The sequence below is a fragment of the Hirundo rustica genome, chromosome 7 (genome assembly GCF_015227805.2).
Source record: "Hirundo rustica isolate bHirRus1 chromosome 7, bHirRus1.pri.v3, whole genome shotgun sequence".
In the NCBI taxonomy this organism is placed as follows: domain Eukaryota; kingdom Metazoa; phylum Chordata; class Aves; order Passeriformes; family Hirundinidae; genus Hirundo; species Hirundo rustica.
In genome coordinates this window covers 16226896-16515253 of record NC_053456.1, presented here as the reverse complement: position 1 = coordinate 16515253, position 288358 = coordinate 16226896, and the positions used below count along the sequence as shown (strand labels likewise).

The following is a 288358-nucleotide window of genomic DNA, read 5'->3' as shown; positions in this document are numbered from 1 at the left end:
ATAAGCATTACAACTGTAAAACCTTGTGAAGATTTAAGGCCAAGTCATGCTTCTTATTGATATTAAGAGTTTTGACAGTTTATATTAAGCACAGAAAAGCAATATGGAATTAAATTAAGACATTATTTTAAATATTTGGAGGATTACAGTCCTCAAAGAAGCTCTTGGAAATATAACTAAAACTTAGCTGATTGAGTAAGAGCATGCTGTTTTCAAAGAAAAGTTAATAATTCCATAGATCACTGGTAGAGATATTAAATGAGGTACTTCACAGTCTCCATTGTTTATTTCCCACTGAATTTTACCATCTCGCTGACTGCTCCTTTTCAGGAACACATCTATAGACTTTCTAGCGTGTGCCCAATTTTGGTAAATCTCAGCCTAAAATGACTCTTAAAGAAAAAGCTGTGATTGTGAATAGCAGAAAAAAATTAATGAAAAATGAAGAGTTAAGACACTAATTACGGTTTATTTTTTTAACATTCATTTTGGCAGCTCTCATTATCTTTTATTGTACAGTGTCTGAGGTCAATTAGGATTCGGCTGATCTTGGAGTCAGTTGACAATGCTGTTTATAATTAGATAGAGGAAAGGGAAAAGGTTGATGTTTTCTCTCTCTTCCTCATTAGGGCTGGCTGACTGAGCCAATTTTATTGCTATCTTAAAGGCAGTTAAAAAGGTCCTGTGACTGTTTCCTAAATGAATTGTTTTGCAAAATACTGTTGTCTTTGTAAGGATACTCCATCGTAAGGATGGATAAATGGTTGTTATTAAAATTTTGAAGTATGCAATTCATCACTCTGATAGACAAAGAAAAGCATGTGAATTATTTTACCTTTCACACTGTAATCTAGAAGCTATAAAGATTCAAATTTTGAACCACTGTGTGCAGTTTTGCAGAACCTGAACTAAAGGGATCACAGAACAACCTCAAATTTTGTCTCAAATTGTAATCTTTAATAGCTACTAAACAGCACTTTCTATGAAGTAATACAATTGATAGGAATATTTTAAAGCCAGACCTTTAAAATACTTCCCTTTGTGCTGCTTGATGGTTTGTTTCATAAACATTTATTATAGCACAAAAGTATTGAATATACTTTACAACATTCTAATAAAAAACAGCAGTGGAATTGATGTATATTTTAACAGTCTTCCAACTATTTTTTAAAATTGGCTGTGCCTACTGCAGTTATATAAGTAATCTTAATTAATTAATATCTTTGTTATTTTAGACATAATTCTTCTATTAATACTGCAATATTTGTTTCATGTTTAGTGCAGCACTGACTCAACTAATATTAAATTAAAGGTGAAATGGATATTACTTTTCAGAAAATTTAGTACAATGATTTAATAATGTTTTAACTTTGATAAATCTTTTTTGATAATAAGTAATGCATATATATTTATAGAATGGAATATTAATTGTAACATACATTATAATCATACAAATAGAAGATAAAAGACAGCAACCCTCTGGTTCCCTGATTTGAAATGAACAGAAACTGACATTTGGGAGCTCTTGGTAGAAAAAAAAGGAAAAAAAGCAACAAAAGATAAAAGAAAGAAGAAACTGTAAATGAAACATGAGAAGGAAAGTCCCAACAGTTCTAATTAAAGATATTTCAATGTTAGAACTGCAGCATCCACCCACGTGTCATTCTTGCATGACATGTAACAGAAGATCATCAGTTCTGTCTTGTACAAAATATTTTTTCCTATCGTTGTTTATCAATAACAGCAAGAGTGAGAGTTTTTGCATAATCGTATTCATAAACTGTACAGAAAAGCAGTAATTACAGTAAATCTGCCTGTGACCGAAAAGTGATTGTTAAAGTAACTTTCAAGAAATGCTGCCAGCCATGTATTAGCCAGTATTTTACTGCCTATGTTGGTTTCTTTCATCAAGTAGGAGATAAAGGAGCAGCCTGGAGAAGGTGCCTAGCTCATTGCATATGTAAAAAAAGTAAAATGCATGTTTCCTTTATTTCACTCGGAGGACAGAAGTGAAAACAAAAAGCCAGGCATATTCATGACAGTGGCAGATGGTGCCAACCTTGCACAGCTATTTTCTTTGATTATTGGCTACTTATACTTTTAAAAATGAGAGACAAAGCCAGAAAGCTGTGGTTCTACAAGAAGATAATGAAATCATACTGACATAGGTCATTGTCCTGAATATAATCCAAATGTGTTTTAGATTTCTATAGAATTTTCCCAGATTTCTCCTTCTACTTTGTCATTTCTCTAGAAAACTGCCTAAACTGAATACAGATCTAAATAATATTCACATAATATTAGGCAGACTTTGTGATTAGGTGGAATAAATTTGCCTGTGGCATTTTAGAAAATATTTCATTATTATAGTCTTTAAGAACTGCCTTTTTCTATTCAAAGAATAATATTAACTTACAGTAGTCAGTATTTTATTAGTTTAATCACAGTTAAACAGTGAGTGTGGATTTTGAATAAGGAATATCCAATTTGGAAAACTACATTTACTGTGCTGAATCATATGAAACAACATATGAAAAAAAAGTTATTGCTGGATTCAGAACAGAGGCATTTTTCGAAGTGTCTGAGTAAACATCAGGAGGATTTTGAGTACTTTTATTGCTGTTGTTACTGCTCAGAAGATTCTGTGTAGTATGGTCACAGTTAGATGCATGTTTAATGAAAATAAGGTTACAGCCACGTTAGAATGAAAGAGAAAGGCAAGTGTACCAAGGTCTCATTTATGATTATTGATTCTTTCAAGCAAGAAGGTCCAAAGGGGAAATGAACACCTTTTCCACCAGGTGAATGAATCACACTGCTTTTACAAAGGATCTAAAAAATGAATAGGAGAGTTTAGGGCCCAAACACTGAGACCAAATGAGGCTTTTCCTACATGGGAATGTGACTAGTCATGCTCCTCTTAAAGAGCAGATTTCCTCTGCCAGCGGTAGAAGAAAAGTCAAGCAAATATGAATGGATGCTGAGCTCAGAGAGAGCCACCACTAACAAAGATGTATCATTGTGTTTCCAGAGCAGAAGGAACATAAGGCAGAAATTAGGCTAGTCTAATAATGAGGGCTGAAGAGATCTTTATTGCCATATAATGCCACTTGGATTTGTAATTCTTGTGTCTGGAGCAGTCTTTGCTTTACTATGTCTATGCTTTACTGCTTACCACCCATAGACCGTATACTCATGCTGATGTGCCTCTGTTACAAAGGAGACTCTTTGTGAAGAGAAACATCAGGTCACAGAACCAATGATCCTTTAATATTTGTTTCAAATAACTATTGCAAAATTGGAAAAGTCTGTGAGATGTTTGTGTTTTAGTCTTAACCAGTTGCTGGTTTTGCTCATATGAATGAAGCATATGGGGTCTTGTAAGTGATATGGTTTCTTGATAAGTGATAAGCTTATACCATGCCTTGCATCATCTTCTAAAAAACCAGCTCTGTTGTAACAATTCCAGCTTTAATAATTCCAATTTACCTCTTACTACAAGAAATACAGCAATGAACTTTTAACATATGATGAAGATCTTTGTGCTACTCCCCTTCCTCAAAGTTTTTTTGAAATACCTCTAATAGATCTTCAGCATACCAAAAAATGTAATCAGGGATTCAGGTTCATATTCTGGGAGTGTGCTGTGCTCTACCTTAGCATTGTGCCTTTTTCCTCAGCTGTTATCGCTCTCAGTTATGGGCAGTGGCACCTTCCCAAAGCAGGAGCCTATAGGGGATAATTTTGTTCAAGATGCCCTCACTATCCTACTACTGCAGCCTTGTCTGTAGGTGCTTGCCTGTCTTTGATGGCACAGCAGAGAGCGGGGGTTTAAATCCTCTTTGCTTCGCAGTCTTAGGTGTAATGAAGGAACACAGGTAGTGCTGATTCCTGGACCATCAGAAAAGTTTAGCAGTTCCTATTCTCTGTGGGATTTTGTTGTTGTTGTTTTGTTGCTGTTTACCATCACTGTAGTCTATTTTAGGCAATGCTGTTGAAAAAAAATGTATTCATTTTGAAAATTAATACCCTACACTACACAAATAGATGTATGTGTGCAAAGGTAGAGTACAGCAGGATTGCCAGAAAACTTTAACATCAAATCTGCCCGTCTTCCCATTCCAAACCTATACAACATGTGCTTGGCTGAGATGGAAAAGGCAAGATAGATGACAGCCCAGACACACAGAAACACAAATATATGTTTTAAAAGCAAGCACACAGGTAAACCTTAAAACTGTCAGGAATCTGATGTATTTTTCTGCAGATTCTCTAAGTTAGTTTTTTCACTCCTGCCCCTTTTGGTATATTTGCTTGTGCTCTACATATTTTTATTTTTATCTTGTCCATCTCTTTTCATATGTGATTGTACAAAGGCCAGCAAAGTGAAATGAAGGAAGCTTTTAAATAATTTTTTATATATAGGGTTGGATTGTAGCACATTCTTCCTGAGCAAAATTATCAAATAGCTGTCCTTCAGCTATTAAATTTAAATGGGATGCAATATCCACAGAGCTACTTAAAACTGAAAAATTTTTTATATAATAACTATTAAATTTTACTGAAGACTCCCAGAGAATGCATTCTGGAATAGAAGGCATTACTTTTGAGATCTGCTGATGAAAAAATATGTAGATTTAGGATCATTTGTATTGAAGAGGGGGAGATAGAAAGCCTGATGTTCCACAATCCCTAAATAGGGAGGTGGTGAAAATAGATATATTCACTGAATATATACATATGTGTCTGAATATATATATTCTATTTATAGAAGATATTCAGTGAATATATTATATATTCACTATCTAAAGTCATTGAGGAACAATTACTTTATATTAGACAGCACATGATAAAGTACATTTGCCAGGCCTGCAAATATATTTTTGAGGCAGCCAAGTTCTTGATAACTCACATAAGTAAAAAAATTGCAAACTTTGACCCTGAATTTTCCATGACCTCTGATTGATGTCAACTTTATGGTAATTACCGTGTCTCTGGATAGAAAACATATGCAGTCTATCTCCTTGAATCGTACTAGATATGAGTACATAGGACTGGATATTGAGTAAACAGTCCAAAACACTCATAATGTCCATAATATGGTGGCTAAAAGTAATAATCCTCATCCAAAGAGCCTTTTTTTCCCCAAACAATATAGAGGATCTAGCAAAAAATAAAAATTAACAGAAGCTTTGATGTGTTAAAACCAGAGCCAGTTGGCTGCCTTGGTTAGGGTGACAAAATGCCAGGAAACCCAAAATTCTTCATTTGCTTTGAAGACCTCATGCTGAATGAGAAGCTGTTGTTGAGATAAAGATACTCTTTGCAAGTATATTCATTTCCTTCTTTCTGGACTCACAAGAGAACAGAAAATTTAAGCAATAAATTATGCCTGTCCCTTTGAGATCAGAAAAGCTCAGAATGTAACACTTTGAAGAACTGAAGTTGATCGAAATGAAGCATCCAAGCTATGAAACCGTAGAGACATTTGACTCTATGAAGTACTGACTTCACTGAAAACTGCACTAGATGTTTTCTACCGGAGAAAATAATATGAAATTTCTTTATATTGAGCTCTCTGCTGTTCAGGAGGATGCGCTGCAAAGTGGTTGATGAGGCTGTTGCTTGTAGCCCTTGATGGATAGCTAATATGAAACTCACCAAGTATTTCTCAACATGCCCTCCCAGCCATTTTTGCTGAATATGGATGTTCAGAAGTTCAAATATAGCCAGCACAGGAGGAGATTTCTTTATTATGCACAGCTGTGCCCTGGGTCAGAATAAAAGAAATAAGTGATTGTTCTTTGTAATTTGGCATGTAAAAGTATTGCCAAAATTATATATTGTTGCCTGTATGTGTTAACTATAGTTATCTCTGTAAATAGAACTGTACTTTTTCTGCAACAGGAATTTATTCTAATACTTTTATACTTTTCTTTCCTTAGCAGTATAATAACTACTGTGCCATATATATAGAAATTACTCCCAAGAATGTAACAAGCAGGATTCACACATTTAAATGATTTTTTTTTTAAAGCTGAACTGTTTCCAAATTCTTCTATCCAAGCATCACTTAAGAAACTGTTTGTTCAGTTCAGTTTCATCTCTGCAGCTGCCAAACTACTTCAGTTCTGCCAGCTCTGCTCTCTGATTGCAAAATAAAGGGTGGTCACTTCACAGTGTATGCAAGAAATATTTTAATTTTGTGAAAATTATGACATTTAAGAAAATTCTTTCAATAGCAAATTGTTAGGCTATCCTACTACTTGCCTATTTAGCAAAACCCAAAAAGAATATTTTACATTCACTTCACCATACTTTTCTATAACATTAGTGAAAATAGTGTACCGGGTTTGCGTTTTCTAAGACTGAACTTTGCTGCAGCTTACATTCAAAAATATTTTTGTAGTATAATAGCCTGTCAAAACAAATCTGTTTTCCTCATTTTTTGTGTGTGCAGAAGGTTCCTTTTTGTCCATCTCTAAAGATAACAATAAGATAATAATAATTGCACAAATTAGCAAAGCTTTTCTTCTTTTCTTTTTGTTTCCTTTTTTTTTTTCTCCTTAAAATCAGAGGATGTGTGGAACAAATGCATCAAGCAACCCCTTGTTGTATGAAAAATGTTGCTAAATAAATGTGTTAACTATTTTCATAGCCCATGTCTAAAGATCGGAGTCCCCTGTGTCCATACAGCGAACGGAAGCACAAAGACAGAACACAGAAACCTGCAGCCTGCAACATAGGAACCTGCAACCTGTTTTATTGAGAGGGGATGCAGATAATCTCACCTGGCTGTAATATTTTGACCCATACATTTTTTAAAATTTTCAGAAAAGTGATCTCAATAGTTTGCTAGCCTCTATAAATAAAAGGTCCCCACTTAATGTAAAGTCAAATATATAAATATATCATATAAATTTTAACCCGAAACATAATTTAAAGCAAAACAAAGAAGGGGAAAAAATGTAAGATGCTTACTGATAAATTGCTGGTAAGTTCCAAGTGGTTTTCTTCTCAGGAAAATAATTTGCTTTACTTGAAAAAGAAATTAAAGTGTACTTAGAAATAAAGAAAGAATAGAATGTTTGGGTTTGGTTTTTTACAAGCTTTTCTTTCTCTTGGTAATAAAAATCATTTGAGTTTAAATTGTGATAGAGGAAACTTGTTAGAAATAAAAAAAAATACAAGGACACGAATCTCAGAAATATAGAAGCGAGAAGCAAGGAACTTACTGTGTTTCTTTTTAATGGAACAAATGTGAAGATGAGAACTGATACAGCATTCTGATTTTTCCTGTGGCTAGCATTTTATCCTATTCAGAGAGTTGTTTCTATGAGATTGTGTTCTGTGTTTTTCCCATGCTGACCTGTATTTTGCTCGGTGGGAAAGCTCTGCTCAGAGCAATTCACTCTGGGGTGAGGAATCACTTTGAGGGCTGCTTTTTGTTCACCTTGCCTTATCCCTGTGAAGTGCTAAAACCAACTGTAAGGCAATACCAAGCATAACAGTAATGCGTTGCACCCACTTTCTACTTAATATGTATTGTAATTTGCATTAATTCTGAATTAAATCTAATATGAAGAAAAATTATAGAAATAGGGATTGCACATTTTCGCTGAGAATATTTTTAAGAGGTACAGGCAGTTTATTTTTCTTCCTATAAGCCTCATAACTAGCACTTGATATATTTACAGATACTGAGAATCAGAAAAAATTCTACCATGGCTCTTGCATGGGGTATTATGTAAACATTAGCATTTGTTTGTCAAATAGCATTTTTGCGTGTACTTGTGCAGACCCACTGAACTGAATATATGCACAGAGATACGTCCTCTAGCAAATTGCTAACCCAGAGAAATATATCCTTCTCATCACAGCTTCATGCCAATCGCCACTTCAGTAAACACTGCCACATCACGATGACTGTTCTCCAGGAATTAGCAATGAGTTTGTTTATAATCAAGTTTATCAATATTTATAAAGTACTGTACTTAAGGGGATAATATATTGATAAAATACAGTTCTGAAACGCATTACATTTCCACATTATATTTAATGGCTAAAAATACATGTAGTGGGTGTGGAGTAATAGGGGCCATACCCCGCCCCCACAAACAGTTTCTTTATCACCCCATCTGCTACCCCAAATGCTAACTCTCAGGAACACCACTGCTCTGCAGCATGTTTTATTATTCAAGCCTTAGTGGGAGGAGAGCTGCAGAAAGAAAGTGTTAACTGTAGAGAAAGGGAGGGTCAAACCAAGACCCAGAATAAGCTATATTGCTCCACTAATGCCAGGACAGTGGCACAAACTTCCGCTGGACCTGAACCGGCTACGAAGTACCATTAGAATAGATTAAAACCTGCTACAAAAAAAAAGGAACAGTGATAAGGAGGTCTAAACACATTTGTGAAAGAATTAATAAAGAGGCTAAAGGTATTTACGTAGGCAGGGAACATATGGAAGAGGAACAAGGCAGACTTTGAGAAGAAATTATTTAGCTTCATTAAAAAAACCCCAAAAACCAAAAAAACAACAAAATAAAGATAAGGCTAGGAAAAAAAATAAAAATAGAAAGTTTACACTGTTTTTGTACTGCCTTTCTATTTTTCCAAAAGGAAGCAGGATGTTGGGGCCCGATCAGACAGAAGTCAAGCAAAGATTCCTTTTGCTTTGGATTGGGTACTTTGGAAAGAAAGTAATGCTGCTAAATAAATATCAAATACTGATGAGTGTTAATGGGGGTTTAAGAGACAAAGCGTCCAGTTTGAAGCACTTATTGGCGATGTCTACACTATCACCACTTGCCAAAAACATTTCCATCATTGTGCAATGGTTGAGATTTATAGCTGACTTCCAGCATTTTAATCTAACCCAGCTCAGAGCAGGTGAGAAGCTGGCTGAATGCAGCTCACTGAGATGATTTTGGGGATGACAAGATTGTTCATAAATGTAAGTTAAATTAAATAAGCAATTTCATTAAAAAAAAAAAAAAAGTTGGAGAAAAGGAAAAGGAGAAAACTGAGTGGGGTTTTAAATATATTCAAAAAATTTAAAATGGATTTTTTATCTTAGTGCTTTCTCTTGAATATTGGTCTATCTTAAATAAAAAAAAAAAATTAAAATGGAAGAATCCCGAAAGGACTGTTTCATTTAGGACAATTGAAATTGTTTAGGACAACACAAAATTAATTATGTCTCTTGTTATGTGATTCATATATCAATCTGTAAATTCCATTATTTATACAGCTCTCAACTAGGTAATACACTTCTAACCAGTATTCTGGGTCTCACTGGCATCTCTCTATTGGAATGTGAAGCTGACCATATGAATCATGTTTAAAAAAAAGAAAAAAAAATTCCATTGATTTACAATGATTATGTAAAGACCTTCCTGGAATTTAGTCAGAACAGACAAGGTACAGTTGTAATATTCCCAGTTGCAAGCCTGACAGCATTCCCTGAACAGACCCTTTATTTTTTTGGTTGCTGGTTTGCCATGGTAAGTTTGTTATTTGCCATGGTAAGATTGGGGGTTTTTTTGTTTTAATTTCCCTTTGTTGTTGGTTTTGTTTGCTTGTTTGTTTAGTCAATTGATTTGTTTGGCTTTTTTGTTGTTGTTGCTTTCTCCTGATTTTAGATGTTATGTAGGTGTTTATGTTTATAGACTAGACTGACCTTTGTGCTAAAATGCAGAGCATATACAATATGCATACACCAGTATATGCAAAGGTGTGTAGGTTCAGAGAAAGAAAACGAGTTCCCAACCTTACAGTGATTGTTCATCAATTTGGATGGGAGGAATGAAAGCATCATCCCGGAAAATGTATTTTCTTTTATGTAGTTCTGCTCCTGTGAAAGTGCTGGGGTGTCAGTCTCAGATGATGGATAGTCAAGGTAATGATGTATTTCAAACAGAACTCGAGTCAAATAGACAATCTACATGTAGAAAACCCACAGATCATGGAAGGTTTTTTCTCGATATTCAACTGAATAGTGTCCTGCTAATTTATATATGCCCCAGAGCTTTTAAAGTTTTCTGGCACTGAGTAATCAAAACCTAGTATAATCAAGTCAGTTTTCAAATTTCCAAGCCAAAAGATTGCATGCAGTATATTCAGCAGATCCTTTATGAGGTACTATAAAAAAACCAAATTCTGCTTTATCTATGTGGCCTTTCCTCAAGAAAATTTATGCTCTCTTGATGGTTGAAATGTGTTAGCTGACACTCTTCTTCACCAGAAAAGGGTTGGACTGAGTCATGATCAAGGACGGGATATCTTAGATTGGAATGGCTGCAGTACTTCCCTACCCACACTGCAGGAACAGTTCAGACTCTGATGTAACAGCTACAGAATTGCAAATAAGAGCTTGGCATTTGTATAATAAACTTTAGCAGTTCAACTACTGCTTTGCAAGAAGTGGAGCCAGCTCTGTAGTCAGAGCAGGAATCTCTACGAGAAGCAAGAAAAAGAGGGGTGCGAAACACTGAAAGTGCCTCAACTTAAAGCATCCCCACTTGTAAATCAGATCCCTATGGTGTCTTTACTGTTGTGATGTGTATTCAGCAGGACACTTTGGAATGAAAGATAGTGCAGTATGACATATTATTGCTTGGATGAATTGGGGGTGGTAGGTATTGTGCTTAACTTCATACAACAATATTGCGTATGGCTAGTCTGAGATTCCAAGTCCAATGGAAAATAAATTTGGCAGTATAGGGAAAGAGTTCTTGTAGTGACAAAATTAAGGCAAATAGTAACACATTGTCTCAGAGAACAGTGTCATAGTTTTACAGAAAAAGGAATGAATACTAACGGACACAGTTTTAAGTATGGCACAAATACAATTTTACAAGATGTCAGAATCATCCAGCAAAGACCTGAACAATGGCAGACAATAACTAGAAAGAAGAAAAGCCTCCCTGGTTACCTGGAATACTTAAGCATAACATTCCTAGCTCAGTAGGGAAGCACTGAGGCTCAACAAATTGTCTGCTGTCTAATTGTCTCTTGGCTCAGCTTGGAAAATGCAAATAGAACTAGACTGCAAAAATTGGTTCAAGAAGCTCTAACAGGATATCAAGCATTAAGCAGTATACAGCAGATGGTAAAAGATTTTTAAAAAGCAATCTTCTTTAAGTTCACAATAGTCTAGGGAGTTAGAAAATGGCAGGTGGAGCAAAAACTATAACAGGTTATGAATTGTCAATAATTTCCTTTTCAGTGGCAATGAAACTGCTCTTGAAATCACCAAAAGGTTATAGAGATACACTGTAACTGGATGACAAAAACTGACACGAAGATGTAACAACTACACGAACTACAGAGTTAGAAAGTAATGTTCCGAATGAATATTTACAAACTAATACGGAATTATTTCCGGTCAGTCCCAAAAATCTTGGCTATAGATACTCTTAAAGAATGCACAAAACAAACACAGGCTATAAATCAAGACAATTAAGCAGCTAAATACTTACCATTAAATACAAAGCATTATTATCATCATCACCAGTGTCCTTCATTAGCACAAAGGACAAAAAACTATGCCCCAAGATACCTGTAGTTTATAATGAAAATAGATGCTGCAGCATGGAAGTAAAAAGTGTATGTGATAGGAGGCTGCATTCGAAGAGTGCATGGTGATGCAGAGGGCACAATGTGCACACAAACACTTCTGTGTTTTTATCTGCACTGGATGAATATTTTATTTACCTCTGCTGACTTCCGTCTCCAGTAGAATATTAAGAAAAGTAGAGGCATGACTCTCACTGGCATACTAGTTGTAAAAATAGACAATTCCTGATAGCAAATAATAACTTCTAAAACAATTTCCTGACCCCCTTATCCTCTCATTGTGGTAGGCAACAGTCTATGTCCCCTATACTTCAAGTCAGGCATCCTGTCTTTAGTAGAATTGACATACTGGCAGCAGAACTTGAAAAAAAGGAAAGTGAAATTACTGTTGTCAAACTGATAAAAAACTAGTGCAGGATGTTGTACAGTTTCAAGGAAATGTAGAAGAAAATTAGAATGCAGTTATCTCAGAGAGTCTGCATTTAAATAGCCTGAAACAGTGGTAGCAAAGACAGATATTAATTTTTTCCTCAGCACTTTCTGCAAAATATAATTGTGACCGCTTTAATACCAACTGTGTTAACAGTTCCAATCCTGAATCATTTACCAGAGACAATGCATTAGAGCACCACTTCATTACTGTTGAACTTACTTGGTATGTGCTAATGTTTCCTTCCTGTTTAATGATGACTTAGAAGAATACTACTGGAGCCCACAGAATGTTCAAAAGCAGAAGGCACAAGGAGCAACCTAAGAATCAAACAAAAATTTGCTGCTTTGAGATGTAATTTCTATTCTTTTAAACAGCTCATTAATCTCTGATATCTGCTTATCAGGATATTGTTTTTCCACTGCAGCAGGAGTCTAATAGCTTCAGACTTCCCTTCCCCACTCAGAACTTCTTATAAGGAATTGTTTAAATATTGATAGCAAAGACTACCAGTTAGAAATCAAATTGGGACGTTAAAAAAAAAGAGCCAAGCACAACTGAACTGCTGATAAGGAGTAATTCCACTAAACTCTGGCCTAGAGGAACAAGCCTGTGAAGAAACCAGAGCCACAGAAAGCTGAGACTCTCAGAGGGCTACTGTCTTCCCAGAAGGGGTAGGACTGGAGCAATGAGAATTATGTAGCAATAGCCAAAAATTATATTCCCTCATCTCATTTCCTAAAATTATAACAGATTGTGTCAAAGCCATTAAAGTCTTCATGGCCAGTTAACTCACAGACAGGAGAGAGCTTATTCTTTCTCTATTTTACAGAAAGCTATCTGCCTTTCTGTCTTAGCAGGGTCAAAGTCCAAAGATAGAGGTGGTTTTTCAACCTTCATTTAAAATAACTGATAATTTGGGCAAAATTTTGGTAAGAATTTTCTTTCTTTGAAAGAACCTATACTGCAGCAACCTCAACGTGGCACATAAAAAGGAAAAGGACTAGATATTTGTAGCATTGGAAGAAATCCTACTCGTGTTTTCTTGCTGATAACTCCCAGAGAAAAAGATGTTTCTCTTTTGGAAGCAAAGTCTCTCCTACCCAAGGGACTTGACAGAGAATAGGTGACAGGCCATGCCAGTGAAGAGAAAATTTTGGGTAATTCCTTTTTATACCAGTAGTTTTCTGTCCTTTCCACCATATGGTGATGTCCTTAAAGATCATTTGGTGGGATCCCTTAAAGACCACTTTTGTGTGACCGTATACATGTATATATGCATATATATGTGTATTTGTACACACATGTAAGTATGAGCAAATGTGTATTTGTCAGAGATGCTTTGACTCCCCAAAAATTGCAGAAGAAAACCAAGGTGCTTGAATTTAGTGGGTGGAAAGTGGCTTAGAAAGAGGACAGTTTACCAAATTATGGTGGTCCCATCCCACAGAATGTTGTCCTTTCTTTGCAAGCTGTATAAATTCAGCCTTCAGCTACATTTTCAACTTCAATTCCTTGTCACATTTCTCATTTCTGTCTCTGTGCTCAGCCAATGACAGCAGTGCCAATCCTCCAGTTGTTAAATCTATCTGAAAGCTTCCCCCCTCCTACTTTATATCACCCTCAAAGTGATTTTTGCAGTCTCTCCTCCAGAAAGAGTGAATTTGAACACAAAGACAGAATATTTGAGCCAACGAGAGAAGTAAAAAGAGAATCCTTGAAGTCTTTTCTTTAACTCATGTTATCCTATGCACATTACAGGAAGGAGAATGTCCCTTTAAATAGTTTGGGAGCCCTCTAGTGATTCTTCCTGTCTTTCACTGAAGGGATTAGGAGACCCTCCCCCTTATCAGTACAGGTAGAATACAGAGGCTTTTCTACACAGATGATGCACCCACTGTTTGCCATCCTGTGAAGCCTCTGTTAGCTCTTCAAATCCTTAACATGGCGCAGAAAACACAAATAAAACACTTTCCTTTCTTCAGTCACTCCTGTTTGTCCATTTTATTCATAATTTAGATTCTTGTTTTGTAAAGTTGGAATATCTGGAAGACCAGCATCTTAAATTTTGGCAGTATCTTGTCTTGGTTTGCAAAGGACCTTCAGGGCAGAACCCCACGTGCATGTGTGCTAGGGTGTGCTGCACACCCTTCCTTCTGAGCTGTCAAGAGTTAGAGTGTAAATTCTGAGCCTTCAGATTATGGTGAGAGCTGAACCTTTTGCTATTCTGCCATTACAAACCATAAGCTCTTATAAAATATATTTTTAGGAGTCCTATTGAATCACACAGTATGTAGCATAATGTAATCAATACAAGAAGCTGCATATAAATAATCTGTTTGGATTCTCACACATTTTAAGATGAGAGAGGGCACCATTCCCAGCAGTACTACCCCCCTCCCTCAGAGTTCACACCTTTTATGGGGGAAAATGATTGTAAAGTATTCATTTAAGCCAATAACCAAAGCTTATGTTATTCATTTCTCAGTGATATACATAGTGCTCTTTTTGTATACTATTAACTGTGGACATATGTTTTTCATTTGACTATGTTACTTACACACACAATTCTTTTAAAAAATATGTAAAATATAACAGCTGCTGTAAAAAAAAAAAATATTTTTAGATCTCTGAAGTGCCTAACGAGCTGCAGTGCACAGCAAGAATGGTTTGGTCTTTATAACTTGCCTGTTGTAAAATACCATGGAAGAGTTTAATCTGTTCGGCCATCTCCTTGGAAGGGGGCAAATTGACATCATTTTAATATGACAACGTGCTTCTGTGGGGTGTATTCCTTGGCTGTAACATCAAGGTCTCGATCATTCACTGCATCAAAGCAATGATACAAACAATGGATCAGCCAACTTTTAAAACAGCAGTATAAAAGCAATTGTAAAGATACCAACTGTGTCATCTGAGCTCTGCTTTGACATTGCTGTTTTCTGACGGCATAAATATACCTATTTCCTGCCAGTGTAAGTGAGAGATTAAGGGTAAATATAGAAAACCTAAAGTTTGCTTTGGATTAGAACTTTTTTCTTTATGAATTATTGAATAAATCAAATATCTTTGGTTCTTATCCCAACAGAGTGTGATGATTGCTAGCTTGAAAAAATGCAGCAAGAGCAAACGTTGGCAAGAATGAAGCATTATAATGTGATGTCTACAGAGAGTTAGAGATAGGGAAGATTATCAGTTACAGGCAATGCTATCAATATTGGTAGAAGATATTTAAACTGTAATTCTACCTAGATTAAGGTATTTTAAAATGATGCTTGTGGATTGAAAACAACCTGTGCTAACCTCCTTTAAGGGAATAATTGCACCACTGGTTAATACATTGATGCAAATTATTCCATTGCAACACGTTTGACTGCTACCATGCGAGGGAATGGCAAGGATGGAAAAATGCCAAAACTGAATGTCTTCTTCCCTCTCTTCCAGTTGATAAGACAGGAGAACTAAGGTGCTTTTTTTTGAAATCAGTCGTGTGGTATCTGGAGAATAGGATGAGAAAACAAAATCTTTTTTATGAAGATCCCAATCCTACAGTGGCAGAGAACATACTGGGGAGGAGTCTGCTCTCTGAAGAGCTCTGACTTTGTCAGCAGCAGCTGCAGAACCATTCTGCAAATTTTCTGCTGCAATGTGATGGGGAGCCATGGTTATCCTTTGCACCAGGCCCTGCCCTGACTGGTTCTGCTAAAACACCTTGCATCACCCACGTTAAATCTCTAGACAGTGTTTCTTATTTCTTTGTTTCTCCTACATTTTTGTTGCTTTAGTCTTGATGTTTCCAAAGAGGTAAGTCCAATGTATTCAAAGGAGTCTGGGTGTTCAAAGCTGTGTAGACGATGTCACCGAAGCACTTCCATTCCTCTTCAAAAATGTTCAGGGTGTACAAAGTTGCTGACACAAGGTTCTTGAATCACTTACAGGAAGGTGCAGTAGGGTATCCATCTAGTTTTCCAATGCTTTTCAAGGTGCTGGTTTTATAATTTTACATTAACTTTAAACTTTTTGATATTTAGCTTATTCCAAAGCTTTTGCTTAGTTTGGTGTGAATGTCAAATTTCCATAGGTAGCTTACATTTGTATCCTACTCCCACAGACTGATTCTGATATTGCCCCAGAAGCAGTGCAAACAATCACTTCTAATTTTTAGACTGGGTTTATGCCTAGGGAAACATACTGATCATATTGAGAATATTTATTGAGAATATTTATCTGAAATAATGGGTAGCTCTTTTTTTTTACATTTTTCATATTCCTTTTTTTCAATAGTAGTAGCAGTCTTCACAGTCTTCTTCAAAATAAGGGATGCCTTTGGGGTAATAATAATGCTGTCTTGTATCTGAGAATTTACATGCTCCATGTCTTCATAAAAGTTGTGTCTTACTGTAGCTATTTAAAGCAGCATTTGGTCAATAACAGTGGTGACATACAATTTCTTGTCAAGTGTCAATCATGCTGTACAGTAATTTTTGCCATTGGACAATCTAGTTTATTGATCATTAGAGATGTAACAGTGGTTTCGCTGCCAGGTTCTCCATTATTTCATCAGTAACTACAGGTGTACGGTACAGATAGCTAAGCCAAGTTTCCTTGAAAATGCTATCCTCTTAAGAAAAATTTCACTTAGTGTTATTATGTTAATTTCATATCTGGAGACTGCATAATCAGACAGGGCAGTTCTTCACATTGGATGATTCAGTGGATGTCAGTAAGCGTCTGGACTGCTGTGTTCAAAGATTTAAGTTTAAAGGACTGAAAATAAAGGGAAGGCAGTTTCCTCAGGGAGTGTCTGCACTCTGCAGTTAAATGCAGTACAGATAGCCCCAAACCTACAAACTGACCAGCTGCTTTAGCACAGTTTTGCACTTCAGCAAAATCTTTGAGTCCCAGTAGAAAGCCCGGGCTGCAGCTCGGTGCTATGGGATGCAGATACATCGCCTCGCTCCCAGAGCAGGATCTGCTGGGCTCTGTTGTGTGGGAGTCACTGAACTCTAGTATGGCTTCTAGCTATGGGAAGTCATCTGTGATCCTGAGGCAAATTTGTGTGAGCAGATTTTGTCGTTGCTACTGCTCTTGAATCTGTACCTACAGCTTTGTTGGGATTTTTATCATCTCAAAAGCCTGAAGGAATCAACTTGATTTCAACACCAAACACACACCTCCTTGCACTGTAACTCAACCAGATCCCCTTACAAGACAGAGATGAAGAAAATGAGGGAAAGCTGGCCATATTTGAACTTGAGAAAGAGCATCAGTTCTAAGGTAGTTTTTAAATCTTTCAATGATTAAAAAGAAAGCCTGGGAAGGTCTGACTAGCAAGGGTAAAGTTTGATTCATTATAGTTCAAATGAATGATTTTATTACTTCCCACTCCTGTAACTCTCATCCTTTCTTTTCTTCCAATATCATAGAATCAGAGAATGGTTTGATTTAGGTTGGAAGGGACTTTGCAGATGATCTAGTTTCAGTGTATCTTACAAAAAAGCACATGACCTATCTGCTGGATTTCCTTAATAGGTAAATATGTAAAAATCTGTAAATCTCAGTCCTTTCCCCCACCTTTTAAAACCTCAGGAAGTTATAGTAATGCCCAAACCCACAAGTCCACAATATTTTCACTTTTGAAATTACATACTCTAAGAATAGATGTTGTGTAAATATGTATGATTAATTTTAAAGTAATGTCCTGATACATCACTGGGGTTTGGAGGGTACCTTAGGGTGAAAAGAAAAATTTTAGCTCTGTGAACCAGAGTATTAGATATGTTCCAAGTGATCAGCTCTGCGTATTTTAACATGTAAAGCCACAAATTATTTGCTGCTCGTTTCCTTACCTAAGCTATTACATTTGTGATCTGCTGAGAACATCCTATCTGGAAATTTTCTTAACGGGGTTGGTGGCTGGTAGGATAATTTACATCTCCAACATTTGGTTTCTTCACAGGTTGCTTAAACTATGACTATATGCATTTGGTTGCCTGTGTTTTGAAATGGGGTTTTTTTTTATCCCCTCATCTCTGCACATCACTGATGTGCAAGGTTGAGCAGTGAAAGTAGACTACTGTGTAGGACTTTGTATTTGATGTGTCAGTTATTTAATAGTTTATTCTTAAGGCTACTGATGGCATTTAGAGATTTAGGCAAGCACTTTTATTTACACACCTGCAAGTACTCCTTTCACTCATTATCAGAAACATCATCCTGGTCAGTACTGTGTTTACTACACATTGCTATTTTAACTAATCAGTGAAAATGAAAGCAATTAAAGCAATGAAAGTTCAATCAAAGTCACTGATCTATACTTTTTGGTCTTTTCTGAAAAACGTTCAGTTCTGTTCATACACAGCAAAAATTTCTTCACCGCTGCTGTTTCTGAAACAAATCTTCTGGCTGGTGCAAAGATTAGGAAAAGACCATGAGAGAAGACAAGGAAACTTTAAATGAGTTATCTCATTTTTCAGCAGAGAATACATTGGCATTATTCTGGCAGTATTCTGGGTAGAATTAGGCAATAGTACCAGACAGAGGTCTTTACAAATGCTTCGATAATATGCTTCCATCTCACATGCTAGCTATATTAGAAACAAGCAAGTACATTTTTAGTGACTGCTTCAGACTTTTAAAATGTTTTTCTGCCAGCAGAATTATTTTTTTATGGGCTCTGATTTTGCCAGATTTTTATAAACTGAACTGGCTGGCAGTGACTTACCTTCTATATTAATTACACCAACATTCTCTTTTTCTATCTGAATAAATAAATAACATAACCGAGAGGTATCTTGATGAACAATTGAGACATCAGAAGAATATGGTCAACTCCCTTTTTCATCCACAGACTAACCTCACTTCATTACTGAACGAAAGGTATGTTGCTGCAAGATAAAATTTATGGACCAAATTGAAATTTTCTTCTCAAATATTTTGTACATGTTTTAAGGCCGAACTCCTCTATGGTAGACTGCGGTCAAATGCAGCACAAGTTATTCAGGCTTTATAGGAAGCAGAGTGATGCATGAGCACAGCTCTGAGTTTGATTTACTGGGCACTGCCTTGCTTGGTCTTGGCAACACATTGGCAAGGTCCTGTGGCTTTGGCTCTGAGCTGACTCCTGGTTTGTTGTGGAACACAACCAGGCATGTGATGCATTTTCTACATGATAAGGAGAACAAATTCTGTTTCCGTTCCCGTTCTGCTGTGCAGTGGTGTTAGTATCGTTCCTCAGTGCTCTTAGTATTGTTCTTTTCCTTTCTTATTCCATTTCAAAATGTCTTTACTGAAAACTGACCCAAACAGAAAGGTCGTATATAGCAACTGTCCGAGACACTTCTCACAAACAGTGCAGAGAGACTCTTCCAAGTCCTGTCCAGCTGAGTGAGGAAAAAGCTTGCTCTCATTTATACTGACTGTCATGAATACCTAAAACTTGCTCTCATTTATACTGACTGTCATGAATACCTAAAACTTGCTCTCATTTATACTGACTGTCATGAATACCTGAGAATTGTTAAAGCACAGCACAAGCCAATTTTTTTTGGTTCCATCTCCTGCTGGTGGTGAAAAGAAATACATGCATTTTCTGTGCATGTGTAACCTTGCTCCCAAGGCTGCTTTTAGAGCTCTTGCCCTGTTAAAATGCTGCAAAAATTCTGCAAGAAATGCAGATTTCTTACATGAAAATCAGGCCTGTTTTGAACAACTCCTCATACAATACTGATTCATTTGTACTAGATCGCTCCTTAAAGTTTGAATGGTGAATTTTTATTCCTCCACCTTTTTTTCCCATATATTGATGCATTGTAATCAGTGTAAAAGTTCAGCCAGCAAAACCCAAAACTTGCAAGATTTCAAGTCTGCATTGAAAAACAAAATTTAAACAGTTTTAGCTGCCAGACATGTCTGATTGCTATATTCCAAATATTCATACCTCTATCATAAATATATAGTTTTTCACATTTTTAATAAGTGAATGAAAATACCTTTTGGGAAATAAAGTGATATGTTTTAAAGGCATTTGTTTACTTTTTCTGTAAGCTCCTGAGATGGCTAACATACTAGTTGTTAATCACACCATCTGTTCAAGCACTGTTTGACTAAATGAATCAATTCATACTTTTTCTTCTTAAAGCAGTTTTTTACAGAACAATATGTTTGTGTCTATTACCCCATCATTTGGCAATGTGATATGAGATATTTTAATTTTCCTATTTATTGTGCAAGGATTTTCAATCTCCAAATATTTTTTTTAAAAATATGCATACAGCACAGAAAAGCTGCGTCTATTGATTTCTGTAGCATTGCAAACAGTGGAAAAATCTGTTCCATTCTGCTGTCAAATTTCAACCATCTGATTATATTTAAATGAGTTATTTCAACATGTTTCATTTAAATGACCGTCACTCCAGCGATTCCTCCCGCGTACCGAAGATGGCAGTGATGCACAACCTACCCACCTTCCAGGAGCTCCCCCACTTCTTAGGTCCTGGTTCCAGGAATCCGCAAATTAAGGGGGAAATATTCTGCGAATGGGAATGGAAACCTTTTGTGGTCTTCCCTGTCTCAGTTGTCTCTGATCAGCTTACATTCACAGCATTCCAATCGAAATTCCAGCTAAATATGGAAACTGGAGCTTGAAATAAATATAAACCCAAGCTTAGAAAGGCTGTAACCAAGCTGTTTTAAAATTTGTATGCACTTCCTAGCTCCGACTGAAAGAAAAATCATCCGTTTCTGTGCATGGTATCTTGGTCACTCCTGAAATGTCACAGGAAAGGCTTTGAGTGATTATGGGTCATTTCTAACTCCTCTGAAGCCTTGCACAAATATGCTGGGATATGTTCCTAGTCCTATTTTACCTTGAGCTAATGTTTTGTAGATTCACAGGAGGAATGCTGGCCTGAGCATCAGGGAGATTCTGACAATTAATAAAATACTTTCTAAAAATTAAAAAAAAAAAAAAAAAAAAAAAGTAGCCACACTGGTAGTAGAAACAAATAAAATGAAAATAAGTAACAAAATACCTTAAGTATAATATAATGAATAATCCTGAAGTAAAAATGGCTGAATGACTTCCTAATATCATGTACTCAACATACCTAGGTCCTGCAGTGGAATCAGAGCGAACAATGCTTCCTAAAATCCATGTTCTATTTATATGGTCACTCAAGAAATAGTAAGTCATTTTCCTCACTGTTGTGATACCAGTGTCCAGAGAGTTTGCTTTTCAAGAATGCTAACTGTGTTCTCAGTTAATATATAGTTAATAACTATGGATTAAAGATAAAAATTGTTCAAAATTTGTTTCTCATTCATATTCTGTTTTCCAACCTAAGCCTTATTCGTGTGAATTCATGTATAGTTATGTTACCTGGCCAGACTAGTTTCTGAAGGATTGCATGCTACAATAGAAAAGCATTTACTAAGTAACGAAGAACGATGCCAAGATGGTCTTAATAGAGTCTTCATCCTCCCTTGGTTTGTCTGGTTTTCTTTATTGACCATTTGGCAGGGCTTTTTTGTCAGTAACAGAAAAAGAAAGTAAAAGGGAGAATGTGTCTATGAATGATGTATCAAAATTTATATTATAATCAGCAATTATGAATTATAATTAGTATTGTGTTGTGCCAGTGGAACACTGTTGTCTCTCTGGATCATAAGTAGAGCAGAAGTCTGTCAGTAATGCAGGCATCAAACAGATTTATATACTGAGGAGTAGCTTCCATGGCCTTGAACTGGCACTGAACGCGAACTGCAAGCCAGGGAAAGGGTTGCAATAATACATGTATTGTTTTCTCAGGTGCCCTGGTAAGGTGATAAGCTGCTGAATTATTTTATACCAGGTGGATATTTTGTATTTCATTTTAGTTACTAGCTAGCATTAGTCTGTTCTGAATGTGTTGCAAGAGCTGTGGTGAGATGACTCCTCTGAGAAAATGCATTATTTCATAAGATGTCCTTTCACCCTTCAAACCCTCTTTCAAATCTAATTATTTAGCATTTAGCAAATATGATCCAGTGTGTTGCTTTGAATGACAAAGCTTATTTGACAATGGAGGCGCCCATCCTTTCAGTGAGAGGCCACACAGCTCCTCTGAGCTCTTGATAAAGAAGATCAGCCACTGCTCGTTCCAGTCTTGGCAGTATTAATGTATAACGGCATTTATTTCAAGTCATTGATTGATACTGCTGGAGACATATTATTCTCATGTTATTGACAATGAAGGTGTTTCATGTCTTCCCCATTCCCAACGGCTCATCTGTAAAAGTAGAGACAGCAAGGAGGAAGGGAGGGCAGAGGAAGGAAAGCCACACAGTCTGGAGGTCTCTGGGGGATAAAGGCAGTTTCTGTGGTTTATTTGTGCTCCTGAGGTCACCAATACCTTATCAAGTATATGAAAGTTAGCACAGAAGGCAGTACAGAGAATGAAGCTGAGGTTCCAGTTTTAAAGCCTTAGAGAAGTATTATTGGGAATAACTCCCTTGAATCCTGATCCTTCTCCTTCAGAGATATATATGTAAGCTACATCCAAGTATTTGAACTGGTCTGTGCTATATTTTATCTGATTATAAAAACCTTGACTTTTGATTTTTTAAGATTGTTTTTCAAAATCATGTGTCCTCTCCATTGAAGGGGTTATGGCTTTTTACAATATTCTTTTAAATGTGGGTGTAAGGTAAAACTAGTAAGTCATTTGTCACATCAGATCACATCAAATCACTGAGAAGCTCATCCTGAGCTATGGCATCAGGATGAAACTGCTCCTACACTGCTTTATCTGGTTAATTAAAAAGGCTATCTAGGGAGTTCATGTCAACTTGAATAATGATGCTGCCTTTCTGTACATATTAGAATTCTCCTGGAAAAATCTAGTAAATAGCATTGCCATGTTGAGATTGGAGATTTTATTCAGGAGGTAGATTGAGTCTGCCATTTTGAAAGGGAAAGATATATGGTTTTCTTAAAAAAAAAAGGCAATTTGCCTGAGACAATTAAATTTACCTTCTTTACATTAATAATCTGGCAAATTTTACATCCTTACCATTTGTATCTCTTCTGCAATTTTCTTCTTCACTGGATGGAGTTGTTCCTTAAGACTTCTAAATGTTCTTGACCTTTTTGATTGTGTAGCATTTAAAATTATCAAATCTTGCAAGCATAAAATCTTTCATAATGTAACCTGATTTCCTTATTGCTTTTATATGCTATGAGCTGACTTTGTGCAGTCCTTATTCATATGGTTGATTGCTAACTCATAAATAAATCCCAGAAATCTCAGTGGAATAATTTTGTAAATGCATGTAAATAGAAAGTAGATAATATGTCATGTTTTGTATGTTAAAAAAAAAAAAAAAAGTAAAAAAAAAAGTGAGTTGTTACTCTTTTATTGCAGAAGGTCTTCTTAGATTTCTTACAGATCCTTTCTAAAGATTTTGCAATAATGGATTATTTTCTCTCTAAAATGTTGATTTCATTGAGATAGTAATTTTTGAGTCCATTAAATTACTTAAAAAGCTTTTAAAGAGTTTTAATTATACAATGCCATGATTCTACTGAAAACTGGATTGTACTAAATGGCAACTTAGCCAATTTTTCTTTTTGCAAATAAAGAAAACAAAGCGAGCAACTTAAAAAACAAAACAAAAACAAAACAACACCACCCCCAAAAACCAAAACAAAACAAACCCACCCGCCCTCCCCCCCCAGAAAAAAACAAAACAAAACAAAAAAAACCCACCCAAAAACCAAGGGCCAAAATGAGATCTTGAAGACTGGAGGACTTAGAATTATTTTATATTTTTATGAGGTTACTTGTTTTGGATGCCTGTAACCCTCAAGTTAGAAACTAAACTTTGTCCAATGATGTATGGCAATAATATTTCATTTGTACTGAGGAAAATTGTCATTGGCCTATATAGATAATAACTATTTTTCAATATGTTCACTTCTAATTTTTTACTGTTGCTGCCTGGAAAGAGGAGACAAAGTGAAAATACCATCTAACTGATCCCAATGAAAGACAGCCAAACAGAAAAGGAATCTTTACATTTTTGAGGTTGTGTCTGCACTGAAATCTAGATTGTCAAAGTCTAGTTTTATTACTCTTCCTCAAAATCTTTCAATTAAAGCATTTGGAGGTCTGTGTAAATTCTTTCCATATTGGTACAATAGTATCAGGTGTAAGGAAAGGTGTTTGCTCTGAAGGATGCCATGGAAGTGACGGAGAGCCTGTGGCAGGAAGATAACCGAGTCAAACTGAAATTTTTAAAGTCCTCAATGATATTTTGATATTTTAAGCTCTGGAACATCAAAAATATGAGTTATTATTATTGTTGTTGTTGTTGTTATGTCTTGCCCTGGCTTTTCATCCCATGTGAAAGATGCAACACTTTTTGGTAAATAGGAAAATTTGAATCCCAAAATTAAGAAGTAATTTTGTAGAAGCTATTCTAAATCTGTTTTGGCAAAAACGTTGCACCCTTGCTATCCACCAATAGTCAAAAGAGATTTTTATGAGTTTTAATATAATTGCTCCAAAGAACCATTTGATATTCAGATCCTCTTTACCAGACATTGCACTCAGAAAATAACTACAGGTGCAAGGATCTCTAAATTAGTGCGCTTATGCTATTTCCAGCATCATGCTGCTAATTCATTACATGTCTTCCCCTCTACCTCTGCTGGTGCTCAGATGATAAACTAAAAGTGTTTAAATTATTTCTATGACAGATTAGAGGGGAATAAGATGAAGAAGAAGTAAGAAAGGAGAAGATGATTGAGATGGTGCAATGATGAAAATGCTTTGTCAATTAGGTCCATGTCTGATTCTCTACCAACTTCAGGCCATACATACTCTGCTCTTCACTGAATCACATATTTGTTCATTTTATACCATTCCCTGTGCTTTTGCTCCCACAATTACCTTCCTCTGTGGTAGTGGAAACATTCTGGCAGCTTGACAGTCTCTGACTGCCAGTTTTCTCCTATTTTAGAGAAAAATCTTGATGTATTGTGGAAGAGAGAAGATTCAATAAAAAGCCAGTATTAACTGCTTCATACATTTCCTACAGACATTTTTAATTGCATAGACATTTTCATAACAAAAGGGCTATGCAGAGAATTTTTTTCAGTCAGTTGCTTTTTCCTGTATTAGTTTGCAGGTAAACATTTTCTTTATCCTTCTACAGGACCTCTAAGAATAAAATCTTTTGTACATTTTATTTAAATACTGTAAAAATATTCCATTTGCAATTTAAACTGATTACATCTCAAAGCAGAGAATAAAAGGAAATAATGATGGCAGGAAGACCTGTTTACAAAAACACTGCAAATGTGGTGATGCATTATTCAAGGACAAATATTTCCTTCATGCAGTGCAAGGACCTGATAAGTTCCTGGATGCTGTGATACTACTGCAATAACAGCGATGCAGCTGTAGTAGAATTTAATCTCTTCTTGTTTCCCTTGCTTTGGTGTCCCTCATATCTTTCTTTATTCATTTATGTAGAAATGAAATCACTTGTGGACTCAGCATGACACCCTCTCCCCATTTTCAGAAGAATTTGCCAACAGCTTCTAAGCATGTAAATGAATCTTGTCCAGGAAATGCAGCAGTGAGACTCATCTGGGCTGGGCTACACAGGAAAGCTTTTGATCCTTCTAAACTCTTCCACTCTAGACAAGAGCAAAGACCAAAAAAAAATGTTTTAGAAGTATGACAAACAAGGATGTTTGGAAGCAGGTGTTGGAGTAAAGAGTTGTCATTGTCTGGTTCTAACAAAGACTTTGGCTAGAAAGGTAAGGGGTATGACCAGGGAATCATCATTTCTACCAGGATGGAGGCAAACGCAGCTCCACTAGACTTCAAGGCACAGTAACATGACTGCCATGATGGCCCATGGTTGTTGGCTTTTCTCTTATCAAACTGAGTGTTATTGTGAAATATGATGTCTCGTGCTGTTTCAGGAAATGCTTCAGTATTCACTCTTTTCCTATAAAATTCTGATCAATCTGCTTTTATGTCAAGAATTGAATGGAGAGGGACTAACACTTTCCCATATACTTACTGAAAGCTTCTCCTGGGGGGTTTATATGGTCTCTAGAAAGTGAACATGAAATTCCACTTAGTTATCATTCTGCCTTGTAACAGGAATATCCTCTAGGTCTTGTTTTAGCCAGATATTTTGATAATTCCTTCTTCAAAGGATAACCTCGAAATGGGGGTGTACTTACACTCAGGGTATATGAACATAAATTACAGATGCCAAAGCACTGTATTTACTAGGGTACAAGATGCATGTATTATTTATTTGTTATTTTGTGCTTACTTCAATTGTTTTAATAATAAGTGTTTCTGACTTTACAATACAGAATATAAACTCTGTATGAGTTTTAAGTGACTGTATTTTTGCTTCTGTTCTTTTCAAAGCAAAAAGTTATGGCAAGGCACTTTCATATTATTACATCCTCTCAAGGGACTTAAGTAAAAAAGTCTGTGAAACATTGCACTAAATCACCAGTCAATGAGGCCACTCACAGTACATAAACCTAACTGTGTTCATAAGTCTTTTCTGGGTCAGGGCAAAGAATGTATTCACTTGCCAGTACTGCCTTAAAGACAACTTTGCAAACAAAAGATTCAAGCACAACAAGAAAAGCATCATTCTTATGAAGACACTTGACATTCCCTGAAGCATCCACACCCCCAAAAATCAGTCCACACCTGTAAAGCAGACTAAACTGAAAGCAGTTTAAATATGTTCAAGTAAGAGAAGTTCAAATATTTGCAAATATTAAGCAATCGTTCTGTGTACTTCTAATTCATCTGATTGCATTAAACTTGAATACACAAAGGTCTCTCAGTATCACTGAGAAAACTGAAATCTTGATAAGCTCTGAAACTAGCTACGTTCACTGAAAATGTGTAACTGTACATTCAATAGGTCTGTAGTAATTCTAAAGATGTTATCTTTTCATACTTCAGGTTCCTTAGGCTTCATACACAGTGTAATTAACCTCCAGTTGAGAAAAACCTCTGTTCATTCAAAACATGAATCCTTTCAGTGTAGCTAACATACCAAGTTATATTTGTGTTAAGAGAGTTTGTATATTGTTACAAAATGTTATTGCTTTGGCCAGGTATTTGTACTACAGATTATATAAATTGGTAAAAATAATCTATGTGTCAATGTTGCCAAGTTACACATTGAATTATTAAAGATATATTACAAATTGATTTGTCATGGAAATGCTGATTCTAAAGAAAAACTTCTTCTCTGTCATAGCAAAGTAACTATGTCTAGAATCAATCTCTTTTGGTAGACCATTCCATACATTCAACTTGACAGCTGAAATTAGTTGTACTCTATGTTTTAACAATTGAGCTTAAAGATGTATCTTCTTGCAATGTTTAGAATTTGTTGTTGTTGTTGTTGGTTTGGTTTGGTTTGGTTTTGGTTTTGTTGCCTTTAATATTTCTGATTATGATACTGGGAAACAGATGAAAGAACTGGAAATCAAGATCTCTCGAGTTTTCCGTTCTCCAGCTTACAAAAGTGGCTTTTTGGAAAAATACTATTTAAAGACCTATAACTTAGGAGAACAGTTTAGCAGATATGTAAGCAAGACAAGTTTTGGAAAGGGTCTGTAAACTACTTCGCATGTTAGCTACAGCATTTTAAATGCAAAGTCCATATATGAAGTGTTGGGAAACATTGTATTGTATTTTACATATTTTGTGGCATTTAAAGAGTTGTTTCTATTTCTGTTGCGGAAATGCCAAGTAAAATCCATTGGATTAGCTATGGATGATACTTTTATATTTCACCTGTGCCTGTGTAGGGAGTTGTTTGATGGCTTCTTCTGTATTCACATTGTGATTCCACTTGATTCCTTCCCTCCAACTACCTCCCAATTAACTGTGACACAAGAACTCACGTTTATAGATAAGTGGTGAGGAAAAGTTCATCTAGTGTGACAGAATATAGTTTTGTTCTAGGTTCATCTTTAAAATTCTGCTCTCATGGCCATCTATGCCCAACAGCAGTGCCTACTGAGCCAAGTCCTCATTCCTGTGTCTGCCTCTCTGAGGAATATTAACAAACACATACAACCAGAATACATTTGAAAAATATCCTTGCAACAATTATACATGTATTGTTGGAGAGATGCCTGTGGTTCCAGACTGGTTCCTACATAATTTTGTACGTGAGACTACATTTCTCCCTGCAGTGTTTCAACATTTAATGTCTTGGATAAAACAAAATATCTTTTTTCCTCTGGGAGGTTAGATATTCTATTTATTTTCCTTCAAGCTGAAGACAAAAAGAAGAATGAGATGTCTTAGTCATCATACATAATTTATAGAATGGTGAATGAATGCTGTTTAAAATTGTATGTGAATATGGTCACTTAGTAAATTTTCTGTTACTTGTTAATTTAATACAACTTTCTTCTAATGCTGATATGAACAATTCTTTTGCTGATAGGCAATGACTGCATAATTTAATAGGAATATATGAATACCTAAATTAATTTTAAAGCTGTAAATCTGGGTATAACCAGTTAATTTGGGCAACATGAGAGATAGTTCCCCAAGAGTTTCTCTGACAAGTTACAAGTAGTAGTTAATCTATATGCAAACCTGAATTTCCCAGAGGACGAAATAGGTAACCTTGGCTATAATCACAGTTTGTTTAGGGGAAAGTAAACTAACTAATCACTAATCACTGTTCTTGGGGAATGCTTTAATGGGAACAAGAGAGTATTAATTTGATCCTTCAAGAGTCATTCAGTTTTCAGTTAATGCAGGGGTTGTTCAGTAATGTAGTATTAATCATTAGGTTATACACCAGAGCTTCCAGACACTTAATGCCTGGTGTTGGAATGTAATTCAGATAATGACACTTCAAAAGCAAATGCCATTTGCCCACTTGAACAAAAGGAGGACGTGTATTAGTGGGTGGCAGCACAGATCCAAGGAGACTTGGTCGGGCAACAGAACAGCTGAAAACATGACAAATTTTGCTCAAAACCAACTGTGTTTTCATTCTATGACCTGTAAGGAAGGACTACTTTCTTCTCAGCTTTTCACTTTGGATATTTCCAGGGATGGGCCATGTACCATCTCTCTGGGCAACCTGTCTCAGTGTTTTATCACCCTCATTGTAAAAACTGGGGCTCTGGGCAACCTGATCTAGTTGAAGATGTCCCTGCTCATTGCAGGAGGTTGAAATAGATGACCTGTAAATGTCCCTTTATGAGGATTCTATGAGTAGGAAACTCTCCCAGAAAATTAGTGGCAATAAAATTCCTCTTTTCTAGCAGGTCACTGGAGATTTCTGTGGTGGCTGATAGTAGGCCTGTATTCAGGCCTTACAGTCTGAATCCCAATTTAGACCAACATAGCCATGAGAAAGGTAAGAGCTCTTCATGAAGCCAGGAGTCCGCAATGGTGAAAAACAACATGTTTCCCAGCAAAAAAAAAAATCTACAGATTATGACTGTTTTCTTACACCTGTTTCAATAATCCCAACCATCTCAGTGAAGAATAAAAACAATACATCACAAGCAACGCCTTCTTGCACGTAGACGTCTTGTCCAAAACTGACTGATTACCATGGGGTGACAGCTTGTCGCTGGCCTATAGGGAATAGATATGGGAGGGTTTATAAAACTCTATAATCAGGGATGTAAACAAAAAAGAAAACTTTTCTTTGTTCCTTGAAAAAGTGTGTCTCATCTCTCTGAAACAAGGTAAACAGCGACAATTTCAGTTCCAAATGTCAAATATTGTTGACAGTTGAGTTCCCATTCAACTCAACTCTCAAAAATATTTGTATTAATATTTTCTAAAATTCTGCAAAAGAAAAGTCTAATATGAGGTGCTTCTGGCATGTGTAAAGGACAAAGAAAACCAGGCTACATTCCTTATGGGGTTTTTGATTGGTTGGCTCCTTTACAGAGCTATTCTAGAGGGTGCAATAAAGGAGGCGCACAAAATTGACATAGATTAGAGATTACGGTGATAGACCATTACAATGATTGTAAGCAACTTTTGTAACATTCTGCACATCTTTTTATCTTCCTCATACTTGCTGTTTAAAATCTTGAAATTTACATTAATAAAAACATATCTGAGCTTCAGGAACAATAGCATTGTGTCGCCACAACTCACTAGGAAATGAAAACCCATACATTCAAAATAATATGCAAGTAGAAGTTGCATTTAAAATCGTATTGCTACATAATTATCCTGTTTACAGTCTTCCCTACAGCTTTTCTCACAGAAAAATGTAGATTTGGAATCTAAGTGGAATAAAAATGCCAGAAAGCTTTGGCAAGATGATGATTGCTGCACACTTAGGGATATTGCATAGAGAAAGAAATGTGTTTGTAATTAGGGAAACACAGAACTGTTGTGATTACATCTAAGAAAAGCCAAAGAGAATAACTTTCTGAAGGACAGACCATGTAAGCCTAGGTGGATGAAAACTCAGCTTTACACTAAAGTAAAGGAAATACACAGCTCCCCACTTGCTGATTCAACAGACCAGCTATTTCAGAGTCTTTTATAATCCATTTCTAGATTTGTTCTTGAATTAAGATATACACATAATTTTCCCTGTAAATTTCAAAAAATTCATGAATTTTCTCTTAAAATCTCTGAGTAAAGGTTACAAAAAGCCAGAAAAACATTCTGCTGAAGACAGTAGTAATCTTTCCGCTGAACTCAGTGGTCACTAAATAAATTGACTATGTTTTGTTTTTAAAAGTGTCTAAACCCTGTTTGTTTTTGAGAAAGATTTAAATGGGAAGTAAAGGGCTGCTGCATCTTCTGAACAGATTTTTGTATCTATCTGACCTTTGCTATTCAGGCACTTCTAAAATGTATCACTTTAAAATATTTTAAAACCCTTGGTGTGACTAGTTCAAGTTGGACTGTTTCGTCTCACACACTTAGATCTTGAGCCCAAAAATTTCTCAAGCTAAACTGCTGAACTTGGAGAGCTAAAGTAACTTAAATCTGCTGAACTAACAATGACAGAGGAGTAACTACATGAGCATTATCGCTGCTAACAAGTTTTGATTGAGTGAAGATGATCAATTGCCTTTTATATCTGTCCAGCAAACACGTTATATGGAACTTGGGACAGCATAGAAACCTGCATTTTGGCATGGTTTGAGAATGCTGAAGCTTTTGAGTGAGTTCCTTGTAGCATTCTCTGCCTTGATGTGAGACCGGGTTTTCACGGCACACTGCACTGACAAATGTGGTACTGCAGTTTAACTTAGCATGAAGAGCCAGGTATTCAAAGCACTATTATTCTCTGCAAGTGCCTGGTGAGTTTTAAGCCCTTGACTTTTCAAAATGTAGGAGTAATTTCTGATTTTCCTAATGATCGTCTTACCTTACGAATTTCACATACTATTCATAAGGGTAGTGACCAAAAAAGATTCTATGCCCTTTGTCTGTGGTACTTAAGAGTCTCACTTGTTGAATAACTGTAATAATATTTTTTTTTAAAGCATGAGTGAGGCAATGGAAAGTGAAGATATTTCAGTTAAAAACAAACAAGCAAACAAACAAACCTACCTTAAAATAATTTAATAAAGCCAGTGTTCTTAAACAGGTCCATGTCAACACCTGTAACATCCCTGGAATTTTAATTCATGTGCATAAGAAAACCAAATCCTATCATCTTTAATTACATCCTGGAGAAACTTTCCAGAGCAAATGGTTGCAGAAGTGGAAAGGGAACAAGACTGAAGTCCTCATGCAACACAGATGTTTGCTCTGTAAGTTTTTTGAAATCAAGCAAGTATTTCTGCCCCTGGAACAAATTGTGTCTAAAAAAAAGGATCTTGAAACAGCTACTTTTCTTATATCCTTCGAAGCATACTGTATTCAATAACATACCTAAAAGGACACAGCAATCCTAGCTATTAGATCCTCAAATCTTATATGCACTCTTGGGTGGACCTCACTTATGTAAGACATTCTTACTACAAATTAAGGACATACACCTTGGTATTTGGTACCAAACCTGCAATCATGTTTGCTAAGCATAAAAAGAAATTTTTTCTTCACATGAGAAATCTGCCCTAAGTCCCTTGCAGTATGTCATGGTATGTCAGCATATAATTACAAGAAAAAAGCTACCGTTCCTTAGGATTACTTCTTTAAAACATTGTAGGATTTTCCTCTTGCACAACATACACTTATTTCTTCTTGCAAGTCTTTGCAGCACTGTTGGACACAGAGTGTTCCTCATTATCCACCTCTAAAGGAGAATCACAGATGTAAACACAACCCTTATACTTCTGTTCTGGGTGCTACAAACCAGATAAAATTTGAGGGACTATTGTAGCTTAACCTCTGTGTTGACCGAGTCTTGTTGAAAACTGTGTGTTCATAACCTATCTTTGGAAAAACATTTTTGTTTTTTTGGAAAAACATTTTTGGTTTTTTGAGGGTTAACCATTGTACAATACATGGTACATGTTAATGATATTTTTCTCATTCTGTAACAATCCTAACCGTTGTTGTTGTAATTGTCATTATGTGATATAAAGATCAACTGCTGTAAAGATGTTTTTCAACAGTTGTAATTACTTTAAAGGATACACTGTAAGGCATTTCTCTGGAAGCATTTAAAAGCTAGTATAAACTCACCATTTATTTTAATCAATCAGACTTGCTTCTTTTTCTTAGTACTTTTCTTCTGTTGTAATTTTTTGAACCTTAACCGTCAATAACAACTTTTGATTTTGCCTCTTTTTTTCCCCTTCACAGATCAAATCTTTTTGATCTTTCAAGGTTTTCAAGCAATGTTCTGACATGCACTCAAAATCCCTTTATACCACAGTCTTCCTAAATTTCTTTTGTTCTTGATTCAAGTGTAAACAGCTATGTTCCCTTTAGTTATTTATAATATATTTAAAAATAGCTTCCTGTGAGTGTAGCTAGTATATATACTTTTTTTTCTCCCCCAGATCTTCAGAAACTCCAACAGTCCCACAGTTTACTGAGATCTGAGTTGACAAAGGTCCAGATTTAAATCTCTGATATATGAAGAGGAGTATCATTTAAATTTAAATCAAGCTGCTGTTCTATGATGAGGTGGTTCTGGTTTTCAAGCACATAAGGCTTGTTGACATGATGACTAAAATGCATAGTTCTTTTTCAAAGCATTTAATCACTTCATTATATATTTTTTCATTTCATATTGGTTCTTTTTGATATTGTAAATTAATACATGCAAAAAAGCAAGTTATAGTCAGTTGAAATGTCTATTGCTATCATTATTCAGAAAAAAGCATACTCACCACTGCATTTAATAGACTTCTATCTGAATAAAAGACAGAAAAAAAAATCGTTTTTATTGCAACTTGTAAAATCTTGGAGTCTAGTTCTTAAATCTTCCCTCACTTGCAAGAGTAGGTTCTGAGAATTTAAATTGCATCAGACTGAAGGATGCTGCAGAAACAAGTGCCTCCCTGTTTCTTTAGTGCTGTAAAACAAAAATGAAAACACTGGCCTAAATATTTCTTTCTAACAATCTTTGGTGGTTGATTAAATATTTGTGCTGTTCAATAGCAGTTCTGTAGAAGCAGGCTCAATGCTGAGAAACTCACTGAAGTGCAAGACAGAGTCATATCGTGGTGAAGCGTTGTTAAATCCTGCTTATGTGTGAGAAGGCATGGAACAGTATGTACTGAAGCCCCAACTCTTACAAAAGATAAGATTTATTTTCAGTAAGAATTTATTAATTTGGAAATAGTCTATAAACAAAAACAAATCTGGTGTGTGAGCTTTTCACATTATTTTCCTTTCCCTGGATATACTTATTTTCTTAGACAAGTCTGTTTTTGCAGTGGGCACTATGGTCCCAGCCATGACTTATTGTTGACCAGATCACAGTCCTTGATACAGACCAAGGAAGGAAAATATATTTTAGCATGGAAATGTCAAGAAAAGCTGTTCTGTTTTACTGGTTTATGACCTTTATTATAGCCTTAGATTCGAAAAATCTTTCTAAACTCCTTCCCATATGCTCTGGCTTTTTGTAGTAAAGCAAATGTTTGTGCTGCTGCTCAACATAATCCCCTTTTCCCTTCTCCCACATCTGCTACTGACCAGGCCTTTTCTTCACTGTGATGTGAGTGCTTCGTTTGAAAAGACACAACATATTTAAGACTAGAAGATGTCATTGTTATTAAAACATTTTACTCAGGCTCAAAATCAGAGTTTAGGAATCCTAAGATTTCTTCAGTGGTTTTGGGCAGCTGACTGAATCCTTCCAAGCTTTGGGCTCCTATTTGTAAAAGTGAATAATTATAACATTTAATTTTAGGAGAAAAGTTTTATTGTTTATTTTGATTGAAAGATTTTTCCCTTGCATAATACTAGGAAATAATATTATCTCATGAATCTTCCACACACTGCAAATAATGAACATCGTTTTTAAAGTAAGAATACTGTCTCAAAGTGCTTTAAAATTAAATCATATATGAACTGCTATCTTTGGGGTTTGAGTGTGTTGTACCTTCTGCTGTTTCAGTGTTTGTGGAGATTGAAATAATAAAGTAGTTGACTAAAAGGTACTAAAGCTTTCCTGCTCTGCCAAGCAGCTCTCCTTGCCGTCATGTTCATTTGGAAGGCCATGTCTGGAGAGAAAACCTATTAAGGCTTGTCCGTGTACAGAAGCTTCTATTGGTTTAATTATATAAATCACATTTCTATGACATGTATAAACACTATGCTGTACTGTATCTTGGCAGGCGCATGTTATTCAATTTGCTTCCAAGATTTCAGGTTGCTGAACATCACGTAATGCATGTCCCAAATACAATGGAAAAAACAGAAGCAAAAAATTACAACCATCTCACCTCCATAGGTACTGAACCAGGGCATATTTGGCTCTAGGATTTCTGAGATTTTATTAGCAGTTTGTCAAGAGGAGTAGCCTTAAAAATCGATTCAAAGGAGAGGTTGTCAACCTAAACATGCATGTGCAGAAAGTGGCTTAGCTTGTCAACACAATTTTTGGAGAAGATCTTGCTCTGCACCTTCTTGTTTCAGTCTAATGGAGGAGAAAGCCACAGATCCCTTGAATTAATTGCTCCTGCTTTCAAAGGAGTTGTTTATACAGCAGAATAGACATTCAATGTTTTGTTTAGAGATACTTATGGTATGGAGATGTGACCAGTTGCAAAAGTTGGGAGGACACAAAAGTCACTTGATTTCCATCAGCCTGAACAGTTGTGTTGATAACAAACATGCTATTCTGAACACATACAGGACGGCCAGAAATGGCTGCAGAGTTTCTACATGAAACTGTGTAAGCAACCTCTTCTGTCTTCCATGACAGAGCAAACTTTCAGAGGAACCAACATCAGCATCAAAGGGGGGAGACTGCGCTCCTGCCTTCAGGAGTGCACTGCAAACCAGTTTGGTTTCGGCATGTTGGCTGGCTGGGTATGGCAGTGGTGGTAGATGCTGTGGACTGGCACCTGGCCAGTGCATACTGTACTGTAATAGAAACAACATCTAATTTCAGGAAAGATTTATAAATACACTAGAATCAAACTGAACTGCCCTCCTGCTTCCCTCTCTCAGGTGGGAGGTCTGTGTGACACTTAGGAAGGGAATGTTTGTAGGTCATCCAAGATTACAGGTACATGAATATGTGGGAAGGTATGAGAAAACCTCACGGTACAAAGCAGGGCAAGCCAGCGCTTTGTTTTCTGCCAGCAGCGCATATGCAGAGCACCTTATTGCCTGTGGTTGTACGGATGGCAAGTGAGGAGTGTATGTGGACTTTCCTGTTAAAAATGGATAGTTCTGAACTAACTGCAGCGTGGAGAATGGGAAGAAGTAAGGGTCAAACACTTGTATTTGGGAGGTAAAAAGGAAAAGTAGCTGATTAGGAAGTTCCTTAGTATCATAGTGTCATATTACCACATAGAACATATTCCCTTGTTGGAGCTTATTGTCTTTCTTAACACCCATTGCAGTTAATTGTAGTTGAAAAGACATATCATCAGAGTCTATATATGGGAAATGGACTGGCTTTTATTTATTGTAGATAGTTTGCAGGTTTGAGTTGTGCCCTACCTCATAGTTGTTTTGATTTTAAGATATATTTGTCCCAATTCAAGAGAAATACTACCAAATTTTGTGACAGGTTTTACATTGTTTTAAGTGATTGTTAAGGCTAAAATCTGTGCATTTGAAATAAGGCCGATATTTTCTTATAGGAAGAGGAGGTTTAACGTCTTCCAATTTAATATCATATAGCAAACTCTAGCCTTCTAAAGACATGCCCATTTTATGGTCATGATTAACTTTTTTTAATTCTTTACCACAGTACCTACCAGAAGCTGAGAGCTGCAAGGAATGTTCTAATAATTGATTAACTATATTGCTGCCTCTCATTCTTCTTTCCTTCTTGTTTATAGTTTAAACTCCCACACGCATAAACAAAACCCAACCAACCAACAACAACAAAACAAAAAAATCACCCCAAGCTTTCCAAGGGGAAAGTATAAATATAACGATTTTCAGGGAAATGTATCTATTGTAGTAAATGCAAATTATTCTTTGTATTAAATGTGCCACTGTGCAAATGCACAGAAATATGTTATACATCTCAGCATCAAGGCTGAGGCACACACAAGACTAGACAATTGCTTTTTCAAGCCCACAGGATTGTCCTTTAGCACTATGTACAGGGGACATTTACAAATTAAATCCCTTATCATTCTAGACCTTTTCTTAAATATTTTTAGCTTATGCAACAGCATCTGTTTTAAAACAGGAAACAGGCGCATAGCTAAATTACTTTTGCACATAAATATTTAAACTCTATATACTGAAATGTGACACCACAAGTTATCACTTCCCAATATGCAACCTCTCATGCTCTCTTTTACTTTGGCAGATATAAAATATCACAGAGACATGATAAATGTGAAGTCCTTCACAGAAAACAATATACGTTCTAAAATAACTTTGGAATGCTACAATCTTAATGCATTATTTCTGATTTTATTGAATTGGCATGTTTTAGGGGTGGTTTGGTTTTTTTTCCCCAAAAGTAATCTGCCTTCACATTTACTTAAAAGTTTGACCTCGTCTGCTCCCTATTCCGATAGAGGGATATTTGCTGTAGATTTCAGTGCACAATCTCTGTTACAGGAATATGTAATCAAATAGTGTGAATTCTCTTCATTCGTGGGATATCTACAAGCTTTAGGAGACAGATTAAGCAGAAAATGTAGTTACATTATCCTGGAATTCAGTGTTGAGCAGGAAGAGTTATAGCATGTAAGTAAAATGATCACACTAGCAATTGATACGTTTACTATATTAATGCTTTTTTTTTTTTTTAATGCCTTTTAGTTGTGCATTCTTACTGCAATATTATATTTGTAGTTTTCTTCAGAATATGGACTACATGTTTCTGCTGTTCTATTTACTCTCCTTCTAGCTGGCCCATTTCAGCTAAATAACCTGGGATGTTCTACTACCTTTCCACTGGTCTCAGATGGATTTCTGTCTCACTCATGACTTTGCAGTTGATAGTAACGGGTGTGGTAGAAATGCAAAGTCTTCCAGATGTCAGGGCCCACAGGCTGACCAGACTTTGGCGTGTCTGAGGAGATCACTGGGGAATCACTTCAGGTTAATCTTAATGAAGGCCTTAGTAATGAATAATTTGAGAAGTTCATTTAGTACCTATTCAGCACGGAAGAGGTTTTGTGTATTGCATTCTGTTACATGAATGTTATAGGTTGCATACAGAGTCGTAGCCCTGCTGTTGGAGCATTTCTGAGACAGATACACCTCAGATAAGAAAATGATTGAGAACAGTTGTCCACAGACTGAGTGGGCTGTTTGACAGGAAGCAGAGGAAAAATGAGAGGAGAGGCATGGACAGTTTGAAGGAGGTTGTACACACACAGTGTCTGAGGCTGAGGGCAGGGGAGGGGCCCAGTGCACCAGAGCAGAGTCAGCTCTGACAGAGAAGGGCTCTTAGCTATGAGCAGCTTTACTCAGAGCTGTTTTTCTATTCCAGCTTTGTTAGACTTAGTCCTGACTGCCTCCTATGGACCTAGGAGAGATTGAAGTTATGGGGGAAAAAAAGAAATTATCTTTCTAGCACAGCTAGTAGGCATGATCAGAAAAGAAAGTCAGGGAGATAACCTAAAGATGTTATAGTCAGAAAGGAGGACTGGTGAGAATTCCATCTATTTCCAGAGAACTTTAGAGCCCTGTCAACTTGCAGTTTCAATTTAAGTAGTTTTAGCATAAGTACAAGTATTTTTAGGAGCAATATTTCCTTTCTGCTGTTTTTAAAGAGCATCACATAAAATCTAGGTAATGCATGTACAAAAGCTTTGTACATCTAAGCACACCGATAACAGCAAGTATGGATGGGCATGCAAAGTTTATAAAATAGTGTCTAGGTATTCTTCTATTTTGACAAAAAGCCTAACAGATTTATTCAAAACTCCATGAAGGATTTACCATGCGTTTTGATTATAAATTACAGTCTTACTTTGAATAGTAACATTTTATCAGTTGTGAGGAAACAGTGTTCTGAAAAAATAATAATGTCTTGATTTTTTTTTTTTTTTCTTATCACAAGCCAGTGATAACTGTGGTCATATTGATCTGATTCTTAGCACAACACAGTTTTGAACCAAATCTGGAAAAGAAGTAATAATTTCTATGAAATTATCACTGAAAAGATAAAATATTTTCAATTGTTCTGTGTTTTTTATTCAGACAAAACTAGCACTGGAGTAAAAAATGACCAACTGAACTTACCTGTCATGAAAAACTTTTTTTTGTATACATAAATCATTAAGTAGGATTTTTAAAAATTACATTTCTTTTTATCCTCCAGGGGATCTTGTATGTCCAGCAACTGAAGAGAAGAAAGAAGTCAGTGTCACAGCTAATTGTTTTATACCTTTCCACTAAATTTTAGCAGATTTGAGCTCAAACACTGCCCTTTTCTTGCACCACAGTGGTCAGATGATTAGGATTAATTTACTGTGACCTATTTGTATTGGCCTTACTATGACCTTTAAGTTTTTTTATCCCTTTTCCTGACACTGTCTGCCATCTACCTTACGCAGCCAAGTATAACTTCAAAGCAGTGTTCTGGAGGATACTTAGTTTTATAGCATTCATTCCAGCACATAAAAGATCATTTGTCTATAAACATTGTTAATGAAAATCAGAGTAAAATGAGTCTTTTTTAAGCTTCCCAGGTTATTTCTCAGAGGAATGTCACAAAATGAATAAAATACGAGGCACACACACTTTCAACTATTTAAGTCTATTATTTACTTTAATTCCTACAGGAATATTTGCAGAACAACCTAAGTATATATGATATAAAGAATGTCCATTGTGTTGTATTTCAAGAGACAGGGCTTAATATAGTTCCTATTGTGTTTAAAGACATTTCACACTTCTGTTGAAATGTTTTAATCCATCTCTGATTATTACGTATGAGCCAGAGGTATCAAACCCATGAGTTCAAATCTGGCTTGGGCTCTTATATGTATTGCAGATGGGGTTTGACCTGTAATTTTTTCCCCTCTCATCTCTAATGATCCCCCATGCACTTTACAGGGCTACTCTGGCCACTCTGCTTGCACCTATTAATTACAGCTAGAATTGAGCATTTTCCAGGGGATACCGTTTGACATGTTGATCTTTCTTTCCTTTCACCACGGCAGGTGACAGTCTAACTTCTGCGAGCTCCACATTGCTTGCTTACTATTCAAAAGGGGCACATGCTTACTATTCAAGAGGGGCAGGACTTAGAATTTCATATTTCTAGGGAGGGAGACTCCTACATTTCCAGTGAGATACAATATTCTAACATCCCAAATTGTCAGTCTCAGAAATCACCATGATATAATACACCAACTCTTAATAACACCATCTTGGGGCCATGATTAATGCAGCTGTCTCAGATTCACAAAGACAAGATTTTTGGACAGACACATGCAAAGTATGCCCAGATGCTCTCCCGTGTTCCCTCATACGATCCCTCACCTCACCACAAACCCTTATAGACCTGTTCTACTCATCTCTTTACTGAGCTGTAGATTAGAGGTCTCAGTCTAAAATTCCTATTTGTTTCACAAGATGTCCTGGCTGTACCATGAATATAGGAACATAGTCTTGGGTCCCAGAGCAGCAGAATATTTAAGCATATGCTTAGCTGTAAGCACATGTTTTAAGTTCCAGGAAAGTAAGAATCTAATCATGTGTTGAATCTGAGCCAGAAAATACAGCACAAGGCATGTGTAAGTAAGTGCAAACAGTTTGCTCAGGTTTTAGGGGTATGTTGAATTATTTTTTTTTTATCGGAAATGCCGTATAAACAGAGCCAGACTAAGTTTTGGGCATGGATAATCAGAACAATCTGCAATGGCTTCCCGTCTGTGGCTAATGGGATGTTTCTCCAAGCTTTGTCACCATGGCAAATACTTTTTAATACACAAACATTTGCTGCATTGAAAATCCACCCACTCTTGTTGAAAGATGGCCAGGTTTTGTAAAATTGCATTCCAACTACCCTGCTGATTTTTAAGATAAGCCCTTTCAGTTAACATTCCATGTGTCTAACAAAAGATGTGTGAAAAGCACAGTTTATAAGAACACACATGGAATCTTTACAGTTTCACTGTTCTTTACTTAATGAGAAAATGAAGTTAAAAAGTCTTCTCATATGTACATGCATGCAAGCATGCAAACAGGGTTTTATTCACTGTTTTTTCTTTTCCTTTCCTTCCCAACCCTCAAAGGGACAAGCCAGTAACTCCATGCCAAGTTTCCATCTAAACTTGACTTCCCAGTTCTGGCAGGCATTCTGTGAACATGTCGTGTATTAATGAGAGATTAGTCTTTGAGGTTTCTTAGTCTTCACTGAGTGAAATGCATATACTAGGTAATGAGGGATCTATTTAGTTTTTCAAAATAATTGCTCTTAGCTTTGTAAAATAAAGTAGAGTAATAACAAATCGGTGATGTTCTTAAGCACAGCACAAATAAAATCTAGATGGTTTTCCTTGCACTATGGCTCTAGGAAGAATGATCTGTCCAGTTTTCATTTTCAATGCCATATGGGTCTTCGATACTAGTAGGAAAGGTCCAGTCACTTACGTGAGAGTTACATTTTAGGAGAGACTTCACGAGACATTTGTGGGAAGATATGAGCCATAGCAGTCCCAGGGGAAGACAACTTGCACTTTGGAAACTGGTGCAAAGACTTGCAAGCCTTTAACAGCCATGAAAAGAGAAGAGAAGCGGAGGGAAAAGGGAAGGAAGAGGGAAGAGGGAAAAAGGAAGGGAATCAAATGACTTTCCACTAACTCTAATCCATTCCATTTTATTCTTCAGGTCTACACAGGAAATATTTTTCTGAAGGTTTTTCTTTTGGCTATGACCCTCTTATGCTTTTTAGCAAAATCCCCTGGCAGTTTCTTACTGAGTATGATATTCTTCTGCCCTTTTAAAAAGTATTTACTTCAGATCTGATTAAAGGATAAGTCCCCCTTAATGTTATCTTGCTAAACATGAGATAATCTGGTGCAGGCCTATTCACATTCAAATGCTTCATAATTTCTTCACCAAAAAAAAAAAAAACCAAAGAAATTACTAAGGCATTACTGGTACATTGAAGGTACTGATGGTAACCTTCTTCAAATTTCCACAAAAATACCTTCATAAAATTCCTGGAACATCTCCAAGAGGAGATGCCACATGAATGTAAACGTAAGTCCACACAGTCCTTGGGTATGGTACTTGTTATCTTCATTCTTTTGAAGTATTATCAGAAATGTCTCTAACAGAAATGATAATAAATTACGCTGCTCACCCTATGAGGTCACTGCATGAATTCATTCTAAATAGGAAATAGAATTTGGAAGCCTAACATCCAGTTTTTAGTACCAATGTAATTTTAATTTTTATTGGAAGCATGGCAATATATTTCCAAAGCTGTTGTATGGTTTCAGATCCATTGGTTTGAGATTTATATTCACTTAAAGGAAAAGAAATCAAAATTTCACTTAAAAATGGGGATGTGTTTATAACTAACATCATTAGTTCACACATTTGGCCTGAATAAAAGTTGACGTGGTCTAGCAGTGATTTTTTAAAAACTAGCATTTTTTACTTTGGGTGGTTGTACTGCAAAGTATTCTTAGTAAACCTGTAATTCCAACAGCTGAGGCTGCTTTTTGGCAACCATGGCAGAGGGAAATTGGTTCATAAAACAAATATTCTCCCCTGGGTGTGCTACTTAGATGCCGGTTATGGTGCATCCCTCATGCTCTAGGACCTCTCCTTACTCTTCTGGGCTTCTTAGTGTCCCATTCACTGCCCTTTTGCTGCTACCAGGACAGTGCCTTCAACAGAGTTACTCCATATGATTTCAGCATCTATAAATACTTGCTGCGCTGAGAAGGAAAGAGAAGAGTGGAGCTGTGCAAGTGATAAAAATAGTGAGTGTTTTGAATTAAACATATTCTGGAGCAGAAAAATATTTGCTGTCCAGTCAGGTCAGAACACAAAGATGCTGACTCAGAGCCAATTTGAGTAAAATGGAAGATTCTTACTAAAACTAGAGGGCTTTGGATGGAAAACTAAATATAGTGGGGAGAAATTCTTTCACTGATGTTCACACAAATGAACCAGGAACAGGAATAAACCCTCCCTGAATTCAATTTTAGCCAAAATTTTAGTGGCAGAAAAGATTTCAAATGAAACATTGTGCCTTTGTAGGGCAAAGTGGATGCTCTAAGTAACATAATTTAAAATATTATGAATGACTTTACAGGTCATATATGAATTTATGAATATAGCCTAAATATCTTAAGGAAGACTGCAAAGTGTCAATGCATTAGCTTGATGCTGGCAGGATGGCTGTTGTGGCTAAATTCTGTATTAAAGCTTGTGAGACACTTACTTTCCCAGTTCAGGATGGATATTTCTTTCAAGAGAAAGAATATAAAAAGGCAGCAGGATGCAAGTCAGTGTGAAATATTGAAGTATTTTAAAATATTTAAATAACATTATCACTCTGCTGAAATGCTCATTTCCTAATTGCATTGCACACAAAATCTTGGTCTTACTAAGGCCTCCAATAAATTGAAAGCAGACTGCAACAATCTTTCATACAAGAAACATCTGGTTATTTAAGTTTCCTTCTTTTAATACTAATTTTAACAACTCCCAAACGTGGATAGAAATACTACCTTATACTTTTGTTTAAAGTTCATTTCCTGTCCCTGGGATATTCGCTGACCTTTTAATACTGGCCATTTTGCTTTCCACTTTCCTATTCCTATTCCCACTGACTTCATTCCATTCTTGACCTCTCTTCCCCTCAAGAAAATTAAATGCAGTCCAAAACATGTTGGACACCAATTAGTTTTACAGCTCGTCTTACCTCCCCTCCTACTGCATTCTTCAGTTCATTGAGTCCACTCCACTTTTATACTTTCAGTCTTCACAGAACTCATAGCCCCATTGCAAAATAAACACTGCTGGCATGAAATTAAAGTCTTTTTTTCTGCTGTCTTCCTCCTGCTAATCAATATCAACAAAAAGCGATCACTAGACACACAGAAAAATCTGATTAGCTTGTATCTTTTTTTTCCTAAAAAAGGCTGCTTTCTCTTTTGTAGCTATAGTATGACAGAGGTTTATGGCACTTCACAAAAATAAATCTCAACAGAACAAAAAGTGAGAATAAAACTTTAAAAATATTTTTATATATAAACTTTGCACGATTAAATTTACTTGTTTAACCTTTAATTATTATGGTGTTGAAACAAGAACAACATACTTTCATCTATTATGAGAAAGTATAGGCTCTCTTGTCATTTAAAAGGAGACTATTAAATATAAACATCCAAAATGCAAACACACAATCCCACTTATATTTCAAGCTACTACTTAAGACCTATTTTGCACTGCTGTCTTTCAGTGCTACAAATCTGCTCTTTCAGTGTGGTTATCAGTAGGATTTTGCCTAATGAACCTTACTGGCACACCCTCAATTCCATGAGGCACTTGCTGACCACAGACATGGAGAGGTTCAGAACATTGTTGCCTGGATAGAAACCACTTCTCAGCTCCTGGCAAAGCAGGAGATATGCAGGCATTTATTTAGGTAACTTTCTGAAGCACATTAAGTAACAGTCTGGGTGTTAGGCAAAATATTGGAGACAAAATACCCGCAATTTTGTTTTTTCTTTATGCAGCCACAGGTCTTTTGAGATATCCATCAAAATTTTCCTTTGACTTCAGATTTGCAAGACTGGACATGAAGCATGTGTACATGTGAACTGTCTCATTTTTAGAAGTATGTTTTATGTGTTATATTCTGCATATGCTTTTATATATATATATATAATACGTATTTATATATGTACAATAATATTTCTGCCCAGAAATAGTGATGGCCTTTTTAAAATCTCTCTTCTTAATGATACTTGAGAACTGTTCTGCATGGGAGTTTATAGCTAGCCTAAAGCAACCTGTTCTGTGTAAGACAAAAAAACTCTACAGAATTGCCAGTCATTGTAGTTCTTAAAACTTCTTGTTAAACTGAAAAACTTAATGAGATGCACTTAAAGCTTTTATTTATTTATGACTATGTGATATTCAGTTGCTCAGACTGACCTGCAGAGGAAAACCAAGAGTTCCCTCTTCTTTCTTAAAAAATCATCCTTCATTTGCCTGTAAATGAATCTTATCACTATGAGCCAGAAAACATAGCTTTTATTGATTTATTTTCTTTTTTAGCCACCTTGTAATGTCTGAGCACTCATATCTAAACCATATAATATTCGGGAGCTTTCCTTATTGCTCACAGAATAAACTTTTATTTGTCCACACTTGCAAGAACATTCTTTGACTCTTCAAACTAGGTATTAGATCAAAATGTTTCTGTTTGATATAATATTTGCAACATAGATATCAACCTGCTAAAACATAAGTGAACTCTATGTAGTAGTGTTCTCAGTTTAGGGATTTATTTTTTTTTCTTTCACCATAAGTGTCAAACGTAGAACTATAACTGAAATGATTTTTCAAAATCTGCTTTTTAACTTAATAGGCAAATACTGGTTTAATGGGTGCACCCTAGGGTTTAGAAAAGAAAGGGATAAGCATTTGGTACTTGTGGCATATATTTCTGATAGACACTACTCCCGTTTTTTTTTCTTGTTCTACCTATGATACACTATTTTAACTTCACTACTTCCACTTTCTACATATTCTGGTATATTAAGGACAAATCTGACTGAAGTTCATATTAACAGACATCTGAAATTCAGAAGATATATTTCATAATGGTATGCTTAAGGTAAAAAAAATAATAATAAGTATTAAGAAAAATATCAATTTCACTGGGACTTCTCCTCTCTTTGGGGAAAAAAAAAAGCCCAAAACACACAGAACTCAGGTTTTGTTTGTACAATGCAATAGCTCCTTCACTGTCAATATGTTGATTTGTGATACCTATGGTTCTGCTCACACATTGTTAGGCAAAATGAAATGTTTTAATGAGATTCAAGCTTCAAAGGAAAATTGAAGTGGTGAGAATTATGCACAGAGAAGGAAGAACATGCCTCAAGAAAGTGTCAGTGCACCACATGCAAATGTTATTTACCTTTGGGGCATACAGACGGTTATAACCATATTAACGCTCTCTGTGATCCTAACAGCACTTCTGTACTTTTGAATATACAATTAATTTGACATAGATAATCATGTCCTAGGAGAGGATTATAATCACCTCACTTTCTAAAAGCTTGCAAAATCCTCCTAATATTGTGCAGAAGTCTGATGGTGACTTGTGATTCTGCCTAGGCACATTTTCATGTCAGAATGTTATCCACATTTCTCTAAAATCTGTGCTATAGTCACACTGTTTCTGACTCCCCAGGGCAGTGAATGGTGGAATAACTCAATGAGGCAACACAAGAAATTATGAAAATTAAGTTGGAGGAAAGTAGTCTGTGCTGAATTTATTGCTGGGTCAAAAGCATGACAGGGAAGAAGTCTCATCTCTTTGCTAGACTTAAGAAAGTATCATGTAGCAAGTTCCCTTTCAGGTTTGCGCAGTTAATCCATAACCCTGATAATCCCCTACTGGTAACTGAGAGCTGATTATATTTGGTGACCTTCTACTCTACTACTAGTACTACCAATGCTCTTTCCCGCATCCTGACATGTAGCTTTCATGCTCTTGAGAAAGTCATGGGCTCATAAACATCTCAAAACATGATTGGCAAAGATAAAATCTGCAAAAAATGTGAATACACTATCCTAGGAAATAGCAAATATTTGAATGAATAGTAGGCTCTCTGTATTCCCTGTGTTCACAGAGAAAGAAAGAAAAAAAACATATTTTCAAAAATTGGGCTGCCAAAACCTGGTCTGTTGTGGCATCAAATTATACTTTAATAGACAGAAAAACATTTCTATACCCCAATGAGAGGAAAATCACATCAAATTGGTTTTTCTCTTTGGTGAATAAATTCTTACTATGAATTGGATATGAATAGGAAAATGTGACTATGAAAAATGTAAAAGAATGTATGTACAGTTTGAACTCTTTCATTGTATTTTTTGAAGAATATGTTAGAGCAAAAAAAATCAAAGTGGCAATTGTATTAGAGTTCAAAGAAATCCACATAATTCTTCTTTAAATATTTTCTCTTGAACTCTGAAAGTGGAGAATGGGGTTCTTGTTATGCAGTCTCTTTTTATGGTTGATGTTTTTGCACGGATATAGCAGTTAGAATGAAACTCTCCCCCCTTCACTTTGGAAAATTAGGATGCATTCCAAAAATATTAAATGTAGCGAAAACTTCAGCATGGGGGTTGCAGTCCAAGATTTGCTGCTTATTCATATTAGCTCTTTATTTTCCCAGCAATTTTCTTTTTCCATTTGAATGAGTCACTTCTGTTAATTTACTTTCCAGGTGTTTTACACTTTCCTTTCATGGTATACTTTAAATTTTCCTTCCATCTAGGGATTACCCATGTTACATGAATCATCTGCGGGTCTGGGGTGTGAAGCTGTATCTGAATTTAGTCTAATGAGTCTAACTAGAAGTGCAGATAGAAAGGGGAGAGTTCAGTGGAGGATGTTTTTATTGCCGGGCTGCTCTCATGTCCTGCTGCATCTTCCCCGTTACGCAGCATCAGCGTCCCGGGTAAACGTCGTGCAGGTGCAAGCGCCTGAGCTGTGATCACGCTCGGGCCACTCACTACAATCCCTAAGGGTCAAGGAGTTCAAGTTCTCTCCCTGCTGACAGCCTCCATGCATTTGCTCCCACAAGGGGAAGCTCTGTTATTCCAACTTCATTAAGCACTGCTTGTCTTGTGGGTGCAGCGTACAATAGCCTCGTGTCCCACAGTACCCTCACTTTATAGAGAGATACCACTTTGTTTCTCATGTCTCACAGTCACACAGACCGTCTCCCTAGGTCACATAGCCAAGTTCTGAGGGAAAAGGCAGTAGAATTTTTTATATATATATATATATATATATTTTTTTTTTATTATTTTTTTTTTTGTGATAATGCAGTTGGAGAGGCAAGTAGAACAGGAAAAAAGCATTTTGAGAACCAGAAGCTTCACACAGAAGTGTTATCCATCTCACCTTCCTTCTCAGCAGTGCTAAGAATGTTCTGGCAATATTTTAATTGTTGGAAAAATACAGTTCTGTTGAAATCAAACTGTTTCACAGGAATATCTCCTTTTTAAAAAAAGTTACCCAAGAAAAAGACAAAATATATTTGAAGTCTAAGTCTGTATTTCTGTGAGATTTTAATGTCAAACCCAAACTGACAACATGAAAACAAATGTGTGACCATGCCAGAAAGAAATGTGTTCAGCATTCATTTCAAAATAAGTTTTATTATCTTGGCTTGAAATTATTTTTTATATATGCCTGACTAGCTTGGCGGATAGGAATTTTTACCTGAGAATGTACAAGAATATGCTCCCAATTATATGAATTATTTAAAGTAAAAAATACTTAATTTATCATCCATACAGAAGCCCATTTTTCCTAGAAACCTGTGCATGTATTGGAACATTTTCAAAATATCTGTAAAACAGGCAAGGGGACATGTGAATGACAAATTTTAGTGTGGTGTTACACAGGGCTGCAGAACTTATGGCTCTCACCATTTGACACTAATGATGCTCTGTGCCTCTCCACAGAGTTTATCACAAACCCCTTAAGAGGAATCACCACAAAATGTTTCTGGATTTTCATTGAACTGCACTTCTTTTAAAAGAGTGCATGGTCTGTAAGATTTATCTAACATTTTCTTCCAGTTGAGGAGACCTTGAATATCAGTTGTACAAACCAAAACAGATTAGGAAAGCCAGAGATGGTTAATTTGTAGAAGACAGTCATAGCTGATTGCTGAAATCCACATTTAAGAAAGATACTGGAGGGCTTTAGTTGGCATTTAGGAAAAGATACTTGAAATGCATTAGAAAACAGCAGTTGACTTCATGATTAGAAAGGGAAGACAATTAAGTTTCTAATGAGAGGTTCACATGATTTAGCAAAAGGATTCTTACTAAGTGATAAACTGAGGTTAACACTAATTCATCTGTAAACTTCCATACATTACATTCACAACTTTGCATGAGTTTATGAGCCCTATGAAGCATGATATAGTCAACACACTTGATACATACAGCCTTTAATTTAAACACAGGAACCAAGGGAGATGTTCTGGTCCCAGAAACTGAGATTTACAAGATTTGGGGGCTTGGAATTGCCTTGTGACTATTCAAACCCTTTCCCCTTCAGAATGCTCCAACTCTAGCTCTCATTAACTGGGGACAGTGTTGCTTAGTGCTTTGCAATCCTGAGTTGAAGAGCAATATAGTAATATAAAAAAGCTGATGTCCTTCCTTAAGTTCACATATAAATAACATATTTGATAAATGAGATTTGAAAAACATCATAGGTATTTGATAAATTAAGTTATCAAGCTCTCTTAGAATTGCATTCATTTACTTAATTAATTAAATGAATGCAATTCCAAGAGAGCTTGACAATTAATTTAACAATACTCATTGAGAAGATCTAATGAAAAACATTTTCATAATCTTTGTTTTTATTTGCTATGATAAACACCTACAAAATAATACAGCCTCATGTCTTGCAAGACATCATTTTTGGGGGAAAAATCCCCATTTCAAACTGACAGAAAAGAGCCAAAATGGAGCCTCTTATTGAGATAAATAAGAGTTTATAGCATTTTGTGGTTCAGTTGCAACAATCGCTGAACACTGTCAGGATCATTCCATCATGTTCAACTGTACTGTGCAACTACAGCATAGATTTTTAAAGGGTTTCACCATCATTTAACCCTTAAAGTTCTCTGCTGATTCCAAGACGCACATAATACTGGTACTGTGGCTAAGAAAAAACTTAATAGCTAAAAGTATCTTACCAAGCTAACATGCCATGGAAGAATTCCACTTTTCTAGACAGATACTTTTCTACACTTGAGTAGAAGGCTGCATAATTACCTTAGGTGGTTGAACATGACATTAAAGGAGAAGGTGGGCGAGATTATCTTCTGAAAGCTTGGATGAGAGGATGGAAATGTGCTTCATAATAATGAATATCAGCAGTGCAGTGCTACCTCAGGTCACTGCTGACACACATGAGCACATCAACCAGTTTCCTTAAGGTGTGAATCCTAAATTTATATCAAAGTTACTTTACACGTACTGTGTTCACCTGTGCATTTCACTGGGATTTCTGCAAACATATGCCATGTACTCTGAGAAGGATAGTGACCCACATTTAAAAGAAGTTTTCTACGTTTCTTTTGCCAGTAAAATTCATGCCTCGGTTCTGCGTTCCTCTGGGCACGCAGGGTTTAACTGAGGGAAGGTTCTGCGCTGCTGTTCAGAGAGATCAGCCCACGCTCTGACTGCACCAGATCAGATCAAACGGAACCCGCTCCAGGGACCTGGCCAGCTTGGGGTCAGCTGACTGTAATGCAAATCGTGGTTTATGGCTAGGCAGAGCCACACCAAAATAAGGATACGGATTTACTTCGAAATGAAAACGTATTCTAAATTCTTGCATGAGTGGGATTATATCTTGAGAAAAATTAGCCATGCTGGCTGACTCCAAAGGATCCAGTGGTGTACAGCATACCTGCGACATAAAATTGTGTGTTTATGACTCTTCACTACAGCATTGTACTGGCAATGGCCAAACACAGTTTTTAGTATAAAATTAGGCTTGAAACATCACTTCGTTTACATTTATGGTATGTTATTTAAAAATTCAGAAACTCAAGGGAAACAAAAGAAATTTTCCTAGTAGTCTGTAGGGCTTGTTTTTTCTTTACTGATTAAATAGTTTCAAAATTTAAAATATTTTAATTTTTATATTAAAATATTTTAATGTACTACTTAAATATTTTATAGTAATATCAAATTTTACCAAATACGAACTAAGTATCATGTCATATATTGACTTGCAACCTATGTTGTTTTGCCTCTGAAACAGCTTTAGGATAAAGCTAAGGTAACTTTTCATATAAAACACATCAGTACTTATGTTTTTGTTATTAAAGACTTTTAAACAATTAAAAGCTGTCACATCTTTTTTCATACTGTTTTTCATTTTGCTCGAATTTACAAACCTAAGTTTCTTGGAAATAAAATATATGTAAAGCAGCCAAATATTCTAGATTCACGCAAAGAACATACTAACTTCCCCATATATATTTCAAATATCACATCAAAAGCAGAAATTATTGGTTCCTTCTTGCCAGCCTGTGGTCTGCCTCTGGCTATTGCCTGTGTATTCCTTCTCCAAGAAATCACAAGGTAGAAGCTTCTCCACCACCTCGATTCTGTTATTCTACCCATAACCATTAACTTCAAGGTATTAACCAAGCCTGGCTATCTATGTTAAACCAGATTTACTTTAATTCTGAAGTAATTTATAATCTAAGTTGGCATTATTATTAGAACAATCAGGAATGTGTGTATGCATATTTTGAAGATTTTCAGCAAACAAATCTGCCCAGTACTGACAACCATGCACAGTATTTATAAAATATCTTCAAAAATGTGAAAATGTGAAAGATAATGGCTTTTATGTCACATAAATTTGGAGGTTAGTTTCCAAACTCTTCTAGAAGCTTCAGTACTGCAGATTTTTCCATACCTAGCCCCTTTTAGAATAAAGGGCCCCAAACAGCTAGGCTGAATTCCTTGCTCAATGAACCTACAAGGAAACTCATGGAGCGATGGAATTAAAAGATTAAACCGCAACCCACTTGTACTAAGTCTTTAAAGGACTTAAGAAGCATAGAGTATACACAGTAACTGGGTCTGGGGACTTGCTTTTGGAGAATTCTGAGACTTTTGGGTTTTCTTCCTGCCTGGTCTGCGTTCTTTGCTGCTGTGTGGCTGCTCACATCTGGTTATGTCACAAAAGAACAAGTGAAAAGATAAGATTACAACTGTGTAACCTTTATTTGTTTGGGGTGTGTGGAGGGGTGTTTAACTGCTTCTTAATTAGAGAGAAAATCCCCTTTATTGTTAACCCACTGGGTAAGAATTGGAAACAGCAGTATCACACGATCACAGTATTCTCACTCACATAACTGCCTTAAGTCTTTTATAAATTTCAGGCATGAAATACTACACATGACAGTTGTAAGAGACAGAGGGATTTGATACCATATGCATTTAAATGTCTGCAACAAGGTGGTTTTGGGAATTTAAATATTAAATATTGACAAGACTAAATTTCTACCATTAACTTCTGTTTGTGGCTTTACACCCCTTATTTCTGTGACCCATGGCAGGGAAAAAATAACTGCATTGAAACACTGCAGGAGATAAGTATTTTTCCCTGTATAACTGTGAATATAATCTACAGACAGATTAGTGGTTTGGCACACGTGTGAGGACATGAGTCATATTATTCTGTGGATGCCTTTTCAGTTTGTCTTCAGAGTATAAACTAGATTTTAGATTTTGATTCTATAAGCTGTGCCTTATAGGCTTGGGCTCCTGTTTCTATTCAGTTAATATGAGGGTGAGTGGGATGAGTGGGAAGGGAAGCTAATGTTTCCAGCAAGGACTGTGGGATTCCCCTTCTCCAATGAGGAATTGGAAGCTGCCTGTCAGGGAGCTAGGATAACACATTTTGCCAGTGGAGCAAATAGAAAGAAGGAACAGTTAACAGTGGTAGGATCTTGCAGTTCTAATGTTTAGCTGTAGGCAAGTTTAGTGCTTCTAGAAGATCTAAATGAGTAAAATAATGATGCAGTCATCTAAGCTGTCCTCATGGCTGGTGTTTGCAGACAGTGCTGATCAGGAATCATTGTGGAGCAGGTAGAAATGGTCCCAGGCTCCATCTGGAGTCCACGTTTAGTCTGCTTCCGAGAAAGCAGAAAGCACCATGTGCCAGAGCGGACACAGTTACTTTTGTGCACATATACTTTGGCCATTTACACCTAGGTGATGATATATGTTCATACCTGGTGATGTTGCTGAAAACTCAAGCTGGTCAGAACCTAGAGCAGGCTGAGAACAGGTTCAGTGAACACTCGAGGCATGTAATTGGTTCCCAGAGAAACCGAAGAAAAAGTGGGGAGTCGCTGGCCTTTGGGGAAGTTTTTTTGTTTTGTAGACAAGCTCATTATAGATATAAGCAACCCTCCTGCTAATTGGCTAACTTTTGTTTTCACCTCCTTACAAGCAGGTTAGTGGGGGTTTTTTTACCTCATGTGATGACTTAATAATTGACAGCTTATCCAGTTGTGACAGATTTATAAAATATTGTCTGCTAACTGCTCAGTAAAATTTGAGGTGAACTGAAAATTTGACAAATATCTTATATTTAAATGGGATGCTGGCAAATTAACATAAAACTTGAGTGAAACTTCATAAATACAGAAAGCAATGGGTTTAGATACTGTGGGATTTTGGAGAGCTTCCCTTTTTCAACTGTTTTGTAAAACCTTACTCATATCCTGTTTGGTTCTTTCATACAGACAATTTTAACTTGGGCATTTTTGAGGTGTCAGTAGGAAACTACAGGCTATAGACAAACCTGCTACTCGCCTAAACAATGCAGGTAACTGCAGCTCATTGAATAACATCTCATAGTAATACTTGTCTTCAAGAGGAAAAAAGTAATTCAGCAACAGGAGCAGAGTGCAGCAAGCAACACTGTCTGTAGAGGATTAAGCAATAAATAGAAATACTTTTTATTTTTTTCCCGAATTATGCCGAACAGTAATTGGAATTTTTACAGGTGTTTATTGAATTCCTCTCTGAAGCAGAACGTTTAGCATTTTCTATTCCTGCAACGTTATCTGTCCAACTACTTTATATTAATGGATTGATCTTACAGAGGAGGTGCAATTCCTTTAGAGTAATAATTCAAGTACTTCAGCTGAAAGAAGGTAGTGTTCTGATATGAAAACTAGGCTCTGTAAGGCCCTGAGGTCGCAAGTACTTATCAGAGCCATCTGAAGAGCAAAGTGGTCTTCACAGAGTTTGAGCTGTGTTAGAACAAATTGTGTCTGAATCAATGGGAAGAAATATAAGGCAAATGCAAGGTAAAAGTAACGTAAGATTACTGAATTGCAAGAATATTTAAGCAACAGTTGTATTGAAAAGGACTAAGGAGTTATTTTGGATTGCTACCGGTGTTATTCAACATCATCATTTGGGTTTGGAAAAAACAAATGTTTTGCTGGGATATGAAATCGGAATCCTGTTCTGCAAGATGTAAAGCGTTCTGCTCCACTCAGCAGAAGTTGAAGTTCATGCAGAAAGCATTAGCAGAAAAGGTGAAGCTGAAATCATGTATCCAGGTGTAGATATCGTACTTGTACAAAGAAGATGACCAGTCAGTGTCTAGAGATGAGCAATGAGGTTCTCAGGTCTTAGAAACATGAGCTAAAAAGCAAACCAGAAAAACCTGAAGATACTTGTCCAGAGAAAAGAGAGAAAAGAGATCTGGTAACAGTGTAAACCATACAAAGTTGCTGTGAAGGAGAATTAGAATCTATTCCCATTTTTGTGAAGGGCAGTACAAGAAGTGATGATCTGTAGATTGTATGTTAGCATTCAATTATTTATTTTAATAATAAAGATAATTACGGTCAGGAAGAGAAAGCTTGGTAATATAGTGAAATCCCCTTTATTAGACAAGGAGTCAGACAAGGATCTGTCAGAAATGATGTAAGGATGGTTCATTCTGTCTCTGGGCAGTGCAGTAGCTTTGATGATCTCAACACCTTACTCAGCCCTTGAATTCTTTGAGGTTCTGACTATCTGATAAGTATTTGGTGAATATTAACAAGCACTGTAGTGTAGCTGATGTAAACAGTCAGGCAAGCAAAAACACATACCATGAGGGTAGTGTGTGATTGGTGTCATCTTCTGGCTTTGCTAAGAAATCATGGAGCGATGATGGGAGGAATGAATTCCCATTTGTATCGCTCAAATCACACCAGAACTAGCATATCTGATGTTTCTTACTGCACTCAAATTTTTCACATAGAATAAAAATTCTAGCATTAATCATTCTACACAATTAACAATAATCTGATACCTTGAATGGATTTTAATAGCATGTCTTAAATGTATTAAGGATGAAGACTTCTGAGTTGCAAATAAAAATGCTTTTGTCTACAAAACGTTTTCAACTGTATAAATGATAGGGGTTTTGTTTTTTCCCTGAGAATCCAATCTTTTAGCATTAGTATTGCAATGAAATTGCTTGAAAAACAAAAAACAGCCATAATAATATTATCTTGAATTTTTATTAATTTATATACATAACTCTTCAGAAAAAACCCACAGTCAATACATAATCTATCATGAATTTCAGCAGTTTTGCTTTATACAAAAGTTGATATCCTTAATCAAATAACACTGATGTGCATTGTGTGCTTAGAAAAGCCTTCTGATCTGTGTTTGCTGTTCTCAAACATAAAGACTGCATCTTTGATTTTGCTAGAATTGGTATTTGAAAGTATAATCAACACAGAAATGCTCAGGTTTGACAAGTGGTATAAGATTTCAGTAAACATGTCCTCTCTCAGAGAGATATTGGAAACAGATAATATTAAGGGAAATTTTATTGCCTGGAACCCTGATCTTCAAAGAGAATATTAGTAGAGATTGAAATCAGAATGGACATTGGGGATATTAAATGCAAATAAGTCTTCAGTGCAGGCTCAAAGATACCATTAAATTATGGAAATATACACAAGTTCACTAAGTGAAAAACATAAAATACTTTGGTATGGAAGGTTGTATAAACATAAACTTATTATTGTTACATTAATACTAGGAGTTAGGTGTAATATTTTAATGGAAAATTCTGATTTATCAAAAGTAGCATGCTTTGGGAAAACTTTCAAGGACTTTTAGCCTCCTTAGAGAGAAAATACTTTTAAGAATTTAAATTAATTTAATTCCAACTATTTCAAAACAGAACATTCCAAAACTGTCTTACATTTGTTTGCCTACTAGATAAATTTTTAAGAGAGTCACATCAAAATGGAGTACTTAGTTTAATCCAAAATATTTTTCTGCACTTTCTTGTGATGGGACATTTATGATATTTGTATTTTGTTGTATGAATTTGCATTACGATATTTGTTTCTTCTAACACTTGTAAGAGTTTAGAAGCTATGATATTTCCCCTAAGGAAACAAAGACAAGTCCAAGGTTAATGTTTTAGAGTATTTTTCTTTAATGGCATGAAAAATGGCATGAAAAATAAATCCTATATTAAGAATAAATGGTGATTAAATTTAACTACTTATTCTTAAAAAACCCCAAACCCTAAATTAAAAAATTCACATGAATTTTGGAAAAAAAAAATTATTTTATCTCTAGTCTTCCAATTTCTAAGGATACAATATGAACTGGAAACAAATAGAATGTGAGTTCAGGAAGCACATGCACATTTTGAAAATATGCTTTGAATATATATTTTTCACATAACTTACAAAATCATTAGGATTCTGGCAGCTAACATTTTTCTACCTTACTGTAAAATATATCTGATGCCATATTTTTTTTCCCAGGCAGTTAAAGGATACCAGATTTTTACATTCAGCGATCACTTCCATATCTACATTTAAAGATAGAGGTTAGACTGAGTGCATGAGCAACCTAACCCTTACCGCGTGCACTCAGAAAGTGCAGTAGCAGTTTCAGACTGCAGCATAAAGAGGGTCCCCTTGCAGAGACAGAGGTTTGCAGAGAATATGATAAAAGTGAGGGAAAAAAGAGAAAATCTTAAGTACTCTCATATATTTCAGTTATGGTAAATACCATGGAATAAAAATTTCAGTTCAAGAGCGTCAACTTTTCTGTACTTTCACCTCCTTTTCAGTTGCTGTCCTCAAAACATTTCAAAATCCATTTCAATGCTGTTTTCCAGTACTCCAGGTGTACAGTTTGGATGAGAAGCACAAAGGGAATGTAAAGCACGCTGTACCACTTGCTGCCTGTTTCGCTGCACATCTGTATGGCAACAAAAATGGGGAACTGGATACTGATGCTACCAAGAACATTTCTGGTTTTGACACTGGAAATTAAATGACAGTTTAATAAGAATTGAAATTGCCTGAAAGATTCCTGCCCCTCTCGAAACTACAGAGTTCAGCAAAACTCACATATTTTAACAATGTATTTTGGTTATCTCAGTCTTGGTCCTTACTTTTTATATTCAGGTACTTAAATCAATCTAGGACATCATCATCATATTTGTTTTAGGTGATATACCTCATCCAAACACAGCTGGTCTCACTACACGGAACTACAGCACCACAGGGTTACTACAGACGCTGTAGTAACCCTGTGGTGCTGTACCTTGTGTGTTTGAAATCCCTTTGCTGTTACAAAGAGAATACCTTATCTGTGGCTTTAACACATTAGTTTATATAAACAGACCAGTAGTTATAAGTTCAGTTGTTTTTTGCTTTTACCTTAACTGTATACCTCCTATCTTTCAGAGCTCTGAGTTTGGCCAAATACAATGTTCCCAAAGTATAATAGTGGGAATTTGTATTATCACAACATGTTATTTTCAAGGTATTTACCGGAGCAAGAGGGAGTGCTCCTCCTGCTTTGATACGTAGAAGGAGTGTGTGTGGCAAGAGGAAGTTGATTTTTCTCTCTGTAATGTTTTAGTTAATACAAGGAATGCAAATGCAAGGTGCACAATGGGAACACATCTAATACACTCCAGCTGCAAGAGGACACTCAGTTAAGGGGTCTCCACTTCAGATTGTCCAAAGAGAAAAAAGAAAAAAAAAAAAAGATAATAAGGAAAATGCATAATGGAAACTTTAGATCTCCTCAGTCCCAACTATTTGACTCTTCAGTGTTTGACCACAGTATTTGCTATTCTAAATACAGTCAGAGAAAATCTACTACCTAAGTAAATGGTGGTCCCCCGAGTTGAGGTTTTGAAGTTTGAGGTATGATTCAAAACTGCAGCCAGTATAAGGAAATTACTGTTGAAGGCAAATAAAGTTTTAAAGGATTGACCCAAATCTCATTAAAGCTACTGGATGATTCAATCAATTTTATGGAGTTTTGCACTGGATCTGGAAGCTCCAAGTCTTGCTGCCTGTTGTTTGCTGATAGCACTCACTAATTTTAGAAAAAGAGAAAGAACCCAGTAGAGCAACTTCTCTGTATGAGCCAGTGATGTGAGCAAAGAATGTGGTCATAACTCTTACTCACACATTGTTTTATTTAACGGGATATGAGTGAAGATTAATATATACTCCCTCATAGATGGGAACATATAGCTTGAAAACATCTGAAAAAGTAAAGTAATTCTTAAGAATTCCCAGAAGATCCATTAGACATGACTGATTTTGACTTAAAAAAATTATTTCTGAGATAAAATCAACTATTTTAGAATAAGTATATCTGACATACCAAATATTTACTTATTAAGATTCATATTTACTTACTAAGATTCTTTCTTTTTCACAATTTATCAGCATCCTACAATAAGAATTCCTTAAAAAAAAAAAAAATAGAAATGTGAATTCTTTGTGAAAGGTAAGACATTTTGAATAAAATGTCTTTGTTTTTCAGTCACTTCTGTATAAGAAATATTTTTAAATTGGAGTGTACATATCTGTGTATCTCAATCTGTTAGACAGAGTTAGAATGTTCAATTGTTTATAGCATATTTCAAAATAAATTGGATGCTTTGATATCAAAGTGTCTTCATAGCATATTCTCTAGTAGGTCTTTGTTGCCACCACTTACGTAAGTTTCTGAGAAGGTGGTGAAGAAAATGAGCAAAAACCCCCACATACAGCCATCTACCTTTTTTCATCTTATTTAGGAAGAGCAGGACTTTCCAGACTTTTAGAAAATTAATCCAGACAATTAGCCCAAACCCTGACTTTGCATTCTCATTGCTGGGGAGGCAGACACCTTTGTCTACTTGGGTTTTTAAGCAAACAATGAAATTCCAGTCTTTCCTGAACTAAGAAGGCAAGTGAACAGCAGACATAACTGAAGAACTGATCCTGTTGTCTGCTCTCAAAAAGTCTCAACAGAGACTCTCTTCTTCAGAAACAGGAATTCTCAAGCCAAATGAATCCCCTTCATTTTTTTCCCACCTCTTAAGCTCCCTCATTTTCTTCTTGTTGTATATCTTCCTCCTTAACTGAAGAGCACCCCTTTAAAAAGCTCTTCATGATCGCTCTCATAGAGACCCTTGCTGCCTGCAGGGATTTAGCCTGGATTTTGCTTACTCCCCTGCTTGGTCTCCCAGTCCCAGCTCAAGAGCAGAATGAAAATTCCATCATTTTGGAGCCATTTTTTGAGTGCTTTTTCTCTCCACTCCAGAGTTCCAGCCTCTGAGGGGCATTTCCAGCAGCTGGAACTGATAGGGTTTGATGGGTAATGATCTTGCTTTCATCTACTGCTGAGCTCAAAAGTCTTCTCATGGCAGAGCTTTGGTGAAATCTGTCCAGAGCAACAAGTTTCACAATCAATTACAACAAACCAACAACCCATCCTTGCCAGTTCTACAATTTCAAGCTTTTTGTAAGTATTGTTACATTGATTAACCTTTAACTATGCATTAAATATTGTCATTGTAAGCTTTTGCCAGGAACTTAAAACAAATGAGGGTGTTGCCAAAGTTTATATACGAAGTGTGTGTGTGTACCAGACAGTTCTCTTGGTGACAGTGAGGGCATATATAGTTGGTCATTTAGGATAGGCATACACTTTTTGGTTGAGTGCCAAGCTCCCATGGAGGATCCTAGTTATTCCCATACTGTTATTTCTCTATTTTCAAATTATACAGGCCTGCTCTTTTTAACTTCTTTCACTTTCCAATAACTGGCAGAAGCACTGTGTAGCAGAGCATTGCTTATAATGAATTAAAAATGATACCTGCATCTTCTTTTCCTTTTCCCCATATATTGCTGGATTTCACAATTCTCACTTCCACTGGTCGTGCCTCTGCAGTCCATAGATGTAATAGAAAGGACATAATATTAGAGTTTGGCTATTTTTCCTCAGATTTCTAGGATATTTTATAATTATTCAAATTATCATGAAGTAGAGAATAATTGCATTTAAGATAATTTATCCTTTATGTCTGACACCCGGTTTCAGTTAAATCAGAAGCTCCACTGCTTTCAGTGAGATAATGATCAGGACTTATGCGGCATAAGGGCTTGAATTTGTGATTTCTTGAATTTTGCAAGTATTTTTGTTCTTTCCAGTAAGGCAATGTATTCCTTCTTTTTTGTTGCTGTTGGCACACCTTGGAAGTAAAGAAATGGAACATGGTAACTTATTTTCATCCAAATAATCTACTGCAACTCTTTAACAATAATCTTTTACCATTTCTAAGAAATGGTTGCAAAATGCCAAATTACGCAGCAGACTCCGAAAACAGGAAGACAGAAAATGTTTTGCTTTGCAGGAATACTAATGCATTCCAATGTCTTACTGATCTGTGCAAATTACATTTAACTCTCTGTGCCTATAAAGGAGAGCTCTCTTACAAATTCATGGGGAGTTAATTATTCTAAAATATTTCCAGAAAAACCTTTGTCATATAAAGATGTTTCATGTATAAAAAATGTTAGTGATAAGATTTCAGTAATGTTGAATTACATGGAAGTTTAAATACCTTTCAAAAAAGTGGTTAAGACACATTGAAACCATAAACACCAGCAGCTTGCAGAAAACCTGACAGAATGTTCAGCTTATTGAATTAAAGGTCCTAATTTCACTCAGCTTGATTAGCTGGCTGATGTCCTCATCCTTCCTATATAATTAATTGAGAAGTAGCTTTCTTTCAGTGCAGATCCATGGCAAATGTTCATTTAAGTGCTTGAATTGTCTAGTGGAAGAACCTCTTTCTCCTCCCTTTAAAGAAATTGTGTGCATCAAGTTTGGTTAAAAACACTCTCGTGTTTCCTAAAGGTTCAGATCCCCCAGATTCAATCTTATAACCACTGAAATTGTGTTTGTAAATTTTTCCTTGACTGTTTTTTTTTTGTTTGTTTGTTTTGGTTTGGGTTTTTGTTTGTTTGTTTGTTTGTTTTTGTTATTTTTTAAATGGGGCTGCAGCTCTGCCAGAGGATTCTGAGAACTATTTCAGAACAACTGAGCTTATTTAACAGATACACCTATTTTATGAACCTTCTTTTGAAGTTGTCATATGTTGTTACCAATGTCATTGGTAAGGCAAATACTGGTCATCAGCTGCTAGGAATTCTAGAAAGGATTTTTTTATGGAAGCGGAATACATATGCTGAAAGTGGCTTCTTTTTCTGCTTCTTCATTATTATTATTACTAATTCCCACTTTTCCCATGAAGAAAGTGAAGCAGAATGATTCTGCCTTCTCTTCACATCATTACGATTTTTTGCTACAAAACCCCTCTTAGTGCTTCTTTATTTTTGTAATGTAGTTATTAGTGTGAGGAAAAGTTTGTTTATCTTTTGGTTCTGTTATAAGACTTCCTTTTGGAGAAGAGAGAGGGAAGGTGTGATGATGAGGGAAGGAAAGCAGAAAGCAAAATTAAGGATGAAAATGCTCTCAGAACCCACTTTGGTATCTAGTGGTGTGAGGCTGGCTCTGAAGCAGAACACAGCACACTGGCACTTCAGATGTCATGCCAAAAGTTACATTAAGTCACAGCATTACTGACTGAGAACACATCTGCTTTATTTCAGTGCAGTGGGATAAAAGATTCTGTCTCTTCTCTTAGCTCCCTCTGAAGGGGATGCTTCAGTTCGCGGATCTCAGATGTGGCAATATCACCAGTTATTTTTTATCTCTACTTTGTATTTTTAAAAGTCATGTCAGACCAAACATAGTATTCAAAATATATGTAAAATATGTGCACTAAGTTTTACTAATATGGAAACTTTGTAATTGTAAATAATAGCATGGGCAAAGTGTTATTAGATCTCTTTTTCAAGAAATAATTAGAAATAAAAAGTTGGAAATGCAGTAGAAATTTGCATTGCAATGAGAAACACAACTACAGAGAGTCAGCAATGTGATTGTATTCTCATAGAACTGCTAAATATTGCAGAAGAAAATAGATATGTTCTCTTCTTATCTACCTTTTTTTTTGGTTAAAATTTTTGATTTTCACTCAAGTAGAGAAAGAGAATATTTTGGAAGAATGCTAAATTACAGTTTAAAATAAAATAAAGAAAAAAATAGCCAAGTGCTCAGCTATTATGTTCTCCTCTGTTCTGAGCCTAGGGACACTTCATCTTTGGGAGACTTCATCTTTGCTTCAAAATTAATTTTGTTCTTTGTGACAGACTTTGTTCTTCTGTTTTTCTTCCTTCACGGAGCTGTCTCCTTCAAAAAAACCTATCAAAATTTCTTGCCTGTGGTTATCCTAGAAATTATGTGGCAATATTGGAGGGAAAATGAATCAAAACCTGTACAAACTCTTTATTTTCTTGCAGAATACCCTCTTCTGGCTGAGAAAACCCTATGCCCAAGGCATCACCATGGCACGTCTCATGTCTGGCAGCAAAAAGTGTTAGTTTTGTGATTTTTTAGATCTATTGCATTCAGAAAAAGACAGGGAAATTTCTTGAGGATAGCTTCTCTTTACACAGAGCCTCAGATTTAACAGGTTTCCTAAATAAATATCAGCAGATATTAAGCTGATGATTATGAAAGGAGTGATCAACTGGTTTATTCTCAGTGGACATATCCAGGTTGGCTGTGCAAGTGAAGGCCCAAATGGGCCAGATGTTTTCCATCATGGCACACTCTCAAACTGCTGTTCTTATGCTTGAACAAACCCACACACCAAGCAGTAATCACGCCTTGATTTCTGTTCTAATGCACATTGCAGCATGAAATAAGTTACATTCCATCTTGTTGACACAGCATGGTTCAGCTGCTGCTGTGGCAAGTTGTTTCTTCACTGAAGCTGAGCTAAGAAATGCCTGACTTTGTTAGACAGATTATCTTATTACTGTTTTCTTGGCAGTTCCTCTCAATGGCACTTGCATGGCACCATGAGAAAGTGAAAATCCAGAGAACTGAAAGTCCATTAGCAAAACAAATCACAAACATAGATGCGCTTCCAGAAAATTATTCTGGGACAGAATTCAGGGACGAGAGTGTCTGTTCAGTAACAAACAGAGGATTAACTTCATGTGACTACGTTCAACTTCCCCAGTATCAGAAGAAACAGAAGAACTGCCATAGGTCAGTTACACTCCCTGGACAGTGACAGAAGGACACTCTACAGACATCCTCCTCAAACATAACTCCTTATCCATGTTTTTACTTACGTGTACTTTTTAGTCTAACTTGGGTTAGCTGGCTTGGCTTTCTTAATACCAGTAGCTTAAACAGGTGAGAGCAATCAACCCACTTGGTTAGTTTGGCCACCTTTCTTTTTCTGCTTTTGACCCCAAAATTCAGTGTTCCTTTATATACGTCAACTCAGCATAAAGAGAAGAGCCATACAATGCTCTGTATCTGTCAAACATATGTAGCCTAACAGTTTAGGCACTTCCAGAAGATCAAAACTGCAATTTGAACTTCCTCAGGCTAAAGAAGCACTGTGATTTTTTATTTTCTGGCAAAATTCTCTAGCTGATTGCTACACTATGTTGTAAAAAATGTCTCCTTTCTGCTACTCCTTTTGAATAAGTGGGGGGTTGGGGGGGTGTTGTGTAAATTGAAATACATTCTGTATATTATGAATCTGAAGTACGGTTAGGTTGGGTCATTGAGAAATTTGGATCCAAAACTTAGGCACAAGAACGCTTTATGAGTCCCAAACAGAGCAGAGAGGAACACCAAAACCCATCCCCTTTAGCCAAATTATGGGCAAGTGTTGCAACATGTATTGGCAGAATTTTTAAAATATTAACAGAAAGCATTGTGGGTTTTTTCCCTTGAATTCTTATAGTTATTCTGAGTTTTTATGAATTGCTCACTTGGTGTTAGCTTTCATCTGTATTTTTGTGGTTTTTATTTATTGAAGAGAAAAAGCATTTGGGGTAACTATTGTTGGATTCGTTAATTTCTGCTGCAGTATTGTAATTTTATCAAAAGTAATGATAAGGTGGATGTAAAGAACCTTTACACTTGTGTTGTAGACTTGTGTTGTCTTATACAAGCTCATATAATTGTCTTCTGCAAAGTACTTTGGAGAGAGGCTGAAAATCTTGGAGTCCTGTAAACAATGTGCACTACAAGTCACTGTTTCCTAGACTATGCAAGATGGGTGTAGAATAATTTGAACATGAAGGGGAAATTTATGAATATTTGTTTTCTTCTCCTGCTGGTGTTTAGAACTGAATCTTTACAATGGTAACATTATAAGAAAGTGAGCATACCTGTGAGGACTAGGGTTTTTTGACTGTAATGTCAAAATGTATTGCTAATAGGGCTAGAAAGTAGCTGATATCTCTATCGGAGTAACTGGAAATAGGCATTGGCATCTGGGACTCCTGGCTTTACTTATACCTGGAGAAATGGTCTTCATTTTCTGTTTGCATAGCTCTCCTTCCATTGCTGCTGATGTGAGGGTAAGAAATTTTCACTGAGGATAGCAATCTGCCAAGGTCTATTACAGCCCATTCCTGTGTAAAATTAAAACAGAAAAGTAAGGAAAGCAGAGGGGATGGAGAGTGGGGACTACGTGTCATAAGAAGTCTGAGGTGCGATCTCATATCTCAGAGAACTTGAGAAATCGGAGGGGATCCCAGTTCAGGATATGATGAGAAAGTGAAAGAACCCCTTTACAGAGCCCTTAACCTCTATTGAAGCATTTCAACCCATCTGCTGTGCAATCTCCTCAATGCTCATCACTCTTCAAAAGTACCTTTCCTCCCTCATTCCCCCACCCACATTCCACCACCTGCTTCCATGTCTTCTCTTAAAGGGTGCAGAAGTCTGATGCAATTGAATCCAACTGGTGCAGAAGTTCCAGCCTGAGTAGTGTACACACATGGATCAGATTTCTGGATCATGGCCTAAGGCTGAAACTGTAGCCAAATATTTCCCATTTTACGTGAGACCCTGCAGCACATGGCTGTGTCCTGGAACACTGCATTAACTTGGCAACGTTGCAAGTCATGTTTCTCTTTAAAACTAATTTTCTTCTATGAAATATCCATTGGAAATGGTACTTGCTTTTGAGTGGTTGATGGATTGCAGTAGAGAGGACTGATGGTAATCCTGTTTGGCTTTGCATTCCTCATTTTACTTCAGGAAAAATGTAAGACTGACTCTTCACTTTCCATTACCAGTGTTTTTCAGCACAAAACAGCAACAGATTTCTGTGTTGGTGAACTTTGAACAATCCAGAAATGCCTTATTCCATTTTAATATTTACAGCAAGTGCACTACACTACACTGGGATTCAGACAAATTTCCTGAATTTGTGTAAAACAGCTCAAGAAATTTGGAGCGCATAGGACACTCAAGGAATCCTTATTGCATTCAAGAATGGACAATATAATAGCTTTTCACTATGCGTATTGGTTTCAAACTACCTTTAGGTCTTGGCGATTTTATTTATTTATTTATTTATTTATTTATTTATTTAATCTTAGCCTGTGCATTTTATTTGGTTCAATAAAATTGTTATATTCCAAAGCAACATCTTTCTTCTGATTGATTTACTGTAGCCACTGAAGAAATCACTTTGCATTTTAAGTTGTTTAGGCCATTATAGCCCAGAACTTCTTTTTGTCTATGAAACTGAGGGAAAAGAATTATGTGCTTTCTAGAGAGTAAAAATACGATGTAGGACAACAATGAGGCAGGTCCATTTTCTGCAGCACTCTTCTGCTACCCTTGTGCATGTTCATGTTAGGTAAGTGAGGCTGCTGAGGGAGGAGTTCAGACTTTGAAGATAATGACCACTGAAGCCAATCACTCTGCAAGACTTTTCTAATCCAGTACAGCAAATTTTATGCAGTGACCTAGTGAGGTCATTTTAATGTGAAGAGAAAGACTGATTAGAGAAACTGAGGAGATAAAAATGAAAGACAAGCCATTTGCAATTTTATAACTTTTTCCCTCAAATAACCTCACAGGAAGGTTTTAATCTAAGAGTGGTTATGGAATTACCCTCGTAAGTGAAAGAAATCAGTAACCAGCTGGCTCATCAAAAACCCCGGATAATGTAAATTTCAAGAAGCTTTCCCCAGACATCTTGCACTGGAAGTATATCTGGACTTGTAAAAATTTCCATAATTACCTAAAATTCCACAAACAATTGGTCTTAGTTTGTCAGTTGAAGCTTGCCAGTTTCAGGTCCCCTTTCTACGTGAAAATCGGTGCTAATGCTACTGCCAGTCATTAGTGTTTTACCGCTCTTTGTTTTGTTACATTACCCAGTGTGTTTGAACTCCACCAGTCTCGACATTTAATCAAAAAACCTGTGTCTGTAACCCTCTGAGAACTGATGACATACATTTGGGAAAGACAACGTTATTTAATTTTTGAGAGCAGATTTATTGCAGATTTATTATTTTTTTTTCCAAGAGAAGCACTGAAATGAAGCAATCCACACACAGTTATTTTGGTATTCATTCTGACAGGGAAGTGACATTACATTTATTTATAAACTAAAGTGAATTTTCTGATTTAATATTTGTTTTCATTGAAATGAAAATTATTTGAAGGGAAAAATGGGATTTTAGGAATGATTAAAACCAAAAAGATAAGTAAATTTAACAATTTAATTATCTTCTTTAAATCTGGAAAGACATATATGAAGAATGATCCGTACTTTGCATATTTCAAATTGTTAAGCAATACAAATATAACAAAACATAATCTTGTATTTGTCAGGATTAATCCCACTGAGATTCATTGCACACATAATTCCAGCACCTAAGAGTTTGTCCTATCATATTCTTGAAGCAATTTAACTACAGAAAAGTTGTAAATGTTGTGGGGTTAAAATTTTTATTAGCATAATCACATGATAAAAATTAGTTATCAAAGTAGCTCAGGAAATTTTTGGCTAGAATTAAAACTGAGGGCACTTGAGCACTTTAAGTACAAGTTTGGTGTTTTAGGGTTATCAGCCCAAGCTTATGACTGGAGATGGCTTCTTAGTGGAACAAATTTTCCTGATCTGTTTCCACTTGAAAAGAGGGGAAAAGGAAATACCTGAGAGACTAGAAAGGAAGGCTGTAGATGTGAGGATTTCTTCCTAAAGTTCCCAGCCTCTAAACAAACCCAAAGAAGATTAATTCCAGGAACAGCAAATACCTGCAAACTCTTTTTGAATCAGAATCAACAGAATTAATACATTTACACTCTCAAACAAAGCACTTTGTTCACCCCATCATAGCAGGTAGTAATGCTCAGTTTGTTTATGAAATCTAAAACTCTATGGTTTTGGACCCTGGTTAAGTCAAACTTCAAATTGTGCTTGAGTTAAAATCAGATTTGGATCACTGTCCTTTCAGGAATGTACATCTTCAAATAGATTTCAGATTCCTGTGGCTAGATTCCCCAGAATAAATGCATGGCCCATGGCAAAGGACTTGAAAATGGGAAAGTAAGTGAGAGCTTTAAAGCTTTCGTGGCTCCCTCCTCTCCAAGCTGGCTGAAGTCAATCCAGTTCCAAGTCAGTGCGCTCAGATGCCCCTCGCCTACAGGAACTATTCTGGCAGTCAGGAACTGATGTAGGCAAAAAAGCAAGAGCTACTTACTTTTCCATGTGAGAAAGAGGCAGGAGAGGGAGACATAAACTAGGATCCTGGCCTTCTGCCTAAAAGTTACCTTTTTCTAGAAAGGAAAAAACCATTAAGAATCTTCTTGTATTCAAAGCGTGGATTAATGCCACCATTAGGAAGAAGGTCCTGTTATAAACTGTACACAATTTTGCATCAAGTTGATGAAGAAATTGGAAGGGGCAGAGGATCAGCTGGAGGATTTGGAAAGGAACAGATCAGGTGTGTGGATGATGGACATAGATTAAAATTGATGCTAGTGGCATTAGAGGCTGGTGTAGTAGACAGTAGTATATGTTGCTTATAACTTAATGTCAGAGACCTACAGCTCATTTTTGACAAAGAAATGCTGGATTATGTACTTGATTTTGAATGCCTTGGTTTCTAGGGGCAACTAAGAGGACAGATGCTTAAATATGTTGAACACAAAGGCTCTGTAAGTTAATGGAAGCTTTCCTTGTGTGAACCTATGAACAGCAAGGCCTCCAGGGTCTAAAGTTTGAAATGAAGTGGCATTGCACTGAAAAATCTCACCCTACCTGCCTCAGTATCTCTGTTTATAAAGTAAATTATTTTTAGATAGCAATATACTTCCATATGGGTTGTAAAAACTTACATATTATATTTGAAGATACTTCAGGTAAGTGCAGAAGAGAACTAAAAATATGTTCTAAGTGACCACTACATACAGGTGTTTTACTTCTGTCTACTAAGCTGACAAAAATTATGTAGTCTACTGTGTACCAGCTGTAACCAACATACAAGTGCATTGTTTATTGTCCAAATATAGGTGCAGAATCTTATAATGAATCCTAGAACCCATTTGTCAGAAGAGAGAAAAAGGAACAAGACACAGCCTAATAAACCACCCACTGATTTACAGAGACTGAAACAAAGACAGAAATGCTTTTCAGTGGAAATCAGTATATGCATTGACACAGAAGTTTCTGTGAATATTTTGGTACATATATCTCCATAGAAGTAGAAAGAAAAAAAAAAATAGGTAGGTAGTAATGTTAGAATTAAAAAAAAAATAAAAATGGATAAGCTTGTGAGAGACACAATTATTTATCTACCCTTCACAGGCAGAATATGGACACAGAAAAACAACCTTGAAGCAAGCAAAGCAGCTTCAGTCAGATCCATAGTTACCCTCACATTTTTTTCCTTTAAATTTGATCTATTCTTGGGTTTATCTTTCCAAGGGGTTTAACTTTCCAAGAGGTTTTAAAATGTTTGAACCATGATTTGAAAACACGGAAGAGTCAATAACTAAGCAAATGTCTTCTTATGGTGGATATAATTTTTCTTGAAGGTTAAAGCCCAAAGCACTATGATTTGTAAGTTAAATTCCTCCCTATTTTTGATATGCTTCTTTTTTATTAGCTGGATTTTCAACAGCAATGACTGAAGGATTTTCAAAATGGGTTTATGAGCACATAAACCTAGAAATAAAATACAACTTCTCTTAAAAAAACCTTTAATATTTTACCCCTAAATTTAGAATATTAGGTTTCTACATTTCATTCTTCAGAGCAGAAGGGTTAACCAAATGTTGCAGACAGATCATTATGAAATGTTTTCCTCTCTCCAGAAGGATGATTTTTTTGCACCATGCAGTGCATTGTGCAATGTTCCGTTGCAATGCAAACTATACATTTCAGTGGCTATGGGGCCTCTTGTTGAGTGGGAGGTCATGAAAATTCTTCTTTGCTCTCTGGTGATTTTGTCAACTAGAATCCATTCTGCCAAAACTGAAATGGCCCCTGCTCAAGCTTTCCTGTAAATCAAAATGCATATGGAGTTTTTTCCCATATTTCTGTTGCAGAGCAGTTATTTTCCTTCTAAATTATGCCTCCTTTTCCTCTTTGGTGCTTATGTGTTTCAGCTCATGTTCTCCTGTACAGTGATCTCAGTTTATTCCAACTCAACTACCATCTGCGACACGTTCAGCATTTACATGCGACTTTTTCCCACCTGGTAGTAGGAACACATGATCGTAGGGAGGGAAGTACAGGCTTTGTTCCTCTGCCCAGAGCATCATAACTGGCACAGTCATCACAGAGTGCAGAGAGAGGGAGCTGAGTGCCCCGAGTGGCTGTGACTTCATAGCTTGCAGTGTGAGCTGATCCACCCTCAAACGGCACACAGGGCAATGCCAGTGTGAGTTACTGCTTACTGTGATTTCCAAAACATGCTTGGGTCCCATTAACACTCTCTCAACTCTTACTCATTAAAAAAAAAGTTGATTTTATCAGGGAAAGGATCACAAAGCCTTTCAACCCACAATTTTACGTTCTCCTTTAATATTGAGTTTACGAAAGCCATTTTATCAAACGAAACTTTTAAAATAGGCTTGTCAGCTATTTATTGACTCTAAAATTAATTTTTGTAGTTGAAGCACACATCCCCAGAAAATTGGAAATTATGGAAACAGCACTACAAAAACAGTGGGCTTTGCAAGTCTGATTTGACTGTATGTAATATAAATTCATTCCCTCCACATTCAAACCCTCCCAGTGGAATTTGAGTTCTGCCAGCAAAAATCAGCATTTCTCTGCTCTTTTCTCCAGGGCTACATTGGCTTATTACCATTGAACCTCACCTCTGAGAAAGTTTAGGTAATTAGTTAATGTAAGTCACTTAGCTTCTTCAAGAGCTTTGTTGTAAACTGATGGACATCTTTCATTCCTGCTTCAGACTTTGCTTATTGTTGAAATTCAAAAAATAGCAGCATAGTTGGCTAAAATGTTAAAGCCACATCCCTAACTGCATTTTACAGAGGTGCACGATGCATAGCCTACAGTATTTCTGCCTTATTCTAGGTCTTTACTGTACTTCCTAGATCACAAAAGATCATGAACATCCTTCACTGAGAAAGATGTTGCATCTATTTTATGACTTGCAGTTTTAATGTAGACCTTGGAGTCTCATTAACAGAAATTAATTCATTAGTTGTAGAAATTTTCTCATCATTTCAGTCAGATTAAAAAAGAGTTTAGTATCAAAGTAGGTCTATGAATATGTATTTTTCCAAGAGTTCTGTAACCACTTGGAAATAGTTTTAGAAGGATTTCATATGAACTTCAGTCTGTAATTCAGCTTGGTTTCTACTATTATTCAATATTTTCAGCATAAACGCATATGTTTCACTCCATTCAGTTGTTTGGGTGTTTTTTTTTTTAAATATGAAAGACTTCCTTAAATCTGACTTGTGTTTCCAGTTAGTTAAATTAGAGGTTTATTGGCTTGGATGAAGTAATGACTACTTTGTTTGCTGAATTAAGTGCAATCAAATAAACAATCCAGACTTCTCATGTATTAGGTATAAAAGTCACCATCACTGCAGTTTGAAAAATCATGTGAGGAAAGTATTGAGTATATGGGATCAAAGTAGTTTAAATTTTAGTAGAAAGCAGCAAATTTTCTGGTTTGGATGGGCTTAAATAATGCATCTGAGACAATTATCAATGGTGCTACTGTGCTATAGTGTTGTGCTCCTACAAACAGCAAGCGAAAATCTCAGATGTCGAGTGTCATACTTCTCAATGGTTTTATCCTTAACCTTCTGAGGTGCTAATTCTAAAAACATGAAGCAAACATCCATTCCTCTTCTTGTTTTTTTGATGAGTCATCAAAATCATGTATTTGGAGTTCTTAAACAGAGGGGGCATACAAAAATGTACACGTGCTTTGAAAACCTGGCCCAAGATATTTTATCTTTGTCTCTTTGCCAAAGAATGCTAGCTATTTTCAAAGGCTATTTACAAGTTACAGGAAGTTCCCACCAGATTAGAACTGTTTTAAGAAAAGTTAAAACCTGGCCCAAATTATTCCACAGCACAATTTTTTTTTTTTTAATCTACACATACAGTTTTTACATCTATAAAAAGAGTTAATTTTGATAAGGAAAACAAATGCGTTGAACCTACATAGCAACATGTCTTTGTCAAAGGCTGCTGTTAGAGTTCCTGTGGTTGGTAATGTAAACAAAGTGCTGTAGGTCTGTTTTGATGAAAGATTGGTCAAATAACTCTCTTTTTGCTGGATAGCGGGAAATGCTTTGGACAGCAGTTGTAAAGATTCTAGTATCATTTTACTGTGACCTGAGAAATGAAACTGGCTAAATAAACAACAAGTAAATTTGACCTACCTTTAGTCATAGGCAAATAGTTACATAGTGTCACTTTATTAATCTGACTATAACTTTGATTTTTTTTTCTCTGCTATTTTTTCCCACTATAGTACAGAAAAAAAAAAAAAAAATCACTGTGATTCAGAGAACAAGTTGAAAAAATAAACTGGAGATGTGTTTTTGTAACTTCCTGAGTGAATGAAATTCTACTAATTTAGAAGATACATCCTCATCCCCGTTGGACTATTTATAGTAAAGATGTGAAATATATCTTGACTGTATAACATATGAGCAAAAAGAGTAATTCCAAAGATGAACAGAATTTCTTAAATAAGTTGCATACTGCAGCCACCAAAAGAGGAATTACTTCTACTGATATCTGATAAATAAAATTTTAATTATGGTTGGATGTATGGGGAATCATAAACACATGCTATGTGTATCTGTCTATCTATCTATGTGTCTATTTAAATACTGGGTTGGGAAGGTATGAATCATTTACTTTTTTAATAAAGTAGATAAAATGAAGAAATAGAAATTCTTGAGTGATCCAAAGGGAGCAAGCTACTCAGGGAGTAAAGTTTTCCTCTGAAGTATCTTGATTTGAACTACTTGAAACCAAAGCGTTCACATTTATTCTCCCTGCTATCTGAGCCCATCTCTTGTGTTATCCTTTGGTTAAATATTGGCAAATGAAACAAAATGTTGAAACTTTATAAGAAGTGTAAGTTCAAGGGGACTTTTTGTTGGAGCCATCATTAAATGAAATCTGACTATTGCAAAATTTTTATATCACGAGACTTTCTAAAAATTAAAAACTTTTAAATGGTTAGTATGAAAATTCTTTCTCTTACCACTCTCATGAATGAACTCACCATAGCTCAAAAGATGCACTGAATCAATCACTTTATTTTTTCATCTTCTTGCTTTTATCTAATGGTTCAATTGCCAGCATTTGATGTAAATGGCTAAGGGCTTCCCCTGCTTTCTCAAGTTTTTTTAATAATAATTTTATTCCATTAGGATTTTGTGTTCAGCATTGATAATAACTGAGGGAAAATACTGAATTCCAAGCCAGTAAAAAATCAGGCTTGCAAATTAGTGATTAAGCAGTGGAAATATATTTATAATGTATACAAGAGCTCTGGAAAAAGTTCTGTTTCAGGAAAGTACATGTTTTTGAGAAAGCAACTAACACGTTAGGTTTTGCTCTTATATGCTTTGTAATTAACATGCATTGTATATATATATATTTATACTTAAAAGGTCGTAAATTTTAAATTAAAATTGAGCAGAGATACAGCCTAGGAATGTTGTTTTGTTAATTTCTCAAGCTGTGCAAAATTCAAACAGTAGAAGACTTTCACTATAAGTCTAAAATATAAAATATTTTATCTCAAAAACAGGTACATTGGCATGGCTCCCAGGGTTCATATTTTTAGTGGTTTTTAGGCAAAATTCTGATCTGCAATTCTATTTGTGTCAGTGTAATTACACTGCTGTAAGTGTTGGCACAAGGTCTTCGGGCTGTGCTGTCTCTCCCGGGTCTAGAACAAAACTTAACAGTTCAGCTAGAAGAATCCCTGCTTTCTCTTCTGCTCTAGAAACATCCTGTAGGTCTTTAATATCTCTTTATCTCTCTGGCAATCCAAAGAGGCCCTGCTCTCTGACACCAGTCTAATAGGCTCATTCCTCACCACAAGTCAAGATGTGTAATGGAGCCTTTTCAATCTGAAAGAAGATGACTCTTGCAATGGCAGCTCTCTAAAAAGATTGTGTCAGCAGGTTGCCTGTATTTATCTGGGCAGTTATTCCAGGATGAATCATCTGTATATAGGAGTACCTGTATATCTCTGTCTCTGTGGACATATCTGGAAGGAAATCATCCTATTACTGACATTTACATTAGTGGAATCTTTGTATTTTTCATATCCTACCTTGATTTACTGAATTCTGTGGTAAAGCTATATTGAAGTAAAGCACTTGTCCTGTTGCCATCTCGACTCACTGTGTGGCTCATCTTTGTGGAAGTCACGAGCAATTGTTATGCAAGATCTGATTCCTGCACTTGCAATTCTCACCTTGCAGTGAGATAATGTTCCCAGTCTGTCAGTATTTACACACAACCACCTCAGGGCCATTTCTCTCCTATTACGATATATAATGGAGATTACTTACTGCAAGCTGCTGTGTCTCAGAAGTTACCATTCTTTCTCTACACTAAAGAAAATATTTGTTTAAAAGCTGCTTTCCCTGCTCAAAACTTCTTCCACAGAACTGGAGAGAGTACCAAGTGCTGAAAATCACTTACTTGAAGCACAACAAATGGTGAAAATTACGATCTAGAGCACTAGGAATGACAAGTGCTGTCTTGCTTTCTTATGCCACTAACTTATTCTTTAGTAGTTACTAGGAGCATTGCCTGAAAACATGACTGGACTATACTGGACAGTACTACTGGACTACTGGAACTATACCTGCCTGTGTCTAATTCTAGGAACTGGGGAGTATATTTCTCAATAAGCTCTGTAAATACGGAGCTATCATTGGTGGCAGTGAGATTGAAGGATGCTCTTTTCAAAGAGTCATCTACTACTCAGTAGGATCTCTACTGTGGTAGGAATTCCTTTTAGACTCAGAAAGCCCATTTTCTGAAAAGGATCAGAAACCTACAGAACTTATGTCTGTAGACATAAATCTACAGATTTATGACCTAATAATTAAACACAATTTGCCAATGGAACATCACACAGAGTAGCTGCAGCGTAAATCCAATTCCACTTTTAAATGTATTCGCTCTCCCAAAGCATTCTGTTCAGATGCTCAGGAGGTTATATTCTTATGTCTTCCTTAAGAGGCAGACACTAAGACCAGGTCAAACTCCAGTATTTTAACTAAATAAAACTCTAAGTAACACCTGGGATTTTGTGTCTATCCCACAGTAAGGAGAGAGAGGTTTAGCTGAATTACATTGTGTGTTCCTATCCCATCAGAGCTTGAACCCCTGTAAAGAGTAAATTCCACATCTAAGGAGTGTTTGGAATCTTATTCAAGAGGCAAGAAAACCAGACTATAATAAGTAACATACAGACTGCATTGAGAGAGCCATTTTCAAAATATGAAAGCTCTAATAAATATCAGAACTCTCCCAGCTACTTGGAAGCTCACTATTAATTTTAGGTTAAAGAATTTCATCTTCTTCAAGAATCATTACACATATCAACAACAACTGTATCAGCCCCATCCTATTGTCTTGTTGGATTAATTATTGGAATTCCCCCAAGCAGCAGGAGAAAACAGCATAGTGATGCTTCTAAACTTTTACATTAGCAATGATTTTTCTTACATTTTCCTTTGAAAGGTAGATTTCCAAATTCAAAAACATGCATTCTGTACTCTTAATATTCTCATGACAGCTATCATAAACAGAAAGCATGAGGAATAATTGTCCTTTATTTACGCAAAGCTGACATGCAGCAAGCATTGCCAGTTGATGAGCAATAGTTAATGTGACATCAACTTGTGTTTTAAAAACATCCACTCCTGGATTCTTATACCAGGATCCTATCTAATTTGTAGTTGCTCTATTCTCTGCTTGCTACCCAGGTGATGAATATCTTGAGGTGGGATTTTATCTAATTTCTTTTACTCAAAATAAAAAATAAACATAGAAAATAGTATGTTATACTTCCAGTTATAAACTAGAGTTGCTGAAGCATGAAGGGATTTTATTTGTAAAGTTCAATCATATACTTTTATCAAATACAAGCTATAATAATGAAATGTTCCCATAAATGTCAGCACTTTATCATCCTTAACACTCAAAATCCCTTAAAGAAAAAATAAAATGAAGAACACGAAGACAAATGTCGAGCTTAGCCAAATGTGAATTTACAGTTAGCATTTTATGGACCAAATACTATTTGAACAGAACAGTAGAGAAAACATTTTAAGATATTTTTATTTAAACTGAATAAAATATTTATGCAGGCGAATTTCTGTGGAATATAAAGGCAAGCACTCATCAAGTCCTGCTGCCTGTTTTGCTCTGCTCAGTATTATGGTAAGTGCATCGGTGTGAGTCATAGAGCAGGAGCTTTATACGTGTTTAGTTGTGTGGGTGGATCCTCACACTGATGTGGACTTGCCACAGCCAGCTCTCTGTGTAACCTGTGGAGTAAATCACTGATAAACACAAAAACACAACCTTCCTTGCATGCCTTGCTGGGTAGAGCCTGAATATCATCACTGTAGTGCAGAGATCTTCTTAAAGACGTACAAAGTTTTTTAAAAATAATCTCATAGTACCAAAGAACTGCAGCTCAAGGTAAAGAAAACTGATTACAGATCTACTTTTACCTGTAGGCAAAGCCAGGAATCCAACCTGCCTCTTCCAACCCACTCCCATCTCACAAGCACTTATCTGTACTCGGTGTTTTTAAAAACATGACTTCATGGTGGTCTGAATGTAAGCTGGGATATTAGTGCGTCAAAACTCTGCTCAGATGCTGTTTGCACTGTAGGAAAACATCAGCTGCTTTAGCCTGGGTGAGAATTTACTAGCTGAAAAGATAGTCTGTGAAAATGATCTGTATTTTTTTAGACTTGAGACAGGCTGGGTCAGACAATACTAGCTTCTATTAAGTTATGAGGTTTTCCTCATATTATTTACTGATGTATTACCAAATGTATTCTCATATCCTTCCTATTTGTTTGTTTGTTTTCTTCTATTTTTTCTTCATTTTTTTCTTCCTCAGTGTTATCTGCACCATTAAAAATAAATTTCCTGTATTTTCTCTTATCTGCTCCTAATGTAAATCTCTTTTCCTCTTACCCGTTCTGTATTTCCTTTTCTATTTTCCTCGTTCTTAGATTTCAAAGTTCTTTCTTCTTTGTTTATTATTTCAAGTATTTTCCTTTTTTAAAGTCTGTGTCCATCTTCTCCATATCTCTGCTAAGAACCCCTTCTGCAATTCAGAAGGGATAATGAAATTATTTCAATTGTTGAGCTGCCTTTTCTTCCCATCCATGCCCACTTTGCCCTTTATTTAGTGTGGGCAGGTGGCACTTACTCAATAAATCATAGGAGAGAATCTGCAGAATGGCTGTCATGGTGCACACAGAAAACTGTTGTCAGTTCTTGGCAGAACTGAATATATATGCAGTCAACAGTAACCAATACAAAAGCACATTTAAAAAAAAAAAAACAAAACTAAACAAAAACCAGCCCCAAAGTCCCAAAGGTAACTAGTGTTCTTGGGTTCCAGTCCTGTTTTTGACTGTCAAAACTACACTTTCAGTAATGAATCCCACGTTAGCACCAGCTTCAGCCTGAGCTTTGTTCTACTGAGGTTTCTTCTACTGAGATTTTGCCGAGTGCTCCTTTCCTGCACGCAGAGTATGGTGAGCACAGCTCCCTTCCCAGCCCTCAGCAGTTGCTCCACAGATGGGCTCTGGCTGTGTAGGAGGTCCAGCCAAAAGCAAGTGCTTCTCAGAAGGGCAATACGCCCGCGGGGATCTCTGTGGTTTTCTGCTCCAGGTAGCTAACTACCTAATTCCCAGCTTCTCGGGTTTTTCCCTGAGATTCAGGTGGTTTTAGAGTCTTTTTGCCCTCTGCAGAGCTCTGAGCCAAACGCAAGAAAGAGACGGAGTCTTCAGGTTCTGATTTTCAAGGTTGCGCGCTTTGTTTAATGTTTCTTATCTTACAAATTTCTCAGTGCCCAACAAAGGTCTGTGCAGCTGCTCGGGCATCTGGCGACTCCTCCCGGACTGAGCTGTCGTTATCTTTTATACTAATTGTTACGTATTCTTTATTTATCATTATTTGCCAATACCTATCACTTATACTAAACAGGTCATCTCTACTTTGACCCAATCCTTTTAAACTACTTTGTGCCACCGTCACTGCAGAAATGGAGTGAGGGAAGAAGAAAGAAGAAGCAGGAGACAACGCCCCAAATCCTCCGTCTTGCCCCCATTCACTTCAATACTAAAAACCCAAACCTACTGTTTTCTCACCCTGTGATAAGCTAAACTACTATCTTTCACACTTTTGTGGCTTGCAATCCTTCCTGCAGTGCAGGAAGCCTTTCCCATGGGCTGGGATCAAAGCCAATGTCCCTCTGGGCTCTGGGCCAGGGTCCCAGACCCCCCTGTCCAGGTCTCTGACCCTCCAGGGCAGCCAGAGGAATGTCCTGAACTCCAACACCAGCTAGCCAGTTTAGAAAGAGCTTAGGCTCTCCTGCTTGACAGCACAGAGCTCTGTATAAAGCAGGGAAGCCAAGGCGCGCTTTAACTTTTTCCACTGACACCTTCTCCATGCCCTGCATTCCATGGGACGGATGTGCAGGTGCTTTAGGCAGGAGGCAGTCAGGGCACGGTGAGAGCTGCTCACATCCAGCGACTGAGCACCGAGGGAGAGCTGCAGCTTCCTCAGCACTCGTGGTACTGCCATGAGTCCTCAGAGTGACCAGCCTCCTCCTGGTATTCAGACACTGATCTCCAAAGGATACTATTCCTGCCTTTAAAGGTATGAAGAGCCATCAAATATCTTAAATAAGCTTTGTCAAGATTTTTGATCTGCTCAAATAACTAAGGTTGGGTATTTTTGGTTACTACTTGCTTTGGCAGAAAATTTCTTTTAACCACAAATGCATGCAAAGACCCAAACCTCATAACAGTGATTCCAATGGCACTCCTAAACCAAGATGTATGCGCATATTCTTTCCAACACAAGCTTTCACTCAAAGCACTGTTTACTGTAGGGCACAAGTAATGTTGGCTTTACATTCTTTTGGCAACTGAACTTTGCATGATATTTAAATCAGGGAAAGAAAAATGTATTTCCCCCTGTCCTTGTTTTTTTGTAGAGGAAACAAAACCTGCTGTTAAAAGAACTGTTTCTTGTAGGTAAGAACAGTCCTGTAAAGTGTTTTAATTAAAAAAAAAAAAAAAAAAAGGAAAATGGTGGAGGCCCGGGAGGACCAACATGTAGCATATTTCTGATCTGTGCATTTGATTGATGCAATTTATTGTACCTAGCAATGCTACTTGGTTTTTGAAAAAACAAAAACAAAAAAACCCAAAACAATAACAAATAACAAACAATCCCACAATATCTAAACAACCCAGCTAGTAAAAAAAGTTTTCTCAGCAGAACAGGTTGAAAGGAACCAGTCACCTCAATACTGTTCTGCCTGTGCAGGCTTCCTGGGGGTAGACACTTGTATGTCTCTGCCCTCACATTGGAAGATTCATCTAAGAAATCTCTCCAGCCATAACTGCAATTCTCACAGCAATTCTGTTTCTTGAAATAGGTAAATTGTGGGTAATGCTGCAGGGCAGTGTGTGGATGTGAAAGACAGCTGCTGTGCAACATGGTCCCCTATTTTTTAGCGTATTATCATATTTACTACTCTGACAACACACACTCTGGAAAGATATAAAGAAATGTAGAAATGACAGTCATGAGCAAGCTATTGCTAATCATACTCAACCTCATGCTGAAATCAGAGTTGTCAATGTTAAGAGTTTGCTGTTGTCATTTGCCAGTGACTGCACTCAAACAATGTTTTCTTTCTGTGTACTTGAGTCCTGTGAGAAGCACATTCCAAAAACAGTAACTAAATAACAGAGTTGGTATTCAGCATGTGACAGTTTAAGATGAAATTTATTTTTATGGTTTTGTGAGTTTATAGCAATAAACATCATGCGTCAGCTTCGTGTGCATTGGTGCCATTTTATCTGTTTGAATACATTTATATACTGTGGATATAGTCTGTCATTTTAGTCTAGGCAGAATTATTACATTTCTCATAAGATAATAATGATTTCTGTATTAGCTACTCTATTTTATTAGTGTGAGACATATTTTTAAGGATCAAGGCCAATACCACAATTATTACTTCTTCTTATCAACATTCAGCTTTCACAGGCAATTACAGCGTATGCATATTTTATAACAAGTATTTGGAGCACATGCTGATTATGTAGTACTTTCTCACTGCTTTGTAATATCCAAGAATGCTCATGGCAGTGTCCAGTACTGTGGGATCTTACAGTATGAGAGAACCCTTTGCCCTTTACTGACTTTCATAAATCAGCATTTTTTGCCTGACTCTGCTATATCTTGTTTGTGTCAATTATTAAACATGAAAAAAGAGGCAGAATATTCTTTCTTACATTTCCTATCTCCATGAAAGCATTGCATTACTATGTGATAACAGTACTGCAGCAGAGGAACTGCCATGTGGAAGGATACCTGAAATCCCTCCAGTATTCCAAATATGTAGCCTGCCACTGTTAGTCACCAGGTATTTCAGTGAAGCAAGGAGGAAGTAGTAGAAAAAGAGTCTTCATCTTGATCTTCAACAGATAACTAGCAGGCAGTTTTGCTTTGTAATGTATTTTTACATCTTAGAATAGCATGGCCCCATTGAATTTATCCCATCTAATCCTCATTTTTATATGTATATAAATCCCTGGTTTTTTCAGCAGTGCTCAGAATGCACTCCACAAACTGTGAGAAGTGTGTCTACAAGGCGTGCCACGTGAGACACAGCATCTGTGGCAGCTGAGGATCACCTGGTTCCCACTTCCCTGACATCTTTCAATCCTGAGCCATCTCTTAGAAACTAAAATTAGGGTTGGGTGGCATTATTCTAATCTCCAACTTTGCCTCAGACAAAGATTTTTCAGTGTCAAGGAATGCACATCTGCCCCTTTAAATCTTCTTTCTATCTTTTTTGTGCTGTCTCAGCAATGTTCACCAAAAAGAACTGGAGCCAAGAACTTGGATCAAGATGTGTAATTGTGCTTTGAATTCTGCTAGTGTTTGGCTTTAATAGTAATTCATGGCTGAGGGTTCCACAGCTTAATCACAGAATTCATTGTCAGTCATCATGAAGATCAGTAACTTAATGAGATTCTAGCCAAGCCCAGGAAGCATTTAAAAAGTGTCAATGATTTTTGGGAAGGTTTTATTTAAGAAGCAATAGCTTTTCAAGGAAAGCTTTTCAGAACTTTCATTTATCTTTATCCAAATTCTGTTTAATGTTATGCTTTCTTCTTAGGAATCTTCAGATTAATATTAATATAGTGAAATGGAGAAAATCTGATACAAATGAAGATGCTTTATTATCTGGGCACAAAATGGTGTTTTGTGAGTGCTTTCCTGCTGCTTTCAAGGGGGCAGGGACCAAACCCTGATCCCTCAAAGGGTAGCATCAAAGCTTTCAGGGACTTTGAAGGAAGTATATGAGTGACAAAAGTCCTAGGGATGGGCAAAGGAAGCAATTCAGCCAAACACCTATGTGTTCACATAAATGTCATAAAACCTCATTTTTTGACATATGGTTTTCAAATTCAGTTACTCCACAGAAGTTTGTGGCGATATATTTCTGCTCATCATGTGTTCTGTGGGAGTTTTCCTACACAGTATTTTAGAATTTTTAGTGTTTGCAGTCTCTCATGAAAATGCTTCTTTTAACACTGAAGTTTACTACGCTATCAAGGAAAGCAAGAACTCTAGCAGACAAAATCTCTTGAATTCATTTTTAACTACAGAGCGATCTCCAAATAGATGGGCAACATATCCAACATTTAAGCAGAAAATTTGCCTTGTCAGTTAAGCTGCAATCGCTCATCTAACTTTTAAGGACTTATCTAGAAGTAAATCAGTAACAAATACCAAATTATAGTTTTGGTTTCAAATGAGAACTTTCTACTTCTTTCACACTGCACAAGGATTACGACTTTATATATAAGCAACCTTCTGTACTAAAAAACCTTTTCTTGGCACGAATTCCAAAGGGCAGAATTTCTGTATCCCTATTACGCTGGTGTTCTCCTGACACATGTGGTTAATTTCACAATGAGAATATAAAAATGTGGCTTTTTCCCTAGCTTGTATTTTGACATATGTGATACAATTGAATCAACTTCCCAGTGAAAACCAGCAGCTGGAACGCTGCTGTGTTTGTTGTTTACAGGGTTGTGTGAACGCAGCCACAGCCGTTCCCGTTTATCATGGCAACACACAATTCCGAAAAGGCACATATCACCAATGTGCCCCAGAAATAACTTTTCTCCTCAGAAATCCTCATTCTGAGAAAGAATGTATGTGTTTATTAATTCATTGTCAGAGGAGTAGATTTAGAATCTGTCTAAATTAAAGCATAACTTACAGTCTCTTGTGAGTCTCTTGTGAATAACTGAATAACTTGGTTCAATGTCAGGTCACAGTGGAACATAGATTGTAACAGGAATATATAAAAGCTCTGAAGGGAGCAGAGAGACTTTATTCTGGAATGGTGAACATCGTTGCCAGAGTAACATAAACCTTGTGTGTTTTCACAAGGAAATGAGTCACTTGTTTCTGTTGGCTGGAACTCTGTTTTCTTTTAATTTCATATTTTAGGTGCCTAATATAGTTTGAAAGAACCCTAGGATTGCAGTCTTTGGACTGATACCGTGTTCAGCAAAGCAGAGTAGAAGGGTAGCATGCTAATTGCAGAGAATCAAGAAAAATCTATAGTAAATAGGATATTCTCACATGTGTGAAGGAAGTCTTTATCGTTTTCAGGCACAGTTCTGTGAACTATTTGTATGGTCATTTTCACATGTGTTATGTGTTTAGCTGTGTGTGTACTCACATCTGTGATCTGTGCTCTTTGTGCAGCTGGTTTGCAAGTCCCTCCTTGCAGCCCTGAATCCCACAGTTAACTTAAGGACATAAGCCTTAGTTGCCCTCAATGAAGAGACTGTATTAATGTCAAAGCTGTTGGCTCAGATCCATATGAACAGTGAGGCAATATTTCCTTTCTTTGGACCAACAACTCATAACCAGTAAGATTCTTCTCTATTTTCCTGGTGTTAAGGCAGCCCTGAGCATTCTCACAGAGAGTTCTTGCAGAGTGCCACCCTTTCGTGCTGAGGCGTCCTCACGAGACTTGGGATCAGCAGCACAGCTCATTCCTAAAACACTTTCTATTTTCTCTTCTTACAGCTCCAAGCTGTGGAGATTGTGCCAAGCAAAATAAGTAATACAGACTGTTTGAGCAATTCTCAGCTACAGTGGAGTCTCTGAAGGAACATAGCTGGCTGCTCCAACATAGACTACTTCATCCTGTATGTAATTTGGGCAGAAACTCCATATAGCCTCTTCACTACTACAGCCTTCAATGGAAGTAGCAGAGAATGAGGGCCAAATAGATTCAGTAAAGAATTAAAGTATATATTATGGGTTTTTTTAATAGCATAAATTTATATGCATAAATAATGCATACCTGTACATGTATGTGATGGTCAAGACACGGGAGCAATTTTAATTCCAGGCTGCAGATAATTTAATTCCAGGTGTAGCAGACAATAATGTGTTTATTGCATCATGAATTAAAACAAAGCAAACTCCTGTTCCTTATGATAAAGATTACTCCAAATGTAATGTTTTATGCTTAGATAGAAACACTTGGAAACACTAAAGAGATGCTTTATTTGTCCTATTCCAAAACCAGTGTATGCATTCATGTTCCAACTCACCTGAGAATCTCTAAAATGACATTTATTAATTAAATTAAGCATATTTTTGACAACCTAATGAAAAAAAATGTATATTTTTAAGTAGTTTCAGTGAGGAGCGAAGGAGAAATGGAGAACATAACTGAAATTTAAAGGTCATGTCCTGTCATTTACTCAGGACTAAAAGGGCCTGGCCTAAACTAGCACCTTGCATTAACAGTTTAGACAAGGGTAGTTAGTAGGATTTTCTGGGCATGTTAAAAATGCTCTAAATCCCCTAAAGCACAGAAAATTATATTTATATATATAAATGTAACTGAAGTAATTTGATGACTGCACTAATAAAACTCCTGTTTATTTCGAAATACATTATGCAGAGTAATTGGGGATGGGTTATAAAAAAGTGCACAGAAAACAACTTAAAATATTTACAATACATAAAACTTCTTTTACTGCCAAAAAGTGATTTAGCTTATGAAAATTGGTAGAGAAACAAACAAAGGAAATAAACACCTTAGATACAAGTGCTGGACAGTGGTCTTCTCTAACAAAGGGTGACCACTGATGGATTCTCCATTTTTTTCCCCGAGATTCAGGTGGTTTTAGAGTCTTTTTGCCCTCTGCAAAGCCTTGAGCCAGACACAACAAAGAGTCGGAGTCTTCAGGTTCTGATTTTTCAAGGTTGCGCGCTTCGTTTATTATTTCTTACCTTACACTTTTTCTCAGTGCCCAACAAAGGTCTGTGCAGCTGCTCGGGCATCTGATGACTCCTCCCGGACTGAGCTGTCGCTATCTTTTATACTAATTGTTACGTATTCTTTATTTATCATTATTTGCCAATACCTATCACTCATACTAAACAGGTCATCTCTACTTTGACCCAATCCCTTTAAACGATTTTGTGCCACCTTCACTGCAGAAAATGGAGTGAGGGAAGAAGAAAGAAGAAGCAGGAGACAACGCCCTAAATCCTCCGTCTTGCCCCCATTCACTTCCATGCTAAAAACCCAAATCTACTGTTTTTTCACCCTGTGACAAGCTAAACTACTATCTTTCACACTCTTGTGGCTTGCAATCCTTCCCGCAGTGCAGGAAGCCTTTCCCATGGACTGAGATCAAAGCCAATGTCCCTCTGGGCTCTGGGCCAGGGTCCCAGACCCCCCTGTCCAGGTCTCTGACCCTCCAGGGCAGCCAAAGGAATGCCCTGGACTCCAACAATGGATGAAGCTGTTGAAGAGCAACGTTACTTTGCAGTCTTTGTGAAACGTGTAACTACGGATTTCCATGTGTCTTCCATTTAATGGCTCTGACCTACCTGATGAGTCAATTTACCTAAGCATTTTGACAGCTGCACATGTTAGAAAGTGTGTGAGTACCTTAAAAAGAAAATAGCTCTGCTATAAATTTTAACCACGGTTTTATTATTTGTTCTCCCATTCTCTTTTGTTCAGACAGGTGGAGGAATGTGGAAAGTGCACCTAGTCTTCAAGAGTGTAATTTTTTTTTTCTGTGTCTTCTAGTTACAAATTTGTAATGAACCTTTTCTTGTTTCAGAGGGACACTTCTTCTGTGGAAATCCACAGAAATATGGAATCCATTCTTACAACACTGTCAAACAGTTCTCTTCACAGTTTCAAAATAATCTGTCCAAAGTTCTTCAGACATCAAAACCAGAATCTTTAACTGAACAGGGATTCAGTGCAGGGGTATTTTGCCTGATGGGTGTTCAGATGTTGGAAACATTGAAAAAAAAGAAATTAGAATAAGTACCATTATTGGTAATTATGTTTAGAATCAAATACTATTTGGAAACCTTTTTTTATGAAGTGAAAACCCTAAAAATGAGACCTTAGAGGTTTCTCATGAAATGTCCAGAGAACATTTTTGACCTTAGGTCACAGCTGTCCTACCTATATCTATTCAGTGTTCCCTATATGCTTATGTGAGTGATGACTGAGAAGACAAATCTGGAAGAAATCTCTGCTTATCTCTGTACTGGTTTTATCTTTCCATAGGTACTCATTTTGAGAGTGATGATGATAGAAGAAACTTTTTTCAGTATTTATTTGGGGGAGGGGGGATAGGTTTCCTTTTAATTTAGTAACTGCAGTCCTGAAATAGAAGGGTCGTTCTAAAGAGTATCTATCTATTGTTTTTTTTTTCCTAGCCATTAGAAAAAGAAATTAAAAATTTAGCAAAACTTAAGCCCTGTGCTGGTGCCCATACAAAGCACCATTTAATCTGAAGGCACTTTAGTAGAACACATTACATTAAAACAATTGTGCAAGCATTTACCTGCATTCACACATCTATTTATCTAGTTATTTTATTAGTATTACCATAATACCTTGGCTATTTAATCACAGACTAGGTGTCCCCTTGGTAATTTCACTGCTTTGTTATAGTGCCACCATGTATTCTCAATGCAGCAATATCTGCTCAGAAGCCCAACATGCAACCAAAATGTGGAATCACAAACAGATAGAGAAAGATGATGCAGGGAGGAACAGTAATAGAGATGACAGAGGCTCCAGCACTGTCTCTTTTAGGTGTTTGTGATGCTGCAGGATGGGGCTAAGAGCAAGCAGAGCCAGAGCACATCAGCTGTGTGACTGTGGGATATTATAGTTCATCAGCTTCAGTTTTGGGAGATAAAATTTAGGCACTCTGAGGTTCTTTCCCGTCCTGTTCTCAGTCACATGCTTCATGGGATACCACTTCTTCAGAAGTGTGTTGCTACAGTTTCCCTACCAGCAGCCAATAAAACTCCAAGCTAAAACTTGATTTTGCAAGCTTCTCCCTTCAAAACATTGCCAGGCTTGAAATATTCCACAGAGTGAAATTCTAAGTAGCCCTGCAAAAGGAACTGATAAAACTTTGCAAAGTTTCAGACTTATTGCCAGTTTCTTCCATCCTTCCTGGAAACTTGAACTTGCACAGTGCAATAACTTCTGCATGTTCTGTACTGAGAATTAGTTTGTATTCTGGTGATTAGGACAACTGCATCAGACAATGGCATCTCACAACATCATGCCTCACCCTCCACAACTTACCTTTACTAAAAATCTGAGTAAACTCTCCAAGTACAAATTATTGTTTGAACCACCTAAACTAAGAATTTCCACTGATAAAATGATCCAGCTGGCAAATAGGAGGAAAATCCACAGCTTCAAGCAAAGTAGTATTTAGAAAAATCAAAAAGTCCCTGTAGAGAATTTCACTTTTTCACAGCATGAAACTCTTCTTGTTTCTAAATCATAGTTTTCAAAGACAGATATAAAAAAATAGGTAAATGCAGCTTCCAGAAGGAGACTGGACTAAATAATTTGTCAAAAAAAATTATATGAAGGACCACAGTATGTTCCATATAATCATCCCTCTGTGAATAAAAAGTAATTCTTCCTGTATATCTATATGTCACTTCTGCAAAGAGCTAAGCAATTGCTCTCAATCATCTTAAAGGCTAGTATGTGTTTGTAGAATATGTTCCTATGATGATTAGTCTTTTATGAGAATGAATGCTGACTTGAAGGAAATCAAGGAAGTGTTAAATTAATAAGGGTCTCCCTTCTATGTTTTTTTTCCTAAGAATTTTCTTAAGAGTCTACCACTGTGTAGTTGGCACATACAATACTTCTGTTTTCTGAGAAAATCTGCAGTTTGATGATCAAATGGCAATGAGCAATGTGGATATCCTTTTTCTTTCAGTGAGATTTAGATTTCTGTCTTTGTGGTATGGAATGCAATGTAAGAGTAGCTATCAACTGGCATTTGAATAAGAAGTCAGTATGAAGTACATGGTTTTAATTTCCACTCAGGATAAGCTACTGGATAAATTACATGAGCTTTTAACCCAGGCTGGATTTAGCCGGTTGTCTACATACTTAGGTCTGCTGTATTAAGTAAAAGGTTCCCCTGAAAATCAGGACAGAATATTCATTTATCATTTTAGCTCTGTCATGTTTTAATCTAGTGGTTTTGAAAAGGAGGGAAGCAAATATATTGTTGGAAAAATTTTGAGTAAAATGAACTTATATGGGAATGAATTGTTTCCTTTTTAGCCCCTGAGAACAGGCATGGCGTAAACATGGAATATGCAGAGCAAAGCCTGGTCTACACTTACAGAATTGGGAAGCACTTTGTTGTCTCTGTCATATAATAGGCCTTCCATGTAATTAGAAGTTAGTCTTTCAGACCATGTCTAAGGCAAAAGGGTGGGAATGAGGTTCCTAAGTCATGAATTCATGTGGCACTCAGTAACAAGATGTTACTTGTAACAATGATTTGAAAAAAATGAGATTTCATCAGAGTGTAATTCTTCATTTATGCATAGTACATTTTACTTCCATGAAATTATACAAATATCAATTAACTAACTGTTGTAGTTTGAGAGACAGGAAAAAATACCATTCAGAAGTAATATATAAATCTGGAACAGAGATATAAATGCTGGCATGTCAGCACTCGGAACCACTCAATTTAATTTATTTTCTGACTTTACAAAATAAATTAGGATATATTTATATGTATATGTCAAGTAGTCTTACATACCTATATTTGTTATTCACATTCTCTTACACAACAATTTCAAGTCCCCTAAGGATTTATGACTCATCCAGACCTTGAATTTTAATCTTAATTTGTAAATTATGTGACTTGAGATGAGATGAATTGGATGTTTTACACTTCCCTTGCTGTGTATTTCTTCTTTGCCAAACTCAAAATAATTGAGCCAACTCAGCCCAGGAAGCAAGATGACAGGTGGTGCTGTGCCCCCTCTGCTGAGCCCTCCTGCTTTCTAATTGTATCAATTATGGGACTGTAGCTAGTATCACTTCATAGCAATTTTGCTGTCCCATGTAAATAAATCAGTTTATATTCAGAATGAATGTTAGTTCTTTTTGCTTGCCACTTGATTGCATGATGAGGATGAATATTTTTTTGTCTTTCCATGCAGTATAAATGTTAGGCTTTTTAAAAAATCTCCTTATCCTTTTTGTCTTTAATCTCTGTACAAATTTATGAAATGTTTTATACCCTGAACTTTTTAACTTCCTCCTGATCCCCTGGACAGGCTTTACTGGTTAAGGGTGAGTTATTAGGATTTTTTTCTCATGGTGAAATCCACAATAGTTAATTTCAGTGATTCTTCATCAGATGATAAAGTACTAACCACTGTCTAAAATGGCACAGCTGAAGCACTGGACAATCACTCTTATATGCTGTGGCAAACCCTGTGTTCCACACCTGTGCATTTCTCAGTGTGGAAATGAATTGTTTGGTACAATGCTCCTTCTGTGTAATTATGCATATACTTGTTGGGTAAAATGCCGATTTCCACTAACTAGTGGGTATGATACAAAAGATGGTTTTGCTAATTAGTTCTGCTAGTGAGATTGTCATATCACATTTTGGATATTGCTCCTGCTCTTGGATGGGACTGGATCGTATGTTTCTAGTTTTCTAGAACAAGACAGCATTATAAAGCTCCCAAACAGACTTGGAGCTGCCTGCTGTCCTCAGTGGCTTACCCGTGACCTCACTTGTAGGCTGTCAGCGGGGAAATAGAGCAAGAACTGCAGGTGAGAGCACTCAGTTTGAGAAAGATACAGCTTACTGGTTTGGTAAATTTGCTCAGGAAGGACTGGTTCCACAAAAAGGCTGGGCCTAAATGGGACTGAATATTTACTTTCGTGGAGATGTTGAAAAAGCTAAAGAATAGCTACTGATAGCTCCTACCCTTGCCAAGGCTTTCAGGTGGAGATAGCAGCTAGATAGTTTGCTTAAAAAGGGAAAGTATTCCCTTTTAAAACAGCCTATAATATGTAGCCAGGGTTTATACCAGAAATTATTTTTATTTTGTTACAACTTTTTTTTTAGAAATAAGTGTGAGGCAGCTACTAATTAGACGTGTCTGAATGTGCTGCATAGTCATGCGCTATTAGAATGCTTTCTTCTATTTTTCACGAAGGAAGCACTAATGAAAATGAGCAGCTATAGTAGTCCTTGCGTGCCTCATAGTCTCAGGAAGAGTCAGAGCGACGCTGCAGTAATTAATACTGAAGTTTGTCAAGAACCACAATTCTTGGGATGCCTGCAGATCAGCCCTGCAAGGGTTTCCTGCAGGGAGGGATACTTTGAGCATTTCCCAGTCCCAGCAACAGTTTGTCCCAATGCTGGAGAGAATGCTTCCTTTGGAACAAGGAAGGCAAAAGCAAATACCTGTTGCATGTCAGCCTCCAAATGTTCTCCACATTCACTATTTGGCATGTTTTTTCAACGCAAAGCCAATGGCAGCAGATGCTAATTCTTCTGGCTGTGAACCATGGGGATGAAGAGTCTTAATATAATTTTTACTGGGGCTGGTCTGGATGCCAACCCTGGGCAGTGGAGGAGGGGAGGAAGGCAAACTGCTGGGAACACCCCATACTGGGGTCTAATACCATCCTGGAGGATCACCAGAGTTTTATGAAAGAACTCTTTTGTAGTCCTGTTAGGAGCAACACAAACACTTTCAAAAGCAAAATGTAAGTCAGTGAAGCAATTTTGAACCAGGATTTACAGAAGTATGACTATTGATCCCAGAGTACCTTGTCTGACTCTGTATTAGCTTAACAGAATTAATTTATTATGCTTGTTTTTCGTGGAACATATTTCAAATTTTAGTTGAAGAATACACTGCCTTTTAATTGCTTGTAGCTTTTAGAATACACCTTCTTTTTATATTTATTTAATGTCTCATTGCCAGTGCTATGGACTTACTTGGGAAAGCTCACATCACAAAAATCAAAGGAGACATTTAATAACTCTTTTGATATTAGACCTGAAATGTTTTTTGTTCCCTCAATGCAGCAAGGCTTCTTTATTGGCCTGTCAGCATTCCAAGAACTGCATTTATGTGAAAGATTATGTCATAAAAAATGTATGCAACAGCTCTGTTCTAGGAATGTGAATTCTAAATAGCGAAATGCAATAGCTACAGTACCAGAAAGCATTTTTGTGAGAGAATTTTTTTTTTTATTTCATGCAAGAAGCTTTCTCAACTGTTCAGAAAAGAGGGCATCGACCAGGTATTTTTCTCTATCCTTTTCAGGCAACTGTTCAAGACTAAGTGTAAGTGTTAAACATTGCTGGGTTCATGCACTTGAAGAGCCCCCTAGGGTTAGATTCTAAAGCCCTTTCCTGGCCTTTATACTCATAAATAAGGGATTTGCTGCATTTTAAAGCATATCAGATCACAGTGAAAGTTTAAATTAGCATTCACTCCAAGGAGAACAGGGTCCTCAACCCGTGTTAGTGTTCACCTCTTGGGCACGGGCAAAGATTGAAATGAGAAGCTTTCCAGACACTCTGGGCATTTCCCTCCTGTTCTCTGTCCCATTTTGCTCCTTCTGAATGGCTAAGCAGCAAGATAAATGCTGGAGGAAATCTCTGCATTGCCAAAAATGAGTTTTATGTTACTGCAGCTATACCACATAGGTGTATTTTATCAATTTGTGTAATAACTCGATGGCAACCAATGACAAAGCTGTTTAAGTGCTCAAATCCAGCTCCCAATTAGCAGCTGTAACAATAATCCATCCTAACAGCTATAAGCAGAGTCAGTAAAGGGATGTACATTTACAGGCTGAGACAGAATGATTATCTCTGAATCGCCTGTTTTGAAAAACATAGTGAGCTCTTCTCATTCTTGCACTTTTTCTTCCAAGGATCTTACTGGTATGCAGTTGGAATAAAGCATGCACTAGGTGTACCTGATAAGAATATTTGGGGCTGGAATTTTCAGCAGCTGCATGGTGGGGCACAGAGTTTAGAACTTAGACTTGCAAATGTTTTCATCCAAACCAAATTTTCAGACATACAGCTGAAGTGACTAATGCAACTGGGAAGATTTGCCAGCCTATGCATTTATGACTGTACAATTCAGATATTGTTTTGGAAATATTTACATTAGTGGATAAGTACAATGAGGGTAAGAAGATAAAAAAAGCTTGTGCAGTGCTCTGCAATCTGTGCTCCTCTGAGCACAAGCCCACCCAGACTGCAGCGGGGGGGACGCTGTGTGGGCAACCAACACAAGGTTGTGCTGCAGAGCATCAGCTTAGCTGAGGCTTTCTCTTCTCTATGGTGGAATGTTCTGAGGTTTGGACATCTCTAATTTATACGGACAGAGAAAAGAACCTTAATAGATTGAGTCTTGCAGGTACTGATTTTCTTTGTTCCGTGATATTTTTGTATCTAAATATTAGCAAAGATTTGTGGGCTTTTATAGCACTTTTTCGTTTGGCTCCCTGTACCTGGAAATTGGCAAAGCCAAGCTCTGACATGAAGCAGATATTCATGTACCTACCAGTGATTGGGACTTTTTTGCATGGATCTCAGAAAAGTTCAGGCTACTCCTTTATGAAGCACAGTAAATCTGAGGGCTTAGGGCATGACATTCAACTTCCAAAAGTGAAAACTGGTTCTTTTGCTCCAAGATGACAAAGTTAAGGAAATTAACAGAGGAATTAGAAAATTATTCCAAACTGTCACTGAAATAGCAATCTCCTTCTCCTGCTTTGAGTTTTGTTGTTACTTTGCTTTCCTCAGTGATAACTTTCATATAATCCAACCTGAGTTCTCTGCCTCCATGAAGCAAATATTATAAACAGTTGATTCACTGCTGCAATAACAGAAAAATCCTTTTCCTACTTAAGCTGCTGCAGTGCAACTTCTTGGTGCAACGTTTGGGAGAAACCTCAAAGCTGCTTTTTGTCCATAAAGGAGAGGAATTCCCATTTCTTTGTGCCAACAAAAAGGTGGAAAATGCTTCTGCATGATAGCTTCTCCTTTAAGGTGTAACTGAGAAAAATGATCGTTGTTATTTAGGAAATTGGGCAATTTATAAAACATTGTTGAGAACAGTAATCTGAACAATGGACTACGTCAAAAGAGAAATTGCAACAGCCATAAATGATGAATTAAATAGAAAGTGCTTGAGGGCTGAGAGTTGGAGGTTAGCCTTGGAATATTAATTAAAATGATAAAAGTAGGTGGCATTCTGAAGAAACAGCTAAGTCTGTTGGAACAGAATAATTCCCACTACAACGCTGCTGAAGATCCATGAGTCACAAAGACTACATTTGGCTCCCTGAGTTAAATGCTGAATCACTACTTTGGGAGACAGATCTGTCCCTGTTTCACCAGGTGCAATTTAAAAACTCAGAAGATGCCTTGTTGTTCTATAATAATGACTTTTCTTTCAGCACTTAAAGGGATTGAGATAGGACTGTGCACAAGAGTGAGGGGGGAAGGGCTTATTTTAATAGAGTTATCTTGTTTTTATATTGCAGTAGGGAAAAAAAAATCAGTGAAATGGTTTTCTTTTAATGCAAGTTTTACAGATTATTTGTCCAGTATATTAATTCTTTTTCCAGTATATTGAGGATAATTTAAAAAATAAATTGTACTCTTTTCATTTTGAATTTTTCATTATTTTTACAAAGCCCAAAAAACATCGACAGAAAGGACTTTCTGATCGTGATCAGCTCCGTGTTGATGCTAATTCATCTCCATAGTAATCAGTCTGTTATAATTAACAATCTATTCTTTGCTTTTCTCTTACAATTGCCTCATGATAAGAAGGACAAAGGAACAAAAGTGTGGAAAGAAATACAAACAGAATAATTTATTAGTAGGACATAGTGTCAGGTGAGGATTTGCATGCATTTTCAGAAATGCAAAAATATTTTGCACTGTGCAGTGAATGTGCAAGGAGGAAAAAACAGTGTTCTCTCACTACTGTAAGGTTAGGGGGCTAGGCTTCAAACTCTTACTTGGAAAGCTGATCCTGATATCATTCCATCCCATTACAGGATATTTGCCACTTCCTATGTGAAAGTGTGTATTCAATGGTCCCTCCTCTGGCACACACCCAAAAACTATCCAGAGCCCTATTCAGGGTTAGCCTAGTGTAAAATGGGTCAATTTAACTGACTTTAATTGGATCAGTTTTCAACCATGAGTAACAAATATGGGTCTCTTCTTTTTTCACTTAACTCTAATTGCTACTTTCCATGTACTATATGCCTGCATCGGATGCTGAAGTACAAACTGTTGCTGTAAAACGAGCGCCTCATTCTGAAAAGGAAGGCCTGACTGGTGTCTCAGTAGAAAGCATAAAAAAGAACTCAACAGTGAGTTACTTAGTTCTTAAAAAGATTAATTTCTACTTATATCGATCTCTATAAAAACAGAATTCTCTTCTCTCAGCTATTTTTTAAAGCTTCTCATTAATTTAAACCTACAAAGTCGTTGCTGGTGGAAAAGGAAAATGGCTGAAAGATTGCTGATTATCCACTTTAGGATGACTCATTCAGTATGAGCAACTGTGAATCATGAACAAACTATCTACAGGCAGTACCCATAAGACTTAATATCTTCCACGTTACTGGATGTTTCTAATGTTTCACGTCTGTGTTGCTTTTTTCCTAAAAGCCCAAAGGCTCACAATATTTTATTGCAGAATTACCAGTTTAAAAGTTGCACCCAAATATTCATAACCAGTTACCATGGCATGGGTTTTAGCCAATCTTTTCAGATTCTTGTGAATGTAACTTCAAACACCTTTAAAATTAAAAGGAAAAATGTAAAGGTTTGTCCATGGCCACGTACTGTTATTACTGTGCACATGGGTCGTTACAAGACTGAAGTTTGTGATGCACTGCCCACCTGCTTCAGCTGGCACAGCCACTGGATGGGCAGTGATAGGCAGTAGCAGGATGCTCCACTGGATGGTGAAGGGACAGAAGAGGGTGGGAGAGTAGCTCAGTAGGATTTACAGGTGTTGCCAAGAAGACAGGAATGGTGAGATTTTAAAACACTTGGGTTCATACCAACTCCAGCATGCAGCATCCAGTAACAGGTGACAATCAGAACAGCAAACACATATACTTGATTTCTACTGCTATGCCAATCTCTTTGTTCCATCATGATGTATTTTGATATCCAAGAAATCTAATCCCACAGTTTCCTAGCCCATCTGGTACTACCTGTATCATTCCAAGTTCTTTTGCCTCACCTCTCTCCTCCCTTTCAGTTTCTTTGTTCTTATTTTTGGTCCGGTTTCTTCTGCCTCTTCCTTCACATCTTTCTTTACTCTGCCTCACCATCTCCCTTTCAGGTCTCATTTTCAGCCTTCACCTGGCATTGAGCCTAGCTCACTAGGGGTCTCAGTCTACTTGTCCAGTCACTCTTATCTCAGTATTCTGGCTGGGTCTATAGGCTGAGTGGCCTATAATCCAGGCTGTTACCAAACATGTCTGAGCTGTTGTATTGCTTTCCTGTTTTCAACTTACTGAAGTGATCTCTCTACCCTGAGATCATTTTTTCCCAGTCAACCAATTCCCAGGCCTCCTCTATTCTTCTTAAAAATTTTTGACCCTAACACAACCAGTCTTTCTATTTCCATTTAACCACCCAGTCTCGGTATCACCAGATTCCTTCCTCCAGGTTTTCTTCCCTCTTTACCTCCATATGCTCTCTGGTATTCTGCCAGCATTTGTGTCCTGCAGATCCCTGAGCATGTTCTGAGTGCCAACAGGACAGTCTTGGAGAACCTCACCTTGCAAAAATACTATTCCTTAAGGATCCCTCTCCTACTCTATACCCAGCTCAATTCATACAATTCTCAGCCCGTCCTCTGCAATCACCGTAGTCGCCTCAAATGAACAGGAAAACCAGGAGCAGGCTCTGTGTATTCCCTGAGTGACTTCTCAGGCAGTCCTGGAGCACGTGGATGTGTTTGCCATGCAGGTGTGATTGCTCTGGTGCTTGTGCTCTGCACAGGGAGCACTCAGGGAGGGTGTCAGGAACGCTCGATTGCTCCTGCGGGAGCGGCCGCACAGAGCCCACGGGAGCTGGCGACACGCAGGCGACCATCGCACTTCTCAAACTTCGTACGGTTTTAGCTAATTAACTTCTTCGTCCTAGGGAAACTTTAATTATGTTGAGAAATAAAAGCTGAGGTTTCTTTTTATGTACCTGTTTATTTAATTAATGAAATTATTCATTTGAAATGTTCTCCTCTGTGGTTACATAGTAAACGCTTTTATTAGTGGAAATGTGTTCAGAGCATGAGAGGCAAAAGAGAACACAGAGAAGACTATTAGGAAAAATAACTTCCTATGGCCAGAGATGTTTTGCCCTACTTTTGAAGAAAATTATTTTCCCTTCATAAATTGGTATGGCTTCCTGTATTTTGTGTTCTGAACTCCCTGAACATCTTATGTTTCCAGATGTCCTTTATGTAAGGATCCCTATATTAATCCTAAATGCTGCTTGTGTATAGCCAAACACTACATGAGAACTAAACACCTTATTTCTGATAGTGCCCTTTTAATGAGTTGCAGGTGCCACAAACTTCATGTTCCCTTTAATGCTTTATTGCTTACTAGATGCAGTAAAACAGTTGGTACACTGTAAATTATCAAGTGGTAATTATATTCATGGCCTCAATACAAGAAGAAAATCCACTGTTAAGAACATATTTCTTCCAAAATGTGGTAATGAGATGTGTTGCACCTCCTAAGAAGAGCTTGCAGGGTGACTCTCTATTTAGAATACTGCAATCACAGTTCTATTTTCGGCCAGCATCTCCTTGGTCAGAACGGGAAGTGACTCTGTACTCTCAAACATGCATTTCTCATTCACTATACCATTTAATTTTTACTCATCCACTGATAGAAGGTAGTTCTGTGGTTAAAACTGGAAAGAGGTGATATTTATTTACAAGAGACGTATCAATGTGAATTTTTTATATGATCTGATTTTTAAAAGTTGAGCTGTGAGCTACAATAACTTGATGGCTTAGCCAGACTACTCTAGTAGTTTTCCACTGTTCCAAATATCTCCTGTATGTATGACTCCATGACAGCCACATCTCAAATGGTAATAGTGTCTCTGAATAGCATAGGATGCTTCCTATCTCCAATAAGCTGCTTTAATATACCAGTCATATAATGATGCTCATCAGTACAAATTGCCACTGCAAGGTCAATGAATGTTAATATGTTGCCTGCAACAGAACCTTGAAGAATAATATAATCCCCTCCTCCTCTCTAACTAAAATAATTCCAGGCTGAGTACTGTTCTACAGCAAAATAAATTAAGGAACACTGGAGTGTGTGGCTATGCTGATGGTGATTTTGTAAGAAAAACAATCTCATCTTAGAATTCTCCTCAAGTGTTATAATAATTATTAGTTTTTAATGGTTGGTATTAATCTGGGAAAATTCTGTGGTAACTGTAAACAACTAGGATAATTAGGGACCAATATTCACAGAAGATTTAATTTAAATAATTTCAGTTTTAATATTCGGAATCTTTCTCCAGGCTGCAAAACTCTACCCAAGCAAACAGGTTCATGGAGTATATGTAATAGTCACACCATGAGAGAGCTGCAATAAATTCTGGCCCTATCCTTAAAGAAATTGGGGGTTTAATAAAATTTATATATATTTTTTGAAGCTACTGTATTTTATACCATTAAAAAAAAAAATCTGATTTCTTGTTACTTCTTAGGTATTTTTCTTGCTTTTCGGAAAAATACTGATGTACACTGAAAATGAAAGTTTGTTCATTCATATGCAGGCCCTAAATCACGAAAAATTTAAAGCTGTATTTGGTGGACCTCTATTTAGGACAGCATGTGAAAAATAATAATAATTTCTTAACAGGAGCCTCAAGGATATTAATTTTATTGTATGAATCTTTAATTCAGCATTGTCTCCAAAAGTGCTTCAGCAAAGAAATAAGGTTCTCTGAATATTCTGTCTTGTTTTCTTTCACAGCTAACGTAGCCACCTGTCATATTTGTAGCAGATAATTAATTTCAGAGCATACAATTAGTCTAGCTCAGAATAGTCTTTGCAGCATACTACCTTCTTATTATTTCTTTATCATGCTTCCCAGCCCATTGACTCATTACTTCTGTTACTACATTTACATTTTACTCTTGGGTGAATCCACAAAATAATAAAATGATAAGATAACAGACTGACACTGCTCATTATGTATTGTAATAGCCATAATAAGAGGGATAATCACATCACGCTTATATTTCATGCATACTTCATTGCCTTAAACTCTGGCCTGCACTCATTGATGATTCACGGGTTTTTCGTTAGTGCTTGCTAGAAGAACTTAATGTTAAAGAAAAAATACATTAAAGAGTAATGGACAATTTATTTGAAAATGTAAGGGTAAAATCATGATAAATATCTATTTGAAAAACACTTCTAAAATAATGTCTTTATTTAAAATTATTTTTCATCATTAAGATGATAGACAAATTAATAAAAATCTGGTTTGCTTCATAGCATATATTACAGATACAAAGGGGCTCTCATGAGAACAAAAGATGCATAAACCATGGTGTACTGCTTTTTCCTCAATACATAATTCATACATGCAAATGTTCTGCAGATATTTCACTATAAATATAATTAATTGCTGCAGATTCACAGATGAGGCTGTGTGACTGTGCATGCACACAGTGCCAGCCACACTCATTTATGCTGATTTCAGGCTAGAGACTCCTGTGACAGGCATAATAGGTAAAGTGGGGGGAAAAAGATCAGCATTTAGAGACACATAGCAACATGCAATACCATGTAGACAATTCCTTTCAGAAATGACAGCATTTCCACCAAGAATCTGATGAAAGTGGTCTGAGGTAAAAAAGGAGAGCTCTCTCATATTAATAAATATGTGCACAAAGTAACATTGCATAACATTAGCATACTGCAGTTTGGTTGAATTTATTCCATTGTCACTCAGCAATTATCTCTTTACGCTGTTGCTGATTCTGACCATTGGGAAAACTGAAAATGGTTGTGGGAAGTTTTAATGATGCTTTTTTTAAATGATATTTTTAAGAGCTTTGCAAGGTAGAAGTTCTGTTGCTTTTCTTATGGAAGCTTTTGTTATCAAAATGTACAGAAAATTTAACCATAGTCTTGAAAAACAGGGAATTCAGGTTGAGAAACATAAACATAAGGGCCATTTTGAAAATTCCCAGCAGGGAGGAGCTATCTGGTTTTGGAGGAGAGAAGCAGACACAGGAGAGGATCTAATAGGCCTCTCCTTTTCTATAGTATGTGGTTTCATCACTGATAGCACAAAACAGCTGTTGGCACAAAGAAAAATAAATTATGTAGTAAATATTTTAGTGTTATTTCAAAATCTTACTATCAACATTGTAAATATTTAATCATATTTTTGCTAAAAAGTCAGTAAGACCAGGCACTGAGCAAGGGATTTTTCATTTCTATCCAGATTCTCAAATTCCTATCTAATATTGTGTCAGGAAAACAAAACAAAACAAAACAAACCCAGAAAACAAAACAACAAACAAAATAAAAGAGAAAACTAGTGATGCATTAGTGATTTATTAGTGATTTATTAGTGATTAATTAGTGATTAATTTCCTATGGAATAATCAGGTGTAAAGAATATACTCTGGAATTTCTTTACAATTACATAATCAATTTGCCTATCTGATCAAACTCTGAACAAGCTGTTGAGTTCACAGTCCTTGAAATCAAAATAAACACCCTGATTTTTAAAAATCTGACCACCAAAAGCTTCCAATGCCTCCAGAATGAAATCAGTTCATCCCTTCTGAATACTAATGCATTCTTATAAATATTTAGAGACCATGTGCTACCACCTGGGATTTCTAACAAAACTCCAAATTGATGTCAGTGTCTAAAGATTGGTGCCCTAATAGATTCCTAGAGTACAACTTTCGGAATTTTTATGATTTCTGTGCTCTGCCTTGTCCATTTATGTGATATAAAGTTTACAAAAATTCTCAAATTTATCTCTTCAGTTGTATTCTATAGTGTTTGGCTAAAACCTTCAGCCTTGCTTTCTGTACCTTTCTTAGTTAACTTGATGGCTATATTTAATTTCTTAAAATTATCTTATTTATTCTACTTGGACATAGCTTTGGTATGCACAGCACAAAACCAGCACAAGCTTCAGTTTCTTCTACTTTGGTATTACCCACTAAATATCTGTTCAGAACATTTTGTCTGCATCTTTAACAGCTTGTGTACAATTTCCCAAAAGAAATGGGACACAGATTCCATGCTCTGCTTACCCTGACACTTCTGATATAGTACATTTGAGAAGAAAACTCCTGGGTTTGTGTATTGTTACTTAAAGCCAAAAAATATTTTTAATGATTTCCCTATATATATCATAAATGGTACGAAAAGAATACAAAACAAATCTCTATTTTTGCTGACATATCAATGCAATTTTTTTGTCAGGTTCTTTTCTTCAACCTGACTCCCTGAAGGGGGAAAAAAAAAAAAACCAAAAAACCAAAAACCCACCAAAAAACCCCAACACCCCAAACCTTTAAAATTTTCCATGAAATGAAATCCTACCCATTATTCTTCAACACTCAAAAGCATATTGCAAGAGAAGATGTGTGGGAACATTTTTGTCCAGCAACATCTCTGTTCTTGCTATAAAAAGTTGTTACTATCATCTTTCCCTACAAATTGACATCCCACAGGCTTTTTTTGTATATCCTTTGAAAAGCTGCAATACTTGCTCTTCTACCTTTACCAAGACTGCAGAATTTGTAGACTGGTACATTATGGTAATGATGTACTCATTATCTCAAAAGATTTCTTAAAAACTGCCCATCTTGTTATCTATACCAAATCTGTCCCATGTATAAGTTAGAATGGCCTTTCTCTTGTGAAAATGCTAGGGTTAGAATGTAATCATAACTCCACCCTGCCTTTGATTATCGTTTCATTGTCTCTGGTTACTGCAGATCTCATTAAGATGCTAAGAGATCACTCATCCTTTATAAACACTTTAACTAAGATACTACAGCTAGGAATATTTGCAAAGAGTTGAGGAATGAATGAGAAGAAAGATAGTTCTTTTTAAAAATATACTTTTTACTAATTTGGGGTTCATCAATTTGCTCTATTGAATAGAGTAATTGTAGAGCAACCAACGGAGACATGGAAAAATTCTCCTCTGGAGGCACAAATGCATGGAGAACCCACAGCAAACACAAGACCAAAGGGCAGAATTGCAAAGATTCACTGACCTAAATCCTATTCAGAGAGATGCTTGAACTAACTTGCTCAGCAAGTACTTTTTTTTTCAGTTTGACTTCATCAACAGAGCTCGTGGCTGGGTTATACTGAAGCTGAGCTATTGCACTGAATTAAAATAAATGTGGTAACTAGCAATGGAGGTTCATTGCCGTGAGATTGCTCTGCGGAAGAGCTGTCTCTGAATGTACAGAAAATAAATCATAGTATCACTACTCACCTACGAGAATTCACCATGGTCTCTAGAATAGCTGTGTTCGGTACAGCTACACTTCTATTGTTTCATAATGTACTTGAGGTGTCATGGACCCATCACAAACTCAAACAACAACTGAGAGGATCAGCACTGATCCCATCATTCTTGGTGTTTGCTATCAATGCTGGTGAGCAACATTTTCTCTGAAGACCCTTTACATGCCTTTCTAAGAGCTTGGGTGTCATCTAGAAACAATGTTCTGAAGTTGTGCTTTGTGTGCATCCTCTAGTAATTTTCAACCATGGTGCTGAAATTGTAGAAGATTACTTGAAATTAGGCAGAAAGGCAGAAATCTCACCCATCAAATTCCAACAGGTTTTGTGAAAATCAGATGAATAGAAAGGGAGAAGGAAAGAGACACCAAGCAGTGCCCCCAGGAAGGGAGAGGCTGCATGACGAGCTCGGCAGTGATCAGTGCTGTCACCAGTCAATCAGCAAAAGTTGCCTGGCCAACAAGCATGTTCTTGACTAGAAACCAGTGGCTGGATCTGCTGCCTCTGGCTGAAGCAGCAGATGGAGGCAGAGGGGTGCTGTGGAGGTAGTGTCAGGAAATGAGAGTGGCTGGGAACACAGTAGGAGCTGGCTTTGTCACAGGATGTAGTAAGGGACATGAAGTTGGGTAGCTGGTGAGGTTTCCAATGCACAGACACACAGGTAGTCAAACTTGGGTGGCTTTGCTGTTCATGGAATACTTTGAATTTTATTTGGATTTTGTTCAAATATATGCAATAATGGAATTGCTATGAAAAACTTCTCTGTTTTGCCCACATTCTTTTTATTTCAGCACTCTCAAATTCTTCCTTTTTGCAGAAAGACACAGATTTTATCTGTTTTCCATTCTATCTGTATAGAGATCTCTGTGTAGAAGTTGATGTGGACTTCACGGCTTCAATTTTTCCTACATTAATGAATTTATATTTGGATCTGTCCCATGTATGAAAGCATGTGTGCCTGCTGTCCTAGTGTGCTGCAAATCCTAGTCTGCTCCAGGGCCTTTGGGAAGTCCATTGCAAAGGAAACTGTCACTGCACAGTTTCTGAGTGCTGTAAGCTGTTAGTAAGGAAGTAGTGAACCAAGGAGAGCTATAACAGGAGAACATGTATTTTGCAGCTTGAAAGAAGAGGCAGAGCGGCTTTAAAAGGTTTATGCCCTCTATGTCACTCATTCTCATTTATCTCACATGTTCTGATGGGGACACACTAACTCTGAGCTATTCTGGGTTTTGCCTTCGACCAAAGCCAAGGTGAAGTACTTTTCAGCAGTGAATGCTCACATGCTGTTGAAAGGGCCCTCCATAGCTCTGAAGAGAGATCCACACCTCATAACTAAAAGGCTTTTCACCACTGAAGAGCTGTTGCAAGTTAAAAAGTAAGAAAGAAAAGTAAGGTTTTAGCAGAAATTTATCTCCCTTCTTGAGAGCATACGTGCACTATCCCTGTTCAGAAAGATTCAGGTGTGGTGGATGAACCAATATAATTCTTATATATTATCATTGAATTATGCTTAAAATTTCTAGTGGGCTGCTCAGGATAATACTGTGGAGAATGACTGACATTTCATCCTATCAGCTGTTCACCTGCTTCTACTTCTATGAAGATGCCTGGGAATATTTTTTTTGTTGAAAGAAAGCGGACCACAGAGTCAGCATTTTTCACCTCCATCCAGGTACTTCTCTCATGACCAGGTGGAGATATTAATTTTTATCTCCAACAAAATGTGATGAAAGCATTAATTTTGAACAGATGGACTATATGTAGATTGGGCCTGTCTATTGTTCTCTACTTTTACCTTCCCTGTGTATACCATCTGTTCTGGGTCTGTGTTAGTTTAGATTATAATCCTTTTGAAGGAAGAAATAAAGCATCTTATACAAAGCATCATTAATATGTAGCTAATAAAAATGGCAATGTACCTGGGAGATCAATTAGTTCCTTACTATTATCATACTCTACATGTTTTTATTAATGTTTGCCTTGTAGTGTACATAGCTCTGGATTTTTTTCACTAAGGCAAATTATTTAAAGCATGTTTTCTGCTAAAATATTTACAAGGCAAGTATTTCTCTGCTGTTTCACAGTTCAATGCATGAAATTTCACTACTGAAATTAAGGGGAAACCCATTAATTCAGGGTAGACTTGTGTTGGCTTAAATTTTTAAGAAGCGTTCTAACTTTATGCTTTCTTTATATTCAGAGATTTTCACTTTTTTCATTTGTGTGTTAGCATTTATAATTGCCTGAGACTTCTTGGGCTTTGTTAGCACTGGGACTGGCAGCACCAAAATACCCTGATAAGGGCTGTTTTGTGCAATACTTCCTGCCTTGCCAAAGCCAGGAAGTGCTAACACCCCTGCAGAAATTTCACAAGTTTCACGGTCCAAAGCTGTTCAACAAAGCCAGTGAGCTTTCTGGATGCTAAATGCCAACTGATCTGGGGTTTTTTAATGTTTGCCTACCATTAGCACTGTGCCTAAAATGATGCCAGTTTGTCCTTTCGAATTGTTGGCTGTCCTTGAAGACTAAACTCCTGCGCTTGTTTATTCTTTCAGTGGGACAACCACAGTTCTTCAGCTTCTTTGCAATTTTTGTCCAATGTATCCCAATTAATTTCCTGGAATAACCATGAAATAAATATCTTGGGAAGTCACAGTTTAGGCTGAGATTGCTGACTCTTTATGGTGTGACTGAGGTGGGTCACCTGCAAGCCAGTTGGGGTGAGACACTGTTGAGAATCTTCCACAAGTGTAGAACAGAACTGTCAAACGATGGTTTGGAAAGAAAATTACATCTGTGCAGCTCTTTTCTCTGTGTTTTTTTTCTGTACTAATAGTATTTCCACTTGCTGTGAGTGCACAGCTACTGAGAAAGGTACAGACATCTCAAGGAATCTTTTTTATGGAAGAAACAGGTTGTAAGAATATGGAAGTCCATGGTAAATTATTACTGGGAATACTTGTGCTGAATAAAAATGCTTATCCATAAGACTTACAAGAATCTTTTTCTGATAGAAGTCTGATGGAGTTCTATGCTATGCAAAATGCAGAACAATACAGTGTTTTAGAACAGTGCTTTTTAACCTTTGTGTGTAAGATGAGACTTGATAGTGAGATCATTATATCATTTGTCTGAGAACACATATTGCAATTTCTTTTTCTAACCCAACAAAGTATTGTTTCATCTCCCCACATGAGAGACAGACAGGTCCAGTTTAGGTGGTTTTGTGTTTGTGAGCATGTTTAAGTGAAAACAGAAAGAAAAATTCATAGGTGACAAACTTGAAAGGGAAAACAGTTCTTTCTCGATAAGGTCTCCCCTATCCCCACCTTTTTCATCTCCAACTTTCAGAAACCAAACTCCAGAGCTGCAGAACTCCAGAGAGAAAAGAGCCTGATGGTACTCTCCCTGGAGAAGGAAGTCATTACAGCAACACAGGAGACTATATAAACAAAATGACACAGAGGAAATGAAGTAATTTTTTTCCCATCATGTGTGAGTTTAGGTGTATAAAACAAAAACCTACAGCTTGTTTGGATCCTGTGGTCCATTTTCATGGTAGTCATCCCAAAGGGATGGAGTCCAAAGTCTACCACATCATCTACTTCTTTATGAATAAGCTCTTTACAAGTTGTCTGCTTGGGCCAGTTTTCTAGATGAAAGAGGTACCTTATTAATTCATTTTTTTCATAAATTGTAAGCATCTATATTTTTGAGATCCAAAGAACCATTGCATAATGACCCCTTATCTCTGATCCCTAAACCATTTAAACTAATTTATTAGGAAAGGATCAATGATGAGGAGATAAACACGGGCAGGGACAGCAGCATGCAAACAGTTGTGGAAGTAAAAGGGACTGGGTGACTGTCACACCCATGAAAAGGACTATTCATAACAATTGGATCATCAGACACAAGGCAAGGCCAAATGACCCATGTTAAAAGATGTGTCATGCCTACCTTTTAGCAATAAAATAAATGCTGTTCATGAGAAGACACAATCCTTCCTAAGCAATTTTCTCAGCTTCCTGAATGTACACAGGGAGGGAAAAATTGAGACATAAAAATTGACTCCTGTATATGAATCATGGCATGATTGATTGGCAGACTGAAGAAAGGTCATTATGAAGGTCTTGTCTGTGAGCAGATACGTGAGCAACTATGACTGAAGCCATGTCTTATCTTTTCCTCTGATAAAGCGAAGATGCTGAGCTGAAATGTGAAGTCAAATATCAGCATTCTTCATGTAACATGTAATTTCTTTAAATTTTAACTATGCTGTTTTGAAAAAGAAGAGCTCCTCCCTGTTTGGAGGCCTTTTAAAACCACAGTCTACCAGACCCCTCATTCGAGTTGATGATGTCCATGTTTATTTATGCCTGCAAGAATATCCATCACACACACAAATGTGCTTAACTGCTCCCAGCTGAATTGGTTCATATATATATTTTGCAAAAGGACTTTATATTGAGCATGTGTTTTTTCAGGAATATCTTCACCTCTTTATCTGCCTATGAAATTAGCTTATATCTGTCTTACTGTATCCTGCTAAGGACATACTTTAACTGGAAAGAAAGAAAAAAAAAATTGAAATTGAAAGGACAAAGCAACCTATCAACTGACATAATGATCTGTATTTTAAAAAGAGATGGGTTCTTTCCATTTACTGGTAACAAGAATTTGTGTACTCTACTAGAAACTGACTGCTGTGGTTAAAATCTTGTATAAATATGTTTTTTAAAAAGGGCAATTTTCCTTAGTTCTGTTAAATAGTCATGTAAATACATCATCAACAAGTATTCATTTATTCATTTCAGTTATTTTAATTATTCAAATTTTCAGTTATCTCAGATTAATTTTGCTTCCTTTGTAGGTGTTTTGAATGCTTAATTGGTTTCTGAGATGGGGAAAATGTCCAGGGCTGGTAAGAAAATACACTATCAGTAGTTAAAGAAACTACTGTTACATGTATCATATGTGGTGGCCATGATTGAAACAGATAGTGTGAAAACAGATATGAAAAGGTCGAAGGGCCTTCACCATGGTCTGCTGAAATTTAAAAATTTCTTTTTAAATATAAATAAGAAATAAGGAACAAAACTTATTTTATTTTATTTAGCATTCATAATGATGTAGTGTCCTTGCCCATGGCAGAAGGCTCGGAAATAGATGTTTAAGGTCCCTTCCAGCCCAAACCATTCTGTGATTCTGTCACCATGGTGGTGCGTGGAAGGGCCAAGATCCGGAAGGTTTATAGAAATAAAAATAGAAATAGAAAGAGAAAGAGAAAACATCAGGTGATGGAGCCGATACCGAGCCAGGCGGGAGCGGTGCCGGGGATCCGCGGGCCGCGCCGTGTCTCGTGCGGGAGACGATCTCCCTCATGGCACCCCGGCAGCGAGGAGCACCTGGCACCTGCAGCAGACGTTTCAGACGCCAGAACCGGAATCAAAAGCTGATGTTTCCCGGGCTGTGGAGCTGACGGCATCCCTCGGGCCTCGGCCGGCACCGAGCTCCCCGCGCTTCCCGCTCGGCCCGGGATCCCGGCCCACGGCCGGGCGCTAGGGGGCGCTGTGCCCCGCTCCGCCCCGGGCCCGAGCCCGGCAGCGCCCGCGATGGCAGCGGCCCGCACGGCCCGGCCTGCCCGGGGCCACACACCGCCCGGGGGAAACCAGACACTGCCCGGGGCACACACCGCCCGGGGGAAACCAGACACTGCCCGGGGCACACAGCTCTGCCGTGGGGCACACAGCGCTGCCGTGGGGCACACAGCGCTGCCGTGGGGCACACACGGCCAGGGGGAAAACAAACACTGCCCGGGGGAAAACAGTGCCCTGTGCCACACACTGCCCGGGGCCCACAGCACTGTCACACCCACCAGAAGAACCGCCTGCATGGGGCTGCTCATGAGCCATCCAGAACTGCTTCACATTGGAAGGGACCCACAAGGATCATCAACTCCCTGCCTTGCAAAGCGCCATTCCCAAGAGTCACACCCTGTGCTCGGGAGCATTGTCCAAACGCTTCCTGAACTCTGTCGGCCTGGAGTTGTGACCTCTTCCCTGGGGAACCTGTTCCAGTGCTTCTTCTAATATCCAACCTAAACCTGCCCTTACGCAGCTTCTTGCCATTCCCTCGGGTCTTGTCACTGTCACCGCAGAGAGGAGATCAGTGCCTGCCTCTCCTCTTCCCCCTGTAAGGAAGCTGCCGACCCTGATGAAGTCTGAGTATCCAGGTTGCCCGCATGTTTTTCTGTCCAAGACGCTGCTGTTCCTGCCTGGCAGGGCTGGCCCATGCACAGAACTGCGTGTGATATTCTGAAAAGTCTGCCCTACAGCTGTTATCACACATGCTGGTGTTCCTTAGGTTTTGTAAGGAGTCTAAAGCTGTAAATGAACTAGAAATTATAATAAGCTAAAACTATAAAACCTTTGTGAATTCCTAATATATTTGATCAGCCAGTATTAAAGTATAAAAATCTGAAACTATGAATTCTAAAGATAATTGCAAGGTTTATCAAATACTGTCCCCTGAGAAAAAGTTATTAACATTCTTCATTGCTGGAAATGTGTTGATTACAGCTCAGACTTTGCCTTGTTTATTTACAGTTTTTAGGTCCCCTTGGATCATATGTTTGGAGATTTGATGTCTTTGTGTCTCCCCTAGCGAAAATGGAAGCAAAAGTGCTTTATAAATATCAAATTATTTTCAAAAAGAGCCAAAAATCACAAAATGATGCAATAAATACTGCTAGCATCTGATAGAAATATTATCCCACGATCTGTGAGTACTTTCGTAAGTTTCTCAGTAGGTTAAAGCCCGAGAGACCAGAACTGCAAATGCAATATTTTTATTTGGGTAGCTTTCCACCAAAATAAATACACTGGTTTAGAAAGAGTTTTTGTGAAACACAGGAACTGGAAAGGTTTTTAAATGCTATGGACAATTTTCTGTCTATCTGAAACACTTTTTTGGTACAACAATGTTTCTGACAGAATGAACTTTTAAGGAAGAGAAGAACTATATTAAGATAAGGCCCATAATTTAGGAAACCAGAAAGATACTAAACAGTTAAACCTACAGATAAGAATTTAAAGTTTTTATTAGTGTATTCACTTATTTATGTTAGACACAACAAACTAATTAAGCTGGTCCAGAACTGGAGAAGTAGCCTTGGAATCAGAAAATCCAAAATTATGTTGAGGTTTTTTTCCCTAATATATATTCTTATTTTATTTCTATTGTTTGCAACAAAATTTATGTCCTTTATAATCTTGTTACAGTCACACAGACCTTTCTCATCCCAGTTTCATGTCTGAATGCACTCAAAAAATAGTTTCAAAAAAGTATTGTAAAGATTAATCAAAAGAATACTGTGACATTATCACAGTAAAAGGATGGCTTATAATCATCATAAATGTTTATTATTAAATGCAAAAGTGTTTGTCTTCTCAGTCAATAATTTGGCATGTCCTGAAACATCACAAAATGGACCCAGAAGAATCTCAATTTATCAGACTGACACTCTTCCTCTATCAATTTTCAGAAACAAGAAAACTTTTTAATCACCTGAGAAATATACCATAAGTGGGACATCTATCTGGGCCTTGCTCTTAGTTCCACAAATTCCCATCAGCATTGGCATTACCATCAGCCAGACAGAGGAAAATAAATGAAGCTGCTCAACTTTGCTTTGTCAGTGTTGCATGACTTGAGGACTATTTCAGCAGGGAATGCTGAGGCTTCCACAGCAGGATCATCAGCTAGAATGAATGACCCCAGCTTAACTGAAGAGCTGGCATTTCATCTAGACCACAGAGATGGATTCAAAGCCAGGGAAGAAGCTTCCATTTTTACAGGAGATTAAGGGTGCTGGCACTTCAATGTATTTCTGAATTATGCAGTAGAGACAAATCACCGATTAGTTCTGACAATATATTGCAGTGTTAATCTGCATGTACACAGGCAGAGTGTCCAGCATTTACAAATAGTTTGTGATAAACATGACAAATTGTGAATGAAGCTCACATACATGGACTATTTCAAAATGGCAATGCAGTCTGGTCCTTTTCTGAGAAAGATGTTTTCTGTGTGTAAAGAAAAACAAATAAAAATAGCACTGATAGGCACCTGCTGGGATAAATACTGTAAGTATTTGGTTCATATGATAAAGGGGTTCAAAAGTTCAATAAAATTACTTATTCTCTAGTTTCATTAAATTACAAATTTCAGACATCAAAAATGTAAAACCTAATATTGTATATTTGATTATGGGTAAATTGCCTATGCTTTTTGAATTATTCATGTGCTTTCTTAAGGAAAGAAAGCTCATGCAATTGTTTTCCCTATTCACCTTCAACATCCCTTATGCCATCATGATTTTTGAAGCCTTCCAGAGATTTCAGTGAAAGGTGATGGTAGAGCATAGGTCACAGGTAGGATAACTCTGAAAGCTGTTTGGAAGCCAGTAGGTGGGAAAGGGCAAGGAAGCTGGTGTGCTCCTTGAGAGGCCCCAGGTGGGGTTCAGCCTGGGCCATCTGGCCAGCCAGCACTTGAATTAAACCCGCTCACCCTTACGTGGGACCACACAAGGGTGTGGGGCAGCTCAAGGTGTTGCTGTGTGTGATGGAAGCAGCAGGAGGAGTTCGAGACACTGGAAAGGTTTGCTAGGTGGTTTATAAGCTGTGGAGCTTGTCTGAAATTACAGCTGTGTATGGATTAGAAGGTGGAAATTTCACGCTTTTGAATAGTTTTATTCCAGAAATAGGAGAATTTAGGGTCATATTGGAATGAAGCCTAATGGATGTATCCTTCACTTGCTTAAGATGTGTCTAAAGACAGTGCAATATGTCCCTAAAATCTTTAGAAACAAGATGGCTGTTGTCTCTGTTAATTAAAATTTCAAATTTTGTTTGCATGGCAGGAAAAAACCCCACGCTTATTCCATATTACCCATAAATGTTTAAAATCAATGTTTAAAATGTTTAAAATCAGGACCAGCCATGGCTGGTTGGTCAAGTTGGTAAAAAGACACCCGCAATTATTCTCATTATACTTCAGCCAAAGCAGTCTGGGCTTGGTGTTTAAGAAGAAAGGGGAGGAATGATAAATACTGCCCTGAAACTGAGATGAAAAAACTGGAAGGGAATGTCCTAGTGAAAGAATTGTAGCTGGTCAATATTTTATAGAGGTACAATTATTCTATTCCTTGTTCATCTGCTCGCATAGTGGAGAGAGACTATTGCCAGAAAGACTCCAGGATAGTTAGGAACTGTGAGGGATGGACATTTCTGATAAATAATATATGAATAGAAGTGGGATTTTTGGCTACCTCCACCCTAGAGTGAACACAGTTGTGTAATACAACTCACTTTTGCCATCAGGGAGAAAACTATTTACATAAAACATGTATTAAATAGGTTAATAGAGCTGGACCAATAAGAGGTGCTTCACAAGGTTTTATGAAGAATGCTGGAAAAAACCAAATTGCTTTTAGTATGCAATCATCTCTCTTAGCTGGGCATCTTGGAGTAAACTAGAATATAGAAAATACGGAAAATATAGAAAATTTCCCCTTATGTGAGAAAGGATACTGTACTCAGACCTATCTAAACACGAGGGAGATGTTATTACCCAAATTCATGGAGATATGTTTAGCTGCAAACACAAACTATTTTTCATGAGCAGTCTGGCAGCATCTTTTTTGGGCATCCATTGCCAATAGTGGGAGCATTGACTGCTGCACATGAAACCATGAAAGGGAAGGCTCAAATGCAGAAGCATATTAACTGCCTGTATGTTAGTGCCAGTTAAATACTTCACTTGCACAATCTTAGTGTATAGTCCTGTAGATTTTCAGAAGTGAATTACGGTGCCTGCAGCTGTCAGGAGCAGCTGAGCCGGGGCAGTGCATGGCTCAGCTGTAAGGATAAACAAGGGCACGCTACATTCAGCAGTGTTCCAGGGAAGCGCTGTTACACCAGGACAGCTACTGTAAAAGTACAGAATTGTAGTCATTCCGTTGAAATAAATATTTAAGGATTTGCTGAAAGGGTTAATAGCCACTAAAGCTAGAGAGCTGATTTAATTGATGACAACAATCAAGTGCTTTTCATCTTGGTGGCCCATGAACAATGGTCGTTTATTTAGCCTTTGTGCTTGAGTGTGGCCTAGTACGACCTAAATTGAAGAGTCTTTGATTTGTGTTGCAAAGCAGTCAAGGCCCTGTGATGGGGCTAAGGGTGGCATTACAAAAAGGAGGTTTTGCAAGTAATTGGAACAGTGTGTGTTGAAGGCGGAAGAGCAAAGAAGTTTTGGTGGACAGCTTAAACCTCACTGCATTTCTGCAGCCCTAACGTGCTGTCTGAGGATGTAAAATAGATTCTTGGCTTGTTAACATTTATATGTGAGTTAGGACGCAGTACCTGGCCTCTCTGCATCCACAATTGAGGCACTGGTACTGCTTCCATTTGTTTTAGTCCTTTTATGTGAATCGAACTCGGCAGATTCTTAGCGAGTGATTGTGGTGCCCTGCCAGGCAAAGAATGGGGTGAATGTTTGACACAGTTTGCAAACAGAAGTAAGGCGCAGGGTAATTTAGCGACTTGCTCACCCTCTCACCCACATGCTGTGGTACGTCTGGTTTCGAATAAAGATCTCCCAAAACTCAGGCTAGTATCTTAACTAGAAACAAAAAGCTTGTTCAAATATCCCTGAGTGTGTCGTAGTAATGACAATTTCAGCATAAACATGTCTGTCTCTTTCAGCTCAACCAATGCAAAGACCACAAATGGTGCAGAGTACAGCAGTTCCCTTGATTCCTGAAGCGAGATGGTTTAAATGCATTGCCCTCCTATTCTGCATTGCATTTGATTTTTTTCTGGCTTAGGGTAAAACTCCAGATGTTTAAATTAATCTGTACAGCATGAATGGGATTTCTCTTACAACACTATTAGGGTCAGTGCATAACCAGTGATGGGGTTCAACGGAGTTGCCCTGAAACTCCTCTGACATGGCAGCACATACAGCGCTTCTCAGGCATTTGCAGCAAGAACCCAACTTTGTTTTCATCATATTTTAATCACTCCTGAGCAGTTAGAGAATATCCATGATAAAGAAGTAATGTAAAGGAAATTGTAGTATTGTTTCATTAATACTCAGTGAACTCTGGCCATGGACAAAATTATAGAGTACAGTTTTCCTTAGCATTTTGTAGGAAGTCAACTTTTTACTCTTTTGGGTATCTACTTGCTTCTAGAATACACCTCAGTGTTTATCTTCCTTCTTAATCCTATATCTTTTGTGGTACAAAAATGTGGGGAGCATTTTAAACCTTGTGAGTATTTAATGATGACAGGAGTTGGTACCACCTAATGGCTTAAACTGTTTCAATTTAAAAGTTTTTATGTGCCCTTGCAACTAACTTAAAATCAGTAATTAAATCCAAACATTTCCATTAGTATGAAAAGTTAAGAAATTATTAATTCGGTTTAAAATTTCATTTGCAATGCCATCCTGTCTGTACTGCACAACTTGCATTCATATAACTAAGTTGGCTGAATAATCAATGTATTAAAAAGACAGAAGCGGATATTGTCTTGTGCGATGCTAAATTTGATTTTTTTTTTTTTCTGATCCAAGACTCTTTCATTGATTAATTCAGTAAACACCTTAAATATAATTAAAAAAATTAAAAATACTCTAACTGAAGCTCATGTAAATGATTCCAATAAAATTATTATATCTTCTAACCTTTTTCTAATAAAAACTGAGTATTATTTTCAAACTTGCAACGATCATCACTGGGATCACTGCACTGTAAAAGTTTGCAGTATTAAGTTACAGACTTATTTTTTAAATTCAATGGGAAATATTAAACTTTGAATTTTGAACTTCTTTAATGTCAGCTTCACAGATATTCCAATGGAAGTAGATCTTTAATTAGAAAATATTCTTGTTGAAAATGGAATCAAATTGGATTCATCATTATATTAACAGTGACACATGTTTGGAAATGAGATTATTCTTTAGAGCAAAAGACTTTGTTTGAGAAAGTTCTAAATCTTTGCAATGAGAGACTGGGAAATTTGGAGATCAGCTTTAGCTGTTATGGTTGCAATCAAATACTTCTCAGGCAGATTTGTTCTTTCATCACTTCCAGGAGCTGTTGTGGCAGAGTGCACTGCTGCTCCTCTCGCTGGCAGCCATCAGCCATTACCTATAACTTGACACAGTTAAGCTGGAGAGTGTTGCAATTGAAAATCCTGGGGTGGTACAGGCTGCGTTTCCCCCTCTCCTCGTTCCCTAAAGTTTTGTGTGGTTTCTTTCTTTCTCTCTTTCTCTCTCTTTCTTTCTTTCTTTCTTTCTTTCTTTCTTTCTTTCTTTCTTTCTTTCTTTCTTTCTTTCTTTCTTTCTTTCTTTCTTTCTTTCTTTCTTTCTTTCTTCTCTTCTCTTCTCTTTATTTCTTCTTTCTTCTTCTTTCTTTCTTTCTTTTCTTTCTTCTTTCTTTCTTTCTTTCTCTTTCTTTCTTTCTTCTTTCTTTCTTCTTTCCTTCTTTCCTTCTTTCCTTCTTTCCTTCTTTCCTTCCTTCCTTCCTTCTTTCCTTCTTTCCTTCCTTCTTTCCTTCTTTCCTTCTTTCTTTCCTTCTTTCTTTCTTTCTTTCCTTCTTTTCTTTTTTTCTTCTGGATGCTTCTCTCCTCATTCAGGATTGCACAATGCACTTGTGACAACCACAGTTGCTAGTTACATGAAGATGGATTCTAGGAAAACACTCTTTATTCCCAGATGTCTTCAGTATAATGTTTTCTTTCAGATCTCATTCTTTCCTTCTTCTCAGGAAAATCCCCACAAAGTGCATCCATCAGTCTTCATTTCTTCTTCTTGGTTTTTGTTTTGTTTTTTGTAGAAGGAAACTAAGTATACTAGCACCCGTAACCTGACAGCTTGAGAGGCCAGCACCACATTCTTTGTAGTTCAACCAAGAACTCCAGACCACAATTTGGCAGTTCTCAAAGCAGTCTACAACAGTATCCTCACGTATCTGGGCTGTAGTAACACATTTCCCCGTGAAGCTCTGAAACTTTGTTTCTGCTGTCCTCTGACCATGCACTACCCCGGGGCCATATTACCTGGCATTCTTCGGAGATAATTGCTGCCTGCGTGTTTTCCACTGCATAAACACCAGTAAACAGAAGACAGCTGATTTTAGCCACGGCCATTCCAGCTTCTCCAGATGCACATTCTTAACCCCCTCAAATATCTGATATTTCTGTTCTGCTCAGCTTTTCCCCAGCTTTAATCTTTGACCCTTTCACAGAGGACATTACTGACTCCTATGTTTTCTGTTTCTCTTTGTTTTCATAGTCATTCTAGCCATGTGCTAACAAACAAAAAACTACCCCAAAACAATCCAAACAAAGCCCCAAACCTAACCAAAACTCAATATCTCCCATGCCTTTTCTGGAGAAAACACCTTCTCCTAAAGGTGCAACTAGTCCTTTAATGTGTGTGCATCGCAAAACATGTACAATTCTCTTCCCTGGGAAAAAAAAAAAAAAAAAAAACCAAAAAAAACCCTTTTAAAGTGATTTTAACAGCTGGTAAGGAGAGCTGCAATGTCATTTGCGTGATTGTCCTCTGCTCAGCTGGAATTTGGAAGAATATCTGCAGTTACTCAGCCTGGAACAGGGATTCATGGCTGCACAAAGGCCGCCTTTGCTATCACACTGGGATGCCTTTACATCCTTCGGGTTTTTAATACTTCTTTCCGCTATTATCACATTTAGTTTGGCTGATGCTAATAAAACCGGGAGTTTTGGTGGACCTTATATACATTTTATGAATCAAACAGTGCTGCAAGACAAAAAATGATTTTGATTGGTGTGACAAAGAATCAGCTGAGGATCAGCTTATCTTTGGGTTGAAAATAGATGGATCTGTCAGAAGTAAACCCACTGGACTGAGTTTTTTACATACAACAGTAGAGCATAGTACGCTGCCAGTCCCTACTTCTAATGTTCAGGAAATTAACTTTCACAGAGAAAATATTCAAGTGAAAAAATATAGCTATTATTGTCTAGAACAGGAACGTTTCCTGTTGGACAACTCAGCACCGCTGGCTAAAGTACAAATTTAAGAACGTGCAATGGGCCAGACAGAGAATTTGGTCTGGCTTTGCGGTTGCTGCTCTGTAAACTGATTTTAGCACTGCAGTCTCTTCTGTTCCGGCAGATAAATGGACCCTGCACCGCCAGGCGGAAGTGAAGCCAAATTTGGTTTTCCAAAATTGTACCCAGTTTTCCCCTTGTGCCCTGCACCACCGCTCAGCAGCGGGATGCAGAAGAGGGAAGGCGGTAACAAAGCGCGGCCAGGCTAATTAGGTCAGAGCCGAGCCGGGCGCGATACGGCCGCTGCAGCCCTTCTTCTCCTCCTCCTCTCCTCCAGAACGTGGAAAGCCTCCGCTCCGATCCCCGCCGGGAACCGCAGCTTTCTCCGGCGCTGGAGCGGCCCCGGGGCCGAGCGGCGCCGCTCGCCGCGCCCCCGGCCCGGGGACTGCCCCGCCGCGGGGCCACGGCCGGGGCTCGCCCCGGGCGCCGAGCGGGGCTAAGCGCCTCCCCTCGCCCCTGCCCCCCGCCCCTCCGCCAGCCCTGCCCCGCCGCCTGGCACCGCCGCGCCGGCCCCCGAGCGCTCCCCGCGCCGCCGCTCCGCTGCCGCTGCTGCTCGGCCCGGCCGGGCGGGGACTTGGCAGGAACTCCCGGGCAGAGAGCGAGAGTGCCTGCCCCCGCTCCGCTGTGGCTTTTGGGTGGAGGAAGGTCTGAGCTTCGGCCGAGGAGCAGCAGCAGCCGCTGCCGCCGGAGAGGAAGAGGCAGGAGGGGAGAGAGAGACGGAGAGGCGGCTGGAGCCCCCCAAAGTACCCCCCCATCCCTGCACTGCAGGCTACATTTCCAGCTTCATGGCAAAGTGTGGAAACAGCAGATGTACCCCCAGTACACCACCTACTACTACCCCCAGTATCTGCAGGCGAAGGTAGGGTCCGGCACGCCGGGCGGCGCGGCGGGTCTGGGGCTGGCCCCGCTCCGGGCGGCCGGACAGGGCCGAGCCCGGGCGGGAGCCCCGCGGCCGGGGCACGGCCCGGGGGAGGCGGTCAGGCTGCACCGGGGGACGGAGACAGGAAAGAGCCGGCAGCCCCTTCCTGCCGCCGCCCCGGGAGTCCCCGCCGGGCTTCCAGCCCTTCCCCTCGCTCCTGACCGTGCAGTCTCCGACCCCGCTCCCCTCTCGCCTCTCCCCTCCCGCTGTCGGTCCCTCCTCTTCCCCAGGGCTCTCGGCGTGTCTCCTCCTTCCCAACCGCGTCCTCGGCCACCCCGCCGCAGAGCGGAGCGCCGAGGGCCGCGCTCCCGCTGCCTTGGCCCGGCGCGGCCCCGGAACGCGGGGAGCGGAGCCGAAGTTCGGCCGGCCGGGGCTGCCATGGCCGTGCCTCAGCCGCGGCGGGGCTGCTGTGACATCCCGAGGGGTGGCGGGGCGCGCTTGCTGCTGCGACGGGGATGGCCGTAATTGCGATTAAATACGGGCATTGGGGAAGCTGTCGGACTCGGGTGGATACTCATTGTCTGTGGAGTTAGACCTTTGTGAGCTGCCACCTCGCAGTTTTCAAACTGGATTAAAAAACGCGTTAAGGGTCCGGCTCGCGACGATTAATGTTGTACACGGTAGCTGCTGTTTGCGGGGATATTGATGTTAGTAGTTCTTGCGGTGGAGGATCCCTACCTTTCTCCCTTTCTCCTTCAAGTCTTTAAGGGCAGCCAGCCCCAGTGCTCTAGAAACATCATGCTGCAAACTGGCAGATGCAGAGGTGGTTGCATCAGCTGTCTGGAACATTTAGCATAAGCCTTTCCAACCACCAGTGACACTCCTCACAAATCAAAACAGACCCATATGAGGCTTCAATGTGTAATGTGTGAACTTTTTTTTTAGAGCTTATAACCGTGGTGTGGGTTTGGTTGTGGATTTTTTTTTTTTTTTTTTTTTTTTTTTTCCCCTATTGAACTGTTTTGGCTCTTTGGCAGTGACAGAAAAGAATTCCCTTCCCTTTATCTGCACACTTGATAAGCTCTTCTTTTTATTGTGTTTGTGTTACTGTATTGTGAAATGTATTTTAGACTCCTTGGCTGAAAAATAAATTCCATTTGACAGTCATGAGACATTTTACAAGGCAGCAATGAGGAGGCTTTGAAATGTGCTTTTGTATATATAGAAATTGATAGAAATGTGATGAGGGTCTTTAGGCGATTTGAAATTACTAATCTGTTAAATGTGTAATGAACATCAGGCTAAAGATGTACAGACCGTAGCCATTTAAAGATTAAGCTGCAGAGTAATCACTGCAGTACTGTTTACATATATATATTTAATGCATTATTTTAAAGAAAGGTGGAATGCCTAAAGGACAGCCTTTTGCATCACTTAGCTGTATGATTTTATGTACATTCTCAAATGAAGCAAATGTCTTTATTCAGAAACTTTTACCTTCATGGTTTTGTGTGGCAATAGTAAGTTGCAAATCAAGTACATATCATGGAATCTATATAAAGCAGTATCACTTGGCTGTTTTGACCTGTAAATAATTGAAGAGGGAGATAAACTCTAATAGCTTAAGGCAGTTAGTAAAGAATGATCCTAGAAATCCATGATCCTATGAGAAAAGATGATGGACCGTCTTTTGAAAATGTTTCCTGTACAGATAATTTAATATTGATTTGTATTACAGTCAATGACATCTTCAAACTGTCTTGCAGTCCTTGCTATAAAATTACACAGCCTGAAATTACATTGCTCTGTTTCAGCAGAGAGAACACAGAATCATTTGACCTACACACATGAAATGAAGTATCTGAGATCCAGTGGAAGTTTCCTGTTTTCAGAGATCTTGATTTTATAAAATAAATAAAAGAAAAATAGATGTCTCCTTGTAATAGATCCAGGGATCAGTGACGGTAGGTTTTGATACTCAAATATACATATATGCAATCTTCCCACTATGGATCTCCTCTGAACATGTAGAAATATTCATTTAATTCATAGTTTTTAGCTGTTCTATTCTTTGGGGCCTAAAACAGCTCTCTGTCCATTCTATGTCCACTCTTTCAGTAATTCTGGAGATATCACACAAGTGATAATAGAAGTGAATCGCCTTTGCTGAATGAAAGATGGGTAATTGTACATAATTCCCTACTGGGGGAGGTAGGAAAATCTCCTAAACTAGAAGTTCTGTTTCTCATCCTTATTTAAATAATGATGGAAAATCTGCTGACTAATAATCTGCAAATCAATAACAGGAGGTGACAGGAATTTCTTGAAGATGGATTTTTCTGTGCTCAAAAATACTCGTTAGGTTAATTGCATACATTCCTAATGGCTCTTAAGGTTAAAATGTTGATATGGTCAGCTATTTTAATTGATATTACTATGTTACAAATTTTAAAAACCAGACTTTTTATTTGATTGTTATGATCTTCACCATCTTATTCTTGGAGTATTCAAGCTGGTTCAGTGATACATTCTGGGAGGAAATACAGCATTTGCTGTGATTCAGCACCTCCCTCCCCCTAGTCTTAGGGAGCTCAGCGTCAAAAGAGATTAGTGAAACCATGGACTTAAATGAAAAGAACAAAATTAACATTGGAAGATGACTTTTAAAATGAAATATCATTATGGCAATGAAAACAGTTTGAAATGGCTTTAAATTGAAGCTTGTAAAACCTTCATTTTTAGGATAGTTTTTACTCTGGAATGATATTTTTGACATATCTGCTAAATTTTGTGTCTTCTAATGAGTGTATGTTTTAGGAGACTTCCTGTATTGCAGCATTATATGGATTGTCAGAGAGCATCAGAAATATTTTCCAAGTTCAATGGATGTTTTTAATGGTTTACGTGCTTTCTTTAACCATATTTCTGTAACATTCCTTTTCAAATTTCAACTCAGTTGTATTTAATCTCCATACTTGAAGCTTTACTTATGATTGAGAGATTTTCTATTTCAACACTTTGGAAAGATATTTTCATTAAGATTACATGTGTTCTACCAGTGCTTAAAGGCCTGTCTGCCCAGGAGTAAAACCTGGCTGTGGCAGACAGAGTACTGGAATATTTAACAAGACAGAGTACACATAAACAAATACAAATGTATAGAGACATGTTTAGGCCACAATCCGTTTGCTTTGGTCAAACAAGAAATAAAAGTGCGTCTATGTTTTGTTTTCCCATATCAAATGGAATTCAGGGTCACAACGCACACACCAGTTTACAACTAAATGGTGCTAACTACCAGTATTACTGGTATTCCCTTGGAGAGTAATGTGGCAATATGAATAATTCCACTAGTAGGCTTCTGTATCATAAAGGAAAGCTCTTTGTGTGAGGGAGAGTTCATAGAAGATGGCAACATTTCTTATAGATAGCATGGCTTATCTAAAGTGCAAGCGTTTAGTAGTAGTAGATACCTCTGTGATACTTGAATTCTAGTTATTTTGTATGGTATTAGGTAACAAAACCTGGAACTACTTAAGTCTTGTGAATCTTGCTAAATTATCTTCGAGTGGGCTTTGAACTTTATCATTTGGTAGCTGCAAAACTGGTGCTTTGGTGGCTCTGAGAAGAACCAATATTTCTAGAAGTTGTGTGGGTTTGTAGGCAGGACTGTAGATGGATATAAACCGTAGTGAGCAGGCAGATTCTGCCATATCAAAACCTTCTTCTCAGGCTGTTGAGAGCAAACTTTAAAATGGAAACAATTTTTATCCAAGCCTGTTGATGGCAGAGTAAGAAGGAAATCAGTTAACTGTATTAAACAAAGTAGACATGAAACTGTCTTATTAGCAGACACTGGCTAAGCTGCAGTTTAGTGTCAGTATATGAAATTAATAGACCGATGTAGAACCTTCTTCTTGTACAGCAGAAGTAGGACCTGCTAATTGTTTGCTGCTATTGTGTACCTTGGCACTGTATTCTTCAGCAAGCACAGGTCTGTCACCCTTTAAAAAGTTTCAGTAGCTTCTGAGCTGATTTTCATCAGCATCAATGATTACTAATTCTAATCAGTTTAGTTAGATTTATTCCATATGCACTAAGACTGCAACATCTGTACATAGTATAAGACAAGTTTACAGTAAAGCAGAGCTCACGTGTTTATGAGGTTGGACAGAAGTAATTTACTCATTTTATATTCTGAGGGGTTGCATTCATTGTCCCTATTTGGGATCTCTGTGGTTCTTGACTGAGCTTAGAAATTCTTTGAAATAAAAGAAAAAGACCCCACAGGTTAGTTGTGGGCAAACTTTTTTGTTACCTGATCCCATTATCCTCCTCAGCTTCTTGAATGTGTTCTCTCCCAGTCCAGACAGGCTTTAGGTTTATTGTGCAACTATCCAAAGAATTCCTTCCAAAAATGTACTATACTGTGCAAGGGAAAGAATTGTAAAAATCTACCCATTTTAAGAAAAACTTGAACATTTTGGTGGTAAGGTAATCCCTCTGACTCTATAGAATTATTTCAGAGGATGGAAAATAGAGAAAAATTAAGAGTATTACCTAGAAAGAGCATTTTCTCTTCTTCCAAACATCCCAGTCCAAAACTGAGAACATTTGTTTACATCCATACATCAGGCCAATAACTTTTTGTCACTGGTCACAATGATTGTTCTATGTAATTGTTCCAGCCAGTTTGTTTTGTTAGGGGTATCTCTATCCTTGTCCCAGTTATAGCTACTTTGAACTTCTAAGGTTCAGTTCAGGTAGCCTGTGATGAACTAGAACTATGCCCTTCAGAAAGTATTTGTAGAAACACTTTCTGGAATAATGCTTATATATGCAAAAACCTCTCTAGGAAGGGCTTGAGCAAAGTTCATACAAAGCTCTGCAAGTGTTCTTATCATGTATTTTGGTGTACATTGTTATAATTCTAAATAACTGATAAAGGAACATGAACTGTAGAAACACTTCACACCATCATTGTCCCAAAGACTGGCTTCATTGAAGTCAACATGGGTTTTGCCTTTCATTTCAGATAAGCAACATTTACTAGAACCTTGATTTATGGTTGGGTTATGCTGATCATGCTTAATTTGGAGGTGATTTGCAATGCCATGATGGTCATTATCTTCAGAGGAGCAGAAGTTAGGCAGTGCAACATAGAGATTGTGTGATTGGGGCTGGAATGAAGGAAAAACAGCAATGGCATCCATAAGGTGTGTTAATTTTGTATTTTCCTCCTACAGAATCCTTTAGAAAGAGTTTTTTAAAAGCTATAACTTTCCTCCCTGAATCCAGCCTCCATATAGAGAGTGGTGTTATAAATAAGCATCATGCTATGGACTGAATTTGCAAATGACAAAGCAAAAAATATTTGCTCCGTTTAATCAACAGTGGAAATTACAGGTTCTTATTAGCTTTGTAGTTTCTCAAAGTTTGAGACTAAACTCATCCCTAGAGTACCCCACGCTTGTGGCTTAATTTGATACTGTGTGATTTGCCTCATTTAACAAATGTCAACAAAATCTCGGTCCCTCTTTGTGATTCTGTTGTAACTTTACTGCAGACATATGAGCAGATCCTGAGTCTGAAAGTCTTAACGGACTGACTTTAACAGGAAAGTGATAAACCTATATATGACTTGAAATAGTCTTGAGACATTTATTCAGTGCTGTTTTCCTTTTGTATTTGATTGTTAACCCCCTTCAGGCACTTGATTTGTGAATGTGAAGTTTATAACCAGTAGGTAGGCAACAGCTGTAAGAAGCCAGCATTACACAATGTCTGATTTGTGTTGGTGTATTTTCTAGCTTTACACTCAGCACAGGATCCCAAGGCAGTTATGAAAGGTGTGCAATAAGTTTGTGTGCGGAGAAGCTAATTTTCTTTGAATAAAACAGTTCTTTAAAAGTATGTTTTCTTAAAAAAACTCAGCTGGTACTCTTCCTAATGATAGTAGTTATTATTATTATTATTATTATTAAATTATTATTATTATTATTACTTTTAAACCAGAATTGAGCATGCTATATACTTCTAAATACTTTGCTTCTGGTTAGAGCATAAGTTTCTAAGTCTCAGTCTCAAGGATGAAATTTCCTTAATAAATTTCTGAGCTTCCACTCAGTGTTGAAAGAACAAAGAAAAGTTAGGCAAAATGATTCATGTTTTCCAATGAAGAATAATACAATGTAGTAAAGCATTGTTTTCTAAATCTATTTTTCTATAAAACAGTACCTTTAAGAAATATATATTTTTAGTATATACATCAAAAAAAACACCTTGGACAAAATTTTTCATCTGCTTTGAAGTCCAAGTAACAAAGTTTGATTTATTAATGTTGATAGTAGATGCACCACTCAAAGGTAATTGATGCTACTACTAACACAGTGCTCCTAAAGAAAGAAATATGATTGTGGTAGTAATAATACCTTTATAAAGTAGTAAAACCTTGTGTTTGAACAAAGGTGTACTAATAAATGGGAAAATATATCTTGGTGCAGTAATATATTTCAGTTTCAGTCTTCCATAATCAAGAGCAATTAACAATGGTTTTAAAAAAGAAATTGTTTTTCATTAAATCATGCTTTTGGTTTGATAAATAGTCCCTTGATGATGTATGCTCAGATTTTGCTAAAATATACTTGTTTTTGTTCAATTGTATAGACTTGTGGCCTGTGCAAAGTAGTATCCACAACTATTTTTATTGGAAAAACTCCTGCTTTGCTAAAAAAGTGAAAAATATTGGAAAAGCATGTTGATAAAAATCTGTTCTATTTGAGTTTGATTCATTTCAGTCAAAACAGACACAAAACAGATTCAGGTCACATTTGCTGTGGTTAAATAGATGATAATTATTGTCTGACTTCATGCAACTTCTTAGTCTTCCTCAGCTGAAAATACTGAGATCCGCATTAAAATGTCATTTCAGTAAGTTCTGAGCTGAATTATGTTATCTCAGAATTGAGGAAGACAAAGAGCTTGGACATGGGTAGGCATAAGCAGATACAGGGCTCACTTGTTCCATGGTAGCTTTTGGAGCACTGTATTCTCGTTCCTGGTCTGAGATCGTAAGAACAGATTCAGTCACAGTTGCTCTGACTTGATGAAAACATTTCAAAATATATTTGAGTTAAATATCAGCATGCATATAAGGCCTGTGAGAAATGCTTCAGAATCATTCCAGGTGGATAAACAGAGCTTACAGATACAAAATGGAACACAAGATGTTTGCTGTGACTCCTGTGCATTGAGAGGGAGGTATTGAGGTTTTCTAGAGAGATAGAGTGAACGGGCTTCACTTTGTGGATTTTACAACAGGTTAAGAAATGAATTCCTGTGCTTGTCTCTTGGCAACACACGCTGACACGATTTCCACAGCAGTTTCTAGGCTGTGGTAGTATCTGTGACCTCTTCTATCCCTCAGGCCATAGCTACATGATCACTTTAATTTTACATAACCATGCAGAGCAGCCAGAAAGGGCAATCTTGTCTTCCCCATTGCTCCCAGCAGCCATTCCTGTCCCTTCCCCTGTTCTGGCCCTAGCATTTGTATGATTGGTCAATGAGCTGAACCAAGAAACCAGTCTGGCTGAAAACCAAGGCCAAACCCCCAGCTGCAGTACTTTTTACAGTGGAGCAGCTCATGAGATACTTAAGAAGTTTGAGATTTGCATGGCTACGGGTGAAGCTGTCTCCAAAGGAAGTGCCCCCGCTTTGGGTCTCACTTTTGCCTGATGCAGTGGTGCTGCGTAGCTCTTCTGGATAAAAGGTTTTCTGGGGCCTTGGCCAACGGGGCTGCTGATTACACATAAACTTGCTGATTGCACATAAATGCAGATAACTGTTAACATAATTTTTCAATGATTTTGTCTTCTTTTTTGTTGTTTTAAATGGTGTTAGATGTTGGTGCACTAAGTGTTAAAAAATCTTTTGAGTCTGCCTTTCATTCTTAGGACCAATGATCGTGGAGGTAAGTGTGAAATAATTTGCTGAGAGGGCTTAAGTTAGCTATAGGCCCGGGAGGAAAGAAAGAATCAATGTAAATGAAACTTCCAGAGGCCTTGTAGCATAGTGTTACATCTAACTTTCCATTTTCGGCACAGTGCAACATTGATATTTTATTTCATTCTGGGGAAAGAGGGGAGAAGGCTGGCACTTCAAATTAGCAGCAGCTGCAGAATTAAGACAAGGGTGTTAGTGACTCATTTGGAAAAGTACTAGCTAAAACATTCTGTCTCCTAGAGAAAACATTAAAGAAGGGTTTATGGCACAAACTTTGAATTTTGTGAATAGTGTCAGTGACCCTGTGGTTTCCTTGGGGTAGCTTTCCTGATTAGTGACCATTTGCTTTTGACTATGCACATGGAACTGAGGGATACGCAGGGACATTTTGGAGGGCGAAACATGCCTCCTGTCAGGGTCAAAGACTCAAGAAGGCCTCTTACTTCTTTTTACCCAGGCAGTCGTCCAAAAGCTCAGATTATTATTGTTCCAGGTTGCTGGGAAAAAGGGCTATACGTAGTAGTTTCTTTGATGCGTTTTAATAAATGACACAGCAGTCAAACTCCAGTTTCCCTGAACACGGGGAACTTGGGCCATAGAAGGAGTTTCTTTGTTCTCAGTCCCAAATTTCTTTCCCCAATTCACTTTTCTCACTGCTCAGGCCTTTTACTGCAGTGTATTCACAGTGTTTATATTTAGATTGTTCTCTACTCTTTCCACATCTGTTTTTTCCCTTTTTCCTGATGAATATGGGTATTTCCCTGTTTTATGCCCAGGTCCTACAAATGGCTTTATTTAGAAGAGCAGGCTATTTTAAGAAGAGAAGACTAAGGGGAGATGTAATTGCTGTCTAAATGTATCAAATAAAAATGCATTGGAAAAAAGTGGAGACAGACACTTCTTGGAGATGCATGGGGATAGGATCAGAGGATAATTCAGGCAGGAAGGGACTCCAGGAGCTCTCTAAATCAGCCTTCTGCTCAAATCAGGTTTGTCTAGAAGATCAGACCAGGTTGCTTAGAGCATTATCCGGTCTGTTCTAGAAAGTCTCCAAGGATGGAGATGCACACAGCCTCTCAGCACAACCTGTTTCATTGCTAGCTATTCGTGTAGTGATTTTTTTCTTTATTTCCAGATTGAAACTCTCTTTTTTCAACTTGGGCTCATTGACTTATTCTCACACCACGGACCACAGTAAGAACCTGGCCCCTTCTGCTTGATAACCTCCTCATAAATTTCCATTCTATAAATGGAAAGCTGCTATTAACTCCCACCAAAGCCTCTATTCCTCCAGCCTGAACAAACCCAGTTCCTTCAGCTTTTCACAGAATATGTGATCCAGCCCCCAGCCATCTTGACAGCCCTGCACTGAACTCACTCTGTCTTATCAGTTCTGTTTACTGGGGGCTCAAAACTGCATGTGGCATTCTGAATGGAGCCTTTCAAATGGGGGAAATGCAGCCCAGCAGGAAGACCAGAGCACGCTGCTGGCTTATGCTTGGCTGGCTGTCTGCCACAGCCCCCAGGTCTGTTCCAGCAGAGCTGCTCCTCAGCCAGTCAGTTCTCAGCTGACTTCATTTCAAGGCACTCTTCCTTTACAGGTGTGGAACTTGCACTTCTCTGAGGTAAAAATTTTAAACACACCAGTCCCAGTAGAGTGACTCGTAGTGCTCCATGTGGTCCAGGCATGACATTCATTGTGCTCTCCCCTTGTCTACAGAGCTGGTAGTTTTATCAGAGAGGGGAATAGGCAACAGGTTGCAGCACTGTGGACAAAATTAGGACATAAGGAAATCGTAATTAGATATGAAGAAATGTCTTTGGGTTTTTTTTCACTGTAAGTATGACCTGAAGGTACTGAGAGAGGTTCTGGAATCTCTCAGAGATGGTAAAAAGCTCAACTAGACAAGGTCCTAAGCAACCTGCTCTCGGAGGGAAGTTGGACTGTATGACCTCCAGTCGTCCTTCCCAAACTGGTGTGTGATTCTGTAAGCTGGCCCTGGTAGCCATCCACCAGCATAAGAGGCTCTAAAGAAACTGTTACTGTTCCTTCCATGTTCCATCCTTGTAAGCTGTGCTATGGAATTTGGAAAGGAGGAGTAGAGAAGGAAATCCCTTTTTCTGTTTAGCAGAACATGCATGATACAAATATGCAAATGACATTTCAATAATCATAAATCATGCAAATTCCCTTATCCCATTTTAGCAAATACCTTGTTTAAGCTGCTTAAAATTTGAGGTTTTAGGTTTGTCTATTTATTTTTCTCCTAGCAGAACATTATAGCGCTACAAAATTATGCTGTAAATTGTGACAGACTTGTACACATTCTCATACCAAACTACTTTCTTTAGGATAACATTTCTTGTTCCTGTATCAAATCTGAATATGTTGATAGGTTTTTGTCTGAAACATGGATTAAAAATTAAATAAAGCAATAATTAACCCCCAAATCTTGTTTCTTTCCAAGCAGACATTATTCAAAGGTACAGCAGAACACTGAGGAAGGCAGTATTCTTTCTAGTAGAAAGAAATTGGAAGAATTGCCATGTTCCTATTGCTTCTCACTAACGGTTCTGCTATATTTCACATGAGTTTTCTTCCAAATTACAGTAAGTTCATCAGCTGCAGGAGCTATGGATACACTAAAGGCTTCCAAAGCCACCCACCCAACTTCTTTAGCTCGCTCTGCTTTTATTAGCACTTCTTTCTAGTGTCTTTTATATACTCTCCCCCAGATTTTCTAAGAATTTTCAATGGCAGGTATAATAATAGGAACTCACATGTTCCCAGATCCTGGAGTTAATCTTAAAGATGCTGCTTTTACTAGATCTTAAAAAATATAAAATCACAGCTATGGTTGTCAACCAGATTGGTGATGAGAAAAACATGTAAAACCCACCAAATGTCAGTTCATTTTTACACTGCTAACTAAACTGATCATAGTTGTCCATTAATTCTGAAAATAAGGTTTCTTTTTAGGAGCCAGAATATAAATTTGGGCACCTAAAAGAAGTTTCCAGTCAAACACTTCTTTGTTTTTTTCTTCGTCCTGGAGTGTTTACCTTGATGGTGACTGGGATATAGAAATATATTAAAAAGCGCAGATTTAAAAAAAAAAAATAGAATTGGGGGAAAAAAAAGAAAATACATTTGTGTATTGGGGTTGTCTTTGCTCTTAGGAATTTTAAATGCTATTCTTGGAATTTTATTTAGTTGAGGGCCTGGGACTCGGGAGGAGTGTTACCAAGCATCTAACACTTACATGCTGAGTAACTAAGCTACTTTCTGGGAAAAATAGCAAAATACCATAGTAAAAATGAAAGAGGATGACAAAATTTTACTTTGCCATGTTGCCCCCTGAAGAGGCAGAAAAGCAACTATGCATATATGCCTTTCCTTCTTTTAAAATTGAAAGTGAAATTCTATGTCAGATGAATAATTGAATAATGATCGAATGAATAATAGATACCTTTTTTATTCATATGAAATATAATGGGTCATTTTCCATGCTTACTTACACTCTAGTCAGCTCTGTCAAGGTTAGTATAAATGGCTGCTCTTTTATTGATATTTATATGAAGTTTAGAAATCTGTGTATGCCAAACAACAGAACTCCTGGCATTTCTGGGGCACATCTTTTAAGAGTAGGAGTTTATCTGAGTGTTGTCTTCCAAAATGTATTCTGCCCTTCTCATTGATGGAAACTGTGCTACTCTTGTCATCTGGGGAGGATGCTGCACATCCCAGTGCTCTGGTGGTGATTGTATACATGCATTTTTAAAATGTGTTGGCTATTTAGTCTAGTTTGGATTTGCCTACCAGTTGTTAAAAAATAGTCGTAGTTGGTTCAATTTCCTTGAGTGACTAGTTATTGTTATTCTTTGATTTTTGGACGTGTGGTGCCTCCTCTGCAGGATAGCCTGTGCTTCAAGTGATTTAGATATCAGGCAACTAGTGAAGTATGGATGTGCATTTATTGTTTAAAAATACTCTGGGTTGCTGTCTGTGTAATGAAGCCATTAATGTGTAAAATGGGAACTAGTTTGTGATTTATTTCATAAATTAGGACCTCAGTCCTTCTCTTTACACTGATACTGAGCTCTGTGTGTTCTTTAATTTAAATGTCCCTAAAATATAGTCTTTGCAGAAAAATCATGCACCAGAATCTTCCTTTTATGTCAAGAAATAAAAAACATACTCTTAAGTTGAATATTTATTTTATTACAGCCCCCCATTTTTCAGTTTAAACGATCTGGAAAATGTCCAGACTGTACCAGACAGCCTGTAGCTTTAAAGCAGAGTTCAGAGCCTCTGGATGCCTTGGAGACAGAAGAAAGAAAGCTCACCAAGTATCAAGGGTTACGCACAAATTTGAGCAACTCTGGCTTGCCTAATTACTGGAGATCTCAAGAAACTGAGCTGGGATTTCTGGGAGTAGAAAGCTGAGAGCCATGTCCGAGAGTGACACGTGTTTCACAGTTTTAGTGAGAATCTTTTGATAATTGATACTTAGAGGAATAGCACCTGGAAAAGAGGCAAGGAAACCATGTCTGGGAATGGCGCTGAGATAGCAGCAGAGAAGTGATCTGAGTTCTGTAGTTTTGTTTAATGTTGGCCTCGTGGAAACGACAGACACCTTTAGAACCAGCCACTGTCAGTCCTTGCTGCTCCAGAGTGGTGGCTTTGCACAGAAGGGAGGTGGTTCCGTGGGACTGTTCCAGTTTGATTTCTCTGCCCCCAGCAGTGAGCTTGTGGCTGGAAGTGCCTTAAATAGGCTCTGAAAAGCTGCCTGTAGACGTGTCTTGTGAGCCTTGTGTTGTCATTTGAGACAGGAAAAGAGGAAAAGGTAACTGAAAAGTATGAAGGCAGATGGAGGGAAAATGTAAGGAAAACTAATTTTGAAAGAGGAAAATTGCTGTAGGGAACAGATAAGGGAAAAGAACAAGTGAAAAGAGCAGAAAAGGGCAGAAGCCAAATTCAGTGGGGAGGCTGTGGCATGTATGCCAGAGCATGGCACAAGAAGACACCTCCAGCTGCCAGGCCATCCATGGGGAGTTGCATATTAACAAAAGGAGATTGAAGGCAGTATTCTGCAAGAACTCAGTTTGGGGACTGCTAAAGTTCAGCAAGAATAAAAGGTTATTTTTGCAAAAACAATGGATGATTTTGGGGAACAGACAGACAAGACCTCTGGGTAAGGCCCTGTTTTATACAGATTATGAGAAGACAAAAGGTGTTCCTGGTGCAAATGTGTCAGTTATCTTTGCCTCTTACCTGCTGCAATCCTGTTATGATACTGGATATAAAGTTACAGAGGTAAACTTACCAGAACTGAAGAGTTTGGCATGTCTTTTTACTTCTTGTAGCTATACATTTGTTTTCTTATTACACTGAAATGAGAGTAAATGCAAGAACTTCCTGAACACTCTCTCAAGTGATGTGGTGGTGTTGCAATTCTTTTTTATATTTTATATATTCATAAATTCTCTTATCTTGATAGGCCTGGCATGAGTCTGAATCCAAGGAAGTACTATACAGTATAGCAAAGCCTAAGTGGAGTTAATATCCACTTAGCAGACAGAATATCACTGCTCCTAGCAGAAGTGGCTAAACAGAAAAGAAACCCCAAAGGCTTCCATCTCAATATAAAAGATCAGAAGAGTGTGCATGGGGAATAGAGCTCAGTTGAAATTATGCAGTATATCAGTCAGAATGAAACTTGGAATTTATAGAAACGTATGCTTTTGTCTGTAGACTTCACGCATAGAGAGACATGCTTTCTTACATTAAAGTTTTCCTTGCTCATTTGTGCTGTTTGTACTATGGCAGGACCCTCATGTGTCCAAACACCCTGCTCTGGTCATGTGTCAGTCAGCTCAAGGCGAAGTCCATCACTGCAGCCTGAGGAGATCCTGTGTGTGGACTGGAAATAAGATTCTAGCCTGCTTTGGTGAGCAGAGAGCTGGGCTTTCTGTTTAAATTAAGATCACTTGGAGGAAAAAGTAGGACCAAGAGCAGGTTAGAACTGCTCAAGTCATCACTGCAGAATAGCATTTGAAGTTTCTATAACTGAAATAGAATGATCTGTTTATTTTAATTAATTTTATGTGAAGTGGACAGAAAGAGTGCATGTTATGGCCTGTGGTGGTGATGGAGACCATGATATTCCAAAGGAGTGGCACACAGTTTGTATTTTTCTGTCACAGTCTACCCTTTTGGAGCAACACAGCCCACAAAAGGGCTTCGGTTTTATGGAGGAGTTGCAAATAATGCAGAGTGATTTTGCACTTTGAGTATGCTATCCTGAAGCTATAACTGCATCCAAACAAGAGAAGATCCCTTTTATTTTGTTCAGGTTTAATGTCTCTGTTCCGTAGTTTTTGGTTTTCTTCCTTCTTTCTTCCTTCCTTCCTTCCCAATGTTTTTTGTTGTTGTTGTTGTTGTTGTTGTTTGTTTGTTTGTTTTGGGTTTTTTGTGTTTGTTGTTGTTGGTTGTTGGTTGTTTGTTGGTTTTTGGGTTTTTTGTTTTTTTTTATCACAGGTTATATTGGTGATGTTAACGCTCAAAAATGATAAAATCTCTGAGTTTTGCGGCATATAGTTCCATCCTGAATCTCTCTTGTGTGCAGTCATCCCATGAGAATGGCATTTGGCATCTAGTTCCTTGATTCTGACAGCAGGGATCCTTGAGAGGTAACTGCTGTGCCAGCACTGGGCTCAGTATTAGCGCAGTGAGCGCTGGTGGAAGGCCAGGTATAAGGATTTGTTAGGTATTCTGGAAAATTTATCCCCAGATAGTTTCAAGTGGACGGAGCTTTCTTGAAAAAAAGAGTACCATTGTCCAAAACAGCCTAATCCACTTTCAAAGCCAGCTAAACAAGAAAAGGAATTCTTCTTCTGCAATTGCCTTGTTACTTGTAGATGCAGTTATATTTAAATCTGTTAATGGATGCATGAGGTTTCTGCTCCTGCTTCTTTCCAGGATGAAGCCTTAAACGTTTGATGATACTGAAGTAAACACGCTGGAGTGTTAGAGATTAAAAGCCATCAACGGTGGCTAACAAGATTTAGAGCATGTCTGTACTTAAAAATATAATGGAATTTATAAGGAAATGCTTTTTTGGAATTATTGAGCATATTAAATTCCCATATAGATGTTCATGTATCTACACATCCCTATCCAGGGTTATTTCAGAGTAATTCTGGTAATTTTCCAAATGTAGACAAGACTTAATTAAGCTGACTCAGTGTGCTAAACTCATGTCACCTAAACTCTATTAACTATATTGTCCTCTAATTAATGATTTTAATAGTTTTAATTATATGACTAAACCCAGTAATAGCAGAAGTAAATAAATGCACAATTAATATTTATTCACTTCACTAAGTGAGCATTTTGCCTGCCTGCAGTATTCGGGACTAGGCTGCAGAGCACTTGGCAGAACACAGATGAGATTTCTCTGCATTCTTTGATGTCTCCTTTCTTGAGAATTATAAGTACTGAAATTACACAGGTATCTTGGATTTAATTTTAAATTTAAAGGTTTCTAGGGTGTGCAGTAGTGCAAAACACAAGTAATTACATGAGTGTAGCAAAACTATATTAACACATTTAATTAAATACCAGGAGTTTTAGAAGTAAAAATGTATGTTATACAGAGGAATGAATACGAAGTTGCTTAGCTTTATAAAAACCACATTTACTATGATGCATACATCAATGTATATTTAATTTAATTACAGTAAGTGTTGGCATGAGAGACCAACTCCGCTCAGCTGTAGCCCTCCAATTAAAATTGGAGGGGAACGGAGTTAAATAAGTAATGCCGAGTAGAATTTTGACGCTAAATACAGAAAAAATTCAGTTGCAGTGTGCAGCATGTTCTACTTTCGTGACTCTTACAGACTTCAAAGAGAATTGTACATTTGCATCTGAGGGCAGAAATTGGCCGTGTGCTTGGAAGCATGAAATCTCTCAAGGTAATACTTCATAACTATGGAATGTAGCCCATGACTGATATGTGGCTAAGAACTGAGAATCAAGTTACACATTAGGAATACTTGAAATTAAATATTTTTCTAGTTAAGAGAGCATTATGCTGGGTAAACAGTCTTTTTCTAGGCATGCACTGGAGCATAAATATACGAAACATTCAAATATGTATGTTTGTATTTCCTGGTCTTTATAACATTTTAGCAATAATTCTTTAAGAAAAAAACTTTTTTTTCCCTTTGAGTTAATTCTTTTAGGTTTCACTCTTGAAGTATCTATTTTTAATTTCTTTTTCCATTCTTTTTTTTTTTTTTTCATTCCAATTAAGTTTGGAATTTCTGATTTTAGGCAATTAATTTCCAAACGTACCAACCTGTTTCAGCAAGGGAGGAGCAAGTATGCCTTACAAAATCTTATTAGCATCTGCACAGCAGCATTCTCTAAGGCACTGTCAGTGGTCTTTTATGAAAATTTACTGCGAACAAAAAATAAATTGGTGAACTTTGTTGCATCTAAGATGTACAATAATTTCCTGGCTTTTCATTCTCAGAGTGACCCAGCCCCTTGCAGGTACAAGGGAAGCGTCCTCAAGTGGACGCTCTTTCTGTAGTGTCAAACCTGCTCCCTCTTCCTGAATCCATTCCCAGCACAGGCTGAAGCCCCGTACTGGGCAGGTTTAATGAGGGGTGTTGGACCCCTTCTATCTTGTTTTCTTCCCATGATAATCCTGCCTTCCTAGAGTGTTGTTGTCCCAGGGAAGGTCATGATCATGATTTTGGCTAAACAGCTCTCATAGTGGGGAGACCCTTCTCTGTTGCGTTTGAGCAATGCAAGAAATTGCCAAGGATTGAGCCAAACCTTCAGAAAGCAACAGAAAAGGATGTTTCTTTGAAATGAAATAGATAGTAAAGGAAAAGCAGATTTTCTTCTGTTTGTTCTCTCATTTGATGTTCTGTTCCTGTGAGCCCAGGTGGTCAGGAGGGCTGTCTCTGGAAGCTGGGCATGGCACACACAATGCAATTTTGCTCGTTCCTCTTTGTCCCCTGGGAGCAGACTGGCAGCCCTGCATCCATTGCACAGAGGTGAGGGCTCAGGGGGCTCTCGTGCCTCAGGGAAATCCCAGGGCACAAAGTGGCCTTAGGAATAAGCAAAAGGGATAGTCTAAGTGTTTTGTGTGATAATCCTTGGGTTTAAGGTAGACTACTACTTTTTTTAAAACTTGGTTGCATTCTGTGAGTTCAATATCCTGTGACTAATGGGTGCTATTAGGGAAATCTCCAATGTTCAGAGATAATGTCAGGCTTATTGCAGACCTGATAAAGAGCAATGCAACACATTAATCTCATTGTCAGAAGACCTATATATACATCTCAGCTCCAAGAGAGATGGTATTTTTTGCTAGTACTTTATTTCTCTCAGTTTTAACAACCTTCGGCTCTGTGTTCACAATTTGTAAAATGCTTAATCATGAAAACAGCATTTGGAACTTATTAAAGTAATTAAGAATATTCACATGATTAAAAATCTGAAGTTCTATCTGACCTTTGCAGACCAGGTCTGAAGTATTTTGCCTGTGTTTACTAGAGCTCTGAATTGCTTAAATTCTTACAAGCACATGGATTAAAATGTTGATGTGCCATACTAAGTTTTTAGAAATATATAGCTGGGGTTGGATAAATACTGTACTGATTTTTCTGTTGTGTTGCAAAATAAAAGTGATTTACAAAACAGCACATATTGCAGTACTCATCCCCAAAAAGGGGTTTCACATGAAGACTGCATTTATATGAAATCTAATGGCCATTTCTTCAGTAAAATTTCACTGTCCTGCTGGAAAGAAAATGCAGCAGCACTTATATAATAGAAACCTGGAGCACTGTAAATTGTATTCTTTCAGCAATAAATGAACTTTCTTCTTAAATTGAACTGAAGTTTAGGAATGCAGTGTTCTTTGTTTCATAATTGTCTGCCTACACACACTCACTCTGCACTTCGAACAACTCGCCACTGAGGAAGCACATGTCCTGTATTTTTGGTCTCAGATGTATATTTTTCTAGTTGAAGATGTCTTTACATTAACAAAAATAACTTCATAATGATTATACATTAGAGGTAACAGTGCCAGTTGTACATTATTATGTGCATACATACTTGTTAGATCATGAATGATATTTTCAGAGTAACCATACATTTCATGGAACTTTTAAGTATTTTTGGCTCCATTAAAGTCTTCAACACCACATTTGTTGAATATGCACTTTTTTCCTTACTAATCTAGTATTGCCATTTGTTAGGCAGTGATGAATATGTTCTCCAGACGAACGAACAAAATACAATAGATCAGTTCTCCATCCAGGAAAACAACACGATGCAAACAGAATATTAGACAAAGGCTTTAGAGGACAACCTATCAGTTTGTAAAAGAAAAAGGTCAGCCTGGTATGATGCCTCTAACTGTGCTTCAGAAGAGGTAAATATAAAACCAGAAAGAAAAGCAACTGTCATTAAAAGCTAAGCCTAAAAAGCACAAGCGTCATTATCATGCTGATCTGGATGAACCTTAAACAATGTTTACAGTAAGGTTTGGAGAGTTGCCTAGCACTGGTGTATACACAATTAAACAACATAGCTGAACTTTTCTTTCATGTCAGCATACTGCTAAAAAGACCTCCATTGTACTCATATGATAGTCATTCTTGGAACTTACAACATAAACAGGAGGAGAGAACATTGGCGTGTAATTCTATCCCATGGTGGCTGAGTGCATCGAGGGGCATGACTGCATTTTCACCTGTACAGCTTAAGGAGTAAATTATATATACAAAATCATGGTAAGGGTATATAGCAAAACCTGAACTCAGTTTGGACATGGGAATGCGTACCCGAATTTGGGAGTTGCAAGTATGGACTAATAGTTATTTAACATATTGCAAAATTAATTCTGATTGGTTTGGGCACCCTAATTTCTGTGACTAATAAGCATCTATATACACGTCCTTGCTTTGGGACAGTAACTCATGAGAGGCAAACAGAAATTACTGAAGGAATAAAGGAGAGCCACAGCAACAAGCCAGTTGGTAAACTTTGAAAGTGGATAATCTGAATTGTAACTGCAGTTCAGCGTGTCATTAGTCCCAGAAATACTTATGTTTCACATTAAAATACTAGGAGTTTCCAGAATCACCAGTATTATTTTATATTTATTCTAGTTATTTTTAATTTTTTTTACTTTAAAATAAATTATTTTGGATACTTTTGCATACATATACATCATAATAGTTCTTGTAGTGCTTGCAACCAATGTTATTTCTTCAGTTTTTCATTAACTGACCACCTCAGTTCTTATTATGCTGTTTATTTTTATGCAGAGACTATACCTGAATGAACATTTTTAATGAAAAACTTATTATTAATGGATGTATGTAAAAATGGAAGGTAATGTAGGACGTGAATTTAAATGTACAGTATATGACTTAATTGTACAACAGTTAATGAGATTGTGTGCAGTTGATGACACCACAGAAAAATGGACATTAATTGATGGTATATGAAAAATGTTCCAAACTTAGATCCGTGTCCAGAAGAGAACAGTTCAAAGCCTACAGAGAAATTATAAATATAAATCACAGAATGGGTCAGTTTGAAAGGGACCAGAGTAGGTCATTTGCTCCAACCTCCCTGTTTAAGTGGGACCGTCCCAGAGCACATGGCACAGGACTGTATCCAGACAGTTCTGCAATATCTCCAGTGAGGGAGACTCCACAGCCTCTCTGGGCAGCCTGTTCCAGTGCTCAGTCACTGCACAGTAAAGTTCTTCCTCACATTCAGGTGAGACGTGCTGTGCATCAGTTTCTGCCCTTTGCCTCTCGTCCTGTTGGCTGGTACCACGGAGCAGAGCCTGGGTCATCCCCTTGTCACCCTCTCTTCAGATACTGACAGACATTGATGAGGTCCCCTCTCAGTTGGCTCTTCTGGAAGCTGAACAGGCCCAGCTCCCTCAGCTGTTCCTCATAAGAGAGATGTTCCAGTCCTTTAATTATCTTCATAGTCCTCTGCCGGACCTGCTCCAGGAGCTCCATGTCTCTGTTTTCCTGAAGAGCCCAGAACTGGACAGAGCACTCCAGATGTGCCTCACCAGGGCTGAGCAGAGGGGCAGGATCAGCTCCTCTGACCTCTGGCAACTCTCTTCCTAAAGCACCCCAGGATCCCATTGGCCTCCTGGCCACAAGGGCACTCCTGGCTCAGGGACACGTTGGTCGTCCACCAGGATCCCCAGGTCCTTCTCCACGGAGCTTCTTCCCAGCAGGTCAGCTCTCAGCCTGTGCTGGTGTGTGAGGTTCTTTCTCCCCAGGTGCAGGAGCCTGCATTTGTTTCAAATAGATAATGTTTTCTTTCAAAAATCCTTTTTCTTAATCAAGACCTCTTGACCTTTGCTTTCTGTTGGAATAGTACTAATCCCGTGCAATTTCAGATAATCGCAAAACTCACTCATCAGAGATGACAACAGGTTTTTGTGTTGTTTGCAGACTTGAAATTAAGGTGTTTAACCTATACATTCTTTTCAGTTTCACTGAGCCATTTTTACTGCTCATTGACCAAAAGTTATTCACGCTGCTGTCTGAAATTGCAGTTTATTACAGTTGTGATGGAATAATTATATTCTACTCTATACTACAGCTGATAATAAGAGGAAAAATAATAATTTTAGGTTGTCAAGTTCCTCAATCCATCAGTGGTGAATAACTTTCAGTTTTCAAAAAAAGCCCTCTCATTTATCTGGACAGATACTCAGCTGGAGTACAGTGGCATGCCAGTATTATTGCTTTAAAAAATCAGAATTTAGGAGTAGTGCACGGACTCTTGTGGGAGAAGTAGTTAAAAATTTTCATTAGCAATCCTGTGGCGTGTTTGCTAACAGCATTAGAAAGTGCTCTTCCAAGTAGCCCAATCAAGAAGTGCACGTACAGGGACTTTATTACCTTTGAAGTGTATTTTCTCAAATTACTGTCCTTTGAATTAGGCCTTTCTGTCAGATACAATTCATGTTATATTGCCAGCTGTTGCCAGTACCTTTCCCTCATATTTTTAATACGAAAAAGTTCCTTCAGTATCGAATGAGTTCTTTCTTTTTAAATTAGATGGCTTTTTGTATATTCTGGGAAGCGAAAGGAAGGTCCTGGCTTCAGTCAAATGAATGTTTTGGTGGTCTAGGTGCAAGAACTGATGGATAGCCACTGGGCAGACTGAGAGAGGAATCCGCTATTTACTGGCACACAGCTTTGTGCCCGCAGGTCTAAACAAGGTCCCTGTGGGGACACCCTGGCTTTAGACCGTGACTGGTACTTAGGTGTGCAAGAATTATAGTCTGAGGAGAGTAAAAGGAAATGCCAGGCATAAAGGCACATGGCTGCTGCTCATCAGTAAAGTCAAAGCTGTGTCCAGTGTGCTGTGGAGAGGTTTCCCCATGGGCTTTGGTGAAATTTTGTTGCTATGGGTAACATCACCCATATTAACTTGAATGGGTTTATGCCCAGCAAATGGAGAGTGAAAAACTCCAAAAGCTGTTGAGTTCACTTTCAGTTGCAACTATCACATTTCCTTTAAGACTGTAAGAATATCATGCTAACAGCATGTCTTGTGGTTGTAAAGGATTCTGCCTTAATAACGTTTTAATGTTTACCAATATAAATCTACCTTCTCGTCGCTGGCAGCACATTATTTTCTTCTAACAGTGGCATGCATTTGTAGCTACTCCCTCTGTGTCCTGGTGTCAACAGTCCTGGTGCAGATAAAGGGTTGTCACTGCTTCCATGATAAATTTGTACCAACTAGAGCTAGAGCATATTTCATTTGTTATGTTAACTCATAAACTGGAACCACTCAGAACTAGTTTATAGAAAATAATTTATACAAAATATGCTTCACTGATATATATATATATATATATATTATTTTAAGAGGAAGATACCATCTTATTTGAGTGTTACTTGTCTTTCAATGGTGACTTATCTTAGCTTTTTAAAGTAAGTGAGAGGATGTTACTTGATATTTCATAATGTGGGCCAAAAGTCTTTATACTTCAATGATAATATGACTGGATTGATTTTCTAAGGCATTCACTCGAACATTAGTAAAGTATTAAAATAATATCAAAAGACAAAATAGAAATAAAATACATATTCTGGTAAATATTTTCTGGATCTAACTCACGTTGCTTTAAGGTGCTACAGAATGATGAGGTGCTATTTATGTACCAAAACAGGCCTAAAATGATAACATGACAAATGCCCAGGCATTGCACTGTTCCCTGTCCAGTTTCACAAATGTTGTGATTATCTCATTAGATGCGATACATTCAGTTGCTGTACATTCATGTCAAGATCACTTCAGCTACACAAATCATTGTTTCTGTGGAATTAATAGTCCTGTGTTGCACTCCAGAAATTCAGTGATATATGTTCACTCATTCATTGTTTCCAGGGCAAACTAACATGAACTTGTAGACCTTTCTGCCCAACCCACCCAGACATGCAGGTTTAATTTTGTGCAAGTATTCTTTAGTTGCTCAGTCCCTAACCACTGATGTGATTGGTAATAGATAAATGAGGAATCCAGATACGAGTCATACAATAGGTTTCCCTTCTAGTGAGCCCCATAAAATCATGATGCTTAACTTATAAATTGTTTGAATAGTTTTGGCTTTTAAGATAGAAATTCTAAGTACAAATCGCTGGAATGTGAATTGTTACTGAATCTTACTGAATTTGGATTTCTTCATCAGTTCTTTCTGAAAATTGTTGTTGATTTTTTCATGACAGAAGAAGCATGACAAGGCACGACCCAGTTCAATTTGTAGACATAAAAAATTACAAACCACTATAACCCATCAAGCTAATGGTGGTATTAAAAATTGACATCTCCAGACTTCATGCTTCCTTTTTTTAACTTCTGCACAGTGACAAAAATGGATGCGGTATACATGTGAAGCAACGTGAATTTGCAGTCAGAAAAGAGAACTATTAACAATAAACCTGAATGGATGCAGTCCTGAAGGACTTTATGTGTCCCATTGTACAGCACTGGGATTACTCATAGTAGTAAGGATTCGTTCTGGGACTTTACAGGGTTGCCACCCGACCATTTTGTGGCTCCCAAGACATGCAGAGCTTTTATAAAACACAGAAGAGCTGAGGAGCGTAGGGAAAGTACTTCTTTAAATGTAGCCTTGCCACTTCGGAGACGCCGGGACATGCAGGTCTTACGGTGCCATCACATTTTAAACAGAACTCTCCAGCGCTTTCACTAGCAAGTTGTACTTGAGAATTGATGGCGAGAATATGACCCCGGTGTGGGGTGTGCTTGCAGGCTGAGCGGTGGTGGGAGGCCAGCTGTGGAATGTGGGAAAGCGGCTGAACTGCTGAAGTCATGCAGGGAATGTTAAATGTGTCTCCAGCTGGCAGGGAGCTGTGGCTTAAACACAAGCTCCAGGTTCTGGGTATCGCCGAGTGTTCCCGGCACCCTCGGCTCCTGCTGCCCTCAGCATGGCGCCGATACAAGTTGCAGATGGATCGAGAAGCAAATGAGATGCTTGTCGCCTTTTAGGGCAGTTTTAATAGCAAATGGAGTGAGGCAGTGAAGGCTTGAAGTTTCTTATTATGAACTTATAGTTATGGTAGCGCAACCAATGAGAAGTGTGGTCCAGAAAAGTTAATGATGCAATGAAAAAGACCTCTCATATTTTTCTTTTAATCCTTGGGGCATTGTTTTCTTAGAGAAAATGCAATTCACCCCTTTTAACTACCTGCTAAATTCAGCGTGGGGAGGGGAGGGCCGGTTGTGTGTGTGTGTGTGTTCTGCAGCTTAGCCAATGTTCCAGATCCAGGCAGGGACTGCCACCTACCCGGCATGGCAAAGGGCAGAGCAGGAGTCCGTGGGAGACGTGATGCCGCTCTTCTAGGTGGGCAGTTAGAATTTCCTCATGTTCCCAGTACTCCTTGATTAGCAGAGCAGCTGCTGGGAATACTCCTAAGGGATATCTGCAAGTATTTCCACATGATTTTTTTATTCTGCTGCTATCACTTTGCATCAGCCCAGAGCCAATGGGAAAATATGCTGGGACAAATCCTGCCAAGGTGGCAGTGAGGTGACTGCTGGTCTGGGTGCACAGGCTGTGTAATTCCAGGTCTGTAGGAGAAGCCTGTGTAGATACACCCCATGTTGTCTAAAGGTATACAGAGAGAACCACAGTAAAGATCAGAGGCGGCAACTGTTTTTTGAATAACATAGAAATTTAGAGTACCATCTATTAAATATTATTAAATCAACATTAGAAAATTGCTTATTACAAACTGCAGTATTTTACTGCCAAACCATGCAAGTCCCCAGCAACAGTCCTCCTCTGGAAATTCCTCATTGCCTTCCTAAGGTTAATTTTCATAACAAGATTACAATTTCAAATCATAAAGAAAGCACTGAAGGGCTCTTTTTCAGCTTTTGCTTAGCTGAAGGCTCCACCCAAGTAACTCTGGTCATAAGACATTTTCTTCTGTTAGAGTCATAACTCAGGCTGTGTCACAAATGCCGTTAATGTTGAAAAAGACACAGGCTGAGCCTCCTTATTTTTAATCCTGACTACAAGCCTCTTGACTCTGGATCAGCAACAGAATGGAGAAACATGAGAAAAATGCACTTTTAAACGATTCCTATGCAAGCAATAATTTAAGGGGGTTTAGGGATTAACTAGTGAATCTGGCACAGATGTCAAGCATTACTTTCCCCATCTAACCACACCGTCCTTGCCTACCCTCTCCCTACTCACACACCTCAGTGAAGGCAGCAAGGGGACACCTGCCCATGCTTCTGCTGTTCCCTGGAAGGGTTTGGCACTGCCTTGCTTGATCATATAGCATCATCAGCACTGCTCTTGGAGGAAGGTGTCCCCACCTAGGACCAGAGAGGAAAGTGTCTTGCAGACAGTAGCTGAGAGACCAATGCATCTGGGACAGACAGAGAGCCTCACTGAAAAGAATCTAGTTGGGAAAGGGTAAGGACACAGCAGCCAAGGGAACACAGGAGAGCAGCGACAGAAAGAATACCTTGCAAGCACATGGAAGCTCACCTTCCAGCCTCCTCTGAGGTCTGTGCTATGGGAATAAAATTCTTCTCACAGTCAGGAGTTGGAGTGCCTGAAAAATAATTCTAGTGGTGCAGGAGGCTGAAGAAATATGGGGAGAAAAGTTTTGCTGAGCTGAGATACCACACGCTGTATTTGGAGCAGCTGAGGCTCAAGCATTCCCTTCTGCTCACTCTGCCAGAGAGGCATTTTTGGCAGAAGAGCAAAAAGGACACCTGGAGGCAGCAATACCTCAAATTACTAGAGGCAGGCTTGCAAATGCTCATCTGCCAAAGCCCAACTTGTAGTAAGAACATTCACTGCTCTCCAGTAGTCAACAGAGTCGTTGCTGTATGGTATCAATAGAAGCAGCTGGTGTGAGTACTGGGTCTAAAGGAGATGAACAGCAGACGAACATTAAGTGCTTGTAATTTGTGCTCCAAGGTCTGCAGCTCAGTTCAGATCAGTAACCTATAATACACATTGTAAAACTAAAGCTGTGTTTTCAGATGGGTTCTTTTGTAGCAGTCCGGATTTTAAGCATACCTCTTTGTCTCCAGACATTCTTTCTCCCCACATTACCCCATCAACAATGCCAGCAGAGCTGTTTGTGGGGCCATACAGTGAAATAGATCTGGGAACCAGTCCAGGTTAAAAATAAGCAGCAAAAATGAATACTAGGAACAAGCAGGATAAGGGGGGAATGTTTATGCTAGCATTGTTGTTGAAAGAAATTTAAGAAACTTTGCACTAGTGAATTCTCATTTACCATTGGAGAAAACAACGGATGATGTGCAAAGTAAAACGTGAGATCAATGTCCTGGCAGTCTGAGGAGAGCAATCACAATTATTACTTACCTTTATATCTTATAAAAGGGATTATATTAATGTGAGATACTACTAGTTTATTACATAACTTTATTGCCATATAGAACACTGCCTAGAGTCATGCACTTTTGTAATCTGTAAGTAAAAAATGAGTTTCAGAAATTAAATATTAAATACTACTCTTATGGTGTAGTAGAGGAAAAGTAATTGTGAAATTCAAACTAGAATTAGGAGGTTTCTAAAGAAAATCCTATGCCACAGTGTTAGAATATTTCCTAGATTTTCTAGTATCCTAGATTTTGTTGTCTTTGGTATAAAATAAACCAACAGTCATGATAACAGTCTAATTGAAATATATTTAAAATACATATTTATTTCTATAATTACAAATGAAATGAGGAAATTAATTTAAACTCAAAGTGTGGAAATAGGGAAAATGAGCTACCTTTTCTGAGTGAACAATGACTGCTGTTGTACAGAATAAAGAAATAATCCAATCAGTCAGTCTGTCCTTGCTGGTGAAACTATCTTCATATCACTTTATGAAAAAGTTCACAAAGTGAAAATGGAATGAGGAAGGCATGTAATATTTAGGGAGAAATCAGATTTGCAAAGGCTGAGATGTATTTGTAAATAGGTCTTTTCATTCACGTAAATAGGGCACGGCACACTGTACCTCATACCTGTAGCTAAAAACAAACGATGAAAGCAGAGCAGCGAACAACTGGTGCACAGATGTTGAGATAGCAGGTGTGTGGTGGAGCACGGTGCTACAGGCACAGGTCTTTCCACACCCAAGGAGCTTTGCCAACCTCTTCTAACATCCCAACACATCGAAGAAACCTAATTTGCCTTAAAGCAAATTAGGGTCTGTTAATTAGTTTCAAACATATCCATATCTTATCTGTCTGGGGTTTATGCCTTATAAAGTGGATCAAAAGACTGGATAGTTTGAAGGACTGTCATTTATCTGATAAGGCAAGAACTATCTGAAGAGTTTTTTGAGTTGCTGGAATTTGGAAACTGGGAGTAAAAGGCAATGCATTTGGCGTCCAGCTGCAATGGAATGTTTTAGTTCACTTGAAATATATCATTTTTAGAGATTTCAATGAAACAGTAAGTTGAGAGCATTCTGGTTCAGGCTGAGTTGTTTCTTTGTCCCAATTAATTTTCAAGATTTTTAAAGGAAGTGAAGATAATTTTGAAATTATATGTTTAACTATTTAATTTAAAAAAAGTTCAGAATCAAGTAAAAGGTGTGTTGTTTGCGTTTGGTGGGTTTTTTTTGTTTTTTTGGTTTTTTGGTTTTTTTTGTCAGTAATAGTTGTGAGGTTTGTTGTTTTTGTTGCATGGTGCTTATCCCTGATACTGATGGAGAGATTGGCTCAGAGTGGTTATATTTTGTCTCTGGACCACTCCTTGTGTATCTATCTTCCAGATCAAACGCCTCCTTGTATATTTAAAACTCTCTCCTTACTTCTATGCCCTGATTTATGGAACATCGGGGTAAATCTTTTATCTTCTTCCTGACTAATAAAAGGGTTGATTGAACTACATTGCTGTAAGATAAATAATTTTTAATCAAGTGCTGCCTCTGTGGCCTACTCTCTATACTTTTGCTTTTTGTAGATTGTGCAAGCGACTTCAGCAGAAGTTATATGGTTTCTGATAGCTCAGTTTTCACTTTATTTTATATCTGGCAAATTGTCTCATAATTTATAATGCTCAAGATTTTAGAATGTGAGTGTAGTTAGTTTATAAAGATGTGAATGATTTTGACATGCCTTTATTTAAAAGAATCTTTGTTTCTCCCAAACATACCTAATTTCCAATCTGAGTAGCCAGTAGGAAGGGGACAAAGTTGTCAGTGTTCCATGGCTGTTTGTTGGTGATGTGAAATGAGATGCTGGTCTCAGCCTGTGTTTTTTGTACTTACAGAGGCCACTGTCTCAGTTGTCACTCTTCCTCAAACACTCAGCAGAGAGTCAAAAAAAGGAACTGCACACTCCTTCTTTTTGAAGGTGAATCTCCAAAAGCAGGTTTGAAGTAAATCCACAGGGCAGATGGGGAAGCTTCCTCTCCTACTGCCTGTATTGAAAAACATGATCTAGGCATTTCCAGAGCTACTAAACCAGCTTAAAGGTAGAAAGGGAAGGATTTGATGTTAACGTCAAGAAGAATTTAAGCTTTAACTTTGGGATTAATGTCTTAATCCAAATTTAAGCAAGTCCTTAACTGCTAAAACCCAAACCTTTTGAGATTTAATGTGAAAATCATGCCATTCTGGCTGTGGTGCAATAACTGAGAATCCAGGCCAGATGCAGATCACTCTTTCTGTAATTGACTACCACTGAATTTAAGATTTCAAAGCCAATAAGTAGGATCACATTCAGTGGAAAAAAAAAAATTAAAAATTACAAAATTGTGTCATCAGGTAGGTTTTAAGGTCATAAAGAGGCTGGGAATAATAGTAACAGACTGCTTCAGTACTCTTGGTGCCCAGGAACAATCCACTACAGCAAACTTGGGAGCATTGCTTATAGCTCATAGTTATTTCCTATTTAGTCAAGCAAGTTTAAGGCTAGAGGACATATATGTTCTGGCCCTTGTCAGTGAGGTTGAGTATGGCACAGATGAGCAAAAGATTTTATTGTGAAGGTGTTAGGACACTGAGCCCTCAACTGAATGCTATGTTAGTGAACATTGGTTTTAAAAACCGATGCACAAATGGAGAAAAGAAGACCTTACTGTCTTCTGTTTATGCTTGAGAGTAGCTCCCTAAAATGGTTACAGATGTTCCACCATCTGTAAATGAAAAGTTTAGTAATAATAATAAATATGAATAGTAATAATAGTGTTGAGAAGCTTCATTATTTGTGCAATGTTTCAAGAATGAAAAATGTTAAATAAATCCAATTAGTAATTAAAGTTTGTGCATGTAATAGAAAAATATGCCAAGTGACTTAGATTGGAAAGCAATTAGTCAAAATTTAGCCTCTTTAGTCTGTTTTTTGTGGAAAGATGAAACCCAGGATTGTTATTTCATACACTGTGAAAACTGAGTAAGAATTAATGGGTGTTTTATAATTCATTGACAACACGCCACATTCATTAACATGCATTTATTGAGCTACAACGTTCTCATATATATATGTCATATATAAATAAAAATAAAACCTTGTATCTAATATACTGGTTATGTATACTGATAATGTAATGTATATATAAATAATATACTGTAATGTATTTTTATTTTTAAAAACATTCGTGTGCTTATATTTGAATGCTGCATACAAGCACAACTTCTCTAAAGTACAACTTCTAGTTGCATTTCAAGTGCTCAGAAAACAAAGTGCTGTCTGACAAAGCAGGCTTGCAAAACTTTGTACTTAAAAATAATGAATTCAGGAAATACCTTGTGCCTGACCCCAGCAACAATCTCTTCCTCCCTAAGAGTGATCTGTGTGCTCTGTGCTCCACAGTAATGGCAAACACACAGGCTGGAGGGAGGGAGCACGGAGAAGGAATCTGTCGCTAATGCAAATGTCTCCTTTTTGTATGGATCCATATCGCCATTTTTGCTTACATAGGGCAAAGTTCTTTACTTCTCTCAGGCAAGCTCTGAATTCTGCAACTGACGGCACAATTTTATTCTCAAAGAATAGGCAAATAAAAAAGCTGCCTAGGATAGCAGCCACAGCAGGATAACATTTTAAATCCAATCTGTGTCTGCTATTCAGCCACCATTTTCAAATCAGTATTGAATTATTCCCATAATTCTCCTCCCCTCTGACCTGGCTTCTGTGCTTTATGGCCGAGTTAGCAAGGATTCTATCCATAGATATACAAAGTCAGTGTTATTTCTAGGAATTGGTAAGAATGGGATACGGTGGAGTTGTTTTATCTCTAGGATTGGTTTTATCTATAGATATACTTCTGAAAATAGAAAAGAATAAATAAAATTGTGTTAAAAACCCCAGTGATTTGTGTTGGTGGACACCCCTTCTACCTCCCCATGAGGGTTGAACCAAGTATAGAGGAATACAAGGAATGTCCTTGCTATTGCTTGCTGATCATCATGAGTTTTATGTGTGTGACCAGCACAGAAAGGAGCTGTTACTCTTCATTGCCTTGCCCCTCATGCAAGTATTTATAGCAAAACAAAGTGGGCATAAGGTGTCTGTTACCCAGAGCCTTCAAATAAATCATATCTTCAGTAGCCTTCTAACACTGGAATAAGTAATTACACAGAGCATGTGGAATTCATGAACCTGGTCCCACATCTCACCCACTCCAGACTACCTGCTTGTTGGGTAGTCTGCAAATAATCAAGACAAGAGGTTGTTCCAATAATACTCAAGATAGTAGAAAGTCTAGCAGCAGGGCCACCTTCTAGAACATTGCAGTCCCTAAATTATCCGTTTAGTTAAAACACTTTTGTACCTCCAAAGAAATAAATCCTGACTCTGTGTTTGGAAGAATGGTACTGCAACTGTGTAATTCCCTGTAACAGGTAAAGAAAGTTCTAACTTGCTTTCTTGTTGCAAGGCTGGCCTGTCAATACAATGTCTGGTTCTCTTGGCTAAACTAAAGATCTGGATTGGTCCAGATACATTGCATACATACTTTTTTTTTTTTGGGGGGGGGGGGGTCAGTCAGATGCTTAGATCAGATCAAGTCCCCATTATGAGTGTTTGCAGGTTGCAAATGCAGAGTTTTCTGTCTGGTGACTGCCTCCATGTTTCTATTTTCCATTTTTCATACAGCCATTATCTATTTCATAATATTTGCAGTAGCCTGCCAGATCACTTCAGCAAGGTAGACAGGAAAATGTCACTTTTCCCTATATGCCTGTCGCATTTTCTGTTGTCTCCCCTTACTTCTCCCAGTTAAAATCAGCAGTAATTAACATGAATAAGATAAGAGATCACTACTATTTTTATTTCCTTGTGTATTAGCTCTATAATATTTTAGCTTCTTCTTTTTAATTCTAGGTTGTAAACTAAATCATCTGAAGTTATCAGCATATCAAAGTAGAACAGTAGTCAATGTGAAAGGAACAGTACTGGTTCCAGCTCTCAACTCAGCTCTGCAGTGCAAGGAACTTTTCTCTGTCCCACTTGAAGATGTGTTGTGTCTGCTATGTTGACTACTGAGGTTTTAAGACACTACAGTGAGGATTAGGTAATCAGTCAGGGTGCTGTGCATTCTGACATAATCACCAGAAGAATAGTATCCACCTACTTTATACAGTTTATACCTGTTTTATGCACTATATTTATGTGCAAAATTCTGTGTGCAAAATTTTATGTGCAAAATTATATAGACATCCAGACCTAAGGCCAAAAAAAGCACTGAAACATCATTCCACCTAGTGGCTCTCTTGACCCTGCCTAAACCAGTGTTTGTCAAACAACTACTGATTGCATATTTCAGTAACATTTTATTTAGATGTTATTTCTTCATAGTAAGTCTTGTTTCTGAAGTACTGCAAGCATTCTACTCTCTCTGCTATTACGATTAAAAGCAGTATTAAGTTGAGAAGAAGACCTAATTGGATCTCCCAAATGTTGTATGAGTCAACTATTTTAAAAAAGAATTGGCATATAGATCAAGGTTCTGAACAGGTAACATGAAACACGGGCAAAACTACCCAACTGTTTAGCTGATGCTCCAAGTGTACAGCAGAATTCTTTGAAATCAATAGTAATAACTAATAAGCTCAAAGTACATCAAATCTTTTTTAAATTCCAAGGGTAAAAAAAATGTTGATAGAATATATGCAGTAGCAGGTTTTTTATAAATGTTCAAATAAGAATGGAGAACTAACAGTAGATAAGGAACAACCATAGCTCTAATATCATAGCATTAATGCCTCCTTTTTCACTGGTAGTTTCAAAATAGCTTTAAAGTATGATCCCAGGATTACCAGTGTGTATTCCACTCAGAGAGGAATGAATTCACAGTGGAGGAATTATAAAGTGGCAGAAGCAGGATAGAACCTATCCTATGCTCTTGCATCGTATTGTGGTATAGACCACTAGACCCCTTTACCACGAGTGCCCTTTTGTGATAAGACGTTCAAGAGGAGAAACTTAAAACTATGGAAGTTTTACGTTGGCTTTGGAAACTTGGATATTTGTACTGCAGTTCTTTAGTTGAAAGAAAGTAAGTTCAAAATTAGTGTACGGTTTAGAATCTAAGCAGTAGTAAGCTGTAATGGTGGGATAATCGGTACACAATAAAATGGTAAAGGATATTCCAAACATATTAGCAATCTGTTACAGAAGTTTTAAGCAAATGAGCAACAATATGGATTTCAGTGGATGCCGAAATAAAACCATGTATTGTCAAACTTCATAAGAATAGACTCCAGTCTGTTATCACAAATAGGGCCTTTTTACTGCTCAAATGTAGGTCTCAAGCTTTTGTGCAAAGTGGATTTCTCTTCCTTTCCTTTTTTTGTAGGAAGTGTATTTCCTATGGAAAAATGTTGAATAGGCAAAGAAGAAACTTCTGGTGATATTCTCAGTTGAAGACAAAACCATCTCTTCTGCACAAACCACACTTTGTGAAGGGTCTGTAGAGCATTTTGGCCAGGATGGAAGTTAACTGACAAATACATTCCAGGACTTTACCCATCTCTATAGCTTTTTTAGCTGGTGCCCAAGAGCTGCTTCATTGCTGCAAATTGCATGGAACCCTAGAACCATAGTACGGAGAAGCATAGGGACCCCTCCAGTTAGGTTCATCTAGAGCTAACTCTGCCCTCACTGAGGGCAAAGGTAAAACCTCTGATGGTTTAAGCAAAACCAGCATTTATTCCTGCACATCAACCAGGAAAACCTCGTAAGGGTTGGAAAAAGGGATTTTGTGTTCCACATTCTACTTGTGTGTGCGGACGGGTATCTGGTATCTGCCTGTCAGACTGAGCATACTCATATAGAAAATATTCTAGGAGGAGTTTTGACTTCCGTGCTATTTCTGAAGTGCGTTATGAACCGGTGGATTTATATAAATACCGCGTAACAGTGATAGCCTCCAAACTTCAAGGTTGCTTTATATACTGCGGTGACTCAGGGAGGCTGTTGGCAACGGAGCGGCAGCTCTGCAGCACTAGGGGCTGTGGGCGGGCGGTGGAGTGTTCTAAATACATCACATACAAACTTTCCGAAAAAGTCGAAATGCGATTTCCCTAACTGAACACAGTTTAGTCCTTCTGCCGCGGGGTTTTGGGGTGCCCTCTAGCGGGACTTTCAGCGTTAGGAGCTTTTCTTAGGGGCTTGTTCTGCTCGGCGAGCTCCAGAGCTGAAAGACAAGATGGCTGCGAGAGTCCCCGAACTGCAGCTCCTCCCGCGCTTCTGGCCGGGTTGCTCCGGTGAACTTAAGAGAAAAGTTAACACCCGCTATGCCCAAACGCCAAGGCTCTCGCAGGGCTCGCTCCTTGCGAGCAACGGCCGCCTTTGCTCCAGCCAGCGCTTCTCAGGGCGCTGCCGGGCCGTGCCCGAGGCGGGCGCGTTTCCCGCCGGTGCCGCGGGCGGCCCGCGCTGTTTCGCCGCCGCGCTCGGAAGCGCCGCACGCGGGCGGGAAGGAGGCGGCGCGGCGCGAGCCCGCCCCGGGCCCTGAGGGCCGCGCCCCGCGCTCGGAGGATGAGGCCGCCTGTTAACTACGGATTTAGAAGTCCTGAGCCCTATTGTAATGGAACCCGTTTGTTATTAAAATGGGGAGCGTTTTAGTGACCTCGCTTACTCTCTGACTGCTTCAGAGACAATATTTTGTTGTAGAAGATAGGAATTTTTTTCACTTTCCCCCCCGTTTTTTAGTCTGTTTTACTTCCCGGTTCTCTTGTCTCAAAGCAGGCGAGTCAGAGATGAAATTGGATTACTGCTGTGTATCTTTACCAGTCTTAAGTTTTAGTTTCCTTACGGTGGTGTGGTTTTTTTTTTTTACTATATCAGTATTGTTTTTAATTACGTGCTTGGCTCTTATTTGACCAGACAGTGCCCTGCTCGAGCTCGCGTTGCACAGAGAGTGTGTGCTTGTCATCCGAGATGTGTGTAAAACACCCGGGGAGTTCCTGCAAGGAGAAATGGACGTCTGGGCTGCTGGATACTGAATCCAGCAGTTATCTTAGCTGCAAAAGTAATTAAATTTGATTATTTTTCTTCTTATTATACTGGCACAAAATGAGAGTGGGAAAATATCACTGAAACAATTAAAACTGGCGGCAAAAAAATAAGAGAGTGGTGTTTTTTGTGTTTTTTTTTTCCTTCCCATACCTCCAGCATAGTTACATTTATAACTGAGTATGTGTCTCTTGTGGTCTCGATTACATCCTGTGTTTTTAGCTGGCAGCGTTTCCTCTGCAGAGGCCCTGTTCTGTATGCCAGCATACATTTCTGTGTATATTAAAAGAACAGAATCAAGATGAAATAGTAAATGAAACTAAACCCTCACCCCCCAAAAAAGTGAGGGTTTGATACTAATGCTTGGCACAAAATAAAAAGAGGTGTATCTACCGTCATGTTTCTTTTTGTAAAAGCAGGGAATCTGCTAGCTTTTGTTGTCAAAGAAGATGGAGCAATTTGTTTAAGTCATCAAATGTGTTCCACAGACCTCTCCCATTCTTTAGTATTCAAATATTTGAAGACTATTTTTTCAGTAGTGTTTTCTGAAAATGGAGCTTGGCTGCAAGTCCTCACCTACAGAAACATCTCTTTTTTTCAGTTTGCATTGAAGCATTTTTGGAACAGTGAGCTCTGCTAACAGCTGTATTCAATCTTGAGTAAAATCACTTCCTGAAAAAAGTGAAATTAAACTTAATATACAAGCTTGCTTGGAATATAATACCATGGAGTTAGGGAGCTTTGTGATTATGAAACCGAATCCATTCACCCTGCTGAGGTAATTTCTTGTAAATTGTACACTATGGAAATCTTTAATCAATGTCAATGTTTGTAAAGCTAAAATTCATACAATTCAAATGTGCTTTTTATTTCCCCTCACACAGAGACTTTGGTGGGTTTACTTGGTTTTATATTTTAAAAAGAATTTTCTGCTGTGGTTGTATGAGGTGAGAATAGGGTTCAGGCACGTAGAATGGCACTCTTACCTGCCCTAAGTGTTTGGCACCATAAGTCAGGTCAAGAAAATAATAAGACTGATTAAAACAGAGAAATATTTAAAATCTATATTCTGTAAAAATCTATATTCTGTAAAAATAAAAAAAATTACAAAAACAGATTGTTCTTCAGTTTAATACTGCAGTATTGTACAGAAGAGATGGAAGATGTTTAGGTGTTTTTTTTTTTTTTTTTTTGATGTATTTAAGATGAAATATGAGATTCTTGATATATTTATGCTATGATCCAAAGGTAGAATCTGAGCTTACCTGCGTATTGGTGAGCCTCACTCTTGTGGTATAGACTGAAACCACATGCTCAGCTTGCAGACAGACTTAGGCCATTGAGACAGAACCTCACTTTCTGGACCTTCTGGAGACTGCACTCTTCAGGGCACAGGAGCTTCAAGAGGCAAAGCAGAACCAAAAGCATCCATGAACTGAAGTGACATGTTAGAGTTGTTGACACAAATCTATGGTTCATGAGACTACATGATCCAGGGCCTTAAAACAAGACCAAAAAGACAAGACACCAGACCAAATTGCTCAGTTGTTTTTAGTTAGAGGAACGGAATGTTTGAATCCTTGTAGGGGCTGAGCAGCTGAGTCTGTCATTGGGGCACTCCGGTAAATCCCTGCCTTAACTGTACCTAATTCTGTGGGCACCTAAGGACCAAAATATACTCTGTGTGTGTTTCTGCATTCAGTAGTTTGGAAACGGAATATAAGGGAAAAGATTCGAATGTGGTTTTCTTATATTTGGGATGAGTGCCATAGTCACAGGCCACAGAGTCTATTCTTCTTCCTCCTTACTAGCATTATCACATTATTTTATATGAACTGTGGCCATGTTGATAGCAGAAATTGAGAGAGATGCATGCCTGAGTGCTCAAGGCAGCAGGCACTAGAATGGGGTGTGAGTGCTGGCTCTAGGTTGAATTTAGGGCTCCTGTTTCCATGGGATATTCCAAATGTCAGTTTCTTCAGCAGCTCCTCGCATGTATGGTTTTCTTCAGAAGCATGTGTGGTTTCTCTTCCCTTTCCCTTTCCTCATGGCATGAGTAACCTGAGGGCCTACCTTGGAACAGGAAATTCCAGGAGGGGGAAGGCCACCTACGTGTTACAATAGCCAAGTGACTGACAAACTGCCATTTAACTTCTCATGCTGTCAGCTTTAAAGAGAAACCCTCCTGTCAGCAGAGTTTTGCTTTAAAATCAAATTTCACTTCCTGATTTACCAGGAGACTACAGGAAAAAAGAGTTGTTTACAAAATATTATAAAATACTCCAAAATATAAGAGAAATAAAATTTTGTGTAAGCACTGACCCTTTTGTTGTATTTACAAAAAAAAAAAAAAAAAAAAAAAAAAAAAAAAAAAAAAAAAAAAGGCAAACTTCTCTATCATATTGTTGATTCCAGAAAGTAAAAAAGGTAAAAAGGTAAATGTTTTTAACTCTTAACCCATGTGCTCATGTGCACAACATTTGCCTTATGGTAAGTCCAGTCTTTAGTAATATTTGCTATTTTTGTGATTCATCAGTCTAGAGAACTTTCAGGGCAAGTTACTTTTCTAGTGTGAAGGTGCGGGGTTCTGTTCTGCTTTATATGCTATTTTACTTAATTGTTGAATTGTCTGAATTTTGCTGTGAGAAATATGGGTATAAATTGCAGTCCAAATATTGGTACAAAAAATGTCCATTGAAAGTTTTATTTTAATGCAAATTATTTTTATTTGCATAATATCACCCCAACTGAGTTCGGTCATAGTGCTTAAGGAAGCAGAGGCTGTTCCTTAGGGCTTATGATTGGAGCACCATATTTGAGTTGGATTTCTTGTAAAATGTAGAATGCATCCTCATCTGCTGGGTGATAAAGCCCTCTTGGGGACAGAATTATTTTTTTTCTTAGTATGATTGCTCTTTATTTTATCCAAATTCATGTAACTAAAATTAAAATTTGGACCACCCCAACCATTCCTTTTCATTTTGCCGCCAACAAAGGAGCATTTTTTTCATTCCTTGTCCAAATTGTTAAGATGCCCCCGAGGACCTTTGTTTACAGTGTCTTCTCATCCTTTTTTTTCCTTGACATTCTGCCCTCCCTCCAGCAGTGAGATACTAATTAAAGAGAGGACACAGTGACCCTGGGTTGTTTAGAAGTCACAGGGGAGTGGTGGTGGCACAATGACAAAACCATCCCTGCAGGAAGTAATCAGGCTGGAGACCCAGCACAATACCCACTTCCATCACCTGAAAAACCCTTTCAATGTGGAGATCCATCCCAGAAGCAGATTCATTTTCCCTTTAATAAAGTATCTTCATTACTAAGAAAGCCTCCATATCTCTGTGTGTCAGTCTGTTTAACAGGGTTATTATACAAGTACTGTTTTTCTTAAACAATTACTGAAAAATATTTCTCTTAACAGAGTTTGTAAAGTAAAAACAGTATTAAGAGTAGCATGTTAGAATACATCATCACATTTATATTTAATTTCAAGGAAAAAGTAGTTGGTTATCTATATCACCCAGCAGGATTATGGTCTTATCTAGCGTATAGGAATTCTGCAATTTTATGATGGCTATTATTACTTAATTACTAGCTCATAGAGACTTGCGTTCTTTTACGAGCACCTAGCAACAGAGAAATCCAGGATTCATTCCCCACTGGGTTTTGTAAACTGGACCAAAAAAGTCACTTTGGACTGACACCTGTGAAAACAAGGTTTCTGTTTATCCAGAACACTCTGCCGCAGGGCATTTCCAGCGTAAGGTGAAGGCTGGGCCCTGCAGCGTGTGCTGGGGCAGTGCCTGCTCCGGTGCAGAGCTCTGCTGGCAGAGCCACGGGGGCTCTGTTGGAATGTTTGTGCAGCCAGTTAGAGAAATCAGCAGGCTCTAGGCCTAGCCCTCAGTCTTCAGCCTTATCTGTACACTCTTATCTTGTACCGTAAAAGAATCCAGCTGATTTCAGTAGCTCTCCACTGGGGCTAGCCTGCACAAATCAGATTGCAGCATTGAAGTTAGCAACATGATACCCATCATTCCATTACATGGAAAAAAAGTCCCACTGTCTGCGAGCTGGATCTGACTGCAGACAGCATGCTCTTTAAAATGCATAATTAAGGGAAATTTTGATTTTTTTACCTTTATGGATTTTTTTTTTCCAATTAAGAACAAAATTAGCTAGGACAAACATTTAGAAGAGTCCTGAGTCCTGTATTCGGCAGAGAAGAGAATATCATTGTGTCTTATTCCACAGCTTGAACAGATTAGTGTCTTAAAAGTAATCTCTTAACTGAGATTTTGTCTGCTTGGTTTTTTAAGTATTCTTGGTGATATGATGATACCTGGAATAATTACAAGTTTTAGTGTGCCTAATTCACTGAGCATCAATCTCTGCAACAACGTTTACACTTAACAATTAAACATTGTTTCTTTAGCCCAGTTTAAAGTTTTAAGGTAACCCAAGTATGGTAGACATGCACAGGGTCAGTTGGCTCCACACCTCTAACATGCCTTTCACTTTTGAGTTAAGAGGTGTAAAACATGTAAGGAACAATAACAACAACCACCACCAAAAAACACCCCCCCCCCCAAAAAAAAAAACCCACAAAAAACAAAACCAAAAAACCCCCAAACCCAAAACAAACAAAAACTACAACAAAAAACACACACACAAAAAAAAAAAAACAACAACAAAAAAAAACCCAAACCCAAACCCCGCCAAAAAAAACAAAAAAAAAACCCCAAAAAACAAAAAAACAAAAAAAAAAAGAAAAAAACCACCCAACAGCAACAACAACAAAAAACCCCGGCAGTGTATACGTATTCACAATTATTCTGCAAAATCTTTGATTATACTAGTTGAAATTATCCTGATCAAATGTAAGGTTTACTCTAAGTATCTGTATACTAGATAGTAGGCACCAGAATTTTGATAATATTTGTTCTCTAAATCCTTTTTCATTCTTACTTTCTAATGACCTATTGATGCCTCAAAAACTAAGGTGCTGTCTGTTTAGATTGGCTTGTGGCCTTGCATCTTCAGGTAGTCACTATGCCCCAACACCTAAACCATCCTAGAAAACAGATGCTGTCCCTCCCTGCAGTGACTCGGTGACCCTTCACACCTACCCAGAGTGTGAGCTGGTTGTATAACTGGAGACCCACAAAGTTATCACTGTCTGGGCAGCAGGAAAGAGCTAAGAGTGTTGAATATCATCAAAACCCAACACTGTGACCAGATCTGTGCCTGGTGCGACTGTTTGGCTATGTAGATGTGGCCCAGGTGAGGTAGGAGCGCACACGAGCTGCATTGCTGCTGCTGAGGCGGAGTGCACAGTGCAGGGCTTACAGTTGTGGAGGCAGAGCGGTATCTGGAGCCCACCTGGGCTTTGCAGCGTCCTGCGCCGGCGCCACGTTCGCTGAACGCCGGCAGTGTCGCAGCACTGCGGCCAGGGAGGGTTTCTGGCACTGCTAAGGAACAGACTCAGAGTCGCGGATGCAGCAGGCACTGCCCTGCTAGAGCAGTAGCGGTCAGCATCCTCCCAGGCGCTGGCTTTTGGCTGTCTGTGCGTTTGGACCATTTCTGGGAGGCAAAGCCAGGCGTGGATGTGGTGACTGTCCACAGGAAAGAGCCTGATTAAGATGAGAATATTGACCTTTTGGGACTTTGAGGCTGGAGTAGAAGGGAGGCAAAAAGGGACTAAAAAATGCGTCCGTTTGGGTAATCTTTGTTTTCAGAGCAGGACAGATGTTTGAGACGATGATGAGGCACAGCTATTGCTGGATTAAAGTTGTCACCTTTCAAAAACTAGGGAAAAAGATGACACACTGTTTGTTTTTTAAGCAGCCTTTACCAAGGAGAACCCATTTGTACCAAGTTTTCTCTGCATCATATCATGCAGCTCATGCAGCTTTGATCCAGCACAGATTTTACTTGAACTTCATTTAATATCTCAGGGAATCACAGCATCATTGATTCCAACCAAAACGTGTCAGCCAGTGTTCTTGACCTTGCTGTTGCTTATTGCACTGCCCATTTGACTGGATTGTTATTGTTCAGATTCCTTTCTGGTTTTGTAATGGCTGCATTTCACATTAAAGTTCAATGGTTTAATTAAGGAAATGACTGAATAGGAAGTTACTGTAACCATGATTTCAGCTGTTGAAGAAAAAGATTTGCCCTGCATGTGAGGAAATTTGTGAACCTAAGCTTTTTGTTAAATGTGCAACCTCTCCACATTGTTTTTTAAGCCACCGGTTTTCAAATTAATAAATCACACCATTTTCCTTCTCTTTGCGGAGATTTGTTTGTTTATAAGCGCATAATATACTGCAGTCTCTTGCACTGAAACACGGCTTTAAACAGAAATTATTTCCTTTGTAAGTTTCATTGAGATTTGAAGACAAAACTAAGGGTATTCTGTGTTTGCAAATGTGTCTCAAAATGAGCATATTTTATGTGCAGCTACGTAAACCCCCGAGTAAGCGCTTGCTTTCAGTTTTGAGGCTGGTCAGGGCTCTGCGGTCAGACTGCATATTGATGTTGCTGTTGGCAGTTGGGTGGGATTTAGAAGTTCTGCCTCTTTTCCCAGCTCTAGCCAATCCTGTTATGTGTTACAGCTGCTCTCTCCATCAGAACTTTAGGAAAACATATATATGAATATCTACAGATTTAAACGGTATCAGTTTTCTTTTCCCTTTCATAGCACACCCTCATAGAGCAGTTGATTCAGTCCCACTAAGAAATGTGGTAATGTCTGCTTTGAAGGGTGGAATAAGTGCCTGGCATGGAAGTGGAGAGGGAATGCTATGGCAGGGAGAGACATCTCCTAAATCAGGTCTGCTACAAAGGAAGTCTCAGTGAAGAAAAGGAGCTCACATGTATTCAAGTAACCCCAAGTCCCCATTCTGCCAAAGAGTGTGTTTGTTGGTTTGATCAGCTACCAAATAATTGCAGTGGTACGGTAAATAGTAATAAGCACTATCTGTCTTCCGAAGCCTGGAGTTTCTCAGCTTGAGGAGGCAGGGTTTCCCTTCCCCTCCCCCCCACCCCCATATGTTTACTTTATAGTTTACAGTTCATGAAAGAAGCAAGAAAGAGGAGCAGTCCAGCACAGAGATCTGTAGGTAGACACCATAAAATAATTTCCATTGTAGAGTGCAGGCAATCGACGGTGTCAGTCAAGAAGTAGCTGTGGTTAATGAGAGGCATGTTGCCTGCCTGGCTTAGCATTTTAACAAAGGAGTCTTAGCACAGTTTTGATTCAACTCAAATTTTATCAGCTCAACATAATAGGAAATCAGTAATTAGACAATTTTAAGTATTTAAACCAACTGTAGTTGAGGAATCTGAAATATAGATTATAAGAGGATGTACTATTTTAAATGGAAATGTTATGGTAATATATTCTAGAATTAACCTTTTAGTTAATTTAAGACTGCCTTTTGTTTTGTTAAAAAATTAAAGGTCGTCTACAGTGGTGACATTTCAAAGACTTAACCTGAGTTTTTTAGTGGAAATAAACATTTTTTTTTTTCCTGTGTCCTATGATGACATTAGTAAAAACTACGGCAAGGAAGCCCAACCTGAGTTGTTATTTGTGATGCTGTTTAGACTGATTTGTGGCCAGATACTACATATTTTGATAAAAAATATGTAATATTATTGTTTAATTTTTAAAAATAAAGATGCAAATGAGGCTTCATTTTGCAGTTTAAGTAATTTTTATCTCAAAGACTCAGCTTCTCCTATTTTTCTTTTACGTTCTGTGAGAATGAAGAAAGAAAAATTTGGTCAAATCTGCTGGTGAAACTAATGCATAACCCACTGAATATAGTCACCAAGGGATTAATGCAGCTCTCTTGTCCTTTTTTCACTCTGGCTTAGCTCCTGCAAAATCATGTGCCTACATGACTTATACCCATGAGCTGTCATATTGTATGTCATCGCTAGGAAAAAATGGTTTATTCTATCTCAAGTTACCAAATACTGAATCAGATTTAAGAAAGTCAAAGACCTCGTAGTGCCAGAAAAAGTTAGGAGTTAGTTACTGGTGGCAGGAGCAGTTGAAGTTAGTATTACAACATAAGGATTTTTCTTTACTTCTACCTCCTGTCATTACATTTGTAGTTGATTTCAGAACACTCCTTTTTCTCTGGGTAATGTCACTTCCATGCAAGCACAGAAGTTAATCGTGTGCTTACACAGTCTGAGGCACCGTTGGGAACAACCCTTCTGTGGAATGAAGTAACAACTTTAGTGGAAATGTAATGAACAAGGGGATTAAAATGGAAGCATTTAGGCATATTTAGATTTTCTACTTTCATGTCTTTTATGTGATGTCTGTAATTCTGATGAAAATTCTTCTTGAGTTGTGAAACAGTGGGCTCTACTCAGAAAACAACCTAGAATTCCTTGGATGCAAAATGTCTTTTTTCACTTAATGCAGAATGTGATTTATATAACATCTCCGCTGACATGATCTGACATGTTTTTATGAATTCCTTTGCAAGGCAAAAGTGCCTCTAGTTGCAATTTATAGTAATGAGACTGTCTGCTGTAGAGTAACTGATTACAATGGAGGTATAAGAAGCGGGCATGTTTGCCTTTCCAACTCATTACCCTTCCCTTGTTTCTCGAGTACCTAAGCCTGAGTTCTGCAGCAGTGGTATCTGTGGGTCTCGAAAAGCGTTCTGTTTGTCCAAACACATTTTTGTGTACTTCACCAAATATAGTCAGATGGTATTTTGGACTGGAGTTCAGCTAATTGGGTTGAATACTGTATCTGACAGATAAATTTGAAAAATAAAGCAAAGCTCCATCTGTAAACAAACTATGTAAACAAATATTTACATGCGAACTTTTCAATAATCTTTAGAATAGTGAATGGTAAATCGCAAATGGTAAATTATGTCTTAGGGTCAAAAGCAATATTATGATAGTGCCCAGTTGTCTTCATTATGTACTTATGGATTATATTAGGGGACAAGTGGAGACCAGGTCCTGAAGTGGGCAGTTGCTTACTTGTGGTTTTGATGGATAAGTAGCAAAAGCTTGATGTGTATGCATGGACATATATTCACAGATTGATGTTAAAATCTATTGAGAAAATTATCCAAATTTAAATCCTGCTAGAAGAAGATCATCTGTTTCCTCCTGGTAAGTACTCATAGAAAGTTCCCGTAACCATTTGCTGAAGTAATTTTTGTCTTAGAGCACCGTTCAGCAAACACAGCTGGGAGTTTTGCTCTTCTGAGAAATTAGTGCAGCAAGATGTACTTGCAAGCATGGAAACATTGTGAAGATCTGGCCCCTGGGGAGCTTAGCGCAAAATTCTTTTTGAACATCCCAGAATGGAGAAAATCCTGACTATGCAGAGCCTCTGACAGAAGCTGCAATAGTGGAAGATAGGGGGAGGAGTTGCCAAGGCAGTGAAGAACTTCAAAGAACGCTGGAACTAGGGGCGAAAGTTCAGCCTAATGCTTGTGTTATCCAAACTCGCTCACCCACCTCTCTTGCAGCGCATCTGCACAAAGCGTCTGAGGCCTGGTTGTTGCAATAACTTCACTTTTCTGGAACAGGACTGGAAATGTATTGCTAAATAAATGGTTGTCAGTGAAAATGTTTCGAGTAAAATTCCACGAGGGAGCCTAGACTGGGCGAAGCCTCCTCCCAGGAGGGACACACGCCTTCCCAGCTTGCCTTCCCTCCACTGTGTCTCCTGCCGCTCAATTTGTGATGGTCTTGTCAGGCAACTCAGTGACCCAACTCAACTCCCTGCCAAGGCAGAAAGAAAAGCTGCTGGGTTAGTGCCTTGAATCAGTAAGCAAAAGGAACAGTGGATTAAGCTCATAACCATGAGGCTCAGAGCAGGAGGGGGGAAAGGAGTAGAAGTTCTGAGCATTAAATATATTGAGGAATAAACTCGGTAAATCACAAAATCACAGTGTAAGTGCTTTCATTCTGGGTGAAATCTGGGACTTGCTGGTAAATCTGTTGATCAGACCAGGATTTCATTTCAGGTTTTATCTTTGATTTATGTGCATTGATATTTGTGAGCAGACCTTTGAAATATGGTTGTGCAGTATCCGATAAATACTTTGAATCCAACTCAAGAGAATGTGTTGAAAACAACTCTAAGAACCTATTTACCTAAATAAATGTAAAACTTAATTATGATGCAATAAAATATTTTCCCACCATGATTTGTGCTGCTGCCAGCCCATGACACTTAGTATGGAACATTAGTAAATAAGTCTATGAGTTACTCCCTGAAATAAATTGTCCTAGCCTTCTTGATTAATTTACTGATTGCTGAACATAAATATTCAGATACTATCTGAATTTAAATTACAGAAACTCAAATACTGACGGCGAAGACACAGACTTGGGGTAGCAACTGGTTGCTAGTTTAGCTCAGAGTAGAAGTGGCGGAACCCCCCTGTTTGCAGCTGATGGATAGACAGTGTGTCAGAAGATGGCTTTGGTGTTCAGCTCCTGCTTTTCACCTATCTGTGGCACATCAGCCACAACCTACACCTTCAGGATCCTATAGCCCTTTGGGGAAGGGCTGCATCAGCAGGAGCTGCACCCTTCTTTCACCTCTGAGGGTGGGCTCTGCAGGTTACTGGGGCATGGAGAGCCTTCCAATGCCAGTGCGGAGTGCCTTGATGATGGAGGGCTTTCATTGCCATCACCATGAGCCAGATGGCCTTTATGGGCACCGAATTCTCTTGTTCTGAAGATATATCTGTTGATCATTTTGTTATGTGCTATATTGCTGTTGTGGAGGTGCTGCAGATGTAGCAAGTACACAATTTCAAAATTCAGAGGGGTAGAGCATGTACTTGTAGAGGAAAAATACAATTCACAGCTTCTTTGGCAAACTGAAATACATAATGCCTCTCAGAATTGTAAGCTATTCCAGGTACTTCAGGAACTATTATATCAAGGTTTATGTGGATATTTTTATTTTAAAGATATGGAAAATAAGATAAGATAAAGGCTCATTATTGAACGTTTGCTTAACTTCTGACACATGACTTCGTTTCTTCACTTTGTACTCTAAATTAGGTCGTTAAAATCAGATTGGGCATTATAAACAAACATCTTTCTGTTTATAGGTGATTATAAAACAAACATGGAGGGAAAAGGCTGTAATTTTGAAACAGATAAAATATATATGCCCCTTTGAAATCTATATGGAAATTAGTTTCTCACACTCCAGCCGAGATGATGTAAGTGGACCCCAGAGAGCTGGTACAGTGTTGATGGTGTACTCAGGGGAGCTGGAGCACTGTAAAGACATTTGCAGGTCAGAAATGAAGTTAATTGACAGGGAAGTGTGTGAGGACAGGAAAAATTTGCACAGTGCTTGTCAGCGGGTAGAGCTGTCAGTTCTTCACTTGACTACTAGTATTTGTCGAACAAACACGACAGGACTTCGTTTCAGGGAAAGGGAAAAAAAAGCAAGAAGAGACCTGACAACAACTTTGGAAAGAGTGGTGTTTTGTGGTTTTGTTCTAAGGTACCCACATGTATGCACCTACCGTACAGAGTCCCCAGTCTGGCTCATTGCCGCTGCCAGTGAGCCCGCTGTCTGCAGCAGAGCTGTGTGGAACAGGACCTGCTCTGGCTCTTCCTCGGGTATCCTTCAAGCCCATGCTTGATTGTACAAGCCTGATTTTGCACTAGTGACAGCAACTCCATCTTTTTGATGTGTCTTATCACACACGACTTTCGCTGCCTTCTTCCTTTCTTACACGTGTGTTTTGATTCCTGCCGGCTCCTCGTTGCATTGGTACCGAATCTGCTTTGCTTACAGTGCAAGTAGTGCCTGTTCCATTCAAGGCTTCAAAACGTGTGTTCCTATTTATAGACGTGTAAAGACCAGGCAAGAGGCTGAATCTTTTGGTTTGTTTTTTTTTTTTTTCTATAGCAGCAGTGCACTTACAAATCTGGAGCTATTTCTTGGCCTTAGATATAGAAATAACAACACACAAAGGAATAAAATTTATTCCTCTGGCTGATTTGTGGTCACACCTTCCACTCTTACCATTGTGTAGTGATTTTTTTCATTGTTATTAACTGTTCTCAGTCTTTAAACACTTTTTTTTTTTTTTTAAATTATAGGAGTCTTTTAATTTCTTTCTTATTTCTAAAATTCTTATGAAATAGTAACCATTCAAGCCTGGTCAATATGGTAAATAATGTCATCCAGGAAAACCCAGCACACCAAAATAGAACATATTGTGGCTAGAAAGAGCCTTTTTTTCTGGTTGAAAAATGGAGTATATGACCCTGCTTTAGAACCCCATGAAGTGAAGTTTTAGAAAAAATGTTTGTGCATTTCCAGATTTTGCTTCATCTTTTATAACTATCTGTATTAAAATGTAAATATGTAAATATATAAAAATCAAATATCTGCATGGAGTCATTGTTTCCTAGAAAGTACTTAGCAAATATTTTTGCTTACTTCTTCTATTGTTCCATAAATTTATTCTGCACAAAATGTAAAAATACACAATCAAAAAAGCATGTCAAAAGAGTAAGCTATTTTTAGTAGTCTCTGTTAAAAAATAAATATTATTCAGTATGATGTTGATTAACTTTCTTAATAGTTAATAGCAAAGCAGAAAAAGCAATATGCTTTGTCATTTTGGACAGTCTTTATTATTTTATTCTACAATGTATTTGGAACTGTTTACACACTTTGCTTTATAAATTTAAACTGTATCAAGTGTCTGGCAACAATATCAGGCTAATGGAAGAAATGAGATCTTTAAGAGTCATTTCAGTTCATTCCACTGATGAGGATTGGATTTTGTCTTGTGTTTTAATTACTGATTATGAGCAGCCTCCTTAAATTTCTCTTACATAGTAATCCTTTACAGTAATTATGTTTCATACTTGTGCTTCCCAGAATATACAGGGTATATTTAGGAAGGGGATTTGTTTGACAGTGGAAATGCTTCTATAAAGAGGTATCTTGTCATGTCTTTCAAACAATAAATAGTGCTTTCCACAATATAAAATGCTGGCATGGCATTAACAGGAGAATGTGTTGCTCACTGTGTTCATATTCTTAATACCAGTCATCAGTGAAGGAATGGCAACAATTATGTATAATTGTGCAATTTATATTAAATGTCTTTCCAAGAACATTTAAGGAAGCATGGAAGGAATGAACAGCAAGCCAAAATGAATAGGAGTCAAAGCATGACACTGGAGGTGCAACCCCAGTGGCCACAGCAGATGCATTCTGTGAGCACTGCAGGGAGCAGAGGACTGCTCTTTTTTCACAGCTGGAAATTAAGGGAAAAACCTCTGCAGTTTAGGGAAAATCAGAGACAGGTTGGGGAGAATTCTCTCCCAGAGAGAACGAGCTGATACGTTCAGATTAAAAAAATCTATTGCACTGATTGTGCACACATATTTTATAATGAGTGATAATATGGCATTTTTTATCATATTCTAGTGTAGAGTATAAGTAATTTGGTACTTTGGTACCAGTATATTTGAAATGGTACAGTTGGAGAAACTTATTTGTTTTCCCTTTTCAGGTCATCATGGGGATTTTTTTCTTATTGTTGAATATATTCATGTGATTATTTTGAAGACTGCATTCTTAAACAGCAACTTCTCATTGTGTATGCAATACCTCAATCTTAGCAGATTGTATACTTCTGCAGAAGTCATTGTTTCATAATAACTTTTTTTCTTTTTATTTAAAAAAATATAGATGATTTTATAGTAAAGTGTTTGGCATGTTCACAACATTACTATGTCCCATTTCTACTGACCTCTCTTCATCCTCACTTAGCTAGATACAGATTTCTTACCTGTATACTGGGAATACGTAAATAAAACCCATTAATTATGAGATAGCTTATCTCTGAAGGAGCTTCCCATATAATGAAGTTTACTCTGTTCCTTTGGCTGTTAGAAATTATTTTCATGCTTTCAGTTCTAATAGATGAATTTAACCCCAAAATTAAAAATCTGCTTCTGTATGATACTTAGCTTCCTGTACCCCTTTATTAACACTTTGCAGGAAATGCTTTATATCTCTCAAAGTTCAGCCCTGCATTCTGTTTCCTTGGCTTGCATAGGGTATTTAAGAGTATTTTTGCATCTTTGTGGCTCCTGCCGAATCTAGTTTTTATCTTTCTCCATATGACCGCATGTGATGAGAGGATGGATGCTCAGGGAATGGAGCATTGTAGCAACAGTCTCCTCAATACCCTCAAGGTGGGGAAATGAGGTGCCCACAGTCACTTTTCCACTAGTGGGTCTTCAGAAAGCCCAGGGAGTGGAGTTGGGAAATTCAGGAGATCCAGTCTGGACTCTCAGGGGGCTGCAATATAAGTTTCTCATTTAAAGCAGATCCAGGGCTGAGAGACCATCTGTCCTACAGAGGCACTGATTGTCCTGAGGGGAAATAGCTACTTTGGTTGAATTTTGAGATAAGTAAGGGAAGCCATGAATTTGATTTAGAACAGAAATGGTAAAGTAGCAGCTTAAATGCATAGAACTGTTTTTAAAATAATGGCTTCATTTTGCCAGTCTACTGTTTGTTAAGATTGATAAACATTACTGGAAAGATTCTTGAGTACTTTCAGTTGTCTCCAGGTTTCCAAACAAATCTTTCTGTATTTACATCGCCTCTCTGCAAACCTACAAGCAAACAAACAGAACATGTAAATTTCTACACTGTATTTCCAAAATGCACCAGAGCTGCTCATAAGTTTTCCTTTTTTTCCTGAATCAGCAACTCTGGGTAATTTAAAGAAGCTTTGAATGATTTATAGAGGCACTCTTAGACCCTGTGGTCACCTTTTTCCCTCAGGATCAAAAGGAATTGCTCATTTATAACTGCAAGCAACAATATGCCTTACTACCTGCAAGTCTGTTCACACCTGTTGTATGCAGTTCATAACAAAGTCCTTGAAAATATGATTTTTTTATCATATTTGCATACATTTTATAGATTAGACATCTCAGTTTTGGCATTGCTAAGTCAGTAAGACTGAGACTGTTCTTTGCAAACAAGGCATGCTTCTTGCATCTCAGAAAATATGTAGGAAAACTGGTGTCAGTACTTGAACTGATATATCACTGCACAAGTACTGAAAAGTCCAGGCACTTATCTTGAGCTTTATCAACATAATCTCAAACACAGGGTTTTACAGAGAAATAATTTTGCCTGTGTTCTGGAGCTTCTGATTGGAAGGGACCTCAGGGGATTTCTAGTCCAACCTCCAGCCTGAAGCAGCATGAGCTAAAAGATCAGGTCAGGTTGCTTTGGGCTGTATGCATTCTGGCCTTGCAAATGCTCAAGAATGGAGAGTGCACAGCCTCTCAGAGCAATGTCTGGCTGTCCTGATGTCCAATCAGAAACTCTCTCGTTTCAATTTAACTCTGCTGTCCCTTTCTCTCCAGACACACTGCTGTAAGGAGTCTGGCTCGGCATTTGTGATAACATTGTCAAATCTAAGAAGAGATAATGTTGTTAGGCACATTAGCACGTAGGAAATTATATCAAGTTTTTTTCCCCAGAAAATTCTGTAATGAGTTTTTCCTTAACAAAAATAAATAATTAAATACTGTTAGATTGTGATCTAGTAGATTTTTACAGGATTATATTTGTTGTTATGTGTTTTCCTAATATGTTAGAAAAGAGAGTACTGGTGACTGAGAAATGTGCCATATACTGAATCTAAGAGAGGGAAATCATGTCTAAATCGCAGGAAGCCTTGGGACATGTGGCAGCAGAGAGGGCAAGATGGCAGCATTTCAGATTCTGCTTTGGAATATTCTTGAGAGCCTTCCCTGGTATGACAGTGACTGAGACTCAATCGAGCATACAGTGTTTACATCCCTCCAGCCTCTTCCCTGGGGGATGGGGCAGGAAGAGGAGAGGGAAGGAAGCAAGGGATGATTGATGGCTTTCGAAAAGCTTTTCCCTGCAAGGGGAAGGTGTGGTCACTATACACATCTCTAGCTAACAAAGCCCTCCTGTAGGTGGAGCAGATATAAGCTTTGTCACTCCTTTGGGGTGACTGCAACACTGTCCAGAAAATATTTTTCTTGTTTTTCAGTTGGGAATAGAGATATGAGCAGGAGTAGTGTGTCACTGTCCCAGTTTGTACTGTTCTAAGACTGTTCTTCAGCACTGTCTGATGGTGACATCTGTGACCAAGGGGCTGAAATAAGTAAGATCGGAGCACAGATCGACTGCTGTGTGTGGTACATCCCAGGAAGGCATGAGCACACAGCTACATTTCTGTCAAATTAAGCCACAGGTACATGAACGTATCAAGCCAATATAATGTGATACTGCTGCCAAAACAAGCACTCATATCCACCCTCTTGCCCCTGCCTATTTTTGCTCACTGCTTCCTCCATCCATTACAGTGGCACAAGCAGCGGCTCAGCCACATGCTGAACCCAGCAAAGGAAATGATCTGCAAAAAAATTTGACCTGATCAGAGAAAAGGAAAAAATAAAAGGTTTCACCCAGAATCAGTTGCTGAACTGTTGCTTTTCCAGCACTATGCCAATTGATGTTGTTGTGAAGCAGGCATGAGGCCTTAGCCATACCAGGGAGTCTGAATTTATCCTAGCATTAAGCCTCTGTGTTAGCTTTATGCCAGCAGTGGGAATACGAATGTTCCATGATCCAACATGAAGTTAGGGTAGCACAGACAGACGGTACTTGACCTGACATAAAGTCTGCCGGTACAAACTTATTCCATCAAATATTTTCCAGTGCCAGCGATCACGATGTGGCTGTAGTGCTTTTTTAGCAGACCTTAAACTTGTGCTATCAAATCAAGGCCAAATGGAATGAGATCCATTTTAGGACTTGAAAGAGGGAAAAAAATGGGAAGTTAGGCAGAATGTAGTTCTTCCAAGTGTTGATGCTTTCCTATTCACTGTATTCAGATGGGCTCTGATCTGTAGTAACAATATATTAGGATACCAAAATAGTTAGAGATTATTTCCAGGGAAGTCAATAATTGAACATTTTATGTTTTTGTAAATATTAGCATTGTCAGATGTTGTTTGGCTTTTTAGTAATGAACTACCTGGCAATTTTCTGTTTCTTCCCAGCTGTTTCCCACGGCCACATTGGGGTGTATGGGATCGGGGCCACCGTATTTTCAGAAAGAGGAAGAGAAACCAAAAGGTGCCTGATGATGCACGTCCGTGACAGAAGTTCTACAGTGAGCAGTCAGTGGCCTGAGAGAGCTATAGCTCTGGACTTTCTTAGAAACTAGATTGTCAGCATCAGTGGGCAATGTAAATATAGTAATGTAAACAGTACAGACTACCAGGAGCGAAATCGAGAACTCCTTGACTCCGTACGTGCCATCTTACAGCCTAAGAACTGTAACGTTTCCTAGGCCTAAACTTCGCGAAGAAACTAAAGAGTTTCCCCTCGCTTTCCAAATGCTGCCTTGAGGCACCGGAGAGGGCTGTGACCGGATGTTCCTCCCCCCCTCCCCATCCCTAGTCAAGAAAAACTTAAGGGAGTAAAAGGGCGCCGCGTTTATCGCCTCGGAGCGGTCAGCGCCGCAGCTGGGGGGTGCCCCAAGCGCGGCTGTCCCCGCTGCAGCCGGGGCGCCGCGGGATGTCCCGCTCCGGCCGCTCGGGGGTCGGGACCCCGCCGGGCGCGCCCCGCGGCGGAATGCGCGGCACGCGGGCCCGCCGCCCCCCCGCGCCCCTCTCAGGCGCGACCATTGCGCGGCGCGGGGGGGGGTCCGCGCCCGCCGCCCCGCTCCGCGCCCGCCCCGGCGCCGCCGCCCCGCTCCGCGCCCCCCTCCCCGCGCGGGACGGGGCGGGGCGCGAGCACCGCGCCCGCCGCGCGCTTCCCCGCCGCGGCCCGGCGCTTCCCCGCCCGCTCCCTCCCTCTGCTGGGCGGTGGTTGAGGCCGGCGGGAGGTGGGGCCGGGCCGGGCTGGGCTGGGGCGGCCGGCGGCGGTCAGCGGGGGCCCGTGGATGGCAGCCTGGGCGGCCGCCGCGGGGTAGGGTCGGCGCGGAGCGGGGCCGGGCGGGGCGGGCGCCGAGCGGAGGGTTCGAGGAGCCGCGGCCGGCGGAGAAGGCACGGAGGCGGAGAGCGCCCTGCAGCCCCGCCGCGCCGCAGCCCGGCGGCCGCCAAAGTTGCTCCCCGTCCCGAGGGGGAGCGGGGGATCAGGCGGGGCGATGATCTTCCCCAGCAGCAACAGCAGCGCGGCGGGCGGCGGCCGGACCCCGTATCGGAAGCAGGTAAGGGAGGGGGCGCGTGGGTTTTTGGCTCCCCCGCGTTTCCCCCCCGCAGCCCCGAGGTGCTGGGGGAGGAGTGGGGAGAGGGGTGGCGACTGGCGTGAGTTGCGGCTTGCAGTCTGCTGACTTCTCGAGAGCTGGGATTTGAAAAAGGAAACTCTCCTCTCCTTTTTTATTTTTTTTTATTATTATTTTTTTTAACCTCCTCTCGAGAGCCGCGCCTTGACCTTGGCGAGTGCCGGGGCGGCCGCCGCCGGGTCACCTTCGCGGGGCGTGCGGGGCGGCCGCCGGGGGCCGGGCGGGTGCCGGCCCCGCCGGGCTCGGCAACAGGTTAGAAAGGACCCGATGTCGCAACAGCGAAACTTGGGGCTGGATGTTTTTCACTCGGCGTGAAATGAGAGAGGGGATCCGGGAGCATTTTTTCTTTCGAACAACCCTCCAGAAAACCTCCGCCGCCCTTCGGGTGCGCCCCAACCCGCCTCGAGGGGGGCACGGGGGGAACCTGGGGCATTTTATGGACAGAGAGTTATCTCCGATAAGCTCGGAGCGCTCGCATCTATGGAGCTGTATTGAAGGAGGTATTTCTTTGTTTGTTTGTTTAGTCGCTGGAAATAAAATATTTGAAATAGTTGCGTTACAACCTTGCTGTACCGTTTGTCTTTGGCTGCACTTTTTTTGCACACGAGACGAGATGTTGATATTAATCTTACGTTATTTACGGCTTAGTGCATTATTTTTCATTGACTTTTCGATTAAATTAAAAAGAGAAACAAAACCCCTTACTTTTTAAGTTAATGGGGAAGCGTGCTCTCTGCGTGTGCCAGAGGGTAAATGGAGTAGAGGTCATTGACAAGCTACCGGCTTGACAAAGCATGCCAAAAATACTATGGCAGGCTTCTTTCCAGGTGAGGAAAAAAATCCCTCCATGTCTGCTGCACTTAGTAGCTGAAATGAGTAATTTGACGGGTTCAGTCAGCAATACTGGGCAAGTTTGTCCTATTTTGTTTGGGGTCAGAATGCATTAAGGGTAGAAATAGGAAATTAGATATCACTGCTGCACACAGTGGAGGGCCTCATATAAGTAATCAGGACATAGACTTGGAAATTTTGAACTCTTGGTGCATTGTTGGCATGACACATGATCTGTGTGGCTAACCTTCAAGACAGAGTTAGACTCTCACATTTTCTTGAAGCTTAAGTAAAAATTGCTATTTCCTTTCTCCTCCCTGTTATTTTATAGAAATACCTTTTTGATAAGGATCAAAAAGTTATCTCAGCAGCGCTCTGCAGATGCTGCCCAGCAGTGCATGGAGTTATCTTTGCATCTTGTACTCCAAGTGTTCAAGTCCATACATAACAAAACACGCTGATTGTGTGCTCTGGTTTTGGTTTGTTGTTAATAAATGTCCTGGATACGCCCATGCTGATCATCTTGTCTCTGGTGCTCCCGCATACTTTATAAATGAAGCCAGTGCATCAGATAGAATTTCGCGCTCTCCCTGAGAGGACCATCCATCAAGGAAGGCCCCTTGTGTGGCTGTGCAGTGTGTCGGGCGCGGGGCAGGGTGTTGGCAGGAGCCGAGGGCAGTGGGGCCAGGCCTCGTGCTGGCAGGGCTGTGTTTTATGTGTGGATGTGAGTTCGCCTGCTGGTCTGGAGCAGGCTGATAAGATGCTCTTCTTTTCACAGTGCACTCCTTAGATTCAAAGAGCTAAAAGGGCCGACTGAATCAGAAAAACAAACAGACCCTTTTCCCCCAATAGGCAGAGAAAGAAATGAATGCAGGGGTATTATGTGGGCTTAAGACCCTGGGTACCAAAGGTTTCTTTTGTTAGTGTGTAGCTATTCTCTGCTCAAACACTTCCTACATAAGGAGCCAGGGTCTGTGCTTTTCTCCAGTTAAGTCCATGGAAAACTCCTATTAACTTCATTCATGTACGCTAACGTTGATTAGCAAATGGCTTTCTGATCTCCCTTTCACTCAGACTTCACCTGCAGGGGTGAGCTGATGTCAAACAGTGCTGGAGAGTGCTGCAAGCCTAATTTTTCAACTCTTGATAATTAAGGAACATTGAGATTAAGTCTCTGTATGCTCTGTGTAAGCCATATTCAGATAATTGCATTGTAGTTGAGCTTTAGCCTGAGACACTAGGTACTGTTAGTGTAGGAAAATTGTCAGCTGATGTCTCTAAATGGAGTAAGTGGATTTCCTATGATAACAGTGTGCAGTATGTGAAGCTGAAACAATTTTAAGTAACTTATAAGAGAAATTAAAATCTTTTGAGCAGCTTGTATGTCTCCATTGAGATTTTAATACGTATCAGAATAATAAAAGAGCACTTCATGTTTAGTACTATCCTGTTTCATTTTTAAGAGTCTATAGCAGATTCAGTTGAAAAAATGAGTGATTAACTGATAAAAGACAAGGTGACACTAACCTGATTTATTTTTAAGGCATTGTAATATAATGTGGATTTCTACCTCAATTCTAAACATTGACAAAATGCCATATAGGTAGAGTAGGTTCACATCTGTACCCATATTCTCTATTTGTTTTCCCAAACAACTGTGTTTTGTTTTATAAACAAATCTTTGCTTATAATATTATGTTTGCTACCTGTTGTATCTACACTGTACAACTCAGGGGAGTAGGAGTGAGTCAACATTCTCAATTTGAGGTCTGATTTGGTTGGCCTGGTTAAATTCTCTTTTCTGTAGTACTTGTAAGAAATACTAAAATGTGGTCTCTGCCTAAAAGGATTTCCTGAATTATGGGCAGACAGGCATATTAAAAATACTCTTACTAGGCTTAAAATTGAGATGTTGCTTAAATGAGTGACAGCTCATCTGAGAATTAATTTGAAAGGTAGCCACACTGTATCTGCAATAATAACCTATCACAACACTCATAGCCATACATCCTGTCTGAAAAAGATAGGTGTAAACTAATATTTTTGCTATCAAGGTTACTTGAGCTGTTGCAAAGAATGCACGTGTGTGCATCCACAATAAAAGGGAAACAAAATGACGTACGATACACTGCTTAATACAGGCTTTTTTAGCTCTTGGTTTGTTGAGAACGAGACGATTCTCTGTCCCTCCTCCCACTTTTGTCATTCTCATGTAAATCGGGAGGCGCTCCTCTGAAGTAAATATTTCTACACTCTGTAAAATTATGGTAAATGGAAAATTAGGCTTTCTCCTGCCATCTGCTCTTTGAATCAGCAGAGCTGCTCCAGCTATTTGATTAGGGATTTTAAAGCGCTCTCAGGTTTCTCGAGGAGGAAGGCAGCAGCGGCTCCGGAGGCCTGGGCAGGAGGCGATGCGGGCAGGGTCCTGCCGGCGCAGCCGGGCTGCTCGGCCCGCTGCCGTGCCTTGGCCCGGGAACAGTGCTTCTAGTTACATTGTGATGAGTGCAATGTTCATCTCGCCGGCGTAAGGAGATTTACATAGTTTGCTGCTTTTGAGAGGATTACCTGGGTGTAGCTGCCTGTGAGGAATTTAACACTGATTTGATGTTTGATCTGCGTATGGGGGGACAGACGAAGCTTTTGATCGATCTTTTCATGTAGCTCTGTTAATATCAAGTGTTGTGTGGCAGGCTGGGTTTTCTGAAAGTTGAAGGTTAAGGTGGGTTTCTAACAGTTAAACGGCGAAAGCTTTTGCCAAATTCAGGCTAAAAGTGTAGATTAGCCTGTAACTCTATCTATAGGTTTAACCTATCAAGAAGCTCCACCTGTAATCCTGCTTTGTGATTTCCCAGTTGCCCTCTGTGTGTGGTGTCTGTGTGTGTGAGGAGGAACCTCATTAAACTTGCAAGACCTGGGCATGGTCACAACCCAAAACTGCAGCTCCACGGAGCAGTCTGTGCCCAGAGGGGTTTGACATGACACCTCCTCTGTGCGTGGATGGGGCTGTGGTGGGGGAAGGCTGAGGTGCCTAAGATGGAGCAGATATCCCTGGTTACAGAAATAATTTGGATTTGTTTCCTTTTGTGTCTTTCTCTCAGACCTGTAAGAATTGTAATTTTGTATCACCGGCCTGAGGTGACAGACTCTATTTCCCTTTGCATTGTATACAATGTTAAAGGTTCTACCGGGGGTTTCACAAAACTGAACTGCATTAAGTTCCAGCTACTTTCAATTTTTTAAGTGCATCTATTAAGATTGTGAAGTTTTGCTTTATTCTCAAGGGAGCAAAACTACTCAGTCAGTGGGTTTCTATACTTGTAACAAAATGTGAATGAAAGAAATAAAAGGGAACACTTTATCTTGTTCAGGCATGATGTTATAGATTATGAAAAGTGATATAATTGTCTTATCTGTATTTGGCAATTTGAAGTTTTTGTTTAGTATTTCTAACAAGATGAACAATATATTTTTTGTCTATTTGGAAATGTTATTGTTTAAAGTATGTCTTTGCCATTTAGTTTCACATGGAAGGGAAGATAGAAGTCTGTGCCTTGAACATCTGCTGTTTTGTTTTGGGTTCATTTTTTTCCCCCTGAAACTTCCAACTGTTAAAAAAATTGCTTGAGTTAACACATTTCAGAAGAGTTAGATCCTTTAAACTGTAACTGCTGGCAGGGAGGAGAGGGGAAGGAAGGAAGGGAGTGGAAAATCCTTTCCTGAAAGCTTGAGATGGCTTGTAAAACATCCGCACAGTGCTGCAACCAAGTAAATAAAAATAATAATTGTTTGACATTAAAACTGTTTTGATCTGCATTTTTTTCCTCTTTTAAATTTGTGGTTGAAATTGACTTTTGCTTGTTGCGTGAGATGGTGTACAACAAAAGAAGTCAATGGAGACTAGGAACCTCTAATGGGTGTTCCCTCATGGATCTGTTTCCCACTTCTTATGAATGTTTTTCTCCTTTTCTACAGTCAGTTGTTTTAAAATATGTTACTTGGGGGACAGTGTGAAGGCCTAAAAATCTGTTATCCTAATGAAGAGGTGCATAGAGATGTTTTGATCTTGGAAGAAGTGTCGGTCAGAAGTGTTCTAGAAAGCCAACAGAAGCATATTTGCAAGTTCTGGAGCCATGTTGAAGTAATTGTGAGTTATTTTGCATACGTTTCAGAATTGCAGTGTACTGTGGTTATTATAACAGCCCTGCAGAAGCCACTGTATCTGCAGCTTCCTGATGCAACAGGAAAGGGAAGGGATGAGTTAGAAATAAAGGAGGAACGAGGAGGGGAACCATGGATTAGATAAGCACAAAGCCTCCTAACCCAGCAACTTAGGAAACATACACACAACAAAAAAAATCATGTGCTCTAAGGGCTGGTTACTGTGATTAGCACAGCTTTAGCTGTTTCCCTCCAGAGACTGCAGTTAAGGCAGTGTAGCTGCAGCTGTGTATTGACTCACAAAGTAGTTTTAAACTGCAGTTGAAGTAACTGAATGCTGGTGAGAGATTGCTTTAAACAAATTCAAAATTACCTATGTTTGTTACCAGTTTGAGTTAGTTTATTTTTAGGAACTGAAATTTAAATTTAGTAACTTTTATTACTGATTATGTAAATTAATTTTTAACAGTAAAACTCTATACCGATTTTAAGACTTAACCTGTGCATTAAGATGTGTTGGCTTAAAAATATCTAGCAAATATTTTGAAGTCTTACAAGCTCTTCAAAACAAAAATATAGTTGCAACATTTCAAAAATGTCTTTTTTGGAATTTATGATGTAGTGTAAAGATATATCAGCTTTAGGGACTTTTGCAAAATAATAGCTGAGAACTACAGAAATGCATAAATATATAATAATGATTTATAGTGATACCTTTTTGTTCGTATGTCCTCATAAAAGCTATGTTGTACACGTAACCATAATTGTTTAGGAAATCACTGGTGTGTGTCTTATTTGTTTAAAGTATTCTGCTCTAGAAAAATTATGTGTCAAATAGAATATTTAGAATTTACTTATTTGATAGAATTATAGAACTTTGTGAGGTTGCAGTGGAAACAAACAACACGTTCTGGGGAGCCTCATTTGGGATTCATTTTCCTTTGTTGAAAAACAGCAGGAACACCAGGGCAAGGTGGGCGTCAAACTTAGTCTAACCTGATGCTTACCTGCTTGTGAAATTAAATGCTTCTTTACTGCAACTAAATATATGTAACTTTATTTCACCATTGATTCTGTTTCTTTACAGTGGCTCTTATTGGCAATGGCACTTTCACAGCTTATTGTGTGGGTTTTTTTCTGCTTAGATGAGAAAGGGATTTATTTCTTTCCTTACTTTCTATTGTTTTCTGTCCTTTTATATCAGAATCTCCTTTACCATATGGTGCTTTGTTCAATAAAGTGGAAACATGAGTCCTTCGGTTAACTACAGCTCATACATTCTGTCATTTGGGTACTACAGCATAACTGTTAGAATTCAGTCCTTTAGGATATTCGAGGTATGTGTATGACATTTCCATTTTTATGGTGCTTGAGGGGTGAAATATAAGGATTCAGGTGTGAGTTTGAATGAGCGTCAAAAGGGAGCTTTTGTCAGGATTGTGTGTCACTGCAGGGCACTTTTCTTGCCTGTGGTCTTAGCAGCTCCCAGGAAGGCTGCTGCAACTTGGTGAAGGATTATTCAGTTACCTTTGAAAAACTGAAGCAGTCTTTATAGATTCTTGGCTACTCTGAGGTGATTCACAATCCTGCTTTAAGGTTTACTTGACCCACAGAAACTTTGTCAGATTGTGCTTGTGGCATTGCAACAATCCAAAATCACTCCAAACACCAGGCAGGCAAGGGTAAAGTCAAAGGCAGATCCTTCTTTACAAGTCTACAAATGAAAACACAGAAATATTAAAACAGAAAAAAAAAAAGAAAAAAAAAAAAAAAAAAAGCCAAACAAAATGGTGGTACAGAAGCTGGAAGTTTCTTTAACCTTATATGCAGGTACGTGGCAGACAACCTCCAGTCTTCTCAGGGAGGCTGGTTATTGTCCAACCCTGTCACCTCCAGTTGTGTTTGGAGAAGAGACTTGGGTCTGTATTTCTCTATATTTTATTTATACTTAATCCACTTGAAGGGTAAGGGGTAGATACTGCTTTTTATTTTGTAAGTCAGTGATGCCTCTTTCACCAGGTTGTTTTTTCCTGCTTTGGAAGCAGTGATGTCTCTTGAGCATCCCGAGGTGCAATGCTGCCTGCCCAGGCTTTGGAGTGCTCTTCAGCTGAGCACTAAAGACATGGTTGGTGTGTTGCAAAGAGGATCCCGTGTATGAAATGATGAAGGAATTTAAGTCTTGTGGTGTTTTTCTTTCTCTTCTGCCTATGTGTACAATTTGCTAATAATGCTTTAAACAGTTGTGCAGCAGCTATTTTGGTGGGCTACTGTGGGAGTGGGGGAGACCTTGTTGCTCCAGCTGCTGCAGGTGACTGGCAGGTGTGTGTCACCTGTGTGCCCACCTTCGAGCACGGCCACGGTGACCCATTTGGAACTGTGTGTATTGCCACATGAACGTGTGTTGTTCTGGCTTAGCTCAGCTAATCACTTAGCCAAGGTTTTAAATAACCTATTACAACATGAAACTCTTTGAAGTGTGTAGTGTAGAAGTAACATCCAGGACGGGTTTGTGTTGACTCGGCCCCTGTGGCCGTGCTGTGCGAGAGGAGGGACACGGCTGGTGCCATGCCCTGGCCAGGGACCGGGTACCAGGGACGTGCCTCCCGCGAGCCCCGAAAAGCCACACGGATAAACTGGGCTTTGGCAGAGCTGGCACGCTGCTCCTTGGATTTCTGTCTGGTACGAAAGCAGCCACCAGCACACAAGATCCTTTGAAGTGTTTAGTGGTCTGTCTTCCAGATGAGTCTTCTGTGTAATTTGGAAAAAAAACGTTTGAGATAGGTATTAAGTATGATTGCTTAGGTACTAACCTTTTAAACAGGGGCAGTTTTAAGGCTTTTCTTTAGCATTCCAGGAGATACAACTCTGAATGTTAGTTGTGAGAAGCACTTATCAAAACTGAGGTTTAAGAAAAGTTTCACTTCAACAAAAATATAAATTATAAGATTTCTTTATTGTCTTAGGGTGACAATGCCTCCAATGCACACATGTACGTGTAAATATTCCGGAATTAGGGACTTTTTTGAGATGAGAGAACCAGTTATATCCTGCAGTATTGAGGAGCTATAGAACACATTTGAAATCTTCAGTAATTTTAATGGTGACGAATACTAAGATGCTATTCAGTATACAGAATTTCAGCTGGTTAAAGGTGCTAGTGATACCTAGGGCATATTGGCACCAATAGAAGAATGCAGGGGCTTTTTGCTTTTTTTGAAGTGCTCTAAGAGCTGCCTCCATTCCCAGTTACAATATTCTACAATGCTGTGGAGGCTAATGCAAGATGGAAATGGTTAAGGAAGTAATTGTTTCAGCGTTAGGTCGATATTTTAATTGCTGTAGTGACAAAATCACATTAACTTTCGGAGCAGAGTTTGTCAGATCGCCAGCAAACATACTGTTCTTAGATCTCTCGGGTGTGGAGTGTCATGGTCTCAGAAGTCACTTAGGGCTATAGAGTGGCGTGGTCATTACAAAAGGCACTCTGGCTTCTCATGTAACCGTTCCTTATTTATTCTGGGAAGTTGTTGGGAGTTCCCTGCTCTGAAGCTCCTGACAATTCGGTGCTTTCTGGTTTAATGTTTCTGTTGCAGCTTTATTATTTAGTATTATTAATGTATGGTTTTGTATTTCAGTATATTAGATGCAAGCTAATCTGTGTGTCTTATCCTTCTATCAAAAGACATTATTTTGGCGTGAGACTTCTCTGTTGACCCTCTTTCAAAATAATGGAATCCATCTCCACCTTCTTCATTCCCTGAAATAAGTGCTGTGTTGTGTCATTGTCCTGGGTAATAGTAGAAGTCCCAGGTCAGCCACACCTATAAAAGTTATTCATAAATATAAGATGGTGACCTGAAGTTCAAAATGTCCCTGTCACTGATATTTTAGATAATCTTGACTAAATTGTTAAGGTTTAGCTCTTCAAAAGTACTTGCTGATACTAGTTTCCTACGTCTCAGATTTTGCACAGAAGTATAGTAACACCTGCAAGTGGTTCAGATACTACAGCAATTAGGACAAAGTATCTTGAAAAATAATATTTATATACACATGCACACATACCTACAAAGATGTCTATGTTTGTCCCCTGAAGCTCAGGATAGAACAAATTATTTGGAATGAGAGAACTCTGTTCAAATTCTGCCTGTCATGTACTGTGTAAGTAGTTTCTTCATAGTCTATGAGAACATTCATCTGAACTCTATTATTGCTATTTCCAGATTAATAACAATGGCAAAGTTCATTTTGGCAAGAAACTGGACTGTTGAAACTATGTAGAACTCTAGTTTTCGAAAAGAGTAAAGGTTGGTTTACTGTTAGCAGTAGGTAACTTTATTTCTAGGCAGATGTTTGTTGGGCAGAAATGCAGTCAACTGTGAAAATATTACTGCGAACAGGAATAACTCCCTGAAGTTCAGTGGCTTAGATTTTACAGAAATTTAATCTAGTTATCTTTAGTGGTTTTATGGCCTTATCTTTCCTATGAAATGAACTTCCTTAGGGGTTGTTTATTTATTCATTTATTTATTTATTTTTAAACTGGGAGGTCCTTATTCCATTATTCTGTTGTCCCATTTCAAATTTGAAATCCAATTAAATTGAATAAATTCAAAATTCAAATATTTGGGGCTTTTTTTTGTTGTGTGTTTTTTTTGTTTGGGGAGGTTTGCTTGTTTGTTTTTGTAGGGTTTTTTTGTTTGTTTTGGTTTTTTAAAGGAAATTCAATACATGATCATTCAATTTATGGTGACTTTTGTAGTGAGCCAATGGTGGTGTACAAGATTATCAGTGTTAAACATCCAGCTGTTGTGCAGATGGATAAGCTGCAAAGGTAGAATTACTGCTAAGAAAAGTGCAGCCGAGCATACTTATTGAAAATTTGATTCCTTGAAATTGTCCACAGTGTAAGACAAACCTGAAAGCAGTTGCTAAGGACTGGGGTTGTGCAGTAAGCATAGGCAAGTGATTAATTTATCTTAAAAAGTTAGCCATTGGCTGGGCAGATTCCCTTTCACTGCAGTGTTTTAAAGTTAAATATCAATTCCAGATGTACTTATTAGAAGTGTTTTCTATCATCTATAACTCTTTGGTGTGTTCAGAGGTATGATTCCTCAGCTGAATTCTTGTACCAAGGGCAAGAGCGTGACTATTAAAATTGTGCATGGGTTAGGCTCTGTGCCCCAATGAACCGATTTATTCCTCACTAGTCATCTATCCATGCATAGCACCAGACACGTGTCCCTGCACCCCCCAGAGGTGGAGGCTGTCTCCCACAGGTGCTGCAGCTGTTGTGCCAGCTGTGCTGATGCGTGGCCTGCTGGCTGCAGGGCTTTCTGGACACTTTGGTGGCCGCTGTGAGCGCTCCTTGGATCATCTCTGCTCGTAGCTGTCGCCGCTCACACGTCTGAGTCAGACTGTTACCTGCACTGCCACGACCAGTTCTGCCTGGCAGTTGAATTTCTCATATATTATTAATGTTGTATTAGTAGTACGTCTGGAAGCTTTCCTAGGTGTTATCTAATTCTTGTGTTTTTTTAATTTCGGAATTGACAATGATTCATTGTGCAGTCAGACATTCCCCCAGCAGCTATTTGGATGCACCAAGGAATGGCATCCTGCATTTGCTTAGCATACAGCTGCTAAATCTTTGTAACTGATCTTCACAACTAAGTTTCTGGGTGTAAAAGGGATTGTTCCTTATCATACACTGTGAAGTCATGAACATTTTAATTTCAGAATACGTCATATTGTGTGGCTTGACTTTCTGACATCTTAATGATATTCTTAGGATTATTATTAGGATCTCATTCTATTCTTTTCTCTCAGAATTCAAAATCTGAGTTAAAAAGTAGCTGCATGAGTTAGAGCAGTAGTTTGCAAGAGAGCAGAAAATTCTGTCTCTTGGATCAAAGCAAGAGTGAAATTTTAAATCAGAAGGCAATATGCGAGAATAATTGATGAGGGCTGTGGAAGTGACTTAGAACAACTCTTCTGTTTGTATGATTCAGTATAAATTACAGCTACAAGAAGAACAGGAAATTATAAATAAAGTAATATCATGGGGGTTTTTTGAATTGCACGCACAAGGATTTTGGACAAGATTGTCATTTGTAAAAAGTCAGCAGTCAGAAAGTATTGGATCTAATAAGTGATAAACATCTACCAAAACATTATCCTTTAAAGAATGAGAAAAGACTGACTTGTGTTTGTTACAGATCAGGCTGTAAGGAAAATCTGACCCTAAGTCCAGAGCAGCATTGCTGCATGTGATGTGTACACAGGATTTTACTTACTTTTAGCAGACAGGTTTGTGCATGCTGCTTGTTGCCTTACTTGTAAGACTCAGCCAGAAGTACCACGTGTATTTGCTGCAGTTGTGTATGAAAAGCCAGCGTTGGTTTCGTTCCGGATTGTTTGACAGCCGAATGCTGTTCTATTACCACTTTCATGAGTCAGCACCATTGGTAAATAAAGTAGTATTTTTTTTTCTAATTTTTTTTTTTTTATTATTATTATTCTCCTTGTTCTTTTGATGAGCAAGGGGGAGATACCAGGAGGAAGAGTAAGCAACCATAGAGGCAAGGATGCTGCTTTTTGAAGTAATGGCAACCTAAACTGTTCCTTGAATCTTGAATTCCTTGAATCTTGGTCTGTGACTCCCCAGTTGCTTCTGTTGCAGCTGGATCTTTTTAGCCCAGCTGAGGGAGAGGTTGACTTGAAGGCCAAGCTGCCAGCAGGACCAGCAAAGCCATCTTTGTTCTTTATTTGGTACTGCACCAAAGCTATTTTATCAGACCAGTAGATCTAACCATCCGTCTTAAAGCTTTTTAACATCCCTATACTGCTCTTTTCCTTTTCACTATCTGAACATCCTAGATACCTCAGAAAGAGCTGTTTCTACTTTACAGCTTTGTCAGGAGTTGAATTTCCATGTTAACAGTCCCAATCAGTAATGTCTGAAAGATTTCATCTTTCCATGCTGTTCTTAGTTGACCTGGTGCTATGTTCAGGACATCAAAGGTCTGTGCAGGCAAATCGCTCCTAGTGCGCAGCTAGATACCTACTGGGGAGTTCCACCAGAAGTCACCTGCCCTTGGAAATCCTGCTCTTGTTTTTCTGGATGAATCTTCATTTTTAATTAAAGGCCCACCTTTACAACTTTGGTAATTTCATCCTACTGAAGGAATACCATTTTCCTTATTTGTAAGGAGAAGCAGACTTGATCTATAAAAGTAGGCTTATGTGCTGGATTTTGCTATGCTGATTTTAGCAAACTCCTTGCTATGTTTCATCAAGTCCCCAGATTTGTTGTGTTCACAGTATTGTAGTGAATTGCATTAATGTATTAAAGAACTCCTTCTCATCTGTGTACTCTTGATCACTTGCATTTAGGAAAATATTTACATTTTTCATAACTTTGCATAAAGATGATTAGATATACTAATTGGTTAGATTCTCTTACGACTACTACTGCTTCTAATTTAAATGTGTCATGCTCCTATTTGCTAAGGCTTAAAATTCAAAAGAGCTCACCCACAGATTGTCTTAAATGAATGTTCAGCAGCTTTGTGCTTTAAACAGGCCTAAAATCAGCTTCTCTAGGCCACGATTGTAGACATGCTGCCCAAACTGGCTTTCATTTAACAACAGAATGGTTTTGCTAGAAATAGCCTGGATCTGTTGAGACTGATGCTGAGCAAATGCTAACAAGCCCTGCTTGATCCAAGTTGAATGGGATTAAATAGTGTTTGTACTATAAGCATTGTGTTCTGGAGTATCCTAGTGCCAGTTCCCTGAAATGATGCCGGAAAAGTGATCGCTCCATTAAGCATTCTGGTAATGAAGCAAGTGATTTTTGTATTACTGTAAGATCTAAAGTTCACCTTAAAGAAATTAAGTAATGCTCCTTTTTCACTCTTGTGCATAAAAATTGTCTATTGAGAGAGAGAAAAATGTATCAGAGGGCTTAGCCACTGAGTACTGGGAGACAAAAGAGAGGTACTGATGGGAAATGAGAGCAGAAAATGCTTCCCTCTGACTGCTAGGAAGCTAAACCAATCCTAACCAAGCAAGTCATGATTTTGAAGGTACCTAAAGACAAAAATTATTACTTTCTTGTCTTTTCTGGGATAAAATTTTCCAAATGTCAACGTTTTCCTGGTATTCTTTGTAGCAGATGTTTCAAGACAGCAGTTCATAAAGGCTCGTGGGAGACAGAAAAATTAGGTGATAATGTCTTAATCCATGGTGTTCAAACAGCCTGTAATTTAATTCAAGATTTGAATATATGGGATACACAGATCTAAAATAATGTACGTAGAACTGCTTTATGTGTGTATAACTGAACACACTTTCAAGGGCAAAGGAGTGACAAATGAGAGAAATTGTGTATATTTTTTTGCTGTTTGTCAAGCTACATTTTCTGCTGCTAGTGTTTCCTGATCAACTGGGAACGTCTTGAGTTGTCTATAGCATCTTCACAGCATTTTCTCTAGTAACAGCAGCTTCAGGAAGGGTGGTGTTAGGTACCTGAACCATTCACTGGCTGGATGAGCTGTTCTTGTTTCAATCTTTCCCAAGAGTTAAACATAGCTGCTTTTGTCGTGCTAAACTGATTGCAGTTTGTCCTGTGGTGCTAGTTCATGAGTGTAAATTTCTATGTGCTACACAGGAGAAAGCTGTACAAATTGTTCTGGGCGTGACAGACCACTTGTTTTTTTTTTTTCCTGACGAGCACAGGGTATCCTGTGTGTGACTGTATTACATCATACATCTGGAGAAAATGGACCTTTAATGTCAGCTATGCTGGATATGCTGTAGGGAACATTTGGCCAAAAAGATTGGATGCGGTCAGCTCTAGTATGGCTCTCTAATGGTGCAGGATCATCTCTGAGAAATGTCAAAAGTAGTATGGTGGCCCCTTGCCCCAGAAATTTGGAAAGAGTTGTCCTGGGTGCTGCCGGTGCACAGCTTTTTCTCAGCTCTTTAAATCACTTTTGCTGGGTATGAGGCACACTTACAGCACTGCAGTGTTCATTGCCTTCCCCGAGAGCACAGATTAGACCTTGTGTGTCCTGGAGGTGTCATGGTGCGTGTATCTGCTCTGATACAGTTGAACTAATGAAAATCTTTGGTAAATCTGCTGCCATGTCACACCCTCGCTGCAGGCACTGCAGCCAGGTGCCCGTACCGAGGCCACACTCCCTCCCAGATGGGAAATGATGCAGGAGGCAAACATTTTAGAAGCAGTGAAATTAAACTCCAGTTCTTTTCAAATGACATTTGAGCTTCTGCTTCTTATTCTAGGAACCCACGTCGAGTGTTGGGAGTCATTTAGAAGGCTTTGGGAATGTCATTTGCAGTCTCATACTTGCTACACGCAGTCTCATGACGATCCAACGAAAATCGGTGTGCGTGTTGTGGCATGCAGACCAAGCAGAGTTTGCTCCCTGGTGCTCTGTAGAAAAGCCTGATATAGAGAAGTTTTACCCACATTATACACTTCTGTTTTCTGGTCTGTCAGTTCTATGCAATGTTGAAATTTATAAAACTTCTGGAGAGATTTTCAGCTTGTGCAAATGAATGCAGAACCACCGGGTAAGAGTGGAACTAGGCCGATATGTGCAAGTGCAGGAAAATGACAACTCCTTACATTATGAGTCTGATGGTTTAAAAAGTTTCTACTGAGCTCATGTTTTAAAACTGTATTGCTAATTTAATAATACCTGGCTGCTCCTGTTCAGTTTGGTGGCTTTCCCTGCTCCTGTTCAGTTTGGTAGCTTTGCCATGGAGGAGAATCACATTTATGGAGGTGTGGTTGCTCTCCCGTAGCAAATTACAAGTTCAGTGTCAGACTACATACATATATATGTATATAATGTGTGCAGATATATCCACCACTTGCAGCAACATAGTCTCATACATGGATTCCATGAATGTCAAAATAGTGTGACAAATTAGCACAAGCTCCTAGCTGAAATTTACTTGATAGTCACTTCAGACTTTGCTGAAATAATTGTAAAAGTATCTTGTGCTTCCCTTTCCCTTGGCTGTAAAAGGCAATGGGGTTTGAAGGCCTGATGAATTTAACACTGCTAGTACTTCTTGAATTTAGTATGTACTTTCCTAGTTATACCTGAGACTTGCTTTAATCCTTTACCAGCAATGCTGTGCGTGTCCTGTTTTAGTGTGTCGATTATAATGAATTGTATCTGCTGCATTTTATCATATTGCAGAATATTAAAACCATAAGGACACTTCTTGAAATTTCAGAAGTGAGGAGCAAAAAGAGGAATGGAATTTTCAGTCCAGCATAGGTCATGCTGACCTCAATTCTATGGCAAATACTGTGAAAGACTATGGAAATAATTGCTGTGGAGTAACTAGGAAGGACAGTGATGCTCTGAGTTTGCTTTCCTGTTCTTCAGCTCTTGGAGGAGTCATTTATTCCCGTGGAAAGTGATGCTGTTCTCACTGAAATAGGTTCAGCTGTAACTTGACATAGGCACGTAAGCGCTGAGCAGCAGAATTGGGCCTTGGTATCAAAATTACAGTAACCTTTGTGTTGCACTCAGGCAGTGCATCTACACCAGCTTGTCCTTGGCTGATTACATTAGATTTCCTTTCCTTTAGAAAAGGAAAATCATTTGCAAAGTGAGCAGGAAGGATAAAATATATAAAATATCTAAAGTGGTGTATACTTTGAAGCATAAATTGTGCAGCTCAAAGTACCTTTTCATGGGGGCATCCAGATTCAGTCTTGATGATGATTTCTTATAAGTGGCTTTTTCTACCTTTTTTTTTTTTTTTTTTTTTGTCTGATGTGCCACCTTTCCAAGAGCTGGAAATGCTGGCCTTGGTGGAGGGTGTGGTCTCTGGGAGATTAAGGTTTAGGAATGCAGAGGAAAGGGCCAGAGCCGGCTGCCTCATCTGTTCCATTGATGTTGTCAAAGAAAGCAGCAGGAATAGACTGGGCTACCTATTAAATACTTGTGTAATGGCCTTACCAGGAAGAATATATATTCTCTTCTTTAGAGTAGAACAGAGGGATTCACAGTAACAGTGCTGCTCCTACGCTGGGTGCAGTGTGTTGCCCGTAAGGAATCAGCGACCGCAGACAAAGGGATTTTGATAGGAATTGACTCCCTCGTGCACGATCGGGCGCAAGTTCTTCAATTTATTTAACTTGAATAAACAGAAAATGACACAGCGGATCCCGTGTCAGCCAAAAGAGCCATCTGTGGTCTAACCCTGTGACAAACAGTATAGCAATAATTCCAATGCCACCAACAATGTGGAGTTTGCCAGAAAAGCAGATGCTTCTTTTGACGTGCATCTTCAGTGCGGTGCCATTCCTATCTATAATTGCTGTCTGTGGAGGGAGGGTGGATAGGATAGCCAGATGAGCAGAATGGTGACATTTTGGGGGGAAAGCCAATAGTTTGGAAAATAATAAAAAAGGAAAAAGAAGTATGAAAATAATTTTTAAAAAGCTGCAAAATTCTCCTGTGTGCATGACAAAAATCTGTGACACTTTTAAAGTAAGAGACAATACTCTCATGGATTTAGCAGAAATCTAAAGTCTAATACAATATGGAAGAAGAATAAATAATATTACAGAAACTTCTGTGCAGCATTTTAAGCTTTGTTTTTTTCAAGCATTTCCTTCTATTCCTTCCTTTCCTTCTATCCTATTAATTTAAAGAACTAAAGACTGGCCAAACATTCTTAGCAAACTTTTTTTTCCCTGTACTGTCAGCTTTTGTAATACAGATTTTAGGCAGTTCTTGAGTAAGACAGGGAGTCTGTATCTATACTCTGCTACTTTTATGATATACATACAGACTTAGCAGGATTTACCTCCAAAATACAGTGTTGGATGGTATCCCTAACAATTAAGAGATGGCATATTTAATGCTTTGTGAAATTAAAAATGTCACTACCTACAACCATAAAAAATATGCATTTTAAACATCACAGAATCTCTTGATCTTTTGATCAGATTGAATATTGTCCATGGCCCTCTTTGTTGGCACTGGAAGTAAAAGTTCATAACAGATAATGACAAAGAAATTGAGCAAATAGCAGTAGAGCTGGAGATTAGTATTCTTCTAATGAGAATCTGATCTGAACAGAAGTAACTGCCTTATGTGATGCAGGAGTCTCACTGCCAGAGCTTAGTTTTGTGGGATTTACTTAGAGAAATGGTTACCTGCTCCCTTGTATTTTCCTACAGGGGAGCCAAAAAAAATCCAGGATAAAGCCATGTCTCTCATTTTCCGTACATTTAAGTCCCACGTCTTCCCATTATACTGTAAGTGCAGTCAGAGAATAATACATATTATTTATTTTCAGGTCTTAGTACGCTGGCGTCTGAAGAGTTTTTAAATGGAGGCAGTGAGTAAGAGTTTCCTGTTTAATAAATGCTAAAACAGAGTCCTATATACAATGAGAAGGGACCACTATGAACCTCTTTAATGCTTATGAAAAGTTTATTGAATAATTTTTAGTTTATTCCTTGAGTACTGTCCTCTGAGCAGCCATAGAAGTGCTTGTGGGCTGTATGTGATTTGCAGGCTCTGTTGTTACCATCTGTGATCTAGTCTAAACTACTGCGTGACCCAGGAGTTTCTAAGTTAATTGCATTTCTCCTACCAAGGGTATCTTGAATGTTTCCTGTTGTGAAAAACATTGTAAGATTTTATACCGTGCTATTCACATGTACCAAGAGATGTGTAATGCAAGGGAGGAATTGTTTTATTATTTGGATTCAGTTGCACATATTGGACCTTTCAGGTACTTGCATAAACTATTAGTATGCAAGTTACACTTCTCTCTGAAAATGGATGTGTTTTCTTTTAATTGTAATCTGAATCCTCAGGCTGGAACAAAAACTTCAACATACTCTAGATATTCAGTACTCTGTGCTTTCTGGATCCTGAACAAAAGCCTTGGCTGGTTTCACTGAAAAAAATAGGCCTGTGTATGTACTAGAATCAAGAAGGAAGTTGGCAGTGAATTCTTTTTTTGTGTCTACTGCTCAGTGAAGGGCTAACCATAAAAACATATACTTCTTTTTTTTTTTTTTTTTTTTTTGTCTTGTAGGTCTTAGTACTATGCTGTCTTTCTTTGGGTACTTCAGCATCTTGACTTTCTTTTTAGGTTATTTTAATGTGGCCTAGCTGTTGGATTGCTGCAGCTTGTTCATATTTAGAAACTTAAATATTTTGCTTTTTATGTGTCTATAATTCTGTCATGGCTAGGGCATGGTAGCAAGGGATTGTCCAGGAAATCCAGGTATAAAACTGAGAGGGAAGACTGATGCTGTGATTCACCATGAGCAGGTGGAAAGGGAAAGGGAGGGTTCTTGACATCTGGAGAGGAACAGGATGTATCTCGGTTCAGCACTCCCCTTGCTCTCCTTTGGGATAGCTCTTGTGCTGCGATGTGGCTAGGTTTGTGCATTTTGCACTTTTTATTTGTCTCTGAACTAGGGGAATCAGTCAGTGGAGCACTGAAAAATCCCTGACAAGGGATAAAGTCAATGGAGTAAGTGAGTTCCTGGGAACTTTGAAGTTTTTTTATTTATCACTGAGATTCTAGAAGAGCTACCTGAACCAGAAGGAGTTCCTTGTGCTCATTGCTTGCTTTATTGTTACCATCTTGCCTGCCAAGTTAGGAAGCTTTTTTTTTTTTTTTTTTTTTTTTTTCTTTTAGTAATAGCAATAAAAAATTCTCCACACCCTATTATTTTTTCTAGGAGAAAAAGTATGTTCCGAGGCATCACTGTGAGTTTTGTTAGATACTTCAGTGTGGCCAGGATTATGCTCACACTTCTTCAAGTGTCTTCCCAGAAAGGATATAAATAGATATTGAGCTTTCTTTCATTGCTAGGAGAAGATTGCTGTTGCATTAAGCTTTAAATGTGTAACTTAAATAATACTGGTTCCATTTCCTGTCAAAATATGAAAATGAGACATTTTATAATAAGCTGGAATGGTTTAGTTCAACACTTTCTGATTCTAGTAATTGTTGCTTTCTGGTGAGAGCAGGTTCAGTCCTGCTATGTTGCCATAAGACCTGAAGAAAGGAAGCAGAACAGCTCAGTGGGGAATGAGCTTGGGCTATAATCAGAAGAGTCTAGAGGTGAAATTGCTAGGAGCATCTGATCCATGACTAGGGGATTAGGCTAGACTTTGTCTTGTTTCGATGCTGATAGAGCCACTCTTCATGAAGATTCTTTAAAAAGGAAGCTGCAAGAAGTACCCACTCATTCATGCATTTCTGTATATGAAGGAAGGGCATCTTTAAATGGCTCAGAAAGAATGCATTAGCTGCTTCCCTGGATTTTGCCAGAAACATTTTTCTTACTGGTGAATTGGTTGAAATTAGTTAAAGTACAACAAAGGAGAAAGAGAATATTAACTAAAAACAAATATCAGAGTGGAAATAAGTTTTTTATATTATTATCTTCATAGATGCTTGATGATATCCACCTACGGTTTTGTTTCCTCTTAGTATGGAAATGACTGTTACCTGTATTTAGAAAAATAGTTTTCATAGGACTTGGCTGTAACATACAAGCAAGAGAAAAGGTATAACCCTATATTTTTATCTTGCAAAGCTGCTCTTAAAACTGATCTATTAAGGCAAGCGGGCTTCCCTGTTCAGAGTGATATGGTTTTTTTTATCCTTGATTACTTAATTTCCATTCTATTCATTGCAGTCCATCATTGCTGCAATTCTAACTGTAGTATTCTGAGCATAGTTCTTTCATACCAAGATATGGAACATTTAGAGGATTTTTTTGGGAGAAACATAGGGCTGGATCTCCAGGTGCTCCTGATCTGCCTGTGATGTTTTGTAACAGGTAGAGTCTTTGCCCAGTTCCAGCCTACACCCTCAGGGTCCTGCATCTTCCCAGTATTTGTTTCTGCTCCGTGTGGCTGAACCACTAACACCTGTCATCACCACCTAAAGAAAGATGGAATAGGCTTGCATCCTGGGTATGCAAATACCTCTCTGTGATCACAAAACACAATATCCGTAGTTTCTGCCTTGTGCAGTACACCAGCCCTTTCTGGAGTTGTTGGCTAGTCCTGTTGACTCTTACAGTGTTACTATGAGAACGTATTTTTTACCCATGCAAAGGGAAGTTAAGGTCAGCGGTTTAAAGGAGAAAAAGGGGGCAGGTATCAGGGTTTTTCCTGCCTGAGGAGATTTACAACAGAATTCTGGAGCTTCTGAGATACTCTTTATACTGGTGTCATGCTGAAAATGCTTAGATTTGGTTGCTGAATCTTCCTGTGACAAGTGCTTACAGACTCAAGAAGAGCAGTTGGAGAAGCTACCCTCAGGCAGGAGATGAGAGTAAAGCAGCAGCAAAGCTTTCGGTTTCTGCTGGTTGACTCATGTCCACTGAGAACTGAACTTGGAGAGGCCTCCAGAAATTCAGCTTTGCTTGCTGTAATGTTTCAGACATGATGAGGAAAAACATGAAACAGAATAGTGCAGGACACTCAAAATGGCATCTCCCGCTGCAGCTGTCATTTTGCTGGCTCAGGATAAGTGATCAAGGTTAAATGTTTCCTTATTTAAAGAAAGGTAATAAAGCAACTGTCTTCATCCATGAACATTCATTTCTGTTAAACACTTGGAGTTCTTCCTTCTGCTGGGGACATGATTTAATTCCAAACGAGTTGCTATTTTCTAAGCTATGCACAGTTTCAGTGTCTTGCTTCACTACGTATGGCATCTTCTGTTCTCATGAGCTCTTGCTTTCATTGTACATGTAAAGCTCTCTCTAACCTAAAGTGGTAGATAAATTAATAAATGAACAAGCAACCTCCAATTTAACAAAAAGTAAATCCAGATTTAATACTTTTTCTCACTGTTGTACACATCCACAAAGAAAAAGTATGGTAATTTTTGTATCAGTGGCAGTTACTGAATGTGCTGCTTTCAAAATCAGGGAGGTTAGGCAAAGTCAGGCAGAGTAAGCAGGTGCCTGTAGCTTAGTCACCTGAGCAAAGCTAGGGAAACACTACTGATGAGATTTTGATACTACAAGATGATCCAAGTAGCAATTCTGGCTAAATCTGATAGTTAATATATGCTGCAATTTATGGTTTGAACTTAGAGTAGGTGTGTGAGAGCTAACTCTGTTAAAAGTCATGGTACTTTTGCCATTCAGAATTTTAGCTGAGTGATTAAACTCATAATTAAATGCTAGCATGTTATATAACTTTATATGTGTGCATTTATTTTACGAAGTTAGAGACTTAAATGGATTGCTACTGTAGTGATTGTACTCTGTTTTGGGACAGTCGTTGTCCAAGTTATCTTCTGCTTGTTGAAGTTCTGTTGGAATTCAGTCTGAAGGCAGCAGGGATCAGTATTTATCAACCCCCAGGCCAAAGGAATTTCTTGGGCTTATTCCATTTTGGTTTGGTGTCTTTTTTATCTGTTGACAGCAAAGAGATTCTTCTGTTCCTTGGTAGACAGAATCCTGCTCTGACTCATTTGCAGTCTTTAAGCATAGAATGGTTTATAAGAAAGACGAATGGCACATATAAGATGAGTATATTTGCCAGCTGGTTTTCAGTACTTACAATTATTCCCATTTGGGGTTTATATTGAGAAGAATACACAGGCAGACAATTCTCCTTGTTTTAAGGCACTTCATGGGGATTGTTCCGTCACTGAGCTTTTCATTTTCCTGATAAGTACGTGTGGTTTTCCCATTGCTGTGGAGGGCTGGAGGGAAGGGCCCTCAGGGATCAGGTGAGGGTTTTGGGAGCTCCTCACAGCTGGCTCCAGAATGGGCTGGGGAGATCACAGAGCAGATGGGCTGATTATTCAGTCACTGGCCTTTTTTGCTTAGATGTTTGTTGAAGATGACAGGAAGGAAACTGCTGTGTAAAAAGAACGATCACTAATTACCATTTGGAGTGAAAACTAAGGAGGAAATATGGCAAACCAGTGTGACAGTGGTATTTCTTGTGAACAGGAATATTGTCACAAGAAATAATGGTCTGTTGCTTAGATTCACTCCTTCTATCCATGAGTTCTAAGTTTTAATTTAGGATGCAATGAATACGAAGAAAAATTAATAAATGTATTTTTGTATATGTTGCGGTATTGCAAATTATTGTGAGATCCGTATAGTAAAAACTTAAGAACAGCTCTTGACAATGACTTTTAGCAGAAACTACAGTTTGTAAACCAAAACTTTTCAAATTTGATTTCAGGTTTTAGAGAAAGCACTCACTTAAGGTTTTTGAAAACTGTTTCTAAACAAACAACCCCAAACTTTGGCCAGGTCTCCACTGCAGAATGTCTTGCCAGCAAAGCACTGTGTATCAGCCAGGGGTGTGGAAAAAAGTCATACATCCTCGCTGACATCAATATGTTGGCAAAAGCCCAGGTGTGGATGCAGCTGTGCAGGCAGAAGAGGGCTTTTATCGGCCTGGCTGATGTTGTTTGGGGAGGTGATGCAACTACGCCAGCAGACAAACTCTTCCCCTGGCCTGCGCCCGTCAGCGTAGGCGGCTCCGCCAGCGCGGTCACGGCGTCGAGCCCGCACTGCCAACCAAGCCTTTGCAGCAAGAGCAACTGGAAAAAAAGGCCCTTTTGAACAACAGAGGGACCTCTATAATTTAGTTTTTACAAGTAGTCGTCGATGAGGAACAGAATGGAAAAAGTGATTCAGACTTTAAAATTAAAGTTTTAATGTAAAAAACGTGTTGTATAGCTTTAAGATGTCACCGTCCCTTTAATGGCTGGCTGTCAGTGGGTTGCAGGCTTTGAGAGCTGCAGGACACCCAGCACATGCATTTTGTAAAGCCTTAAAGGCTTGTAAAGGTATGAGTCTCTCTGGAAGCACTGAAAAACCTTCTGTCTGTAAACTTAGGAAGACAACTATAGTCCCATTTACATTCCCATCAGGTTCAAACGTGACCACTAGCACCAGGACCTCTTCATGTTTAAATAGAAGTCTGAATTTCTCAGAATGGAGTGTTTAGGTTTTACAGACAGACAGAATTAGGATTCCTGCTCTCTACACGCAGACGCATATTTTCCTCTCTGCCTTTTGCCAGCTGGTGACAAGATTTTACAAAACTCCTGTTCTTTATAACAGAAAAGCAAAAATTTTAAGGGAAAAACACTGTAAGGAATAAAAGCAAAATTAAACCAAAGATACTGAAAGACTTAATATAGGCTCTTAGCCTTCATTTGTAATTACCAGTTTAGATGAAGACAGGTATGTGTATGTTGAGTTTTCTGGCAGCTGTACATGCACATTTTGAAACCATGAACAGAGCAGTTTTGCATTTGATCGCTGTTTGCATTTTGAGAACTTTACTGAAGGCTTTTTAAAGAGGATATCACTGTGCCAGACTAGTTTGTTCTGTTGTGAAAATGTTTTGAAACTAGTTGCTCTGTCATTCTGCATCGCTTGTAGCCCTAAAAATAATTGCCTGGTGTTACTGGAAGTGGAGTGGTCTGACAGACTGACTTGTGCTGCTATTGTTAAAATCCGTCAATGTTTCCATTGCAAACTTGGAAGGGAGCATTTAATCATTTTCCCTGGAAGAAATTCTAGATCAGTGCTTCAATTCCAAATATAAATATTTTGGAAGAGTTTTGATGTTTCTAAAAACCTTTATTAAAACCAACCAAACCAAAAAAATCTCTAACCCTATGGCAATGAAATATTGATATTCAGTTTTGAAATGCTAAATGATCAGGAAGGAATTTAATTCTTTTTTGTAATTTTCAGCTCAATTAAATTAGGCAGCAACAATGTTACTGCTTATCAGTGTTGATTTTATAGCAAGTCTTGCAGTTGGCTGTTCCAGGCCATTATAGCAGCATAATAAACTTTGCAACATGCCAAATTGGAAGATTTCAAACCTTCCTAGGGAAACACAAAAAAGAAACACATAATTACCATAAAGTATCTGATATAAGGCATGCCTTTGTACTTTTCTCCCACTCACACTTCCATTCCAATTTCTTGAGGTTATCTCCAAAATAGTTTTGCTTTTCTTGTGTGTAGTTTCATGGGTGCTTTAAACAGAGGTAAACTCTAATCCTTTCCTCTCTGCCTTCACATTCCTGCTCCCTGCCTTGTGACAGCCAAAGCTTTTGTGTAGTGCAAAGTCCACATGTGGTATACGAGATCGGGGAAGATCATTTTTTGGTTGGTTGTGGCTGTGCAACTGTTTGTGCTAATCCAAGGAAGAGGGTGGGAGCAAGTGAGTCTACATTGACCTCTCACTTTATATTCCATTATATTTTTTCCCCCTCCTGTGCTTTTCCTCTGCTTTCACAGGGCAATTCTTTGCTATGGGTTTGTGGTGGAAGCTCAGGCTTTTGCAGGAAAGGGACCACGTGCAGCCACTTTTTCAGTGAAAATGATGTAGTCACAAGACGTTTACAGGCAACTTAATTCTCTATTTTTTGAAGTATTCCTCTCTTACAACACAGACAGACATGTTCATAATACTTTTTGAACAGTGCCCTGCTATACTTTTCTTAATGCAGATGATTACTGCAGATTTTCTCTAGGATGTTTTTATGTTCCTTCGGGGTCTGATTTAAAGAGCAATAAGTTTAGATACCTTGAGGAGTGGGTAGAATTGCTTATGTGCTTTTATCCTTTTGAACCTTTAATTTTTTACCATTATACAGAGCCTTTTTCTTGACAATTGTGAAGTAATCCACAAATATGGAGACAGACAGCGGTATGAAAGTTCTCCCAAGGAACACCATTCATTTAAAGTCTGATCCTTAAGCTATCTGGGCTCCTTCTCTATCTCTGAAAAAATAATAGCAGTATTGTGTGAAGTACTAAAAGCCAGAAGAGATAGAAAAGAGGCTTCTAATTATTTTTGTATTTTTGATAGATTAAGGAAAGAGCATCGTCTTTGTGTCCGCCACAATTGGACACATGAAACAGTCATAGCGATATAAACTTTGTACCTGCTGGAACCTAGAGGAACAATAATTCCTATTTCATTTTCACGTCAGATGACACAATGAAGAGTGATAAAATCCTATGGGTAATATTCAGTGGAGGTTATATATAATTTGACCTTGTGTCATGCATCAAATGGTGGTTGGAGATATTAGGATGTGCTTGTGAATCCTGTCCCAAATGTGGTGTGAAAGCAGTTGTATTTAAAATTCGTGGGTAATTAGGAGCAGATTGAACACAGTGCTCCAAATGTAACCAGGCTGCAGTAGACTGAGCTGATGTGCATGCTGTGACTGCTACCTGTTCTTTATTCTAACGTGCTTTTTTCCTTTGCAGCAGTCCATTGTTCCAGCCCACCCAATGGCTCCTCCTAGTCCCAGCACCACCAGCAGTAATAACAACAGTAGTAGCAGCAGCAACTCAGGATGGGATCAATTAAGTAAAACAAACCTTTACATCAGAGCACTGCCTCCAAACACCACTGATCAGGACCTGGTAAAATTATGCCAACCGTAAGTACTGTGTTTATATGTAAATTATAATGTCATACCTTAAAGGCTTATAGTAGTATCCAAGATGAGTGTTTGGATTTTGAGGGAAGAAAACCAGATTCATAACCAAACAGCTTCATGCTGTGATATGGTGGCAGGTTTCAGCTTTGCTGGCAATCAGAAGGAAAAGATTGTTTGATGCTTTGGAGAAGCAAAGAAAGTGAGAATACAGTGGTGAACTGAAGCAACCCGCTGCTTTTGTAAAAGCTGTGATTACCCATAGTGCTGTTGAAATCACAGATAGAGCTAATACCTAAATGTGAAACTCGCTATTGAGAGCCTGCATGGAGGGTGTCTGTTCACTACTAAGATAATCTGTTGATACAAACTCCAGTAATTGTTCTGAATCACTGTAAACTACAAGGTGCATTTGAAGGCTTATCCTAGTTTCAGACTAATTTATGGCTGCACTTTACTGCAGTTATTTTTATGATTAGAAATAACTGATCCACGTAAGAATCCTCTCTAGTGGCTGAAGTTCTGGGTAGACTTGGCTTAGCAGAGGGTTTTTAGGCAGTGTTGTTAACCTAAGATTTTTTTGCTCATGAGATTTAATTTGTTCTTTTTTTAATTTTTACAGCAGCAACTGCCTCTTACTTTCAAATACGGGTTATGTGTCAAAAGACAGCGCAGTTGGGCTGTTTATACACTGTTTAAAATCACATGCCTGAAATGTTTTACTGGATTTTTAAAATGTCTTTTAAAATGTACTTCTGAAATTCATAGTGTACTGTCTGGATTATTTTGACATCAAAAGTACTCAGTTAAATTTTCAATACTACATGTAAGAAAACATTAAAATCTGTCTATTTTGGATTAAGGATTATTAATACTTGTATATAATGCTACTGTCTGAAATTTAAAAAATAATTTTATGTTCCATTTAGCAGATAAGTAACTAAGAGTATACAAAAATAGAGCACAACACAAGTAAGAAAAATAGATAGCAAAACCTGTAAATTTTGGATCCGAACTTATGTGAAGTACCTTTGGTTTTGAATATCGCAAAAAATCTGATACCTAATTTACAGAGAAGATTTGGTATTTTTATTAAAAAAAAAAAGGTATTTCAGGGTAGTAGACACATATAAGTTATCTTAGTATTATAATAAAAACTGCTTGCCCTCAGGTCTTTAAAGAAATAAAATTCTGTTTGCTCATTTCTCCACCAGCAAATGAAATCCTTGTGTTCTGCAAAGAAGAGAATAGATAATCAATCTGTGAAAAGACTTGTTGATAAATTAAACATTTTTACAGCCTCCCATGTGACAATGACCTCTTGTAACTTGAATTTTGGTTGCAAATGCATGTTTTACAGAAGTGGATTTTTCCTTCCCGTTTTTGTCTTTTGATGAGGAAACCTTGGGCTGTGCACTCATGTTATGTTAGGACAGAGCTGTGAGGTTATTTTGCACTGGAGCCGCCCCAGTAACTACTATTTATGCAGTGGTTACTATAACTCCTTAATCTCTTTCTGAAGACATTTTGGGTTGCAGAGTCTCAGATGTCATTGATGGATGAACAGCCTAGAAAAAAATACGTTTAATACTTTGCTGTAGCTGGTCCCCTCCCTCTTAAATGGCCAAAGATTCCAATTTTGTTGTTACTGTTCGATATATAATTGTAGTTGGAGTAGCATGAATTGTGAAAATAAAGAACAGGCAAGGATTTCACCCATGGAGTTGTTAAATCAATTCTGATGTTAATTTAGACTTGTAAGGTCATGACATTTTTTCCTGTGAGACATTTCCCTCCTAAGCATTTTACTTAAGAGGAAAGGAGATGCTGTCTCAAAATTCTCCATTTCTGCTGAGGAAGCAAGATGTGCAGAAACTGTAGGCTGGACAACATAATCTCTTAGCAACTAACTGGATGTGGCAATAAGATGGAAATGGCAGCTCTCTCCCTGTTCACCAAAGCTCAGTAATCCACTTTTGTAGACCATGGGAAGTTTAAAATGCAAACCTTTTCTTTATTATAAATCTGCCTAAGCTTCTAGGATGTAAAAGGTAAGATATTCTTGATAGTGAAACTGCCATGTTCATTATTTAAGCTGAGATAATACAAAATAAATGGAGAATAAAATCTTGGACAAACAGAAGTCAGTGAAGAGGCTGGTTTTTGACTCCAAGTGTCTGAAATATCTTTTTAGCTCTTTCCAAATTCCCAAGATTTTACTGAGAGGCTTTTAGAGTAATTTTACCTCCTTTTCTCCATGTAGAATGCATCTTGCTGTCCTAAGAGGGTGTCCAGTGCAATGCTTGATGCTAAGAATGGATATAAAGGCTGCTTTGCATAGAAATTTGTAGAAATGATCTTGCTAGTTGGCAATAAGCAGCATTTGGTGGGTGTGCATAAAAAGTCACTGGCTTGTTTTCTGTCTTTTGGCTGATGTCAGACAAGACAGAGAAACACCTGTGGGTTGAGGAAATAATGGTTGAAAAACATCATTGTGACTGCTAGTACCAGAAACAGCCCATCTGCAGAGATTTTTCCTTCTGATCATCATGGACTTACATCATACATATACTCTACTGAAAAGTTTTTTTTCAATGATGGTTGTGGTAGAGAAAGATTGCTATTGACAGAATCCCTCCGAATACAAGCTCAAATAGTCTACAGAATTCTTCTGTGGGAATTGTTATACTGTGACTTTTATTTGATTTAGTCAGGATTTGCATTAGTTCTTGTCATGATGGGAGTGCTAATTTTGGCCATGTTTTTACTTTGTTTAATTATTTTTGGTGAATCACTAGAAAAACCTCTTATCAATTATGGAAGTGTTGGGCTTACTTTCCTGTTGGAGCGCAGCTAAGCAGTATTTACAAACGCAGTGAACAAATGTTCGCCAGCTTTGTGGAAAAGAATTTTCCTGGCAAGAGAACAGTTTGCCAGTATACATGTCTACAAATCCGTCTCCACCTTGAACTGATTGGTCCTTTCTGTTTTTCTGTTAGGTGAAGCTTTTTTCCTCTTTTCCTAATGGAAAAGAGCACATTATGGTTTTGTTGTGAGGGCTGGGGAGCGTGGCTGTTTTTCAGGGTATATCACTGGCTTTTGTGTGGTAAATGAAGCTGCCATGTTTCTGAATAGTTCATTCAAATTTGAGCCTGCTACTCCAGTTCGGCATTGAGAAAACAAATTTCTTCATATCACTTGTGCCAGAGGGAGAAGTGTGGGGAGGACTAAAGTAGGTATTGTTTGTCACAAGGATGTCATAACAGTCAGCCCAGAAGCAGAGGAGTGTCGGGGGGACATGATGTGAGTCAGTCCTGGCCATAAGAGCTTCCCATCAGGTATGTGGGAGTAGGCAAAACAATCAATGCAGTGGCCCACAGATCCTGTCTTTTCTGTGGGAGACTGGACAGGAGCAGAGGACAGGAGCCAGTGAGGTTTGGGAAAGCCTGCAGGACGCTGCCTGACTCTGCTGTGTGGTTTCTTTTCACAACCGTAGAGTGCCATTGCATGGGCTCTGCTGCCCTGAGCGAGCCCCTGCCATGGAGAGCTGGTTTGACAGGGTTGCTGAGGCAGTGGTTGCTTCAGCCGTGCCTGATTGCACTCCCTTCTGGTGTGAATATCAATACTTGATATGCTCTCTTCAGTTCTTCTGTTGAATATATTACTTAGGCTTAAACTATACGTTCTTATTTGGTGACTCTTAGTCATTTCTTTCAACTGGATCTGAAGATATCTGGATCTGAAGATACAAGATTAAATCCATTCCAGTTATTCACTGAAATCGTTGAGCCTGCTTATCTGATTAGGGACTTACGTGATTGGGTCTTAGCAGATTGAGTCAGGAGTTTGTAACTTGCTTTGACATGTTTTCTAGGTGTTTTCCAGACTGTCACTGAGCACTGTGCTCTGCTGAGGATGACCTTTATGCTGAAGACACATGGTTCCAAAGCCCTGTACTTTCCACTGTCTTGCTTATGATTTAGTTGCTGGCCTGCAGCAGCACTGTGTCAGTATAATGCTGTCTTCAGAGACTTCCTTTTGTGACATTTACATCATTAAATGAGAATGATGCAGCAGACCCTTCATCCTCCTGACTATCCCCAGTCCCTGGGTGAGATTTCAAGCTTTGAGGCTTAACCCAAGTCTCCTCTCTTCAGTTCAGCATAAATCATCTGGTCAGTCCACCCTTTGGCATTCTCCTTTCCAGGCTGTTTTCTTACACTGTGCTGCTTGTATCAAGCTGTTTGTGGTCTATATGATACTTTTGAAATCCCTTTTTATTCTGGACAGTTTTATTTAGTTGGCCTTCCCCATTAAGTTATCACTGTAGGGTCATATTGTGGATTTTTAATGGGATTACATTCAGGAAAGCAGATGCTTTAAGGTAACAAAATAAAGGATTACCACAGCAGGCCATTGTTCCATGCCAGGATGGCTGTACAAAGAAGCAGGACCTTGCGGTGGCTGCCTTTGCATATGTGCATTCTGAAATGACCTGTCTTGTTAAAGAGTAATTTAAGGGTTCCTTGCTAAATATTCAGCATTGTGAACACAGGCACAGCTAAAACAACTGGCAGGCTAATCATTTTCTTGAAGCATACGACCCTGATGTGATATACAGCATTGTTTCCAAAACATAGTTATGTACTGCAACGTTTCCCTGTTTTGAGGCAATATCACTTGCAAGTTGTTTCAATTCCCTGTTCTTAATAAAAGACGTATTTTCATTTTCATGTGACATCCATTAACATATTCATGTCTCCATGTTCTTTGCTGTGTAATTGTGACTTCTCCCACGTTGCCATTTCTCATCTGCTTCAGACATACTTAGGACTGAAAAGAGGTGAACTGGAGCTCAGACATTTACTGCAGCAGGGAGCTGGCACCACTGTGGTCACTTAAGATCAAGAAATTTGTTAATTCTACTCAGCATACCTCGGTAGGATAAAAAGACTGGACTTCAGAAAATAGTCTGAACATCTCTTGCATTTAACTCCTTGGGAGAGTGATGTGGGCAGGTTATTGCTGCTTAGAAATACTTATAGCACACGAACACAACCCCTTTAGATAAATGGTGTGGCCAAGTGAAAGTGGAATGGAAGTTTTCAAAGCTAACTTCTCCAATTATTTTTAAAGTATTTTATCTTTATTCCTTTTCCCTTTATTCTCTGTTTTTATTGCATTTTTCTTTCATGGTTTGCTGGCTGCAGTGAAGTATTGCATTCATAATTATGTGGAATATGATTTCATGTCATATAATTAAATGTGATACATCAGTGTCTCTGAAATTGTTCCCTTTGAGAACAGTATTAATACTGATTATATTGTAGCAGGAGCCTATCTATTGTTCTTACCTATTTAGGGTAGAAAGAAGCCCTCTGCAAATTTCTTTTTTTCAGAGTTATGTGTGCAAATTTAAAAGCAGTGTTATTGCATACATGTCTGAATGAATAACACCAGGTTTGCAAAATAATATTTGGTTCTAGGAGGAGATAGATTCCTTAGTGATTGAGCAGTACGTGATTTGTACTGTTCAGCTCTGTTGTATAATACCAACATCATGTTTTTCCTTTATTCCCTGTTCAAGGACTATGGCATGGTTTGGGGTTTGTGCTGTCTGCAATAGATTTTCCTTAGCTGTGCTTTTTGCTCGCTTTTGCTCTTCAGAGCAAACATACCCCCAAGGATGGTGAAGGTATGCTCCCTGGTTGTATCCATTGATTGTGCCAGTGCTGTTGTCAGTGCAGTGGTGTGGAACACTGTAGAGAAACACCCACAGGAACCCTTGGACCAGATCAGCTAATCTCAGCTGTGTTCTGCCCAGCTGATGCACCCAGTTTCTCAACCAGACAAACTGTCAGAGGAGGAGTGGCCTGCCATGGTGGTGTAAACCGGCTCTGCCGGCTTCTGTCTGAGCTGGTGATCTTCTGAGAGGTTGCTGTCAAAAATATGTATCTCATTTCTACAGCTGAAAAGAAATAGAGTTTGTTATTGTATGTTCCTTTTGCCAGATGCACCAGAGAGATGTAGGCCTGACATGGAGGATGAAATGCTCCTTTTTGTCAGGGCTTGACTTCCACAACAAGGACCGAGCTACTTGCTTGGTATGCCATGGGAACTGCGATTGGCCTGGAGATGTGATGTTTGGTTTAAATAGTCATTTCTTTTATCGTTTAGCAACTGATTTCAGCAGTCGTATCATGAAGTGTCTAGCCTGGCATCATGTGAAGGAAGACTCTCTGTCTTCCCCTCAATATTTGGACTTCAATTAGCTAGAAATAAAATTCAGACAGCTTTGCATTCATAATCAAATGAAATCTACGTTGAAATTTTCTCTGAGTAGTTGCAGTGTGTTTTTTTACAGTAATGCTTTTTTTGTAGAATGTTATTAGGGACCCATAGATATTTTCAGGGAAATTGTAGTTGAGAGAAAAGTAAAAAAGTTGTCCTATCCTGCAGATGCAGATAGTCTCTTGACGTGCCTCAAACTTAAAACAAATATAGTTTTAATTTTCCCTTTCCATTTTTTTATTAAGCAAAGATTGTGGCTTTTCCAAGTATTTAGTTTAGCCTAACTTAAAAGCAGTTCCCCTCAGCGCATTGTTTAAAAAAACAACTAATCCAAATACAGGCGCACGAAAGAACTCTGTGTTTGCCCTGTGCTCGCAGATGTGGAGATCCAGTGATTGCACAAGCTCCCTGTCCCCTGGGAGATGAGAGTTTTGTTGCAGTGTGGGGCCAGAGGAATGGTGATCCCATGGAATTTCCTTGAGGAAGTGGGGGCGAGGGAGGAGAAGAGAGTGGAAGGAATGTTTCAGCCGCAGCTGCTTGTAAAAGAAGCACTAGGAAAACAGATTTGGTAAAAGTTACCACCATTGAAGATCTCTTTGTGGAAAACAAAAAGCTGGTTTGGTAGCGCAGGGCTGGGTATTTGTTGAGTGGAGATGCGACCGCAGAGCTGCAGGAATGAAATGTCCAGTGGCAGCTGTTGGAATGCCTTTGATCAGGGTCCCAGTCCCCAGCTCCCCAACGGCAGGGACCTGACGCAGATGGGAAGCGATAGCAGCAGCTATTCATTGGAATAACCAGTAATTCAAGAACATTTTGAAGGGGATAGTTTAATTCCAGTGGACTACTCAAAATATTAACAAATACTACTCAGGCTTTTTTGTGGGTTCCATGATGCCGAAAACTGCCCCTTCTGTCCGAGACCTCTTAGGTGGGCGTCTCAGTCAGAAACCAGTCCAGAATTGACTCAGCTTAGAGCCCAAGTTGGTTTTGGCCTCGGCGTGCTTACATCAAGCTTGTCCTTTTCTTCAGGAAGCCATTTAGCGTAGAAATCAGGATCGGTATTTGCAAGCAGATTTTTATATACAGTGTCGAATAGCACATGTGGTTTCACATAACTTGTAGAAATCTTGTGAAGTCTTGACTTTGTTTGCTAAAGGTTCATTCTGCTTGGCTCTGATGTCTGTAATGCTAGCTCCTTGAAATTAAAAAATGAGCCATCTGATGCTCACAAGTTATAAGGCCACTCATTTTTTGTGATAACCTTTTAATGTTTTTTTACCCACATTATTGCCGAGCTACATTTAGGGCTGGCAAACAAAAGCCCTAAACGTTTTTCAACCCGCATAATAAATATTCATATTTAACCTGCAGAATGAAACTAGTAGCAAATATAGGTAAACGAATTTAATTAATTTAATTTAATTCAGATCCTGCTACCTCCAATGAAATGTGTAACTGAGAAATTAGGAAAAAAAAAGTGTTTATCTTTAAAAAAAACTTCATGGAATGTTAAGCCTTGATTCTCAATTTTTTTCCCCACAACTCCTAAAATTTTACCCTGTTTTGGCATTCAGAAAATGTCAGCTGCCTCAGTTGAGCAGTTGCATTACTCAAGCCTCAGACCAATGCTGTAGAAAATTAAATCATTAAAGGGTTACTGAGAGAAGAATTAGCATTTTATCATTTAAATGTCTGATCTTTGTAGATAGATGTCCTGTACCTGGGGAAAAAAAAAAGTAAAATTTTAATTTGCATGTATGATACATGGAGATAGAGCAAAAAAACACCAATGAAAACTCTAAAAGAGAAGACTTTGATTTGAGGTCTGTTTTGACAATGTTACTAGTACAAATATTCTACTTGAAATAACCTGTGTGGGTTGGGTTAATCATTTACAGACTCAACTGCAGTGGAAGAAATATGTTCTAGTTTGTACTCCTATCTTGCCCCTTACATTTACATTTCTTCTCTTACTTATTTTCCCAAAAGAGGAAAATTATCCACCAAATGTGTGTAACTTCACGTTTGGTTATAAATAATTACATTTAAGTAACTGATCATTTGGGCCATCTTAACTGAGATATGTTAGCCTAAAATATGTGTTTTTAAATGCTTGTTTTCCATATTCTGTGCACTTGTGTACTTTTATGTTATCTTTAGAAGACAGAGTCTGAATCAGTATTTTTTTCTAGGAGAACATCATGGACTTAGGTCTTACACATTATTAATATTTCTAATCCTAGTACTGCTTTTTGGCTTAGGTGTAGTCACTAATAAGCTTTCACAAGTCTACTGAAAGTATCGACAATTATTCTGTTGCATTAATAAGGACTTTAACGCTGGAGTGAATGCAATAGTGAAATAAGTATTATGTTAATAAAAGATCTAAGATTGTAAGAGAAGACTATCATACAGGGTAGTACAGATACATGATAAACCTGAAATCTTTTGTTTGCAAACCTGTAATGTCAGAAATATATATAAAGACCTGAAAAAGAGCTAAACTACTTACTTCTGGTTTCAAGGACTTTGCTGAAAGGGTAACTGAAGAGCTTTTGGAGCCCAGAGACAAGCACAGTTTTCTAGTTCAGTATATAATTTCATTTAGTGTATGTATCAAAGCCCAAAGGGAGCGCTGTGCTGGCAAACAGGAACGCTTCCCCATGCCCCGAGACGATGGCAGGCTTGACTGGAGCTGTCTGTGTGCAGTGTGCTCAGAGGCCTGATCCTGGAAAGCACCCGGGACCCAGCGCTTCTCCCGGCAGCGCGGGGGGTGGAACCCGCTCCCTGCTCCACAGTGGGCACTGAGGATTTATCTGCCAGCGAGGGCTGAGCTCTCAGCTACGTAAGTGCAGAGCTCCAGATGAACTCCACAAAGTCTGGTTCTTTTGGCACTGTGGTTTCTTCTTCTTTTCAACCCGTAGCTGTGCAGTCCCCCAGGCAGAAATCTCCCCTGCGTTAAGCCTGAATGCCTTGGCTGAGTTCTGGAGGAGATGTTTGGCAGAGAGAAGAGAGACTTTTTCCCTTCGAGTCCGGAGGGTATCGGCATGGTGGGGTATCCAGCTGAGCCGGTGCAGCAGTATGCGTTTCCTTTCCCTCGTTGCTGTTTGTTTGTGCTATTGTTGATCTGGAAAGGACTCTTTGTAATTTGCCTTTCCTCCCCCCTCATCCGCAGAGATCCTGTACTCAAACTCTTACATTTCCCATACTCGAAGCTACACGTTTTTTATCGTATGGAAGGCTTTGTCTTAGTTTTATTGCTAAGGCTTTTTTATTTGTTGCCAAAAGTCTGTGTGTTACATTTTGAAGACCTCAAATAATGAGAGGGAAAGTCTTGCTCTCTGTTCCTTTTTCTCTGTACCAGCTTACAGGGCTTCCACATTTCAGAGCAGAAGTACAGTACTAGCAGTGAAAGACTATTAGGCCAGGACTGCTGCTGAAAAGTCCGTCATCATGCAAAGGCCTCAGCATGAATGTACTTTTAAAATGTAAATTAGGATCAATTCTTTTTGAACATCTTCCAAATACTCAGAATTATGACATTTTAAAAATACGCAAGAATCTGTCCCAGTCCTCTGTTCTTCCCAAGTGAATTGCATACTGCTTTCTTCCATGGGAAATTCTGAAGTTTTTTTCCACCCATTTGATTTATTTTTTAATTAATTATATATTTGTTAATTCTCTTTGAAGTCTAGGACACTCACTCTGAAATATGCAGTTTCACAAATGGCATTAAATGTTTCGGAAAGAGTGGACCTCCCAGGAAGAGGGGACAGCTCTGAGTGCCACTGATCAACTGTTTCCCATCTAACACTTGAACTGAGGTCGAGGTGATAATCTGAGGAGCACAGGCTCTGCATGTAGCTGAAAGGTGAGCAGTAGCAAAACTTGACTTTTAAAGGTAACTGGCTACTGAACAAGTATCCTAGTGGTGGATACTGGTTTTGGGAACGTTGTTAGTTTCTTTTATCTCACAGGATTAAAAAAAAAAAAAATAGTTTAATTAGAAACAGAGCGGAATATATCTAAATATATGCTGTAAAGCCAGATGCTTTATAATGGTATAATAACATACTAATAGAAACTCTTCTGAAAAGGGCATCCACTGCTATTTATATCACCACAACAAAATTAGTTAATTTTTTGCCATGAAAAAGAGGAAATTAATTTCTGTTTCTCTTTATGAGGATTGTCAAGTTCTTGTGATAGAAGACATCTGAGTGCCTTTAGGGCATCTTAGATTTGCTCATCATTTTCTGGTAGTTGCTGTGCCTTGTTTTGTTCTTTCCATAAGTGAGAGATGGGGAGGCAGCTTAAAATGCAGAGGAAAGAGTAAATTTTCATAATTTTTTATTGTAGTCAGGAAAGAGTATTTCTGAGGGCTGTGTTTTCTTCTGCTCATTAGTGTCTTTTCCAAAGTTCTAGTTTTTTCAGGGGGAGAGAATTTGCAAAAAAATTAATTTGTCCTCAAGAATTTTGCTGGACTTGTATTTGGATCTGGGTCACTGGTGTTCTGCCTTCTTCAGGATCCAGTACTTCTGTTCATGCTTGTGCCAAAGATATTTGACAACTCTTGAGTTCAGCTTCTTCAGTGGTGGAAGAAATGTGAGGCTGTTTCTCTCAAGTTGCCTTCCCCTAGTGGTAGAGGTCAGCATTTGGCTATGACAGTTCTTTATTTTTTTGGCAGGCAGTTCTGACATTCCTGTTGCTGAGATCATCCTTACTAGGCTTTCAGAAGAACATCTGACTGGGGTTCAAATTCTTCGCCTTCTGCTGTTCTGACCATATAGTATGTTATAGGAGAGGTTTCGGTCCTTGCCATTAGTAATTAATTCGTTTCTAGATACCTTTTGTTAACACTAAGATCTGTTAATTTGTGGTTTCTTCCTTTCATTGTGATTTGGTTTCATGTTAAGGGTGTGGATTCTTTTAATCCCAAATATAATTTAAGGGAATAAAAGTATCATTAAATTACTGCAGTCTGAGTCATACTTGGTCTGTGAGTTTAGTTCCCTGGCCTTCCCACACAGCATTTCCGATATGCAGCGAGCTGAGGGTGTGCAGGAAAGACTTTAGAGTGACCTAGATACTATTTAACTCTTTACTAGGGGGCGGCTCTCTGACACTGGGTATAGCTATTGCCTCTTTGCCTTCTCAGTCCTTTCCTATGTGATAATTGTATCCATTACATTTCCCCGCCTCTGAGTGGTTTTTGTATAAAATATTTTTAAGATTTCTATTTGAATTGTTTTAAGCCTCTTGTTTAATTAAATTGATAGGAAAAATTAGAAAACTATTTTAAAACCTGAAGTGTAGGCATGGAGATTCATCCTCAGAAGTCATGCCTTATTTCCTATAGTACTTTATCACTTCTAAGAGAAAAACTGGTTCTGCTGCCCTCTTGCAGGCAAAGAAATAGTCATCTCAGGCTCTCTGAAACAAAAAGGTCTGTAAAGCCCAGAAACACTGTGATCATGTCATACAAGCTTCCTTGCTAGCATATGATGTTGAATCTGTTCAAGAAAGGTGGTGATACAGGATTGATTTTACTGACTTTGGGCTTGCCTGTCAGCTTTGCATTCATGCAGTGTTTGATTGATTTTTCTTGACTCTGTGTAAGAACATGTTTTTTGACTAGTCCCTTCTGTGGCTGCTGATGTTCTGGGTTTGTGAAACTCCCACAGATGCACCTTTTAAGAAACTTTGACTATATGTCTTATTCTGCTTAATGTAGTTTCCATCCAGGTTTGCAGTTGACACAGCCAACTGGAGGATCCTAATTTTCACTGAGCCCAGCTGACTCCCCCCTTTGCGCAAATACTCTTGGGTTGAGTTTTCCCTGCTAGGCCAGGATTAACCTCTATCATCTGTGTACTTCACTGTGAGGCCGAGTGATCCAAGTGCTTCCTTGGGCACATTGCCAAAAGTGCAGTCTGGGGTGCTGGACTTACCCTTCCCTGATGGTATTTGGCATAGACATTATGCAGAAGTCACTGGAGATGAGGGTGTGGGGATCACATGAGTTGCAGGCAGGGCAGTGTGGTGGTGCCCAGGGTGTGTGCCTGCAGCTCTGGCTGCAGCTCAGGGCTCACAGCCTGACGCTGCAGTGGTTCCAGAGGGCTCCAGTTGTCCTGGGCTGCCGCAGTGATGGGATCAGAACAGGTTAATGGCGTTTTAAAGAAAAGGGTATATATAAGCTACCAAAAGCAAATTTCCGTGTACATATCTATTACCTACTCTTTGCAAAACTGCAGAAATCAAACTCTGCCTCCTGCTTGCTTCAGTCAGTATTCAAAAGACCATCTAAGCAGTGTGAAACTGAGGAAGTGTCACTGAATGTGACCGTGACGCATCAGCCACAGAGGTTGTGCTTTAGATTTTGTGTTATCTTGTGATTGCTCATCTATCTAAAATTTGGCAACAGATGGATAGTAATTTTTTTTAATGTGTGACACTCCTCTATTCCTGTCTCAGCACTTAATACTACTGCAGGCATCTTTTCAACAGAGCCGTGCAGTTACAATCAATAATATGTGAGCTGATGTTTCTGCTCTGTAACATACAGCCACTTAAATGCCCTTCTGAAGTATATTGACCCCTGGAGAGAACTACTTTAGTACAACCATCTTCCCTATTGAAATGGAGATATTTGCTATTCAGCACAGCTGGGACTTGAGACTACAGAAGCAGATTCAAATATAGATAAAGTCTACATGCTGTGCTATTAAGGGGACAAAGCATCGGGAAGGTTTAGCAGTGATTTTGAGTAATTTGTCCATTTAGCTCTGTTCTAATAAGATTGACATTAAGTTACCAAAAATTAAGGGAGTTTGTACTTTATTTATTGTAGTGCCTTTGTTACAAGGTGTTAATTCCACTATAGAATAGCTATTGAAAGCAGGATGTTACTATGAGTATTTATTAAAAGAACAACTGTAAAATGCAGTTCAGAGAAACTGGAAGTTATTTTGAATGTATTGGGATTTTTCCTCTCCTGCCTTCCAGACAGAAGAGAGGCAGTCAACACTTTCCAAGATGGGGTGTTGAATTAGTGCAAGATAGGGGTGAGGACCAACAATTATCTTTATGTATAGTGTATTTAGCCCAGCAGGCCAAGTCTTGAAAATCCTGTTGGCTTTTGGGTTGTCTTAATGTTACAAAACCAGAAGTAAAACATACAAAATACGTTGATGTATTTTGAAAAAGTTATCAATGCTAGGCATTATACCAACAACAAAACATCTTCATTGCAAGAAAAAGCATTATGTATGCATGTACATATAGATGTATGTATTTTTTATATATGTAATTTTCACAATATGTGAAACAGTTTTTTACAGTTCTGAGTTGGCAGATGGGTCAGAGCTTGGGAAATGGGATGTGGTTGAAAGTGCCCTTTTATGGCAGTCTTCAATTATTATGGTTTTCTAGACTGATGGCTTCCTTGAGACATCATCTGTTTAAACTGAGTGTATAAGGCTTGGTTAGGAACCTTTACCAGAAGTGAAATTGGTATGCAAGAATAAATTAAAGAGTAATCTGTGAGTATGTAGGCTTGTGGTATTAATAGGTGTCTGCCTATCTATCCAGCGAGGAGGTAATCTCACACTACCTAAGCCTGTAGGCAGATGATAAAATAATTTTGATTTATACTGTTCTGACTAAACAAGAGAAAAAGTATTGAGAAGTGTAGATAAATGGGTTTATTTTCTCTTTTCCTTAGTTCCCTCCCACAAGAAAAAAAAATATGCTTAGGAATAGCCAAAATAATGGATAATGAATGATTTGCTGACAATGACTGAATTTGGCTTCCTTGGACGGAGGAGGAGGAATTGAAAAATAAGAGGTCTGCAGGTAGAGAGAGAGATTCATTTGTGCTCCAAAGCTGATCTCTACTGTTTAACAGAGGGAAGAGGAAAGAGTTATGAATAACAAGAACTGCTCTGTTATGTCTTCATCGTTTTATTCTTTCAAGATGTTAAGTTAGGCTGTGCAAAATCAGTGAGGCTGAAATTTGCCGAGATTTATGGTTGTGTGTGGAAATACAGCCGCACTTTCAGATTAAAACAGTGAGCAGTGCTAAATCAATACATGCACGTCTGTAGACCTGCCATGAGCTCAGCTTATAAATACACATTAGCATTCAACTGGATTAATTTCTCATCCTCCCAAATCATTGTCCCAAGTAGTGATCATTGCTCAGTATAAAGAGAATGATAAAAGAAATCACTAGGCTATAGAAACAACATTTCAGATATGTAATTTGAACCTTTTTGGTACTTTCTTGTTATGCTCGCAAATTAATTATTAAAAAACAACAACTGTATCTTTTGTGGCTATGTGAAACCCTATGCTCTCCTATCTTTTGTATTCTTTCTGGGAGCCACAGAAGCTATGATAATTTATTTGGAAATAGTATTATTTCAAGCTTTCAGTTGTATGTAAAATGCAGATTTTTTTTTCAGTACATATTTTGTGTCAATTCTTTAGAACCAGGGTAAGAAAACAACAGGGTGAGACCATTTGCTTTCTTAAAATAACATGTTTTTTTTCTTCCATCTTGTAACAGTAGGAAACTGTAACCTCTTCCCATATATTTGAATAGCCTTGTCAGTAGTTGTACATGCAATTTGCTGCAGAAAACATATATTATCCTGTTTTAAGTAAGAGTGATGATAGTACTAAAAACTAGCAAGCAAGCCAAGAATTCCAAGTATCTTTTAAATGAATTTTCTATTTTTTTCTTTTTTTTTTTTCTTTCTCTCTCTCTCCTTTTTTTTTTTTTTTTTTTTTTTTTTTTTTTTTTTTTTTTTTTTTTTTTTTTTTTTTTTTTTTTTTTCCTCATTGTAAAGTCAGGGCCCTCCAGAACTGCTGAACTGGATGGTGGACAATAGAGGTTAGGAAATGCAGCCTGCTTTGTAAGGCAGATACTGAGATGCAGACTCCTTGATTTTTTTCTGATGTTCTAGCATTTACTGGCACCTCCTTGTTTAGATCATCTTAATGCATGTTAGCCAATTTATGATAATTTATGATAATTCCGAGATTTATTGTTTGTGACTATCTGAATAACTGCAAACTATTTTCATACAAAGTATCCTCAGTTCCGTGTCGTATGTTAAAACTTTCTGTAATGATTTCAGTGGAAGAGTACTCCACATAAATTACAATATTCTATATTAGAAGCAGAATAGTAGCAAATTACTTTCTAAACCATTCTATCTAATTTGCACACATCACTTCATGTGAAAATATTTTTCTCAAAGGAACGATGCCATATAATTTATAAGGAAAACCAGAGTGGTCTTTCACTCTTGTTGGTTAACAAACTCAATAGATCTTTGGCAGGAAACAGCATTTTTAATGTCGACCAGCAATTGTGTTCCTGCAAACAGATGTTTGAAAACCATAACTCTGTGGAGATTTACACATTTAAAAATGCTTCATATGTGTTGGTGAAGAGAAAAATCTCCTAAAAGTGTAGGCAAAAATTAGTTAGGAAAAATCACTTGAGTTTTACCATACTATTTATTTCATAAACTGTAAAGATTATGATAAACTATTTTCTTTTCTGAAAGAACAGACATTTGTTTTAATGCATTACTTTGATTATTATTTTCCTTTTCTTCTGCTTAGGAGTAAGCAAGCTATGATTACTTAGACAATACTTGCACTTCGAAGTGTGTCAGAGGCAAATCCATTTGTGATTCTGATAGGTTATTTATCCTGCTTAACCTATAAACTGTAAAGTAACAAGGCTACTGAACTGACAGATAGCCTAGCAGATGGTTCAGAGATTATGCAAAATCACCTCAGCTTGTCAGAAGTCAGGTTGGGTTACTGCAGGGGCAGAGACTGCAAGAAGCACAGAACAGGATCATTTTTCGCAATTTGTTGCTTGAAATTCCATTTTTCTTCACAGCATGTGACATCTTGTGTCTACAGTTAAAACAGTTATGCAGTCAGCAAATTTAGGACCAGCATGTTCGTTTTCTGGCTTTCATAAGTGTCATTAGGTTGATGAGAATCTTTAGGTGTCTATGAAATATGAAAGCTGATCTCCAGTGCAGAGCAAGAGGTCAACTCTGCCACTTTAGCTGCTCTTGCCCTCTCCTTTTTCAGTGTCTGGAGCAGTTGTCTCTCCCTACCATAACGCTGAGCAGCATTCTCTTTTTAGCCTATGGAAGATTAAATGGAAATTAGGTGCCATATGTTTAGTAGTAAAAATCATGTTGCAGCTGAGCAAGGATAGGCCAAGATTGAGGGCTTTGACAAAAAATCTCTCCCTGAAGAGAGGGTGATTATTAATCATAGCTCTGCCAAGTATCTGAATTCACATCCTCGGTGGAGCGGCTGAGGCTGCAGATACTGATAAACTTGTCAGAGCCTAGAATAGAAGTTACAAGTTCATCCTTCAGAATTTGCCTTTTTCTTTCTTTTAAATTAACAAAAAAAACCCAAAAAACCAAAACCCCTAATGTAAAGAGTTTTATACTTACATTTTTTTAATCTCTTTGAAAATGGATTCTACAGCTGTTGTGTTTTTTCTCAAAACAGCATCAGCGGAATTCTTCCTGATGCCTGACAGGGCATAATACGAGACCTTTCCCCTCCAACTCCAAAAGCTTTTTGCTGGGAGTGGGTGTGCATGTGTATGTGCATACTTAACAGATTATTTTTAATTTTTTCTTCTCCCTATGACTGTGTCTTCATAGTACTGAAGAATAACTGCTTTTTCACTTATTGCAACATTCTTAACCTTATAAAGTAAAACTAAATAAACATGCCCTTACATTTTTACATTGATTTAAGATTGACGCAGGAAACACCTCTGCAGGCAGCTGTTGAAATTGTGCTCATTAAGACACTAGAAAGCCACATTGGGAAAGCTGCTTTAGTGTCAGCTGTAATATTTCCGAAATGTTTAAAATGTCCAGAGACCTTAAAACCCAAAGTCTACTTCAGCTGTGCTACATAAAAGGATGTTGGTGCAGTGGGTCTGCCTTTTAAAATAATCAATTAGTTGTGCAACAAGGATCATATTAATTGAAAAACCTTTGGAAAATGTAATAAAGATAGGATGTAGGATGCTAATGGGACTCTTTCCCCTTGAATTTCAGTCAGCTTCTAAGGAATGGATAGAGGTTATTTACAAATCTATAAAGCAAGAGCAGAAGGAAGCAAACATTTCCTGATTCTAAAAGTGCATCTTCCCTGTCACCACAGCTTATCTTTTAACCAGGAAATACCTAGTCTTGGGAAAAACAAATTGGGTAGCTGAAAAATATTAATTTCCGAAATCTTTTTTCTGTTTGTCACTCCACTGGCCATTCGGATTTTGAATTCCTGATTATTTTAAGTTCTAAGGAGCATTTACATTTATGTAGAGCCTGTGCACTACAAACCAAATACTATTCATAAAATGCTGTTTTTTATCTGAAATTAATATTGTCCAAGAAACTTAGAAGGCGTTTGTTCACACTTTACTGAATTGTGTATGTCCATTGTGCAAAGCATCTGCTCCTGTGAGGACAGACAACTGTAAGAGATGAGAGAATATCTGGACTTGCATCTGGTTTTGCTGCTTTTGATCACTTCTCAGGGAAATTTGGAACTGTAACCTACTGAGACTGAAGCAAAAATTGTTTGTACCAAAATAATAGTAGTTTGCACTGTGAAGATGGTAGTAATTGCATTGGTAATGATGATGACATAGACTGATTCTTATTGAAAACAGAAATTAAATTTAAAAGAAGATTTAAACATAGGCATCTTGTGAAGAAAGCTTTGCTGATCTTAATGAAGAGTTCACAGCAGTATATAAGAGTGTTGATTTGTCAGTAAATGCAAGATTCCTTGGAGCCTAGGGTTTTTTTAGCGGGGGGATCTTTTTTCCCTTTTTATTTTATTTTATTTTTTTATTTTTTTTTTTTTTTAGTACACAGACCCCAAAAGTAGTCTTTACATTAATAGACAAAAAGTAATTTTTGCAATTTTGTGATGACAAAACAATAGTTGGCTTTTATAATGATAAATTCTAATTTATTTGGAGGTATTATTTATCTCCCAAATAAAATACTAATAAATGAGAATGAGAACTACTTGGATATTTGGGTATTTTGAAAATACCATCTTTCTTCTGAAGGACCAGAGAGTCCAAGGGACAATCAGTAAGAAAGGAAGGAACTAGCTTTATGTTAAAACCACAAGATCATTTAACACCATGTCATGAAAATAACACTTTAATTTAGGTACTCGAGTAAGCTCTGTTTTGCATATAGTGAAAAATATGGTCTAATGCCTGAAACAGGGCACATCTGGTGGCACTGGTTAACCCAGTGCTTGAATCTCTGAAACTAGGAAAGGAGACTTTACTAAACCAAATAAATTAGCCAAATCTATAACAGTTTCAAAACAGACCTCATACTAAACTAGAATATCCATACCCATTAACTCAGAAAACAAAAATATAGAACTATAGCTGCAACTTTTTATGTAATGTTTAATTACATTTAATTACTTAAAATGATTGCTCCAGCTTTTGGTGGTAGATACTTATTATGTTCTGGTAGAAAACCTTTAGGTGCACGATGGCCTTGAAGCAACTGAGTATTCTGAAGAGTTTCTCAAAGAACAGTGTGTCTTCCAACAACAGAAAACAAAATACGGACAAAATGTTCTCAGCAATGTTTCCTTCTGAACGAGGGCATAGATGTGGTGAAGAAGAATTTAAAAATGGAAACCATATGGTTTGATTCTGTTCTCTAAACTCAGTATTCTGCTGGATTGAATAAATTTCTTTATCAAGCTTTTGTAAGAAACATTTAGCCATAACTAAAGAGTGGGATCAGAGTAGTCTATCACAAGGACTAGTGGTGTTCTTTTGACAATTATTTTCCAAAATTCCCCTTACTGGAAAATTGAAAATTTGATACATAGAGAAACAAAAGCTCCCTGTGTTTCTCTAAGCTTAAAAGGGGCCACGAGCTTAAGGTTCGGTACACCACTTTGCCAAAATGCAGCAGAGAGGCAGAGGTATGGGAGCCAGATAAAACTTTTTATGCTTGGGTTTTGGATCCAGGAGAAAAGATTGATGGGGCTGATCACGTTCCCTTGGCTGTGCTGTTGGCTTAGAAATGCCCTGAACACGGGAAGATCGGTGAGAAAAAGGAGCGAGCTGGACCAAGTCAGCTCTTCCTGACAACTCCCTCTTGTTCTCCGACGTGGGGAATTTTCTTTGCTCCTTCTGCACCAGGTATTATAGAAGAGCTGTGAACTCCAGCAGAGATGAGACCTTCCCACGGGCTGTTAGGGTTTTTCCTTGTCAGTTCTCAACTGAGGCGAGTGGAGCGGCTTCCACCCGCTCTACAAGCAGGAGAGATGGTGGTGTGGGCCTGGCTAGTAAGACCATCGGTTGTGTATATATGTTTTGAGTCATAGTGCTCAAAACAGAATACTCCATCTTTGGGGAGGTGAGGATCTTAAAATTTGCATGTCACTGGTTTGCAGATGTCCGTGGTTGTTGTGTGCATTGATTTGAGGTCATACTGAAAGACAACATGATTTCGATTCAAGCAAGAATTTGCTGCGTTTAAGAGTACGTGGAAGGTGCCCACTGCCCATGCTGTGTGGTGAATAAGGCCATCTTGAATAAGAAATTTTTTGGGTTTTGTTGTTGTCTCTTTTATTTTTCAAGCTGATTTACAGACTAAGCAGGCCCACCCACTTTTTCTTTTTAATTACAATTAGTTAAAGTTAATATATAGGAATTGCTTTGGAAGTATTTGCTTTATGCATTTTCGTCTAGTTACTTACCCTAGTCAGTGGATCTATTCAGCAGCTGCATTATGCTTTAGGATTAATTGATCTGTTCTCCTATAAGACAGTTGGCAGATCCTTGCTAGATCTGCCTCTTTGTTGTGCTCTCTCTGGTCTTTGAGTCACCTGGTGAGAATATTGGCTCCCTGTTAAGAATATTTTGTCTTCAGTCAGGTTCTCTTTCCTTTCACAATTCCACCTTAAAGTGAATTCATGTACTTGGAGCCACTTACAAGTTACAAAATCCATGTCTGGTTTTACCACATGATTCTGGATCTTAAAAATGAGAGCATTCCGTGAAGGGCAGTGATAAGATGTAAAAGTTAATCTAGAACAAGCACAGAAGATATGCAGCATTGTTTCTGTTATATCAGAGGAGTTTTGACAGCACTACAGTAATGCAAACTAGCAGCAGGATCTCTAGGAATGTTCTTTTTACAGCTGTACTGGACTTAGGCAAAAGGAGATCACTGTTCATCTTCAACACAAAGTTCTGGACCTAAGCAGCACTTAAAGGCAGCAGCTTTCCATGGTAGCAGAGATCCTTCTGGCATATTTTTGTCCAACTCAATATCTTGTGATAGAGAAATCCTTCACAGCAAAAGCTGGAAGACAAGTTGAAAGTACTGCAAAGGGAAGCACTGTAAGCTTGGTGGTATGAGGTATATTACATTATGTTGTGGGCAAAGATTTGAACAATTCATTCCAGACAAACCTTATCAAGCCTCTCGCTGCCTGTTCTTACTGTACCTCCCCTAATGCACACACAGATAAGTTGTTTCAACACTCAAAGCAGCACTTGGGGCAGAGACTCCGAGCTACTTCATTCCCCATTCTTTGTCATGCTCATGATGGTGTCTTTTCACCCTCACATTTCTGTGTATGTTCATTACACTGCCAGATGTACAAAAGCAGAAAAATAAATAGTGTTCAGGTTGATTCATGTACTTGGTTTTCTAAGGACCCTTTTCTTTCAACATTGTGGAGGTTACCAAAATGAGGCTTCAGAGATGTTTTAAATGTCAAATGTATCCCTACCTGTTTGCAGTGAATCTGTCAGGATGATCATTTGCACTGGTTTTGACCATGTTGCCGAACAATATGATTTAAAAAAAAAAGTGGTGGTGCTTTGCTTCAAGTCTTCCACTTCAAAAGCATCTAAGACAAAGGTATAGTGCAGTGTTTGACATTCTCATTTCCTGGCAGTAGATTTTGGGGCAGCATGAGCAGGTGAGGGTTATTTTTTCATTTCTGCTCTATGAGTATGTAATGAGCAGTAGTAAACATTATCCTGTTAGCAGCTGCATTTCTTCCTAGCTGGGCTTTGAACATGTTTCTTCTTTATCTTCTATCCAGGCAGATGTTTGTATTGGTGTTCTGTACTACACCTGTGTCTTGTACACTGGGTCACAGGCAGTTACTGAGTGCACCCTTGCTAATCCCATACCCAGTGCACCCTGGCAATTATTTACCAATTATTTGCTTCTTCTTATAAAGCCCTCTCTTTCTCAATGTGTGAGTTGATACTGGTACAAGTGCTGTATAGAAAAGACATGCAAAAGTGAAAACATACATCTTTCCATCTCCAAGCATAATTCAGACCGAAGAATGTGTTAATAGCACTCTGAAGAAAATAAAAATAACTCTCTACTGCTGCTGAACATGAGTTTGATGTTATTTTGAGGAGGAAAATAACCCACTTAATAAGAAATACCTAGTTGCTTGTTACCAGCCAGATTAGCAGTTATTTCTTAAGACTGATACTTAATTTAAAAGAGAGCATGTTTTAAAAAACTGTTTCAGCTGAGAGGGAATGAGCAATCACCAATCTCTGTAGAAGTGATTCTGCCAGCCGTGGGAGCAGTGCTCTGCCGTAGGTATGAAATCTCACCAAGCATGCAGTAAGGCTATGGAGCAGGAGAGAGCCCTCAGCAAGTGCCTTAGACAACTAGATGAATATAGGCTTTGAGAGTTAGCATCTTCAGGCAAGACCTAACATCATAGAGATTTGTGGAATACAAATTTTCTCTTGCTTGCTATAATCCTTTTGTGAGCAGGCAATACATACCAGTTTGCATCATGACTGGTGCGTCTTATAGCTCATTGATTTCTGCAGGGTCTTGATTGTAGTTGCACCCAACAAATGAGCAGTTGAGGACAGGAGCTTGTGTTAAAAGCAGACTGCAGAATTCAATGGGAAGAAAAGTTTTCAGAATGATCATAATTTGAAGGTAGCACTTGGGAGAAACTGCAAGAAGTAATTCCCCTGGTATCAGACCACACGCTGGGAATAAGGAGGGGGTGCATCCTGCTGGCCAGGCTCAGGGCAGGTAAATGGCTTTTCTGTGCCTCATGGCACGAGTGGAGAACGACTCACACATGGGAGGGAAAATCGTAGGAGAAATCCTGGCGATAGCTGCTATTGTTATACAGGTTCCCAGTTTGTTCCTAGACTCACACTGCTGAAATTTCTTGGCAGCCTTCCACGCTGGCTGGTTCTTTGCAGAAGCCATGCTCTCTAGGACAGTGCAATAAATCACCGAGCCATCTTTGCACAGTGGAAGGTGGTCCACAAAGTTTTTGTAAAGAGCAGATGTGCAGAGACCTGTTTGTGGGCTGATGGTGAGCATCAGCACCGTGGGCCGGAGCAGTCCAAGGCAGCCCCGGCGCAGCTGGCCGGGTCGCTGTGTTTACACAAACACCCGGTGCTGTGGTTCTTCACCACCGCCACGTTCTGTGCTTTCCAGAACTGACACAGTAGCAGAGACGAGATCATCCATTAGGGATTTTTTTTCCCACAAAAGGCTATGTAGCTCTTCACTTTAAGAAGCTTTAGGGTGGCTGATAGGATATGGAGAATGCTGGCTGTCAAATGACATGCTGGGTGCAAGCGCCCTGAGCGGTTTGCCTCTCTCATTTATAACGTGTGCATTTACTCTGCACTCAGAAAAATTCTGGAGATAATGTGAAAAGTTTTGACTTAGGGGCTGTAAAGCTATAATGGAATGACATATTTGAAAAATATGTGATACAAAAAAGGAAGTACGTGCTTCAATGTTATGTGCAATTTCTATTGCTTTATTGCAGCTTCTAACATGCTAAATTTAGGGTATGCACTGTTGTTCATTGATGCTTGAATGTGTTTAGGCTACAGGTGGATAGTTCTATTTTATATCAGTGTAGATGCTCACAATCTCAGATAAAAGAAGGAAGCCACCACCTCTCGGCTTGTGTCCTGGGTTTGCCCCCTTTCGACTATTTAAAGCCATCCAGTAACGATTGCATAAACAGCAGGGTCTTGAAACTGGTCACATAGAGTGATAACTACACTGAAAGGTGTATTTAAATGCTCTTTGTGGGGAAAGTACTTTGTAAATAGGCTTTGCCTTTGAATAACTATCACTTTGCAAGTGAACAATTAATTGAGTACTCTTAACAAACTTGGAGTACTCTTAACAAACTAAACTTAATTTATTAGGCTTCTAACATATTTTGAAGATTTTTTTAAGACTAATACTGCTACTGCAGAAATGGAATTAGTTGTCTTTTGACATATTTTTTGAAGTAATACTCACTCTGTTCTATTTAGCAGGTAAGATGGTGAAAGGTCATTTTTCCCCAAATTCCCCTTTTGTATACTGATAACATTTCTCATAATTCTCCTTCATTTTGGGTTCTTGATAAAGAGCCTCTTAGCAGGCAGCATACAGATACACGTGTTAGTGTAATACGTTGCATTACATTCCCGAGTGAAAGGAAACTCCTTTTGCATCATTTTTTTCTTCTGTGCTCAGGGCACCCTAACAAGTGTAGCTGACAAGAAAACAGAGGAGGATGGGGGAAGGAGCTTGGGAAACCTGTGCTCTGTTTCCACTCCCACTGTTGATCCAGGCCAAGAGAATTGCTGTTTTTAAAGTGAAAGTGGGATTTTTTTATTCCAAGGGGAATTGCAAGCAGGAGCAAATTCTACTCCAAAAATGATCAAAATACTTAATCCTGACGAGCTTTGAAGAGTGCTTCAGAAACAGCCATTTTTCTTATAGCTGGGATTGCTGTCCACCTGTTTCCCAAGCTCAGTTGCTGAGACTTCTGTGTGCTCATCTTTGGGCTGCGTAGCAGATTGGGTTTACCAGGTACTGAGAAGCTGAGAAACTGGCAATTGAAACTTTCCTGAGGGATGCTTTTGTTTTAGTTGAAATTGCTTATATTTAAATATGAAAATTAAGAAAATTTTTGCCAACTTTGTTGATCAGTTTTCATAAGTCTTGCACTTGTCATGTTCCAGGACAGAATAATATTAAATCAGATGTAATATTTTAGTGTTTGTCCCTTGGAGTTTTACTGGGTTTTTCTCTTTCTCTCTCTTTTTTTTTTTTTTTTTTTTTTTTTTTCTCTAGCCAGCAAGCCTAGCCCTGAAAAGGCAACTGGTCTGCTTTAACTGGTCTATATACTGAGAGAGTCCCAGCTTATATCTATAACATGGTGTCTATACTACGATTTTAACTAAAATCCTATACTAGGATTTTAACTGCATGGAATTCTTTTCTATAAAGCACCGTTTTCTGGCTTGCTCTGTGATTTTGTGGTGCCATGGAAAATACAGGGCAAATAGAACAACATCATGCTTTAAACTGTTGACCTTTTTTGTCACTTCCATCTATGTATGAGTTTGCATTCCATAATTATATAGTCTACATATTGTTTCATTTTGCATAAAGGGTACTAGTATATAAAATAAAGTGATTTGTGTGTCTGTTATAATGGGATGTCCTTTTGTCATTTTCCTCACACGTGTATAATACATTTTAGGTATGGGAAAATTGTATCCACGAAGGCTATTTTGGACAAGACTACAAACAAATGCAAAGGTACGTATATTTTCCTTTATACTGCCTTCCCCTGAAAGTCGTAACTGACTCTATAAAATACACTGATGTTGTATCTTAAGTGGTTTTTACCTGCGTTGGGTTGGGTGTTTTTTCCCATTCTTGTTCCTAAACGAGCTTTATTCTTGCTGGTGGTTGGTGTATTCCATGCATTTGCCTCCAGTGGCGCTGGCAGACAGCCGGTGTCGGTGGCACAGCCAAGCCGGAGTGAGGCTGACGTGCACAGTGCTGGCTGGCAGCGCGCCTCTGTTTTAAAAACAAAAATGGAGTTAAAAGCAGCTTTTCCCCTTTGGCCTGGAGAAACTAGGGAAGCTTGCAGATGACCGTTCAGCTATACTAAGCATCTTAAAAAATTATACATTGTGGAAATAAGCTCCATTGATTAGTGTAGCTTGAAGCAGCACTTAATTACATGTTCAAGTGCTCTAATTGTGTTTTGTTATGTTCTATTGAATGTATTGGGAGCAAAGAGAGGGTTCATTTTCAATGAAGTAATTGCAGCTGGAAAAAAAAAAAAATAGAACTCCTCTAGATAAGCTGGATACATCAGTTCATGGATTTTCATCACTCACTGCAATTGCAGTGATTCAGATCCCAGCACATTTGTGGTGGGAGAAGGTGTGGTAGCAGACTCTGAAATACCAGATTTTAGACTTTAATTTTTTACAATTAAGAGGATAATTTCTAAGCAAAGTGAAATATTAAGTCATCTGACTGAGCAGTGTTAGTAAGCATATAATGCCCATGAATGAGCAGAAAACTGACAGGCAGAGGGAGGAGAGTTTGTCATTAATTAAGACAAAGCTTTTGTGCAGAACTTGGAAGTTGTGCAGGAGATAGCTTCTCAACTCCCCATCTTAAACAAATTAAAGAGGCACTGACAGTTCGGAAACCGAAATTTCTAGAAAATTTTTTCCTAGCTTGTATGGAGATGTCATTGTGACTAGGAAAGAGGAGATGTCATTTTCAATGATTTTAATTAGTTAATGCCTATGATTGCACTTAACTGATTTAGTCTGTCCATTCTGTCAGTTCCTGAAGTGTTCAGTAGTCCTTTCAGAGATAAAAAATTTCTCACATTAATTCTTTAAGAGATTTAAGATGATTTTTCAGTGCAGAATTTAAATCCCACCGATGAAAAGAGGTAGCTAACAGCCTGTTGTGACAATACACTGCAAGGTAGGGCTTCAGGGAAGCTCCCTGTGTGTCGCTGTAATTGCAACGGGAACATAAGTAAGCAGAATGCAAATATCTAACTGGAATTTAACCAAAAGATTGACAGCATCTCTGGCTTTTGCCAAAAAACACACCATGGAGTTTCAGCTAAGTGAACAATGAGCAGTTGCGTTTCTCTGTCATCTGGCAGGTGGCAAAGCCAGCTTTGATGCTTGGTGTCAGTGTGTAACTCTGTATTACACCCCGCAGTGTGTCGGTGATAACCCAGGCTGCCATGGGTGTGGAGAGCTAGTTTGGGCTATGATGGGAAGTTAGTCTTGCCTTGGCAGCACAAAACTTGCTATGAGCTAATTCACTTTGTTTCATGTCAGGGTTTAACAATCCACACCACCACGTGTTACACAAAACAATATGCTGCTTTCTTCAACTTCTTGGCAGCATAAATAAACTTGCACTGATGTACAAGGCTGCTTGAGTTGTTTTTCCTAAGTTAAGAGCTTTAAAGCTTATTCTGTTATAACATTAGACAACGTTTTGTAAGTATAGTTATATTGTAAGAGCATAGTAATATATTTTGAAGAAATATTTCCATTTTCTACTCCTCCAGAGGATATTTCATTGTTAGATTTTTTATTTGTTTTCTTTTACCCCAACTTTAACTTTGGAAAGGGATTTTATTAATACTTGGGCAGTTCACTGGTGGAAAACAAGGGAATTGAAAAATGCATAATGAGGTTTGCAATAATATCTAGTGGAAGTAACTTCCAAACTCTGACTGCCTCTTGGTGAGCCTTGAGCCTCCAATTCCCAGGCTGGATTAAAAGTCCCAGCCTGTAGGGTCAGTGTCTGTTAAGGCCAAGGTATGTTGCTATTTGGACATCCTGGAATCCCTTAGTTACATGTTCTTCTTCAGAATAAGAAAAGAGGTTATTGCAAGTATATGGAATTTGTTTCAATTGGTGTTGAGCTTATTTTTATATTTAAAGATTGCATTGTGTGGCATAGAAAATGCTTGTAGGACAGTTTTTTACCTTCTTTCAATAATAGGAAAAACCATTTGCTTTCACTGAAGCTGGGTTTTCACTCACTTTTAAATTTAACTGTCTTTTATGTATATACAATCAGATAAGTAATTTACCAAAAATTGAGTAGATATGTGTCTTTTAAACTAAATTCCTCTCCTGATTTTAAATAAATGAAAAGTGACTTACAGACTTACATTTATTCAAACTATGATAAGAATTTACTTTGTGAAAATTAACAGATGATGCTTTATTTGGTGATCTCTGAAATAATCAGCTGTAAGAAGTTACATACCAGATAATACAAAGCAAAGCACTATACTGCTTGTTAGTAATTTGGCCAAAATTCTGATAATGAGTGGGCTTGGAAATGAATTTTTTCCACTAGGGCAGATCTCCACCAGTTCAAAGTCCAAGAACTTTGCTGGATTTTTTGGTGGGGTGGGGGACACTGTAAAGAACTTGGGTTCAAATTGTCCCTCTTCATCAACAAGAAAATTGTATTAACCATGCCAGTAGCATGGCTGTTGGCTGTGAGGTGTTTGTTTATAAGCTGGTTGCTGTCTCATTAACAAAATGATGGTTTTTTCTTTCAGGTTACGGTTTTGTTGACTTTGACAGCCCAGCAGCTGCTCAGAAGGCAGTTTCTGCTTTAAAGGCCAGCGGAGTCCAAGCACAGATGGCAAAGGTGAGTTAAAATAACCAGCTAATTCTTGCAATGGGTTGTGAAGGTGAACAAGTTTGTACAGTGGCACAACAAGGGCAGTGTGGATTTTCCAGCTGCAGAGCCCTTAACAGAGAGCACAGTCCTCAAGCTGCATGATTATTGAGGTAATAAAATGGAGACTTTTGACTGCCATATCTTAAATAATCTCAACTAATTAAATAAAGAAGCATGATATTGTAAAGTCTTCAAACTGATCCCGTTGCATTTATCAGTTTATTCATAATAGTCTTCTCCATTGGCTTTATCAAACAAATATTTAGCAATCATTTGTAAAACCTGCAGTAGACTTAATTAATTGGTTTACAGCACAAAGGTATGAAAGGTTTCAAAGATTATCTGTTTGTTACTGAGGTTAGAAGCCTTGTGATTAAGGGATTAATTTTTGAGTATACCATGGCAAAATTTAACCTTTGAACTTTGTTTCAGTCCTTTTAGTATAGTTTCTGCTAATATCAGTAAAATTTGAACCTGAGCATTCATGATAAATGTCCTGAAATTCTTAGCCACCTCTTGGCTGACCTACTTTTGCATCAAGCAAAACCAAGAATTACTAAAAAATAACAGAATGGGAGCTATCTTTTTTTTCCTCTAATTTTTAATGAACCTTGCCTCTGAACCAGCTTAGTAGCCAAACGTGGTCTTCAGTGCTCTTTTATGAAATTGGGGAAATGATACGTTAGTAGTGATACTGTCATGCATATTTGTTGGGTCAGATGGCCTGGTTCCAAAAGGCAGCCATAAACTCCTCTACAAATTTGTTAACTAAAGAAAATATTACCAGTATAATCTGTTGATATAATTCTGGAACCTCTTAAAGCAAATTTATTTTTTAGTTTGAAAATTATATACTAATTAAAAAAACCCTGAAATCTAGTAATCTCAGAGGCTTTTTTATTAAAGTAGTCTGCAAAAAATCTAGCAAATCTTTTATAGTTATCCACTAGGTACAGATTTTTTTCAGATGAGATATTTTCCACAGCTTCTCAGCTGAAGAGAACAGTTAAGCTAACAACATAAATGTCTTTGGATGGATTCCAGGGCAACAAAATGGAAACCATATGTTTCATACTTAATGCGTGTTTCATTACAGCCATGACACAAACATACATGCTCACTGGAAAACACTTGAGGTTTTTTTTCCTTTTATAAGGTTTTACGTATGCTTAATAAAAGCCATTTACTTAATCTTGGGGTTTTAGGTGATCTCTTTAAAATATACCCCAGATTTTTCAAAGTTCTGTCTGCCATCTTTCGAATATGATATCTAGATAGGAGCTGCAAAAAGAGATTTTGAAGTCATGTAAATTCATTTTCTTAATAAACTTTGATGCTTGTTTTAGTTGTTTTCTTGAGTAGATGGAGAAGCTCTAATAACTATACTAACCTAGTGAATAGTTTCTTAATCTTTTTTATCGTATATATTTCTGACTCATTTCCTCTGACAGTTGCAAGATCAGTAATATTTCTTTTTGTTATCATTAATGAAAAAATGTGCACCAAAATATCCTACAATTTTGGGAGTTTTTCTGACCCTGTCTCAAGCTTGATGACCTGTGGGAAACCTTAACTATGAGGTTTGAATTCCAGTGAAACTTGTTCTGCTTCTTAACACAGAGAGGGTGTTTGAATTACTAAAAAGACCAATCCCAAAACCAGCCCAATGAACAGTACCACAACAGTCACTAGTGACTGAGTTGAATGCTTTGATTTTTGTCTATTTTGAGCCATTGGATTAATCTTTTTTTTCTCCCCCCCTGGGCAGCGCTGCTCTCCTTTTGTCTGAAAAATCCTATCTCTGCTTAGGTGCCCCAAACTGGGAATGGCCGGTCATAGTTGCTTTGGCAAGATTAGCTAATCACACCCTTCACACGCAAGACACTATAAAAGTTTGCGTTTGTGCGTTTAGGATTTTATCCTTTTGCGTGTGACCACCTGTGCCATGGGGTGGTGGTCCTGCAGTGACACTGCTCCAGGCTTAATTCTGAGTGCCACAGAGAAGGATTTGAGGAGTTTCCTGGCTGTCTGGGCAATTGATTTCCTTACTGGCCACCGCAGCTGCTGCAGTTTCAAGGAGGAAATCCATGCCTGGTGGAGTGGTTTATCCGTGGGGAGGTGTTGTAATTACTCTGTGCCCAGGGTGTCAGGAGCAGCACGGCTCCTCAGTGCTCTCACCCTCCTCCCAGCCGTGGTTTCTGACCCGCAGCTGAACAGGGAGGAAAGTGCTGAAGCCATGTTCTGACTCTGGCTGCCAGAGTAAAGTCCTTTTTGCAGTGTCCTGCTGTAGCTCTAGGTCAGTGAGTTAAAAACTACTCACGTCAGCAATTTCATCTGCGATCCTACTTTAGTGGAAGTGGTTCAGATTTTTATATATTAAAATTTTTGTTGTGTTGTAGAGATAACTTCAAATTACAGTGATATTATTTTTTTAACATTAAGCAGTGAATTACATTATTATTGTTGTTATTATTATTTTCCTATCCATGGGGTAAAAGCATGCTGTACTTGTCTACATCCAAGTTGATCTGACATGAGAAAAATCCCACTTGCTATGTTCTACTGCTGCTGAGCAGAGTGGGAAGGCCCAGGGCCCAAGTTCCAGCTTCAAGCCAAATCCTGCCAAATCTGTTCCAGGGTCACTGTTGGTGGAGCAGTGGCCACCGCTCAGGAGATGCCACAATAATGGTACCCTGCGTCAGTCCATTGCTCATGAAATACCATGTCTTCAACAATTCTGCTCTTTCTGAGGTCTGCATTGGGAACCCTTGGCTAAGACAAAGCACCCTGGGCAGAGTTCTGCTTTGTGCGGGTTACCGGTGTCTTCTGGTCACTGCTGAAACAAATGTTTCCAATGTTTCCTTTTGGCCAGAAAAAGTGGCTAAGAGCTCACGTAAGATAATTGCATGGCCAGAGGACGGGAGTAGTTTTTGGATGGAAATTTAAAATGGATTTAACAAGCTATTGCCCCTCTCCTCTTTTCCACTTGAGTATTGCTAGTGGTAACTCCATCTTTTTCAGGGTATGTGGGTGGCTATGGGAGGGGATCAGGTGATGTGAGCTGTACTGGTAGCCAGCTTATGTCAGGTCTCACCAGTACAAACCAGTAGATTATCTCTTACTCAACAGATCAAAGAACAAATACATGTCTTGCAAGTGTAGTGTTATTTCTAAGCTAGTTAGTAACTGCTGGGTGTCCAATTTTTTTTTCATTCCTTTCAATTTATCAAAATTTATTTTCTTAGTTTATTGTTCTTGCTTCCTAGAGGAGTGATTATAAACCAATATTCATAAGTTCAAAAGCTGTGGTTTTGTAGAGCTGTGCAGTCTTAGATAAGATTAGCAGTAGTATTGAAAAGCTCGGACCATTTTGTTTGTTGGAAAAATTGCGGCTGCTGTCAGAGTGATTCTTGAGAGCCCTCTTCTCTTCCCACCACCCCACAGGTAAAAGTGAGATAACTCTAGGTTTCTACATTATTCAGAGCCAATAGAAAGTGACTGTGTATAGGAAGATAGATGCACACAGAAAATCCACTATATATTGGTATTTTGAATGGAGATTTAAAATTCTGAGAGTCTGAGAAGTGGTGAGGTATAAATGCTATGGAGGTATCAGACACCTAAGTTCTTATAGGCTTTTGACTTTGAGGTTAAGGTGAAGCATTCAAGTCACTGCTCAGACCAAGTTCTGTCCCATCAAACGGTGTCAGCTGTATTCACCTGTAGCTACTGAAGCAACTGTTTCAAATGGAGAGTTGACTAATTCCTACTTTCTGGATATAAACCAACGTATAAATATAAAAGGTAAAAAAGAGCTACTAAATAAGAATGGTTAATAAACCCCACAGTTCTCATCTTTCTGTCCAGCAAACTTAATACAGGAAGAGAATCATTGTGTTTGTAGCCCAGATAAAGTCAGCAAGAGAATATCTATATTTTACTGACAGCAATGTAGAGCTGCACAAGCCAGCTAGAATACCAGAGTGGCTCTGCCAGACTTCATTGAGGGTTAACTCTTTCCTGGCATGGCAGGGACATTTGTACAACTGAATTGTCCATCTCCCGGTAGATTGACAGATTTCTGAGATAATAGTGAATAGTTTTATATCTACTAAAACTGTTCTACGTAAGGAATTACCACTTTTTGCAAAGAGCTTGCAATGTACTTTAGGCATCACAAGAAGGATTAATGGACATTCTCACAATTGAACTTCAACCATGTGTTTAAAATTAGTGTAGTGTCCTCTCTTTAAAATGATTTAGCTGTCCAAGTCCAACACAGCTGCTATGGACTCATTGAGCCTGATTCTCCACACTTTGTTGTTGAAGACCTTGTCTTCTCATGTCTCTTCAATTCTCTCTCCTCATTAGATTCGTAGTTCTGTATGTACAACTTTGCTATAAGACAGTCAAGATAATTTATAACTTAAATGGTTGATATTCATTATTTTCCAGTTTGTGTTTTCCTGTCGTTTTTTCCATATGGAAGCATAAAGAAAACATATACTACTTAAAACAGAAGCCATGAAAGTAGTCCATGGACATGGAAGATTTCTGTGGTCAGTGGGACTTGTTAATTTGAGCCAAGGAATGCTGTTCTATGTACTAATGTGCATTTTTGTGGGAAGACTCACTGTTTATCCATTCGAAGATTTCCCCAGAGTTGCACATTTTTAGGACTTAGGGCTTCAGATTCATAATGTTACAATTTCCTCCTCCTTAAAGTCTTTGCTTCCGCTGACACCATGAAGTGTGGTCCTGCTTATTTGTATTAGCTCTCACATTAACATATCACTAAATACTTTCAAATATTTTAAGCTTGTGCAAAAAATTAGGGCCATCTTAACAATTGTTTCTTATTTGAATTGTGTCAGAATAACAATGTGTTAACAATGTAAAGGATGTTCTCCCATCACATACTGACTTCCACCATTCTTTTGACACAATCTGCATTTTCTGGAGTGGTCTATAGGCCCTCAAGGCATCAGACCAAATTCTGAAACTTGTTATGTGGGAGTGGGGTTTAGTTTATGATGAATATGAGCCAATTGTCTGAGTTCATGTTGTTCTAGAGTGCAGAGATGACCTGAATTTGCCATCTTTATATTTTTCACTTACAGTTCAAAGGCAGAACTGTCATGTACTCTCCACATGCAGGTAGCTTTATCTTTCTTTCCTATGTTTTTATACTTTAAGCTTAACTCTAGGTGACTTTTTTTCCCAAGTGTATTTGAGAAAGATGAATTGTCTTCACTGTATGAAGTGTGAACTTCAGGAGGAAGAAGTTGCTTAGCTGCTTGTCCTCGTCTCTGTAACAGAAATCAAGGCTTTTCCACATCTAATAAGCATAATGTATTGAAGGCAGCCCTTCCTTTATGTTGCTGATGAAGAACATGGTTTTAAATGAGCAAAAATGAGAAACAACAAACTTTTAAGTTCAGTCATGTATTGCTTATAGTACTTGTCTTCACTGTGACGACCTTCTGGAGAATTAAATCAGTTTTCATTCCTACAGGGCAAACCAAGAAAAATAGTTTAGGTTACCATGGTGCTAGTGCACTTAATCTAACTGGAGAAGGTAGGCACGTTACAATTTTTTATTCTGCATCTGGGCTTGTGAATGCCAAAGAACAGATGACAGGCAAACTGGAGCTAGCTCAAGCAGATTTCTGCAGCAGTTTTTAGCAACTGTCTTGAAAAGTCTTCTTTTAACGTAGTTTGTACTACTTTTTGTAGGCACTAGTATTAAATCTTACTGTAACACGTTTTAAATAAACATAATATATTTTTCTCCTTATGTTTGTAGAATATAAGAATGTTCTTAAGAGTCATTATAAAATAAATTGAAGGTAAGCCAAATTTTGCTTACCTGAAAGCTAAATGACTGTCATGTCAGGAATTGCAAGTGCACTAAACAGACAGTTTAACAACCACTTGCCTTGAGTAAAGAGCTTCAACCTACACGAGTCTTATCTCAGTTGCTGGGTAGTGCTGTGCCTTGTTCTGACAAGGGTCCGGTGCCTTCTTATGAACTGTGGTGGGCTCATTCAGAGCTCCCAGGGAGCACCTTCGTGCCCTTCTGGCAAAGGCAAAGCGAAATCGCTGAGAAATAAAAAAGGAATGTATTAATGCAGTGATGGTCAGACTGATCACAATGCTTTTTGTAGTTAAATTCCTTTTCTTAATACAGATGTGCCTGTAAAAGTAAATGTTTAGTGTATCAATCATATGCAGTTCTGGAGATCAAGTGAAGATTATGGTAGTGATTTCTCCCTGAATTGTGTTGTTTACAGTCCGTGGTCAGACAGTATTAAAACTGTGGCTAAAACAGACATATTTCAGTGAGACACTGGCCAATTGTAAATTTTGAAGTAGTATCTATATGAAGACAGACAAGCATTTAATCCATTCCCTGACAGGCAGAGGATCTTCCATGCTGTGAGCAGAGCCTAGTCACATGTTTCTGAATGGCTATCTGTTCACTCTGACCTTACACAGAGCAACAGAAAACAGATGTCTTTGCGTTTTGCCAAGTTTCTTGCTCGCAATTTAGGAACAATTCCACACGCACAGGGAGGGTTTTTTGTTAATTTCTTGCAGATGATGGTAGAGCACTTCACATTATGCAGGAATCCTGATCACCTCTTTCTACAGAAATAAATATTAACAGTTGATCATTCCCATCACTTTTATAAGAAATGCTGTGTCTTATAAGAGCTCTTTGGGAAAAAGCAACGTGTTACGTTCTGGTAGAGAACTTCTGGAGACACAGCTGAAGGTGTTTGGTGAGAAAAGACTGATAGAAACTTGATGACTTGCATTGCTAAAAACAAGACTTACTAGTCTCCTCAGTAATATGGATACTTACAGTAGCCCACAAATTGCCTGGCATTGCCCATAAACTAAAAATGCTGAGCAATTTCAGCATCTTTCAGGATATGCTGATGGTTCTGTTAACTAAGAAAAACCCTGCATGAGATATGAAGACACTCAAATTAAGCAGTTTTCCTACATTTTATAAAATTGGGGGAAAAAATACATTCAGTAGTTTATATATTAATGAAGGCTTGCTGCCCAAAATTAGGGAACTTCCCACTGACTTTAGCAAATCTTTTTGATCATTTCCATTAAATAGTGCAAATAATTTCAAGAGATTTAAGGTATATAAGGGGAAAGTGGCTTATACAATTTCATGGATTTTAAGCAGAGGAACACCTACCTTTAAATCCTAAGAATGATTACAGTGTATAGGCAAGGTTTGAGCTGAGTTATGTTGGAAGGTATTTTTGCTGGTTTCACTTTATTTTTCTTAATTCCAGAAGAGGAATTAAAAACTCAGGTATCAAAGGATTTCTTTTTCTCTCCTGAGACAGAGCAGTAATAACCCTGTGAATTAAGCTATCATGAGACAGGTTTTGATAAGGAAGAAAGTCACAGAACTTAAAGTACTAAACTCCTGCTTGCCAGAGAGAGAGATGGATGACTTTCTCCTCTCGTTTGTCTTTCTCAAACTTTCTGAATTTTAACTGTTAACCTGTAACCATTTTCCATCACAAAATCTTGTATAAAGACCAACAGCTGTTTGTACAGTGCTTTTTGTGTAAGGCAGCATAGAGCTGGAATGGGAATCCTAGTTGTGGCTGCTATTTGGAAGTCAGCTTGGAAATCCAGTGTGTTCTAAGGGGAGGGAACAAACTTGCTGCTTACGATCTCCCAAAACATACCCAGATAGCTGTTTCAAGATTCGATAGCCTTGTGAACAGGACAGAAGCTGCATGGTGGAATAACTCATTCACAGGAAGAGAGGAGGTGTTTTGCACATTAATTGGTGTAAGTCCTCCTCTGTCAAACCATATAGAAGAATTCCAAATGCACTCTAGAAAAAGTTCAGTCTTGCTTTGCATCTATGCCAACAGTAGTAGGGGTTGCAAATGAGTGTTGTAAATGAGCCCTTTTCTGAAGCAATGGCAGTCTCTTTCTTCTTTTGAAAAGTGAAGAAGTGGGTTAAATTAATCTGTCCTGACCTAGTTGGACTTGTTCTTTATGGGCCCCTTCCAACTTGAGCTATTCTGTGGTTCTGTGATTTATCCTTATAGCTAAACTGCTGCTGTTCCCCAGGGTGGCCGTGGGTTTGCACCTGCAGTGCAGATACCACCTCAATGCACTGTGGAATGTGTTTGTTGGCATTTCAACTATTTTGCTGGAAGAGTTACAGATGGAAGAAATTTCAAGTTGTGTTCCAGGATTTCAGTGAGACATCCTCATCCGTTGGCAGCTTTTTTGCTGTTCGTTTCCCTTCTGTGCCTGCCATCTTTACCAGTTCTAGCTATGGACGTGTGTAGAAGAGTCTTCAGACTTCCCTTTGTCTGCTGTGGTCTGTGTGTTCCATCAAAGGATCACATCAGAAGTAACTGTACCCATGGGAGTGTTCAGGCTGTACTAGGCTGATGTGGAGAAAGGGTCAGGAAAGCAGAAGTCCTTTCCAGTCAGACATTCAGCATGCCCATGACCAAACCCCAGTAATTAATAACTCAAATAATGCAAAAAAAGATTGTTTCACGGACCACAAGTAAAATTTTTCCATCACAAAATGCTTTCTGTTCAGGGAAAACAATTTCCTTAGAACAGTTTCCTCAGATGCACTTCTTTTTTCTCTTTTCTCTCAAGAGCTTTGTAATGTGGGTTAGTGGTGAGGTTGCTAATACTCTTCCAAAGTGGAGCGTTGCCTTCCCTAACAATAGTGTTACATGATTTTGTGGCAGGAAGTTTTCTCTGGTGGGTGGATAAGTACAAGCATCTAATGTGCAGTGAATGGCAGCAGGTCCTTGTGCCCCTTTAGGCAGGGAAGGTTCCTGGTCTCATCCTGAATGCAGTGCCGGGAAAATGTGGGAATCTGCTGAGCCCTGGGCTGCAACAGGAGCACAAGAGAAGGAGAGTGTGCTCTACCCACTTAACCTGAACAGGTCTCTCTGAGTTTCTGCGCTTGACTGAATTTCTTTCTCTGCTGGGTGATTCTGAATGTAGTCTTTTGCTTGGTTGGGTTTTTTTGGTTTTTGTTCTTTTGGTTTTTTTTTTTTTTTTTTGTTTTTTTTTTTTGTTTTTTGCATGTAAAATACACTTTTAGTGCCAAGAACAAAATGGGGCCTTTTTTATCTTTTCAAATGTTAGATTTTTTCATGAGAATACTTTTATACTTTCTGTTATTCTAGAATGAAAGCATTAGGAAATTAAATAAAAATTTGCAAAGAGTCTGGCTTTTCAGCTGATATACTGTTTTAGATTATTTAGGGAAGTTTTAGGATATTTGCCTGCAATATATTTTACAGCCTATAATAAAAAGTAAAACATTCAAAACTTTTTCTTTCAAATACTGTTTGGAATTTCAGAAAATCTTGCTATGACTATGGCTACAAATGCAGTTTTGTAATGCCAGTGCTTGAAACCTCTAAATAGAACTCATTAAAGAAGGAACTCATTGCTAATAGAACTCATTAAAGAAGGAAGTTAAGCATACATATCTCAGGGTGCAAAACAAAATTGCTTAATACTAAGTAACAAACCAGTTCTAACACTGAAAGCTGTTCTACAGCTCACATTCCTGCCTGAGGAAATTTGAGCTGAATGTCAAGATGTAACTACTGTAATGCTGCCCAGCAATCAGGATTAATATTAATGCCAGCTCTGGTCTCACAGTGAATCCATTTTCTTGTCTTCTCTTTCTGTTGATTTTTCTAATTTAAAAAAGAATTCAGATATCCTATGATAAGATAATTTGAACCCCCAAACTTGTCTGTGTACTATATAGATTCAGTATTATTTTGGAAGGGAGATGTCTCGACTAGGTAACAAAAGAGAAATCGTACAGGGTAATCAAATGCCATTTGTAATGGACCATAAAGGGGCCAATGAGGCAGCACCTGGGAGCTGGGAAAGGTTGTTTTGTAAGGTATGTGGGGTTTTGGTGTGGCTAGGAATTACAGTCATACCAGTGGCAGAGGCATGCACATCAGGAGGATATAATGGAAGAACATTTCCCTCCTGTAGGTCTTTTATTCAAATTTCTTTTAAAAGTCTTCTGTAAAACTTCAAAACATTAACTCCTTTGAACTGAATGTGAGGCTTGGGGTAAAAATGCAAATAAGTAAAGGGTTTTCAGCATAGAATTTGCTTTCCCATTTTTAATTTTCATTAGGTTTTGGAACAGGATAGTTCCTTTCTGTGCCTAAAAGGTATGACCTCCCGCCAAGCCTCAACGATTTTTTTTTTTTCCCCCCTCCTATGAAAAACTAACCCAAACTGAGAGGCAATATCCAAGACAGCAAGTTATAAAATGATGCAATATGCTACTAAAAGTACAGAGATGATATTAATATAAGGGTATCTTAAGGACAAATTGATGCCTGATCTGCATGCGAGGATATCACCATCCATCCAGTATAATCACTTCAATAAATGCTTTAATGGCAGGAAGCAAGTGATGTGGTTTTCTATGATTTTGTTTTTGTTGTCTGGTTTGATTCAAACTTCTCTGCAAGCCAGTTAGCCCTCTTGTAGAGAAGGAGAATCTATTGTGGACTATGTCATCAAATATGTTGGGACCAATAAATATGTTAGGACAGTGGGCAGAAACTGATGCACAGGGAGTTCCACCTGTAAATGAGGATTAATTTCTTTACTGTGCAGTGACTGGGCACTGGAACAGATTGCCCAGAGAAACTGTTGAGTGTTCCTCACTGATTATATCCTAGAACTGTCTGAACACAATCCTGTGCAATGTGATCTAGGATGAGCAGACATGGTCCTTTCCAACCTTACCCATTCTGTGATTCTATGAAAATTGTATATCAATAAAATTGATTTCAGATAATATCACTGCTGATGCCAGAAAAGTTCTACTGAATTTGGGCTTCCTGCAGAGACTTAAATTCATACCAGGCTAACAGTGATGACATGGAAGTTTTCCACACCTTTAAGGGTCATGTCACATCAATCTGTGTAGATTAAGAATGTGCTTCAGTACAGAGCATGGCCAGTGGTCACCAGCATGAAAGAGATGCTCCCTTGCCTCAGCTGGGAAATCTGTAGACAAACCGTGGAAATCACCAGTTTCAGCAGAAAGATTTATTTGGGGTGTCATTTTGTGGCACGTATATAGATAACACAAAGTAGCAAGTAGCTACAGGAATGGCAGAGTTGTGACTACATTTGTCTCCTCCCTAGTTGTTCATCTCCTGGCTGCCCTCCTCTCTCATTTTGTCTGTTTCTAGAGAAAGTTTTTGGAAGACTTTTGTATTGTCTGAATGCATAACGTAAAAGTTTGGTGAAAAGTCAACAATGTTCATGTGTGGAAGGAGATGACTGTCCCACTCATTTCTCTGTCACCCTATTCTTTTGGTATTATTATGGCGGTGTGCATACTCTTAAATCTGTTTTCTCATTTTTTCCTCATACTGTTTTCCAATTGTTATCCCAATCTTTTCTCTTCTTAATTTACATCTGACTTTCTTAGTGCTTTCCACTTCTTTTGCATTTCTTGTCTGCTAATTTCTTTCTTTCTTTATCTCATTTTTACTTTTTTTTCCCCATTTCCTTCCAGAAAAATTTGAAACATGGCATTTTAACATTGACTATAAATGGGTCAATTATTCACCTTTATCTCAACTTAAAAATGTCGGTGTCAGCAGTAATAGGAGAAGGGGAACTTCCTCAGGAATGCTGCAGGCAGTGGCAGAAGATGGAGGTCACTATTACTAGGAAAGAGCAGCCTTTACAAAGAGCCTGAGAAGTAAAAATCTGCACCAGAAGTTCTGTGTAATTGTTTTAAATTCAAAATGTCAGTGGCAACAACAATAACAGTTGGTTTTAATTCTCTTTCAGCAACAAGAACAAGACCCAACTAACCTATACATTTCCAACCTGCCTCTTTCAATGGATGAGCAGGAGCTTGAGAACATGCTGAAGCCCTTTGGGCAGGTCATCTCCACGAGGATACTGCGGGACTCGAGTGGGACAAGCCGTGGTGTTGGCTTTGCAAGGTACTTCAGTGGTGTTAGCTGTGCTGGCAGCCTCTTTCCTCTGTTTTGATTGAAAAGGCAAGAAAAGGTGGAAAAGGCAGAAATTACAGAAAATCATACAGTTTGTAAAAAGAAGGGAGATTGAGATGGAGTTATCCAGCAGGGTTTTGCTAATTCTTCCTTTGGTAAAGCTGTGTCTCATCTTGCTTAGATGGCTAAATCTAAATTTATTGCTCTTGCTGGACAACTATCTAGAATAAGAAATCACTTCCTAAACCACTTCCTTCTCTTTTCTGTACTTCTCCTTTCTCCTCTGTCCCTGAACCAGTAAGCAGTAAGAGTACGTGATGCTTCACAGAGACTCCTGTTGACTTTTCTGGCTTGTGAAGTTTGAATCCCAGGCAGCAGACCAGAAGGAAGAACCTTCTTCCCCATGCTTATGCCTTTTTTTTGTTTGTTTGTTTTTCTTCATTAGTTTCTTGAAGAAAATGAACCCACCATTGCCATTTGAACGTCAGCCCTTTGAATTTTCAGGCTCATTAACATGATGTCAACTGGGAAAGAAAATATTTTTATTCACTTACAGTAAATCTCATCTTAAAATACTTGTGTGCTTAGTCAAATATCTCGCCCAAATCAACAAGAACAAGAGTATTTTCCATAAATTAGTAGATATGTCTCAAATGTGCTGTCCATACAAGTCTGCTTTTTATCTAGTTAATGCAGTTATCTTTTCTGGGATCTTTTCATCAAAGTTTTTTCTGTGCTGCTTTTATTTATCCAGGTCCTGCTTTAAACCTTGTATAACAATCAAAATTTAGAGGCTTTAAATTGAAGGTTTCTAATATCAAAAACAAAAGCATGCTTTGAGCAAAGAATTGGGATTCTCAAAATATGTTGTAAAGTCTCCATGAAATCAAATTTCAGTAATTCAGATGCTCAGCCTGTATTACAATAGCTCTGTATTTGAACAAAACAGCAGAATCTAAAATTAGCGCACAGAGAACTGAACAAATTTATCCTCCAACGAGGCCAACATTTTCCTGTGAGTTGGCTGGGGGTTGTTTCATAGCACTGTGATATTTCTTCTTTTTTTTTTTTTTTTTCCTTTTCTTTTTTTTTTCCCTTTTTTTTTTTTTTTTAATCTCTCCCCCCACCAGCCTCCTGACTCCAAACTTTATATGCTTGTCAAACTACCAAGTTTCGAAAAGGTATAACATAGGAACAAAATAAAAATAACAGAGTGATATTCATTATTTAAGAGTGGAAAACCAGCAAGTTTGGGCTTTGCTAAAATTTCTTTCTGTCCCCTTTAAAAAAATCAAGTGTTTGTAATACTTTTGGGGTAAAGTTAACTGGGCATTTTAATTTTCTTAATACACTTGTTTCATATGTAGCTTTCACTTTTTGGTACTATGAAGGGTAGCATCCACTAACACCCATTCTAGAATTCAGCAGACATTTCGAATTCATTCTCCCTGAAGTTGTATACCACCTTTACCTTGAATCAGTGGTATGGTAGGAAACATGATGGGATATATTTTTTCTAATAGCTAGAAGTGTTCTAGAATCATATGCAAAAGTCAAAAAGACTTGTGCGTATTCAAAAACCTCACTTGTATTGAAGACATTAAAATAGAATAGTTTTAAAGTATTTTCTCAAGAGTTTCTCTGTTATGCGTTTTGTGTTTTATATATACATGAGTGAAGTTATTTTTATATAAATGGTTATTCATATACATGCATATAGTATACATAAGTTAGAGGATAAGTTTTCTTCTATATCTAATTAGAGCTTCTTTCCTTCTCCAAGGTGAACATTTTTCTTCTATTGGAAAATTCTCAGATAATTCTTAATTGGAGCTAAATTTTTCCAAGAAATCTGTAGACATTAAATAAATATTTTAATTTCTTGCCCTTTGGGAGGTTTTCATTAATTTCATAGGGAGTAATGTATCTTATCAAATGCAGACTTTCAAATCTGAAAGTAAATTATACTGTTTGTTTCATGTGAGACAAAAAAAAAAAAAAAATAGAATTAGATTTCTTTGATGCAGATCCAATAATCCAGAACTTCTGAAAATTCTTTAGGAGATATTTTTGGAATCATTAGGAATGCCTCATGTTCAGTCTGGCTTTTTGGTGCTATTGGTTGTTATCTATGCTTGCATTTTGTCATCCTGCGCAGAAAGGATATCAGAATTGAAAAGATACCAAGACTTAGTAATCTTTAGTCCTGGTTGTTTGCTGTTGAGGCCATTGGCCTAATTTGTGGATATGAATTCCAGAACTTAATGAACAAATAAAGAAATTACCTATTCAGCCTAACCAAACATCATCTTGCAGGCTGCTGCAAATTAAGTTTTTCTTTTTAAAACATATTTTGTTGTAATTGCACATCTCAGTCGTCCACTGCGACTGAGTCCAGGCTGGTTGGGGCTGGCAGATGCACACTGCAGGTGAGGCTGCAGCCACAGCCTCCAGAGCTCTCCAGGCCAGCAGGAGCTCTCCAGCCATCAGCCCAGTGTGGTCAGTCTGGGTCTGACAGCACAAGTGCACAAACCTCTTCAAGATTTTGGATTCATTCTCAGTAGCCATCACAGCTATGCTGGTACTGGCTCTGTTTTGAACTTGGAGACAATTAAATAAGAGCCAGGTGCATCATGTAGTGGAGATGATGTGTATGAGCTAAAAGCTGCCAAGTCAGTTTGGGTCATGCAGTCAGGCAGGTTTATATATTTGAGTTTATTACCCTTAAACTGTACAGACAGTTCTGAATCCTCTCTTAAGAGTGGCATTAACCTTTGCTGCATGCAGCATGCACACTAAGCATTCAGTTATGGGTGCTAGTGAGTCAGTCTGCTTCTTTCAAGACAAGAGAGGTACTTCAGGCAGCTTGGACAGCTACAGTATAATTTCTGAGGAAATAAGAGTATTATTTTCAGTTTGGCACTGTCTTTGGTCTCAGAGTGCATAAAATGTTAATTGAGTTTGGCTTTATCTTCCTGAAGTTATATGTTCTTAGAAAACATCTTCTCCATTGTTCACACATGGGAAAGCAAGCCACAGCAGTGAAAAGGGGAAAAGCAAGAAATATGATTTGAGAAAAAGCAAGAAATATGCTTAAAAAAAATTACAAACATGGGAATCTGGTTGAGTGTTTAATTTATGTAAATTATTCTTTATTTTCTTAGGATGGAGTCAACAGAAAAATGTGAAGCAGTGATTGCTCATTTTAATGGAAAATTCATAAAGACACCAGCAGGAGTTTCTGGTATGTTGCATATATTTCTTACAAGATGTATGAATGGGTTATTGCTTACATGATGGAAGCCTGTTACACTGATTGTTGTATCTGGTTTCTCATTTAGAAGCAGGCTTATTAAAATTAAACTGTGTCTTTTTGGATGGCTGTAATGCTAGCTTGGAACACAGTATTGCTTTTCTGTTGTAAACCTTTTCTAGAAATCTAGTAGTGTTCTCTCCAAGCAGAGAAACAAGCAGCTAAGATGCCAGCTATGTACAAATTTACATTCCACATAATCCCAGTTGAAGTGAGGAAACAAATATCTGTATCAGAACAGAATTTGGCTGATTGTCTATGGACAGGGCCTTTTTCAGAGGCAAAAATGAGCTGGTTTTGTCATCTGTTGATGATTTTTTTCGAGGTATTTTCAAAAACAATATTTGCTTCAAAAATAAAATGGAATCTGCAGCAGTGCCTGGCATGATGATTCACTGGGAAGCTGCAGCTCTCAAGTCAGTGTAGGTTTTAAAGTCCTTCAGGAAAATGGAAGGAGGTTAGCACAGAATGCTGCTTCTAGAAATATTGTGCAAGGCAAAATTCAAAGAAGACTTAGTACAATTTTGCTGTAATACCAAGTTCCTCACCAGTTTGTCTGCTTTGTCAGCACTGTTTCTAAGAGACAAAATGTATATTCCATGAATACTGAGAAATGAGGAGAGGAAATTCAATGCTGCTGAGTAAAATAGAAAGTAAAGAGGACAATAGAGAAGGAAAGAATACATGCCTGACATTCCAGGCAGCTTTCAGTAGGCATTTTATTGAGAATCCCAAGTGGGAATTTTACAAATTACAGTGTTGATGTGGTTGCTGAAGCTGCCTTTATCCCACTGGTGAAATGTTCTCTGCAGTCAGACCCTGTCACTGAGGAGGAGGAAAGTAGCCCTCGGCAGGCAGACAAGAATGTGGCTTGTTTAGTAAAACTCCAAACATGCCTCATCCCCGAAAGATTGCTCCAGTTTGAGGCAGTCTGTGCTGCTGTGAGGATGGAAAATGCTTCAGAGCACAGGAAACCACTCCCTTCGGCAAAACTAATCTAATGCAGTTTTTTTACTTCCCTAGCCGTGCTTTCTCAGACCCTTTGCACAGGGATTAATTGCTTTTGTTATTATTTTTTAAAACTTTGTTACAAAGTGTTGGTAGATTTAAGCACATTGTTGCATTTGTTACTTTAGTTATATTATCATTTTTTCTTCATTACATTTGGTAAAAATGTTACAGCTTGTCTGCATATACACTGACAGTAATAACGCTGAGCAACTGTAACAGAAGCTCCTATTTTTAGTTTGTTAATTTTTATTTTCACTTGCGTTCTCCTGTTCTCAATGGATGAGCCATCAAGCGTGTCATTGCTAATCATGCTCTGTCTCCAGTGTGTCATTGCTGGAGCTGGAGTTGCATCCTTAAATGAAGAGGTTCATCTAGGTTGAAATAAAAAGTTGCTCCATGGAATTGTAGGAATGATTTTTGCAGTCTGAAGGAAACATTTAACGTAAAAATGTGATGAATTAGGGACAGGAAATTTGCACAGGACTGTCCATTGTCTGAAAGTGGAAATTAAACAGGGGTCTCAAGATGCAGTCTCCCTCACAGGCTTGAACTTCTAATGCTTACTTTGCGAAGTAGTTGTCCAGACTCTCTGTCTAGAACAGGTAAAGAAAAGCGCACCTCCAGAGACTGTCCTTGTGCTTCCAAAGGGGGTCTAGTTCAGTCACTCAGAAAGAGAGAACTCCAAATGCTTGGAAGTCACTTAAGTGAGATAGGTCTCAGTTTCCATGATACTGAAGAGGAGACAAATGGTCAGGTGTATTAGGGAGTTGTAAGAACCTTGGTTCTTAAAGACCCTCAATTTTGTTGTGTAAGGGTACAGCCTCAGCTCTGTGTTTCTGTGCTGGTGCTGTGACGTTTCATTGCTCCTTGCAAAAGTTTTTATGGAGTTCAAATTTTTCCCAGAGTTCCATACCACATAGCAAGCAGCTGTCCAATAATGTAATCTTAGTAGAGAATTCAGCTTATGCATGATAGTGTACTGCAGCCTGCTAAAAAGTGGGACAGAGTCATGAGGCAACTGTTATTTTGGACTACCTGCACAGAGAAAACTGGATGGTGGCAGGAAAGCTCTTGAACAAACAAAGATTAGGAAACTGTTTTGAAATAGATTAGCGACCATTGGGATTGTAAAGGATCAAGTTCAAACACATGCAAAACAAAATCATAAAACTGGATCTGTGTTTAAATTAAAACATCGTGTCCTAAAAACTTGGCTAAAATCAGCAAAGGGAGCTGGCTCTAAAAACACTGATATCAGGATGAAGAGGGCAGGAGAGATGGGCCTGTAATGAAATAGGTGTGGGAGGAAGAACATTCATTCAACAAAAACATGCTTTCATAATGCAGCTTTGTTATTTTAATTAAGTTTGGGCTTAAATAGAAGAATGGATTAAACAGTTAGAGAAAGCAAATGTGAAACGTCCTCTGGAGCAGGAGAAGACAGAATGAAAAAATACCTCTAAGAGTCCGGGAAGGCCAGGGATTAACACAGGGTGGTCACAAAAGTGTCAACTCCAGAGTTAAGTGAGTGACTGGGCATTGATGATGCTGAGCTAGCTAAACCCAGATATAACTGGCTATTCAGGCTTTATTTAGCTTAATGAAATGTATTTAGCATTTAGTGCGTCCTTGTTTATCTTCAGCAAAGAAGAAGAAAGGTTAGCTCAGAGAGCAATTTGAAATGCACTGCAAGTTGTTATAATCCTGAAACTCCTAGAAGTGCTATATTAGTTTCACCATTTGTTGTTGGACTTTGCCCTTTTTAATGTAAGTTATTGTATTAGTTGGGTGTGTTTTATGGACTGTGACTTCCTCTCCATTTTTTCACTGAAAACCAAATTCAGAACTTAAATTTTTGTACTTAATTATCTTCTCAACTATGATATATAACTATTATATGATTGCTATAATTTTAAAGTAACTTTTGCATTTAGTTTCACTCTCCTCATTAAAGAACTAATGTTTTCAGTGAAGAATGTAATATTTAAGCTTTTCTATTCTCCTGTGAAATGTATGGATCATGATATGAATTGGAGGAAACAGACCAGTGGTGTAAAGAGCCAGGAGCCAGCAGATGAGCAGTGAGAGCAGAGCAGCAGCATGCTTAGCCTTTCTCCTCTAAAGATGATACTCAGTGTTCACTGGCTTTTAGTCGTGTGTTGGCTCCATAGTGATTGTAGAAATGATCTGGGCAAAATCTTCAAAGGCATCTCCTCCCAATCACAGTAGCATGTAGCTGTGTGGTGATACATGAGAACAGTTATCTAAATAATTACCTAAAGCAGCTGTGCTACAGAATATGTAAGGTATGTGTAACTCTGAGTGTATTTGCCTCTATTATATTTAAAATGAGAAATATAGAAGTTTAAAAGTTAGATAGGTTTTATGCCTGTTCTATAGGCTTTATGGGTTGTTTAATATTTCTTTTTACCGAAAAAGAACTTAATGATTTGGGATGTAAGGTAGAGAGCATTTTTGCTGAGCATCCCATGCCATTTTTACTTCAGGAATGGCTGGTTATGGTGATGATGCAAAAATCAAAAATTATCCATGACCCACCCCTCTCTTCCCACTTAGGGTAAAGATACTGGTAGCTCAGATTCTCTTTTAGAGAGAAAATTGAGTGTGTAAAAGCCCTGCTCCTGCCTGTGTCCTTGACTAGATGAGGAAGAGGTCCAGCACGAATGATACACACTATGGTTTGAAATGATCTGGGCTTGGACATCTTTCTGGTGCGAGGAGGAGTGAAAATGGAGCCCTGAAGTAGCTGTCTTCTGTCAGTCATATTCGAGTATTTTCTAGTTTCTTACCTTTACAAAGTATCCAGCACTGAAGATCTCTAGTGAATTTAAGCTGCTTGACCATAAATTCAAATTTTCTTTCAATTATCTTTCACAGATCCCTTAGAAAAAACGCATGAACCACAGCTGAAAACCACTGCTACAGGGTATCGAGGGCTGGCAGTGCTGCTCTTACTCCTGGTTGGCACACTGAAGGCAGAGGAACAAATATTTCATTCCTTTGATCAAGACCCTGAGATTAGCTCAGCTGGTCAGAGCATGGTGCTAAGGCACCAGTGTTGCAGGTTTGATCCCTATATGGGCAATTCACTTATGATTGGGACTTGGAAGGGGCCCACAAGGATCATCAACTCTGAATATTTTGTGAAATCTGTGAAGTAGAGGCTTTGACTGCTCTAACTCCCATAATTTGCAATTGCTGCTTAGTTTTAAGAAGCAGCATAGAAAGAGAAAAATGCTTCTTAAAACCAGTCAAAATATCCTTCAGTGACAAATTATTAAACCTTGGATAAACTATTAAAGCAATGTAATCCTGAGCATTATGTTTAAGTGGAGACTAGGATGGTGAAGAATATAATATTTAATTTCTCCTTAAACATATAAAGCTACCCTGATCTTGGGTTGCACAATTTCTTTTTTAATTCCCACAGCCTTTGGCAAAAGTTTCTAGCTGTACAGGCTTGCTCTATCATTAAAGTGATGTTTTAATGTCAGAATTCATTAAGGCCCATATGCTTTGCTCTAGAAAATAAGCAATGAAAGTCTCTAAAAGATGCAGTTTAATTGAAAACTGACTAAAGGAATAGTACTTTTCTTCTGTTGTATTTTTCAGTAATAGTACTTTTCTTCTGTTGTATTTTTCAGTAATAGTACTTTTCTTCTGTTGTATTTTTCAGTAACTGCAAGTAGGGTTTATTGAAAAGTTGATAAAATTAGCCATGTAAAGTCAAGGGTGTAAACTAAAGGTCCAACAAAGAACACCACTTTTGTTCTTGCATTTTTAGTATCACCTGGTACAAATTTGGGTAGACATTGAACAAAGACTGACTGAATTCTAATGTACAGATGAGCACAAAGTCCACAACAAAGAAGAATTTACTCTCTGGACTAATATTGCATTCACATCTCTCTTCTGTAGAAGCATTAGCCCTAGAGGAGAGTGATTCAGGGCAGGAGGAGATGGTCAGCACTTTGCACAGCCCAGTTTCACAGCCCTGACCTAGCGTTGAAGGCCAGGAAGCTCATGGTTACAGATCCCCTCCATCACTGCAGCTCAACAGGCACCTGCAAACCATTGGCAGGGTCGGTTTGCACTGGGTGTCAGAAGAGTGGGCAAGTTAAACGTGGTGTCCTAGCTGCAAAAGCTGAACTCCACTGTAGGTTGCAGCCTTTCACATCAGGTACCTCTATGCAACTCCGAATATTTGTACTCTGCCTTTGTCTTGCGCATACAGACAAGTCACTGAATGATTAATGACCTGCTTCATCACTGGGCCTGCATAGTTCCCAGCAATTAAACAATAAAAATGACTCTCCCTTCCTTCCTGTACTACAAAAGATTGCTTAACTAGTCTGTAGGACTTGTTGGAGCATTTTGTTCAAATATGTATCTATTATATGCGTGCTCTTTTGTGCAAGAGAAAGAGTATTTTGCGTATTCGTGAAAAATATGAGGAAAGGCAAGCTGAAGAAATAAGGCTGAGATTTCATTTTGAAGAGAGTAAGGTCTATGTTCATTCTTTGGTGGGAAGGAGATCAGTTGGGCGAGATAAACCCAAGAAGGTTTATCTCCTTCTCCTGAGCCTCCCTCCGGTGACGGCCGGTCACTGTGCTGCTGCAGAAACGAATGTGGCGCTGTTCGCGTCACGTGGATGGAAGAGCAGCCAAAAATTGCAGTTGGGCTTTCAACTGGAGCCACCCCCAGTGTGAGCACTCAGATCCTGAAGCAGAATCAGGGAAGGGAAACGCTGTACAGCCTGCCCACAGCAGGTATTAAGTAGATGATCTGCATGGGAATTTTTTAGTGTGAGTTGGAGCGTTCACAGCGTTTGGCATCTTTGATGGGTGCAGTGAGGAGCAAGGGAAGGTGGAAGATCAGAGAAACAAGGGATCCCATGGCTGGATCTGTGTTCAGTAAGATGGAGCACTAACTTCTAGTAGATCACAAATTGATAACTTTTTAAATGTTAGGGTTTCTTCACGGATGCAGGTTTTGGATATTATGTATGAAAAACCCAGTACATGTGTATAATTCTTACTCCATTTTTTCCTCCTCTCTAAATTTGTTGGAGAATTTATAGAATGCAACACAGAAGATGTTAAATCATCCAAAATGTAGCTGTTTTGAGTTATCTATTGACGAAAAATTCAGATTTATTTTTAAAATAGGTTTTTATGAATATTTTATTCAAAGAGTTGGATGGGTTTACTCTGCTTTAAAACATCTTTATGTTGAGACAGTGATGGGAAATGCAAGCACAAATAATGGTTTCAGAAAAATTTTTTACAATTCATTGTAGGGATTTTTAGTGAAAGCATAATGCAGCTTTAAATAAAGCATTTACTACTATGAGTGCTATAATACAGAATGACAGGGCTAGAAACCTTTTTATGATGTATTTCTGTACTGTTCTCATGCCAGAGAAATTGAATTTTGAAATGAAATTTTTATTCCGTCCAAAATTTTATAGTGCATATTTTGGAAGTCACATATGCTCCTCACAAAACTAGACTTTTTTGAAATAATGTGTAAGTAGCCTAAGATACATAACCTGGGGAAAAGCTTTTTTTTTTTTTTTTTTTCATTTAAGGCAGTTCACTTCAGTATTTGGTCCTCCTCTATCAATATCCAATGGATTATTGAGATTGAGATTATGACTGTGTAAAATCAATCAAAATCATTTCAGACCAGAACCTGACAAATTTATCCATATTGGCTAACATATTCTGAGATTACCTCCTCTTATTTCAACAGAACTCTATGTGGACTAAAATGCTGTGTGCTGTAACCAAGGTTATTTGATATAGCTTTTATAAAGCAACCCCAAATCATCCATAGCCACATTGATATAGTGATATACCTTTTCGCTCCACATATGTTGAAACAGAAGTTGCTTCACATAATAGAAGACTCCAAAGCAAAACTCAATTTTGGGAATGCCAGAATCCCCTCAGAAATGCAAGGTTTTGAAGACAATAATTCCCAGTTTGTCTCCTACTTTAGGTTTTTTTTTAATTTCCTTGTTCATTTACTTCATCATCCATAGAACTCCTGTATTTTTCCAGTGTCATTAGCCTAACCTTTTCCTGGTTTATTTTATGATTATACGATTTTAATTACCATTCTCTGAAGGATAATGCATTTTAAATAAATTTGGCTGTCGTGTTTAATGTTATAGTCTGACACTCTGTATAACAGCACACAGGTAGGAGAGGTCCAGGTCTCTGATCTGTGTGGTCAGTGCTGGAGATGAGACAGGGAACCACACACCAGTTCTGTCTCCCTTTTTTATAGAGAGGGCTGTCAAAAGATGTGTCATGCAGGAAGCGGGTATTTTTCCAGCAGAACCAGAGCTAGTGTTTTAGGTGTCTCATGCAAAGCCAGGGATGACTGGGCCATTAATGCTTGCTTTGTGCCAAAGTTTTAAAAGTCAGGCTCTTTGCGAGGTTAGCATCTCTGAGGTTTTCAATACCAATCATCTTTTGCAAATGCAGACAGGGTGATGAGACATCAGTACTCACCATGGTTATATTAATAGATTTTGTTGAAAATTTTTGTTGGGGTTGTTTTTTTTGTAAGTGGCCTTCCCACCCCGTGTGTTTACTTTGCATTTGGCAACTTGTATGTTTTCAGGTCCAGCCATGTCTCATGAAGATGTTTCCAAACAGAGAGTGACTGGAGGAGTGTCATGGTAAAGCTTAGACAGCTCATGTGTCAGGAATTATTGGCAGAGAAGCATTTACATCCAAGTCAGAGCAGCGCTTCCACCCTGTGATTAGGGAGGGTGTGGTGTGATGCAGCAGAGCTGTGCTTCTGCCTTAAGTACTTGGAAATGAGAAAGCTAGGAACAGGGAAAGGAAGAATACTGTGCAAACCTTTTCACTGTTTCAATTCTGACATTAAAAATTGAAATCATGGTCAGGATTGTTAATAACAACAACAACAACAAAAAGATAAAATATGGTGATTCCATTTCATGGCAGTATGCAAAAAAACCCTGAAAGCACAATCTTGAAGATTTTCTGGTTGCATTTTGTGTTCTTTATAGAGCAGAGAAAATGAGAATGGACAATTGTGGTATTTTCTTGGTGCAAGGTGTCAGGATATAAAGACCTCCACTCTCCCTTGCCACCTGGAGTAAATGGGTGTACTGTGCCGGTTCTTCTGCCTGTTCTGGATGAGTAAAGCACTTTTAAGTTTTGGGACATTACTGAAACCTCCAAGGGGTGGAGAGAATAAGTTATAGACCTTTGGTCAGATTTTTTTCTCTGCCTTCCTTAGATATACTTCCAAAGAGTTAAAGCTCAGAATTCAGATGGCAGTTCTTGTTTAACCCAGACCAAGACACACATACTCTGGATATACAGACCGTGTTTCTTTCCAACAGGTTTTACAGCAGTAGTTTAAAATAAAATATACAAGGCATTCCAGATGCTCTGTTTGTGTGTGGCAGCTGTCTTTGTGCTACGCTGAATGGTTGTTGATGCTGTAGTACAGCTCCGTGTTATTTAACAGTCATATTTGGAATATAACTTAAAACCACATCTCATTTGGGGAGTTGAACACCTGTGTATGAATGCTATTTCTACTAATTTTCCTTTTCTTCTCAGTTCCTGCAGAACCTTTATTGTGCAAGTTTGCTGATGGAGGACAGAAGAAGAGACAGAATCAGAATAAATACATACAGAATGGAAGAGCATGGCACAGAGAAGGCGAGGTGAGACTTGTAAGTCCTCCCTTCAAGCTTTAGTGTGGGTGTGCAGTAATGAATACTTAGGAAAATGATAGCCATTGAGACTTCTTGGCTTGGGTCTTTGGCATATTAAAAATGTGCAAGCAACTCTTACCTGACAATTTGTGTGTCTATGAAAAAAATGCTTAACTGTGTCTTTCTTCTGAGGAGAAAAGGCAAAATGTGAAATGCTGAGTCCCATCTCATCAAAGTGAACAATAAAATCTCATTCAACCTGGTCATAATATAAACTTCAGCTTTCTCATATTATTAAACTACCAGAAACATAACTGCTCACGTGCTGTAAATAATCCTTTGATCTATGCTACACTAAAATGCCCATCATTTTTAAAAGATTAAATAGCATACCATTGCCACACAGCATTATTATTTTTAGTCAACAGTTGTTTTAATCTTTAATGTTCAAGATAATGGTTTCATAGACTTACTGTGGTTAGCAAACCTAGACACCTCATTTATATTAGACAGGAAAATTCAAATGTACCTTCTGAAAAACTGCACTCCGCAATTCATTCTTATAGTTCATATATTGTAGGCAACACCCTAACTAATCATCTGCATGCCCTGAATCTCAAACACACACATGTTCTTTTAGCCAGGTGTTTAATAGATTGCATTTTGTTCCTCACATTGGGAACATGGACACTTGTATTCACAATCAATATTGCTGATTCTCTTCTCAGAAGTACAATTACTTCTGTCAATTAACCTTTCCCTGATTTTTGGTAATAAATTATTTCAATACAAATTTTCAGTTAAAAATGAGACAAAGGAAGAAAGAATAAGAGAAATAATTTACAATTAAAATTAATTTTGTCAACTCTTTCTTTTCTACTTGTTTGTTTTGTTTTTTTTTTTTTTTAAGGCTGGAATGACACTCACATATGATCCAACCACAGCTGCTTTACAAAATGGGTATGTAAAGTAATACCACATTAAGGAAAAAAAAAAAAGTTTGCATTATGAAATATGCACAGAACTAGCATTTAATAAATATTTCTGCATTTTCTAGATTTTATCCATCACCCTACAGTATTACAGCAAACAGAATGATCACTCAGACATCAATTACGCCATATATTGCTTCTCCAGTTTCTACATACCAGGTTTGTATTTATTTAGAACTTGGCAGCTGAAATGGTTCATTGGAGCTTATGTTTATTTATCAATTGTTACACGGTTTTATGAGGTCTCCAATAATGCTTCATTTTAATGAAGTGGCCTCCTTGTGCTGTACAGCATGGAAGTGACAGCCTGAAAACCTGAGAGCGCGTTTCAGGAAGCACAGCAATTTAATGAGATCCCGGTGTCGCGCAAAACAAGTCTCCATCTTGTGCTGATGACTGGTGGATTTGTAGCCACTTCTGCATTGCATGGGAGAGTTTTCATTTTCTCTCAGTCAAATTCTTTTAATGTCACCAGTATATCAGAAGTAATTATTCTTTATTTAAAACCTTCTTGGTTTAATTAAACTCATTTGTAAAGATGTTTTCCCATGCATTTTGGAGCTTTTCTCTGTTTTTTTCTCAGAAAGCCTGACAATAATATCTTATGTAGTTGTACTAAGAAGGGTACAGAAACACTCTTGACATTGGAGAAGGAAATCTAAAAAAAAAGTGCTCAGAGTTCAACTCTTTAGCAGTCAAATTCAGTGTTTTTATATTTGGAGTAAAGCATTTAATAGCCTAGGACATTATTTCTAAACCAAATGTTACTTTATTTTGAACAATACATTAAACATAAATTGTGGACATTTTTGGTCCAAAGCTTTCTGAAGAGGGATTTTGGTAGGTGCCATCTTGAGTCCTCACAAGGGATATTGATTTACAATTCGAAACATTGGGAAATTACATGGAACAGTTTTAACACTTTGATGTAGATCTCTTTGGAATTCTCAATTTTAGGGCATTGTACATTTCAGTTTACAAACAACTTGCTTTAAATACAATTAGTGTGGCAGTCTCAGATGTGTGCTCTGTAACTCCTACTTGAGACACGCCAATTACACCAGTGTATGCTAAATGATGAGCTATTTTGGCATTTTACTGTTTAACACATAGATGGAGTAAACAGCAGTAATTCAGGTCATAAATAACCCAAACTAATTAAATTTGGAAAATTCTTACCTCTAGGTGTCAGGGGAAGGAGAAGAGGCTGTTTGCTTTCTAGTGAGAGCCACGCTGAGCTCTCTAATGGGCTCAGTGTGTGAATGGATGTGGAAGGGACGCAAAGGGGAGGCAGAGGCTGGCACGGGCACTGTGGCCATTGCATCCGCTGCCTCCAGTTCCAAGTGAGGAGGATGAGGAAGGGTTGTCTAATATTAGTCTGGAGATCTAATGCCGTCTTGCATGAGCAAAGTGTTGTGTAGGAGTTAAAGCAGTGTTCTCTGATGTGAAGGGCAGCTGGATTATTTTTATATTAATTTCTGAGGTGACTTATGCAACACAGTGTTTGCTCTTGGCAGACAGCGCTAGACTGGATTTTTCAGTTATACTGAATCATTCTGCTTGGTACTGCATTACCTCAGAAATTACAGTAAGTTCTTACCCAGAAAAAATATTTCAGCAAAATTAACTGCTATTCTTTATTAAAATATAAATTATTTATCAATATAAGATGCTCTGATATTCAGGATCCAAGTAAAAATTGGAAGTTGGCATGGAAACATACTACTTAGCAATACAGTATTATTTTTTGGGCTTATTGAGATAGGCAGACCACAATCCATTATGTTTCCAGAAATGTAGTTACCAGTATTTCAATATACATGGCATGGAGCTTAAATTATTGTGGATGGAGTTATTAATATCATTATGCTTGAAGTGACACAGTAATTGGAACTGAAAATTAAATTGAAGTATTCTGTATTGTGGAGGAAGGAGGTTCTTGGCCAGAAGAGTTTCACAATTTGAGTATTAGTCACATCTTCATTACTAATCCCTTCTCACTGAAACCTGCAGCTTTCTGTCTTCTACACAACAGGACAAGCACAGCTTGTATCACGCAAGCACAGTTTTTGTTGGTTTTTTGTTTGTTTGTTTTCCTTTGAGGCATGGAATAACCTGCTCCTAGATTTATTCTTATTCAGGTAAACAAATTTACTAAAGTTTTGGCTAGTGTTTGTTTCTGCATCCCCTGTACACCCAAATGACTGCACTGAGCCAGTTACTATCATCGTGTGAGATTAGCCAAAGCTTCAGGCAGGCTGTACCGGTATTTTTGCCATTAAGATTTTGCCTGAGGAAAGGGAGTGTTCCAGTCTTTTCCATTCCATTTTTGAACTCCTGTTTGCTGTTTTCCTGACTGAAAAAGAAAAGAAAAAAAAAGAAAAAAAAAGAGAGAAAAAAACCCCCAAAACTTCTGGTTTGAAAGTAAGTACCAAAAGAAGGGCAAGAAATATTTCCATCTTTCAGAAAATGCCTCACCCTGATTTTTTTCAAGGCTGTGTTTTTACCTCTGATATTCACAGGACTCTGGGAATGATGGTAGAGGCATTAAAAGGTTTTAAATGTCCAGCAGCAGTGGTGAGCCTGCTTTTTGTGCAGTGCAGGTCAAATTCCTGCCTTACCCTGCACACCTACTTCAGGGGGGGAGGAAACATTTTCGTCATTACCCTTAGTATTTCTTGCAGCACACTTTTTCAAAGAGCTCTTGCAACCAGCTCTTTTTAACCAGGATAACAATATAACCTGTTAGTTTCCCTTTTTATAATTCACTTTGTCATGCAAAGTTAGGCATTCTACTGCAATTGAAGTGTTTGGGCAGTCACTGATTTTGAAGAGAAAAATTGCAAGAGCAGGGACTCTCATCAGAACCTCCTCCTCTTCCTGTGCTTTGGGAATAACATACCAAAATGTCTCAGAGAAGAACAGTTCTCCTAAATCTTCTCCTTTTTCCTGGAACAAAATTACAGCAGAATTCCTGTTTGGTTGGTTTGTTTTTTTTTTTTTTGCAGTTGTGAAAATACAAGGATTTATTTTATTCAGATCACACTAGAAGGCAGATGGTGCTATACCTTCTGAAATGCCAATTACTTTTCCACAAAGGAATTTCTAAGACAGAAGGAGCTTCCTTTTTCAACATAGCAGAAATCTGCCATTCATCTGTTTGACCCCTTTCATTGTACTTGATAAAGTTTCTGAAACCTGCACTAAAAACATTGTCTTTGTTCTGAAAGGTGTATGTGGTATGTGGTCTCCAAATCTTCTCTCTGATTTACAGGTTGCAATGAATACATTTTTCATAGAAATCAATGTTGTTCCACAGAGGGACTAATTGGATTAAAAAGTCAATAAGTAAGGGAGGAGGCATGTTAACATGATTCAAGTTATTACTATATCTAAGTCGGAGTATTCCAAGAATGTGTACAATGAAAAATAAAATCCCAATTTTTGTTCTAGGTTCAGAGTCCTTCTTGGATGCAGCCTCAACCATATATAATGCAGCACCCAGTAAGTTTTTATGCTTCTTCATTGTTGTGTTTATTTATTACATAAACACTTTACATACTTTAAACAACAGAAAGTATGTCAATTCCTGCCCAACTACTTCCATGGATCAAAATTAAAAGCAAAACAAAGACAGTAATCTGAACTGGGGCATCATTTTATTAGGGAAAAAAGAAAGCTACCTTCAGGCTATCAGTGTGATGAGGACCATTAGAAAAAATTTCCAGGAGGAAACTTAGTGATGTTGTTTTTTTTCTGGTTTTGTTTTATTTTATTTTATTTTACTTTAAATGGAAAGCACTTTGCAAATACCAAATATTTTACATACTGTCTACCTTTCAGGAGCTGAAATTGGAGACCCAGTGTTTTAGAAAAGGTCTGCAATAGTTCTGACTGAAAAATTTGTGAAAGACAGATGGATGTAGTGATATGAATGACATTATGGGCACTCACTTGAGAAAACCTGCATAGCTTGTTCTGGCTTCACCACTCATGAGTAATGCTGGTCTCCTTACACTTTGGCTGTGGCATCTGTACCAGACTGTCAGGCATCCTAATCTCTACTCTCCCATGATATTTTGCTTCTTGTCTGTGTCATTTGCCAATTAAGTACCATTACATCCGAGACTTCCTGGGTTTCTTGGGATGAGCATTACTAATAATAGCAGGCACTTTAATACCTGCACTCCCATAGTTAACAAACTGGTCTGCTTCCAGATATAGAAAGGATATTGTCCTGACTTAATTAAGCTCTCCATGAAGACTATAGAACGTGTATCTTTTTGGCAGAATATTTTCTTCTTGGGCATGCAGAAAAGGTGATGTTGAATCAGAACACCCTCTCACAGACTTTATTGTTATTGTATTTGTGGTTTTTTATGTTAAATAACACATACACAGAGCAGGTTTTCATAAAACAACATCCTGCAAATAATGCTGTGAGAGACAAGAGTACATTATAATAATGTATTAGTTTAGGTGTATTCATTTCACAGGAACACAAGATGGGATTTCTCAGTTGAAGATAAAGACCTAGATTCTAGACTGAAGTTCAGTTTTGGCCTGTGCAGAGACGGGTGCTGTCTTGCTCATTTGCTTTTCAGAGAAGCCTGCAGTCTACAGACAGGAAATTCTTTCAGTGTTTGATGTGTCTGTGACTCATTTCATCTACACTGATCACATGGTTGTTTTTCCAAGTATATTCTTTGCTTTTTTTTTTCTTTTCAAGGATTAGTTATTGATTCAAAATACTATCTTTCAGTACACTGCAATTATTTCTATTAGATTTGAGCCTCCATTATTTTTAATCAACACCTTCTGCAAGCATAAGTCATACAAAGCATTTGGAAATGTGTTTTTGTTGAACATGATTGGTAAAATGAAATTTCTTGATAATCTTCCATTTCAGTTAACTCTGAAAACCTTTATGAGTGTGCCCTCCATATTTAGCAATCTAAAGTGTTTAAAAGTTTAGGGTATAATTTTTATGTACTTAACAAAATGATATGGAAGCAACAGAAATGTCATCGAGAGCAGCTGGTATTTAGACAAAGAATCAGCATTGCTAAGTCACTCTTCTGAAATGTGTGTGTTAATGAAAGCAGCCACTAAGGAGGGCAGCTGTCTTGTATGTGAGCATCGCCTGATGGGTAGGAACACAAATGTTCCTCCTCCAAAGCCACCATTCCTAAAGATGAGATAAAAGTTTCTTCCTAAAGATGAGATAAGTTTCTTCCTAAAGCATGAAATTCCAAAGGTTAAGCTAAGTGAATCTGTACCAGGTAACACGTGCAAATTTTTGCTTTCAAGTCAGCATCTGGTAAAACTCACATTTTACAAAGCGTTTTCAGCAGGTCTCTCAAGTGTATTGCGCATCAGTTGAATGTACAATGGGAAGTCAAAGCAGGTTTTCCACCTTGAGAATCTACAGATGCTCAAGTAGAGTACTCAGAATGCCCCAGACCTGTTTTTTGAGTCAGTGCCTGGGATTAAGGAGAGTTCTTGTGGTACACCCCCTCAGAAGGACAGTCCATACTTAGACTCGCAAATCAAAAATTAAATTGAATCTGAGCGCCGTGACCATTTCTTTGTTTCTGTTTCAACAGGGTGCTGTTCTGACTCCCTCCATGGACCACACCATGTCACTACAGCCTGCATCAATGATAAGCCCTCTGACACAGCAGATGAGTCATCTTTCACTAGGCAGTACTGGAACAGTATGTAGTGATTTGATACAAAATAGAACTTACCCAAGTAGAAAATACTGCGTGTAGATCACAGAATCACTGTGCAGCTTGCATGCGGGAAAAAGTGATCCTATAAAGCATCTCATGTCCAGTAAATTATTAGAAACTGTCTTAATTTTAAAATTATATTCAGCAGCTTTTATTCACTCTGTTAACTGATCAGGAATTGGAAATGAGTAAATTAAAAGAGACCACAACAAATGAAAGGAATCCGGGAGGTACTTCAGAGTTGCATCCAAAAGGTTAAAAATAGTTTTACTCTTTATACTCCATTCTGCAACTCTGATCTCCTAAAGTGTGGAACAGAAGTTAAATCAGAAGAGATTCAGGCTTGCTTTTAAACTGCAAGACCTTTATTTTCTGACCAGATTGGGTTAAAAAAAAAAAAGAAAATATGATGACTGGGGTTAACAGAGAGGGAAGAGTCCTTTACATAGTCTTTGAAGTTTAAATTTGAATTTTCTCAAAATAGATACATGACTTTTCTGGGAAGCTTATTGGTTTCAGATGCAAAAGTCTTTCTCTTATGTATATTGCTCTAGGGAAACAGTCAATATCTGTTAAACAATACCATGACAGGTATTTTGAATACTTTTACACTTCTATTGGGCTTTAACTCCATGTAATGGACTCTGTCTTTCTAGTACATGCCAGCCACAACAGCTATGCAAGGAGCCTACATCCCCCAGTACACACATGTCCAGACAGCAGCGGTTCCTGTTGAGGTCAGTATATTTTGTAAAAAAACAGAGATAAGAAATATGAATACGAGGTTTTTTCCCCCCAGGAAAAATTAGTGCTCAAAGGTAAATATTGTACTGTGAATGCCACATGTATTAAAACTATAAAATGTCATTATTCTCAACTAATACAGCCAGTATTACAACAAAGAATTACCTGTACTTATGGCAGTACAGTGCTCAGAGCCGTCTTCTCTATGAGCGTAGCTCAGTAAACCCTGTGTTTTGTTGAACATAACTCCAGTAGTAAGAAAGCAGGGAGTGCATTGTAGTTTTTCACTTTATTTACCTGTGTACAGAGTTATCTGCCAGCAGACCTTGATTGTAGCTTTTTGAAAAGAATCCTGATTTGACCCCGGCATCTCATGATACTGTTCATGTTTGCCTAATAAATCTCTCCCTCGAAGAGGAATTTATTACTTTTGTTGGAGAGCAAAACATAAGTAAGCTAAATAATTTATCTACTACTTTGGCTTACTTTGCACCCTTTCATTGGTCAGTACTTCTTTAACAGAGGAGCTAGACAAGGCATGCTGCAGCTCATGTATTCAAAATGAGTGCCAGACAGTCTCTTCAGAGCCTGGAAGAAAAAAACACTTCATTTCAAATTCTGTTTATCCAGAAACTCCAGAATTTGTTTGATTCATTTTGGTGCATCTGCCCATGTGGATCAGAGAAGTTCTTTTGGTAATTACCCGATTGCTCTGTCTGCCAGAGCTCTCTCAGCTGAATTAATTGCCTGATTTCTGGGGAGCCTGGTGCAAAGTCTACAATTCTTTGTGTTGCCTAGTGCCAGTCTCATCACAGTACTCATAGTGTTTGTGTGGTAAGTAGATCTCATTCTTCTCCCTCCCTTTCAAAAAGAAAGGGACAGAATGCTCTTTTACATCTAGATAGAAAATATTCCAGCAGTTATTTGCTCTCTTTATTTACTTCTGTAATGTCAAAAGTTTGAGGGTGTTTTGTTTGTTTGTTTGTGGGGGGGGGGGGGAGGTTTGATTGTTTGTTTGGGGTTTTTTTGTTATCATTAAAGCATCTGAGGAAGTATAAAGTTTGCATGATCATTTAACTTCTCTGTTTGCTGAAATATTAATCAAGATAAAGTTAACACCTTGGATTTGGAATACCTCATTTGAGCAATGCGATGAGGATTTTAGATTTGAAGACTGTTATCGGTATGAGTCAAGTGGAAATACAGATTTCATATAATTCTGCTTGATTTTGTGTCTCATGGCTTGCCTTCCTTTTTATTTGCAGGAAGCCAGTGGTCAGCAACAGGTTACAGTAGAGACATCCAGTGACCATTCTCCATATACGTATCAGCAAAATAAGTAACTGTGAGGTAGGGGCTCGTCCTGTCTCATGAAAGATGTGAATTCAAAGATGCTTTATTTCATCATTTACAGTACTCTGTATTGAACCTTTGTTTTGGTCATATAAACAATACTGATGGTAATATCTGTGGACAGTGAAACTAATTTGAATTTGGCCAGAGTCAAAAGCCAGGGAAGGAAACACAGGATCCAGAAGTGAATTAATGAATTCTGAGTAACACTGTTTTAATAATTTCTCTATACCATAACTGGATTATTTTGGGTTTTAATTTGTTCATTTTAGCAGCATGCTGTATACAGAACAACAATGAATTAATGCAAAAATACAAGAATCAAAATGCTAAAGGGAACTGTACTGATAGACATATCATGCTCCAGTTTTGTGGTACATGTGAGATTAGAAGCAGCTTTGTGGCTGACTTACAGACCATGGGCAGGGAGGCAGTCTGGTAGAAATCCTTGCTGACCTTTTCTCCTAAAGACTTCCCTTTTTTCTAGGAAAAAGCAGTTTGGTCCATAATTTTGTCAATTAGTTTTTAATCCTCATTTGGCTCTAATTCCAGAGTTTTACTTTCCTGCTCCAGGTTTCCTCTGGTTCTGCTTGCATGGCCTTTTTTACTAGCAAATCATTAGCTTTACCTGAACTTCATACAAAGTTGTTTTCCTTTTGTACATTTCTGTCCTGAAAATGTTACTTGCACTAACTGTTCCATTTTCCAAGATCCATGTTTTAAAGTTCTTAAAGTTCTGGAATTTTTTTCTCCCTTAACTTTTCTTTTTTTTTTTTTTTTTTTTTTTTTTTGGTAAGCCAGGCAACTTGGCTACGTAATTTTTTACGTCACATTTTCTAAGACCTCACACTGAAAAATTCCATTCATCTGCAATCATGTGCTGGAGGTCCTGTTAGAAAGGTTTTTCTACAGCCCTCGTGGCATTTATTTGATACCGAAAAATCAAAATCAGTTATGTGCTACCATTGTGTGATATCTCTCTAAAATGCATTGATCCAACAAAACACACATTTTGGCATTAGCTTTGATCCTGCAGGTCAGCTGTGCTGTTTGACAGCAGTGCTCTCATCCCCAGTATTGGCATAACAGCTTCTTATATGGAAAGATAGAAACAAACCAATGGGGAAACTTGGCAAATTCAACAGATGGCAGAGCCTGCGTAGCACAGGCATATGACCTGTGTTATTCCTGTAGTCGGGCCAAATGCTGGCATCTAGAGGAAGCCCACATCCTTGATTTGCTTCCAGGGCAGGCAGAAAGCAAAGCCACAGGCTCTCCTCATTATCCATCTCCTCCTGTTAAAACCATGACTCCTGCACGTTCCCCATGCCAAGGCTGTTGCCTGGTGTTAACCGCCTTTCAAGGAATTTGTTGTTTTGCCTTAAGTCTTCCCTGTGGGCATGTAAAACCTCCTTACCAGCAGAGATCTGTGGTAGCCAGAGAAGCGTAATCCTGCATGTCACATCCCCATCCTGCCTCTCTCAGCCTGTCAGTATCTTCCCCCATAGACTGAGGCCAGGCAGGAGGAACAGCCTTAAGTCTCCTGAAAGGATGAGTTGTTGTTGCCATCTGAGGCACATTTTGTATTGATGACTCTGTGTAGAATTCCAGGCTCTGTGAGCAATTCTGTGTGTTTGCTGTAAGTCAGTTATCCACTTACTTTATTCTTCAGAGAAGCGCTGTTCCTTGTATTTATACACAGTAGGAGCAAGTGAAATCTGTGTCAGCAGAGACTGTAGCAGTGGCACGTGGGGAAGGTTAATATTACCCAGCTGATTTCAGCCTCTGAGCATGGCATTTGGTATTTCTGTCTCTGGAACATGCTGGTACTTGTCGTGTTTCAGACAAGTGAAGGGGAGGGAATCAACAGTTATTTCGTGCCCTCAATACAGGGAACACTGCAGTCTCCTGATTGTTGTGGCTTTGTCACTGTTGTCAAACTGAAACTTCTTTCTAAATGCACATGCAGCACTTTTGGGAATGTCCTAGTTAAAGTCAGTGTCCATATTCCCGTAATTCAAGGGGCAAATTACAACTAGCACATTTGCATGAGTGGATCCAGTCAATCAGAAATACACAGTGTCTTTCCTCTGGCAGCTACATTTAATAACTTTATAGCTTCTTTTCAAAAAGTTGCTCCTATGCTAAAAATAGTCAAAGGGACTTGGAAAAAAAAAAATCAAACCTGTTTTATATGCACCTGTAAATGTACAAGCCTTAAAATACCAAACTTTGCCTCGCTTTGAAAAATTAAAAAGTTGTCTAAACTTTTTTGTTATTAGCTGGGTATTTTTTTAAAACCCAAGTGGCAATATAAGCCAGTACATTGAAAAATCTGCCTTCAAATTTGATGAGCCCTGACTTGCTGTTTAGTATTAACCATCGGGAGGCACAGTAGCTGTGTCTGTTTTAGCTGTCATACGTAGCCTCCTTGAAACTGCACCGAAAGAAAGTCATTGTTCCTTTTCCAGAGATCAAAAGCCTTGGAGATGCCACAGGAGTAGCACACTCAACCGCTTTTGGTCGATTAAAAGGAGCAACAACAAAGAAGGGAAGAGCTCTGCGTGCAGCCTCCCAGGTCCCCCGTGGGAGCTCTGTGTGCTGAGCAGTTGTTAGACAGAGGGGGAAATGCAGCTCAGGCTCTGTCCTGGTGCAGATCCTTATCCTGGGAAGGGCTGAGCACCTGCAGTGCTGCCTCTCTTACTTCCCAGCTTTGGACTGAGATTCATTTGGTCTTCTCACAGCTGTCTAAAATAGGAAATCAGTTAGTTTTGTGGAGAGTTACATTGGGGAAAAAGTGTGTGATTGTAACTCTGCTCTAGCTCTGACCTTTCTGTGTTACAGATGTCCAGTGTTGACCTGGCCTGGAGAAGGGTGCAAAGGCTGAAACAATCATGGATTTTACTGATCAATTGTGCTTTAGGAATTATTGACAGTTTTGCACAGGTTCTTGAAAATGTTATTTATAATGAAATCAACTAAAACTATTTTTGCTATAAGTTCTATAAGGTGCATAAGAAAAACCTTAAATTCATCTAGTAGCTGTTCCCATGAACAGGTTTATTTTAGTAAAAAAAAAGTTTTTATCAAGTGTTATGACGCAAAAAAAAAAAAAACCTTCAAATTTCTGGGTATGCACAGATGACCACGAAGACTTATTCACGTGCATGACAGAATTTGTGTTTTGGTTTTTGGTTTATTTTTATTTTGTTTGTTTCTTTTACTTTTTTTTTTTTTTTTTGTATGAAATGGATTTTCTGAAGTTTAAAAATAGTAAAACATCTAAGACGATGTTCTGTGCTTGCAGTGTGTGAGTGTTGCTTTAGTGCAGTGTTGCAGTTATAGTGTCTGGTCTCTTAGCTTTCTGTTTTTCTTTTAATGTAGTGTGAAGTGTCTTATCCTTTTCTATAAATTCCAATTTGCCTTAAATCTTTCAATGCTGTAGCTGTTTCAGTAAGTAGTCCAAACTAATGGTGTAGAATGCTTTGACCAAATGAGCTGGTCTATTATGCCTTGTAAAACAGCAGCATAGGGCTTTTAAAGGTAGTCAATAAAAATTGCTGAAAATTTGGCTTTTTTAATGTGTAGTAAGTGTTTTTAATGATTTTTTCACATAATATGTAAGGTAGTGAAATGCAAGAGGGGAAAAAATGTTTTGTGTGAAACACATTTTCTGACTGGGGAAATTTTAATAGTATAAACTGTTTGTAAGGCCATATGCCAATAGTTCCCTCTGGTAGTTTGAATGATTTAGGAACTCTGCTGTATGATGCAATGTAAAATCTTTTTTTGCCTTTTTTCAGAAACTAACTTGATGTTCTAGTTTTAGCATAGGTAGAGTAGGGAGTTTGGGGTGGAGATATCACCGAATGTTTTTGTCCTTCCTTTATACTAATGATAGTGCTTTAGGATGAGGATTGTGCTGAGACTTAGCAAACAAAAAAGTTGCTATTACAGCAAAATGGCAAAAGCTAAAGGACTCGTTTTCAAACATATGCTGAGATTTACGTAGAAGCATAATTGATTGGGTACTAGCTCTCTATAGTAGGTAAATAAAAATAAAGAGACTTGGCACTTTTAAAAGGTAACTTTACCAAAGAACAAAGAGCCAGTAACCAATAATTCTGATTTGTCTCAGCATTGCGTCTTCAGTACTCTTTATTTTTGCCGGACCAGTTTGCGGTTAAGAGAATGTGCCTTTTTTGTACATTTGCATTTAGGTTTTATAATTTTAATTGATGTATGGACACAAAAGCATGAAGGAAGACTTGGATCCAAGCAGTGCCACACTTTACATCATCACTACAAGTGTTAAGTGTAAAGAAAACCAATTTTGAAACTATGAAATTCCTGATTCATAAATACACAAGTTATTTGTACTTCACATATTAGATAATTCACTGCTACTAAAGCTTTTTATTACGATTGCATATGTTTTAAATTGAATGATAAATTAAGTTGTCTTCCAAAACTGTGTACTTCTCTGGTCAGCTGTATATGATCAGTTATCTACCTCAAAGTTTATTTCCTTTTGTATTGGGACAGGTTGCTGGCCCTCCCTGTTTCCACAGACCAAATCATCCTAGCTCGGGAGCTAGGGCTAAGCAGTTGTTTCTTTCAAGTATTTTTTAGTTTTTAAATTTTGTGTGAGTATTGGAGTATAGATGTCGGTGACATTTCATAGTTTCAAAAGTAAATTGCTGCTCTGAGAAGTGTAGATTCTAGTGAAATGCATAGTCATAAGAGATGTGTTTTTGTTTTTTCTTTTTTTAAAAAGTTGTGGTATTATTGGTTCTATGCTCCCTGGAATATTACTGCTTTGTAAAAGTCCAGACTTCCTGCAGCACCTTGCCTGTATTTGGTAACTTTCCAAACCTGGATCTCTCACTACTTGCTATTTTTGCATTAATTAAAAACTGCAGTATGATAGCTGTGTTAGAGGGAGGGAAGAGTTGCTGCCAGAAGTGTCTGAACTAAGTGCCATACTCATTGTCTGGGTAAGATTTGGGAAATTTAACCTCTGTACATAAAGAAATAATCAGTTACTTAAACATCACATAGTAGACAGCCATTAAATTATAAAAAATTAATTTATGAAGAAAGACCTTTTGTACAGATTGAAAAAAAAAAAAAAGATTTTCATAGAGATATCTATATGATCAAGAGAGTTAATTTTTTATTTTTGTTTTACTAGTGCCACAAACTTGCCAGTGGTAACTTATTTGTCCGGTTCAAGATAACTCTGTAGTTTTGTTTCCTAGGACTTGTTGTTAAACGCCAAAAGACATTTTTGAACTGTAAATTTGATTAGATTGTTAGCTTTTTCTGTTTTATTTCTTTGAAAACTTTTGAATAAAAAAGATCAAAAAAAACAAAAATGCATTGTCTTTTTCCTTCAGACCTTCCTTTATTAGGGGAAAGCCCAAACAGGTTATGGTAAAACTTTTGCATTTATTTTCAAATATTTGGATTGGCTTTCTGCTTGACAGCCTGGGTTTATCTTTCATCAAAACCAAATTTTAACTCTTTCACACCAAACTACGAAGTCACTAATTCTTTCAAACAGAACAGGAGAAGATATATGAAAAATATATGGTGAGACGTCTGGTTTGGATGCAAGAACTCCGTTCTGCTGTGTGTCAGCCCGCACGGGGAGTTGTGTGTAACGAGGCTTGTGCGCTGTGGCTGTAAATGCCATTTTTCTGAGGTAAGGTCGGAGGTGGAGGGTCACTTTGGTAGCTCATGGCACAGGATCTCTGCCTTCAAATGCTTTTGTCTTCCCACGTGTGCTGGTGTTGGCTGGAATGCCCAGTTCTGGAGAGCAGAGGTGATGCTTCACTGGGATTCAAAGAGGTCCCCAGTGTTGGCCTTCTGGCTGCCATCTTTAAGCCCTGTATTTCTTTAAAGGTAACCTCTGATTTCATTATCCTTTCGGCAGGATCAGTACTGCTGGTGGTGTGTATCAGGTAGAGGATGGCTCTGACCAAAGTAAGGCTTGGGAAAGCAGAAGGGGAAAAGTCTCCTCAGCCAAATGTTTTACCCTCTGCGTGGTCTTGCCGTGGCTTTGGATCAATGTGCGTGGCAGGAGCGAGGCTCTGGCCCAGCCCTGGGCACCCCAGAGCAGGGCTGGGTGATCCAGAGGGCTCCTGCTCCTTGCTATGGGAGCTGGATAGCCAAAGGGGGGCTCGCTATCCCCAGGCTGTGCTGCTCTGGAGAGCCCTCTCCAGCCTGGGAGACAGCTCTTTGCATTGCACACCTGGTTTGAGGGATCCCACGGGCTCTGCCGGCGCTGTGGGCGGCCAAGCAGCCTGCTGGGGATGATGGAGGAGGCATGGTGCACAGCCTGAGCTTTGAGTGGAGCTGGCAAAGCAGCTCTCCTGAAGAATGGGGGACTTGATTTACAGTTGCTTATGCAATTAAGACATCCTCAACAATGATAGCACTAACTGACCCAAGGGAATGGCCTGAAGTTGCGTCAGGGGAGGTTTAGGTTGGATGTTAGAAAAGGGTTATTCACCCAGAGGGTGGCTGGGCACTGGAACAGGCTCCCTAGGAAGTGGCCACAGCACCAAGCCTGACAGAGTTCAGGAAGCATTTGGACAATGCTCTTGGGCACACGGTGTGACTCTTGGGAATGGTGCTGTACAGGGCAGGGAGTTGGACTTGATGATCCTTTGGGTCCCTTCCAAATCAGCATATTCTGTGATAATTGGAGAGAAAAAAACCATCACGCTGTGCTACTAAAAACTCCTGTAACCAAGAAAAATACCATTTAACCATTTGTGGGTCGTTCAAATACTGGCCCAGTATGTTCCCTGTCCTATATGCAATGCATGAGAAGATGAATGCAGAAACGTTTTGGAGGATTTTGTTACATTATTCATGTTCATCACTATACTGAATTAATCTCAGATTAATAAGCATTCTTTTTAAATTAGGTATGAATACTCCTTACAAAGCTTTATGTAAATAATACAGACTGGAAATGGTTTTTGTTCTCTATTTGCTTTTCTAATTATCCGTATGATAAACTTAGCTCTCTTATTACATTTGATAAGAATGAATGCTTTTTTCAGGTTAGTATCTTTTGCCTGATCTAATAAGGTTGTGTGTATCATTCCTATCAGGCAATATGCAGTAGTACAATGTCTTTAGGTAATATATTTTTATTGTATCTAATAAAACTCATTACCAACTAGTTTGTTCAAACATTGACTCCATCCTCTTGCATACATCCTGTTCTGAACCCTACTTTGCAAACCTGCTGTTAATTTTTTTTTTTTTTTAACCTGTTGACAAACATGGGTAAGTATCAGATTCACATAGGATGATTGTGTATTTAAATGTTTTGTGCAAGATCATGCACCAACCCTGTTGGGTTTTTTTTTGGTTAGTGATTACAAAGTAGCTTTTCTTAAGGCCCTGAACATAATTATTTATCTTTCCCTATGTTCTAAATTAACTACTCTGGGCAGGTGCGAGACAAGTGCGAGCAATGCATTAACAAGTAGTGTAACCACGTAATGTTGAGCCCCTGAGCCTTGCTAATGACTGCATGTGTTGGAACAGAGTAAGTCAGAGTCGTCTGAAGCACTTTGCTGGTACTCTGTGTTAGATTTTCATGGGGAAAAAAAAGTTAGTGCTGTTTTGCTCTCCCCTTCTAGCTTTAATTTGTGCCATGGTACCTCCACCATACCGGATAAAATCATGATTAACTAAAACTGTGCCACCTAATTTTTCACAGAAACATTGTATCAGAAATTCATTTTATGTGCAGAAGATTTACGTGGGTTTGTATTCCTACTCCTCCTGTGCACTTCATTGCACTTGTTCCTTTTGCTGTAGTCAACCGCTCCAAAATTTTTTGCGAACTTCCACGTGTTGGAATAAGATGATCTATCCTGTCCAGCAGTGCCTTCTTGTGAAAGCCAGTGTGTTGTTTGGTGGCATTTGAGACATGTGTTACCTTCCAAACGCTTGCCACACTGACGTACTCTTTCAACTGTGAAAGATCATCTGTATCCTTCCCCCGCCAACAAATTCTGGCATTGATTAACCCAAACAAATCTGAGGCTTTTGGCTTTCAGACTCAGTCCATTAATTCTCTCCAGAATAGGGGTTAGGATATACAAAACCTATTCTGTTTGGCAACTTCTCTTTCAGTGACTAAGAAAAGCCAAGCTGATGTCAGAGCAGCGAAGATTTACAGTGCAGTGATCAGAGGGAGGGTGTAAAAGCCTGCATGTGGAATGAGTCAGTCTTTCCTTTTCAGGACAGCTCTAACCACATCTACCATCTGAGAAATCTGTGCAGCCCACTTCTGTAGTAAAGAAGAAAGCATATGACGGGAAAATACCACTCTTCTTTTTTTTTCCCATGTCCAAGAAGAAATGCCAGCTTCTCTACAGGCAAGCGTTAACTGTTTAAAGTTATCTTGCCTCTTTCAACACTATCCCCTCCCTTAGTACCTACATCAGTGGTGTTCTGAATTCTGTTGTGTTATGTTGGTCTCCCTTCAGCTGAATAAACTGACCTCTTTTGACAGCTTCACTGCAATACAAAGGGATATTTGGAGAACTGAAGGAATGAAGGTATGTGGCACCCTAAAGACTCCCCGCATGCACACTGCAGGTGTTCCAGTCAACCTGCTCAGGCAGCTTTCTAAGTAGTGTTACTGTTTCAGAGCCCTGCATGCAAGTGTTAGCAAGGGGAATAATATTTGGGAAATGGTTTCTGCACATACACTCTGCTCATCTTAAAGAAGTCCTCGGTAGTAGAAATTTTCCCAAGTATTTTAACCATCTGAAATTTGCACACAGGGATGATGATTTTAAGCAATGTCTGTGAAGCACTTAAGGGTAATGAAATAAAATGATGCTTTTAAACAAGTCCAAGAGAAAATTTACTAGTAAATATTATGTTTTAGTAAATAGTTCTATCTTTTTCCAAGTACAAATAGAAAAGTACCTTTCCTTTGTGTGCTTCAGCCTTTTCCCAATGGGAAATACTTTCATACCAATGAGAAAATACTGCCCTTTTTTTTTTTTTTTTTTTTTTTTTTTTTTTTTTTTTTTTTTTTTTTTTTTTCCCCCCCAGTGAATGTCAAAAAACCTGAAAATACATTTACAGGCATTTGTTACCAGCTTGTTTTTACATCAATTTGTTCTGGTATCTTTAGCCAGTCTCAAAGATAATCTATAAACAGAATATACATAACTAGGCAGGTGAAGCAGTTATTTATTGACCAGCCCACAGAAAAGAAAGGATTTCACAAGCCATTGGGCTGAGCATGAGTTTGCTCCCGCAGCAAGGTACCAGCAGTGGCTTTGCTGGCCAGGCAGACAAGGAGCAGGAGAGGAAGGGTCAGTCCCTGCAGCTCCCCAGGGCAGACCCTTGACATTGCCACATTCCTATCTTCTGCCAAGCTCCATCAGGGCCCCAGGTGCCTTGCCCCAAGAAACTGACTGACCTGATGCTTCCTGACTTGCCTTGCTCTTCTCTTCCTTTAGATTTTATACCCTTTCCACATTGCCGCTTTCCCTCCTAAATCCTCAAGCTCCCGGCAGTCCTGTCCCACTAGCTCTACCTCTGTCTATATTTTTACCTTTCTTTATGTCTTCATGCTTTCTCACAGCTTTTTTTTCCAGCACTCTGAGCAAGGTTACACAGCTGGGCTGGATCAGAGTTGGGCCCTCATGTGCAGGGAGCTGTGGAGAGGGAAGGGAGGCACAGGACAGGGGCTGCACTAAGGGCTGACATACTCCAGGTCTTCCTTGAGTCAGGAAAACATTCCAATGCAGTTGGAAGAAAGGGTATTCAAAAAGCTCCACGTGTTGCTGTCTTTGCCAGAACAGAATGAAAACTAGATTTCAAAGAGCTCTAAGAGGCCAGTGCAGCTCAGTAGAATGAAATGCTCCAGCAGTTAGCAGCTGCACGGACCGTCAGTTCGTGACCTCCTTTAGCCCCGCTCTGCTCACTTTCCGTACTTCAACGAGTTCCAGCTGCCAGCAGGCAGAGGGTTCTGACGGGAGTGGGAAGGAGGCAGCTCGTCAGCAGCTCACAGGCTTCACACAGCAAAAAGCCTTTGGCCACTTGTGCATTCAAGCAAGTCACTGTGCCCTGAGCTGCAGAAGTTATGGAACAAAGCCGGCAGTAGGGGAGTAAGCTTGTGCACAAGTGGGAACATTTGGGGTTTAAATTGTTTCTAGGTGAACTGTTCATATCTAAGAGTGGTCTAGCTCTGTCTTTGCTGTGGTGACCCTAGAAACAGCAAGTGTTACCCTCTATTCTTGGGTGAATTTTGTACATTGGTATTGAAAATGCAGTAATAAAAAAAAAAAAAAAAAAAAAAATTCAGGCAGTTACAGAATTTCCTCTCCTAAAAAGCATTTTGCAGATTAAACTAGCCAGTCGTCTCTGGAAAAAGAGTTCAGGACAAACCATACCGTTCTGTGTATTACAGTCCACATATGCACAGCTCTTCTCTTCCCAGTGGGAATCATCTGGTCAGCCCTGCAGTGCGTGCTGCTGCCCTGCTTCAATCCTGCACTGAGTTTCCTAAGCAGCGCAGTGCATCAGCAAAGCCAGCTGCTGGAGCCGCCCTTGTTTCATTGGGCTCGCAAGGTGAGTGAGGGGCGCCGAGCCCCGGGCCCGAGGGACGCTCCGTGCCCGCCGGGACCCAGGCTCTCTCCGCCGCTGCCTCCTTTGGCTGTCGGTGCTGTCGGAGGCGCGGAGAGGGCAGAGCCTCCCGCAGCTGCTGATCTCCCCCGGGAGATCCGTAACAGCGCCGGGTGCAGCCAGCAGAGGGCATCGGGATGAGCCGAAATAACCGCGAAAGGGAAACACCCCTTCACGGCATCGTGGAACGCTTACAGGTACCTGTTACTAAAAGCAAAACCTCATCCTGCCTTTGCACAATGCAATGCAAGTGCTCACACTTCTGATAAGGTGTTTTTCGTCCTCATTAAGATAACGATAGGGTTGTCTTCATTAGAGGAAAATAAAATCTGGTTTTCTTTTGGTTAATGAAATGTGAAAGGATGCCTTCAGTGCAGAGCAGGCAAGGGCGAGGGAAAAAAAGAATCTATTAGAAACCACAACGTCACCAAAACACAACTGCTCCATGCAGGATCAGGGAGAATCGGTAAGTAGCTTGTAGGTCACAGACGAACACAAAAGGAGACAAACAGCAAGGGAATTCTGGAGAAGTCAAGCGGCCTGCAACGGTTCAACCCAGACCAAAGTTAAAAATCTTTTTTCCCATTAATTCAAAGCCAGTCTATTTTCATGTATTATTGGGAGCATCTGTTTTATTATTGCTATATCTTTATAGGAGCCATGACAATTGAAAGTATATGCATTCCAAACACAGTGTAAAACAAACAAATACCTTCTTAGGAAATAGATAAAGCTGTGAAAGTAAATTCGTGTCTTGGGGGCTAAATGAAAAATCTGTACTACAAACCAAAATCGTTGTAAGTATTTAAAGTGATGTAGAAAAGACAGCTCATTTTTTTGCAAAGTTCATTCAAGAAAACCTGTCAGTGATTACTAAAGAGGGCTTCTTACATATCAATCCAGATGACTAATACAGATGGGGCAAAGTGGGAGAAGGGCCCACAGAAATAGATATTTTTGCTGCTTGTCTCAATCTGTACAGCTTGAATCTAATGAATAAATTAACCATAACCCACAGAGGATGTTAGTGCTTCAGATCTCAGAAGTTTTTTGCAGCACCCCTTTTGGTCAGGGAGAATCATGTTGCCAATGCATTTCAGACTATTGTGTTCCCCTCTGGTTCTGCTGGGCACAGCCTTTCACTTCATCACCAGTGCCTGAGGCCTGCCCAGGGGCTCTGACCTGCACACACTCGCTCTTAGATGTGGACTACAAGAAGCGTTTGTTAATCTCTGCCAGGGATTTTGTCAGTCTTCAAAGTAATTAGATGATTCACTTCTGGACCAGGCCAGATTGCTGTATCAGGCACAACAAAAGACCCGAAGAGCAATCAGAACAAGTAGGAGAGTTCACAGGCAGCCATGAATAAAAATACTGTAAGTCTGGAAATATAAAGTATTTCTCTGTTTTGCATACACCCTAGCTTTAGGCTAAACAGTGCACAGACACAGACTTGAATTTCTGGAAAAAGATCTGATCCAGGCATGTGTTTGCAATTTTTGAGGAATTTTTCTATGTTGAATGAGGGCTGGGGAGGAAAAGACACTATTTCTGCCACTCTCCCCCTCCCCAGTTTCAGACCTGAAAGCTTTCCTTCCCTATGTGTGGCTTTGGGGTTTTTTGTTTTGGTTTGGGTTTTTTGTTGTTGTGTTTTTGTTCTTGGGTCTTTTTTTTTTTTTTTTCTCTTTTTTTTTTTTTTTTTTAAGTTTCTTTTCTTTGCAGTCTCAAGTACTTGTGATTATCTTCTTTTGGCATCCAGCTCAATGTCAGCATGACTATGTTTGTCACAGGTTTTATATGCTGCTGCAAGCAGGACTCAAATTAGGATTGGTGTGACCAAAGGACAATAGCTCTGCCAACAAGACAGACTTTTTTTGATCTAACTAGCAGATGCTCTGCTAGCGTCTCTCACTTTTTTGCCTCTCTCTTGCCTAGAGGACTGAAACCAGCCTGTCACTATGATCGTACTTGTGGGAGCTACAACTGTTTGCACAAGATCTGAATCTAGCCTAATACCTACTTTAATTACTGCTTCCAACAGCTACTTGTGAAGGCTCTAGTGGTAAACTCCATTTAATATATCATATCTTTAAAGCAGAGATTTTTCCAGAAATGGCTACTTTTTTTTATAGAGGCTGTTTTGCACTCTAGTGGATTATTTTAGGTAGTAACAAATTGTTCCTGTATATCTTTGGTCATCAATGACTTGCAAGAATAGTACTGCAGGAAGAGGAGGAGGCTAGAAAGAGAACCTGATGGGATTCAAACCTTGAATTCCCTTTTGTTCCTCTCCCCTGTTACTTGACAGGAGTTTTGGAAGAAGAAGAGCTAAGAGACATATGAAAGACCTGGCATAAAATACTGGACCAGCTTTTCAGGTGTCACTGAGGGGCAGCAGGTCCAGAGGTGTCTCTCCCGTCCAGACTTAAGAAGATCTCAACTAGCTTTAGTTTTTCATGCAAGCCTGAAGGCTACTGACTGCCAGTCATCCTGACAAGGTGATGACTAATGGGGACAATTAACTCCCTCCCCTAACTTGCTGTCTGTCATGGCGATTGGAAAGGAAATAAGAACGCTTTTCCCTAAGGAAACAGGTTGGCAAGTGGGCTTGGGTCTGTTAAAGCTTTAGTGTTAATGTTAATGAAATTTCATATTAACAAAATATCAAAAAGTTGTTCCAATGAAGGGCAGGTTCAAGCCCATATTGTCTGCTCTGTAAATTCCTTTTTAATTCGTGTTCACATGTTGAAAAATTAATTTTATAGCCAACCTGTAATTCCACAGGAGTAAAGTGCAGAATTCCCCTTGGCTATGGAGGGAGAAAGATAGTTTTGCATTGTCCTTTCATACAGTAACAGTTTTTTCCTGTGTAATTAGTTAATTTGTTTAAAATGAGTTAAAAATAGCAGGCATCAGTAATTTGTTTCTGTCTCTTTCAGAATGTTGTTTTTAGTTCATAGACAAAAATAAAATTGAGGAACATCTGACTGTTTGTTACTCAATATCACCAAAATCCAGCTTCTAATGATTAAAGCTGATGCTTGCAGAGGTGCCCCATATCTCTGATGCATTGATATTTCTGCCCACAGAATCATAAAACTTTGCTTCCGTACCTGCAGACATGCCTGGAGCATGAAGGTCAGTTTGTGATGCATCTTCGTTGCTGAATTTTAAGGCTAAAACTGCCTTAATTTGGGCAAGTCAAATTTTTTCCTTAGTTCACACCTTTTAGGGAACAAATTTTAGTATGGATGGCGGCATGGGTCTCAGCAGAGCTTCCTGAAAGGAAAAGAGAAAGGGAAAGGAGTCACCGCTACTGAACTAGCCTGCTCTTTATGGTGACCAAGAAGCAGCCAGACTATAATCCAAGAGCCACTGTGAAAAGCTACATGACTAATCTCTATTTTCATTGTGTGGCTGGTAGCAGGAAGGAGGATGTAGCACAACAGTCAATTTATTGGAAGAACAATGTACTCATTCATCAGAGCATTATTCTGAAATAATTAAAATGACAGTAGAGCAGCCCACTCTTGACTTAAGAAAATACGAGTCATTCAAATTCCATATTTAATAAGGAAATTGTTCCACTGCCTTACTGGTTGGCATAAATTACATGTAGCTAATATGTTCCTGTTGCAGACCCTGAGGACTCTTTGTTTATGCTAAATGTGAATATATTTTAGCACATGAATTACTATCCTCCTGCTTGTTTCTTGGGCGCCTCCAGAATAAGTAATACGTTGGCATAACTTTGCCATTTGTCAGCCAGCAGTCTGGTAGCACATTTGCTCGTCAATCTAATTTTAACCTTTTCTCATACGAGCACTTGGTATTTCATGTAAATCAACCAGACAGTCTGTCATTCAATAGGATACTATCTTCGTAGTCTTCTAAAGTGTGTGCTCTATTGTATGTGCTCGTTATTAAGTAGCAGAGGTAAAGTAAAACTAATATATTACTTCTGGTTTCTTAATACCAGAATGCCAGGAATCTCTTTATTACCACAATAGAGACAAATGATATGTCTGGCTGCAGTTCTGGACAATGGGCCTGGTAATGCATTCAGCACTTTGTGAATTGAAAGGTCTGTCCTGAATGGTAAGTAGTGCAATGCATCATTATAGGCTTCAGAGCACATATTCTAGGGCTGTTCCTGTCATCCCTCTAATTTGCAATTAATAATATTAAAAAGTACATTCAACTGATTAATTAAAAAAAATATTTTTTAAACAATCTCCCTGTGTTTCCAACTTGATAAAATATGATGCCGGCTGCAAAGGAGAATATAATTCATCATGAAATACATATAAATTAGTTAATGATAATTTCTTTTCATAACTTGTGTAAAAAATATGAAAGGTTCATTGCTATATCCTTTACCTTATAAGGTTTTTCAGAAATTGATTTGGCTGGGAAAATACTGTGTTTGAAGTTTTGCTGTCTCGTCAGTGTTGCTCTGCTAGTCATGACTTTATTATCTTTGATTTTTTAAATATGTTCATTTATGCAACCTAATTAATAATTATAATAATGTTCATTCTGGCTTATTCAGATATTTTACTGCATTAAGAATGTTTTTAAAAAAAGCAATTATAACATTGTAATGAATCTGTGGTGGTATTAATGATTCAGTCCTGTATTACACCTGTAACCATTTATTGCCTGGTACAATAGTTACCTGTTTTATCAATTATGAAAATCATATTCTGATCTAAATTTTCCTTACTGATACTTTGAGACTATTAGCACTACCTTACATTTCACTGCACTCTGGCTTATGACTGATAGAATAAAACTCATGTATTTACTACTCAGTTGTGTTCTGAACAGTGATTTTAGGCACTGTGTTTGGTGTGGGGCAGACCCTGAGTGGTGCCTGCATTTGTCCCCAGCACAGTGCTGAGCAGTCCCCTTAGCAGAGAGCAAAGCTCATCCTGTCCTGTAGCCTCACAAAGTCCCTCCTCAGTCCATACTCTCTTCAGGTGCCCTTTACTTACAGATTGCATCATGCTCTGAGTCCATCCTCACTGTCACGCCTCCTCTCTAGCAACTTCTGTGCGAAATTTACATCTGCTGCTATAGAATTAATTTCCCTGTGTTGAATTTCTGGGTATGAGTTGTATATACTTGTTTGATATTTGTGCGATTTCTACTACAAAGTTCTGTTTCTGTTTGAAGCAGCGCTGTAATAGAAGTAAAAACATACAAAGTGCTTCCATCACTACCTCCAGCATCTTTTATATCTACAAATCAAGTAAAGGCAGTATTTGTCCTTCAGGGTGTAAAGTGATATAACTTAACTTAGCACTTGTTTGACCAAAAGGTTTAACCACAGATTAAGTAAATATCTTCAAGGACATAGGCCTGAGGGTTTTGGCCTTGAATAAATATATCTCAGACAAATCTGTCTCATAAAATATTCAGGTATTTCTATTACTTAATTTTGTATAACAGGGGTATGAAGGATTTGATTCTCCCTGCTTTGATAAAGTTCTCACATGGGAGTTTGGTTTCTGTATCTCCACGTTTTATGCCAGGCAGCTGCATTGTTTGCTCTCAGGGATGTATCTAGGCAAATTTAATACAGTCAGTGAGTTGATTGTCTTAAGCAATGACAACATTTAATTTCACTGAGCTTCTCAAAAATAGTTTTGCACATAATTTTGTTCATTTCATGTCTGGTCCTCTGGTTTACCACCACTGTTCTTGCAGCTGTTTTACCTAGTTCAGGGAAGTGTATATTAGCAATAAATGTTTGCTCTGAAGAAAAGCAGTGAATTTCTGGGGTTTAAAGGAGTCTGCATTTTATTACAAGAAAAATATTTTCTGGTTATACTTATTTGTGCATCAATGCACACATAGTTGTGTTTAACAAACATATTCTTTCCCTTCAAATTTTCCACTCCTTAGGGATTACTGAAGAAATAATCAAGAGGACCTGAAACTACAGAATTTTGCCTGGGATGATTCCAGCCTCAGATTTTTATTTAAGAAGGAAATTGATTTTTAATTCTGTGCCTGTATGAAGAAGAAAAATTAAATTATGGTAATGTGTTACTACAACTGCAGACGACCTGGGTAATTTTTTTTTTTTTTTTTCCCTGGAGCACATATCTAAGTACAAATACAGTTCTAGTTATTAGCAATGTATTCCTCCAGGTATCAAGGCCAAAATCCACCCATGTCTTTTGGAAGGTGTGTGGAAGGCAAGCACAATGAGAAAGAGTTTTGTCTTTCTCTTTTCATGTGATTTTTTTTTAATTTGGTAGAGAAGTTTTATTGCTATTTACTATTAGCAAGCCATTCTGTAGCTATTTAAATTCCATTTTTAAAGGTATATAATAGAATTACCTAGTCTGCCACAGACCCAGTGCCACATTAATGTTAATAGCTCAGGAAGATGTTCCCTCTGCTTGGTATTACGCACATATCCATGGGTTGGGCTGCTGGGCGTGCGAGAGGCAGGGGCATCTCTGGTGCTGCTGACGTGCTGGGTCTCACCCGCTGCTCTCAGGACATCTCAGCCCCCTCCCCAGCCTCAGCCTCCCCTCAGCTCCTGCTCCCAGCTGCCACGAGCAGCTCGTGCTTTGGGCACACGGCTGCCGCGTGCCGGTGACCCTGTGTGCCGGTGACCCCGCGTGCCGGTGACCCCGTGTGCCGGTGACCCTGTGTGCCGGTGACCCCGTGTGCCGGTGGCCCCGTGTGCCGGTGACCCCGTGTGCCGGTGACCCTGTGTGCCGGTGACCCCGCGTGCCGGTGACCCCGTGTGCCGGTGACCCCGCGTGCTGGTGACCCCGCGTGCCGGTGACCCCGCGTGCCGGTGACCCCGCGTGCCGGTGACCCCATGTGCCGGTGACCCCGTGTGCCGGTGACCCTGTGTGCCGGTGACCCCGTGTGCCGGTGACCCCGTGTGCCGGTGACCCCGCGTGCCAGACTCAGCTCCCCGGGGCCATTCCTGTCCCACCCACTGACAGGGAGCCAACGACGGGCAGCGCAGGGAGCTGCTGCCCACCCCACGGGCCTGGAGGAGCCTGCTGGGCTTTCTTGCCGTGCCCATGTTCTCCAGGCGCTTCTGGCCTCCTAAGCAACTGCCAATTTACAACTTTAGGTTCTAATTAACTTCTGGGGACTTATCAGTGAAAAGTCATGATGTGGGTTTATAGGGGGCCACAAGTGTTACTGCTCCTTCAGAGCAAACCTTGTGCTCTGCGAGGTTTTTCCATACAGTTCTGAGGATTCTCTTGCAGTATAACTTACTTCTTACTCTGACCTTACTACTTTGCAATTAATTTAATTTAATTCCAATTAATTTTCAATTAATTCCGCTTTAGGTCCATGCCCAGCTCCCTGAAGATCTTTTGACTGTCATTTGTTCCCCTCCTCCCTCCCCTCTGAATCGCCTTCAGAGCTCAGAGGCTCTTGCAGGAAATTGCCTTCCACCACGGGAATTGTCCTTTCACACCCCAGCACAGGCTGAACTGAACACCGTGCCGTCTCTGGCCCAAGGCAGCTTTCTGCCAAAATGCAAACGCGGTCATGGGCGACGCTGACGTTAAAGAAGCGACCTCCATCAGTCCCCACGACCTCGCTCCCTGGGATCTGTTCTCCAGACACAGGCCCCCTGAGTGCCGCATTGCAGCTCAACAGCCCCCATCTGAGGGTGGCTCAGGAGAGGGACAGGCTGAGCGGGGCCGCAGCGTGGCAGAGTTTTGTGGGGGTGCCCTGCAGCACCTGACATCATCCAGACTCTGAGAGACCCCACAGCTGCCCCAGGAGCTGTGCCACCGGCTCGTGGTGGGAGTCACCTACAGGCACAAAGGGGGTGAAGTTTGCTAAGGGGATTCATTTCTTTGTAGGCAGGAGTGGGGGGAAGGACAGTACAGGGTCTCCATTCTGTGGCAGCACATCCCACAAGGCTTCAGCGTGGGGAGAGTCAGCACAGGGTGCTGTTGCCTCCACACCTACGTGCATGAGCCCAGAGGGCAATGCCCCAGGCATGATGAGACAGGGTCGAACAGGAGCTGGTCATCTTCCTATTTGGGTCTTGAAGAGATGGGTTGGTGGTTTTATTTATTACTGCAGGCAGAGGGAAAAGTGTCAGTACTGGTGGTGAGCGGTCCTCACCTGGGACCTGTGAGGTCTGCCCCCATATCAGGACAGCCTGGCCATGGGGAAGGGGCCAAGCCCTGCTGAGCCCACTGTGCCACTGTAGGGTGCCCCAGTCCAGGGAGTGTCATTTCCCTGCCTCTTCACAGGTTTTTATAATTCTCAACTAGGTGCATTCCTAAGATGACATTAGATCCTTATCTCATCTCTGCATACTTTTTGTGTCTTTCCTTTTTTCTTACAGTGCTCCCCCAGCTCCTTAACTACTGCCCAGGGAGATGATGTGAACACCGGGATGCCTCTGCTCTTTATGCCTGGCTTCCCACCCAGTACCTTAGAAGAGTGTTACAGCTGTTTGCCGCTCTGATTTGCAACCCAGCTGGCACCGATCCTTCTTTGTGCATTCCCTAAGGTAATTCTGCCTCACTGCCGTTTCTTGCTTTTGTCTGGGGCTTGTCTGGGATTCCTCTGTTCTCTCTCCCAAACTAATTGTATTTTGCTGCTCAGATCAAAGAACCTAGTTTTCTGTCTATTAAGATGAACATGTAATGCAGTTTTTGAGAAAGAAGCTCCTTTGGGAAGTGTGAAAACAGGTGCCTGTGAGATGGAAGCACTACCCTGCAGAAAGACGGGAGATTAGGATTATAACAGACACAAAACTTCAACAATATTCTTTAAAATACTGGATTAATTATTCCAGTGACAATGTGTTTTGTGTCCCTGTGCTAAAAGGGCCTTTAATTCTTCCCTCTGAAATGGGAAAAGAAAGTGGTTGCTTAAATCCCTATTGACGTACAGCGCATGAATTCCAGTTTTGATTTTATGAACAGCCTCTATCATCCTGTCTTGTCTGGACTGCCTCATTCTCATTGCACTGTGGGGTTAGACACACTGTCACCATTCCTATAAATAGCCTGCTTGGTTATGAAGGACCAGTAGTGTTTCCTCCGGGAAGAACAGGGTTTTGACTAATGGCATTTTAGGTCAGTTTTTGTCAGACTTTCTATACGAGATAGGGTTTGGAGGATAGAAAGTCTGCTAAAGAAAGACAATAATCAAAGTATTAACATTTGAAACACAGACACTTGCTGAGCCTGGAGAATTCACAGAGAAAACTGAAGTTTGAAGGAGCAGGATGGTGGTGTGCTTTTAAATCAGAGGCTTGACCTCAGGGCTGGTAAAAAGCTAGGCAGCTGCCATGTGGAAAAAGAGAAGCTCTCTGTGATCCTGCAGAAAGCTGGGCTGCAGTGCAAGGATGTCCGCAGTGCTGGGGAATCTGCTCTGCACACGAGAAATGTGCAAGTGCTCTGGGGAGCAGCAGGTAAGGCAACACGCTTTTCTGTAAATTTTTGGAGCAAAGGAGGAAGTACCTGTGTGTAGAAAGCCTTGTGTTTCAGGTCTTTAGCTGTTAGTAAGACCTTTTGAGTGTGGAGAGCATGGGCAAACAACCTCAGAGCTGGTTCAATAAGGATGGAGGTTTTTAATCTTGTGGATGGAGTGAGGATCCCTGGTTTTAAGGATACAGGCAATTTGGGCTGTGTGACCCTGTCCTGTGAGTAAATGCCTTGGAGACACCAAAGAGACCACGCATCCTGCTGGCCACACAATGAGGGAAGTTCTATTGACAGTGCGAGAGGTCACACACAGCAAGGATTTGAATGACAGGTAACAAGGCTTGGTGGCTGTCTTCTCTTGACTATTAAAAGTAACAAATGCAAAGATATTTGGGGGATTTTCTTGCAACTAGCAACTGATCTGGAATTCAGATGCCATGTCCCACAGCCTGGGCAGATTCCAAGGGTGCGTTGAATCGACAGCAGCACCCTTTGTGCAGAGCAACTCTGTACGCAAGAAGAGAGCCTCGCTGAAAGAAAAGAAACAGAGCATTGCATTCAGGGATGTGACTAACTCCTTCTGAACAGCAAGGAAAGCACCATGCTTGCCAGTTATCTCTTCTGTGCATTTCCTCAGTTGTGGCTGGGGCCATCTGATGAGTGTTTCCCTTTCGCTCCCAGCTCGGCGCAGTCTGTCTGCTGTCAGCAGTTAATGAAGTCACTCGCAAGACGCCATCCCCTGGGGAAAAGCAGGGCTATGAATAGACCTGTTACTTGCATCTCTGGTTGCAACGCTCTCAGCGCTGCTTTTGCTGTGCCACCATCTCTGATGATTGTGCCACTTCCTAACAATGGTCTTTCACTCTGCAGCTACTGCTATTCCCAAAGCCAGAAGCGGTGCTTTTCCTTCTGGCAGAGCTGTGGAGCTCAGTGAGTGCTTCTGCGCTGCCTCCAGCGACAGGCACAGGTTCTGAGATAGCACACGCTTACCAAGAATGTGCAGAAAGTGAATGAGTAAACTTATTGCAGCAAGTGCTTTTAATAATAGTGCGCAGTGATTGTCATTGTCAGATGCTTTGTCAATGCACATCCTACAACACGGAGGAAAAAAAGAAAGGGTTTTTTTTCAGAGGACAAAGTATTTCCCTGCTACTGAAATAGAAAAGCAAACTGTGAATCTGATTAAAACACCACCTCTTTGCCCAGCTGAGCTTGCGTTTCTAGATGTGGTCAAGCTCGTGTTTAAAAGGAATTGTGTGTTGGTCTAGACAGAGGTGAGCTATAAAAGAAGCAAAATCAGCAAATACAAAGAGAGATAAAGAATGATGAATCATGATGACATATTGCTCAAAGTATGTAAAATCATGTAAACACTTATCATGCTGTGTAGGGCGTATAATCATTATTTGTACAAGCAAAGCCAAAGACTATTCAGTGCACTTTAATGACTGCATTTGCGATTTAACCCAAAATAACTTTGCAGTTGAACACTTTTGTAAGAAAATTTAGCTAAAAATGCCGATAAATGATGAAAAAGAGAAAAACTAATTAAGGCAGCATTCACTTTGAACATTTCCTGTTCTTTCTTCAGGAGATTTCAGGGAAAACTTATTTTAAACAGGTTTTGTTTCATATACACTGTTTATTATTTCATATCAGAGCTGATGGTCTTAAAAGCCTCTCCCAAACTAAGCTGTTAAAATTTTAATTCTCAGAAAGCTATAATGAGGTTTTCAACAAAATGCAAATGTAGATCTTTCTGCATTGTGACCCAAATATCTGAATCATTCCTACATGAGCAGAGTTACAGTTGTTGTTGCATATGATATTGTTGCATATGTTGTTGCTCAGGTGCCTCATCCTCCTGCTTATATAAAACCAGAACAAAAAACCAGCCCCTTGTTACTCATACTTATATTAATTCTGGTTGGCTGAATTAGTTTAAGTGATTCATGACCTATGTTAAAATTTAACACAGCCTTTAATGTGTTCAGCCTGACACATGGTGCCTTATAATATTGATATATCTCATTGACCAAGCAATCTGCATCAGCTTGCTGAAGCACATCTTGAGGGGAAACTGATACAGTAGCCCTGATCTACTTCTCTGCCAAAGCTTTAATTAAACATTCATGCTATCAGTTAAGACTGAAGGATCTTGGGGAAAGGCATGAGATGCCAGTCCTGTCATTAACAATATTTCTTTTTGAAAGTTTAGGAAGATAGAAATATGCTTCTTAAATCAGATGTCTGTGACCTGGTTAGCATCTCAATGGTATTCAAAGCTCTGATCTGTCTTGCTCTCTGGTATCCTATACATAAGAAAATACAAATCCATCTGATTTTCTGTGGTGAGCACATTTTTCCAGTAGCATCCCAAGCAGACAGAGTTTAGCAGAGCAGAACTGTAATAGTGGTGTCTGGCAGTGGAGCTCATCCTTTTCCTGGGATACAGAGTTGTGAACCTGGGGACAGGCACCTCCTTAGGGTTTGTTTCCCACTGCTGGCATCCAGACAGCCTGAAGGCTGGTAAGGCAATCCTCAGCCTTCTGCAGGCCACTCGTGTGGGATTTAGAGCCTGGTCCAAATGAGGTTTCATTTAGCACTAGCTGCCCCTGAAAATGAGGTTCTGCCAGACTACTTAGGAATGGCACTTGTGTGATAAAGCCTTCTGGCTGTGTCTGCAGAGGTGTCTTATGAGGGTCATGGAGAGGTTGGTTTTTCTTCACTTAGTGGAGCTGTCTGGGGGTGGAAAATGCAAATGCTGCCATTTCTCCCCAGGGCAGAAAACCTACTTGGAATGATGAACCTTGGCATCCTTAGAAGATGCTTCTTGTCTCTTTGAGAACCATGCTAAGAGCAATTATTCTCATCCAACCACAGCCAATACCACAACCACAGCAACCACAGCCAATACCTCAAATGGTTGTTTAAAATCAGCTTCAGCAAGCTTTGCTCCCTCTCTCACCCTTTCCTGGCTTCCACGTCTCTTATGCTTGGCTGTCCTCCACCCAGGCTTTCAGGCTCAGATTTGGAAATCCCCTGCTCCTGACAGTGGACTGTTATTTTTCTGGCAGTATTTACCTGCCATCCTTGTCGAATAGTGTCAAGGCCTCTGTGGTGACTGTGCTGTTATTCAGAGTGTTATCAGACGTTTTAAACAGATAGAGATTGTCAGATTTCTGCCACAAGAACTGCACAGAGGAATTTCCTCAGCCAGGAAGGCTGCCCAGGTTGGAGCTTGTGATGCTCTGTCTGACCCTGAGCCTGGATTTGTTCTAGTTGTAATAGGGGAGAAACTACTTCTGAGGAACGACGTCCCTCAAGCTTCACTATGACAACAGAAGCAGCACAATACCAGGTTCATGAAGAAAATTTTGCACTCTAAGAACTTAGAATTAGGGTGCATAATTTAGAACTTAGAAGAATGTAAGCAAAAGGCCAGGTCTTGAAAGATGCATTAATATACAAGTTCAGAAGCATTAGCTAAATCAAACTGTCATGGCTCAACCCACAAGTGCAGCAAATAAACTTAAGTAGGGTTTTTGAAGCAGCAAGGAAAGAAGAGAAAAATACTTGTTTGAAAGTGGTCAGGATAAATCAGATGGTAACACATGAGAACATAAACCTCAGTTCAGGATGAAGGGAAAATAGGCTCTATTACTCCCCTTGAGCAAACCGATGATGAGGGAGACCTAGTAAAAATGAATGTTTTTATCAGTAATGTGGTGCACAGGCATCGTGAATAGCTGCGTGTCAGCACAGTCTGAATAAATAACTGCAGTGGTTTTGTTTACTTCTCTGCTCAAAATTTTGAATATTAATCAAATTTCACAAAATTAGACAGAAAATTGTGATGTCATGAGAACGTGACAAATAGGCTCTTTCCACAAGTGCTGACACTATTAGTTAGATAACCTAAATTCAAATTTTTACCTTGTTTTTTGACTGTTACTTCATGTACCCCTCTTGTCTAATCTTCATATTAGCATGACACAGGCAGAAGAAGGTGTTTCTGTTTCCCCTACATGCAAGAAAGTTGACACACTACACAGTCAGAGAGGAACTTGCCTGGCTTCGTAGTACAGAAAGAAAATGTGCTCTGTAGCACCTGATATGCCCAAGTTAGGAACCAGTTTGCTCTTGACTGTATCTGTGGAAAGTGCAGAGTGAGGCAGCTCCTGTGTGTCAGCCCAAGCCCTGTGTCTGCTGTTCCCTGGAGGTTTGATTGTTGCCACATCCATGACTTGGCCCGGCCCAGGGAGCAAACACAGCACCAGTGTTTGACCCGTTTGAGTTTTTTCTTGGTTTTTCCTGTTGCTCTCAGACATTGCCGAGCAAATTTTTTCTGATTTCAGAGGGCCATCAGAGGTCTCTTCTAGATTAATATTAACTCATTGACTGTTGGAGTTAGAGTAAGCCCCCGACAATTGACCTCTTTACCTTTATATATATTTCTTGTACTCTTTTAAATTTTTGTAGTGTTCCTCTGGTAGTTTGACACTCAAATGTCTCTGCTGATGAGGGTGGGAAGGGTCTTGCTCTAACTGAGAAAGTCTCATCCACTAGATCAGTATCCTACTGCAGATCAAAAGAAAAATAATGTTGGAAAGAATCACATCATAACTAACTGAATAAATAAGTGACAGCTATGAGTCAGTGTCTGCATTTCTTCCCTAACACAACACTACATGGTAGACTGGCTTTGAATAGGTTTCTTCCCATAATTTCAGGTAATGATTAATTCCCAATGACTAAAATATCTCCAGGAGAATTGATGAGACATTTTACAAAGCTACTCAAGTTCAAAACCTTTCTCTTTAGCTTTTTCATGAAGAAATACTTATTTTAACAGACACCATTTTAAAACTGCGTCATAAATATAAGTTCAACAATATTATTAGACCATAGTTTTAAGCTAAAATGATTGTGTTCCAGGAAAATGCCCACACAGTATGTGCATGCAGTTTATTATTTACTCCATTTATAAAACAGAAGCCATTTTAGTGCTGCTGGCAGTGCAATCATTTATGGGATGAAATATAACTGTACCAGCTCACATTTTAGGGTAAAAGACTAAAGGAATGAGCACTGGAAAGAACAAAAGCCAGAGGAAAAATCTGTGTGAGTAGGTTTGTCATGAAGGAAAAGCTTCCACTGCAGGGTTTCATTCCTGAAGAGGGTGTGTTAAAGCATGCAAGATAATAAAGAGCAGCAGATGTCTTAAGAATTGGTGTTATGAGGAGTGTTGTAAAGAATTTAGCTTTGAGAAGAAGGAGGATTTTTCACACAAACTGGATGAACTCCATTGGAGCAAACATAGCATTGACTTTCTGGAACCGAGATTGCCATAATTGGTATCATTATAGTATAACAGTTAGATCATGTAGCATGTTCCAAAATAATAGATGATAACAACATATATATATATATATACACACACACACACATACATCAGTGTAATCAGTAAAAGAATTCTAAGAAACAGGAGATTATGTTGAGGGACACTTGCAAGTAATTTTGATGCCTAGTTCTGAAAAGCAGAGCGAGATGAGTAAGTTAGGGAGAAAGAAATATCAGATGGGATAAAAATGGACTGGCAAAATGAACACTGGCATGTGTGGGAATGTGGTGTTAGGAATAAAAGGGATGTGACATTTTAAAAAAAAAATTGCACATTGTCATAGAAGATGAGCTGAGATGTTTGTGTACAGAAACTGCAAACACAGGCTAGAGCTGCAGGATCCAAGATGATCCCAAATCTTCCAAGAATAGTGAAGGATGGTGGATGGGTGATCTGTGACTGAAAAGCACTTGAACTAACATGTAGTCTTTTAAGAAAACTAGAAATAGAACCAGTGGCACAGAGACATCCCTCGGTGGCAGTGAAGTTGCCTACAGAGGCAGAGAGAGGGGGTCTGGGCAGAATGAAATCCACCAAACTGAAGGTCTTCTGAAGGGCCACTAAGGAAGAGCATTTTACAGAGAGGTCTAGCTCAGATGACCGCAAGCATGAAAGAGAAGCTCCCGGGCATTGCCTCACTGCGGGAGATTTTAACTCGTCAGAAATAGAGTATAAAGCAAATGTTGCTGATAACAGTAGAGCCAGTTATTCCCGGGTGTAATAGCTGGCAGATTTCATCAGCAAGCAGTCACTGGACTACCATGATGCTATTCTAGGTGATCTCTGTTAGGTAGTGATGACATAGAGCAGCTGGTTGTAGAAAATAACCTGGCTAAAGTTATCACAACTTGATTAAATTGAAAAGAAATGAAAGAATGAACGAGAATAGGCTGTTTGTTTCTCAAAATTTGTCCTTGTGAAGAATTGTACCTAAAGAAATTAGTGATATTAATTGGATGAAAGCTCCAAACCTATTGAAATTTAATTTAGGTAATAATATAAAATCTGTAATTTTTTTTCTGTAAGGAGATGATGAGGAGTGCTAGCACCTTACAAATACTTAAAAAATAAATAAAAATATTAAGAGTTAGAAAAGAGTGAAAGTCCCCACCATACCAGATCATTAGTGGAAATGGTATTTTGGGAACCTGGAAGCAGAGGGTCCGGTCAGATCTCTCAAGTTTGCAGACATACCATCTGTAACAATATTTTAAAAAATGAAAGTTTCTCCTGTCACACAAACAAAAGGGAGTCTGGTAGGTGGCAAGTACTCTCTCTCTGGTAGAGATTAAAGACTGTGTAGATACTGCCCAAACCAAGTGAATACTCTTTCTTCTTTTCTGTAGAGATGATGGTACAGATCATGGAAAAAAATGGAATAATCGGTAGAAATAAAAGCTAACATTTACAAACATGAAAAGTTATGAACAAGGTCTAGTGGGCCCATAGTGAAGTGGTGTTTGTTATCCATCCAAAATTGTTCAAAGAAGAAAAAAGAAATTTCAGGTTCAGGATCAAGTTTTCCTTTAAAGATCTCCAAAGGAGAGAGAAAGAGCAGAGGAAAAAGTGACCTCACATCTATGGCTTCATTGACTAACCTTAGTAATCTGGAAAATTTGTATGCATTTTGCAAGAAATAATAAACAATTGTGTGATTATAAAATAGAGAAACAATAAATGTCAATAAATGTTTAATACAATGTAGTAGGGCTGGGGAAATGTTTGTATGGTGTCATCTGCCCTAAAAATAGAATTACTGGGCTACCTTAAGGTTGAACAGAGGTTTTCAAGCTTTACTGTTTCATCTAGTCCTTCAAAGTGTTAACACTGCCATTGTTGCTAAAAGTGGTGTGGTCAGATGAGAAAAATAGCTGTTCCATTATGAAGGAACAGAGACGTGGAGGTGTCAGGTGGAATTTCCTAGTGCAAGTGCTGGATCACACCCAGATTGAGGTAGAAATGATTTCTGTTGTAAATTGTGGCAAGTTGCTTGGGTAAGAGAAAAACCATAGCGTCTTGGTCAGTCGTAGAAGGATCCTGAGAGAACTGGGCTGGAGCCATGGGAAAAGGCAAAATGATCCTCCTTAGATATCATGTAGGAGACATAAAGAAAAGATACCTGAGCATAAACACCATTGTAGGAGGCTCCTCTGGTCAAAGATCCTCTGAGTACTGAGAACAGACTGTCAGCCGTAATTAGGAAAGTACATAGAAAGAAATGCAGAAAAGTAGTACTGCACAAAACAAAGTATAAGTGATATACAATTGCTCTCTATAAATACATCAAGGGGAGGGGAAAGAAGGGCAGGGCAAATACTAGGGAGGAAAGAGGCTATTTAAGTTGCCAGACAATGTTGTCATTAAAATAAATGGATATATATTGAAAGTTAGTCCATCCACAGCCTGGAGCTGAGGCAGTTTCCAGCCATGAGAAGAGTGAAGTCTCTGAAACAGTCTTCTAGTAAGAGTGACAGGGACAAACAGCTGTAGGTGTAGGTATCACAGTAAAATGGAAGTTGTTTGCTTGCAAATTGGATGATATGAATTACGTAGCTCTTGCATAACGGTGAGTAGAGCCACTTTCTCTTTGCCTCTCTGCCAGAGAGTCAAGCAGCCTGACAAGACCTATGATGGATTTCCTTAAGTTTATTAAGAGAGCTGTGTAAGGTGAAAGGATACATCTTCAGTATCTATAAGATCCTTTCCAATGTTGTGCCCTCTTTATTGCTGTGGCAATAGTGTTTTTTTTTAAATTTCTGTTAATTTATTGGTTCAGATAGAAAGCATGACTCGATGGCCTGTGTCACATTGACATGCTACAAAATATTAAGAATTAACTTTTTTAAAAGATTGGGTTAAAATTTGATAAATCTGTTTGCTAAGTGTCAAACTAGAGCACAACAAACGAGATAAAAAGCATAAGGTGTCAGTGGATCTAATATTATTGACCGTATTTACAGGATTTATCATTTTGAGCTCTTGGAAAACATTGTTAGAAAATCTGCTCTGCCTTATTCTTTCTGTAAATAGTCAGCAAAAATACTTGGAATTGATTTAGTACAATTTTATTTTTATTTAGAGGTAGCTCTGTTTACGTATTCCTACTTTTGCATGGGTTTGTTAGATATATAATATTGGCAGTCCTGACCAGTACTTTAAGAATTGTAGAAGCAGTAATCGGTCAGCAGTAATGTTTTTCCAATGTTCCTGTTTGCCTGTGAGCAGACACTGTTGGTTTAAATTTCCTTCCTGCTTCCACAAGAAACACAAAGGAATAAGGCAAGATTTATAAAATACAGTAATAATTTACTCTGATAAAGATATTGCAAATGATTTCTGACATTTCAGAAGCTTGTAACCAAGTTTATAACAAAGACAATGGAAGTAATGTTCTGTTTAATGTGAGAGATGGAATTTGAAAAAAGGATGCAGACAAAATTACAATTCCAATATAACATAAGTGAATAAATAGTTTTACAAAGATGCGAATATCTCCAAAGGTTTTTCTAGAAGTCCCAAAGGAAAACATTGCTAAAAGGTAATAGGACTCTCAGTATCACCTTTTTCCCCCATGAGTTTGAGACTATTCATTCTCCTACTCCAGAGGAGCAGAGTAGCCATAAGATGGCAGCACTCTGCACAGAAGGCTCCTGGAACCATAAATTCTGCTCTTTGCTCGAAAAGAGAGGGCAGGGGCTGGAGGAGGAGTGGTCTGAGCACTGGGTGTCTGTAAAGGGAGTCAAACTGGCTGAGTCCAGAATGGCTCTGGGAGGCTTCAGAAACGGGGCTGCTTTCGTGCTGTACCTGAGCCCACTGCCCTCAGCATTTAGCAGCTGCTTGGGTGCTTGGCTGAGCATTTTTATCTGTTGTGGTTATTCTTGAACAACCTTATTCAAACCCTGTGTTTTAGCAAAGCACCATACCTCTGTAGGTCTAAGTACAGTAAGACCAGCTATAAAATTATTTTCTGTGCATAAAACCAGAGCAGAATCACTTTTTACAAGTGATTTAATCCCAGCACTGTAGTTTAGAATTTACATATGGGTGGTCAGGCCTTAAGACATTGTGTTTAACCAACTTTACACTTTTCCAAAAGCAAGCACAACCTGCTGCAGGGCTGTGGTAAAGGGTTGCCTGTTCCTTGGTGCAAGGCCATCACCTTGTCCATTTTGTGATGGAGACTGCAGGTCTGGTTTGAATTTAGCATTAATCTGAGCAAAGTAAGTTATGAAAAGCTCTTCAGCTGAAGTGCAGGGGTCCAAGGAGCTGTGGAGTCAGCGCTCAGTGTAGTTCCCATCCCCAGCATGATCACCCACCAGCACTGAGAAGTCTCTGCCCCACATTTTTATAGTGCAGGGAAAGCAGGGGGTACCACGTAACCAAGAAAAGCAAACAGAAACCAAGGTGAGATTTGACAGGCTGTGTGGAAGTCCCTGGCATAATTTGAGTGTTGTGGGCTGGTTGGCAGTCCCATTCCATGTTCCTACCAGTTCTACCTGAGCCCTTCTGCAGTTCAAAGGTCTGATTATTTCTCTTTGAGTGTGGGAGTGTATTCAAATCTGAAAAGCAAACAAATCTTTCACGCTGCTCACCCATGCCAAAAAATCCGAGAACAAAGGTTTCCTCACGCCCTTGGCTGGAACCAGCCAGGTCAGAGCTGTGGGCAAGGTGAATACAAGTTGAAAACACCCTGATTTTTCTGCCTGCTGCTCACTGCACACTTGGTTAGCAGTCTCTCTCCTCCTTCCTCCTCTGCCCCTCTGTGTGTTCAGAGGCAGCTTGTTGACTTCATTCCCTGCCCTCCTCTAACAGCAGCATGCTGCTCCAGAAACAAGAGGAGACCAGAGCATGAATCACAATCTGAGTCACCAATTCCCAACACCTTGTTTTGCTCAGAGCCAGAGGGGAAAATTCCTTTCCTCTACGTGATTCTCCATCTCCTGTGACCCTCCAGAAGAGGCTGTAGACACCCCTCCTTTTCTCCCAAAACTGCACTGCATCGTGTGTAGCCATTGCAAGCAGCACCCAGAGGGTAGGAGAGACCCCGTCTCACTGGGCTCTGTGGCAGTGTTTTGGCCACAGGCCCCTAATGGGATAGGATATTAGTACATCCCCAAACACAGGAGCTGAAATGGAGCAGCTCCATCACGGTATGTTCAGATCTCTGTTTTCAGCAGGCTCCAGGTCATTCATACAGGACTCAAATGCTTACAGCATTTTCTTTGAATGGACGTCATTTTCTGTTGGAGCAATACTTATCTCCCACCATGATGATTAATAAAGAAAGAGAGGGTGTACCTAGCAACTGAAAACAAAATATCAGCAATAAAAGAAGCAAAAGTTGCTGATTTTGCTGGTTTGTTACTTTCTTCTTCACTGTGAATTTCCCCATTAAATACAACTCCTTGTTAGGGATTGTTGCTTCCTCTTGAAATGTTTTTGCCAGCTCTCCCTAAAGCATTGTCAGATCTGTACTGCAGCAGAGGCAGAGACAGGACAGTCCTTGCAGTGTCTGTGCAGTACTTGTGTGTGGTTTCTGTCTGTGCTGGACTGGCCTGTGTGCAGAACTCTCACACCGCTGCGTGGATACTTACATCATTGCTAGCTCCTTAGAGATGAATCAAAATTTCAAGCTTAAAAACTTTTTTCACCCTTCACTGCTCAGCTGACAGGCATCCTCTGAAACATCTGCCATTGCTGTTGAATGGAATTGGGTCTATCAGGTTGCTGGGACGTATTTCTGTGCAGACTTTCCAAAGAAAATGATTTCCATTTTTGCTGGCCCAAGAGTATTGAAGCACATGACTATACAGCTATGGAACATATGCCTTCTTTGGGAGAGAAGTGTTTTTACCTGTAGACTTTTGTAGAATCTTCACTTACTATCTTTCAGGTTAAAAAGTTTGACTGAAATTTTAAAGTCTGCTTTGATTCCCTGCTAGAGGTTGTCAGGAGCTTTCAGGATTTGATTGGGAAGCCAGCCAGCCAGAGTAAAGTCACCAGATGTTTCAAGTACAAAGCAACCTGCCTCTGACTAAGGAGTGCAGCCCTTTGCCTCTTCTAGCTGCATTGAGGAGATGAATAGGGTGAAGAGAACGGAGATTTCACCTCACAAACTTGAGAAAGGTTTTCTCAAGTGCAAGGGGCACCTCCCTGCACCTTTGTAAATATTCTGAGAATCATCTCAGCTGGGGGACATTTAGAATTTCAGTTGTTCCATATTTTTCCAGGCTTTTAGGGTGTGAATGTGTATGACAAGACCACTGGGAATTAAGAGCTGGGTCGTGTGTGAAGCTGAGAGATCAGGGCTATATTTGTGCCAGGGATGGAGGGAAGACTTGCATTGCTCAGCATTGCCTACACTGAATGATAAACGGCTGGTTTTGGTTCTGATGTGTCATTTAAAAACTGTAACTCTGACTTAATAGAGACGAGAATTTACTCCAAAATGAAGATACAGTGGCAGATGGAAACAACAGTAATTGTGTTCTTTCTGTACTATAAGCTACCTTTTTGTTGTACCTCATTGAATCAATGCCTTTAATTTGGGTGGGTAACACAAGACTCTATTAAAAATCTAATGAAGAAGGGAAACCCTGCTGTCAAATCAAGCAATGCCATAACCCCAAAGCATTTTACACATCCTTCTCACATCAGCTTGGCTATTCCAGATTGAGACTCTACTCTTCTAGTGATAATTACGGTAAATAAAGCATTGACCTAGTAGAGGAACTTCCTGGTCAACTTGCCTTTAATTATCACAGGTGATGTTTTGCAACAAGAATCATCTGTCTGCTTCCTGTCTAGGTATTCTTACCTCACCCAAGGTTTACTCTTGGTGCACACTGTCTCTCTTTCAGGACCTCTCTTAGGCTTCTGCTCTCCTTTTTTTTTTCCTTGTCTGTTTTTGTTGTTTATTCTGCTACTTTCTTTTCCTTCTCTGCTCTCTCCAGATAATCCAGAGAGGTCTATTCCTAATAATTTTCAGAAACTTAGCTATTTTATTCAGGAAAGACTTAATTCAGAGAGTCTTTGGCAGCCACCTCACTCAGAGGCAGGCATTTAGCCTCCAACCATCCTATTCTTGCCGAGACCTTTATAAAATATTACCTCACGAGCAAATGGGGAACAGATGATATCAAATAGAATTTGTAAGATTTATGTAGGCTGTATTACTAATTCTCTCTACACTTCAAAGTTTGATATCTTGAATCCAAGAATAAGCATTTGCTAATTGCCAGCTGTTCAGCTGGCTGGTCCTCAGTTTGAGACACTGCTGGTGGCTGGTACCTTGTGGTGGTGAAGGACTGCCACCGAGCCCTGTGCTTTGAAGAGTTGTTACGTTACCAGGGCCAGGAGCAGGTAAGAGCTACAAGGTGACCTTCGACACTGAAGGAGAAAGCACTTGGTTTTGGAGGGCTGCAAGTCTGTAGACATAGTAACGTTAAAGGACACATACACAGATGTCAGTCAGACCCAGGGAAGTAGGATATTTGAATGGCATATTACAGGAGGATGTTTTTCTTAGCAAAGGCAAACACTTTTGGTTGATTCAACTTCTTTTTGACCTTATGTAATTACGTTGACAGTGTTCTCACAGAGTTGTGTCTTCACAAACTGAGGGAACATAATCTAATCAACGCTTTTCTCATGCCACAGGAAATTGCTGTAGCTGAACAAGTGCCTTACAAAGGGCACTCTGAGGCATAGCGAGCAGCTGAAGGAGACTTAGGAATGTTGTTGTAAATAGAAGTATTAGCATATGGTCCCACCACAGCCTAAACTGGGCTACATTTGGCCTAACATATTCTCACCTTTCCTGCCAGTTCTGCCTTGAACTCGGAACTGGGCAGCCAGAGAGATGAAAACCAGATGAAAACCACCCCTCCACCTTCCCCACGGAAGATGATTGGGTTTTGGTTGGATCAACGTGAAATGCAGCGTGTTTGGACAAGAACACTGACTAGTAAGAGTGCAGGGGTGGGAACACAAGGGCAGAGCAAAGGTAGTCCTGATGTAATCCAGTCTGAGTTGCTATTGAAACTACTCATAGTCTGTGTAAATACTAGTAAAATTGGATGTGCCTGGGAATATTTCCAGGCACTAGAACGAGATTGTCTATGCTATTACACTGTTAAAATGCTCCCTGGCATGAGTTTGACCTCTTCCAATTAACACTCACTGCAAACAATTTCTGGGCACAATTTGGTTGTTAGAATGGTCCCAAAAGGCACTTTGCAATCATAAACTCAGGTCTTTCTGTGCCAGTTGGCCTTAATGCCCAGGAATGTTTCAGGCATGTTGAATTTAACTAATACAGACCCAACCATACTTTCACTATTGCCAATCCTTGTGAAAAGACAGGACTTGTCATGAACAAATGATTTTTAAAACAGACAATAGCAGAACATAAAAGATGGGAAGAGATGAAATCTGGAAATTAGGAATTTTATTTCCTTTTAATAAGGTGGTAAGGAATACATACTTTGCATTCATTTCAGGTTGGGAAGGTGGCAGAGAGATAGCAATAAATTGTTATGCAGTCCTGTGCTGTAGAATATTGGGCCACTTATTAGGCAGAGTTAAGGCAGACATGATTCTTTCTTCAAGTCTGTTTCTATACTGAGAACAAATTTCTCCTTCTATATATTTTTAAAAACCCACAACTGCAGCATTTCCCTTTCAGTTTGGAATGTTAATAAAATCA

The 288358-nt window shown here is 38.7% G+C and overlaps 1 protein-coding gene across 5 annotated transcripts; it reads left to right on the top strand.

Moving 5' to 3' along the window:
- The first annotated feature begins 115026 nt into the window (after positions 1–115026).
- Positions 115027–259494, top strand: RBMS1 (RNA binding motif single stranded interacting protein 1). Of its 5 annotated transcripts, none has more exons than XM_040069234.2 (14): positions 115027–115409; positions 193123–193298; positions 218214–218272; positions 221085–221176; positions 233087–233244; positions 236418–236497; positions 245209–245324; positions 246217–246266; positions 246364–246457; positions 249752–249802; positions 251905–252015; positions 252690–252770; positions 254043–254127; positions 256975–259494. In XM_040069234.2, the coding sequence occupies exons 1-13, from the start codon at positions 115359–115361 to the stop codon at positions 254118–254120; spliced, it is 1197 nt and encodes a 398-aa protein (XP_039925168.1). In that variant the 5' UTR covers positions 115027–115358; the 3' UTR covers positions 254121–254127; positions 256975–259494. The 5 variants fall into 5 exon arrangements, with proteins under 5 accessions (XP_039925168.1, XP_039925167.1, XP_039925166.1 ...); XM_040069233.2 differs by having other exon boundaries at positions 115072–115409; positions 245209–245315; positions 256975–259493; XM_040069232.2 differs by having other exon boundaries at positions 115228–115409; positions 193126–193298; positions 256975–259493.
- The last annotated feature ends 28864 nt before the right edge of the window (positions 259495–288358 follow it).

What these genes read in the sequence shown, in the direction of transcription:
- RBMS1 (XM_040069230.2), top strand. Translation starts at nt 167,676, where the DNA reads ATGATCTTCCCCAGCAGCAACAGCAGCGCGGCGGGCGGCGGCCGGACC. An exon ending in GGACCCCGTATCGGAAGCAG is followed by an intron (nt 167,739 to 193,122) that starts GTAAGGGAGGGG and finishes TTTCCTTTGCAG; the next exon opens with CAGTCCATTGTTCCAGCCCA. An exon ending in GACACCAGCAGGAGTTTCTG is followed by an intron (nt 236,498 to 245,208) that starts GTATGTTGCATA and finishes TTTTCTTCTCAG; the next exon opens with TTCCTGCAGAACCTTTATTG.